The sequence below is a fragment of the Antennarius striatus genome, chromosome 14 (assembly GCF_040054535.1).
Source record: "Antennarius striatus isolate MH-2024 chromosome 14, ASM4005453v1, whole genome shotgun sequence".
Classification (NCBI taxonomy): domain Eukaryota; kingdom Metazoa; phylum Chordata; class Actinopteri; order Lophiiformes; family Antennariidae; genus Antennarius; species Antennarius striatus.
This window is the reverse complement of record NC_090789.1, coordinates 9,487,933-9,776,290: the sequence shown is the minus strand read 5'-3', so window position 1 is coordinate 9,776,290 and position 288,358 is coordinate 9,487,933. Positions and strand designations below refer to the sequence as shown.

The window sequence follows — 288,358 nt, the reverse complement described above, 5'->3', positions numbered from 1 at the left end:
TCTGCTTCCATCTAGTGGTCCATTGTATGTTTTCCCCCTGAGGCAAAATCACCAAAGACGAAACTCAAGATTAAAACAGATGTCATGGTATGATATAATTATATTTTAATTTGATGAAAGAGTGGAGAAACGAATATGCTCACTTTTTTCATCAATACTGTCCTAAAAGCACAGTTTTTTATCCTGAAGTACAGTACATTAAATCTCAAAATTTAATTAGTCACAAAATACATATATAGGTGGGGATACACACACACACACACACACACACACACACATTTATATATATATATATATATATATATATATATATATATATATATATATATATATATATATATATATATATATATATATCAGGGCCACTGTCCAGGATGAGACATCAAAAATCCAAGAGTACATCAGGAAGATGGCCCCAACAGATGAACTGCTCAGTGAATGTGTTAGACAGCAGAAACCTGAGGAGGAAGAGGAGGAGGAGACAACATGGAGGGACAAGCCCCTACACGGCATGTACCACCGTCAGATAGAGGAAGTGGCTGATATCAAGAAGACCTACCAATGGCTGAATAAAGCTGGACTGACAGACAAGCACAGAGGCTCTGATCATGGCAGCACAAGAACAGGCCCTAAGTACAAGAGCAATATCTACCACAGTAGATCTGACCCAAGGTGCAGGCTATGTAAAGAAGCCCCAGAGTCAGTCCAGCATGTGGTAGCAGGGTGTAAGATGCTCGCCAGCTCAGCATACATGGAAAGGCACAACCAAGTAGCTGTGATAGTGTACAGGAACATCTGTACCCGGTATGGACTAGAAGTACCCAATTCCCAATGGGACATTCCACTGAAAGTGGTTGAGAACGACAAGGCTAAGATCCTGTGGGACTTCACCTTCCAGACCGACAAACAGCTACTGGCTAACAAACCGGACATAGTGGTGATGGACAAAGAGCAGAAGAGAGCAGTGGTGATAGATGTGGCGATTCCAGCTGACGCCAACATCAGGAACACAAAAAGATTGAGAAGTATCAAGGGTTGAAAGAACAGCTGGAACAGATGTGGAAGGTTAAGGTTAATGTGGTCCCCGTGGTAGTAGGAGCACTTGTGGCAGTGACGCCCAAACTGGAAGAGTGGCTCCAGCAGATTCCTGGAACAACATCTGAAGCCTCAGTCCAGAAGAGCGCAGTCCTAGGAACAGCTAAGATACTGACAGAACCCTCAGACTCCAAGGCCTCTGGTAGAGGACCCGAGCTTGAGGATGACACACAGATACCACCCTGAAAGGGTGAGAGGGACATTTTTTTATATACAAACATCTCCCCACCTATATATTTGAACAAGCCCGAACAGATGTGGAAGGTCAAGGCTATAAGTGTAGAGATATTTTATGCAAGTTCAGGCCACATTCCATTTTAATCACCGCTTTGTCAGTATTGACAACAACAAAAAAATCGCTTATGGGAAAATAAATTGAATAAATTGCGTCGGCCTACGTTTCCAAGTACTTCAAGTTTAGTATCGGTGTGAGTCGGTTCTATTTTTCAGATTGCAATTTGTCAACTAACCCTCCTCACGTTTTTTTTACATCTCTACCTCTGCTAGATGAATTTGATCCTCAGGGATGTAGAGGGAAATGCCATCTTTAATCCACTGAGGTATTGAAGGACGCACTGAAAAACTTTGCGGGAGTCAACAATCCGAAGCGGCACTTTATGATATATTACTCTGTTTTAGTTCCATTAGAACTTTAAATTAACTCGAGTTAAGTCGCCAAAAAACTGTTAATGCTTCCAGCCAGAAACCTATTTGAACCTGAGCACTAATTATCCCCATGAGATCCAATACATCTTTTGAGTCCTACAAGGGGGCAAACCCATCAGTAATTAAAAACATTAACTAAATTTATTTTAGAGTGGTCATTTGTGATTATTTGGTTAACGGTAATATGACAAACTACTTACTAAAATATAGATAGATAGATAGATAGATAGATAGATAGATAGATAGATAGATAGATAGATAGATAGATAGATAGATAGATAGATAGATAGATAGATAGATAGATAGATAGATAGATAGATAGATAGATAGATAGATAGATAGATAGATAGATAGATAGATACTTTATTAATCCCGGAGGAAATTGCATAATATGTATTGAAGTGTGCACTTTAGCAAATAAATAAACATTCATTCATAAATAAATAAAAATCGATGCATTTTCAAATCTTTGGAAGGATCTGCTGGCATCGTAAGAATATGACATAGCACTTTTTATCTCGACTCTCGGTATATTTGTATGGATTTTTCAATTCACTGTGATGAATTCACAAATTTGAATGCATTGCGCATGCGCACTGATGAACGGAAGTCGTATGTGCGGAGGGCGGAGACCGGAACGTTCTTTCTGTTCCCGGACCGCCATCATGGTGAGCTCCTGATGAGAGCTTCAGTATTTATACATTTAATTATTGCTTTTAGATGTATTTATTCTGTAATAACACGACTCATATATATAGTTAACGCAATTATATACATAAATGTGACGTGTGGGGTACAAACGTATTTGTATATTTCTTGATTTAACGCTTCATGTGTAAGATGTCGGCAGCTGCCACATTACAACGTGGTCCGTCGCGTTGACTGGGCCGAGAAATGTTCTGTCAAGAATATCGAATACGCTCATTCTGTGACCATACCAAGGACTAACATCAAGCGCTGACGACATTGTTGTGTATACAGATGTTGCACATCTATCCAATGTATTCCAGTTTAGTAAATTACTTGTAAGTCAATAGCAGAAGCTAATTAGCGCTAGCGAGCCAGCATAGCGCTCGTTGCTGTAGAGCAGCCGCTCTACAGTTAGCTTTTACTAAGCTAGTTTTTCAGCCGTAGTTGTGACTTTTTTTGTATTTATATTTGTTAGGTTCGTATAGGTATGCATCCAGCTATCAAATTTTGAAACGCCCGGCATCATTTCCATTGTCAGTCATTTTAAATGTACGATCCTCTTCCGTAGGTGTTCAAACGCTTTGTGGAGATCGGTCGTGTCGCCTACATCTCGTTCGGACCCTATGCTGGCAAGCTGGTGGCTATCGTAGATGTCATCGACCAAAACAGGGTGAGCACAGACTCAATGGTTGGATAGTAAATGTTCTTCTTTTGGCTGAGTGCTAGTGACAGCGTTCTGTGCTTTTTCCAGGCCCTGATTGATGGTCCCTGCACAGGCGTGAAGAGGCAAGCCATGCCCTTCAAGTGCATGCAGCTCACAGACTATGTCATCAAAGTTCCTCACAGGTAAGTCTGAGGACTTTCTGCATCCAAACCAAGAGTGGATTTATGGCTCTAAAATATCTCTTATTTCTTAAAATTTTGGCAATAATGATACAGTATTTTTGATTGTAATAAAATTTTCCATTTACAATTGTACACAAATGTTTTAACATTATTAGTGCAAAACACATATAGCACCTTAAAATACTACAAAGTGCTGCTTTCTGCAGTAAAAAAAAAATAAGTCAGCAAACATAAGTTTGGCTTGAATTAATAAGTCCGTCTTTTTAATGAGCTTTTTTTTATCACCAGTTTGCTCAGCTGTTGGGATTGGTATAATTGTTTGCCAAAGAACTGGTGACTGCTTTGGTGATGCCTTTCCAGTGTTAACTTTTGCTGTCATATGGTGTACATTTAGTCAAAGATTGAGCATGTTTATGCATGGCAACAATAAAAAGATTGTTTTGTTTGTTTTTGTAAGTGCAGGAGGACTGTGTTACTATCATGTTACAGGTGATGTTTGGGGAAAAGCAGTAAACAAAAATTTTACCTTTCTTTCCGTGTAGCATTCTTCTGTCTAGATATCTCATGATACATCATCTTGACATCTGCTGCCTATGGATAGGTGCAGCTTACATTCAGGTGCACTTAATAGTCTGGAATTTAGGGTAAAAATGACACGCATTGCAGTCCAGGAGTTTTTTTTATATATGTGAAGGAATATGTTGAAGCAAAAAATGACATAATTGCATCTCACATGACTTAAATGAATAGAAAGATTCAACAAGTGACCGATTGCAATCACATTACAAAACGCTATAAGAAAGCAACCCAGAGTGCCGAAAATGGCACATATCTGTTTTTGTAGAATAATTTTAAAGAATTCACAGGTGATGAGAGATTAAAGGGTTCTGTGGTATCAGCACTGACTGACTATTGCGTCCTCAGTGCCCGTCAGAAGTTTGTGAGGAGAGCCTGGGAGAAGGCAGAAGTCAATGAGAAGTGGGCACAGAGCAGCTGGGCCAAGAAGATCGATGCAAGACAAAAGGTAAACACAAGTTTTTTACTTTTCCGGTCATATAATCTTAAGGGGTTTGGTATTTGATGTCACCATGACAGCAGCTCCATGACTTGCTTTAGAATTTCCACCAAGATACTGGTCAAATTTGAATGGAAGCAATTTTTAGTCCATCTGAGAGGATAAAAACAAAATTATCTGTCGTTGTATAACTGTCAAACACAATGTATCAGAGAAATAAGGGTCATATACAATGTGCACATTGCCTCAATATTCGTAGGTGCAATCTGGAACCCTGTTATTTCCCATTTAATATTTTACAATGTGAATATACAAGATTTCTTGTTTGTTTGTTTTTTACATTTAAAACAGCCATTGTAAATCAGAACGCTCATCTTTCTGCAAAATGAAGGTCAGACACTGAACTTTAGGAACACGAGTACAAGCACTTTGGTGCATCCAGCCAGTACAAACTGCCTCTCTCCCTGTTGCTTGAGTGTTTGGGGGGCGGCGGTAGTTTCATTCGGTGTTGTGACATTGTTGTTTCTCAAGCAAAGTGACCGAATGATCAATTTGACAGCTATTCCAAACTCTCCCATATGCTTTTTTGGTTATCAATACATTTTTGGTGGATGAGGTGTGTGACAGTTGTTGATTGTAACTTGTTCTGTATAATTAGCGGGTGTAATACTGCTTTATGACTTCAAACATTTCATTCATTAGTTATGAATGAATCATAAACTATTACATCTTTAAAATAAGCTATTTTTTGTTTTGTTTTTTTAATGAGAACAGTCGTGTTAGTTCGGCACTATATGTCGACCAACCACAAAGTTTGATTCTGTGTAAGTAAGCTGATTCTTGTGGAGCAAAGTTTTAACCCTGATTGAACTTTTTGTCCTTTCAGAGGGCCAAAATGTCTGACTTTGACCGCTACAAGGTGATGAAGGCAAAGAGGATGGTAAGTGCAACAGAGACTTGGATCAGTTCAGTTACTGTAAATGATTATTCTAAATCACATGTGTCAAATTGAAAGCCTAGGGGCCAGATGTGACCCGCCACATTATTTTATGTGGCCTGCGAGAGCATAAAAGGTCAGAGTATCTAAAAACAAATACTGTAGGTCAAAAGTGTGCTTTGAACAAAACTACATTTCCCACAAAGCAGTAATTACGCCTATTTTAACACTGACAAAAAGGTTTTGAACAAAGTTAATGTCCTAACTTGATGTTATTATTCTTTATCAGTGTAGTTTGATCCTTGATTGATGGAGTTTTGTGGGTTTCATAACCTGACAAAAGGATTTATGACAGAGCAACAAGCAAACATTTTTTCTGTTCAACTGTAATGTTTGTAACTTGAATAAGTAATGAATTCAGAGTTATTCAACATTAAGGAGTTATTACTTTATTATTTTACATTTATGTTATATTACATTGAGTTACATTAAGTTATATTTATACGTTACATCTGGCCCTTTGAGGACAGCCATTATGCTGATATGGCCCACGGTGAAAATGAGTTTGACACTCCTGTTCTAAATTATTAAAGTAGCAAAATAGCTCCAAAGCTTTGTTTCAGTTCAAAAGTTTGTTTTGCCAAATATGCTCCACATAAACTATGCTGAAATTATTAATAATTAATTTGTTGAACCCAGGTGATCAGAGTTTAAACAGCCGTCACATTTTTTAGGCTGAAAGGCCCTGCTCTCAATTCAGTCATTTCCTGGGAAGGCATTTAGTTCTTTTCCCTCTAAAATAATATAAACACCGGTATAGTTGAGTGGTTGGTTATATGTACCGTATTTTCCGCACTATAAGGCGCACCTAAAAGCCTAAAATTTTCTCATAAACCCGTAGTGCGCCTTATAAACCGGTGCGTCTTATATATGGATTAATACTCATATTAATATTGGTTAAAAACATGGTCACTGAAAAAAAGCCGGCAGTCTGGCTGCCAGTCATGCCGCACTCCGCCACCAGAGGAGTGCGGCAGTTCACGGCGGTGAGACACCGACATTGAAGTCAGTTCTAGGAGTAAAACAGCGTCATATTTGCCAGTAAATTAGCAGCCTGACATTGAAAACTAGTGAATAAATTGTTTAGTACACACAGCAGCAAATAGCTGTGCCTCACCTCTGACTGGACTACCGATCGATCAAAACAATATTTAATTAATAAATGAAGACGAACCTCGGAGCTTAAATATCTGCTTCGAATTTCAGATCAGGAAATAATCCGCTCTGTTTGCAGTGACTGCACTCGTGATGAATTTAACCAGTTTTTAATGTCAGGTTTTTTCATATGCGTGTTGACTTCTTTCTAAGATGGCAAAGTGATCAAGTGATCAGGTTTCCTTGATGAGGCTCAGAATGGCTTATTGACATAACAATAGGGGCCATTCAAAGGTAGTCAGGAAGTCATGAATGCAATCATGACTGCCTGAGCAACGCGGCTCTATCTAGTGGACGGATTGCACAACTACAGCCGCTGCAGTTTATCAAATATTATTTATTTTTTATTGTGTGTGCCTTATAATCCAGTGCGCCTTATATTTGAAATAAATGATATACAAATTTTTGAGGGTGCACCTTATAGTCCAGTGCGCCTTACAGTTTGGAAAATACTGTAAGTGCTTTGCTAGCCAAAGCTCATATTTTGAAGCCTGGCTTTGTCTTAGGACTACTGTCCAGCTGATGTTGAATGTGGTCAGAGCCTTTTTGCAGTTGACTGAATGTAAACGGCTGCAATTTATCAAAATCATTAATCAATTAGTTTGCTTTGATTTGTGCCAGTGAGTGAGCATGGACATCAGTGACTGTCAGCGGGCCTGACTAATGAATGAAATGAACCATTCTACAGCTTGATGTAAAACTCCATGGCATCAGTTGAAAGGATGTGTTTGCCTTAAGACCACATTGGCATTACAAGCATCAGTATTGACTCTCTTTTGTGATTCCCACTCATAATCACAAGTGGTCTTTCTTGTTTTTACATGAATGCCTCTGTCCACAGAAGCAGCAGACGTGCTTAGTAGGTCATGATAGAGTCACTTGTAACGAACTACAAAAAGAAAGATTTGTGAGAAGGCTCCTGATTTGTTCCATGTAGCAGAAGTGTCATATTAAGGTGTCTTTATCCTGTTAATATGAATATACAGTAAGTGTATGATGCAGTAGTTTGAATTGATCTTCTTTTTGTTTTCACAGAGAAACAAGATCATAAAACATGAGGTGAAGAAGCTCCGGAAGGAGGCAGCAAAGAAGTGATTGGTTTTCACTAAATAAAGTCCTTTTCAGTTGATCAGCTGTGTCTTTTCATCCTTCTTTTTAGAGTGGAAAAACATCCAATGACAGTTAGGGGGTTTTTTTCGCCTCTGGTCATTTCGCAAGTTATTTAGACTTAAAAGGAAATATATCATGCAACCCATTCTGGAGGCGGTCTTGGGTCATACAAGGGTCCCATGACCCAACTGCTTGCTGCCTGTAAACTACGTTCAGCTTGATTCACTGATTTTTTAAAAAGATTTTATCACAGTAGAGTCCCGCTAAAAAGCCACCCAATGGTCGGTTAAATTACTTTTAATTTCCTTTGAAACTACAAAAAACATGAACATCATAAAATGGGTCATTTTGCTTTAAGTGGAATTTTTCGATTTGTTTTGAACTTGTTCTCACACATCCACTAGGCGGCAGTGTCGTCTAAGATTGCAGGCCGAGTCTTTTGTCTTCACGTGGAGTGCAAAATTGTACGAATATCTAAAGCAAATACTCGTTTAAATTATTAACTTGAAGGAATTATTTTAGTATTTTAATGTATTAAAAACATCACAATTATGCATAATATCAAACACATGCTCATTAAAAATGTTACACTTCGTTAAAGTTCATTAGCGTTGGGATTGGGTAGAAGCTCCTTTCACCGTCTGAACCAGTTGTACTCCAGAGATCCAGGTAGAGCCAGGTATTACATCACACACACACACACACACACACAACAATCAGTCACATTCATGTCAGCGTTGCACTCCCACCAGCAGACAATGAAGGCTTCGAATGACGGCTAGATTGTATCTGCAAAACATGACAACGATCCTTTGTCCGGAAGTCCATATAAATAGGTCAATATGGGTACATATTGGGTAAGAATAATTGCTTTGTGATAAGATAAGGCATATCAACACGGTCTGCGCGACCGTAGTTGTGACGTCACAGTCGAATATCACTGGAACGCAGTGATGACAGAAATGTCATTCACTGGAAAAGAGCGGAAATCTGGCCAACTCCCCTTGAAAACTAAAAGCATCACAAAAAGTTCTTCTAAAAAAAAAGATGTTAGACTGATCGCAATATTTTTAAGGATCTTGGAAAGAAATTAATCATATTGAAGCCATTACTTTTTTTTTGCCTATCAAGCTAAGGTAGATTGTATTATTTAAAGAGCTCTAAATACCAGCAAAAACTATACACTTTCCAAAAATTGCCAGTCTGTATCATCAAAGTGAACTAAAAATTCCCTTGTGAGGGACCACTTGGTCAAGGTGGTGAGGAAATTGTGCCTCTGACACACAGAAGCAGACCTCAGATGTATGTGGCTGACCATCTGCCCTCACTGGTTTAGCTATGGCAGTTCTCTAATTCATTTTTGAGAATGGATTTACCTGACAATGTGCGATGTTTCAGAGGTACAAAAAGAAAATAATTCAAATTTGTTCAGTATGGGAGACTAATCAATTACTAAACTACTACTATTTAACAGTAAGGTGGTTTACCAGTCACAGTTTCAGTGTGAATGCTAAGTAGTACCACCTTAATCCTTGTTCTGAGAAGTCTATTCATGGCATTTTGGATGAAGGCATTATTTCCTGAGTTATAACTGAAAATGTGATCCAGAACTCATTCATCAAGATGTCACCTTACACTGACATGGAATGCTTTTGAATGACTGAGAATCTGAATTATTACACAATGGTGGCAGTGTCATGTCTCCACCCCCCTGTTATTGAGGTGTAGCACGATGTATATTTCCCTCCTGCAAATGTTTTTTTCCTCAATCTCCTTAATTCACATAATGCACCAGATCTGGTTGAAATAAGCAAAACTTTAAGATTCTATGAGTTGTCCATGGTCTAAGTTTTGTTTTTTAATTTTGACTGGGTTACAACCATCATAGTTCATGTTTCAGACAAAACATATGAAAAGGTGCTATCTTGCAATGTTATACAGAAAAACTAATTCAGAATCCATATTGTGACTTGATTGGTCTCATAATTTAAGGGGTCCTATTAATTTTTGTTGTTTTTGTTGTTTTGTTTTGTTAATAGTGTTTAAGGGGTCCTATTAATTTAATTCCTATTAATCCTTTGCAAGATCTATTTGTAAACCGTTTGAGATATTAAAGAAAAACAAATCAACAAACCAACAAGTGAATTCACAGAACGTGTGTTCGATGCTTTTACTGTGAAAGGGGAGCTTCCTGTCGTGCCGCTGTCTGTGGACGCAGCTACCGGAGGGACGGGTCGGCCAGCAGGCGGCTGAGCGGAGGCATTCTGACACAGGTACTCGGTGGGTCGGTCGCTAACCGGTTTCCTGTCAGGTCGGTTCGGAGCGTGGAGCTGAAGTATGGCCGTTTCAAAAACCAGCTGTTAACCACCAAGAGCCCCGCAGAATTTCACGGAACGGACCGGACGGGCAGCGCTGCCTCAGATTCCTCGCTGGTGAGTGGGACTGGTTGATGGCTCCGGGCCCCGCGTCGTGTTGAGTTTGGCCGGGATCCGACGCGGATCGGCGGGGGTTCAGTGTAGCTGCTGGCCGTGTCTGGATCGTGGATGCCCTCCGAGCTGGTGCTGTTTGTGCAGGCTGTCGGGCTGCTGATATGTTGTTGTTGATGCGGCCACGGACACGCTGGTGGGGGGCGGGGGTGAGGGTGAGGGTGGGGGGCATTGACAGTGACATAGTCCTCCAGGAGGCTCAGAGAGATGACTCAATGTGTTTCAGTGGGATCTGCTCTGTGGATCACTTTATTGCACCTGTGTTATTCCTCTGTCGTCTATGTAACACTTTAATACAAGCTGAATGGCATGAGCTATTTTAATGGGTCAGGTGTCCTATCCCTGTATCAGTGCCAACAACAATAGAGGTGGGGGGGGGTGACGTCACAAGGTGGTGTAAGCTTTTCAGTAAAATCGAAGAAAAGTAAACAGGTAGGACTAGTCTGTTTATAAATGTCAAATCATGACAAATCGCAAAAAATCCTGTTTTTTAAGTGACAGAAAATGGATGGAATTAATTGTGTATATTTTCATTATTATTTTTAATTTGTCAAAAGTAATCATAGTAAAAACAAGATTCTCCTGATGACAAACGGGCATATTTTTTTCATGTGAATTTATTAAGTGATCTTTTAAGAATGAACCAGTTGGAATGTAATATATCAACTGCTTCATCATTGAGTCCACAACAGAAATGGAAAAACATTTTTTATGGTATTCAAAGTTGACTTTGCCTTGTTTTAATCCTATGGTTTTAGGTATATATAATATAGGTGGTAACAGCAATCTGTACATGAAGCTTGGGAACCAGCGTCTTCAACACGGACGTCTTAATCAGATTTTATCAGAGTGTTGATAACCCCCCATTAATATCTTGAAACTCCCAGGCTATCAGAATGGTTCAGTGGTTATATAACCGGTACTTAACCGGATAAATGTGTGTTTCCTGTACACATTTATTCCCCCTAAATGTGCACAGGAATCATTGCACAACCTCAATGCATGCATGATGGGTACAGTACATTGTTGTTCTCTGTTTTGTTTGGCTCACCCATCAGCTGTTTCTTGCCATTGAGTGCTTGAACACACATTAGTGGTCCAAATAAAATCCGTGTTCCTGGTTTGACCCAGCTTGTGTTGACTTCGCCTGACGAGTGGTGTCATCCTCACTCGTGTGTCGGCGCCGGCTGTGATCGTGTTTGGACCTGTCTGTTGGTGCCAGCCATCAGTAGATTACTTCTGGGTCAGATGTCAGCCTCCTATTATGAGGTAAAATGACTCACTGTGTCCTCACAGGTACAAGTTTCCAAATGAGGATCACGCACAAGCATTCCAGGGTTTCATAGTGTTGATGGAATGACCACAGATCGCTGGCAGAGATGCTTTTATGTATTTGTCCTAACGCTGCAATTGTGTCAGAAGGCGTGCGTCCTGGCAACAGTTCTGGTTTCCATTTGTTTCTCTGCTGCAGGGGTGTGGGACACACCCGGGCGAGGATCACCTCTCTGGAATGTTCTTCGTTGTACTCTGCGTGCCTGTACATTTTGTGGGTTTGTTTTTTTTTTGGTTTTTTTACAATTGCTGTGCTTCTTGGCATGCAGGTCGTTTCTTGGAAGAGGAATGCCATGCCTTCCCTGGAGGCTTTTTTCATGTTCAGGGCTCCGAAGCGACATAGTTTATGGTGACAGTCACTTCAGGTGAGCAGAGATGATCACGATTGTGATTACGAGGTGGTTTAGAATTGGAAGAGGTTTTTTTTTTTTACCTCTTGAGGGGAAATTTAAAAAAATCAAAGGAGACAAAGATGGTTAAGGAACAAAAAAACTTTCATCGTCAAAAAAAACTCCCAAACAACAACGAATGACTGAGGATTTGTCTCATGTTAAATTATGTAATACATAATAAATGACTGTCTCTGACACTTCAAATGACATGTTTATCATCTGTGGTTTGAAACTCTGGTTTCCTGTAACAGCTGATCTGTATCAATTTGTTTAAGATGTTTTTTCCTTACACTTAAAACTGGAAACCATCTGTATGAATCTGATTATAAGTTATCTCAGCTATGCATTGTGGGTCTCATGTCTCCACCGCTGTCACAGCAGTGTGACCTATTATTAAAAGCCGACTAATTATTCAGTTATTTTTTAACATGCAGAGAATGCAGTCGTGATGGCAACAGACAAATGTCGAGACACTCCAAATTTGTGACTCATATTATTTTTTGTCAATGAAGTATTGTTCCCTCCTTCTTTCTTTCACCTCAGATCATCAGAAGATGGGGTTGAATTAAGGATTCAAGGCAGCAGGAAGAAGCTCTGTAGGCATTTTCTGTTCCATACAGCCGGAGATCTCACCTTCAAACCACTGACGCCACCTCAAGAGAGCCACCGCTGGACAAACCACAGTCCTCAGCTGACCCCACCCCACCCCCCCAAACTCAGGAGGAGATGAACACATGACTGGTGGGCGACAAAAGGTGGTTCCAAATCCTCGACATCCAAAAGCAGCCATGGCAGGCCTCAAACGGCATCACGACGGGAAGATCGCCGGTCTGTACGACTTGGACAAGACGTTGGGCCGTGGACACTTCGCTGTGGTCAAATTGGCCCGGCATGTTTTCACAGGTGAAAAGGTATGCTGGTCGATGTCTGTACCCGCCAGTACTTTCATGCACGTGATTGCAGTATCTCTTATTTACAGTAAATAGACGTAAGCCTCTCCCTAAAAAACAAATGGGTGATTATTAACCCTTGCAGACATCTGAGTAATATCTGTAGGGTTCAATGAATGCTGGACAGAGTTGTTTAAATACTTGTACCTCTCACTATCCTTCCCTTCTAGGTTGCAGTGAAAGTGATTGATAAGACTAAACTGGACCCGGTGGCTCGAGGGCATCTTTTCCAGGAGGTGCGATGCATGAAGATGGTGCAGCACCCCAACGTGGTGCGCCTCTACGAGGTCATTGACACGGCCACCAAGCTCTACCTCATCCTGGAGCTCGGAGACGGAGGGGATATGTACGACTGCATCATGAAGCACGATGGGGGTCTAAGCGAAGAGGTGAGCAGGGTTATGAAACACAGGTTCACTCTGGGTACGAGAGAGTTCTTGACTTAAGAAGTTAAGAGAGAAAGAAGAGGAATTTAAGTTGATAACAGAAACTCAGAATAAGAAGAAATGTGGTCGTCTCTGGAACAGAAACATAAATGGGTAGAGACATGTCTCCATGGCACCAAATGTGAAATCCAATGCATTGGAGAATTCACATAGCCTGTCTCTCCATTTCTGTCTCTCCTGATGAAGGTGGCCAAGTGTTACTTTGCCCAAATCGTCCACGCCATCTCCTACTGTCACCGGCTCCATGTGGTGCACAGGGACCTGAAGCCGGAGAACGTGGTGTTCTTTGAGAAGCAGGGCGTCGTCAAGCTCACCGACTTCGGCTTCAGCAACCGCTTCCAGCCTGGTAAAAACCTCAACACCTCCTGCGGCTCACTGGCCTACTCTGCTCCTGAAATACTGCTGGGGGACGAGTACGACGCTCCCGCTGTGGGTAAGTGTAAAGATCTGAGGCTTCTGGGTAGCGTAGCTATGCAACATCTTTTCCCCTCACTGGATTGGGACACTACTGTAGTCCATAGTCCAGTGTGTGTTCCCAGCTGCAGGAAGAGTACACGCTGTCCTCTAGTGTACACAAGTCTGTTCCATCGACGCCTTCACTTTCACTCAACCAACCAACCTGCTGATACTGACAGCTGCGAGCACGTTACCCAACCCACAGGACTTTGGATGGAAAATACAGAAAAGTGGCAGGCTAGCAGCTTTATCAGCCGGCTGACAGTTGAAGGAGAATCGTTCAAAGTTCAAAAAAAGCTTGACTGACAAGTTAACCTGCGGCTCGTTTGTGAGTCTGTAGTTTACTTCCTGTGAATAATGAAGTTTGATTGGGGATCAGAAATCAACTTTGTCAGACTTTTCTTTCACCTGTTCCCCTGCCCCTCGAGCAGCCTCATCGTCGTCTCTCCATCACAAGAGCAAACCAGAAAAAAGGGGGGAACAGACAAGATAAGAAAGGCGTCAGTCGCCACTCTACCCAGAAGCCACTGCTTCTGAGCAGCAGAGGAGCATTTTCTATTTTTTCCGACCGAGTGAAGTTGCAGTGACTGCTTTCTGTCTTCGCTCTATGTCGGTCTCCTCTCTGTTGAGCAGATGTCCCCAAATATTTAAAGTGGAGTCGTGGTTGTTTGACAGCGTGCGTAGTTTAAATGTAGATATGTGAGGTCAGCTGCCTCTGAGAGCCTCTCTGAGGGCTTGACCCTGATGACAGGTCGGGCATTGTGGATGTTTACACTATCAGTGCATGCGTGCGTGTGTGTGTGTGTGTGTGTGTGTGTCATTCAGTCGAGATAATCACGTTTTGATTGCAAGAACCCAGCCAGGATGATGTGATATTGTGTGATTCTAGTAGTGCCAATTCAATTTTGATGTTAAAGAGGCTGACTGAAGGCCAGCAGTCCTGACATTCTGGGATTAGAGGTAATCTGGTCTGGAATCAGATCTCTGTGGCGGCTGGCCCGGTGTGTAGCAGAGATAAAGAGGCTGTCCTGGCTCGATTCTGTTTGTCGGAGTTTGCTGCTCTTTTTAGGAAGTGCTGCAAATAATTTGAGATGAAAAGCGATCCAAAATAGAGAGGGAGGATGTTGCACCAGTCGTCAAGTTCGCACGGAATTTGGAAGGAGCCAATTAGTGAGAGCTGTTTGCTGCCAACTGCAATAGATGCAAAGAAAAAGCCACATTCTTTTTTCTTCTTTTTTTTTAGTTCGAAGTGTCAGGAGGTTTTACCAGCAGAGAAATTTGTCATTCTCTCACATTCTTAGACAGCAGGGCAAGGGCGGCAAATCAATGTGGAGTTCACTGTTTGGCCTGCAAAACATTTCAAAAAGAACCTGTCATGTTTTCCCAGTTCGTCTAACAGCGTCCAAGCCCCCTCCAAGGGACGGAAATGAATGATTTACGAGAAACAGTGAGTGAATGAAAGGAATTTTGAGGAGCAAGAAGTATTTTAAATTGTATTCCTAACCTTAACATTTAAATAACATGAAATGTTTTGCGTGTACATTTGGGAGCAGATGATTGTTGGATTAAAAAAAAGACACCTGCCTTTTTTTGCCTTTTTATGTTATGTGGCGTGTGGGTTTGCTCCTTTTTGTCTCTGGTAAATAGATATTTAAATATAGGTTTCTGCTCCCTCTTCAAGAAGCACTAGCTGTTCTTTAAAAATAAAAATAATAAATGGATAATGGACTCGCAGGATTAGATTTTTTTTTTTATTCCATAAAAAGATGTTGCATAACAATCAACAGGACAGGATGCAGAGCTTGGGCCGCTCTGCCAGGGTTTAATGTGTGGAGACATTAGGAAATGATTGTTTGTCACCTACGGGAAGGAACTGATGTGAACCGCGGTGCAGGATGGTAGAAAGGGATGTTTACATTCAAAGCTGTTAACAATAATTCACTAGTTCACACCATGTTGGTGATGCAGAGTGTGCTGGCGTGAATGGTGTTATCCAGAGATGTGCAAGCCATCTGGTTTATAAATAAAGTTATCGAGGAAGGAAGTTTGGTGGAGGATTGACGCAAGTAATGAGGGAGTAGGGTCACAGTTGCTAGGATACGTTGGCTAGGGGTGCGATGATAGTGGGGAAGGCAGCAGTGTTTACTCCCTCAGCAGTAGGAGATGCTCCTTTGCCGTCTCAGAGCGATTGATACTCGCCACCCACAGGAAACTGGCACGATTATTTCACCAGAGTTAAATCAGAAGTGTTTCCAGGGAAATGGACCGATTTCACACCGAATCAGCGTAGGGTGTCAGGGAGGATGACGCTGAAAAATCTTGAATAGTTGTTTGAGAAACAAGGTCAACATACTGACCTTATGTAAGCGTCTGTCTGCCCACAGTCTGAATGTAGCTGCAGATTGTGTGTCAGTGGAGCGACCACAGCAGCGGAGAGCGCCCCGGGCAAAAAGTTGCTCTTTTTTAAAATGGATAATCAGACCGAAACAACTGTTCCATGAAATTAGCATTTGTGCGAACCTTAGAGGGATGAACACGTGAACCCACTTATGCGCTAGAATGACGCCGGCCGCGGGCAGCGGTGCACAGCTTTAGCCTCGCTGTGGCAGATGCGTCCAGAGCCCGTGTGTGTGTTGATGGAAATGGTTCTTATCAAATCAAATTCATGCTGCATTTGAAACAGGGGGGGGGGGGCTCTTGTTTTTCCCTCATATCTAGGTCACTAAGCACAAAGGACATGTGTGCCCTGTCATCTTCTTTTCCTTTTTTTTCTTCTTGTCATTCACACTTTTATGATCGCTCGACAATGTGTTGGTCTAAACAGACAGCATGCCCCCCCCCCCCGTGTCTCTGCAGATATCTGGAGTCTGGGGGTGATCCTCTTCATGCTGGTGTGCGGTCAGCCCCCCTTCCAGGAGGCCAACGACAGCGAGACGCTCACTATGATCATGGACTGTAAATACACAGTGCCTCCACACATCTCCCATGCATGCCAAGAGTGAGTAACACACACACACACACACACACACACACACACACACACACACACACACACACACACACACACACACACACACACACACACAGATCGACGGACGGCTCTGCACGGCTGCATATTTCATGTTTGTCGATGTGTGATGAAAAGGAGGAGAAGCCTCTCCTGTGCTGCTTCATCATTGTCCTGCTTTTCGCTCGGCTGCTGCAGTCAGCTGCTCCAGCGGAGATGCAGCGCCGCGTTAAGTGTGTCCACTGCGCCCCTTATCATCGGCCCTCTATTTTTAAACAGTGTGCCGAGGCAGAGCGGGCTGAAGTAGGCGCTGAATGCATTTTGAGTCGCTGCAGTCTCGAAACGACATCGTTGATGAACGTGACCTCCTCATTTTCATCAACAGCTGTCTTTACTGCGATCAAAAAATACTAAATGTGAATGAACTAATTATTTTTATTATAACTTGAGCCATAGCAGGACAGTAACAGGAATAATTTCTCTTTTTTAGAGAACTGTTTTGTGTGTTTTCTTTTCACTAGTCATGACAGTATTTAATAAAATGGAAGGTATATGAAGCATGATTGAGTTTTTAGCCACTTCATCTGAACAGTTTATGTGGAGGTAAAACTGAAACAACAAAAAAATCATGTTGTTGGTGGTGCAGCAGGTCAAACATCAGCCTCAAGAGGTTCTATAATCTTTAATGGAACTTTGGACCCATGTATGGGTTTGTGCTCATGTTTGCTGAACAATCTGACTCGTTTGAGCCGTGCTGCCTTCTTAGTGAATGTGTAGTAACACACAACCAAAAGACACTGAATAGCTAACTGCCAGCTCATGACTATAAATACTGCAGTAATTTTAGTCGGCTTGTAAACATAGCTGGAGTACGGTTTGTTCCTACATAACATCAATCCCTCTGCGCCTCCCTGCAGTCTTATAGCCCACATGCTGCAGAGAGACCCCAAGAAACGAGCGACCCTCGAGGAGATCAAGCGCCACGAATGGCTCCAAGGTGTCGACCCGTCCCCGGCCACCAAGCTGTCCACCCCTTTGGTGTCTCATCGCAACCTGTCAGAGGAGGAGCACGGCTCCATCGTCCAGCGCATGGTGCTGGGGGGCATCGCAGACCGAGACACCGTGACTGAGTATGCGTCCCTTCTTTTCACGCATGAATTAACGTGTTGCTATTCTTTCCTATGTAATCTCCAAAAATCTGCCGTGGTCCACGGGTCCAAGTGAAGCTTAATAGAGTGTCATCAACAGTTTAATTGCTCTTAACAACCAGCTGGCATCCAGTTCTGAACTGCCGCCACGTCAGATTAAATCTCCCCACTGTCACTTCCTTTTGATTCCTAGCCAGGGGTTTGGCACTGATTTGGGTGTTAGTGTGTGTGTGTGTGTGTGTTTCCGTGTGCGTGTGTGTACCTTGTGTCTCCTGGCATTCTAATTGAATTCTTCCACTATCCTGTCAGGGCTCTGGAGTCAAACAAGTACAACCACATCACAGCTACGTACTTCCTGCTTGCTGAAAGGATGCTGAGGGAGAGACATGAGAAAGAGCTCCACAGCCAGACACGATCGCCGAGCCCCAGCAAGGCCCAGTTCAGGTCCATGAACACACACACACTGACAAACACAAACACACTGATGAACACAAACATGTGTCCACGAGCTTTTTTTTCAGAATGGAATGTGTATCTCAGTAAAATGATCTCAGATGTACCATTGAGTATTATAAAAGATGGTAAAAAAGAATTTGATCTTTTTTTTTAACATTTAAGTAGATAACAATGAAAAAATGGACCATGCTACCTCTTATTTCTTGACTGATTCTATTGGCTAAGATGTGGTTACACACCTTCTTATCTACGCTTGTAGTCTGGCTACTAAGGTGTGTAACAAATTCATTGCCCCAAATGATGAAAAACTCCTTCAAATATTGAAATTCAACACACACAAAAAAAAGTAAGTGTAATCTTATTTATTCTGTTCAAGCCTCCTAACCCTTCTTGTCTATGTGGAACCCCCCACAGGCAGTCCTGGCCCACCAGAGTTGACTCTCATCAGGATGTCAGTGATGGCTTGGGTGGTCCAAGTATCTCTCACCCCGGGGGGCCCCAGTCCCCAGCCCGCAGTGCTGAGAGCCTCCACGTGGGCCCCAGGCCCAAAACAGCTCTACTGGATGTCAGCCAGCGGCGGAAGCACACCCCAGCACCCAGTCAGGACCACTCTGAAAAGGGGCTCAGGCCTCTGGGGAAACCCCACTCCAACCCCCTCAGGCTGGGCTGTCTAGTGTCAGGGGGGGCGTGCAAACCTCGTAGTCCCAGCCTGTTCAGTGTGGAGGAGGACGAGGAAGAAGAGGGAGAGCAAGAAAGTTGTTCGTCCCCTTCTGCACTACCTGCTCAGGTGGTGCTCCGCTGCAAAACCTCTTCATCGTCATCATCATCGTCATCATCATCATCATCATCATCATCTCTGTCCTCTCCTGGTAATCGATTGACTTCGCGCATGAGCGCTCCAGTTCTTAACCAGATCCACGAGGAGGATAGAGAGGATGAGGAAGAGGAGGAGGAAGGCAGGGAGCTGCGAGAGTTGGGGGCACCCAGACCCAGCCTCAGCCTCAACCTGAACTCACGAATACCATCACCATCAGCGCTGATGTCATCACCCGAAACCGTTCACGTCACCCCTCCCGTCGCCACATTCACCCCCAGCTCAGAGACGAGTGACGATGAGACAGAAAGTAAAGCAGATGGGGGGACTGCAGGTGGGGGTGGGAATGAAAGGGAAGGGAGGAAGAAGGGAAGAGAGGGCAGCCCCTCCATCTGCACCAGTCCTGGATCGGGTTTGGGCCAAGGCAAGGGAAGCGCCAAAGCCGCCAGCGGCCTGGTGGAAAGCCTGAAACTCATGAGCCTCTGCTTGAGCTCTCAGTTCCACAACCTGACGGGGGGAGGAGTGGGGGGAGGAGGAGGCAGCAGCGGTGTTGGCGGGGAAACCCAGGATCGTCCGATGTGGAGGATGTGCATGGGAGGCTCCACCGGTAGCCTGGATAAGGTTTCCCTCCTGGGTGGCCCCTCGCCCAGGGGGAATATGTACCACCACCAGCCCCCGCTGGGAGACATGCTGGGGGACCCGCTGCTGGAGGGCCCTTGCACGGGCAGGCTTAGGCTGGGGGAGCTGGACCTGGCCAGGGAGAACCACAGGAACATGAAGAACCACGTGTTGCAGATGCCCCTTAGCGACAAGGCTCTGTCTGTCAACATGCACCGGAGCCCCAAAGAGGGTCTGCTCTGTACCCCGACCCCCCACAGTTGCTGCCAGGTCATCTAGAGCACCACCCAGGGACCGCCGCTCCGCCAGTGGCTGCACCTCCACACTCCCCCACTCCTATCTAGACACCTCTTGGACGTTTGTTTCACTCGTTTCACCACTGGCTTGAGACCTACTCATCATTATTTTTGCATTTTATTCTGTTTTCCTGTAATTTAATACGGTGGATAACTGGGAGAAGGTCCAGAGGCCAAACTTGCACATTCAGAGACGCAGAAGGTCTCCATGGAGACGATGATGTGTCAATGCCAAGTATGTGAAGCACTTTCAGTTGACACTAAGAAGACATTTTAACCCACTAGTGTCTTTTAAATTAGATACATGAAATGCACAGAAGGTGCTCACATCTCTACTCATGCACTCTTACTGTATACACTATATCTACACTACATGTGCACCTCAAGACATACACCTATACTACTCTATGATAAGCTGATAAAAAGGGAAAGCTGGTGAGATTTGCTGTCATGTTACATATCATCTTTTGTTTGACTTGATGCTGGTTTTTTTAATGATGTTCTTTTTTAATTATTTCTTGAGACAATCATTTTAATTGTTTTTTTTTTAAATCCTGACTGAAAGAGCAGAGATGTGGTTGCCTGTTCATTCAAAGGAGGACAAACAGCAGGGTGAAAAGAGACAGCACTTACATACAATGGTTGTGCACAGTATTTTGTGGTCTATCACTGTTTTATTTTATTTTATTTATATATATATAATAATTCTCCAGATACCCTCTGGAGAAAACGCACAAAAAACTCACTTGTCAAGTCTCTGCACAGTAACAGCAGAAACTACATATGTGAATAACCTAGCAGTACTCTGTTCCTGTAGTATTGATGGTAAAGTTGTAATGCACTAGAATCATGAGTACTAGATCCATCTTCACCGTTATTCTACAGTCCTGAAACCAGAGTAAGTTATAACACATGATGGCAGCTCTAAAAATGTTAACAACCACTGAGTGGGGCTGAAACTATGTGCATCCCATAACCTTCCAGGATCACGGTAGCCACCGTTGTAGCATATTCAAACACAAAACATCAAAGGGGTGTCAGAAGAACACAACAAGTGGACAACAGCAGCGGCGCCCCCTCAAACATCGGTCTGTGTAACTGGATGTGTGACCCATCTCTTGTGGAATATATAACAGTGCATGTGTTTTGCTGTAGCAACCTTACACTTACATGTAACTGATGAGGTCAGTCCACCTGCTTTATCTACCTAAATAACAGATTTAAACGGTCACTTTACTATAACCTCACAGCAATACCAGCAACTGCAAAATGTACAACAATGTGGATGTGCCATAAAATATGTCTTGAGAATATTGTACTGTATGTATATGATAGAGGTCTATTAAAATTAAATGATGTGAATGATGTCTTAAGTCTGTTTCCTAGTTTTTGTGCTGAGTGGAAGTTGGTGTCTCAATCTCTATTAGTTTGCCCAAATGTGGTTTTGTTTGTTCTTGCACATTATGAGATTTTAGTAAAGATGTGATTAAAGAATAATAATAATAATAATCCATAATAATAATAATAATAATTACAATAGGCCAATCAGAATAAAAATACACATGCTCATTTCATGGTGTTCATCTTCTATTTACAGCTGGATCCAGATGAGAGAATAATCTATACATTTTGAGGCAGTCTGTAGATGAGATGATGCAGAATTCTCCAACCAGTTTTCATTGACTCCCATTGTGTTCTTTTTCCTGAATGATCCTGAGGCTTCCCTTTAAATACCACAGAGTTGTAATCCCTCCAACATCTGGACCGCTGCTCCAAATCAGACCAGATGAGCTATTTGGGTCGACATATAAAACCGTCTGACCCACATGCCGACAGATGATGTCATACGCTGGGACACATAATCCACGCAGGATAACATCCACACAAATGAACAGGCGACAAGGTTGTCATGCCGTTTTTGAAAAGTGGACAGACGACTGAGGATATTGTGTCAGAGAGATGATGTCACATGTACGCCATGGCACATGGACTTAGATGATCTACCCACAATCCTCTGGCTGCAGACATCACCGCCACCAGATTCCCTTTACTTCTCTCTTCTTCCATACATAGGATGTTTGACCAGAAGTTAGAAAACCTTGGTTGTAGGTATGTACCAGTGTGTATGGCCGGTTTTGTGACATTTCTTGATACACAAGATTTCTTCAGGAGTGATTGATCTTCGTCAACAGTGTTGAGTCTGGAAACAAACTTTCACGGAACAGCCACATAAAGCCATCATAAAAGTAATCCCAAATGGCCGCTCCCATGTTTTACTAACCACCAATATAAAAAGACAGGCCGCAGCTGGGGCGACACAAGTGGGATCATGCCATTGGTATGCTGGAGGTAGGGCAGTCCACCAGACAAATTGTTATGGTGGTAACATTTCACAATTCTTCAATACGTAGTTCATTTACACCAACATCACGTAGCCTAGGCAACGACAACAAAATACTCTGGCTAAGAGTCAGGGAGATTATTCCTGTGTAGATTTGGAGCAAATTTCACACATGGTCAGCTGGTCTCATCAATTCTACAGCACAGCAACACACTTTCTTTGTTAGCTTATCATCTTGATGTTGTCTTTATATATGATTCTCTCTGTACCAATAGTCATTAATGAAACCCTTCACCATCACCATCAGTCTCAGCCGTGTCACCAGCCACCACCACCACCACCATGTGGATCTTTTTAAGCCTTAGTTTATGTCAGGCCTGTGATGAACTGGTGACTTGCTCAGAATTTACCCGGCCACTCTTCTGGTGTCAACAGGAAATATCTTGATCTGAAGTTTTCAGGTAGCTTGTTCCATAGTTGAGAATCATAGAAACTTAAAGCTGCTTCAGTTTGCCTGCTGCTAAATCTGAGTAAAGCACTGAGTAAACCTGTCCCAGAAGAGCTGAGGGAACTGAATGCCTCATAATGGAACGTAAAGTAAATCAGATCTGCAGTAAGATTATGAAATCTGACTTTTGGCCACAAACGGCAACTCTACCAATCTGAGGCTCGCTTTCTTGCTGAGGATCCCAGCATTCCAGATGAGCTGCAACTATTTGATTTTTGAACAGCGGAAAGAAATGCGTGTAATACATTCCTAAAGTGATGTTTTGACAGAAATCCCTTGTTTCTATAACTTGGAATTTCAAATTTAAGCCCAAGACCATGAGTACATAACTGACCCACTGACATATAGACTGACTTTTAATTGTTCAAATTTGGGGCCAAGGTCATTTATTTTGAATTCAACTCAAGTCACGGAGCTATCAACTTTCACAGAACTGTTTTACATGCATTTTAGTAATTTATCAGTGTCTTCATTAAAGAGAACAGTACTGGGACACCAATTGTGAATATTATGTGGACTACATTCATGAACCACTGATAGAGATAGACTTATAAACATGCAGCAATTCTGAGAGATTAGGTAGCAGCATGAGTAGTAGCATTATATATCGATTGCTCTTGTCAGGACTCATGCCAAGTTTTAATTTCAAATTCATCCATTTTTTCCCTTTTTCTGTCAACATTTCCTGTCTTTCAGAATCCTTCTCCACCTCTCTGTCCTCCAACAGCTCATTCCAGTCACCTGCCTTTGTTGCAGCCACCTGTAGCCCCTCTCTCCATCACTCTCCACCCTACATATACTCTGCTCAACCCTCAGTTTCCTGCCAGACTGTTAGTGTTTGTTCCTACTTTAAAGCATTCCTGATATCCCTTCCCTTAACTGTTGTGTTTTTGGGTTCTTCTTGTCTGTCCCGTGACAGCTTTTAATAAACTAGTTGGCAAAACCATGGGGCTGGTCATTTAGTTCCCCATATGGGAACCCCAAGGTCTTGAAACACTGTTTGGACATTTAATGAGAATTTGTCTCTGTGTTTGAATGTGTTGATTTCAGAGGCAAGAGAGAAGATGGTAAGTGAATTAAAATGACATTTTTATTTGCTGTGATCGCCTGGAAAAAGGGCATCAAACAATGTCTTACAGATATGAGACAACAGAAGCAGGCAGTGATGCCACAAATAACGTGAAGCTTAAAATGAACCATTAGGAAGAGAAGGAGCACATAGCAGCAGGGCAAAAGCATCGAAATAGATTTGATAAAAATACACACACACACACACACACACACACACACACACACACACACACACACACACACACACACACACACACACACACACACACACACACAATAACAATAATAAAACACTGACTGGATTGTGATCATCAGCTTAGCACCATCTGTAAACCATGTGATGAGGACGATTGTGATAATTGGTGAACAGAAAACACAGGTGGTGTCTTCAGTATTTCTGCGCTCACGTTTGAAGTCCACTAAAGGTCCCGATCCGAATATGATTACCATAGCACTCCCCAGTGGTTGGTCACCGACAGCACCAGTATGGAGGCTGGGGGGGGGATGGCTTTCATAGCCGGTCTGTCAGTCATCACGGGGCACGGTTGCTGAAAAGTGAAAAATGTGTGTGTGTTTCAGTGTGTGTGATCCTGTCACTGACAGCAAGACAAGCATGACTTTGGTGTGTTTGTTTGTGATGTATGAACACAATAATCACACAGGGACATCTCTACACAGTCCATTCACGAATCCGATCAGACAGGACGGCCTATCCCAATAATGATAACAGTGGCGGGATGGTCTCCATAAGTCTTTGACGTTAGACGTCAAATGACTAGGTCTTTAATGTAATGGGAATATTGAGCTTTGTCTGATCTGTTGAGCATGACAGTAGTAGTGGTAAGTCCAAGTCCAAACTTTAATTCCAAATCCAGGTACCAGTGATAGAAATAAAAACAAAAACAAGCAAACAAATCCAATAGGGAGCAGGCAAACAGGCAGGAACAGAACACCACATTAAATCAGAACAGTAACGCTGGAAGTTGGATGAGTCACAAACAATCTGGTACGGAGCAGCCAGACAGGTGAGTGTATACGTAGTGTGGATTTGGATTGGATGATGAGCAGCTGAGCAGCACGGGTGACAGGAAAGAGCTGACTGCATGCAGGGTGTGGAGAAGAATTCTGGGAAAGACAGGAGATGTTAATGATGGGAAAACACTAGTGTGGATAAAATCAATGAATGAACTCAAGTCCTGGCAAGAGTCGTGACAGTAACATCTTTCACAGAATAATGGGAGGTCAGGGGTCACGGTGACTGTCATCACAATCAAGAAGGAACCTCAAGAAACAAGGACACACACACACACACACACACACACACACACACACACACACACACACACACACACACACACACACACACACACACACACACACACACACACAGACTTCTTATAGTAAATGAATATAATTTGACAGGAAGGCCATTTAGCATTAATTTTACATGCGAAAATCATTTCTCAAGTCACAGAGAACAAAGTTCAGCTTTGGCTATGAGAATACATGTCTTTTAAAAGATACCCTGTTATACAAGCTACTCCTGGGAGTGTTTGACCTGGAGCAATGGAAACAAGCTGTGAATACATTTTTTAAGTATTAATCCTTTTATATTAAGGACATTTTGATAATTTAAACAGACAACACAGAGCTATCATTAGCATTCCAGGGCTCCCACCCATTCTCTCCGACTCAGACTCAACAGTTTGAAGAACAAATCAAGATTAATTATTTTTAAAACACCGAGAACTGTTATAATTACAACTATCAAGTATTTCATAATAATAAAGTGATAGGAGGTAGAGTGTGGGAGTGTTTCTAGTTCAGCAGTGTTGTGTTACAGAGATGACAGAAAACTGAAGGAGACCATTCAGACATTGGAACACAACTTAATCTACTAACGTCAGAAAAAATAACTCAAGCACTTTCAATCACACATACCTATGGATGTCTATTTTGAAAAACCTCCAAGACCACAATCGCTCAAATAACAAACTGTCAATGACTTGAAGTTCCACTGACTTTAATTTCCTGCTATGGCTAGCACTGCATCACATCAAGAAGGTGTTGAGTTTGAATCCAGACCCAGGGCTGATCCTCTAAAAACATGCCACATAGATGTGAATCAAAGCGTGAATTGTTGTTTCTCCCTTTACGTTCACCAGGATGTTCCCTGCCTGCAGCCAGATCTTAAATATCAGCCCCAACTTTATGGAGATAAATATTGAATCAGCAGTTATTGAGTGGAGAAACAGAATGAAAACATATCTTGAACATATATCTACGGGAGAATATTGAAGGTGAGATTGCTCCTTTGGTATAAAACTGACTTGTTTTTCAAACTCTTGGAAATCAAATGCACCTTTCAGATCATTGATAGCGAAAAACTAGATTAAAATGTTAATAGTTTGAGGTTTTTTTCCCAGTAGAAGTGTGAGATATTTTATCTATGACAGCATTCAGTGAAATATTGCCCTTTAAAATGCGAAAATGTCAGTCTGCCTACAACCTGTTGTGAGGAAATATGTCACCAGTTACTCATAAGCGTTATAATTATTTGGTTCAGACCAGACAGGAGCAGAGCAGCTGCTTGTGATGCATGCATCCTGTCACTTTTGTCAGTTTTCTTAATGAAATAATTTTGTGCCTATGTGGCTGAGTGGGTGACAGAATGACAGACACAATGAATCAACGTGAAAGCTTATTAAGTGAATGTTCCAGTCTGAGGCCTGAGTGCGCTTCAAGCCCAGGGGGGCTGTGTAAGGGTGTGTGTTGCTGCTTTTGACAAACAGTCAGTCTGTGTCTTCAGGAAAGCAACCCATAATTGCCCCAAACATGGCATCACTTCCTGTAGGCCGCGTATACAAAACGCCTGGTCTCCGTGGCTACCCTGTTACCAGGAGACGCTCAGGGTGAGCTGGGTTGATCACTTAGAGATTACATAGATGGGAAGATGTAACAGATGCAATGCCAACGCCCGGGTCATGAGCAGCAAAAAATAATGAGTCCAAGTCAGCAACTCTTCCTCCGAAGTCTTTAAGGCTTCCAGACGTTCACTGGAAGTCAAAACTCACGTGATTAAAGAGTTGTTGTTCATGTAAAAGTTTTATTTTACCATTAGCATTTAATGATTCACATTAAATGCACAAGGTATATCGAACACACGTTCAAAGTAGATTTTGTGAATACTCCTAATTAATAAATGTTTAAATCAGAATTTGCTTCCGAGCAGCGGTCTTCTCTTTGGCATTTGTTGGCATGCTGAGCTTTTCTACATGCTCTACTACTCGACTACCAATGTCAGTCAGGGCTTGGAATGAAACGAGGGAAGGAAGGAGCATCTCATTGCCTATGCAAAAGGGGAAAGGGAACCCACTCACACTGACAACAGTGAATATGAACATCACCAATTTGACTGTCTGTTTCAAGGTGTTTCCACAAAGCCTTCAGTGGCTCTGAGTCAGCTGTACATTAAATATCTATGGCTGAGGAGGTAGAATAGTTGACCACTAGTCAGATCTGACCCACTTCCCCTGTAGTCTGCATGTCAAACTGTCACTAGGTCAGACAGTGTGTGGTGTGGTTATTGTTAGTCAGCAGCACGTCGTCTGTGCTGCAACCTGAATGGCTTCTTCAGCCTAGCATAATACACCTGAGTCTCTGATTGAAAAATGAATGCTCACAGTGCATTGTGGGTATTGTTGGAGCCAGGTTTTGACAAGGACAAATATTTTTGTTGAATAAAAAACAGATTTTTCCCATTTAGCTTTTAATCACGACTTTTTAATCCATGCTCGATGGATGAGTGGGTGAGTAGGAGCACTCTTCGAATTGAGGCAAAAGGGCAGACTATGCCACCTGTCATTGCCCTAAAGCCATGAGATGAGCTTTGTATTCTAATAAAAACTGTAGCAACTGGTCTCCCTTGAAGTGATCATGAACTCATTTAATTCTTCAAATTCTATTACACAATCAGTGTATTATGACATAAAATGGTTACACCCAAGTATGAATTTAATACCATGTATAAGAACATCACCAAAAGAGGATTTATTTGTTCCATCTATTTGTGCAGACTCACATAGTCATAGAATTCATGTCTTCAGCTAAATAATAAGGGTGAGGGAGTTTCAATTCACAAAGTACAAGACCTATTTTTAACCAAACACAGCCCCGACCCGGTTCTGTCACTGCAGCCTGACCTAACAGAGAGCAGAGCTTAAACCATCTCTGTCCAGGTCTCTGGAGCCGGTCACTCAACTCCATATGACGTGACGGTACTTTGTATGGATCCACGGTTCACCTCCAGGGAGGAGAGGGAACGTGAAGGTGGCGCTTCCGTGCTGCCACCTGCTGGCTGCTCCCAGTCAGTGCATCTCATGACAGAACGATGTTTCCTGGAAAAACGAAACCACCAACAACGCGTTTCATTTAATTTACATTTTAAAAAAAATAATTATTGTGGTGGAATTATATATTATCAAAGCAGACCTCTAAATCTGTGTGTGTGTGTGACTTCTGACCTCGAGGCCCAGCGAGTCTCAGTCCAGCCAGAGGGGTTCATGTCAGCCCCAGTGATTCTGATCCAATTCTGATGTAGTTGGGGTTCTCTGGTCGAGCTGGAAACCCCCACAGCTCCACTAGTGTTTTACCCTGTACAAACACACGCAATAGAAGGTACACACTCGATCTTAAAATTTGATTGTGTATGGCCTTTGCTACTTTTAAAAGGGCAGGTAGAGCGTGACATAAAAAAGGCACTCTACTGCAGAAACTTGTATTTTATGATGTGGTGAGGCTTGTGTCCTTAGCACCTGCGGGGGAATTGGAGTGTATAGGCAGCAAGAGAAAGAAACTTTATTTTTCCACTCCAGCCTATTTTCACACACATATGGGTACAGGTCCTGAAACACGCACACACAAGGGGCCTGTAGGCATGCAGATAACTAGTGAGAGGTAGAGTGGCGGGCACCTCCCTCTGCAGGTGTCTTTATGTTGACACCTGCAGAGCCGTTTGTCATGAAAACCCCTCCCAAGCAAGAGAACAGTCATCACACAGCCTGGGCTGTCATTGGCTCATCGCAATCTCGGCCTTCTTTGAGGGTTTAGGGCAGCTGACAGACATCTGTTACAGGACGCTGCCTCCATGAGTTCAGAAAGGGATCTGCATGCTAAAGTTGTGCACCGTCAAAATGCGTGAGCCACATAAAATCTGTGATTTGTTTCACTGCAGGAAGTGTCTGCAGCCGTTGGACTGGCACTGATTTCTGATTTTCTTCCTCTCCTGACAGGTCAAGGTTAATGTGAGGGGAGCCCTACCAATCCAGGTCCACAAGGTGGCGTATTTGTGTTGTGTTTGCTGGCTGTACATTGGCCTTCATTCTTCAAACATCATTTTCCTCTCATACCACCCACTCCAGGTGGCTCTTGGATTATGGGATGACTGAGTGGTTCCTGAGTGGTTCATTTCCTTTTTCTCTCATAGAATGCACATACTCTTTGTCTGTTACTGTCCGTTCACTCTGCTGGGCACTCAAAATTAAGTAGAGGATGAGGATGAGCTCAAGCTCACCGAGGACCAGTTCGAGTTTAAGGCTGAAGGTGTCTGGAGAGCAGTAACTGGCTGAAGCTTTTAGTGAGGAGCACAAAACTGAAGCACAGACATCCTCTGTCACAGCTAAAAGCTTGTCATGCTACATTCCTCTGATTTTATCTGAGGCTCCTTATCGCTAACCCATGATCTGGCTGTAAATTGACATAACAAAGGGCCTGTTCAGTCTCATCAACTCTGGTACAATCATAGGCAAATTCACCCAAAGCATCAGAGTCAGTTCCATCTAAATACTTTAGGCTAACTCTATACTCTATTGTCTAATATTTTGAATCCAATTAGAGTGAAGTTCTATGCCTGCTTATCTGATTACAATAATCAGGAAACTTTAAGAATTCATTGTGAAATGATGTTTATATACAATTATTTTATTTTATTTTTTAAATTTATTTTTTATTTTGTACATGTAGAAGAACAGCAACATAGATTGAACAGAAAAGCAAACAAGAGCATTGAAAGTAGACAGAACAATAATAACAACGCAACGCAATGACTCCCACTGGTTTAAGCTTATTTAAACCTTCTCAACTACTTCATTAACAGTCAATTATCTCAATCATCTATAGTTAGACATAAATATTTACAAAAACAGAAAAAGAATTAATTAAACTAACATACATATTTACAAAAAAAAAGTACTGAGAGTAAACATAGTGCACATAAACAAATACATAACTCATTTATATAAACACCTGATTGATAAAGCCTTTCTTTCCCTCTGTACAAGTTGAAAACCACGTTTTTATACTGCCTTTTTTTTTGTTTTTTGGGCCCGCTGATGTTGTAAATGTAGCTCCATCTCAGATTATAATCCCCATCTCTGTCAACAAACAACCTTGGAATATTCCCAGGAAGTAAATTGGTTTTAAATTCATACATGATTTGTGTTGTTTGAAAATGAACCAGGTCTATGAATTTTAATGTTTTTGATTGCAAGAATAGTAATAAATTAGTGTGATCTCTATAACTGGTGTCATGAACAATTTTTATGGCTCTTTTCTGCAGTATGGATAGTGGTTGTATCGTACATTTTTACAATTGCAACCTTCCTGAAATCTGTTTTTAAAAAACTCATGATCACTTATACCTTGATTATTTACACCTGTAAGAATCATTCATTTATTTTCTTGATGACAAGGCAAACAACAATCATTTAGTTTTCAGTTGCTTATTCACATTGTAGGTTAAGGATTTAGATCTCAGATGGCACCATGGGTAAGAGTTCAGTTTATCACGGGGCTACGCAGAAAGACAAACATTGTTTCACACTCATTCCTACCATTAATACTGCATGTGAAATTCATAGTGACCAGTTCACCTAGGATGCATGTTTTGGGCAGAGGGAGGAAGCCAGAGGACCTGGAGGGAACCGGTGCAGACATGCACACTCTGCATTGAATCATACAATGGACCGTCTTGCAGTGAGGCAACAGCACTATTCACTGTGCCACCCAAAGTGAGAAACATTTCCCTCAAAAAGCTTTACAAATCTCAATTTCAAGATAGTTTTTTATTCATCTAGTGCCAAATCATAATCGAATGTTCTTGCCAAGACAGCAGGTCTATACTGTTTGCTACCCTACTGCCATCTAAGTCTGTAGCAGCAGTACTAGGATCTAGCCAAAGTGTTAAATACGGATACGAACGGAGCTTTATGCACATTTCCTGAAAGCAAAGACAAATGTGGAGAAGCACCTGAAATCTAAAAATCATGCTCGACTACTAAGGCCTTACGTTCGTGGCGAGAAGGGCTTTAAATTCTGTCCTGGAGTTCAAATAGGAAGAGCTCATAGGTTAATAAGGGACAGAATTGATATCTTGTGCGAAAAAGTTCTGATCGGCCCTTGTGTGGCAGCATTCTGCGTCAGCTGGAGGATCTACGTACTGAGATAGCCTGGTAACAGGCTAGACGTAACATATGGAACCAATTCTTGCATCTTTTTGGCACAGGACTTGCCTAATTTTTATGACGGTGATATTACATAAGTATATTCCAGTACAATAAGCATGAAGTGAACATAGCCAATTTGTAACATAAGAGTGGAATAACATTTTCTATCCAGGGACAGAAAACAGCACTAGAGGATGAGAGGAATTCATTCACCTGACATAAAATGGGTGTGAGAACGGATTTAACCCACAAAGGGATTCTCCCTTGTGCCTAATTAGACCTGGTTATGGTTGCGTATGCATGCTCAGACTCTCCCACTTGATTTGTCACACTTGTTAAATTGAACGTGTAAAATTCTCATTTGTGCATTAAATTTAGTGACCTCCTTTAGTCTTCAACGTAGCTACTCTCAGCTTCGCCTTGGGATTATTAACCTGGGGAATTAAAACACTGGTGACAGTGTGACTGTCCCCACTTAACCTGAATAAAACTCAAAGGCACTCAGACGGCTCACATCTCCCCCCACACCATTCTCTCCGACCTGAACAACCAAAGAATAGTTTCTCATTTTAGATTCACTTGGTCATCAAAAAGAAGAAACTGTCTTGCTTGTAAATGTACTATACTTGCTGAGATCATCAGTTGTTGGATCAAATATATCAAGTGAATAACACACACTGTGTTGATGTCACCACGACTATGCTGCTTTACTGGTAACTACCCCACGCCAAATGGAGTAACACCATCTAATTCTAATAAAAAATGTTCAATAACAGCAGATTCAGAACTGTTCTTCATCTACATACAAATTCTCACCTTTCTCAGATACCTAAAATGTGTTTTTATTTGTTTGGTCTGTTTTTTAATTATCTTGGAAAAATGTCTTTTTTAAAAGAGATAAGGTGCAATAAGGTCAAGAATTTGTTCCTGGATTCAGTTTAAAAGATAATCAGCTATTTCAAGTCTATTGACTTGTTTTTGAGATATTTTGCTGTCAAACAAACAAACATGGGTGATCATATAGTCTCTCATTGACAGGGGTATTAAAAGTAACAATATACGGTACTAATAATGGTACAGATACATGAGTATGTGAAACAAATAAAGGACAAAAAAAGTGGAGATTGAACATATCACCATTATCTTTCCTTTGATTGTGTTACTGGGGTCTGCTGTTTGGGTGTTAGCTGTTCACAGTGCAGAACAATACTGTTCTGGGGTCAGCTGATATTTGGCCTGATTAGCACAAGTAAACACAAATCACACTATGTCTCATTCGGCGTCATGACCCAGTGCAGTATGGGTAAAAACAGTGGCTAAGCTGCAAGCGGAAGCCAGAAAGGGGATGGAGAAGAAGGTCTGTGTGGTTGCTAGGATACGTGGCTGGCGCCAACAGTGGATATGATTTATAATGGCCAGTCTCGCTCTCGCTTTCTCTGTTAGTTTCCTCCTTCCTCTCCTCCCTCTCACTTTTCCACTAACTCTCTCCATCCTCAACTCTGTCCTCAGCTTCTCTTCGGGTCTATTAACTGTCTTGGCTGACTGACATTAGGTACTTACTGCGGCTTTAGTAAAGGCTGTTATTGATATCGTCTTCCCGATGGTCCTTCCTCTGTCTATCCTGAGCATGTTGAGATATATTCCTCACACCTCCGGTTTATTTGTTAATAAGGACAAAAGTCACTTTAAAATCCACCTGTTTTCTGTCTCTCTGACTGTGCATACATTATATATATGCATCATTTGTGAATATGTTCAACTTAGTTCATGAATAATGCACATTTTCACCTGACTGTACACAAACTACACCAACATGAATGATATTGATTTGCAGAGACTCGATTCACCTCAGAATGTGAAAAACCTCAGTCACAAATACAGCCAGAGGGAGAGAGAGGGCACGAGGCCATGAGAGGGAAGGAGACGAGCAGAAACGGAGAGCCATTTGTAAGATGTGAGAGCGTCACTCATGCGTATCATGATCCTCTCTGTCTTGTTAAATGAAGACAATGGCTACTGAAATGTACTGAATATTTACTGTGTCCAAAGTGAAGTCAACCAGGAGGATTTCTCTATATTTGCTCAATTAGGATCATGAGATCCGTCAGCTTTCTACTGCTGCTTCTGCTGGAATGAGATGTTTGTGTTGTCTGTGTTGACTGTCTGTCTACAGCTTCACTGGCTACAGGCGTTGTCGTTGCTTCTTGAGGTACAACGATCAACCAATTGTAGCGGTAATATTACACGATTCCAGATGTTTCAATGAGGATATACTGTAGATGCGCTTTATAGATTCTGTTACTTTTGTTGTAGCTACGTACCTAGTTTAGAAAAGCGAGTTGAGCATCTGAGGACAGGTCTGATTTCTATTACTGTAGTTGGAACTGCTAAATTATAATGTTTGAACTTTATTGTTTTTGTGTATTTGTCTCCTGTTATCAGAAATCGTGAGAACAAAAACAAATTTCCACATTAATTTCCGAATAATTTCCCTTTGGGATTATTAAAGTATTCTTCATTCTTTATTCATTCACATCGTAGATAATAAAGTAAAGTAAAAAAACATACTTAAATTAATTAATTTTCTTGCTCATGTCATTTAGTTGTACTCCCACTTACAATATCAGCATTTATTAGATTTTTACCATACACAAAATTTCCTCTCAGTCTAAAACTCTTATAAAAACATTCACTCTGTGGCCAAATGTACTCACACACACACGCACACACACACGTCACATGGAAGCAGAATCCATTGCTTATAAATGAGCGTTGCAGTAGGTGGAGTTTATCAGACACTGACCATACAGCAGCTAACCAGTCATAAGCTGAGTCATACAATGACTGTGTGATAAGAGGATGACGTGACAAAGGTTGTGTGAGAAGTCTGATGATGTATGAGGTTGATAATAACTTGTGTTATAACCTCTGATGCTTTGTGTCAATCAGGAAATGATTTTGATTTTTCATTAAAAGTTTCATTTTTATTTAGGAATTGAAATAAATGACTTCTGTAATGTCAGCAACATCCAGATATTTTTTCACATCACCCAACTAAGCCAGGCTGGTTGAGTAACGCTGAATTAGATTATTTGACAAAGCCAGAAGTCTGTTTGTCTGTTCTCCTCTGCATCCATAAGTGATTCAGGACGACATTCAAACTAGAGTGTCCATATTTCTCTTTCCCTGTCAGTCTGTCCTGCGTCTTCCAGTAAATGGAGGATAATTTTAGAGCAATAAAGAGCCCAGAGGATATCAAGGGGGAGGGATAACACACACATACACACACACACACACACACACACACACACACACACACACACACACACACACACACACACACACACACACACACACACACACACACACACACACACACCAATAAGATGGTCCCTAATTCCCTGTTGTACCTGCTGACCCCACAGGATCTACTGAGTTCGGCTACTGCTGAGTGTGCGGCTTTTGCACACTCAAATACACAGACACACAGACAGACAGACACACAGACACACGCGCACACACACACACGCGCACACGCACGCACACACACACACACACACATATACACACACATATACAGGAATGCGTCCATACTTTGACTAATAGGCCTAATGCTTCCTGAAGAGGCCCCAGCACTGCATTAGCTACGGATGTGCGATTGATTTAGAAACTGAAAGCCTTCTAGTGTGTGTGTATGTGTGTGTGTGTGTGTGTGTGTGTGTGTGTGTGTGTGTGTGTGTGTGTGTGTGTGTGTGTGTGTGTGTGTGTGTGTCTATGTGTCTGTGTGTTCCTGAATATGCACTCACTGGTTTGTTTTTTTTCTCCAATCCACTCATGTAATTATTTCCTGTTATTTGTTTACTCACACATGATACACAAATGCAGAGAAAGACACACCTGAAGGTGGATTCATTATTATTATTATTATTATTATTATTATTATTATTATTATTATTATTATTATTATTATTATTATTATTATTATTAACGTTGTTAGTGTTGTTTTTTCAGGAATCATAATTATATGCAGAATGCTTTTCTTGCCATGCTGGAAACGTCTTAGATAAAAGCCTTATGAACGTTTAAACATTTCCTAATTTTAGAATTAGCATCAGGGCTAATGAACACATTGACCTTTAACACCAATTAAACAGGAGTGTAACATTGGGAAGTTCTTCTATTGTCAGATTAAATCCTGACATCAGAGTTAAGAAATTAAATTAAAAAGATAATGTACTAATAGAATTGACTACGGTCCATCATGTCTGACTGATAAATGTGCAGCATTTAAAACATGAAGCCAAGCTATTTTTCCTTATTAATCATGACAATGACCTGCTTTAGGGGTTACCACTTTTCCCTGATGGAGCTTTACCCCGGTTTCCTAGACTAGTACAAAAATCTTAAATTTGTTTATAGATGTTAAAACACTCACGAATGTTGTAAGCATAAAAAGACCAGTGGATAAAATGAATTAAACACAAGATGAGCCCCCTTACAAGGTACAGAAGGCCCCTAGACTGAATTAAAACCACCTACTGTAACAAGACATACCGATGAAAACGGCTGCTGCATCCACAGACTGGATGCTTTTCCCTCCATCAGTCCAGATCACTTTCACCTGAGGAAAGAACACAGGACCATGAGTCATCAGAATCATCCAGGACAGATAACATCTCAAGCTAGACATCAATGGTCTTTCTTATATTTCAACAGCTGTTAGAGCTCCTTAAAATGTTCAGATATTTTCTCATCCAGCAGTAACGGCAGGAATAAACACTGTCCAATCCTGTTGAAGACACACTTCAAAGATGGAAAAAGTTTTATTGCCATGGCAAGAGGTGAAAGGTGGTTGTTGTTTTGAAACTGGAGGATTTCTTGTTGGAAAAATCCAATTACTTAGCCAAAGATAATAATGAGGCTCCAGCAAGCTGAGATAATCTGCCACCATCTTTACTTCTACTCGTCGAGAATGGGAGGAGGTCACATGATTGTTTGTTTGTTTGCCTGTTTGATTGTTCACAAGATGTCTGCACAGCTGTCCGTGGTTATCAATGTATTTTGTCTAGTGAATTAAATGTCGCTCTTTTTTTGGATGATTTTTATTTTTATTTGGCACTACTTAATTTGATCTTGAGGTTTATACTTAAGGTGCCTTATCATGATGACATCACCATCAGCATGATAATCTGAGTTCAACAATGTAGCAGGGAATGATCTGCAATACAAAATGGAATATTCTGCTCACTCATTAGTTGTCTCAGAGACTTGAACATCGATATAAATTGTTGAAATGGCTCTTATATGAATAGAATAGAATAGAATAGAATAGAATAGAATAGAATAGAATAGAATAGAATAGAGTCATCCTTTATTAATCCCCCTAAGGGAAATTATTTTTGAGAAAACTGCCTTCTTGTTTAAGTGACAATTGCACTGGCAGTGGTATATGCTCCCTAAGTGCGTTTTAGTTTTGCATATGATTTCCTCCTGTTTTTCCTGCTGGACCAAATTTATGCACAATGAAATACTGTTAGGACGTTTCTGGCAGGAGAAATATCAGTAGAAAACCTGATGACTCCCAGAGGAGGCTGGTGGAAAGAAGTAGAACGCAGTGGTGGGCGGTCAGGGCCAGCAAGGCCTTCTCTGCTGGTCTAACATAACCAGAGATCATGATAATATTTATGATGAAAGTTAATTATATTTTAATGCATTTTCCTGAAATAAATATATTCAAATATATGTATATATACAATATATATACTGTATGTATGTATATGTGTATGTATAATGTATGTATGTATATGTATATATATACAGTGTGTATATATATACAATGTATATATGTGTATATATATGTATATATACAGTGTGTATATATATATACAGTGTGTGTATATATATATATATATATATATATATATATATATATATATATATATATTTATTTATTTTATTTATACATTTGGATATAATATGACGTAGGCCAACACTGGGTTTTTAGATTAGAGGGTTTTATCCAGTCAGAATTCAGCTAGCTTGTGTTGCCAGGTTGAATGAAATCTGCCCAGGACCTTCTGAATCTAGAATGCAGGTCTCCCTGCACTTTGAGTGATAGAGAAGATATGGTTAATAGACAGATGCAATAGCCAATCAGATCACGAGTTGGCGAGGCTAAGGCCTTCTAGCTGGCCTCACGTTCACCTGACATGTACGTGTCCTGTGATTGGATACTCACTCTGAGAGGGCGGTGCGATGCAGAAGCTATGCAAATTTGAAGAGAAGCTCTAGTGAGACAGGGTGCGATCCCTGAAGGAGCTAACCTGAACTAGACCATCTGTTCTAGCTAACCCGAACTAGCTAACGGAGAATGAGAGAATGGATTTTGTGTTTAAATAAGCCGTTTGAAGAGTTGTTTCGGTGAGTACAGGCATTTCATTTATCTAAGTTTTCATATTTATTGTTCATGTAATTTAATTTATATCAAATCAATTATAATGAAATAAAATGACCAATTAACTGAAAATGAAAAAAAAATTGTGCTCTTCTGCAATGTGTGTAAATAATGTGGTGTACTTGCGCAGCTGTGTGATTGTAATGGAGATACACAGAGACTTGTGTCCCTGCTGGAAAATAGCCTGTTTTATATCTGATAGAGGTGATGCAACATCTAGTAGTATGTTAGTGTATGTCTGTATTTTGTTTCTCTAGCTGTGGTGTCATAAATGATGGTCATTTCAGCCAGTTTTGTTCTGTGATGTAGTTGTGTGACCTCTATAAAAGGTGTGGTCGTGGGATTCTTCTGTGCAAGTGACAATAAAAGGAATTGGGCTGACGCCGGTTTTTGTCCCATTTGAGAGAAGTTATAAACGTCTCAGTCCTGGACGCTACATTGGTGGCAGTGGTGGGAGCTGCTCACAGCATTATGGAATGTATGCGAGTTTGACTGAGGATAGCATCACTGAAGGCCTAGGTATGAAATGCACAGCCCGCCACTGGTAGAACGTCAGAAGACGAATGGGTTAAAGTGCATTCTGAGGAGATGAGAAGGTGAGGTGGATGGTGGGAGGGAGGGGGGTTAGGAAGAGCATCGAAAGAAAAGCAGACGTGGAGGAGGTGGAGAATTGATGAAGCAGAAACCTGGGTTATTCCTGCTGTGAAACTATGTGTCTTTGCAACGTGTATGCAAGTGATTGCGACTGTGTGTGTGTGTGTGTGTGTGTCTGTGTGTGTGTGTGTGTGTTTGTGTGTGGAAAGCCGTGGCAGTGAATGAAATCGTTTATCAGATCAATACGGTCATCATCTCTGAAATGACTGTGGCCTGTATTGAAGAACAATCATAAATCACAACCAAATATGGAGCGCACGAGTCATGTGTGTGTGTCTGCAAGCTTTTATGTGCGCATGTGAACAAACATGCTGCAAACTAGTAGAGGTGCACACCTCTGCATCTTCGTGTGTTTGTGATAATCTGTTTGCGTCTGTAGGTGTGGGTGTTGGTGTTTGCCTGTACAAAATATTTTACTCAGCTCTGAGCCGAGATTTTAGATGGAGCAGTCGGAAAATAGAGACACAAGCAAGATGGACCACACCTTATACCCCAGATCAGTCTGTGTAGAATAAGGTTAGACGATACACACACCAGCCGCGGTGTCCTCCGTCCTTCTCTATAGGGTTAACAACACTGCTCTTGTTCTGTGTGTGACGCCCCCGGTGGTCTCACTCTGAATAATGTAGCCTCCCCATATCAGTGACAAGAGTCTTGAAACCAAAATAGCATCTTGAGCTCCGATAAATATAGAAGGTAATTAAATCGGCTGCAGGAGAGAGACGGAGAGAAGCAGGGATAAAGGGAAGGTCTGTTTTATGTGTGAGGATGAAACGACCAACTGCAGCAAACCACAGGAAATCCATTTTGTGTGAACCATTATTTGTTAGGTGTTTTTTTTTTTTTTTTTTACTGCATTCATATGATCAGTGATTCATTTCTTTGATTTGAAATGTTGAAGTTACTGGTTGTATGAGTTAATCTGTGTGTGTGTGTGCGTGTGTGTGTGTGTGTGTGTGTCCGGGGCCTTCCAGAGTGAGTCAGCAGTATTGCTCCAGTTTCGCAGCAGACTGGGTTGTGTGTGAGCTCTCTGCCATCTACCGCCTGGTCTTTCTTCTTCTTCCCTGTGTTGTAGACTCCTCATCAAACTCACGTTATTCTATTCCCTGGAACTGTTTTTTCTACATAGTGAAACAACAAATCCAGAATTAATCCTATGAGTGACGTTGTCGAAGCAAAACCAGCCTCTCTGGGGCCCAAAGCAGAGTTTCTTATCCGTTATAGCTGTTACTGTTGTTTCTATTGTTTAGAGTGATTCTATGCACTGTAATATTCAAAGGTCTCCCAACCTATGTGGCTGAAGCAACAATAGACATTTTATTTTCTGTGAATAGTTCAACAGCTCCAGTTGCTCATCATGCACTGGGCTGGCTCTGTTGCTAGGGAGTCAAAGGACTGGGGTGAAAGGTTGAACGAGAGGATCAAACCGGCCCCCGTCTTGACATGATATCCTCTGGGAAAGTGTGTGAGTATGAGCATTTCACCCGTCAGTGTGACATGTTGTGACAGAAAGTGACTGACAAGCCCCTTTGCAGCCCAAACATCAGGCACTGCAGAAAGACTAATGATGACAGCTCTCAGGACATAGACACTGCTGTCTCTCCCTCTCTCTCCCTCTCTCTCTCTCTCTCTCTCTCTCTCTCTCTCTCTCTCTCTCTCTCTCTCTCTCTCTCTCTCTCTCTCTCACACACACACACACACACACACACACACACACACACACACACACACACACACCGTGTCTTCCTGTCTCTCGCTCTCTTTGTCTTATGTCTCTCCCTCAACTACCTTTTCCAGCATCACGCCCACACACACAATGGCATCCTGTACATCGTCTCCCTGACACAAAGGCGCAGACACACATTTATACGATTATTCAGGCAAACACACTCTCACATACACACACTCACACACTCATATTCATGCACATTTTGGTCCGCATGAAAAATATCTCTCAAATGCACAAAAGCTTTTATACATTTTATTCCCTTGCATTGTGTGTCTCTCTCTCAGACACACACTCTCTCCTCTCCTTTCTCAAACACACAAACGCTGCACTACTCTCTCTGTCTTGGAATTTTACATTTTGATGAAGTAGGAAGCACATCGTCCAATCAGAGCATCAGCAGAGGGGCGACACCATCTCGGAGCAGACAGTAGGGTGATTCGAAGGCAGCTCGACGGAGTGTTATTAGAGCCATCCCAACCAAGTCTGCTCCACAGCGTCCCCTCGTCTGCCGGTGGTTGATGGTGTGATCCATCAGGCTCAATAAGAACCCCCCTCCCCTCTCTGTCTCCCCCTCTTCTGTCAGTGCTAGGGTGTAGCTACTGATCCTATATTACAGCAGAGTTAGAGGGAGGAGGGACATCAGGTGTCACAGCTCTGCAACCCCAGTTGAGGTTGCATTACTACGGCAACCAGTTCTAGAGGTGCTACCAGGTGAGTCTAAGGACACGCTCACACACTTTGACACGCACACACTTTTATACACATACTACACTGGATCACTCAGAAGTGATCCCACATTGGGATATGTTGAGGTGAACAGATTTACGTGCACAGGTGTGCAGACACTGATATGCTCCAGGATGTGGACGTTGTCATTCTTTTTTTGTATTCTGTTTGTCACACTGAACTATCAGCATAGCAGCGTAGTGTGTGAGTGTGTGCGTGGCTGCTGTCAGTACATGTGTGTGTATGTGTGTGTGTACATTTGTAAGCACGCTAGAATGTACAGTATATATGAGCACAGACGCAATTCCCCCCAATGTGGTGATGGGAGACAAAGGATCCCCTCTGTCTGATGTTGTAGCGCGGCTCACACCATCACTGATGGGTGGGAAAGTTGTGTCTGTCATCTGATTGGAAACAGAAAAGAAGTCAAATAGGGTCCCCCCCCTCGACCAAACCGCCCCCCCAACACCACCTTCATACCCACCACTGTCGAACACTCCTGACTCACGGTGATAGGAGGACACGGTCACAGCAGATGATCACCCGGTGGTGGGGGTTGGGGTTGTGGAGGGAGTGGGGGTGGGGGTGGGGGTGGGGTGTCTCCTGAGCGCATAGATGCTGAGAGGAGTGTGTTTGCATGTCTGTGTGTGGTTTGCAGTCATGACACTACTGTAGAAGTGTGACAGATGCAGAATGAGGCTAAAATACATGTCTGAGGAGGGGTCATCTGCCATGCACATGACTGTCAGTATGTAGTGTAGTGTGTGTTTGTGTGTGTGTGTGTGTGTGTGTGTGTGTGTGTGTGTGTGTGTGTGTGTGTGTGTGTGTGTGCGTGCGTGCGTGCGTATGAGGGGTAAAGAGCGAGAACAGGAGTACATTATACCAATCTGCTGGCTAATGCTGACGGATAGACCCAAACAAAGGCTGGCGGATCATATGTGCAGTCTCGTGTTCTACTCCTATGGAGTGTGCATGATGTTGAGTGGGGGGGTGGTGGGGGGGGTTGTATGTTGTGCGGTCACGTATGAGCATTGCACCTTGATAAGCGCGTGTGTTTGTCTGATCATCACGCCTGGGTCCGTCTTGTGAGGACCTGTCATCTCCAGAACATCCCGAGCAGACATTGTGAGGACCTGACGCCCTTATTCAACCCGTCCTGCTTGACAACAGGTCATCATCCCACCTCCACTCTCCATCATCCTGCAGCACCAGCAGAGCCTCCATGAGGCTGCTTATCACAGGGTTGCAGACTAGTCCAACCCATTCATATGATATCCGATTATCAGAATCCTCACTAGTCAACTACTGTAAGTGATGTGCTGCTATCCTTATGTGGCCTTTGTTCAATCTAGCCCGTGTGAATGCAGATCTTTGTGGGGGTGGTGCAGTCTATACGGCAGCTTTTTTTAAATCACAAAATAGCTTTAATAGGTGTTCAAAGAGGCTGGTGATATTCTGCATTCAAAAAGATAATGTGTAATTTTTTTGGGGAACAAAAATGTATCCTGTTTGAGATGAGGTGATTCTTTTTCCAGACCATTTTTTTGTGGCATTTACCGTCGAGCACCATGAGACAGAAAAGTGAGGCGGGAAGGGGGGGGGGGGTATACATGGGTGGAGACCAGAACTCAAACTGTGGACTAAGAAGTATAGAGCTCATGAACTCACCTACAAAGGGACGAGGTTCATGCATTTACGTTATAATATAGAATCCAGTATTTGACTTAGATAGCGTTCTTTTTGGATGTAATGGATCCAAAAAGAACTCATCTACTCTGAGTTTTGCAAACATCATGAGGACAGAGTAATCTATACCGTCAGCCCGCGACTTCTCTGGAAACCAAATTAACACAAACCAAACTGCATACTCTGCGTGTAAAAATGGTGGCGGTGAGAACAAGCTGTACATTTCTCTTTCAGTCCCCTTCCCTCCTCTCCCTCTCGCTCTCCCTCCTCTTCCCATTTATTCCATTTCTCACCATTCCCATTTCCTCTCTTTTTTCCTCTTTTCTTTTTTTTTGGAGCTCGTATGCACACACTCATCCCCTCCTACATATGTGAGCACTGACAGTCTGTAGGGCGTGCCCCCCCAGCACCACCACCCCCAGTTCGTCGATTTACACGTTTACGAAAAGCCGTGCAGCCGTACGTTCACGTCATGTGGACCTCATACATGGCTGCTCCATAATTGACGCGTTGTCCCATCGTATATATACTGGTTCACATCGTGGAATCTGTGTTGTGAGAGTCATTAACAAATCAGGATTCTGACTCCATGATTTGAATTCCATGAAGTGAATGTTACCACATTGTATCCTAACAGGTATGTTATCATCTATATGATGTGTGTGATGCTGAGAAATGATGCGTAAGCAACAATTACCCTAATTGAACATTCCAGAGCAGCCCTGCAAAATGGCTGCCGAGCCGACATGCCGTCTGTGATGGCCGACAAGGTGTGTGCATGTATAGCTGTGCACGTCCATGTGTGTGCGCACGAGCCTATAGGTGTTTATTCTGTGTGTTTGTGTAAACTCTGTGTGAGAATAAACCTGCTTTTGCTTTTTTTTTTTTTACCGGCTGCATTATGTTAGGCAAAATCTCTGCTCACTGGAGATCCCCCCTAATCCATAATTACCAATCTCAGTATACCTCCACCGTAGAAGCCAGTTCGTCAAACCTCCTCACAGTAACAGTTGATTTTCTGATCATTTATTAAAAAAAGAGCCAATATTTAACTTGGGCCGCTACGGTGCTGGGAGTTACCGAAGTCCCATCAGCTGAACAACCACCGTCGTCAGGGCGCTTTCACGACCCAGCTCAGGTTCTAAATGTGTTCTGCTAAAGCGCTGACCTTGTTTCTTTCCAGCAGTCTGCCTCGTGATCCCAGAGCTTTGCTGGATGCCCAACCCTCTATCCCACTATCGGCCCATCCGACGGTCCAGCCCTGATCAGCCAGGAACTGGCAACCCACAAGAGTCATCAGGGTTAGTGCGCCTTTGGCACATGTCAGTGCCAAAATCATCTCTGAGCATCGGACTGACGCTGGTAAATTTATAGATCTGCACTTAAACCAAAGGCCAACAATCAAATAATATACTTATTGGAGAGAGACTGAGTGGAGGGGTGGTGGTTGTTATCCTCATCCATTAAAATCTGCTGCTTCTCCTGATTTATAACAGGCAGCGGACAAGTCAAGAATCATGTAGTGGTTTTATTGAGGCACAAAAACCAGCGCTTTGTTGCAGTCTGAGAGGAGATATTGAGTGATGGTTATTGTGTTTGTCTGATCTATGTCTGAATTTCTTTATAATTTGATACAAAGAGAACAATGACTCCTCTAAAGTCAGTTGATTTTTCCCACATCAGTTCTCTCACTGCAGTACAATTGCCTGAGAAGGAACAGCTTTAATAGTACCTCTTGAACACACTTTAAAGATAAAGACAGGCAGCATCTCTATTTTCAGGCACACTTTTTTTTTCATATCTGGATGCACGTACGCAAACACACGCCGCAGATTACAAATACCACTGGATTAAGTTAAAGCTGTTCCGTTTTGCAAATAATTCAAATACTGCAAGTATTAGCATTTTCATGCAGTTCATGAGGGAGACGCCGTAAAAAGACAAAGCTCAACTAAATGACTACCAGAGCTCAGGCCTTATTGTAACTGTGTGGGTGTGCAAGTTGTGTGCTCATGAGAGAGACTGTGTGAACGTGCATGCGCTAAGTCTTGAACGTGACAGCCGAGGGTCGAGGCTTACACATTAAAACCTCTGCCACTGTTTTCTACGGCGTTTGTGAAGCAGCGGTGTGGTCACAGGGAAATGGTGGCGGCACAGCAGAGAGGGAGGATGAGGAGGAGTGAATTCTCGGTGCATTTGCTCTACGTTCAGCGCACTGTAGCGGGCGTGTCTGGATGTGTGTGAAAGTATTCAATGTGGAATACCTCAGCTATTTGCTCCACTTCAAATAATTATTAAAGCTGTTATAATATGGTTATCATAAAAATAAAATCAAACTAGTTAGCCAAAACGTAATTTTAGAATTTAAGAAAAGAACTTTCACATGACTGTATTTTCTACTGTCACAACTGTTCTGCACGGACATCTCAGTCTGTTCTTTCTTAAACGAGAGAAATGTGCACATGTGAAAACATTATTTTAGTATATTATCTGATGATTGTTGCATAAGCTATTGGAAAGTTACAGAAATCAGTCCAACCAAGGCCCCATTTAGTGTCATTGCATCCCAAAAAGCTTCTGACATTTACCTCTGTGTTAACAGCCATTTAGAAATAATAGCATAAAAGAGATCAAGTATGAATGACCAGGGTAGAGACATAATCTTGTTTTGTTAACCTATTTATTGGAAAGATATTGATGTTCACCATTGGTTAAAGAGAACTTGAGGACAGCGGTTCTAGTGCGCGCGCGTGTGTTCGTGTGTGTGTGTGTGTGTGTGTGTGTGTGTGTGAGTACCTTTGTGGAGCACGCAGCCTTTTAGACCTGAGTAAAGAGGAAATGGATTGCTGGTGAGTGCTCAGCCAACATCCTTATCATCGCTGCTCTCAGAGCTGACCACCACAGCCTCTTCATAATGGACGCAAAACACAAAGTCATTTCTATTTATCCACTCCCGCACACCTCTCAGCCCTCCAGTGTGTTGCTACAGAAAACATTAATGCACATAATGCATCCTAATGCAAGACACTGCTCATTTTTATTAATGCATTCCCTCATTGTCTGTGTAAAGACAGACAGGGAAGGGGAATGTGGAAGAAAGGTTAAGTGTGTAGTTTATTATACAGGAAACTAAAGGAATGAGCTTTGCATGGATGTATGTTTCAGTATGTGGTGGTATAAAAAAACATAGGACAGCGTTAGACACTGGTTAATAGTAACACAGATGCAGGGAGGAGGCTTTCTGCATCTGTATCCTTGGCTTCTTTTCCAAGTGCAGACAACAGACGTCATTTTCCAGCTCAATTTACAGACACATAATGAGATGCTGAGGTGTGCTCAACTTAAATGCAATCAGTCTGCCTGTGTATATTAAGAGGAAATTGAGGGTGTCATCTTAATCAGCTTTGTTTTTCTCTTGTGCAGAACCATTTTCCCAGTAAAGTAATTTCAAACTGTAGGCAGCTGCATATAGATTTCTTCCGTGACTACCCTTGACTGATTTGTTTTCCTTTTAGGCTACTTGGAAAGAGACAAAGAAGACGTTTGTGAGGACTCAGCGCAGAAAGATTTAGATAGATGCATATGGTAAGCTCACGTGTGCCTGGCTAAATACTTGTGACTTTTCCGTAGACCTAAACTCTGCAATTTCTGCAAGTCATCTAATTCCACTTGGTTTGCACTGATCTACTGCATTTCAAAACAAGCAAATTCTGTTTTTTTGTCATTCCTTCCTTCCTTCCTTCCTTCCTTCCTTCCTCTCTCCCTCCCTCCCTCCCTCCGTCCCTCCCTCCCTTCCTTCCTTCCTTCCTTCCTTCCTTCCTTCCTTCCTTCCTTCCTTCCTTCCTTCCTTCCTTCCTTCCTTCCTTCCTTCCTTCCTTCCTTCCTTCCTTCCTTCGTTCAATCATTCATTCATTTACTCCTTCATTCATCCATTAATCTACTTGATGAAGATACAATTCATAACCATCTCATCTTCAGCCGCTTATCTAAATCGGGTCAAGGGAGCCTATCCCAGCTGACATCGGGCGAGAAGTGGGGTACACCCTGGACAAGTCACCCGTTTATCGCAGGGCCACACAGAGTGACAAACACCCACTCAAGCACACACTAACACCAACAGTCAATTTAGTGTGGCCAATCCACAATGCATCTGATCTATAGTGCATGTTTTTGGTGGTGGAAGGAAGCCGGAGAACCAGGAGAGAACTCATGCAGACACAGGCACAACATGCAAATTCTGCACAGAAAGGCCCCAGATGGACTCAAACCAAGGACCTTCTTGCTGTGAGACAACACTGCTACTCACTATGCCACTGTGCTGCTATTTTTTCACTATTTGGACCACAAAAGAGGGCAGGATTATGCTTGTGTTTTTATGAAACGTTCTCAAAAATCTGTATGCAATATATTGAAATGTTGAAATAATTGTGGGACTTCAAGTTGTATTTATTAAATGATGCACTATTTTACTGATGACAAAATCTGAAATGAATTAATAGAATAATTTAACTCGAATTACAAAATTTAATGCACATGTCATTATGTTGATAAATATGAACAGGAATGGCAATAGTGCCATTTATACTTTATGTCAGCGAGGCTTTCAAATGTTTACAAGGAGTTTAAACTTTTACATTTCATATTTTCCATTGGACATTAATTGTTCAGTCAGAATTCAACTAGTTTTAGTTGTTCAATATTTAAATTGCTGAATTCAATTCAGGGTAACAGTTCTTTAAATGTAACTTTGTAAAACCTGGACGTCTTCTTCTCCTTGCTGCCCATATGTTGATTTTGCAAAAGTTTTTTGCAAGAGGGGAGGAGGATTCAGGATTTGCTTAGTTTGAGAGTGGTATCCATACATCAACACAATAATGTCTTATAGTCCTGCACTGCTAAAGTCCCGTTTGACCCTGAGCTAAACATATGACTCATTGAGTCTGGAAACACTGGAGAGAGAAACATGAGGCAAGACAAAGGATGGGGGCTGGGAAGGGCAGAAATTCGATGAGCAAGTGCTCGAATAAAGCAACAACAGAGTAAAAGCTTTTTTAAGAAAAGTAAGAAATTAATACTAATATTGAGGCTTTTCTGTCTCCCTCTTTCAGTTCCTTCAGAATGTCACAGCATCTATCCTTCCACTCATCGTTTCTTTCTTATCACCTCATTTCTTGTAGCAGCTGTTCACTCATCTGGTTCACTTTTGATCTTGTTTTCCTACTAGATCCCATTTTTCCCATCATGTTCCATCAGTACCTGCCGAAAATCCGCCCCTCCCCCACCCAGTCCTTCGAGCACTATGTTTTTTCCATAGGTGTTTTTTTTTTTTAATCAACCCTAAAGAGAAGCAAAAACAACAACATATTGAACTTATACAAAAATTTCATTACTCAATATTGATTCTCCCTAAAACCATGCAGATGCATTAGACATTATTCATGTACTATTAAGAGGCTGCATCTCTTTGCCGTCTCAGATCTATAGTGTTCAGGTGGAGGAGGTCTCTCAAAGCATGTGGACAATATCTCGAAACAAGGGGCTGGCTGCCATAGCAACCATATGATGAGGCAGGCAGGGCTATTTAAAGGAATTCAGCTGCTGCTTGTTTTCCCATCAGCTTCGCACCAGTCCGGAGAAAGACAAAGAAATAGATGTGAGTGCAAGAAAATTTAGATCTTTATACTCCCATCTCTGCAATCTTAATCCTGCGTTTGTTGCTGTGAAAACAGTAGTTAAAACGTATAAAATCTATTTGTAACAGCATAAACGAAGGTTTAGTTCCATTTGGTTTTTTGTCAGTTTTTTTTCTCTCTGCTTCTACAAATTAAATCGGATCTAATTGGAGCATTTCCACCAAACAGAACAGTTAAACACGTGGATAAAATACACACCGTCAAAGGCACAGTGGATACAAAAATGAATTTTAGTAGATGTGTTACTTTGAATTAAATTATCTGTAGAATGTCTGTAATTATTCATAGTTTTAAAAATATCTTCTAGAGAGGTTTGATCTGATCGACCGCTGTGCACATACAGTATTTGACTAGGCCAGCGAACAAAGGGACATATCACTTCCTAAGCACCTATTTTACACACACACACACACACACACACACACACACACACACACACACACACACACACACACACACACACACACACACACACACACACACACACACACACACACACACACACACACACACACACACACACATTTCTCTGTCTTAACAGCTTCTTTGCACGATGATGTGTATCTGAAGCATATTACCTTTACGTGTCATTACCTATTGTACAGTGAACAAGACAGACAGGGCTTCTTCTTCTTCATGCACCTTTTAGTCGACAGCTGACTCTTGTGACCTAGATGCCAGGAAGGTTAATTTTGTCCAGAATTGGTCAGTCTTTTTGTCTTTTTAACAGGATAACTCAAAGACTCAGATTTTGATGCAGTTTTTCGTGGAGAGGTAGGTTATGGTCCAAGGAACAACAAATTACACTTGGTGCTGGTTGTGATCATGATCTGGATTTTGTACCCTTATAAGACAGGGACAGGATTTTCACCTCCATAGGTTCCTGGATAATATCGACCATGCTAGCATGAAAACTACACAACATCCCCATAAGATCTACCACACATTAGTATGATCTGAATCACAGTAATTAAGAAGTAAGAAAAATACAATTTCACATAGAACTGACAAGTTGATTGATAGAAAACCCATCAAATATTTTTAGAATCACTTCATCCTTCAAGTCATTTTCCAAGCGAACATTAAGTTCTTGCTTCTTTCCTTCTACCTATTGTCTCTCCCAACAGTTAGAACTGAACACACAAAACTAAATGATTTGTCAGAATCGACCTCACCGGTCTGAGTGCAAGTGGTTCCGATTTTTATGTCCTTTATCATGCTGATGTTCTACATCATTTTAATTTGAAGTGTGCAATAATTGGCTAAACTGCTGGTGTTCTTTTATCACTCAGCTGAGCCCAGGATGCTATTCCAGTCCCTGTGAGAGCAGTCAGAAAGATTTAAAGTGTTTCATAGAAGCAGAATTACGAGTGACCTCTACCGTAACACTCCCTCTACTTTTCACTCTGCTCTTTATCTCATTCTAATCCGAACTCATTTCATATGCTAAGTAAAAGCTTATATTCCTCTTCACTGTACACACACACACACACACACACACACACACACACACACACACACACACACACACGCACACAGACACACAGACACACACACACACACACACACACACACATCCCTCATTGCTGTGGTGTGATTATAAAATTTGCATAGAGGATCTTGGTGGAGCAGTGGAGTGCTGAAGCACAGAAGCTGAAGCGGGGGGTTGTGGGTGGTCTAATATGCCTGTCAGGAGCAGACAGGTGGAGCAGAGACTCCGAGAATCCCTCATCTCTTGATTTATGATGAAAACTTAGAAGCCATAGAAATTTCCTTTGGGTCTCAGTGTGTCTCTCTTTGCATTGAATGGTTTCTTCATGAATTTTATTTGCATGTCCTTGTTTTGCAGCTATCACAGATGTAGTGCAGATTGGGGAAAAAGGACAGCTGACTCTACCCCTGGAGAGGATGCAATGAGGTGGAACATCTCTTGCTGCCAGTGGGAAACCATCACACCGCCATCTGCTGGCTCGGTGGAGTGGGACAGCTGGTGTTGTGAATCAGGCCGCCGCAGTCAAAGGACCGGCTACTTCCCAACACCAGGGTCTCACCCTCACCCCTCACGTCCCGTCAGGCTTTTGTCTGTCTTTCCACATGAAATATGTATTCTATATATTTTTTACACTTCTATAATGGTTTTAATGGTCCTTAAATATCTGAAATACAGCTCATTATTTGTAGAAATCTGTGTTTAAAGTGAAACAAATTGTGAACCAGGATAAAGTATACCATATAAAATGGCTTAGGAATTACATTACACTCTACACAACACATACAACACAAATAAAGACATTTTCTCACAAATAAATAAATGTTCATTCCATAAATATGCACAGTATGTGGGTTTATTCATTTTTCTGATACGAAGATGTATAAAATAAGTAGAAATTAAACTTCTCAATATGTTTTTGGTTGATGTAAGTGCCATTTTAATTTTTAGTTCAAAATGGTTATTTTAATCCAGCACAGATTGAGTTTGAAAACCAAATAATTGGTTCTGATTGCATGGATGGGATGACTGTGGGATCCTATGGGATTCCACTGTTCAGTATAATTTTGTTGTACGAAAATAACAACTAACCAACAACCAATAACATCTTGTTCTTGTTAACTCTAATGATTGATGTTTTCATAAAATCTTGTTTCCTATCAAACTGTTTGTGTATGTCTAAGTGGGTCATTATTAAAAGAATTTTTTTTTTCAGATGCTGTTTTGAATTGAAGTCTATTTTCAGAGAAATGGCTAACACAAAAAACAGTGAGTTCCTTGCAAAAGTAATCCAGTCATATTTCTCCCTACCGGTAAGAAAAAAACAACATCTGCAGGGATGCTGTCACTGGAACAACATGGCTAAGATATAACCACTGGCATTCTTAAATAGGTCTGGATCCAAAAACATGGGTTTGGTGGAATGGCTTGGCAACTGACACACCTTCACAAACTCAACAGCAACTCAGGCATTTGCACACAAAGAGAATTACTGATTACATAACTAAGTTTGTACTATATATATATATATATATATATATATATATATATATATATATATATATATATATATATATATATATATATATATATATATATATATATATATATATATAATATACACACACACACCAACATGCTGGACCAAAAGACTCCTTCATCCCCCGAGCCATTAAACACACATAATACACCCAAAACAATGCAAACACAATAGACATTTCACTCTACCCATGCCTAACTAGGTCTGTTTATTTATGGCTTTTTATTCCTATGCCTATTTATGCTTTTCTATTTGTATATCCTTGATGGGTTTTTTTATCACTCTATTTGGTGTTGGTACTACTTTCTATGTGCTGGTGCTTTCTGTGTGCTTTTTCTGTGTTTTTGTGTACTCACTGTGCTGTGTGTAGTGCGATGGAGAAGTTTATTTCCCCCTTAAGGGATCAATCAAGTTCTACTCTAGTCTCTACTCCACATTTCACACACATTTCACTTTTCGCTTCCCGTTTGGGATTCGTTCACCGCGCATGCGCAGTGTGGCCAACGCTACCCGGGATGCCAGTCCATTTGAGCAGCGGGAACCGGAGCGGAAATGTTAACATGTTTGCACAGGTTGAATTATCAGAGGTCTGCATTTAGTCGAAACCTCTTTTAATGGAGTAATTGTGTTTAAAAAAAAAAAACATTAGTTGATGTGTTTTGGTAGTCACATGTTGACTGTCAACATGTTCCCGTCTTCTAGCAGGATAAAACTTAACAGGGAGGTGTTACAAGATGTTGGTCTGAAACTGTTGCCCCGAAGGAGACGAGTTGAGACGTCACTTCATGAGGTGACGAGCGACTCCCCCAAACGAGAGCGAAGCGGGACGGTTCCTGGACCGGTGGTCGTTCAGGACGACGCCCCTAGCAGCCATGAACCTGTTCAGACCTCGTTAAGAGACCCAGAAACTGTGGCCGGTGACACCTCCGAGGAGCCGCAGGAGAGTTCCCCATGTACCCGAAAGACAAAGAGGAGAAACACAGATGACATTAGGTGGAAACAGAAGGGGCCGTGTGCAAAAGGCAAGTACAACCCGACCCCCCCTCCAGCGTGTAACGAGGGCCACACGGCCGTCTGGGGCAACACGGGGCCCGTCAGGTGCTCCGGAGCGTTAGCCTCCTGACTGATTAGGGTCCGACGTGTTAGCTAGTCAGTAGCCATTTGTTTTAGCTTCTGGAGAACTTCAGTGTTTCTTTTAGCTTCTGGAGAACTTTTAGTGTTTCTTTTAGCTTCTGGAGAACTTTTAGTGTTTCTTTTAGCTTCTGGAGAACTTTAGTGTTTCTTTTAGCTTCTGGAGAACTTTTAGTGTTTCTTTTAGCTTCTGGAGAACTTTAGTGTTTCTTTTAGCTTCTGGAGAACTTTTAGTGTTTCTTTTAGCTTCTGGAGAACTTTTAGTGTTTCTTTTAGCTTCTGGAGAACTTTAGTGTTTCTTTTAGCTTCTGGAGAACTTTTAGTGTTTCTTTTAGCTTCTGGAGAACTTTAGTGTTTCTTTTAGCTTCTGGAGAACTTTTAGTGTTTCTTTTAGCTTCTGGAGAACTTTAGTGTTTCTTTTAGCTTCTGGAGAACTTTTAGTGTTTCTTTTAGCTTCTGGAGAACTTTTAGTGTTTCTTTTAGCTTCTGGAGAACTTCCCGCTGGTGTTTTTTTTTTTTTTAAATTTGAGCTATTGATCCGTAAAATCCTTTTCTGTATTCTGAAATCATAAACTAGTACCCAGCTAACTAGCAAGTTCTCCTGTGGTCTGATTTTAGTTGCTTTAGACAAATATTGGGGATAATATTGATTAAAAAAAAATTACTGCTGTCCCTGACAACAAAGAAGTTCAGGATTTCCATCTCAACTTGGGGCTTTTCTGGAGAAGTTTTTGGGTTCCCTCCAGAAACTCCAGCGACATCCCTGGACTCAAAAACTGGTAAAACATCTTGGTGCAACAGATATTGGCGAGGTTTTATCCAAGTCCCAACATAAAGGCTTCTTTCCTACAGATATCACATATATTCAACCTCATAAGGACAAACATCTCTGGCACTAGTATTTGTTAAAAATTCAACACGACGTCATTTTAAGGGCATGCATTGGTTTTGGAATCACAAAATTTTAAAGTATCAGTTTTATAAGGATAAATACATTAATGATGAAGAGTAACTGGTTTATTTGGGAAATGTTTTTGTAACCTTACAAACCGCTAAAAGCGGCACGCTGCAGTTCTAAACTTTCCATGTCATCTACTGTCTCTCCAGATTGTGGATGAAGCACAGTGGTCAGATTACTAAGGAGGGAGGCCATGCTGCTAAAAAAACACTTTGCAATAACAATAGTTTCGAGTCTCCCAGTGCTTTATTATTCTAGATGTCAACTGGTGCATTCACTTTCACTTTCTGACAAGTTCTTGTTTCCACTTGCAGACATCAACACTCACCTTAGCCCCGTAGGAGTTGCTGGTTCAGAAGGCTCTCTGAGAAAGGCTGTCAGATCCTCTGGTCTCTGTGGTGACTGTAAATACGCTTCCCCTCAACGGAAGATGTTAGGTAAGCAAGGGCAAAGGGGCAGTAGGAAGAGGCGAGAGCATCCTTCGTTTGAGGTAAAGATCAAGAGCCAAAACAGAGGTACTAAGGCCACTCTGAAGAGGAAAAGGATAGACCAGTACCCAAAAGTGATTCTCTGTGACGTATCCCAAATATGTGATGATTTTCATCAAGGTTGTAGCTACATGTTACCGGATGATCTAAAGAAGAACATGGTCCATTGCTTCAAACAGAAAATGAGAGCTAGATTTCTGGTTGGGTGCGGTTGTTTGGGACAAAACAAGCACAAAAGAGATGAAGGTGCTCTGGCTAAAAAATCAGAATTTTGTCCTGGGGTTCAATCTGAGAGGAGCGCCTGTAAGTCTCGTCGTCTGACTAGACATCTGACACATCTGAAGGAATGTGAAAATTCTCAAAACTTATCCAGTAGCGCCAGTCTTCTCCCCAACAGTTGGGCAGATAAAGCGTCTTCAACCTTACAAGACAAATGTGAAAAAAGTGGGGAGTACAGGACTGGTGTGTGGGACAGAGACGTTAGGGAGGATCTTGGTCCAGGATCTCATCTCAAAGGAGCAGACATTTACGCAGACAAAACAATAATGCAAGGGGATTGTGTTTATGGAGACGTTTTGCAAGCTACTCCGGATTCAGAATTGATTAATTGCAAAAGCCCTGCAAAAAGTGGTGTTAGTAGAGACGGAGAGAAAAGTTGCTTTTGGGTGCCAGTTTACAGTCATTTATACTCCAAGCATGCAGGAGGGGGCAACTTTGGTTCACCCATGCCAGAAAACAGTCTCTACAATACTTGTGATGAGATGAACAGTCTCACAAACACTGATGCAGCAGCATCACCACTGCTCTGTCAGGGGAACGAGATGGACTCCGATGAACTAGAGTCAGTCACCTGCCAGAGAGTCCGGGTGTATTTAGGAAAAAAAATTTTTTCTTGTGCACGCACATATAAGTCCTGGCCTTTCTATAACAATGGTGCAACATTTGCCACTCACCCTGGTGTCATAGCATGTCCAGTACAGCCCATTGATCTAGAAGATAACAGAAATCAGACGGGCATATCCAGCGACATAACAAATGATATGCTCTCAAACGCACCTGCAGACCGTTCTTCAAATCCAGCTCAAGTTTTTCCCCAAAATGAGAAACAAGTAAAGGATGTTGAGAGCATTTTAGCAGAGGGCAACAAAAGAAGTAATGACAGTGTATCTCCAGACAACACAAATGTTTTTTTGCCCCAGTTAATGGTAGTTAAAGAATCACCAGAAAGACCCCTCTCAGATGTAACCAACCTTTCTAGTCCAGCTTCCTATGAAGGAGAGCCTGGCACAGTCTCGATACCATCGTTCCCAATTAGTAGGTCTCAATATAAAAGCTCCACATTTGCCCAATTCTCCTCAAAAGTTGACTTGAGTAATGGGGAGGTGGCTACTCTGTCTTCCATGTCATCTCCATTCACCCCTGATAATAGGACCAGCTTCTCCATCACACCATCCTCTCCCCTGCTTTCATCAATCCTATTGATGACACCAAAAAGTGTGGAGTCGGCTGAATCCTCCCCCCTTATGGTCAAAGCTATAGAAAAGACCTTCTACCCTGAAGAAGTCCAAAGGACTTCATGCACTTCCTCCTCCTCTGCTCCACCACACGACTCTGACTCTTTTCATACATTTGAATCCTCCCTACACTTTTCTCAAGATAAGCAAGAAAGTGATGAAAAAGTTTGCATAATCCGTTGCCTGCAAGATGTGGTGCAGCCTTGTGATAGAAGTCCAATGAATTTTCCAAGAGAGAAATCATTACACAATACCTTCACAGATAAGTGTGTAGAACTTCAGCTGATGCTTCCACCATTGCTGTCTCCTCTCACCTCACCACAACGGCGCTCGCGGACAAACTTCCCGCTCAAACGTCCAGTCTGTTCAGATGTAGAGGAGGAAAAAATCAACAAATCTGCCTTCAAGCTCAATCCATACCCTAAAAAATGCATGCATCAGACTGTTGACATCAACAAAGTAAACTTTGAGGAGTGTATTGAACATGATATTGAAGAACTGGAAGAAGTCTCAAGGAATTTCAAAATTCCCGTAAGTATTAGGGAATTGCAGTCTCATACCATGGATGAAGATGTGGATGAGGAGGAATGCCAGGATGAAACTGATTTTGAAGGTGATGTTGTACAGGTTTATCAAAAGATTGCACAAGCTTCTTCAGCTCATGAAATAGAGGTGACTTCAGATGTTCTCGCTGAACCCTGCTCATCACTCAGTATTGAAGCGGATGATGAGGCCCTCATCGAAAAGAGAAGATCATGCTCTGCTAGAGCCAAGGGATTGTGTTCGTTTGAGCCAATGGGGACTCGAAGTAAAGCAGCAGCAGCTGGTGATACTCAGAAGGGCATTTTGAATGAGCTCACAGCTTATGAACAGGATATCCTACTTATAGATGTGATCCAGGATGACTCGGAGCTATTTGAAAGCGTGACTCAGGAAAGTTTGCTGAAACTTGGTCCTACCAAGGTCCCTAAACCCGGACCTATTGGACAGGTGCTGAGCATGTTTCCCAGGCTATATGAACCGTCACCAGCAATTGAACAAAGGTATGGTCTCATTTTTAATGATTACTCTTGATGACTTGTGTAGTTCATATAAATGAAGTCACTGCCATTTATTTTTCAGATTGACCTCTGTTAAAATTGATGTCCTCTGCGACATTCCTGATATTACAGGTACGATCAGAGTGCAATTTTGAATCTATCACACGTTTCAGATTTTATCACATGGTGGTAGCTAACTGGCAATAGCAAAACCTCAAACTGTTCTTCGCGCATCCAGGATGTTAGAATGATTACAAACAGACCTGTAGTTATTTTAAACCAAAACATGCAAAAAGAACAATTCAATCTGTACCTTTAACACATTAAAGTTTCTTGCATAAGTTATTGTCTTCAAAGATCACCATGTGATTTCTGGATCTGTGTCTATCCTTTAGAGGATGGTGAAGACAGGCCATGGAGACCTCACACCTCTTCCAAAGAACAAAGCACAAGGCCCGCCAAAAAAAGTCAAACTGAAAAATTGGTAATGTGTTGTGTCTCATGATAGAAATGAACAACAATCTCACTTCCTGAGACTCTTTCAGCTCTGTGCTGCAAGATCACTATATCTACTGTGATTGACGGGAAACAAAACATGTTGAAATATCTTTACCTCCCTCAAGTGAAATTCAGAATGAAGAGAGAACTGGAGACCATTCCAAAAACGCTAAATAAGGTCCTCCTCTAAATCCACAACGGATTCTGTAGCTATGTGCATGGCAGCAAACACACTACTACAATAGTGTCGTGATCTTCATCACATGGTCTTGTTTGGACGTAGTGAGTATTTCCATATAGTTATTACTGCATTAAAGATGTTTGTTTTTAAACAGGATCAGCCTGATTCCAACAACAACCATGAAAGGTAGCTGTTCATCACATGAAGATTTTTTTGGCTCTGATAATCTCTTGTTCTGCTAGTGACTGTGTTTATGTCCTATGGCAGAATGTGGCCCATCAAGTCAGTAACCTGCCTGCCCAATCACGTCTGTCCACCTAAAACCGTAAGAAATGGTGAGAAAAAGTAAAAACAATGACTGTTTAAACTGGTGTCATTGGACAACTCCGTATTTTGCCATTGCAAATGGTGAATCCAGTCTTTCTTTTTTTAGGAGAATTTCAAGTAGTATAGGTAACTAATTTTACTCCTGCTCTTAACACAGGTTCTTGGATCACAAGCCTGGCAAACAAGTCTGAGTTTAGGCACCAGAAATCCAATGCGGCAAGTATTCCATAAAATCTGTCTATCAAAAATATGTGACTGAGTCACTGCTGGTTAATGATTTACATACAGGTATTCTGTTTGTCTCCTTAACATGAGTGGAGTAAAAGCCAAAGTTGTCTTTTTAAGAATTGTTTAGTTAAAGTTAAAATATATGGAATGATTACTGTAGAAAAGGTCAGAAGTGTGCAATTTAAGTGGGAATTAAATCCTGGAAAATTTGTAAATGAAATTCAGAAAGTAAACCATGTCATTGTCTTGTGAGCTGAAGATTCTTTTTCAGAATAATTGGTATTAATGTGTCTTTGGAAGGTGACTGTGTTGCAAAAGACGACCAGTTCATTGATGATATGATTTATTGCGGTGGTCCCCAAGCGCCGGGCTGTGAACCAATACCGGTCTGTGGGTCAGTTGGCACCATGCCGCACATAAAAACTACATAACTCACATTCTACATAACGGCATACATTACAGCTAAACTGAAACTCCTAACATTGGCGTGTTGTTACGAGGATGCTGCGAATAAAGTTGCTTACACATTGCTTACACGCTGCAGTCAGAGTGAAGAATTAGTTAAGACCCCGTTAGAGCCTGTTGGGTTTTTCTGTCTGTTGAAGCTCTCTGAAATGTCTGCTGTTGTGATGAAGTGCTATATAAAGGTTTAATGATTGATTATCACCATGTCTCCAAAAAAGAAGTTGTAGGAAAAGCATGTGACAATGAGCCCTTTCTTGCAAAATAAACAATCAAAAGTTAATGAAGAAAAATAGACATTACTGAAATGTGTGTGGAGAAGGTTCTTTCAGCTTGGTGCCGGCTCCACAGGAGAATACAGTACAGTGCGTCCTCATTCTTTGTGGTTAATGCATTCCAGGAACCACACGCGATTAATTAATTCCGTGATAGAGCAACAAAATATCTTATTATTCATGGTAATTTAAACGTTAATGACCCTCCCCATACTGATATTAAACCACCTTCTATGTGTATTACCTTTCCCACACCCTTATCAACTGTTTATAGCACTTTTGTGTCTCACGTAAGTCCGAGACAAACAGAACCGTGCGCACTTCCGGATGCCATCAGTCAATAGAATGTCCGTATGCGCAAATGCACGGGGGCGCACTGTAAATGAATCAAAGGCAAAGAAAACTATTGAGTGAAAAGCAAAAGTTAAAAAAAAACTGACATCTTTTTTATTTATAAAACTTTTTTTAATAAATGCCAGGCTTTAACATTTTGATAAAACTAATATATAATTTTATTCTTTTTTTCTTTTTACTCAGTTATCATGTTATTAATAAAAACATTAAAATTAAGTTTTAGTTTTTGTAGTATTGGCAAAAGTCAATCCTTGCGTACGCTTCTACCGTGTATTTTGTTATTACTTTTTGGGATACATAGACGTTGTGTTAGGATGCAAAGAAATTTCTTGACGCGCATCCCAGGGATGCACTACTTTCTCGAGGTAAAATTAACTCTGCTACTGATATTAAATTAGACTTTTTGCTGGCAAGATAGTGCTGCTGTCTTTGTGCTTCTATTGACGGGTGGTGAACAAGCATGGAAGATGGGAAATCCCGCCCCCACAGCACAATTTGGAGTGGAAATTCTATCTGGCCTATCTGCCACCCTCTCCCTCTGTCTCTCTATGTCTTGCCCTGTCTCTATCCCCACTATATTGCCTTTCCCATCCAACAGGTCAAGGCGGATGACCACCCTCCAGAGTCTGGGTCCTTCTTGGAGTTTCTTCCTCAATGAGGGATTTTTTCTGCCACCGTTGCTTATCCTTGCTCTGGAGGGTTCTGTTGGGTTTCTCTGTCTGTTAAAGTGCTTCAAAATGTCTGATGATGTGATTAAGGGGTATATAAATAAAGGTTAATTGATTGAAGAAGATGAATGAATTAACATATCAGCTTCTCTTGTCCTGTGAATCCTCAGTACTGTCGACTGTACTTCAGCGAGTCGCTATCATGTGGGTTCAAGATGTGCCGCTTCCAGCATGTGCCCATGGAGGGGGATGAGAAGGTATACTCCAAATTAAATGTCTTATCCTGCCAACAGTATATCTGACTGTGGGTCAGTGGAGTGCTGCAGCTCCTCCTCCCTCAGGCGATGCAGAATAAGTGCACTGTAAAGTTCTCATTTCTTTTTAGAACTAATGCATAACATTACTGACTGCTAGTTGGAATGATGCTAATTTTTCTGATTCTGTGCAATGCTTTTCTGTTCTGTGCCAGGTAACGTTTATTTTTAGTTTTATAAAGAAACTTTCCATGTCTTTCAGTTCTGTGTTGAAACTGTGGTACGGTTCACCAAAAATTCAATGTGCCTCCAGAAAGCAGGCAAGTTATCAAATAGTTTAACCTCAGAATTAATTTGAAATTTTGACTGTTCTAATGGCATCTTCTGGCTGTCTGAATTTCCATGGGGTGTCTTCTCATGTGGCTCCAGGAGCCGTGTTTGCAGGCTACTACCACAACAACCCACCAGGAGTGTACTTCTCTATGCCGATGTTCTTGTCACTCATCTGGTCTCTCCTGAAGGCTGGCATGATTTCTGATGTTTTCTCAGTCCTTAGAGTGAGCTTGGCCCACAAGATAGTGGTCAGTCTGGTGTTCATTTATGTTTCAATAATTATGTCTCGCTGTAGAACACTTCATCAACCAGTAAAGGGGAGAGCGTACTGTAGTTTTATCTGTAGAAAAGCCCATTTTTACCTCAGGAGGCATACAACATGAATTTCTTTCTGTCTTGTTAGCCAGACTATGATTTTCTGTTGGCGCTCTTCAACTATGTGAGAGAAAAGGGTCTCATGGGCCTTGTACCAGAACTCATGCAGCTCACATTCATGGTACAGTCATTCAGACGTGCTTAAAATGACAGTTGGATCATTTATTTTCATTAGCATTTGCAAGAATTTACTGTGCCTATGTTGACAGATGGCCAATTCAGGCCTAGCGCTGAGTTTGGACTGCCTTGATTGCGTAAAAAACACCCCTGAGGTCCAGCAGACAATCTGTCCAAAATCTGTGTCGAGCAAGTAAGTGGATGTTCTTATATCCCCACATGTCAAACATGGTCTATCAAAACATTTGAAAAAATAGTTGAGGATTTGCTCTCATGTTCCCTAGTAAAAACAAACTACCATAGATTAAAGTATTGGTAGGAAGTTTCCTATCATCTACATGTACAGTATATGATATTGGTCAGGGGGTGTACAAAAAACAAAGTACACCATTAGTACAATCTCTTGAACCTGTTGGTCTGACATATTTTGAAAATGTCTGAGTATTTTTTCATCTAGCATATTTATGTCCACTATTTCTGCAAGTTACAACGAACCATTTGCTCATCTTTTCTGTAACTTTCAGTGGTCCGTAGAAAGGTAACTGATTTAGTGTCGACTCTGTTCAGTCAGTCAAACAGTATCTCTTTGTCAGTTCAGTAAAAGCTTTCCACCACTGAGTGGGTGTAACTGCAGTGGTTGTCAATTACCAGGACATCTTCTTTATAGCCTTTATTATCAGCTTTAATTTAGAAGTGATAATTCTGACATGATTGATTTAAATTATGTTTCAGCAAAAGTAGCTAATGTATTTTATTTTAAAAGGTTATCCACCATTACACCTGTTCCAGAGTACCTGAATTTGGCTCATGCTGTCGTTGAAATAGAGGTTAGTTCTTCAGGAAGTCACATTTGTCAACTTATCTAAGGATGAAATGATTTTGTGTTTGATCTGTCATTGCATCCAAACATCCTTTTGTGTTTTCTGCCTCGAAGCTTTGTAGCAAGCAAGAAGACTGGAGGCAGATGGGGGAGGTTTTCAGGTCTATCTGCCAATCCAACCAGCGCACCAACCTAATGGAGCAAATCAGTGGCCGCATTGCTATTGCCTTGCTGTCTGAGAGTAAAGACAAACTGTCACTGCCCTTTGCTACCTTTGCTGAAACCGGTAACAAGCTATCATAAATGGCGTAACATTCTAATTATAGATCCTAATGATTCCTAATCATTTGATTTTTCTGATTTTTAGTGTGTCAGGATGATGAGGACAGTCTGGCCAGGGTTTTTTTAGGCAGGATTGGAGTATCACTTATGCTACGATACCACAAAACACATCAATGGTACAAGGTAAATCATCTGTGAACTATTTACTCTCTATTCCCAGCCAGCCAAGGACAAGGACTGGCTTTCTAGGTGCATCATGAGTGTGCTAGAATCTACACGCTGTTATCTTAAAAATATTGTATGTAAATTATTCGAAGAATATTGACAGGAGTGTAATGCCTTTTTTATGTTTGTGTGTTTGTGTACATAAAGGGTCAAAGGGTGGTGGAGGTGCTCTGCATTTCAAAAGTTGACTACTCAACACTGAAGGGATTGTTTGGGAATGAGGACAATGCATCACGATGCTTCCTAATCACTGTGGCCACCGAGCTCTTTCTGTTTAGCGGAAGCTTGGAGGGAGCTCTAAACATACTCCGAGGTATTGTTATTATTATTATTATTATTATATAGTATTGTTGCAAATTTTATCTTGTGTTTTAATTTTAAAGGCTAACTATTTTTGAGGATTTGGATTCTGAAGTTTTGGTAGTGTCCTCTGTATTTTAATGCATTTAAGAATTTAAAACAATATAAGATGTCTGATTGATTGACTACGACACAACACTATCAATGTATTTGCTTCTGCTTTGTACTGTGCCTTAAATTAGCCTTTAAATTCTGGGTCTTTGCTTGTGCATTCAGAAAACAAATGGTTCCTGAGTTCGGCCTCATGGCCGTGTAATCCTGATGATCTGGAGAGCAGGGCTCGATTGCTGACTCGACTGGCTGAGAAAACTTCTCACAGAGACACTCTGGAAGTCCTCTGTAATCTGCCAGGACTCCAAGAGCCGACTGGTGGGAATTTATTGTAATAACAATCTCAGTGTTACTCAATGAAGTAGACATGTATGGTGAAGTTGTGCAAGACTTTGGGACAGTTTATTGTTTGCTTTTCAAGTCAGTCAATAATGGCAGAATTAAACCTATGAATTCAGAAGCTTTTACAAGACCTTCCACGACTCAAATTCTCTCAAATCCTTCAGACATGACAGGAAGTTAGACATTCTCCTAATTTTTATCTATTTCACCACTGTGGGACAGACGTCTTGTCATCAGCTGCTTATCCTGCTTCGGGCTGCTGGGGGTGGCAGTTTGAACGGGGAAGACCAGAGACTTCTCTCCCCAGCCACTTCCACCAAGACCTCTAGGAGGGTCCCAAGGCGTTCCCAGAGATATAGTCTCTCCAGCAAGGAAGGAAGGCACCCAGGGAGCCACCAGACCAGCTGTCCGAACCACCTCTAGAGCAGAGGCTCCAATTTTAGCCTCTGCTGGATGTCTGAGCTCCTCACTCTTCCTTGCCTCATTGATGGCTGATGCTGCGCATTGCGTTGCCTGTAGGTGCTCATCTGCTGCTTCTGGACTCCCACAGGCCAACCCACCCTTCAGCCTGACGGCATCCCTCACCTCTGGTGTCCACCAGCTGGTTCAGGCATTACCGCCACAATCATCACTGGCAGTCTTGTAATTACATCTACGATTGCCTCGGCAATAGCAGCACTGGACATAGACTATTTAGATTCCATGTCTCTTGCCACTTGTGGAATATGATCAAGTCTTTGCTGCAGGTGGGAGTTGTAGACCAACTTGACAGGGTTCTCAGCTAGATGTTCCCAGCATACCCTCACTATCCGTTTGGGTTTCTTAATTCTGTCCAGCGTCTCCGCCCACCATCTGATCCGTCACCATCAGGTGGTGATCGGTTGGCAGCGCAGCTTCTATCTTTACCTGAATGTCAAAAACGTGTGGCCAGTGATCAGCCCATGTGACCACAAAGTCCACCATTGGTCTGTGACCTAGGGTTTCTTTGTGCCAATTGCACCTTGAGTTCCCATCGAGACAGCTGGTTCCAGAACCCAACTAGATGTAATTGGAACATCTCAAAGTCCCACACAAGCTTGGGCTCCTTACCCACCGGAGAGGTGACGTTTCATGTCCCTGTGATGAAGGAGCCCACCACCTGTTGGGTTCCAGTGCAGTTTGGATTAAGTAGCTGTAAAAGTCTAATTCCTGCCACAGAAACTCACTACAGGGACAAACAGACCCAGTAATTCTAAAGGAAACCCCTATATTTTGTAATTTATACTATTTGACTGAAAATATACATTTTGACTTGAAACACTTTTCATCAGTATAAGCTGCAGTTATAAATATCCAAAACAAAATGATAACTGATAGCTTATTCTGTTTTCTTCAGACCTGGTCGATGTTTCCAGGTACGGTCCGTTGTTTAACGCTCATCTGCAAATATGTGTGGATCGACAGACCCTTCCTGTGGCTTCAGACTCGGTAGACTTCATGCTCTCCAAAAAACTTGCAGTTGACCAGGCTATTCTGAAGATGCTTTTTCACAAACTGGCCAAGCAAAACCTCTGGCTCCGGGCACGGGAAGTCTTCAGACGTGAGCTCCCCCCCTCTTCTGGGTTTTTTCAACAGAAATTCTAAAGCAATGTATGACTGGCATGTTCATCCTTGTTTTATTTTAATGCTTCATTTCTAGACTGTCTGAGGACGGGGTACTACAAAGGCATGTCCGCTCCTCCTGGTTTCATGACACTGATTGTCCCCTGTGGATTGGGGGTGGTCGAACTGGCTCTCGCTATTGAGATGTTCATCACTGTCAATGCTACAGTCATTCTCCCCCTTTCAGAGACGACACCCTGCTGCCCCATGATCACTCTTAAACGGTAATGAGTGATTGGTGGCTTGTTTGAGAACGCTGGTTGCATAGTGTGTTCTGTGTAAACGATGCTGCTGCTTCCTCCTCCAGGACCCTAAGTTGCGAGCGTGAGTACCTATCAGCCGGCAGCCGCCTCCTCTCTGCAGCTTCTATCCCTCAGCCCAAACTAATCATTCACTACAAAGCAGTGAACTCCTCACAGGAGCAAGTGTTCACCCTTGATGTTGCCTCTGCTCGATCCTGGCTCCGCCGCAATCACTTATGGGCCAATGACATGTGGCCACACTGAACCAAACTGCATTCTTGATGTACTTAATTTTTCTTTGTTGGCAAATCTGCTAAAGTTCCAGCACTATCAGTTGACTATAAATATATTTTTATAATGTTTAATCCTTGTTGCATCTTTGTTACCATTTTACAATACTAATTGTCAAAACATCTTGCAAGTTTGAGGCTTATGGCTTACATTTTCTTTGTATGTTGGTATACATGTTTTTATATAAAGTTCTGCTCCAAAAAGTTTGACTCATGTTTGGAAAAACAAACCTTAAAACCATTTTCTGGAATAAAATCAGTGGTTAAAACTAGGGATGAGCGACTACACCACTATCTGTATCTGTTCAACCAACTAGATTATCTGTATCCGTATCTGTTCTGGAATGGGCGGGGTTTAAACTGGAAGTGGGAGTGGTTTGACCGGAAATGGGTCGGGCTTAAATCGCTACATTATTATAAGTCAAATTGATATGGATTGATCACAAGTTGCTATGTTATTTATTTTAGAACTATGTACAGAACAGCCTCGAAAGTGAGATTCAAATGTTTTTGATCACAATGGTAAAGGAACTATAGAACGAGTAAACACAAAATGCATTAATGAAGTGCATGCAATAGGAAATTATCAACTACGAAGTATGCATGAACAAGAATTGTCATACTTAACAAGACTTTTATCAAAACTTTCTTTTTCAGTTTAATTTTTTTATAATCACTTTTTTTTCAATTATTTTTAGCACCCAATGTTCTTGCCTTTTTTTTTCCACATTAAGTTAATGTTCATTGCGGTGTGTTTGTGTGTGTGTGTGTGTGTGTGTGTGTGTATGTATGCAAGCTATGTCTCAGTTAAAATATTTATAAAATATATAATTATTAATTTGAACAGAGTTTAGAACAAAAAGGTAAAAAAAAAACAAAGTTCACCAGGTAACCAAACACCGAAATAGAGGCAAGCTGAAGAAACCCTAAGAAGAAGGATGTGAGGAACATGAAGCCACCACCAGAGACATCAGTAATTGCATGTGCCGGAGAGTGGGACAGGAACAAACTCCGCTCTAGCTGCAGTCTAGTAGGGAGGGGCGGGAAGTATGTGTGACTGACCAATCACTGAGTGAGAAAACAGGACTATTTTCCTTCAATCCGTATCCGTATCGGATACTCGTATGAAACGAGTATCTGGCTCAAACCTAGTTAAAACCATGTTGCAATTGTTTTTAAACCAATCCACAAATAATACTAAAAATGGCTCCAAGTCCAGATGTTAGGAGTCCTCTGGTGAACTACACTCACACAGACACACTGATGCTTCCTGTGCAGAAATGTGTAACAGAGCACCTGAACCACCAGGGGGAAGAACTGGACTGTGGTGGGATGACGGGAGAATGGTCACAAAATTAGTGAAATCTTTAATCACAGAGGTTCAAACGTTCAGCTTCATTTTAGTTTAACACATTAACCCAGCTGCTGTTGCTTGTTTTCTGGGATGATCAGGAAAAAGACATTTCAGAGCATTATTACATTAGACCTTTTATGGATCGATATTTCCAAAATTTTATGTACACATCTTTCATGTAACCCAATTATGAAGTGCTTATACATGCTTGGACAGACAAGCATGTATTTCACAAGGGCTGCTTCCAGTTAATGTTCATTCCTATAATTTTTTTCTCAAATGGAAATCATTACTTTTTTTAACTAGATTTCGGATAGATACGTAGTATAAACTCCTATAAGTAGTTTTAACTGGAGTCACGATTCTTTAGACATGTCTTTACATTCAGTGAAATTCAACTTGTGTGCACACATTAGTTTTTACATCATTTATATAAATTAAAGACTCAATGGGTAGCCAAAGTGATTGGTTAACATGCTTTTAAACGGGTTCTTTAAATGATGTGTTGTGGTGAAAGGACTGAGAAAGAAGAAAACATTCACAAATATTTTCCAAAAAAAATACTGTAAAGTGAAATTTTAATAATTTTTGCTGATTTAGTGTGTCTCCTGAAGAGTCCTGAGATAAACAGACAAAATTCATTTAAAATGTCACAAGCTCTCATAGAGCAACTAAGTTAACACAAAAGTTTTGCACCACATGCTGCTTTCAAAAGATGCTTGTGAACACTTAACCTTCATTTCTGTTGCTCACTTTATCCCCATTTCAGCAAAGGTTATTTTCTGAATATTATAATGTTATCATCAACTGTTTATGTCAGTGTTCTTCAGAAGAAAAGTTAAGTTTCTGCTTCTCAATGAAGAATTTGCAAAGCTTTTCTAATTGCATTATTTTTTACTTCATTTAAGTCCACTCCAGTGGGGGATCTTGTGAGCTCAAACATTTATTTTTTCTCTGTCTGCACTCAAGATATGAAAATTGTCCATATTTTTATTACAGTTTGTGTTGGCGTGTAATTTGTCCCAAAAAATTCTGAGTTGAGTCTGAGTATAGATGTGGACTCTGTATCACTTTTCTCACTGTCTTTGATAATTAGATAATTCCTCTTTTTTTATATTATTTTGCTAGTCTTATTCATAAAAGATGTTGTTTTGTTGAAGTAAAGTACTGTACATATTTAATTCAGTATGAGGAAGGTCTGGGTAAAGCTACGTCATCACTTTCAGCGCCGTAATCACTGCAAAGACTGAAATAATGAAGCAAATGAAGATCTCTTGACGTTGATTTTTTTTTAAAGAAAATTAACTGCTTTGCACATTCAGCAGTTTCCTCACGTCTTCTCATGGAGAACCCAAATGCTAACAGAAATCTCAGAAAGATGGCTTCCCCTCAGAGTGAGTGAAATCTGTCTATCCACATTAAAACTTGTTGGTCAGAAACTGACATTCAGTCAAAGATATTTTAACCATAGTTAAACTGATGACATGATCATTAAATATGTTATCTAAATTAATATAAGTGATTAGTACACTATCATTAGTTGCAGATGTGGAAATTATGTAATACGTGTTTGTGTGAGAAATATAAAGGTGCACCTTAGTTGTGAACGACTGTATGGTTATGAAATTACAAACTGCATGCTATATTTCAAACAGTCCTATTAATATCAATATTAATATCAATATTAATATCAATAAACATGTCAATGAAGGACACGTTTGGTTGTCATACAAATAAGGTGTGATCACAAAAAACAGAATGATGCCATCTGACTTCTGTTCAGGGCTAACTTCCAGGGTTTTACAGATCACTTCTCCCAGTTTTCTTTTATTTTTCACTGTCTCAGAAGGAAGTTGGAAAGAGAAACAGAACCACAACCGATCAATACTCTTCTATATCCCAGGAGTCTAACAGACCACTGTTTACTCCACTATACTGCATGTTATCTGAGTCGTCCATCACATTAATTATATATTTCCATTAGGCTACACGTATTTACAACAGCTGAATGGCACCACTTTTATGTCTATAGACTCCAAATGGGCTTTGCTCTAAGATCTATTAATAAAGCAGGCTATGACAATATGCAAACACAATTTAATAATTGGTTAAACATGTTTTAAATGTCTTTTTTTCTTGAGAATAGTAAAATTTATAAATACATAAATAGAGTACATACATACATCATCAAATACCAGTTTCGACCGCTATAGTGGGTTGTGGGGTGCTGGAGCCCATCCCAGCTGGCTGGGGGCGTGAGGCAGGGTATACTCTGGGCATGACACCAGTGCACCACAGCGGCTGTAAATAACGCATTACTGTATTATTAAGCTGTATGTTTTCATTGCATTTTTAAAGGCCTGAAATTTTTATAATAATCTACTACATTTGAACTTGCTGGACAATATTCTGTAACTGAAAATCTGATTCCTATTTTCTCCGTGTGTGAACTGAAATTGTGTGTTATTTGGTTCAGCATAAAACAAGGCAACTTTATTCACGATGCTCTGGCTACATATTTCTCTATTCACACTGTTTTCTTAAAACAACAACTTTAAATTAAGAATAACACTGTAACATATGAGTAGTTGTACTGCATCCAAGGCATAGCACATACTGCTTTGATGATATCCCCTTACTAAGATTTGCATCATGCCAAACCAAGTAATACCACCTCAATCTCTGAGCCATGAACAAACAGTGCACATAATTGGTATTTTGTTTTTTTTCCTAGCAGAAGGTTTTACATGGGTATGTGATTTAACATCTCATATCATTATTACAGCTCATGATCTCACATGAATGACTTCATTATTACAGCTCATGAAATCTGCAGTGGCTCATTACCTCCTTCTGTTACCGTACTTTGAGCCAGTACAGTATGCAGTATGTTGTTGTCCTCTTTGTATTTCAGCCCTCCAGATCAGGAGCTAGATTGGAGCTGTAGGACATGACGAGTTTTCCATGATTTTTTTTTAATTTTTTATTTATTGGCCTATTATTTTTCTTAATGAATGTTACTGCAAAAAAAAAGTAAGAAGGTGATTCAGAATTTGCCTTCCGACTTGGATATGTCTCAAAATGTTTTAGATTTTCTGAAGTCAGCTGCAGACTGTCAAACAAACAAACAAACAAACAATGGCGCAGGTAACTATTTGAGATACCTAAGTTATTCAAGAACTTCAACAGCTCACCTGCACTAAACACCTGAGGGTCTGGGGTTCACTAGATCTTTGATATGTTTAATTAAACATCCAACACATTTCACAGGGCTACGGTATTTCACAATTAAATATATCCGCGTTTGCTAACATCATGTAATAAAATAAACTCCTCCGGGGTTTTAATCACATTTCATTTACTTTTCGTAACCTAATCTAAATGTATTTATTTATTTATCTGAGAGGGACATTTATTCTCACATCTTTTGTTATCGTTGCTACAACTGACTCACGCGTCAACATCGCGCGCACGCGCACGTTCCCTCTGTATCGTGAACGCGCGTCGGGCGCACGCCCCTCTCGACGACCCGGGGAGGAAGCGAGTCCATTTTTTTTCTCAGTCGGATAAGAGCTGCTCGAGGAGCTGCAGCCTGAACTACAGGAGTCTCTGAGGTCACACTCCTCATGTTAATGTTCATAATAATTCACCGGAGAGTAAACAGAAGTTAGCGCAGCGAAGCCAGGAACGAAGGTGAGGTTCTGACGGCGGTTGGAGTGACTTTCCCCGGCTGGAGGGCCAGCTGGTCCGGGAGAGATCTCACGCATTCCTCCACGTACATAACCGAAGTGGGAGACCGACCGACGCTGAACGGCCAAGGAGACATGGAAGCGGCCTCTCCGCTCGATGGACCGGTGAATTGACCCACAAACGTCCCGGTGTTTTTGGCTTCATTGGAGTTGGGTTTCTGTGCCCTGACGACCACACTGTAAGGTCGCTGCGTTGATGAATAATTTACGATCCGCGTTCGAGGCTCTCGCTGCGACTTCTCACCGACATTCGGCTGCATCCGACGCCCTCCGATCGGGCCCTGATGGTGGACTAGAGAGCGACGCCACACGGACAGCATCGAATTAGAGAGCAGAAAACACGTTGGGGAGGATTCCGGGCTGGTTGTGTGTGTTTGGTAACACGGAGCTACGGAGACATGCGGCCGAGTCGCTGTGGGAGGAGAGACGGAGCCCCCAGCATTTGTGCGCCGACCCAGTGCCGCTCCAGTTCCGGGCTGGTTTTATGAGCACCGTCATCTAATCGGAGAGAATGACGTGGATGTTAACCCAAAAAAACGCATCGCACAACTGAATTTAGTATTTTTTTTTGAAATCTCCAAAACAATATTTGGAACTGACTACCTCCTTGATTTCCGTAAGGTCAGAGTTATATAATACAGAGAAGAATCTGTAAGTCGACTGAGCACCGTTTTCACTGTTGAATCGACGTAACCACCTAATGAATCTACCTCAAATATTGTATTTTTTACACAACTCAACGGACCGATGTGTCCCCAAACGCATACCTCAACCTTAGTGCTGCGCATGTTGTAAAAACATTGCCTGTTTTTCCGTAAAGCTGCAGATGGCTTCGTTTCCAGACTCTGACCTGCAAACTTGCCCGCTCTGCAAGGAGCTGTGCGGCTCCTCTGCTCCTATTTCCTCCAGCTCCTCTACCTCTTCATCTTCTTCGCATACTTCGTCTTCCTCAAGTCAGACCACGAGGAGGCTCCACGTCCTGCCCTGCCTTCATGCCTTCTGCAGGCAGTGCCTTGAGGGCCAGCGCAGTCCTGGGGACCCGCTGAAGCTGCGTTGCCCCACCTGCGACCAGAAGGTGTCCATCTCTGAGGCGGGGGTGGACTCCCTGCCTTCCTCCAACTTCCTTTTCAGCAACCTGCTGGATGTGGTGGTTAGCTCAGAAGAACAGATCCAGAACAAGAATGGCCACCACCACCACCACCGTGGAGGTTTGGGGGGAGGCTCGTCCGCCTTCCATCACCCTCATGGAGGCCTGCTTCACCCCCACCATTTGGGAGAGCCTCAGTGTAGCTCCTGTGACGAGGAGAACCCAGCCACCTCCCATTGCCTTGACTGCCAGGAGTATCTGTGTGACAACTGTGTGAGAGCACACCAGCGAGTGCGGCTGACCAAGGACCACTTCATCGAGTGCCTGGGAGAGAACCTGCACCTGGGCCGGGTCAACGCCAACAGCAATTCTGTCCAGCCAGGGGTGTCGGTTTCCCTCGCGCAGTCCCTGCAGAACAACTTCGCCCTGCTGTCTCTGTTCCAGGATCGCATGAGCTTCTGCCAACACCACGACAATGAGGTGAGTAGAGCCTGAGAGTCCAAGTTAAAGCTGACCCACCGGTGATTCATCGGTTCATTCATGGACTAAACGTCCAAGAATTGAACGTGACGCTTTGGATGTCCTGGTACAATTGTGTTACGAAAATAAATCCATTGTGAGTGCACACACGCTTCTATTGTGTAATGGCATTATGTGTGTGTCTTATAGAACCATAGTGGGTGCCATATGGCCCTAGGTTCAAAGGGAGCTGGGTGGCTCTTCACCTAGTTCCCTGGAGACAAATAGGCGCGTGTGCTGAGCTGGATTTACGCTCAAACACAAACCCAGACCCTATGTGCATGTACACACTGAGTAAAGACACATGCAGCGTCTGGTTAATCTGTACCACATCATCCATTCAGGCCAGAGAGAGGCCCCTGTGCACGTTTCTATGTATGTTTAAAGTGCTATCATGAACTTTCAATAGACAGCTTTTCTCTGTTAATAGGAAAGATACAGTAAGTTGAAACTGTGGGCCCAAAGTTAGATTAGTTTATTTTGATGGCAAAAAAAGAAACTGCTCTGACATATGAATCAGGAAACCAGTCCTTTATTTATAAAAATGTTTTGTTTTTTTAAAAGAAGTTGCAGACTTACGTGAAATTATATAATTCTTAGTGTACCTGTAGTACACTGTACCTGTAAATCAGAGGTCAGTAAATGGTGAATCCATCCATCTAATGATTAATTAAGTCATTGAATAAGAAATTTTACAATCTCAACAATAGAAAAATACAAAGGAGAATAAATAGGTCTTGAAACAAGATTGTTTTCTTTATTGAAAAACACGTTTGTTCACATGTTTATTAAAGTACATTAGCATCTGTCTCTGCACTATTAACTGGGTAACTACACAGTGCAAAAAAAAGCAGTAACACCAAAAAATGAATAAACAATAATGAAACAATGCTATCTATAAATAAAAGTAATTTACGGCATTTAAGTGCTACGTTATTCCATTAGCGGTTGTGAAGGAAACACTTGTGTACACATTTATTGAAATAATGAAATTAAACATAAAAATGTATACACTTTTCATCTTACAATATATTGCAGGGCTCAAAATTGACCTTTTTTCTTGGTAGCACTGGTTCTCCTAAATTTAAAAGTTAGTAGCACCGGCAAATACTTTAGGAGCACCTACCCAAAAGCAAGGCAGTGACGGAGCGATAGAGACTGCTCCATCCATCTCCGTTCTGCGCGCCTCTCTCCCTCGCCCCAGGAGAGCAGCCGCAGCTGTGCTCTCATCATTTCCTGGCAGGACCGCAGGAGCGCGGTCCTGCTCAGACTGTTTCACGCACATTCTCCGGCAGGTCCACACTCACATGTCCGCATCAAACAAACTGTCGAGGTAGTGCATTCGAAGGTGCACACTCGGTGCCTGTATGAGAGACGCTCACCTGAGGATGCTGCGTTGGTCTGCCTCTGGGTCAGGGGCCAAACCAAGGCATTACCTGGGTGTGGCTTAAATAGCGCATTGTGGTGCGCTGTCCGGCCAGCACGGTACCTAGACTGAACCACTTTGGTTATTATTGGATTGTTTTGTATTTTAAAACATCACTAAAAAATGTTTTATGTTGCCCCAAACTCCACCATGCCTTTAGTGAACATTCGTTTGCATTTTTCTCGGTCATTTTGTCCTCAGCTCGGACTTCAGGGGATAATTCTGCGCAAAAGATCTGTGCTTTGTTTCATAGTTGCGCTTCATATTACCACTTTTAATTCATGCTACGTGTTCAGACCATATGAGGTAAAATGGTTTTGAACTGCCAGACGGAGGAATAAACATAAATTTTGTCCACTCATTGTTAACCAGCGGTTGTCCCCGTTAACCTCCCTTCATTTGGAGCTATGCTGTCTTCCTTCTTCTGTGCTCCACTGTAGCGTTAAACTCACAGCAGTAGCGAGCTGTTTCACTTCCTGGTACGCTGACAGCGCAGGGTAGACAAACGATCTGATTGGCTGAACTGAGTGGAGCTACTACTGAATTAACTGGAGGAGCAGCGCCCGCCGTCGATAACCGCGAACTGCAAGTAAAAATGCGCCAAGAAAATCTACTCTTGTGAATTTATCATGGAGTGGTCACGGGTCAGGACACAACCATCATGCGGTCTGGACCATGGTCCACCATTTGGTGACCCCTGCTCTATGGAGAGAGTGAAAGAGTGAGAGAGAAGAGGAAAAAAAAGGCGCATCAGACTTTTTTCTGTAGTCACACCGGTGCTCCCAAATATATTTAATAGTCGCACTGATAAAAATTTGGGCGCATATGCGACCAAAATGGTCGCAATATCGAGCCCTGATTGGTATGATACATTGCACTATGGTTTCATTTTACTGTGTGCTACTACACTTTATTTCTTCCACATTTTGACATTTCCTGTCTTTTCTTCAGTCGTGCCTGTGCAATAGGACCCTTATTTTCTTCTTTTGTATTTTGTAGTCCACGTTTCGCAGCATTTTAATCAGTAGTGGAAGCAAATGTTGTGTACTACTGAAATCCCCAGCCATCACAAATATTGTGTCCTGGACAGATGTCTGGGTTCAAACAAATAATGTATTGGAGGATTTTTGCTCATCAGTCTTATGCCAGTTTTTCGAAGAATTGATGCCACTCCAGGTGGATCATTGCTTTTTCTTGAAGTCTTGCCCAATTGATCTGTCGATGGTCCTGATCTTGCTTATCTTTGTCAGTGACAGCAGAAAAGTTAACCTTCCTCTGACATGGACGGTCCTTATAGTGATTCAAGAATCTTGTGTCGAGACAAAGTAAAAATCAGTTTTGTTGAATATACAAACATTTTTCCTTTGTGTTTCGAAATTGTTTTGTGGTATTTGGCGCTGAAGTATTTCCTTGTCAACAATACAGAAGAAGTTCTGATCAGCGAATGTTGAGTAAAGGCTCCATAAATTCTTGCCATGGCACATAATCAGAATGGTTCAAAGTAGTGAATAACAGAATTTTGGAACTACATGAAATCAAGGCTGTTTAAGGCGGTCTGAAAACTTCTTTGTCATAATTTGGATGTATTTGGAGTAATTGGATTGTTCACTGACCAGACAGTTTATTGGCACTTTGATGTGTTTTATTTAAAAAGGACTACATGTTGTGTTACAATGTAATATATGACAGTGTGTGTTTTGCAAAAACCCTGGTTGGTCATAGGATCGGGAAGAACATTAGTAGATTGTCTCTACTTGTCATTTTTGTACGACTCTTAAATGGATTGATATTTTCTTTTGTCTGGTCTGTGATATTTCTCCATGATGCAAATTTTCCCAATCTGCCAAAAGAGTACAGGCATATTGAAACATCATTTTGATGCCTTAATGGAAGTTATGCCGTGGACGATGTTTGTTAAAAAATTCCAGATCATAGTTTCTTACCATTGCTAAAATTAGCTAACATCAAATTAAAATTCGTCAATATCTGTAAAAGACCAATTTAATTGAGTGGTTTTCCCAAAGTTCAGATTACCAATTTTTTTTTCTATGACCCCCCCCCCCAGTGCCAGTAAATAGGTGGATTTAGTTTTCCAGTAAGTCCCTGTTTCCCAGTAACGGCTTCATTTCCCAGTAATGCCTCACTCACTCACTATGTTTTGGCCCTGGGGGAGGGAATGACACAAGAGAAGACAAGTCTTTCTTTACCTATGAGGTCTGCGCAATGAGAGTCATTGTCTGTCACCTAGCTCCACATCCATCACACGTTGAATTGGTTCCTCCCGTAATGTCTGTTTAAAGACCAGTTTAGCTTTCTCTAGCTCATATGCTTTGTTCATCCTCAGGTTGCTTAAACAATACAAATTTGCTCTGTGCACAAGCTGCCATTTGTTGGTTTGTGTTTACTATATAGGAGCCCTTCCTACTATTGAATCTTTCTCCGTTTACTTTCATGGAAAGCAACAACAGACATGTAACTCGACATTGAACATTGCATCCGCAGAAGTACAGATGGTCAAAATGTAACTGCAATGCCACTAACCAGTTTTAGAAACAGTACTAGCACCATGCTGTACTGTATCAAAAACAAGATGACTGACCTTTTCAAGTATGACGCTCAGATTTGTGGCAAAAGTGGGACATGTGTGCAGTGTTCCCTCTAAGCTGCGTGCCTGCATAATTGAGCACTGTTGCACAGTCTCAGCGCCCAAGAAATTCTATGCTGCGCATAAAATAACATTTGATATAAACGTACTGTGATATCCCGTGTGTTGTTACTGTTATGTGTTGCTGCCCTGAGTTTTGTGTCGGTTGTGCATGAGTTTGCGAGACTTGGGGGGCGAGGTGGGGGTGGGGTTGTGTGAGTGTAAAAGGTGAGTGCTGTGCGGGAGTTGAGTTCTGGATTGTTGCTTGTTAAGAAGTCTGTGGGGTGTCACAATATTAAATACAGTAATATCTAATACTATTTCCAATGTAATCTAATTAATCAGACCAATATTATTGTGTTCTGTACCATTTTGCATTGAAACTCAGTGAGTGGCAGGTGTCCAGCCAATGATACGATTAGTTTCACTGACACTACGTAGCCAATCGGAGCGTTGATGGTCCTGCATGCGCGCCCTGCTATACGTGCTGTGCAGGTTAGCTCGTTCAAGACTGGAAACAAACGGCAACTACTCATCCACTCACCAAGCCAAAGTAAAAAAGAAATGTGGTTCTTTTAAGATAGAATGTCTGTTGGAGAACATATGTTGTTGCAAATAGAACAAGCGATGAAACTGGGTGAGGTTTTTTTTCTTTTTGAGAAAGTTAAAAGCAAGAAGCAAGCAAAGCCAGTAACCTGGACAAAGTGTATACAACCACGTGAAAATAAGGTAAAATTTAAGTCAGATTTGTGCATGTCTAATGACACTTGTTAAGATTTTTTATTTATGGATATTAATCATAAATGTTGTTACTACTGGATAATTTTGGGTAGTAGAAATGCTCAGAAAATAGATATTTAGATATTTTACACTGCTCACAGTGGCATTTAGACTGTATCACAAGCAACAGCACACGCCATTTTGTAAAATGTGGACGTTTTAATGTTAACAAAATGTTGTGTCTAAAAGGTGTGCATGTGACATAGCTTCCAGAACAGGATCCTAAGCCAGGCCACAACTGGACCTCAACAAAGGCAAAGCAGCTCTCTTCCAATGGCCAAAGCAGGAAATGTGTAGTATGTAACATACTACACATCTCATGAGGAACAAGATTTTTGTCTTTTTTATTTCAAGTGGGCCAAATCACTTAAATTAAAAGTAAACTAATGAAACTTGCTACTGTAGTTTGATTCTTTTAATCAGCCATGTAAGTTGCTTTGATCCAATGTTTTGAACAAATGTGGCACTGGTGTGTGGCCACAGCGTGCCTATCTGATGTCGCTGAAAGTGGTCCTCTGTACGCTCAGGAAGCTTGTGTGTTTGCTCGACACATGAAAAATTAGAGACAACATTGCATGTGTGTCTATTCAAGGCCAATTTGTATGCTCAAATATTAACATCAGTATGCTGCCGGTTGATTTGGTTGGTTGGTAGGGGGTGAGGGATTTATAGAGTGAATTCAGCTCCTTGAGTCTGGGTATACTGTCAAGGGTTTCCATCAGTAGTCTTTCACTGACCAATGACCTCTGGACAGTTCTCAAAATGAACAGTAGATCACGGGAAATACAGTCCATTGTGTTTCTCGGGACTCGAAAGGCAGAAAATATCTGTTTTATTTCACTTCATTTAGCATTTTTCCTTAAAAATTAACCAGAAAGTTACTGTTGAGAAGGAGTCCTGCTGTTAAAATCAAAATATACAGAAACCGATGTCCTTAGTGGTGACGATAGTTACTGGTCCTGAAACACTTGAAGAAAAGGAAAAACAGGCAGTTAGGATGGAGTGATCTTATCCTTGGAGTTTGATTCAGTTTTGTGAGGTGTGATCTTCTACAAACTGAAGATGTGTTTAAGGGTGATTTTGGGGAAACTGGAGTGGTGAAATGGAAATCTCTTCCTTGGTGTTCTTCACGCTTCATGGCTTGTTTTTCAAATGGTGTATCAACTTTATTTGCTTTGGGTTGAATTGCTAATGCAAATACTTTGGTTGAAGATCAGTTAATGATTTTTTTTTTTTAAATGATTGGCAACATGGTCAGATGAAGGGATTCAGTTTGAAGATAAGGATCCTTGAGAAGTCAGCTGATGAGTATCAAGCACACATTGATGAATATGCAGTCCTGCTAATGTTATTCATCACAAGCAGTGTCAGTCGGTGTGCATTCAATGCAGCTTCATCGGAGGGACACCTCATGATATGATAATCCTGCAGAATCATCTATACTCAAATACAGTTTTCTCATACAAGGGTGGGTCAATACTGAAGCAAACTAAGGGAGGCTAGAAGGTGGTGCAGGGTAGTGAGAACCTGCAAAGGATGGTGTTTAGAGGGATGAATAGAGGTTGGAGTTTATACCATTCAATACATGACTTTTGCACCTTTTTTTTGCTTTGTTATTATGAATAAAAGCTGCAAATCCGTAATGGTGCATCATCTTTGTCCCACATGTGAAATAGCATCTGGGGTGTAACAGTGTTGAATTGATGTCAAGTTTATGACAGACAGGGTGAGAGGTTGTTGTGTATTAGACCTCCAACTTGCACATTTTACAAAACCATTACTGTCAGTTAGCAGCAAACTCGAAGGAGAAGAAAGTGGACCGACAAGGTCTTCCAGTTTTTCAGGACAGCGGAGAAAGTGCTAAAATGAAGTTCCCCATTGGAGATTGATTTAAGGTAGTAAAAATTAATCTAATATGGGGAACACAGCAAAATATCTGTCGCCAGCTGCCATTTTGCAAGGATTATGGTGACATTAGTGGTTTTTCAATGTGAACAGTCACCCTGGCATGATATAGGGTTTTTTTGAGGGCGTGTTGCATAATCTCTTTATAGTAAGGAAAAAAATTAAGGAAACCTGTGGGATGTTCAGTGTGAGGTCAAAGGCTCTTATTGTAGTTTTTTAAACATGTTCACATTTTGGGGGGGGGTACCTGCAGGTCTGTGGTAGACTATACTTAAACCTTTGCCAGGTTAACTTTGCGATCACCAGTTTCACTCCCCCACTCTGGATCTTGCTTGGAGAGAATGTTTGTAAGGAAACCTAACCCACCACTGACGCTGCTACATGGCCAGAGGAATTCCTGTAACTTGAGTTTATACCTCCCGGGTTCTCTTTTCCCCTTCTTTCACTCACACACTGGGTATTTCCTCTTTGACTCTGCCTTTCTCATCAGCACTCCCTGTCTGCCATGTGTCAGAGACAATGTACATTATTAATGCAGAAGGTCTCCTCAATGTGATTTAGCAGCTGTTGCAATTGAAGGGCAAGTGATTACATTTCATCACTCCTGGAACTATCCGTGTGAGTGTGTGGCAGCAGCGTTTTCCTTTCCACAAGTATCACCCATCTGTAGCTAGTTATCTTCTGAGGGGCATTTTAGAGTGTGTTTCCATGAAGCCAACGGAGTTGGCTTATATGAAGTTGAACTTCCAGGGTTTTAATGTGCAACATGTGCCCAGTAATTAGAGAGCATTCCCTGTTTCCTGTGTGTTGTGAATGTGTTTCATGTAGGCTAAGGGGGAATGTGTATGTGTGTGTGTGTCCTTGCTTTGATGTCCATTTGAGGACTTAAGTCCGTATAAATTTAATGGATAGAAAGGAAAGCATTTATCACATTTTCTTTGACAACAGGATTTAAAACCCATTCTAAAGCTGGAAGCTGCCACTTCCTTCTCAGTGGTTGGGCACAAATGGGGCTTTAATTGGCCATTATTTGACCTCACTCTATGGGATTGCAGTGTTAACACGCATAATGTTAAAACATTCAACTCTGTTTGGGGGATTGCACAGCTTCTAGTCATGATTCTTTCACTTGTTTTTTCTAGAATGAGGTCTAGACTTACACATGTTTGCGCTGGTTTTTAGCATCAGCCGCTTAAATGCATTATATTCTAGGCAGAATGTCGACACATTTTTTGCTGCTCTTTACAAAACTTTACAAAATGGAATAATGATATTGTTTTCCTACGTCTGATCTGACAGCCCAGCTCATAAGAGTGAAGTAAACCGAGAAATTCAGCAAGGTGGTAGGACATGTAAGGCGTGGGATATTTTGTAAACGTTTTACATCTGTGATACCTCAACCAGTGGGTTTTAAAAAGCATATACAGTGCACCCGCGTTCTTCGCGGTTAATGCGTTCCAGGAACCACACGCGATAAACAAATTCCAAGATTTAGCGACAAAATATTTCTTATTATTTACGATAATTTAAATGTTTAAGACCTTTCCCATACTGATATTAAACCACCTTCTAGCTGTATTACCTTTTCCCACACTCTTGTCGACTGTTTGAAGCACTTTTGTGTCTCACGCAAGTCCGAGACTCAAAGAATGGAGGGCACTTCTGGATGCCGTCAGCCAATAGAATGTGTGTGCGGTATCACTTGACTACCTACCAAAAATCCATGATGAAGTGAAGTCGCGAGCGTTGATGCACGAGGACGCACAGTATCAGTCGTTAGCAACGCCCTCCATGCCTGCAATCGCAGCAATGGAGTATTGATTTTGATAAAGAGTCTGCTTATGTGCCTATTTGAGACTCAGCCTTATTTTATTTCTGAATTTTATTTAACTGTATTTGTATTGCATTTTTGAGAAATGCACCTGGCCTAATTGGTTTGCTGATGTGCTTGACCTTTTTTTAAAAAAAAAATTCATTTATAAAGCACACTTAACCTATAAAAATGTGGATTTCAAATCGTCTCTTCTTGGTGTATTCTATTGATCATGCACTACAATTTTGTAATGTCCTAGAATTCAAATTCTTTATTTGGGGGCCTTTAGCAGGTATGAGATTAAAATGCGATTAATTATATTAATTACAAATGTTGTAATTAGATTATTTTTTTAATCGCCTGACAGCACTACTAATAATCTAAATGTTTATCTAATACTAAATGGTTTCATGGTGTTTGTTTCTTCTTTCTTAACGTTCAACGAAAGTACAGGAATAATCATCTCCCCAAGGTAGTCTCAGAACGCTCGTCTTTGTAGTTATTTCTTTTTAATTCATGATAAAGCTCATATAGGTGTTGTAGATTACGATATTGTACACCTTCATCCTCGCTTTCTCCTGCCCTACCCCCCCCCCCCCCGCGCGCCAACTCTCTCTCTTTTTTTACTGCTTAAGTATTAAACACAGGACAGTCGGTCACATGCTCGCTGGGTAAGTAGACCAGCTGAGTGTGGTTTGTTTTCCTTCACTGCTCTGGGACCGTCCAATCAGATCACCGGCTTACAGCCACCGCCTCCCCTGTTGTATCTGGCAGAGTTTCAAAACATCAGCAGGCATGTGCGTGTTGTCTTGATGGCAACGCGCCAGAAGGGGTTACCGCCGAGAAGGCGGGGCAGTAGAGGAGGAGGGCGGAAAATAGCAACGAGGAGAGGAGAAAATGAATGATGGAAGGGAGTGGAAAATCTATACGTGAACTAGATATGGAAGCTGTTTTGCAAAGAGAGTAGATGCGTTCCGTAAAAGGGTCTTTGTCTGGCAGTTGGAATTCTGGGATTGTTGGGAATGCTGGTATTGGGATTATCCTGCATGGGTATACCAGACTGGTTTAGGGATGAGAATGGCTTTTTGGTCTTTTGTAAGTGAAGTGCCCAACAATAAAAGATGTCCAAAGGTGAAGCACTTTGACACACAGAAGGGAGAGTTTGTCACCACAGGTGATCGATCCTTTGTGCTGCAGAAAACCCCCCACAATGTAGCCATTTTTATTTCAGAATGATTTTTCATTTTCATGCTATTAAACAAGCATTTTTTCTAGCCCAATAACAACAGTAATAAGTAAACCTTTGTCTTGAAATGGTAAAGTTAGCATGGCATCCATCTGTAACTCAAGGCGAACTCCCTTTTTGAAAGTGTAAGCTGATAAACACTCATCATCTGACATCAGCTTCAAAGAATGTGTGTGTCTGTGTGTGTTTCCATCCAAGCCTTTCTTGTTTCTGTCTGTTGACACACAGTGAACACGTAAGACTGACGCCCTGAGAAGGATTATGAAAAAAAGATCTGCCCCCGTAGTCTATAAAAACCCTCCTCTATATAGGTGTACATATTTTAAGAAGTGAAGCAGCTTCTTTTATAACGACTGCTTGTATTGATTGTGTAATTTTTTCAAACTTTGAAAGCAGAATTTACTTTTGAAAGAGGTTTTTTATTGATCAATCAAATCCTTTACCAGTCATATTGAACAGGCTTCTTGTCCGGGGTGTACCCCTTCTTTCACCCATGGCCGGCTGGGATAGGTTCTAGCAGATCTGTGTCCTGAAAGGCAGATAAACAGCTGTAGACAAGACAATTGTGATCTTCTCATCTACAAGAAAATGGGTGGATGTTAGCCTTCCAGTGATGAGTCAGAGTAATCAATAATGTCCCAATAGCTCCGATAGACTAATCATTTTGAGACTTTTAATCTGTAATGACAGGGATGCATACTGCAATGTAAGTCATTCATATCCAGTTATAGATCTAGTGTCACATTATATAAGCCATGACTTTTAAAGGCACTGCAGACATTATGCATATTTTGCATGAGACAAATAAGGTTTAATTGTAGGTGGAATCTGTGGATGTATCCATTGAATATATCTGAGCATCTGACCATCAGCTGAACTGGACAAGAGGCAGTCTTCAGTTCCCAGAGCAGCTCTGGTTTTTCTGGCACCACAGCGTGACATTATATGGCCATCTTCCCCTCCCCCACATGGCTGTTCATGCAGGCAGTGAGCGCTGCAAAAAGAGATCTAACTGGCTGGCTGAGCTCGTGCCCTCTCCCCCAGTTCCCAGTACCTACATAAGAGGGAGGAAAGGGGGAGGGAGGAAAGGGGGAGGGTCTTACTGCTGCCTGACCACTCGGCTAGCACAAGGCTAGGCTCATTTTCCATATTTAGCTTTTCTCATTCAGAAATATAGTATTAATAGATTAAAAAGTAAAAATATTTAATTATTGTCTTTGGGTTTTTGGAGCCTCTTCTACATTGTAGTTAATGATTATTATTGAAATGACTTTATTTGAATATTTCCCTTTTTAATTATGGTTCTATACTGCAGCGGTTTTCCTTTATTAAACAAGAGACACGGGTACTGGAATGACAAGTTCATGATCAGCTCACATTGTAGTGTTGACAACACTACAATGTACTACTACTGTACTACCATGTAAATTTGAATGTTTATGTGCAACAAACAGATATTTGGTTTCATTTGTCACTTTTGCAAATTTATTCGGTACAGTGTCACACAATGATGTAAATGCCTCCCCTCATTTTATTTATAATGGTCCAAATGTCTAAGAGTTAAAGGATCAAGACCAAAGTGGCGTGTTCATGTTTTTTATCAGCATTCCAAAGCCAATAGATATTCATATCACAAAAATCTAAGCTTGTGAAGTTTAATTAGACTAGTTGTAAATTTCTGGTTTCTTTCCTAATAACCTAGGCAAATGAGTCTTTAAGCTCTGTCTGAATAATTTCCAATGGAAATAAGTTTTGATAAACCAAAAATAAGTCCAAAAAAGACCGTTTTTATATTGTTGGTATCTCTTTATGAACATTTACAAACCCAATACATGTGGGTGTGTTTTGTGTAGTGCCTAATGGAGGAGTGAAAGAGGTGAAGGAGAAACATCCGGTGCACTCATGAAATACAATCACTCAACTTCCCTTGATGTAGCAGCCCTCCTGCTCAGAGCATTTATAGCTGGTGACGGCATGTTTGTTCCTATCCACTAGCCCGTCACCACTAGCATCTTAACCTTGTGTGACTGTTTGTGTGTGTTTGTGTATTTTCTCATGCTACATGTTAATGTGTAATTAGATTTTTTAAGTGAGTCACTTCTGCCTGCAGTGATTTGTAGTCATTTTTCACTTGGGCATCAGGTGTAGCATCATGTATTGAAGATCTCTGAAATGACGCCGTTATAAATTGAATAGTATTTGAGGCAAATATTAACTTGTTGTTAAGGAATTGGTGTAAGGAGATGAATGAAGCAGAGAGGAACTGGATCTTTCCATGAAGACCTCTGGAAGGAACCAGTATCCTGTGCGAGTCAATAATATTGACTGGCGTTCCAAGAGGCCAGCGCGTTATGTAATCTACAACCTTGTATGTATGAGTGTTTCACCTCAAGGAGCTTTGAGCTGTCAGTGACACATTAGCTGAGAACGGCATTAAAGATGGTGAATCTCCTGACAGGTTATTCGTCATGAGATCTTGTCCGTTGAAATTGGATGTCGATGTTTTCAGTCACAGGCTGCTGTTCGCAAGATTTTTCCCATCGCCATGATTTGAGGCCATCCTTTATGATATAAAATGTCAAGGGTGGGACAGATATTTAATAGAACCAAACTTCTTCACCAGTTCTATTGCGTTTCTCTCTGTAATAGCACTTCGAAATGTCTGTTGATGTGATTAAGTGTTTTATAAATAAAAGTTGATTGATTGATTGATTGATTGAAAGTCTTCATGTGTGTTAAGTTGGAAATTCTTTTGCGTCGTACATGTCAAGTACTGCACCTGACAGACGTCTTGCAATTCTGTCTTTTCCTGATCATCAATGGCGGAAACGAGTACTCCTTAACTTACAAACAAGTAGTTATGAATTTTGACCCGGGACTACATGGACAGTTGCATATTTAATATCTGAATTGGAGGTTTTGTTCTTAATTGTGTGACCTTCCTGGATTCTGCTCTCGGATAGAGGTGTACCCATGTCTAATAACTTTCTGCATTTGGAGGACTTGAAGTCTGACCCAGGACGAAACAGAACTGAGCAAATGATACCCAACACATGAAGTGGTGGGTGAGATAAACTTAGAGGACTTGACTTAGTAAGGGTTCTGTGCTATAAATTATTCAAATACAAAGTTATACCAGTGTTTCCTCAGCCTGGTCTGGTCTACTTCCTGTAGATACTCTGGCTCAATCATTCACAAGAATCCACCCCGTCCTTGCACCATCAATCTGCCTCTCCTTCAACCACGACTACCTCCGCCCCTTGTCCATCATCGTCTTCTTCACCTTTCTCCTCTACTGCAGTCCATCTGCATTTCTTGCTTTTGTGTGCCCCATCCCCTTGGAATTTTGGAGTTACTGATGGGGGTGGGAGAGGAGAGGAGGAGGGCGTTTGGCGACATTGTGGCGCAGAGACTATGGTTGGGGACAGATGACAACTAGAAAGGGATCCAAGAAGAGCTTAAGGAGATAGCAGAAAGGAGGAGGAAGTCAAATAAAGGGGGAGGTGTGTGTGGGGGGGGGGGTCTCATTAGATTATACAGCTCCCCAAGGGAATGGCCTTTATTGATGGATTGATTGCTGGCCCCTCCCCATCCACTCTGGTCTTCTGCTATTGGAGATCATTGATCTGGTGTCTGTTTGGGATATGATGACTGGTGCATATTTAATTAGCCCTTCATTACAAACAAGCAGCTTTCACACTGGGGGGGGGGGGCAGGCTTGAAGCAATGGTTTTTCAGATTACAGTTGTGAACTCATGTACTAAATGTTTCTGCCAATGTAATGAAGATGAATGCAGTGTAGCGTATGGTATGTACAGTATATGGACAATATATCTAACATCTAACCTAAAGCACATCAGGAAAAAAAAGGATCTGATTGCTTTTCATTAAATTTTTCCTATTTAACATCAAACAAAGTCCCTTTTGAGCTTGGAGATCCAGCACCTAAATAATTTTGAAGATACAACGACCTTCTTCTCCATCTTAAGATGGACCAGATGAGTGTTTGTCATGTTTTTCTGGTCTGAAATCCATCTGTGCTTCTTCAGGGTCTGTTTGTTTGAAGACCAAACAAATATTTATTTGTTATGTACACCTCCCACCTTACCAATCTTGGAATATGTAGCCTGTATCTGGGTTTTTGTTATTGGTGGTTGTTTCCACAGTTGGGGCAGTTTTTGCTTTTGTCACTTTCAACATTTTGAAGTAATTTTGTTTGTCTGTGTCTCTTGTGTCCCAGGTGTTCCTGTTCTTCTGTGAAACCTGCTCGGTGCCTATCTGCAGGGAATGCAGCGTGGGCCGTCACATGGGCCACACCTTTGTTTATCTTCAAGATGCCGTGCAGGACTGCAGGGCCATCACCATCCAGCTGCTAGCAGATGCTCAGCAGGGGCGACAGGCTGTACAGGTGAGACAGGAACCTCTAGCTGGTCTCAGGCCATTAAAAGGCAGATATTCCAGTTATTTTGTATTTATTGGTTCGTTCTTCCCCTTAAATCTGGAACTAAGAGAGCGACACTGAAAAATGGTGTAAGAAAACCAGACGCCTTGTTAATACCCCCAAAGGTAAATGGATCTGTGTCACACCAACGGGCTCAAATAGGGCTAACTGATTCAAGTCTTCTGCATGATTTTCCGATTTCTAACAAAAGCAGGTCAGACCACACCAATCCACCCTCATCCATCTCCTGGAGGGCCAGAGAAGTTGGGAGCAGCTGTGTCTTTGAGCCGTCCCTCGGCGCAGAGCGAGCTGCTATCAGAGATGATCAGCTTGAACATTGTTTGAGACTGACCAGTCCCAAGCTGCTGGACGGCCTAGGGTTAGAGGTGTCCAGCTGGCCCTGAAGGGGATGGGTGCACCGGGTGAGGTCTGGTAGGGGAAGGGCTGAAGGTCAAAGGGGAGGAGAAGTGTTGAGGAGAATGGGGGAGGGGAGATGAGGTATTTAAAGGATTTCAGAGAAAACAAAAAGTCCCCTCCTCTTTCAAAGCAGTGGAATACTTTGGCCTTCTTTCATTCACCCACTAATCAGCCACATTCTCCCTCCTCCTCTTCCTGTCAGTCACACAGACGCAGAGACTGCTTCTCTTCATTTGCATAATTATCGATAGCAGCTTCCTTGACCACCTTTAGGTTCGAGCTTATGAAGTGATACATGGCTAAAAAAAGCAGTGTTTGATGTCAGTGATGTAATGGCGTTGATTTTTAGTTGTAAGTACAAAATATAAATCGAGTTTGCCACCTCACTAATGTCTCTGTTAAACTTTGAATATAAATTTAAAAAGTGAAGTCATCAATGTGATAAAAAAAACTACTCACAAATAAATAGATGAAAAAAATAATAAGTAAATGCTAATGAAATTGTGTGACTTTTGAAAATCTGTCATGCCATTGTAAAACTGAGTTCTAAACTGTTCTGTGAATGAAACTTGCTATTTGGAGACATCACCATAGTATTGAGGAAATTCTGATTTGTTTTTGTGACCTATTTTAAGGTTTACTGATTAATCAGCTCCTCAGCATTAAAAAGGGCTGCAATATTCTTTCAGTAAAGACGATTCCATGCATAAAGATGGGCCCGGTGGTCTGTTACATGGTGCACCAGCGATGACGACACATCGTGTTGTGTTATGACCTTAGGGAAGACCCCAGACACACTAGCTGTTGCAGTCAGGTCCTGTAATATCTCTGCTGCAGAGCTTGACCTTCAAGCTATTGGTTCACACTTTATACCTTCATGCATGTGTGCTTATGTCATCTGGGTGTTGCACAAATTTCAAGCTCATCACCCCAAGGACCTGTTAAGTTATTCGGGACTCAATGCCACATTGAGGAAAGTTTAATACTGTATTTTATACATGTACTTTGTTACTCACTTGTTGTTGTTCAGCATCTTGAATAATTTAGTGAGAAGCACCAGGATCTGTACAGCTGAGTCATAAGACACACCACCTACCATCTGGCAATGTGTTGCCGAGCTCAGTGTGTGTTTGTCCCATATTGTCCCAGGTCACCATGGGAGTAAATGCTGACGCCAGATAATTTATAAACACACACACACACACACACACACACACACGTGCCCAAGTCCCCTGAGGTAGGAAATTTCCGCCCACTCCACATCCATTATCTTTGCTGACCTCTGACCCTGGACTCGTGACCTCCTGGTTGGCCAGAGCTCCTTCTTTCTGTGGTTTGATTGGTCAGTTTGACCCTCCTTGTGTTCTGAGCTGTGGCCCTCAGGGAACTGTGAGGGAGAGACGATGATGGAAGCACGTACGCCAGAAAGCACGCCAAGGGGGAGAAACAGAAAATGGTCTGTCACAAGTGTGATCAGAAGAAGAATTCTTCATTTCTTTCAGCTGAGAAGAAACAAAAAGGACAAGAGGAAAAAATAAATGTGTAGAATGAAATTTAAAGAATATTTTTACCCATTCTGCTACTTGACTCATCTTCCTCAGTTCTTTAATGATTTTCTCCTGTTGTTCCCTCTTTGGCTGCCACCTCAAATGGTCATTTGAAAGAGAAAAGGAACCAGCTGCGAGTCTTTGTTCTTAAGTGGTGCGGTGGGGGTGGGCAATATGGATCTCAAGACAGGGGCTGCAGATCACGACCTGTAGAGGTTTGTATGACCTTTCATCCCGGTGGCAGATATCACAAAGGAAGCCTTATCCCGCCTCCCGTTCATCCCTGTGAGGTCTGCTTCACCCTGTGACCTCCTAGAAAACTCCAGAGGAAAATCCAGATAAAATAGGGATGGAGGCAAAGAAGGAGAAATGCCTCAAAACCTTTAAAGTGAAATTCTTGAAGCGTCGTCCAAACAGTTGCCTGTAATTGCTTATATTTATCAAAGTAAATGAACTGTGACTGTATTGTTAATGTACTGAGGTCCTGATCATTGATTTACATTCAGTGTAGTGAGATGCACACATCCTTCAGTTCTAACTGTACACATAACACCCAGTGTAACATATTAACCCATCGCTTTAAGTTTTGTGTAAAAACTAAAAACCTCTAGAACCCTTTTTTCATTCAGATAGCTGTCAAAAGCTTATCTTTATAATACTAAAGATAATTTTTTTAAGCCAACAAAGTAAATTTTTATTTTCCCCAGGTATTTCAATTATTCATTTACTAAACTTTGATTGTCAAAGATCTATTCAACAAGCAGATACAAACTTGGAGAATTGCAATGTGTTTTCACCCTAACAGCAGTGACTAACAGCCCCTTTTCACTCCCTTTTAGTTTGTTTTGTTCAGTCAAATGTACAGTGCAGTATTTTCAGCACTATAAGGCGCACCTAAAAGCCTTTAATTTTTTCTAAAACCGACAGTGCGTCTAATAATCCAGTGCACCTTATATATTAAAAAAGTTTTACAATAGGCCATTCATTGAAGGTGCGCTTTATAGTCCAGCGCGCCTTATAGTGTGGAAAATACTGTAGTGAAAGTGACCTCACATTATACTGTAATAATCTGCCAAATAATTTCTTTAAAAGGTATCATTCCAGTGTCAACATCATTACTTTAATGCATTACAGTTCAAGCTAACATTTGATAATGAAGATAAAACTTGTTTGAAGATTTCACCATTTACCTGTAACACAATGTGTTCTTAACCCAGCCACACTTGCAGTTAAAGTTTGCTATTATTCTCTACTCATGATAAACTACCGTACAGTATACACTAGCACCTTGTTATACGAGCAACTCGACATTATGGAAAAATAAACAGAGTGACATTTTTGTTTGACATATGAGCAAAAATCCAAGTTGCGAGCCATAAGTCGGGACACCACTCCTAGTTGTTGGATGGATACAACATCAGCTGAGACCGCATCACATGTCTTCCGTAGAGTAAAGACGTAGCTTGTGACTTTTGGTTTCTTTTCATACTATGCCATTGTTTACGTACAGATAAGCAGTGCCCCCACACCCCCGTTTTTCTAAGTGGTACTACTGTAGGTGTGAAAAATGAATAGCCCTCCACTGCCAATAAGAAAACAGCAGGTTTGTTGATTCAGTTATTCTGCACAAGACATGAAAGCAGGTAGAAATGGTGCCAGACGACCAGCTTGAATGAATCATTATTCAGCCTGCATCTTCTGGCAGGTTTCTTGATCAGTGATGGCAATGCTTGGTGAAAATGAGGTTTAGAAGCAGTTTGTCTAATATCAGACAGAATTTTAATATTAACCTCGTAAATCATGAAATCAAACATTGTTTTCTGACATTTGAAATAATAACACATCCAAATTAAAGTGTCAAGCACAGGAAAATATGGCAGCTATTGTTATACATTTGTCTATATTCATTTTTTTCGTGCTGCAGACCTTGAACACCAGCAGGGAGTCGGGGTTCAGAGGGAAGTGAATCCACCACTTCCAGTGTGAAGTGTCTTCCCATTTCTGACCCAGGCTTCCTTTTCCAGTCTAAAGCAACCACTGAACGTGAGAAAGGGATGAATTATGGAAAGCAAATGGGTTGGTCTGTTCATTTGTCAGGAAGATGTTGCATACAGTGTCCTTTATTTTAATGCTTCCTGATCCTCTGCATCCTGTTTGTGGGGATATTTGAGTCCCATCTGAGTAATAAAAAAGGCCCAGACGGTTGTGCAATGAAAGTGTTTCTGTCCAATCCGCTGTCACACTGCAGAGTAAGCACTAATCACAGGCATCCCTTTTCACTTGACCTCTATTTCACAGTTTGGTCGTTTGTTATAAAAGTGTTCACTTTGAAAATTCATTTCTTCTTTTAAAACCAGCTATTAGCTTGTTGTATTACTTCAGTAATATCTGTTGTTGCTTTTTCCCCAGCTGAGCATGGAGAAGGTCCAGGCTATGGCAGAGCAGGTAGAGATAAAGGCCAAGGTGGTGCAGACGGAGGTGAAGGCCCTGGTCCTCAGACACAAGAAGGCGCTGGAGGAGAGGGAGTGTGAACTACTGTGGAAGGTGAGCTGGAAAGTCTGGTCCATGAAGTGAGTTAGATGCCTCCAAACAGTTCCTGCCAGTCTCTTACAGTTTCAATAAAAGTCAAACATCAACAGTCATAGAGGCATATCTTCATATCATTAAATTATGTCGCGGTGGGCAGAGTAATGACGTTTTCAGGAAGTACAATAAGGATGGGCAGAGGTTGGTGTTGTGAATTACACTTGAGGAAACTCGGACATTAAGCGGCTTTGTGCCACCCTCCAGTCTGGGGACTGGAGGGTGGCACAAAGGGTGGCCCAGCGAGGCCCTCACCAAGGTGGCCTAGCGAGGCCCTCACCAAGAGGACTCCACTTCATTCTGCTTTTGTTGCAGACAAGTCTCTTTAACAAATGCAACTGCACAAACTTGGGTTTTGTAGGCCCGAAGGAACATTCACGTTAAGAACGCAAACGCCCACCAGCTCCAGAAACACTGGCTAAGTGACATCATAAAAACCGAGCTGTGTCTTACTCTCTGAACTCAGAATGTGTGTGTGTGTGTGCGTGTGCGTGTGTGAGCATGCATGCAGGTCAAAATGTCACATTGATGGTTTTCACTTACCCATGTTCCCCCTTTTAATCCTTTTACACCATTATAAGTCTCATTCTCAATACCTGACCTGATAAAGTCATTAACAGTCAACCATGGCGAAAGCCTTTGTCCCAACTCGTGAGCCTTTAATAAGCATGTAGAAGAAGAACTGAGCATTATTGATCTCTTGTAGGGGGAATTATATCTCCACTCGTTATAATTTTTTGTTGTTACTTGCCACACATGTTTGTGTGAGTGTTTGCGTGTGTGTGTATGTGCGTGCCACCCTCCAGTCCCCAGCCCAATACCCAATGGACTGAGCTACTGCCGCCCCCACATGTATTGAAAACCTTGACGATTTAAAGCAGCTGAGTCAAAGAAGGAAATCAGCCAAAAATGTCATCAATAATAACATTTCAAAGTGAGTGACCTTTCTCGAAAATTGTTGTTGTGCTTTAATACGGACATCGTTGATTAAGATTGTAGATCAAGCTAAGTCAAGGTTATTCTTTATCCACTGTTTGGTGGGATATTCAATTTTGTGCAACAGAATTCCTCCAAATAGGTGTTTTTAGTGGAGATCTGGATTTGAATTTCGCACTCAACATGTTATGTTGTTGTCATATGTTCAAGTTTTTTCGTGAGTTTAGATGTAGGTGTGTGTAGGTCAGTCCGAGACAACTGAGAACCGGTATTATCACTAAAGAATGGTGAATTTAAGGAATTCCAGCATACTACAAAGACGTGTTTGTGTGCGTGTGTGTGTCAAATACAGCTGAATCACTTAAAGAATAAATTCATTTTAAAAAAAAGGGTCTGTTAAACACATTGATCAACCAGTGAAGGGTTAGGGTTAGACAAAAACTATCTCCATTGGTTAAAGATAGAATTTAGATGGAGCTTTCACTCTGAACACTTTAAATGTAATATTCTTCAGTTTCAGATTGTGCCTGTTCACCAGTAAACAAACGTTGTTTACCAGTCAACAGGCTCAAACCCAGGTCACACCAGATATTGAAACTGCCTCTGCTGGCCTTTTCATGTAGTCTGAGTCAGTGCTGATCGCCGCCTGGATTGACGTCACTTCAGTGACTCAGCACTTGGTCACCAAAGTAGAGATTCATGGGTAAAACGTGTGATGTGGAATCTGAGTGTGATTTTCATTGTGAATTTGTGGCAAAGGGGTTAATGGAATGAGGAATCTCCTCCCTCTGGCTCTTATACTTTTTTAGTTCTAACACAAAATGTAACAAATGTACACCTGAGTGACAAATGTAATTTCCCCGAGGGGATCAATAAAGTATATCTTCTTCTTCTTTAAATAGCAGCTCTGCTATTGAGTGTTTTCAGGTCAACACTTGTTATCTGCTTATCGGAAAACCTGGCTTAAGTCTTTGTCTTCAGTGGCTCTAAAGTGTAACTTGAGTCTCACAGATGCAAATTTCAGTTCCACTCCTACCAAGAGTTAACAAAAGACCCCTCTCCTGCGGAGCCATTGTTTTAGCCCTTCCCCACTATAAAACACCCCTCAAACCACACATGTATCAGCCTATTGTGTATTGGTCCTTTTGTTAGGTGACGACTGAGAGCCCAGTCCTGTTTTCTCAGGTTCTCCCACCCTCTTTATTGCTGTGGTCTCTCCAGCAGAACTGTAATTTTACTTAGTTTCTAATGGCAACTGAAAAGTGTCACATTTTCTTGATGGTAATGAAGCTTCACTTTAGTTTTATTTGCTCTCTCTGTAAATGGGTTTTGTCCATTCAGAGCTCATCGGCTGATATTTTTTCATTCAAGGAAAAATAAATGTATATCAGGATCAGAGAATCTTTTATAGAGTTGAATTACTGCTAAATCCACATCTGACCAGAAATCAATTAATTATTCATTTATTTCATGCATGAAGAAGCTCCAGTTTAAAGTTTCAGAAGTGAGTCCTGTAACCACCTCTGCTACCTCTCCGTTAATCCTTTACCAGACTGGTTAATATTGACACGTTGATCCCGGGCAGCACTGGTATGCAAGTAAAGAGCCGCACGTTACCAAATCTTCTTCTTCGCTCTGAATGTCTGACAGACTCGGCTGGATCGGCTCATTGCTGCCATCCTCTGAGCAGACCTGCTGGTAACAGTTTGACGTTTAGTTACCAGCAGACTGTCTTTCAGTCCGCATTTATTATCTCTTCTGAAATTAAGCACGATTCTAAATCAGGGCTGCAGAGTTCTTACAAGGTGTTAATTCAATGCTTTTGAAACATTTTGACTTATTGTTTCATTGGTATGTCTGTTTTGTGTTTGTAATTGTTGGGTCTAAATCTCGAACATTCACTCAAAAACTGTTCTAAGCTAGACCAGGGTCATCAGACAAAGGCACCCAGAGAGGTTTTAAAGTTTTACCAGCTGCAGCAGGGAGAGACACAGAAGAGATGCACTTGACTTGGTGCAATTCAAAGTAGACTCTGACTCTGTCCCACCCGGCTGCTTTCTTTTATTAAAAAATGGATAGAGCAGGGTTAGATAAAGACGCGCGCAGGCGTCGTAACAGTTTAGATCACACACAAGGTCGAGAACAATAAGACGTTTTTCTACATGTTGGGAGTTAACTTGTGGTTATCTATGTTGGAACATTCTAATCGTCATCAAGGTTGTAGCTGTCTGCAGTAGGTGATTAACTGGAGCAGGATGTGTTTGTTAGTACATTCGGGTGCAGCACTTCTAAATGTAGATTATGACACTTTAGAAACACATATATACTTCATTTAAATTTTAGCTTATCTTACAGTAATGTTTTCCATAAGAACAGAAAAACCTCATGAATATTTATGGTTGTATCTTTGTTACTAAAAAAAGAAGAAAAATTCACATTTAAACTCTTCTCTGTTTTTCCCAGGTGGAGAAGATCCGTCAGGTAAAGGCCAAGTCTCTGTACCTGCAGGTGGAGAAACTGCACCAGAGTCTGACCAAGTTGGACAGCACCATCGCTGCTGTCAGCCAGGTCCTGGATGAGGGCCGACACCTCGATGTGCTGCTGGCCAGGGAGCGAATGCTGACCCAAATCCATGAACTGAAAGCTTTGAGAGGCCTGCTGCAGCCGCAAGAGGATGACCGCTTCATGTTCACTCCTCCGGACCAGGTAGGTGTACAGCTGCTGCCATCACTGCGTGTTAATCATTATTGAATCATGGTATTTGATGTGAAAGACTGGGTATGGATGTCTCCATTTCGTTTACATGCAAACCTATAAAATGGATTCCATCATGGTTCCCACAGGCGTTGTACATCGCCATCCAATCCATGGGCCTCATCAGCAGCGGTGCATTCGCCCCGGTCACCAAAGCCCATGGCGAGGGCCTAAAAAGTGCACTTCGCGGCAAGCCGGCCTCCTTCACTGTGATAGGTTACGACCACGATGGCGAGCCGCGTCTTTCTGGCGGGGACACAGTGAACGCGATCGTCATGTCGGTCACGGATGGTAATCTGTCTGCGGCGGAGGTGACCGACCACCAGAACGGCTCGTACACCGTCAGCTACTTGTCCAAATCTGAGGGGGAGCACCTGGTGTCGGTGTTGGTGTGTAACCAGCACATCCAGGGTAGCCCCTTCAAGGTGATGGTGAAGTCGGGCAGGAGCTACGGCTCCCTGGGATCTCAAGTGTCCTCCTTCGGCTGCGAGGGGGAGGGAGACGGGCAGCTGTGTCGTCCCTGGGGCATCAGTGTGGACAAGGAGGGATACGTGGTGGTGGCTGATCGGAGTAACAACCGCATACAGGTACGACGATTGCCTTCAATGTTTGTCTCTCTCCAATCACAACACAGTTTTCTCGATTGGTCCTCTGGTCAAAGTCATACACAAGTTGGGTTATATCGCTTAGAACATTTCTGTCCATTGTATTTCCTTTGATTTTTATCTATTATATATTTACATCCCGCTTCAAAGCGGTGATGTATTGTAATTGTCAGTGTTTGTGTGTTCGTCTGTGCGTTCGTCCACCAAATATCTTTGCAACCGTTGCAGATAGAAAGATGCAGCAAAAAGCAGATTACTCGGGCAGCAAAGGGGATGAACATGGGATTATGATCTTGACCTTGAGAAAACTAGGTCAAAGTCAAATTTTAACTTTTATACACTCAGGAACAGGATAAGATAGAAAGACGAGGTAGAAGGCCAGTGTGAGTAAGACCATAGATCAAAGCTAGTGCTTTGATCAATGACAGTAGGTCAGTGCACTAACTTTGATATTTGACCTATGGAAGTAGGTCAGGGTAAAATTTTGAATTCAAGGGTGTCGCGGGACGTTGCAGTCTCTGACTGCATTGGTTTTTGTTCCAATATGTTATTCACTATACAAACAGCGGCACCGCTTCTATTCCGTGTTGGTGATAATGTCGGCTGTAAAGGAGAACTGGTTCACTGACGGCTCTAGTTTTGTAACCTTAAAATGGAATCTTGTCCATCCAGATTTTCAAGCCTTGTGGTGCCTTCCACCATAAGTTTGGTTCTCTGGGTTCCCGGCCCGGTCAGTTTGATCGTCCAGCGGGGGTGGCATGTGACAGTCAGAGACGAATCATTGTGGCTGATAAGGACAATCACCGTGTGCAGGTACGAACATCCACTTTGCCTTCATCAACACGTTCAGGCTTAGTTTTGTACAAGTGCAGGACTTTTATTTACTCGTGTGTTGAAAAAAGTTCAAAAGCCGCAGAAAAGATGTGAGGAGAAAAATGTAAAATATTAAATTCGGCTGTTTTGAGTCTCTGAAATCTGGCGAACTCGGTCATATGTAAACACATAGCTCCTCATGGTTATTCTCTCTACTGCAGGTATAAACACGTTGGGCTCTAACACATTCGCTCTGTCTGACAGGTGTTTACTTTAGAGGGCCAGTTTCTGCTGAAGTTTGGGGAAAAGGGTACCAAGAATGGGCAATTCAACTATCCCTGGGATGTGGCCGTCAACTCTGGGGGTAAAATCCTGGTCTCAGACACCAGGAACCACCGTGTGCAGCTCTTCGCCCCTGACGGCTCTTTCCTCAACAAGTATGGCTTTGAGGGGGCCCTGTGGAAACACTTTGACTCTCCCAGAGGAGTGGCCTTTAATCATGAAGACCACCTGGTAGTGACAGACTTCAACAACCACCGGCTCCTGGTCATCCGACCAGACTGCCAGTCGGCTCGCTTTTTGGGTTCCGAGGGCACTGGGAACGGGCAGTTTCTGAGGCCTCAGGGTGTCGCCGTGGACCAGGAGAATCGCATCATCGTAGCAGATTCACGCAACCACCGAGTCCAAGTATTCGAGCCCAATGGGAACTTCTTATGCAAATTTGGCACGCAAGGGAGTGGCTTTGGACAGATGGATCGGCCCTCCGGGGTGGCTGTGATGCCTGACGGTGTTATTGTGGTTGTCGACTTTGGAAATAATCGCATCCTCAAGTTCTAAAATGTTTATTTAGCATTCTCTTCTTCCGTTTGCCCTCCTGCAGGTTGTTTTTTTTTATGATGAGGGAAATGGAGGAGAGAGAATGAATCAACAGACACAACAGAAGGGGAGCTCAGAGAGGATTCAAAGCACACGTGAAGGGAAATTAAAAACAGTACTAATCTTTTTTTTTCTTTTATTTTGGATTTGCATTGATTTTCTCCCAATCAGATATCTGTGTTATGTATAACAAAGGGGACCTCTACAAATTGATAATCAGTAGAAAGAGAGCCATATTTCCCTTCCTCAGTCTCAACTGCTCTGAATCCTCTCTGGAAGCTCTCCTTAAGTATCCATCTCAGGGAATTTCTCACTTTTCTTGAAATCTTGTACCCTCTGCTCCATACCTACCTCATTTAGCTCTTTATGAATGTACTCGTAGTCGCCGAGCAGAGGCTTTAGTCCGTGAAGTTTTACATAGAAGTCTACCTCTATACTTTCTTATTTAAGAGAGACAAAAAAAAGAATAGACTGTTCAGTTGATATTTGCACAGGATTAATGGAATTCTTGCTGTGCTTTTTGAAATATGAGTTAAATTGAACCTCCTGAATGTTGTTGCTGAGACAATACTCAGACCACTGTAGAGGCTGTATGATTTATTGTCAGTGCAGGGCTTCACTAGGAGATGAAACTCGGGTACAGAAGTGACCCTTACATTTTTCTTTAGGCTTATTCGTTACCCTTGTCAGTTAGAGGCTTTCTAGAGTTCGGTTCGTCTTGATAGCCTAAGAAGAATTCCCAAAGAAACCAAACTAAACTTTAGAATCAAAAGGTCCCAGTAGAATTGATAAAACTGCTTAATACTTTTCAAAATCCCTTGAGCTTTAATAGCTAAAGCAGATTTGATGACTTTATGAGTATTGTGTGTTAAGCAAAAATAGATTGGAGGGCATAATCTCCAAATTGAATTGATTCACAGATTAAGTCCCCAAGTGAAGTAAGACAAATGTTTTACTGTTCTTAAGCCCCCTCCCCCACCCCCCCCACTCCCAATGTTGTCAGACAGAAGGCCTGAATCTGATGACAGAAGAGAACCCCCTGTTAGTAAAAGTCATTCTCAGTGTATAAGGAGAGTCGTGTCTCCTTCAAAAGGGAGGACCCAAAGAGGGATTTACCAAGACCAAGATCTATTAGTGATTTTACCATAATAATGCAATCGTGTAATCGAATGACACCTTTTTGTGAGGCATGCTGTGAGACAAAAGCCTCAGTGACTTTAAATCCGGCTGTCCAGAGGACGTTAATGTCATCAAATAGAAGATCTAACATTACAATCTTTCAGATTCAGATTGTGGTTGAAAGCCACTCCTTTTGGCTCTGGTGGCCAACGATGTAGTCGAGTCCATCGAAAGGGCATGATGACACAGCCCCGCCCTATTTATTGATGGAGGGAGTTTAGGAGTCCTCTTCAGATTGAGTGTTAGCAGACCAATTCCTCTAAAGATGGAGGTCTAGAGACCAATTACTGAAGTCAACCAAAGTTAGAATTACTGCACAATGGCCAAATGCAGATTTGGCAATAAAAATTAAAAAATCCCCTTTAATAACTTTATTAATCAAGAAGAAGAATATAGTGTGCATGGGTCAAGGTTTATTTTGCATGAAGATGCCAAGGCCCTTGTTGCGTGAGGCACGTTTTGAAAGATATTTCGGTCTCTGCAGAAATGTTTTATGTAGAGAGCTGGAGATACCCACACCAAAGAGTAAGGGGCTTGTGCCCTTTATCGCCTCTGCCCATCAAATGATGCCTCAGCCCATAGGCTCAAATGATCATCTCACCGTTTGTATCCCAATCTTAAAAGCTGATCTCTAACCCTTTGATGGCCATCACGTTATCGGGTTCCCCGCAGGTAGCACCAAACCATTTGTGTTCCATTATCACTTCCTTAGTTTCCCACAGAATCCCTGGAGCTCTGAAAGGATTCTCCGACTGACTCTCACCTCTGAGGGGAGGGCCCGTCTGCACACACCATCAGGATTGACTGTCATATCATATTACATCCTGTACCTGAACAGACATCCAGCCTTGTTCCTCAAATACCTCACTCCTGAATACCTCAAAAGCAGTACGCCACGCATTGCTACTGTGCATTTAAGCATTTTGAATACCTCAACTTGTTACTCATTCTCAATACCTCATTTTTATTCTTATTTTGCGCAATTCTCAACACATATTTATGCATTACAAGTATACCTCATTCTTGAATCTCTTTGTGTCAGTACACTGCATGTCCCACAGCTCAAGGACCAAAGATCATGGTACTGTTTTTAGTGATATTAAGTTTCTGTTATGGTCATCACTCTTCCAAACCCTCGACTGTAAATTGCCTGTTAGTGTATGCCTTTATCATCAAGACACCAAAAATTTTTACCTGTAGCATTGTGCCAAAATGATCTATGAGAGTTCTGTGCCAAACAGGATTGGCATTCGGACCATGCTGTTGTATACGACGTGTCACTGGATCATGATATCACAGATACAAATGTTGAATCAGAGTAATGGAGTTAAAAAAACAAAAAACCTCACCCTGATTGGATGCACTTACAAGGGCTGGGCCCCATTATCTTTACCTCATGATGATGATGATGATGAGCATGCAGATTCCAATTGTATTTTGTTACCGTGAGCAACAGGTGAGGGGAAGAGGATGTGGCCTCCTCCAAAGAGTTAACTGATCCACGAAGTTCACAAATCCGCCTTTCAATGCACAAGAATGACCTGTAATTTCAGCACAATTTACCAACGCTCCAGTGTGGACCTGATGATGCTTTATGTTGGTTGGTGAGGACCTTAGAGTACATCTAAGCTTAACCAGCCTCGACATCAGAGGAATACTGTCTGCCAATTGTGACAACAGGCGCTTTATTGTTGGAGATGAGCTATTAGCACATTGATGGTGAGTCATTTGAGTCCACACCCCCTGCTGTTTTTAAACCCAACACTTTTACCAATACTTTTTTTTTTTTCCCAGTACTTTTCAGTATTACTATGTTCACGTTCATGTTGCATCAGTTTTTTTTTTTTAATTAAAATTGCAGAGTTCTATCTTTAAGATCCTTAGGTCTTCACTCTTAAAGAGGAAAAATGTATTTTAAACCATTATTTGTTTTTCTTTTTTTTTGCATGCTTTAAAAAGTCCTTGTATTATATCGACGTCTCTCAGATCGATGTTGAAATAGTCAAACGGGGTGGCTAGCTGAATATTGGGATGGTTTTTACCAAAATATATACCCAAAGATGTGTATGTGTGTGTGTTAGGATTGTGTTGGATGGTATTTCCTTTGACCTTTGCGATTGTATTTCCTGTTCTCAAGAGGCTGGGCCGAGCACAACCTGTTCAGCCAGTCATACCTCGCCTCCTGAGAAACTATGGAAGCAATGTCTTCAGTTAAGTGCAGAAGGCTTGTGTGTTCCTGGGCTTTTAGTGTTTCCTTTTCTCCCTTTAATGTGCATAATAATGCGTAGATATATTAACATCTCCTTTCACAAGAAAACCTTTGTTACTTAAGGACGCCGTAAAGTCGTCCTCGAGGTTTTCCTGATCAGCAGAGATGATCTGTGAGAGTTGGGTGCCCTCGTAGTGGGAACTCTCTCACTGTCATGTCAGGAGCAGCTAGGTGTCTCCAGCACAAACTTCTAAGATTCCAGGAAGTGCGTTGATGGCTGCTGAGCACATGATGGTTCGTGTTTTCTTTATTCGGCCCCTGTGGTTTTTGTCCATCCTTCTTTTTCTTTTTTTTTTAAATTTCTGGCCTCTCATGGCTTTGAGAGAACAAGCCAAGCTGTCCCAGGTGATGGTGCAAAGGTCTTAGACCTCCTTTTTAATGATTGTATAACCTAAAGAAAGGAAGACAAAAATGAAAGAAAAAAAAAGGTTGGAAAATTAAGAGAGGAAAAAGTAAAACTCAGGTAGTTCTCTGCATCCCTGCCCTGCAGGTGTCTCATTGAAACGTGTCCAGTAGTAATGTAGTGTTTTTCCCCGTGTTAGGACCCCTCAGTAGTAGGATTCTTTTGTGTTTCCATTTGAATATTATAAAACAAATTATTTCTAAATCTGAAAAAATAAGGCGTTCGATTAGTTTTCCATGATTAACCTATGTTGTTTTTGCCAAGTTTTTCTTTGACAGTGAAGTACAAACGCTTCTCACCACTTGATGCTCATTGGCCCTTTTAGAATGTATTTTTGTGAAGAAAGGGGTTAAGTGGGGTCTTGTTGACACTCCCTCACTACCACCAGCTGCTGGAGCCATTACAGACGACCAGAGACCTCAGAAAGAAAAGTTTTGTTGCTAAAATGTTCCTCATCGCCAATACTTATGAGTATTAAGTGGAATCACATGGTGCAGGAACATGCAGCGACGTTCCAGCCGATGAGCATCCTGTCCAGACTTCTTTCTGTAGGACTCTGTTCTCCCGGCAGCTGGTTGTGTGAGGAGCGGGTTCTGTGTTTGTGCGCTGCATCCTTAATGTCTAAGCAGAAATCCACTGAATGTATCCTCCGAACAGTCCCAAGAGGCGGGGTGAGCCAGCGTGGCCATGCTGAGTTTAGATGGGTGCTGCTGGCGCTTTCTCAGCCGGGTCGCTGTGTTTGTGTGTTTATCAGTCAACCTTGTGTGTGTGTGTTTGTGTTTGCCGGCACACCTTCCTTCCCTCTTAACACACAATCGCACATCGTGCTGAGGTAAAGTGCAGATGTCACGTCTTCAGTCTAAATAAGGCAAAGGAGACTATAATATATATGCCACCTGCTGCTCTCTGTACTCTATGGACTTTAAACATTTCCTATGCAGTTTTTCGTTGACTTTTTGTTTACACTTAAATAAAATTGTATTTGAGTTCAAAATGAATGACTTTTTCTTTTTGTTCCCTAAAATGTAGAAATCTGTTGATCATTGTCTGTTTCATGTGCAGGACATCCACAAACTCAACCATATTTTACTCTCATTGTCTGCTGTATTGACTTAAGGTAATCTCTGGCTCCTTTTCAGTGTCAGTTCACACAAGAGAAAATAAACGTCTCTTTCAGACGTCAGGGATCCCACTACATGTCACTCCATTGTCAAACTGGTTGGGCAGTCACTGGTTTTAGTGGAGGAAGGGGCGCACTGCTGTTTTAAAGTAACACCACTTACGATTGTCAGTTTGGGTAATAAAAAGTGAAGTCTTGATTGTTGAAAGGGGTCATTCTAGAAAGTTTAGACCTTGTTTTAACAAAAACATCTCACCTGTAGCTACTGTAAACTAATTCACTGTGTGTTTTCTAACTGGTTAATATTCACAATAGGGACAAAATGGTACATAAACCAGTGATTCTTAAGCCATTTTTCTTCTTTGTATATTCATATATCAAATTTATTTTCCCTCCATTCAACTGAATACATTCAGTGTTGGGTTCAATTTTACCTGTACCTAATGATATTTCATTGAATCTCAATAAAATATCAGAGGAATAACCTAAAGTAACTTAAGTTGTTGGAGGAAAGCGCGACTTCTTCCTCCGCATGTTCGTTTGATTTCGGGTAGTGAGAATGTTGGAGGTCCGAATAAAGGCTGGAGACGAACAGTCCTTCGAAGCTTTATTACAGAATATTCTGGGCACAAGAGACTTACAAACAAGAGCTGCAGCGGTGCAAGCGAGTGCAAAGATAAGAGGATCACACATCATTTATACTCTAAAAGGCAGGACTGTGGGCGGTGAATCTATTGGTAAAACTCGAAATATCTGCTCTCAACCAGTTTTTTACCGGTTTCAGTCGATACGTCATGACCTTCAGGCGTTAACACAAATGTCAAGTCGACAGTTTCACAAAACGATCTGAGAACACAACATAATCAGTCACGTGGACCCAGTGAGGACATATCTGTTGTAAACAAAATTGTCTGAGAATACCGACAGTCATACAAGCATTTCCACATATGGTCAAACAGTAGATTATATCCATACAGAGCCTGCATGACCTCAGACAGCCTGTTGCCACCCTCAGGAGCGCTGAGTGATTTGAGACACAAACACACACACACACACACACATAGTCATACAGAGCCTTCAGTATGAGCAAACACAATCCAGAAGGAATACATAAGATTTCACAAAAATGAACTGAACTTTCATTGAAGTGTTAACAGTGATCCCTACATGTCTGGGTAGGTTTTCAGTTATCCAGGTGATGGTTATGCTAATGACCCTCATTACTATACAAAAAGCCCCGTCCACACGATAACGGATATTTTAAAAACGCACCTTTTTGTTGCGTTTACGCCTTCGGTCCACACGACATCGCAGATATCCGGGACGAAAACACAACTTTTTAAAAACGCTGACCGAGGTGGATTTTTAAAAAAATGCTGGGTCTGCGTTGTCGTGTGGACGACGTATCCGCGGCTTTTTAAAAACGCTGACGTCTTGCCTGCGACGAAAACCGCTGTGACATCATATTTATGGGCCCGTGTGTTGTGACAACAAAACACGGAGGATTCCTATTGGATAAAATTTGACTCAATACTGCCACCACATGGTTTGGCACGTTTATAGCCGTCTTCGAAAACGCACTGGTGCATTTACATGTGGACGGAGATTTTTTTTAAAACGCTGTCGTGTGGACGCGAATCGTTTTCGATGCGTTTTTAAAAAGTTCAGTTTTTAAAAAAATCCGTCATCGTGTGGACGTGGCCAAAGACTCGCAAAACTCGCATTTCAACAACCCCCCTTTGACACCCCCTGCCACCCCCATCAACCTTAGAGGAGCCAGACAGGTTTAAACTTGCACTGACCATACATACCCCACAGGGTTAATAAGCTGGGGAAAGACCAACCACCTTCAGAACTGACGAAGCCTCTTGGATAAATTAGCGAAACATTTTCAAGAAAGCGTCTTTCTTAAAGTCCAGTGGATTGATTTAAACAGCTTTGGATAGTGATCCATACAAGTATATCAAGGCCAGTGGGAGCTAAATATCATGCAGTTATTAACATTTAAATTACCTGTGCGTTCCCCTCTGGGACATATCGCAGTATCAGCCAATTTCAAAATGCTCCATTGCCTTTAAAATAACCTGCTGCCGTTACTGAATCCCTGTAAGTTGATGTTACATTACATTCATTTTACATTATTTATTTATTTAGTCTTCTGCTCAACGGAGGGACAATGGCCCGACCGCCTGAAGGTGTAGTTCCCCGTTTCCGCCGCTAGATGTCAGCAGTGCTTCGTCTCGGAAACCGGATGTGAGCCGCTCGGCAGGTTTGACGCGTTGCGGCAAATTTCTTGTCCAGTGTTTTAATGAGTGTCTTAATTAGATCAAAAGACGACAGGAATCGTAATCTCAGCTGTGTGAATCATACCGCGGGGTTTCTGGTGTAGGTGAGGGCTCCTGCTTGATGTCAGCCCGCCGGAGCCCGAAGGTGCTGCGGGCCGGAAGTGAATCACCGCAGGCGTGCAGATCGAGGAGACACGACACAGCGTGGCTGATCAAACACCACAGCTTGTGGGGCCTCAGACGTCTCCTGAGGACTGATGTGGGACAGCAGGAGCAGAGGATACACCTGTGAGCGCCAGCCTTTCGCAGATGGCGGGGAGGTCCTCTGCTGGCGCGGGTTCCAGCGCGCGTTGGTGCGGCTGTGCGGATCTCAGAGGAGCCAATTAGCTGGAGCAGCCTGAGAAGAAGCCGCGGAGCGCGGGATGCAGATTGTTTTGCCGCCGGGGTGGCACAAACTAAGATCAGTCAAGAGCATCAGTGACCTAGAGCTTGTTCACATTGTCATGTTTTCCCCCCCTTTTCCTCCCCACACATTCTGTATTTATTTGTTTTGCTAATTTACGTCATATAAAAATAACATCCTTCATTCGGTTCCTCTTTACCTTTTAATGATTATCTCGATTTCCAAAACAAACCCAAAAACAAAAAAGTCAATCATAAATCAAACGGGTGGACAATACTACAATTTGACTAAGTTGTTTTCCATTAGTGACAGTAATCACCCTCCTCATGGACTGACACAACCTCCGAATGATGTCATAGTCCTGTGGGATGGTGGCCCACTCTGCACCCACAGCCGTGTGGAGTGTGGAGGATGTTCGTGCTGTCGCATGCAATCACACATGAATGAATAGAAATAGATATGAATAAATCTGATAATACGTCTGAAGTGATGATTGTTACACTGCTGGTGGGGCAAATTTGACCAATCCCAATGCTTTAGAGCACTTCAAACAGCTGATGAAGCTTTGATGCGATGACGCAGAACATGACACAGTCGAGACTCCAGAAGAACGTATTTCCCAGAGGTGCCTTCGAATCCAGTTAAAGTCAGGTTCTAAGGAAAACTGGGGTTGAGGGAGTAGGAAGGAGGAAACAGGAGGCAAGCAGAGAGAGCGTAAAGAGACCCACATTGACTTTGTCTTTATTTCACACTCTTAAAGTCTTTTCAACAAGACTGAGTCGCACCCCCAGGCAAAAAACAAACAAAAACACACATTTTCATTGCGAAAGTAACCAGAAATCAATCCCACATATGAGAGGGTGAAGCTTTTCACCCAGAAAAATAAGATACACGAAATGAAGCCACTTGTTTGTTCTAGAAAACATTGGCAAAACCTGTCTGTTTACTTCACACAACACAACCTTCTCGTTATTATATCAGCTAGAACTCTGTCTCTTAGCTATCCTCCATGTTTCAGTGTGCCAGTTTTTTTTTTCTGTTACCTCCTTCAGGCCTGTTGTTGGACCATTACTCAGAGCAGAGGACAGATAAATTCAGCTGTGCTAAAGATAAGGTGTGAAAATCATCCTCATGTCTGACAACTGCAACTGTTTTTTTCTGTCGCTGCTGCTCAGTTGTTTTCCTGCATGCCAAAAAATAATAAAAATAGCATCCTCTTTATTTTAGCCATAATAGTTCTCAGTGTGGGAAATTCACTGAAATTGCTGCTTTTTTTGTATTAGAGGTAGATTTGAAATCCTGGAGCTCCTCCAGGATTACCGTGTAACCACCATGATGGTTTTAGTTTTGCTATGTGTTTGCAGAATGCTGCTCAGCATATACTGTATGTAAAACACAATAGTTGCAGAGGCTGCCTGTTTTGCCAGCAGAATGCCAGCATGAAACCTAAAGCGTCTGCTGGAGTGACACCGCTGAAATCAAAGGCTGCGTAGAAACAATGATACGTACCTGGTGAAGGCAGCTGCCTAAACTGAAAAGATGATGCATCACTTTTTTACCTGGAAATATCAAGGTCATGACATGCTGAGTCATGATTTGGTTCGTTTTCTTCTAAAACATAGGAGGACCGCATCATGGTTCTTTGGCGAATGCCTTCAAAGAGAACAGAACGGATGAGTTTGGATGTGCGGACGCTGCAACCGTGGGTCATGTAGTTACTTTCCAACCATTTCAAGACTTGAGTTTGACTCATTTCTTCCTCAAACGAATTGGATCATGACATCTTCATCCTCCTGCACTCCCATCATTGAGTCATGGCAGCCCCACTATGGCAGCATCGTCAGGCAGAATGTGATTGAATGTGAATAATGCCGGGGGAACATAAATCAATGGGATCATAGACTCATCGCGGCCTTACAACCTCAAATTTTGTCAGGGCTGCCTAATATTCTGGTGTCATCATGTATCAGAGAAGCCTATTAGACACACACACGCACGCACACACACACACACACACACACACACACACACACACACACACACACACACACACACACACACACACACACACACACACACACACACCTGACCGATGCATTATAGTGACCAGGGAACTGACAGTCATACAAAGTGACAGATGCAGGATGAAGCAATATAAGCGCTCATTGACCTCTACTCCGTTCTGAACGTGGTGTTCACTGGCTCAAATTACCTGTCCATCCACCCCATGTATCCTCCCTGAAATGAAACCAACTATAGTTCATCGCATCTCCTGCACAGATTGAAGCCACCTTCTGTCCTGAAATTTCCACCCTTTTAATTGGAATTTATGTGCGACAAATAATTAAATAACACCATTGGAAGTGTGAGAGAGAGAGACTGAGAAGTTGCTTTCTCATGAGATTGTTGCTGCCCAGCGGAAATCATCCTGATGTAGAATTTGGAAGAAAAATGTTTGTACAGATTTGCAAAGGGAAAAAAAGAAAGTAGACCCAGATGTCAGAAATGTAAGACTCTGGCAGAAACAATGTGTTCTGTGTTTTCAATTGTTTTCAGTGTGAATAGTTGCCCTAATTGCATCCCAACATGCTCACTGAGGTGAGGATGCTGGCCATGGCAGAACTGGGATGTTTCCAACTTTCAGGTGTCCAGATCCTTCCAACATGGACCATTACCCCACTGCCACCATCGGCCGCTCCATCCACAATGCTGACTTCTGCAAAAAAAAACACGTTTTTCATAATACGACCTCTTTTATTTAATCTGCATTATATATATCTGTATCTGTATTTTTTCTTTACTCAGCACATGATCAAATGTTAATAAGGTGTTATTTCTGTAATATCACAAGTAAATATCTTCTTTTTCTGTAAAAATTCCTGTTTCAATAGAGATTTTTTACTTTATCTTCAAAGATGACTTGTCAGGGAGATGACGGAGCTTAACCGTGTGTTGTGTTCCGTACTTTTAAAGTTGCTGCAAATTAAGGGAGATAAAAATAAATAAATATAAAAACATCTGTCCTCATTTTGTTTCTGTCACTATATGTTCCTGTATGTACATAAATATTAATCTATTGATTTACTGGATTTTCTTTTTCTGCATGCACTCGTACAGAAGCTTTTTATCTCTCCAGAGGGGGTTTAGACTTACCTGTTTGACCAGACAATTTGCTTGTGTTTGTTACTTCAAGATCCTACAGGTCAATCAGACAATAGAAGCTGTTCTGCTGTCAATATTATCGTTTCAATATTTATTCGTTCAGCCTTCCTGTGTGCCGATCTCGATGGTTGTCGTGTTAGTGATGAAGGGAAACCACTAGAGGGATATTTCATGTTACCACCATGTGCAGAGGTTAAAGCACACACATGCACACACACATACACACACACACACACACACACACACACACACACACACACACACACACATGAACTGCAAGACCGCCTGTCCTTCATTTCTGTCCTCCTTGTGTTCTTGTCTGTCTTCCACTTTCCCTCCCACTCATTCATAGATCTTTCTGTTTGAACATAAGGATCTCTTCTTCTCTGATGACAGCAGAGAAGAAGAGGAAAAAGAGGTCTGTGTCAAAGTTTGTTTCATGTACGAGTGCTTCTTATTCAGAAGTTCAGATTGACTGTACAGGAATGTGATGGATGTTTGAAAGAGTCATTGCACGACACACTGTTAGATCTATGCATGTTATTTTTAGCGTTTGAGAGACCACTGGCCAGGAAAACAATACGATGAAGAAAGAAGTCTGGCATGTAGATTACAGAGAATACTTGGAATTATTCAGTTAAGGTTTGCACTTTTTGAATGCATTTCTAATCTTGTAGAGATTTAGTAAAGATCTTTTTAAAATGATCAAACCTTCATGCATCCTGAGGTGTTGGCATGGAAGAGCAGTATAAGTGACCTACAGGCAGCATGTGGACACGTTTCAAGTCTAATTAATGACACATTGAGGTGAATGATGTTTGTACAACATTTATAAGTCATCTGATAGCAAGATAAGAGACTGGAATGGCGTCGTTACTCCTGCTACGATAATGATTTAATCAATACCAATTGAGTACAGCAAACACAGCGCTATTGGCATAACATCAGTGATTGATGAGGCGGCACACCACCAGTTACCATCGTGGAATCAAACGATGCTGGGATTACTTGGTGTTCAGAGCTAAAAATCATTTTATAGATGCACCTGTTTACTCTGTTTAACTGGATTAAGGTGATTAGAAATCAATTTAATTCGAACCTAGAGTGCTGTAAGTCGACTAACACACACAGCTAAATTACATTTATTTGACTTTGTCGGGCACCGAATATTAAATGAGCGCTTTTCTTTTGTAAGTGATCATTGTTTATGACCCAAGACCCACCAGTAAAATCAAAGTGGTATAATGCTCACACTGTGTAGGGCAAGGTAGAATCAATCCACCTATATTAGGACAGCTTGTGTAATTCTACCTTTTGATGTCACTGATTTAATAACATTAATAAGCCAACATATTTTACTTTTCTAGTTTATAATTTATTTATTTGCCTGACTAGATCTTCCTTTTTTTTGGCACCACCAAATGCCATCAACACCTGAAATTCAACATGTTAGAATGAGATCACTTCATCATTTCACGAGTTTATTAACCAACAAATACTAACACCATTAATATATCAACTCATAAATCCTTAATCAAAATGCTCTGACATTTATCATCTAATTAAATTTGCCAAAATGACAACATTTCAATTTCTACAGGTTTGGAAGATGATCGGTCTTCTGGTGGATATTGTTTTCAGGCACACTAAATAGTCAGATTAATTTTTATAAAATTCTAATTAATTAAAATTTTTTAAAGAGACCCAAAACTTTATGGAATGAATTTTCTCCAGTCTTGTTAAACCAATATCTGTCAGCTGGGGCCCTGATATCTGTAAAGCCTCTAGGTGCATTAAATATTGAAACGATGCACATTAAAAATGGGCAAAGTATAATATTGTGTTGTTTCCTTCCTGATCTTTAAAGAACCCAAACAAGAAGCCTCACAAAGAAAGATCTGTGTCAGAGAGAGACATTCATCAATGTGTGAATGGTTTTCAGTGGTTTCCATCTGTTAGAGCTTACATCTCCAGGAAATCTCTGTTTCTGATGGTAATAGAATACAAGATGGTTTGTAGCTTTCAAATACTATTTTTTAAAATATAGTTACTGTATGCCTAGGGGAGCCTTGGATGTATTTTAACTTATTATTTCTCTCTCAATTTTTAAACTGTCGACTCACATGTCATCTCTTTGTGAATATCAGCTCAAGTTGCATCCTTAATAATATTCCAGTGGGTTGGTGCACATTTTGACATTATACTTCCTAACACATCCTCATTGAAAGTACCAATGTTTCTGAAGTAATAAATATGCCTATAGTTTGATGCACTTAAATCCATCAGTTCTTCCTTTACCCTTCTGCTGAATGTGAAAGGGATGTGAGGAGAATGAACATTTGAAATGCAAATCCACTCTCATTTCTCTCATGTCAACCATCTTCCCTTGTGCCCACCTCTGTCTTTTTCTCTCGCGAGTCCGTTTCCTTTATTCCCCTTTCCCGTTCTCTCTCTCTATATAATGAAAGTTGTGACTGGAAACTCTAATGAAGACCAGAGAGACTTTATAATAAAGGTCTTCAGGCATACATAAATAAAGATATGGTGACAGGGAAAGCTGAGAATAAACGTCCTTCTCATAATGACTTTTACACGTATGAAGCCATTTTCAGAGCCAGAGATACTTTTGATGGTGAAAATAATTGGGGAAAGGACCGAGACTTTAACTGCAAAATCTCACAATGTAACTGCAGCATGACAATCACCTGGCTCTCCACATGGACTGATTCATCATCCCGGTCCCTCTGCAGCAGAAGCACAAGTCTCTGCTGCTGTGATTTGTCTCTAGACCGCTATATTTTGACAGGTTGATGAAGGATGCACCCATCAGGCTGAACAGGACAGGTATAGAGATAAGAGGCTTTACTGCTGTCCTCCCTGTCACCACGACTTATGGACAGGACTCAGAGAGCCTTCAATCTTTCCGTGGCTCTTTCTCTGAGGGCTCACTTCAGCGGTAAAAAACACATCAGCAGCACCAGCTAAAGGATAAAAGTTGTAAATTGTTAATACACTATAAATCTTTAATCTTCACCAAGTTGAATACAATCATTTGTTGGACATTTTTAATAATACAGTCATATTTTATCCATATTTTAAAGCAGATCACACTATGAGACGGTGTTGGCTTATGTTACATAAAATCACCTAAAGGTCACAGCAATTCCTAAATCATTGCTGTGTTTTATTGACAGTTCTTTCTGACACAGATTGAAGGAGAAAACAAGTAGGTAATCTGTTGGAATGGACGTTGTGCCAGACAGAGATGTTATCATTACCTCGTTCTAATTAAAGCTCCCAGACAGATAGCCAGATTGAGTTCGGCTTTAGATGCTCAATTTCCTTCTGTGTCCAACATGGATGGTTGATGGTTACGTCCAGAGTGGCGTTTTAACCAGATGACTAAAACCTCTGAGACATTTTTCCAATATAGTAGGCATTTTTGAAAGCACTTATAGTCTAATTGAACGACCAGAACACAGTATCGTGACCACAGCGTCAGACATGGAGAGATGTCTCCTGTGACGTGTGCAGATGAGACAACAACCGTAGGCTGGGTTGCAAACAGATGATTCATCGTATGAAATCTATAACCCTGCCCAGTTTTGCACAAAATAATAATTTCTTGACAGCAAACATTTGCACTCCTGTTTGTTATTAATGGACCTGAAGAAGAGCAGGTGAGTCACCTGTCCTGTTCACCCCTCAGGAAATGGAAGACGACAAAATTCAGCGGCAGACGTCTTGTAAACTTTTGGAGAGGATCAATAAAGTGCATCATGGCTGGAAACATCTCAAACCGTCAGGGGATCTGTCAGTGCATGGAACGTCATCGGTACCATCTACTGAGCAGCTGCAATAGTGTGAGATGAGGTGCCTGTGGATACCAAAAGTATCAGCAAGTACTCAGGATAGTGAAAATCACCCACTCCAGCCACAGCCTGCTCACCCTCCTGCTGACAGGTCAAACCTACAGCAGGATCTGCCGCTGCAGCAGCAGACGATGAAGCAGCTTTTTACTCCAGGCTGTGAGGCTCCTGCACTCCTCCACATTCTCCTTTTCAAAAGTTTGTTTCTGTGACTTTATTAGAATTTCTTTGTACGTTTATGAAACTCTCCATTGTTTGTGTGCAACGTAGAGGACCATTCAGAAAGTTTTATCGTACAATCTTGTCTTTCACAAGATGTTAGGCTATGTCAGATGAATTCTCTTCATTTTAGAAGAACTATTGATCTCATGTGTTAACCAGGCAGGAATTGATTGTAAAACTGATTCTCATGAGGTGGCTCAGTGGTTTTTCCAAATTCAAATCTGGTCCTGGAGGCTTTCTTAGTAAACAGTAATTAGCTTTACAGGGTTTACTAGTGTGAATGTGAGCATGAATTCTTGTTTGTCTCAAAGCTTTGACGTGACCAGAGTGGGTTTTTTTTTGGTTCCCATCCAATCTGAGCCGGAGTAAGCTCAGAAAAATAAAAAATAAAGGTCCGATATGATTTGACAAAATCTAAACGGACATCAACAAAGGTTCACATTTGTCCAAAAATTCATTGCATTTATTTTCAGAAATACTAGAAAACAATTGGTATATATAAATCCTTGTTAAGTGACATATAGGATTAATAATTGCTAAGGTTACATAATGAATGAAATATTGTTCATCACAACAGTAATGGTTCCTTGAAGGAAGCACAGATATTACGAAATTTGTAGACATGATATTAGTGACAGATCACAAAGGAATGGTGTGTGTTCAATAAATATTACTCACTCTTAATGCAATAGTTGTAAATGCAAGTCATAGAATAATGTGCTAATTAAAATGATAATTAATTACAAATAATGACCAAAAAGAGAGCTTGAATAAAGATTTAGCTGGACTTTAACAAATGGAACTGTGCTACGTTCTTCATACATCTCGTTAAAAGAGGATTTCTCACAGTGACAGAACCTTCAAGTCAGTTTGCATCGAACAGCCTCCAACTGTTGTGGATGGAGCCATCTGGGAGATGGGCGGCTTGGCTCCTCTGAGATGGTCTGTCAAGCTTTACTGCTGCCTCTTGCATTCGCCTGAATCTCTGAGGGATTCTCTGTAGATTCAGATCGTTTTTTTCTATCCTTTTTTTCAAATTTGGCATCCTGCGGACTGCATGTCCGACTAATGGGATGCCTGCGGAATGGATATTAGTGACAAAAATATATCTTTATTAGCAGCCATCCTGTGGAGGAAAACACAAATGGAGGCTTTACATTGCCTTATTTAGTTGACATTTAGTTAAAGGTTAAAACATTTCACAGGCTCGGAATGGAGTCATCATTTAGCCAGAGCTAAGTGGTTTCGTTAGTCAGCCTCCCAATAAGAGAGAAAAGGTTGTTAGTGCTTCTTTATAGCCAGAACAATATATCTGAATGTGGGAGAGAGAACTGTAGAAGTCGTTTCCCACTGTTTAGCCACTTTTCTTGCAATATGGAAACAAACAAGGAAGACGCACCAAAAAAAAGAAATAAATAAATAAATCAGGAATCCAAGGATGAAAACTAGAAAGGCACCGAGTAGAGGGCAAACTTCTGCTGAACTTTAAAGCTGCATTTTTGAAATTGTTCATTGCAGCAGATGATATGTGATAATTAGTCTATCAAAATCTTCTATTTACACTCTTCAGGGAGATTGTGGTTGAAGGGCATCTATCCTACCAAGATAAATCCCCCCCGTGGCGTCAGACACCTGTGGTGAGCTGAGGCTGACGAGGCTGATGAAATCCTGAAATTGAGGGTGGGGGGCACTCATAACAGCAGCACGAAGGAACTAGTCACACAGAGTGAATCATATAAGAGCAGGATGCTCGGTTAACAGTGAAGGTGTGTTGGTTGCCTTTCAGATAGAGGTGACCAGCTGATATGTGGACGACGGCTCTAGGGAGGGGAAGCAGGAAATTAAGACTGAGAATGTCAGAGAGGTGTGAAGGACATGATTGACAGTTTTTGTTCAGAATACAATCATCCATCTTGGTAGCACTGTGCCCAACCACTGACATCTAACAGTCTAACTTCTAAACTGGCCACTGCGCTCAGTCTAAGTGAGCTTATTTTCCTTCAACCTTTAAGCTACAGTATGTATACGAGGGACCGTTATTTTTGTCACTGGTGACACGTTGACATAAAAAGTTAACGCAAGCAAGAGATTGAGTGGAAAAACTGCTCATTTGACAAATCAGAGCACATCTGGAGGATGCTGGGTACCCAAATCTGACAGAGGTGGACCAGACAACGCTGGTGGAACTTCTGCAACAGGCAGCTAAAGCAACAATATCAGACAGGCTGGAACAAGACTGGAGCAAAGAGAGTAACACATCCGAGATAGATTCAATGACATCGTCAAAGCGTAAGAGTGAATTACAGTGACAAGCGACAGCAACAACGCCACAGGGCGACAAATCACTGAAGCACCGAGCAACACCACAAAAAAAAAAAAAAAAAGTTTCAGTGTGAACAAAACTGGTGTATGGAACTGTAATACATATAACATGATACAACAGAAAATCCTGGTGAAAATGTGACTCCCTTAGAGGAAATTATAACTACAGCTTCCAAATTTTATAAAGACACAAAGTGCCACATTTTAATTCACAGCTAATCTGATATTGACAAAAACGACAATCATGACAACAAAACCAACAACAACAACAACAACAACATAATGTGGTGGAATTTAGCAATCAAATGAGCAGCTGATCACTCGTTGTCATTATACGTTTCCTGAATGATGGGCATGCAGAGAAAGAGAAAGGACTGAGGGAGAGACATGAGGACGGAGACGTTCCTAGATGCTAATGTATGAGCGGGGTACAGGTGCACCAGAGACAGGCAGAAGAGGGACCATCTGCTTATCCAGACGGGGCATGCCAGATATGAAATATTCATTATGATTCATAGAAGCACACAGACATACCATGCATACTATTTCAGTGGGACCTGAGGCTGGGCACAGCCATACGCAGTGAGCTGTGAGCCGTGGGTACCTGTCAGCATGTGTGTGAATGAGTGCTGTAATGTGTGCTGCTATAACTAGCTATCTGGATTTCACTGTTGTCTGGCTGTGTGACTAATTTGTTCATATCAGCTCTGATTTCATTTAGCGTCTCTTTACCAGACCTCTACTACCTCATCAATATGTGGGAAATTTGTATTTATTTAAATTAAAAGATGAGGTAAATTTAGTTAGACGGACCATATAGCGTATAGAAATATATTATCATTAGTAAAACACTGATGACCCAATGAATTGAGGTTTTATAGCACGCAGCTCATGATATTGAGTGATGCTGAAAGAAATTTAATTATGTGACATTTCGCAATCGGCAACCCGTTTGCGAATTGAACACTTCATATTAAAGTAATAAAGTGTTTTTTTCCCCGCAGTGCACTGGCGTCACACCCGGAGTGTACCCTACTGACCTCACGTCCCTAGTCTGCTAGGTCAGACTCCAGCAACCCCTCGACGGTGAAAGAAGCGGGTCCTGATGATCAGTGAATGAATGTCCTTTCCTCTGAGCTACAAACGTAATAGATGTTCACATCTGTTCAGTGAGATGGCAGGTCAGTCTGATGTCTGTCTGCTTCAAGTGGATCATCATTAAGCAAAAAGTACCAGGTAGTAAATATGGGGGAGAGTGGGTGGGGATGGGTGGGGGTTGAATACCTGACTCACTTTTCTTATTCATGTTTTGTACTTACTGCAGCATTGTCCTTTTTCTTGGAGTTTTTCTTAACGTTCTTTCAATTAAATCAAGATAACACCGACTCAAGCTCAAAGAAAATACCCGCTTTTCATTATATTTAATTCAAAACAGAAATAAACTTGAGAAAGACCTCACAGCAGCAGGAATTTAAAACAACACTGAATGAGAAATTGTCGTATAATTACTGCTTAAATCAAATAATTGGTTAAAGCAATCTCTCCTCACGATCTATAGTATCTGTTCAGGAGCTGTTATATAAGTAGATTCACATCAGAAGCTGGAGTTTTACTGGTGATCACGCACACAAATTTTTTTTTATGGATTTTGTGTTGGCAAGTCTTTGGTCAATAATTCTTTAACAATTTCTTTCTAAATCCTCTGAACCAACATTGACAAAAACCATGAACCTGTAAGTAAAGTTGGAGCTTGAACATTAGCATTCTTATGACCATCTCCTGAGAATGATGAAATCAAAAGCAAAAAGCATCAAAAGCATCAGACACGCTTCCCTCATGACACCACCAAATGAGGGCTGTAAACTAGGTCACAGGTTCAAGTACTCTGTCCCCCCTGGCCTCCTTACTAATTACATATCATTCTTCTTTTTCCAGATAATGGATCGGCTTCAAGGGAGTCAGCACAATCTTTTTTTTTCTGCTGGAGTATCTGTAAACACAGGACTACATAATCTCTTGGTGTCATGCTGTGACAGTGACCCTAAGGCAGAAAGACTTTTCCTTGAGGGAAACACAGAGGATGACATTATCTATCAGAGGTAAGGAGACTCTCTTCCTCATGCAGCCAGGATGACATTACACAGGATGACGTGTCCCAGCTCCCATCACAACCCAGATCTTTAGACTTGACACTCACTCAGTGCCACAGATACACAAATGGATGGTTTTCAATCACCTTGAGTTTGTCAACTGTAGTCAAAGACATCACTGATACCTGAAATCTTCTTCACCTCTCTCTCTCTCTCTCTCTCTCTCTCTCTCTCTCTCTCTGCCCCCCCCCCCTCTGGACAGCCCCTGAGGTCCACTTGGACATGTTTTCTCTGGTAATTGCCAAATTTGTGTCACAGTGCTAAACTCTCACAGAAACCAATGGCTGCCAAACACCTAATGAATTATATACCCTGTGGGAGGCTGAGACAAGAGGTGAGTGTGTGTTTGTGTGTGTTTTGTAAAATCATTAAATCCCTTGGTGTCATCAGAGTCCAACAAGTGTTTAAAAATGGATGACAAGCCAAGAGAGTGCTATAAAGAGAGAAGAGAGGAGCAGTGTTGCACAAGGAGTTTATTTTCTCCATTAGCATGGGCGTCAGACACTGAATAAAAACATGTCATGTCTTCAGGTCCGCAGGTTATTATCTCTGTACAAAATTATTTTGCATTCATAATATTCAGTTACATAAAATTTAAGTCTAGAATGACAGTTTTCTCTCTCTTTTTAAGGCCTGGGACACTCAAACATCACAATTCAGAAAAACACTTACTTGGAATTTAAGTGCAGTGTAGGATTTTTAACCTATTTCTATCAAGGTCGGCAGGTCATGTGAAAATTGCTCGAACATCTGACTAGACATTGTGGTTTGAAGATGATTGATACTTATAACTAAACAACATGCATATAGGGAGCAATGGTAAATGAGGATTATATTGCCGGTGATGAACTATAACACACTGTGATACACAAAGAATAGATTTTAAGATGGAGGGAGAAACATGTAGTTTGTATGACCATAATCAAGATGATTGTAAATTGTAGGATATCAGTTAGCAAAAAAAAAAAAAGGAATTGTTTTTTTCTATGCAAAAACAACAGACCTACAGTTTGCTCAGTACATGGTTAAAAAGGTGATCTAACCAGAGCTCAAAGTATTTGCAACACTTCACAGTTTCAAGTTTGCTATGTGTCATAGGTTGAACCCTCTACTATACATGTAGTTCTGCCAGATGTTATGGACCAATAGAGAATTTCAGGGTATCAAAAGCATATAATCGGTTTGCAATGGCCAGATTAGTGGAAGACATAAAACATGTTTCATCTGATTGCAGCCATGGTGATTCCGATTCATTAGCATTTGCTGAATAGAGTTAATGTTTTTGAATAAAAGAGAAAACATGGTTTCATCACTGAAGCTGGTAGTTTCTGAGCAAAGGAGGCAATAAAGTTGTGACAGATATGTTTTCCTGTGTAATGATAGTGTTTGCTCACAGTTGGGACCTATATCCATTCTTACATTCCATGATATCACACAATCATTTATTATTCAACACTGAAACCAAGTAGGCACAGATGACTTTATTAAAGCCAACACCGGAGGAGAGTAATGATTGCCAGTCTCTCATACCTATTTCCAGCCTATGTTTGGACATAAAACACACTCATACGAATGTTAACGTGTGCAAACTGTCATCAAGCCTTTCAGAACGCTATTTTTTTTTAAAAATTGCATAATAGCACAAATCATTTGCCCACATCTCCTGTTGTTTCTACTTACAATGAAGTTTCACTTTATTTCATCACTCTAATCACAAACAATATTAAGTGATTGCACCGTTTTCTTCTTTTTGCAGCGATTTCATTCCTTCGTGTCTCCTGGTATCTCTTCATCAAAATCTTTTTAATTGCACAAAGTTTAGAAATGCACCATGATTTAATGAGCCCTCATCAACTTAATTGGATGCAAAATATTCACACAGGCTTAATGTGGCCTGCTGACACATACACTCAAGTGTATATTCTAGGCCAACACAAATGTCCACAATAATAACATACTTGCAGACTGATTGGGCTTTAACAAAGCAGCTAAGAAGAAAATGAATTATGGTGACACTTTAGCTGCATAGGGAATAAGTTGCCGGTACATGCTCCTTGTCTCTCCATAATTGGGATGTATTGGAAACTGGAGCCATAACTTCAGCTCCCATCAGCTGGCATCTTTTCTAACTGCCTGTCATAGAAATATTGATTAGAAATCTTCACTGAGAGCTACTCCTCATGGTGGTTTGTGGTACAAAACTACAGAGAAGGATTCCCACTTGTATTGATGAGTGTAGGCCAGGAGATCATAAGTGGATGGGAAGAATATCTGTGGGATCTTAATAAAGATTTTATAGACAGTACTTTTACGGTAGTGACTAAATCAACACATCACCAGACAAGCATTCTTGGTATCCCTTGACACGAGTTCATCAAAGGACATAGCTTACAAAAAATAAGCTATTCTTGTGTTCCCTGTTGATTGCAGGTCTTGTTAACTGAGAAAACCTTCAATCACTCCAGTAGATGGGTGATATCTCTATCAAGATGTGAAGAAATATTGAGCAGTTTTTGGGTTGTGCTCCAGAAACACAATGGACAGACAATGATGGATCACAGTCCTATGTCCCGCTCGTCCCGTTAATCATAGTGGGGGGATGATGATACTGATATTGCTCATAGCAATCACTGCACATTCTTTGGTCCAACTTGTGATGAGATTGGTCAACTGGTGCAGCAGCTCCATCCCCTGTACCCTGTGGAGTGAAAGCAGTCACAGCCCGTTTGAAAAAGCATCTGGTATTAACTTATTTAAACTAGTATCACTAGATATCAGGACTGGTGTCATGTTTTACACAAGAGCAACTAACAAGAGTTTTGTTTGTTGCTATTAATAATGACAACAATAGAAATCGATTTCTTCAATTTGTCCCTGTTTGACATCATGTGACGTGACTGGACAAATTCTTTTATATTAACATTTACAAGACATTTAGATTGTCAGTAGCAATATGGACACAAGATGACAACGAGTGATGGGACCGGACTTCTCATCAGTCCTGTCAGTCCGCTTTAGTGCGAACAGTAACAGAAATGACATTAATGGATCCTGATAATGCCGACCCTCAGACCAGGCATTTTCAAATACTGTAGATCTTTCCTCCTCTTTAATATTATTGCTATTATTATTATTATTATTATTATTATTATTATTATTATTATTATTATTATTATTATTATTATTATTATTATTATTATTATTATTATCATTATTATTATTATTATTATTATTATTATTATTATTATTATTATTATTGTCATCATTATTTTATTTTTATTAATATTATTATTATTGCTGTTGTTGTCGTCATTGTTATGGTTAATTATAGATATATTATTATTATAAGATCTGGATCAAACTATAATTTGTGCCACATGTTATGGAGATTTTTTTTGTTCCTTATTCCTGAATTTAGAAACAAAAATCTTGAAAGTATTTCAATCTTGCAAAACTAATTTTTTTTTTTTTTTTAATTCAAATGATGATCCAGATCACCACTTAAATCTAATGGATTGTATACTGGACTATACCATATCCCTCCAACGACTGTAACAAAGAGATGCCATGAAAACATAAAAATGACTTACTTTCAACTTGTAGACATACAAACTGTGTTTGTCGGCGACATTAAGAGTAATTTCTCAGGCTGACTGTGTTCAGCAGTGGTTTTTACAGGAAAATTAGATAAAAGTGTATTAGCTGTGTCCACTAATGGAGCTCTCAGCCATTTAACTAATAATGTAGACGTTGGTTTTAGTATAGAAGATCAACTACAAATTGCACAGACTGAATAAGAGAAGAGATGAAATGGAAAAATGTCAGCGGATACTACGAGATGTCCGGGATTCTGGGTCCTGAATCTCGAAATCGGTGTTTTTAAAGCAAATCAATATTGAGGCTACTGGATTGTAACAGTTTAACAGTAAAGTGGCTGACACGCTGCATTAACGCAGGGCCTATTCACTCCCTCATTTCCCCTCCATCTAGTCCTCTCCTCTTTTCTTTGACAGCCCTTCCTGTCTTCCAATCATATTAGTTTCCAAAACCACCCACTCGACCTCAGAATCCCATTTTTTCCTGTCTTCTTTCCACTCTTGTGTTTCTCATTCTTGCATCTTTGCCATCATTAAAAGAACCTCAGTGTTATTTCATAGGTCAGTTTAATTTCTTTCTGCAAACAGACACAAATAAGAACAGAATGAAGTTTGCAATAAAAGCGGCTCTATTTGTATGGTCTACTTTGTGCACCCGTACAAGTGATCGGAGGAGCAGCATGATGGAAACCTCCAGAACATGAACATTTTAGCAATTTGCGAGTGATAATATGTGTGACTGTCTCCATCAAAATAGGACCATTGCTTCAGTGAGGTGAGTTTGGTCTCATCAACCCATATGTCACATCAATTGATGGGAAGCACATAGTGTAATAGGTCTTCCTGTCCTGTCCATACTGGTGCTTAATCTCTGGGGAGTTTCATCCATACGAGACGGAGGAGTCGCCTGCAGCGTGCCAAAGAAAATGAAAAAAGTTTCACGAGGAAATGTGTCTAGTGAAGAATTTCAGAAATTCTGTCCTGGAATAACTTTCTCTTTTCTCTACAGATAAAAAATCAACTATACCTTTGATGAAGGAAATTAAAAAGTGAGCTTGTTTACAGGCATGGTAAATTAAAGTTTAAAGATCAGGTGCCGGTAAATTTGCATAAGCATACTGTGTAATCACTATTTATTATGCCAAGCCATGCAGCAATTTTGTAATGAATGTATTCTTGTATTCTTGGGTATACGTTGATCCATCTTTCCTTTAAGGTATGTGCCTCTGCATGCATTTGTACGTAAATAGGTATCCGGGCTCCTACCTTCTGAATGTATTAGAGACTCCAGGGGTCTCTTAAATCACACTTGAAACTGAATTTATTTGGACTCAAGTGCTGTTGGACCACTTCTGTGTCCGTTCCACTTGTTGGCAGTGTGGTAGTCCGGAACCAAATATACTGGCACACACTAGCACAGAGCTTTTGTTTGCTTGAAGCAGGAGGATGCAAAATTTTTGCATAAAAAGGTCTCCTTAGAGTAGCTGGTCCTGGTGAAAAGATGAGACATTATGTCATTTAAAATCACTGCTTTGCATGCAAGAATATGTCTTTTACACTCTGTAGTATATCATTGTCTGAAATAACCTATGCACTTTATAAGAAAATATAAAGGGCATATTTAATGCATTTAAGTTTGAGAAGATTCCATCATTCTTATTTTTTCTTTTTTAAAAATCTACCAGACATGGGCCATCAATATTTTCTGAGCGTGCATTTGATATTTCTATACAAACAGATGGGACTACAGCATATAACGTTCTTGACGACACAAGATTCCTGCTGAGCTCGAATCTGAATCATTTATAGCAACAAACCCAGTATCTCTCTTTGCACAAGAATTACAACATCTAATGTATAGCAGATTTATAAACGTGAAACCTTTGAGTAACTAATATATGCGATGAAGATCTAGAATCTACTTTGTGGGTCAAACGGTCCATTGAGACCGGTCTGAGTGTATGTTTGAATGTGTGAGTATGAGAGAATGCCACTAAGACAGATACATTAATAGATCTATGCATTATTTAGCATGTTTACCAGCTGCATACCAAAGCTGCAGCATATGCCCTCGGCAAGGGGTCTTTCACCATCTCCTTATAATTGCCGACGTCTTTTCACAGACACCTCTTCACAGTCACTAATTAGAGGTGTAACGCGTGTTTCAAATCCAGCTATCAGTCCGGGTGAAAACTGCAAGCTTTCTAGTAGACAGTCAACAAGCTAACTTTTGCTTGCCCATTTGTGGGCAAGCAAAGAGACTAATCATGTTCAGTAGACTGAATCCATATCTCAGACATGTACACAGAAAAAAAACAGCTAATGTAACAGAAACTCAAGACACAAACAATTTAAGCATGCACCCCACACCACATGGTTAATTAATTCTAATTTGAACACCCATGGCCTCACCGCCTACACTCATGCTTTGCAATGGCGCCTTGAGAAAAAACGTCTTCCCTCCAGGGAGCGAGAAAAAACAGGCAGACTGCGGCAAAGTCATGAATGTTAGAGTGAAAATGTCAGAGCGAGTTGATTTGATTGAGACGATCCCACCGTTATTAAGTGGCAGCGGAAAGTTGTGGCACAAACTTCTGCAGGCAGCTTCACAACTGGCAGGCAGAGGTTTGGATTCGATTCTGAGGATTTTATCATCCAAATTGTATTACCATGAACACAGATAAAACAAGGCTCACAATCTGGCGAGGTAATGACATCTGTTAGCTGTGGTCGTACCAGTGAGGTTAGAGTGGGATATGAGGGTGATTGATTTGTCTGCTTTACTATAACACAAGATTATCACATCTCGCAATTACCGTCACAGTGTGTATGTGTACATTTGACACAACCTACAACAGTGATGCACACTGTCTTGTTTGTTGTTTGTGTTGAGCAGTTTGTTAATTAAATTCAATACAAACTTGTTTATTCAGTTTAAGAGCAGTATTTTCTGGATATGGTTGTTATTAAATTCAGCTAAACAGACTTGTAACAGGAGAGAGGAACAGCATGCTTTCAATTCACAAGCTTGTCTCAAAAATGGATTATATACCTTTCCGTCAATAAGATGACAATAAACTGTTATTTAATGTTAGCTATTTTTCTTTGAATGTTTGCTGCGTCTGTGAATTGCTAGGAACTTCCCCTTTATAGTCTACTATGCGACTTCAACATGGGAGCGGTGCTGAAATAATCCAAAAATCATAAATCAGAAGGTCATACCCTACATATGTCATTAAAAATTTATATTCTGTTGCTTTTCTGCTTGTTTCTTTCATCTTAGTGAAATGACTGAATGGTGGTTAATGCTACTACAATTTACTAGTTTGATGACAGCTATAATTTTAGCCAATGTGGTCTAGTCTAATAAATACACTGTGAATGGATGACAAATAACACAATTCCTAACATAGTTTTTAGAATGGTAACCTCTACAAACTTGTCTAATCTGTCAGGTGTAGTATAGCTACCTGACTTTATCGACTAAATATCATCATCTTTGTTTAAACAGTTAATTGTTTCTATGATACACTTGACGCTTGTGTTTTTTCTACATTGTGGATTAAAAGCACAAAAAAAAAAAAACTTGTCGTGGTATAAATTCACTGTTAAATATTGAAATATTTAGCAGCAGTGGCTCAGCGGTAGAGCAGACGTCTTCCACCCAGACATCGGCGGTTCAATTCCCGCTCTCCGCCAGACTTTCAACATCGGAGTGTGAGCTGACTGTGGGAGGTGTCAGCTCACCTCCCGGCCACTGCTGAGGCGCCCTTGAGCAAGGCGCCGTCCCGTTATAAGTTGCTCAGTTGGGGCGCTACCTGAAGTGGCTGCCCTTCACTCTCTGCCTCCCCATATTTTGTGATGTGTTGTGATACCAACTGCATGCACACAGGCCCCTTGTGTGTTTCAGGGGCCCGCACAAATACACTGTATATATCCTGCATGTAACGCAAAAATCATGTATAAAAGAGAGTGAAAATAGTAATTTCCCCGTAAAAGGGATTAATAAAGTTCTGCTTCTTCTTCTATTGAAACCGGGACCAGTGTGTATATTCAATAACCTCTCCATTCCCATTGTGCCACTCTTTTATATCATCCTAATTAGAACACAGCAGTAAAATGATGTTTGTTCCTTGGGAGTGATTCCCCAGTGGATGTTCACCTGAGTTAACAGCCTCACTGATGCTACATTTTCTCATCCACATTGTTTCAGCAGCTGCGAACAGCTTCAGTGCTCCTGGAGTGGAGATCGTAATCCTGTCATGCATCAGCAGGCTGTCTGCCTCATTAATAAAAACGACTCGCAAACAGCTGATCAATAGCTATTGATTCAGGATGACTGATTTGCTCCATCTGCATGATCAATGAACGGGGTTAATCCTGGGTGCTTAAGGGAGAAAAAGGGAAGAGATGATATAGAATGAAATGTCTCTTTTTGAGCTCAGTAACAAAGTTAAATTAATAAACCTGCTTACTTGGAATGTGTGAACAGCCTCTGAATGCTAATGTGTAAATATGTTGACCTACCAGTATACACAGCAGGGGGACCCCAGACCAACCCCCCCCCCCCCAACAGAAAAAAATGTATTGATATTCATGTGGTGTAAATATTTAGTATTTAAAATTTGAATCCAGATTTTGTTACACACTAAATAAATTACTTCTTAGTGCCCCCATGCCCATATAAATGCACTTATTTACAGCAGAATTAACTACTTTTAATATTTCAACATTAGCTTTAGGCTACTGCAAACACAGCACACTAAAGCACACACATTATTCATGATTGCACGTCAATAAGGCTGATATTAGATTTTATGGCGTCTAAACAGACAATAAAAATGACGTCTGCTGTTGAAGCAAATTTAGTAATATTCGACTCAAGTACATACTGAGGAACACAATGAGGCAACATGCACATACACACACACACACACATACACACACACACACACACACACACACACACACACACACACACACACACACACACACACATAGGGCTCTGAGCACGGACTATAAAAGGGGCATCCTTCTCACTCAACAGAGAAGTGCACTGCTCACTCTGCCACACTCATCTAACACGCTGAACCTCGTTCCTCAAGGTAAGGAATGCACATTTACTAAATAATATTTAATGGGTCTGATTTGAACATTTTTATATTCAGAAAGATATTCTGAGCATAAAAGCCAAGCGTCTAGAAGACAACGAAAAATACCTTTTATAAAATATTTCAAGACATGTTAAAATATTTAATGTTTTATTTACACGTTTACCTTCTTTTATTTTGAAATTATTACTAATTTTGAACAATACTTTCCATTCATGTTTTTTAAATTTTTTTACATTTGTATTTAGTTTCTGAGGGCTCAAAGACACATAAAATTTTTCACAGGTGAAAGAAAAACATGAAAATTGATATGTAGTTAAGGCTTTGAAATTCATGCATCTCTTTTTCGTTTCCAATACTTTTTCACGGATTTGTCTCAAGAGATGTTTCCTGATGACAGATTTGAATTTTTTTTTTTTTTTTCAAAAACAATCCAGCTAAAGTTGTGCTCAGACTGTTGATATATCTGCAGCGTGCCACATGAGTGACCGTGTGGATATGCTCTTCTAATTCCTTTGGCGCCGTCAGATGGATCATCAACCATGAAAGCAGTTGTCTGGCAGATGGTCTCACTTGTAGTTTCTTAGTGTGGATGCTGACAGTCGGAGTCTGCCTGCTCTCAATGCAAACTGGATTGAATCTAACATTCATCCCATTTAACTTTCCTTGCGTTTCTTCCTCCTCTGTCTGTGTTTTAGATGACTGCAGGACTGTGCGTGTGTGTCGTGCTGGTAGTCCTGTGCACTAGCTGTTTGGGGCTCCCTTTCTCCTCCCATTTCATTGAGGAGGGCCAGCGCTCCTTCTCAGCTCCATCTGAAGGTACCGGTACGCATCTCTCCCCACAGTCCCCAAGAAGCAGTGAGATTAATTTTGAGTACACTTTTACATCCAACACCTGCTGTTGTGTGTTTGTGTTGCGTAGCTCTCCCTGAAGCTGACACCCACAACTTGGGAGAGTACCACCTCCAACATCGCCGTTCTGCCCCCAAACTAAAAGCTCTTCCTCTGGCTGAGGAGGATTCAGACTCGCGAGCCAACCTCAGCGAACTTCTGGCGAGACTCATCTCCACCAGGAAAGGTGTGTGTCAGGATGTTTCTACATCTCCACGTGATCAATTTTGTTTTTTTTTAATCATCCTTGCTATAAATGCAAAAGCTTAAGGGCTCAGTGAGTGTGTATAAAGACATGCATTTGGTAATTACAATATTTGTCACATATTTTTCAGAGACAAGTGCTTTTCCCTGGCTTTCTCCTCCCCTTTGTGTTTGCTAATTACTGGATTCAGCTTTGTAAAATGAATTAGTGGCTCTGAAAAGCTTTTGTGGTTTCCAAGAGAGTATTAGTGTGCGCAGCCTTCCGGCCATCATTATCATTCCATCTTATTTCACTTTTGCTCTACTTGTACGACTCCCAGTAGCTTTATTTTATCTCTCTTCGATACCAAGATAATAACCCATCAACCTTGTCATAGTTCTCCATGCTCAGCACTCTGATCTCTCTGGCCGTGAGGCAGGACGAGAATGTCTGGGCTCTACAACAGAGCGCGACACACAGGCGCTTCTACTCACCTTTAACCCCTCTGAACTTCCACAGCCTGACTTTGTGCATATCTGCAGCAGCCTTCTGCAGAACAGTTCCCACAGATTTAACAGTAAGACGATCTGGAATGGAAAAGTATGTTATGAAGAGAAATACTTGCAGTGAAAAAATAGGCAAATTAGACATAATTACTTAGAAAGTTACATGATATGTTACAGACAGAAACCTCTAAATACAAACATACAGAAGACATTTTATTACTTTAATATAATTTAGCAGTGACTTTTAACTTTTGCTGTCAGATAAGCTTCAATACAAGATATAAGAAAAGAAAGATATAAAACAGAGTAAGAAACTTTTTAATCAGACAATAAAATCTATAAAATGTCAAAGGGCAGATTGAAGATAATACATAATATGCAAAGAATGTGTGCCCTCTAATGAATCTTGTGTTGTGGTGGTGGGTGTCTTTGTGTGCTCGCTGTTCACTTGCATGTTTCAGTGTGGGAGGTGTCGTCGTCAAGCCTTCTGTAGCCAGCACACCAGGGAGCTGAAAGACTGTGTGTGTGTGTGTGTGTGTGTGTGTGTGTGTGTGTGTGTGTGTGTGTGTGTGTGTGTGTGTGTGTGTGTGTGTGTGTGTTGTGTGTGTGTGTGTGTGTATTGTGTAGGAGGATGTGGGTGGAGTGAAAACTGCATCTCCTGAGCATGTGATTGATTACCAAGTATTCCTCCTCTCGGAATAAAAAAACATGTTCACACAGAATCACATACAAGATGGGGGTGGGCTGGGGGTGGGGGGTGGCGGGGGGTTGATGGGAGTCACGTTATAGGGAATAATAACTGGTGAAGGTTCAGAGGGAATGGACACACATCTACTTGTCGATAACAGACACGCTTCGTAAGAGAATATAATGGTCTGTTGTCATTATAAAGTCCAGTAGCTGCCGCTGAACGCCCTTTATTTTGTTGTTGTAAGTGAGGATGTGTGCATGAGTATCAGAAGTATCCCCCCCCAAAAAAAATAAATAAAGTAAACATCCAAACAATCCAAACAATCATGAAATACAGCCGGCATTTGCATTTTTTTCTCTCCAGAAGGTATAAACACCACATTGTGAAAATAGTTTGTAGTAATGAACTCAACTAAATGCTAAAATGCCATCTTAGGGAATGAAATCTGACTAAAAAAGTTGTTAAAGAAGACAAAGTTAAAAGCATTTATCACAGAAAATGCACTTAGTTCATTAAGAATAGGCTTGCAAATCAATTTGTACCAGATCGCACCCAAAAGTTACCACGATTCAGAAGATATTTCCACATAAACACAGATAATTTTAAACTTATTTTGAAGCACTAAGCTCCACTTCGTCGTCTCACAGGATGAAACAATCAGATTTATGTCACAATCATCGAGTTATTGCAGCACATTTGCTTGCATCTTGCTTCCACAAACACACTAGTTGTCTCAGTGAGTTAATTCACCTCCCTCCAGCACTGCTCCCCCCACACACACACACACTCTCTCTCTCTCTCTCTGTCCCCTCCACTCCTCCTCATCCTCCTCCCTCCTTCCTCCTCCCAGGTTCTGTGCGTAGAAATTCCACCACGAACAGTAAGAGTGACGGACTGAATCCCAACCACAGGATAGCAGACAGGGACTACTTGGGATGGATGGACTTCGGCCGCCGCAGTGCAGAGGAGTATGAGTATTCCTCGTAAAGGGAAGTGATGGCACGACATGAGAAAAAGAAGAAAAAAACAAACGCAAGCTGGCTCCTCAGTGTCTCACAATAAGAGTCTACTTTTGATGTATTTGCTGTACATTCGTTTGTAAAACTGTAATAATGCAATATAGATATGCCAAATTTTGCAGAAAAGCTCTCTCTCCGTCTTGGGTTTGTTTGTTGTGGGGTTTGTCTCGTTTCTTTATCATTTTGGTTGGAAAGGTTTAAGATGGTGTCATGGTCTATTGAGACTAACTGGATTAAATAAAGCCTGAAAATATCACTCTGGAAATGAATTCTTTCAATTCAACATTCATGTGGTAACATTAACAGTAACAATAACAGCACAGGATTGTACCTCTGCCAGGGTCAGACAGTCTCTATTATAAAAATGAAACTTCTTCTCAAATCCAAACACCCTGCCATCAAAGTGGCTGCCCTCAGTACAATGTGGAAGTCAACGAAACAAAAAAAGATGGATCCACCTCTTCATTTTTTGGCACATGCCCCACTCTTCCACCCCCAACACCTCTTCTTTCCCACATGAAAATATGTCAAGGAGTACTGGCAAAAAAAAACCAAAAAAAAATCACATCGCAAGGAAAGGAATTCATGGGTCCATGGTTGACCAGATCTCTTTGACGATTTCTCCTGAGGCATGTGTGCCACCCTTCTATCCAGTTTTACCATAATCTGTTGTGGGATTCACAAATCTGTTTAATGTGACATGCATTTAACCAGGTTTTCAAAAAAAATCTGTCAGATAGTTTAGGTGTAAAAGATGTAAATTGTCGCGAGTCATTCTAAAATTCTTCCACCAAATTTCTTGAAATAGATTTTGTTTAATTCTCTAATGCAAAGGTATTAATCCTGGGGGAAGATGCTGTCTGTCACCACTAATGATACATCACAGGTTAGATTTCTATTTATATCGTATGACAAATCAACGCCTACAAACACATTTTTGATTGAGCAGATTTGGATTATAATCTGGATCTGCACCAGACTCTTTACCCTCATTGATATAAATCATAAATGATAGAGACATCAGTCAGTGGTTGAGAACATGTTTGTGTTTGTTACAATAGAGGATATGTGATCTATCAGAAGGTCTTTGGTGCTTAGATTTCAAATTGAAGGCCATCTGTCTTGAGCAGCTGCAAGATATATCTCCCCAGTTTGATTACAGACACTGGTAGTGGTGGCTGATGACCCTATCGCATCTGAAATTGATGAAATTTGGGAAGACTTGGTGGTGATGGTGGAGGGTGTGCAAAACAATAACTTTAAAGAGCTAGAGGAACAGAGAGTCATATTTATAGAGAAATCAGTAAGACAATAGGCTTCTTCTTTTCCTTTGGGCTTTTTTGCTTCAGGGGTCTCCACAGTGAATCAGTTGCCTCCATCTAACCCTGTCTTCTGCATCCTCTCCTCTCACACCAACTACCTTCATGTCCTCTTTCACTACATCCATAAACCTCCTCTTAGTCTTCCTCTAGGCCTCCTGCCTGGCAGTTCAAAACTCAGCATCCTTCTACCAATATACCACTATCTCTCCTCTGGACATGTCCAAACCATCTCAGTCTGGCCTCTCTGACTTTATCTCTAAAACCTCTTACATGTGCTGTCCCTCTGATGTACTCATTCCTGATCCTATCCTTCCTGGTCACTCCCAGAGAGAACCTCAGCATCTTCATCTCTGCTACCTCCAGCTCTGTCTCCTGTCTTTTCCTCATTGACACTGTTTCTAGGTCAAACAACATCCCTGGTCTCACCACAGTTTTGTACACCTTTCCCTTTCATTTTAGCTGAAACTCTTCTATCACACATCACACCTGACACTTTCCTCCACCCGTTCCATCCTGCCTGTACACGCTTCTTCTCCTCTTTTCCACACTCTCCATTGCTCTGGACTGTTGACCCTAAGTACTTAAAATCCTCCACCTTCTTGATCTCTTCTCCCTGTAACCTCACTCTTCCACTTGGGTCCTTCTCATTCACACACATGTACTCTGTCTTACTGCGGCTAACCTTCATTTCTCTCCTTTCCAGGACAAACCTCAGTGTCCTGGAAAGGATCAGTGAGCCTCAAACCGTAGGCTGCTATACATTAATAGAAAGACAAAGTTTCACCATCTAAGGCATGGAGACAGAGCTTCACCTCACGAAGAAAACATAACATTCAATTTCATGTGTCTCCTTCAGTTTCCCACAGTCAATGTGGTATCATACAATTCACACTAAGCACACTAACAAGATTTAACAAAGAATAAAAAAATAAACAGAATATTATGATTATTCTAGCAGAAAGGGTCTAATATGTTATATCATATTCAGGGAAATGTTGAGAAATCACCCCGACCTTCAACATCATATCCAAACGCTGATCTTGGTTCTGCATCAGTATTCAAAGGATTTTTGGCCTCAGCAAAACTCCTGCACAAAACTGTGAAAGTGAAATTAGTCTTGATTTGCTCGATTGTGCTTCTCAGATCCCGTTGACGACCAGACTCGAATAAAAACCTTCATGGAGGATGTAAAGAAATCACTTGGAAGCTTTCTACCCTCTACTTCCTGTAAAATGAGGCATACAGGGATGCCACTTGGGGGTAGGGACGGGCAGGGGTGAAATGTTCAGGTGAATGTGGATTTATAAGCCACAGGAAAAAAATGTTTGAATAGAAAATAAATTTTATTTGCAGATTTGAATGATGTCACAGAGAGTTAAGTTCAGAATCGACTATTAATCATATACTTTCATATTGTATTACAATTAACAATATGCATTATGGGACTTTTATCTAAGTTACTGCCATGCTACAGTATTCCCACACTGCACATTGTTTTATTTATAGGTTATTGATCATTTATAACTATGTTATTCAACACTTACATTCCAAGCTTCTGTATGCATGGTGAATGATAGTATATGGTGATATCTGTATAACTTCTAAAAAACTAAAACTAAAAGTTAGAATGATAAATGTGATTACGTACAATTCTATATGGCAGTAATCAGTTAGTAGTTCAGATCACTTAAGCCAAATATTCTTACATTAATCTTTTGAGCATCATTATTGCCTAACTATCCATTCTCTTAGGATATCTTTTTGCACTTCATACAGATCATATGGATCATAAACATCAAAAATAACAGCAACCAATTGAAGTGTGTCAAAAGAGTGAAACTTCTAGTGTAGTTTCATCCTGGACAAACAACTTGCACTTGTTCACAGGCAGGTCTCCTTCCAATATGATGATGACTTGGACGTATGATGATGCGCCCAGCGATTTATCTGTGCTTTTATATCTATGTGATGAACGTAGAGGGAAAGATGTCTGATGTTGAGAAGAAGGATAGGCACGCAGCCGTACAAAGAAGATGAAAGTCAGTGAATGCATCATTCAGAAAGCAGGCCAGGGAATGCTCCAGAATCTTCAAAGAAGCGGCAAGATCATTACAAGCGTTACTGTCTGTGCTAAATATTGGAACAGCTGAAGCATTTGGAGTAACCAATATTTACTGAATCATTAAAGCAGTCTCAGAATAAGCCATGAAGTTAGATTTTGGCTTCAGCGGATTAGCAAATCTAGACAGCCCAATATGTTTAGGAGGCGTGGAATGATTGTGGTTTTCTTAAGCAGAAATTTTATTCCTCTATTTTCATGTAAACAGAAACTGTGGCAAGCTGCTAGGCTTAGCCTGAGGTATTAGTAAAGGAAAAGGGAGAATCCACCGTGGTGGTGAATTGTGAATGAAGTAAGCTATTATGCTGCTCTTGACCTCACATGTTAAGTGAAAGATGTGTTTGTGTGAGTCATTGGTTGGCGAAAGGATCGATGAACAAAGTAAGCTTGGTGAATAATTCAGAGAAACAGTTGTGGGTGATATGGGGTAAATAAGGGGTGTGCTGTGTGTATGTTGGGAAGTGAAAGCACTTGCCTCGACTGAGGTCACACTCCAATTAGAAAATTCAGGTGACTTGAAATTCTGAGAGTTAAGATAAAACTTAAAAAAAACTTAAAACACTGAGTGGGCCTAAATATCTGCTGTGTCAGCATGTGCTAACACACACATAAGAATGAGGTAAATAATTGCGTATGAGTGATAAGTTAAGTCACACATGAAAAAATCATGAACCTCCAATTCAGTGAAGATCCAGATACAGTTAAGGTCTGAAGTTTGTTTTAAAGCCCAATTACCAATATTCAACAAACTGTTAAATGGTAAACTTATTTAATAAACGCTGTTGGTATTATTCTTACATTAAGATGTCACAGACAATGGTTGATGGATGGTGCCTTGGTTTGCTGTTGGTAACCAGCCACAGCAGTTAAATGGCAGGAAGAAAGAACAGTGATGACAAGAAAATAGAATCATATGGTTAATAAGTCTTTTGTGAAATGTTGTCTGAATACAAACAAAATAACAGCAAACCAAGGTAAAACAAAAGGCTAGCACCACACTTCATCGAGAGAAGCCTCCCTCTGAGCTCAGTGGTCACAGCGTGAAGCCCACTGACGCTCAGGGACTGTCTGGAAGGTGTCAACCAAAAATAAATGGTACAAAAAATAGTACAGCAATAGCACAGCACATTTGATAACTAGAATGAATTTTCACTAAATTCATTCAAAGTGTCAGTGAACTACTGTACATTATATTATGGCAACATTTAACGGAACAAATTATAACCTTTGAATATGTTTGTAGACTTTTAATTTTAACATACAGTGAAATCAAACCAGATTAATTTCATGTCACTGCTCCCATATTAAAGGTAGAATATGCTTCGGTATAATTTTAGGAATTTTTATTCGCAAAAATAGTCAATATTTTTGCCTATAACTCATTGTGTCGCTAGGCTCTGAACAACCATTAGGGGCCCCCTGTCGGTCAAACAAGGGATTTTGACACTGGGGAATTTTTATTTTCAAAAATATTCTGCAACTTCATTCCTATAAAGCTCATATGACATTAGTGAAGTCCTTCAAATTTTCACAGTAAAGTGAGTGTCTGAATGAGACATGGAAAAACTAAATTATTATCCAGCATAATGAGGGATTTGTAGTTGGTAAATATTGCAAGGCTTAAACTCATTTAAACTAATTTAACCCTGTTTTAGAAGTTTTGTCCACCAAACACTTTCTGTAACAGTTTTCAGAAGTATTTCAACAGGAACACCTCCGGAATGCCCTCACTGTGGAAAGCTACTCGTAGTACTTTGAATAATTTCTTTAGCATCAGTAGTTTATGAGGAATCACAACAAAAAAAGGATTTACCACGATCATCTCACAGAACAATGTTGAAGAATAAACCCAAATCCACCAAAGGTTAATCAACATTTCCTCACTCCAGGATCAAACTTTATGAAATCAAATCCAATTGAAGTCCTCAGTGTCTCTTAACAGTCCCACTTTTTAAACGGAACATGAGACTGGCAACCATACACCATACATCACATTTTTGTGCTCAGATGAGGACATGCACACTTGAGGATTAATTTTTTCTTCCATTATAGAAAGCAGTTGATTTGGTGCTTTCATAAGTGAACCCCTTGCGGATCAAATTTACACTGAGAGATATTAGTAACATTTTTAACAGAGCTAGATTCAATTTCTCCTTCGCTTTTTGGTTTATTGCTCACCTCTCATTCACCCTTTGGCTGTTGGAGGTTAAATAATTTCCTCCCCTTGTCATACGCCTGACAGCACAACACGCACTGGGTAATGGTTCATGAATGTGAACATGCAGTATGTCCAATGTCCACGTTCCATTTACTGGGAGTTACAGGGGAGCACCATCTGCTGGAGGAGGATAAATAATGACTACCTGTCTACAACTTCAATGAGTCCTGATTTCATGAATACAGAAACCAGAAAACAAATTTAATATTGGATTGGTCATTTTTTATTTGTAAAAACAATCATTACGTACTTACACTAATTTGTGGTTCCTGGTTATGCATTGAGGACAATTTTTTTAAATAAAATAATGACAATGTAGTGACAGCAGCATGTATGTTGAACACATAATAGTGTTTGATTTGTCGTGATTTGTAAATAAACAAAAATAATAATTCCTGCGAAAACTCTTTCACAAACTTTAGAGTTCTTTGTGACTTCCATTGCCACTAGATATTGCGTGGAGGACCCCAATACCTGGTTTGCTTTGCTACAACCTCCACTTCAACGCAATTCATTTATCCAGAAGATAAACTCTGACATCACTGTCCTATAGGAAAATCCTGTCAGTTGCATTGAGTGGTAAAGAATCCTGCAACATGGGTGTCTTTGGAAGAGCAAACTGAGACATTATCTTACATTGTTAGCAGTTTCAATTTTGGTGCTAATGAGATCAGATTTGTGTCTACGTTAACTAAAATATATTTTCTCTAACATACATAAATAATTGATAAAATTGCAGTAGTTACACGTCCCCCAGTTTCTATGAATTTCTCTTTTCATAAACTTTCAAGTTGTCAAAACATTTGCTTAGTTTTCTTATTGGGTCTCTTTGTGCAATCAATCACAAAAGCACCTCTTTCCCATTTTAGATGTTTATTTCTGCTTTCATGGCCTCCAAGCTCGACACTAAGAGCTTTTTGCCACTCAGCAGTGACTTCCACCTATTGTAACGTCAAAGGAATCACCTCTGTGATTAATAAAAACATCTTTTCCAGTATTACTGGAACAAACAAAGAGAGAACTATACAGGTGTGACAAAAAATAAACATCCAATGTTAATTAAATAAAGTAAAATAAAATATAAAAAGAACCCTTGATAAAACTGATTATACATTTTTTTAAAAAGGGAGGGACATTACTCCAGATCCAAAGACAGATTAAATAAGGGTATCTTTAATAATCTGATCTGATATTAGGTTTATTGTCTGCAGAGAGCACAAAGTGCTGACTGTCCTCCGTCCTCTAGATGTCACTAATCTACAATATCTGCGCTTAAGGAACAGTTATTCATAATCTTTCATATAGAACCTTTAGGTCAACCCTTGAAGAACATAAATCATCAACAGCAGATGATCGAGGCACTGTTTTTCTTCATTTCTCTGAAAGTGTCCCACCATGTTGGCCGCAATCACTTCCCTAATCTCTCTGCCTGCTCTCTTTGTGAGCTGTGGCTTCAGAATATTGATCATCCTGCTCAAATGAAGCAATATCAGCTTCCCTGTCTAATGGCCAATTAGAAAACTAAACCAAAGTATCTTTATTACTGACATAAGATCTATTCAATTATTTGTGGAAAGTGAGTTGCCAGACCTACAAATAATCGCTGCGGGGGGGGGGGGGGTTAAGGATGTATGAGGAAGGGTGTGGCTCAGCAGAAAGAGAGAGGGTGAGAATGACATATTTTCATGTATTCTGAGAAGTCTTATCTACATACTTTATAGAGGGTAACTCTTAATCCGACAATAGAGGCAACAGAGAAGAAGAAAGGTTAGTGCTACAGTGAAATACCAGATAGTGCAAAGATAGTTTTACAATTGCATCGGTGTCTGTTTGGATCAGGCGTGTTGGACTCCATAGATGTGTTTCAGAGGAGCAGGAGTGGGAGTACTACATCTAGCCAGCAGAATCAGTCTCCAAAGCCGGGGCGTCAGTGGACAGCAGAGGAGTTTTTGGATTTTTACCAGCTAGCTCAGTTGCTCTCTTCCGGCGCTTTCTGCTCTTAATGTGTCAATTCAACCAACTGCATAAAATGAAATTACATAATTTTGTTTTTGCATGCTCAGAGTTTTACATTTAATTGCTGGAGTTAATCCTCTAGAGGCTGGATTCAGCTAAAGGCTTTAAGTTATTTGGTATCATCAGTGTGTTAACATTGTTCACAATGACATTGAACATCCTCATTGATTAGCTGGTTCACCGTCGTTACTTAGCATGTTAGCAGCTTAGATCTGTTGATTACCACTGCGATCGAAGGTGTAGCCAAGGCTGATGAAGATAATGATTTTAGGTTTGGAAACATTTAAGAGGAAAAACAAAATTGACAGCTGACGTCAACATAAATGTCTGTAAATGTTTTGTATATTCAATAGTTGTTGGGATGTTTGTGTGTGGACCAATCTACTGAACATTCTGACACATTGAGCCATTTTAGCAGTTTAGCAAAAACTCGGTGTGAATTTACTGAACCAAACTTGTTGCTTTAGAAAATCCACAGAACACAGTGTGAAGTTTTACTTATGACTATAATAATAATAGTTCTACACATTGTCATAATGTTGAGAAACCTGCGACATATCAGACTCATTTCATTATAGGGGCAAATAAAACCAGAACGATCTGGATGAATACGAACCAAAATAGGCGTTGATATTTTGAGTGAAGCAACCCTTTAGTTTGTTTTGCTATTAGCCGGCAGCTCAAAGTACTAATGAGAGTCTGTTGGGATCCGCAGCAGTGATTGGAAACTGATCTGTTGTGCAGCAGTTCAGACAGTGTTAGATTTCAGGGGACTGGTCAACAGTCCCTGCCTGTCTTGTCCTTGGCTTACTCCTGGGGGCCCGGTGCTTTCATTGCCATGCTAGCACCAACCATGGCTGGATAACTCCGGTTCCTCCTCATTCCATCGGGCCCAAAAGGGGATCCCGATCTGCGTAACCCACCCAGAGGCCCCAGCATGGGGCTGGGACTCACTGCTCTACCCCCTGGGGCACCGGCCACGCCCAGCCGCTTCACCTTGTCCAATAGGTTTAAGTTGCGGACCGTTACACTAACGTCTGTCTGGCTCTCGCAGTCCCTCCCTCTCTGCCTGCCCCTCATCCTCCCTGTCACCTCCTTCAGGATGGAGTTGGCTGGCTTGGATGCCAGGAAGTTGTCATAGGAGGGGCTCTTGAAATCGAAGCCTGCAGGAGGTGGCACTGCTGACGCCCCTTGTCTTGTGGGAGAGTTGGGAGGGGTGGAGGGCAGCAGCGGGTTGGGGTTGAGTGCTCGGTTAGGGGTTATAGAGGTGCTGAGTAAGACTCCTCCGTTGGCCTGAGCAGACTCCAGGCCCTGGCTGTGGTGATACATCGCTGCAGAGATCCCTCTCTCTTGGAGGAGACGCACTAACCCCAGGGAGGTGCTGGTGGTCCGGGTTGCATCTCTGCACAAACACGAGAAATGATGCAGAGTCGACATCATACTGACAGGAAATGTTGCAGATTAAAATTTCTCTGAAGTCTAAAGGTCATGCTGTTCAAATCAGAAACTAACTGGAAGCAATTTATAGAAAAATGTGGAAATGTAAAATCAGCAAATACAAAACAATCTGCTAAACTTATTCACAAAGTGACAAGAGTGGATTCCCACAGTAGCAAGAGGAAAGCTGAAGTAATTTTGGTGTGTTTGGAAGCCTGCCTGAGGTTAGTAGAAGATTCGGAGCGCCTGAGACTGAGCCTGCGGGGCGTGCAGGGTGTAGCAGCGGGAGTACCCAGCAGAGTGCTGGTCATCACACAGGAGGAGGATGATGGGACCGGATTTAGGCTGCAAAGAAAGTACACAATATAATCATTCTAGCTAGTAAGCAGAATTAGAATCAGTCAATTAGAATTGACTGATCTCTCTCTCTCTCTCTCCACCTAACCACTCAAGGCTGACGGCTGCCCACTATGACTTTTTGGTTCTTCTCAAGGTTTCTTCCTGTTCAAAGGATGTTTTTCCTTGCCTCCTTTGCCAAAGTGCTTGCTGATGTAGGATAGGTTGGGTTCTAAAACGGCAGGTCTTTCCTGCTTCACTTGGAAAATGCCTTGAGATGACTTTTTTGTTGAGCTCTGCCACTGCACAAATAAAACTGAATTGAATTGAATTGAATAATCATTGACATCGAAACACTTCTATCTGGGATTTAGTCCATACATATTTTTATAAGAAATATAGGACTCTCACGGCATCATTGACCCAATAACCTGTATCAAATATTGAAACTACAAGTTAATATAGAAACCCTTTGGGGAGCTCTAAAAAAAGACCTTGATCATTAGATTTCAAGCAGTGTCACACACATTCGTTGCTTACCTTGGAGTGACCCGTGTTTGCTCATCGGTCGGGTGTAGAATTCGACAGGTTGTGAAGGTGTAGGTGGAGCTGGTGTGGGCCATGCATTTACCTGGATAGTATGCAGCTGCAAGCCACACAAATGCATGAGTTTTAACAAATTGTACACAATAAGAGTAAATGTACATTATTTGCTCACCCATGACATCAGTGTTGCTGAGATGTGGCGATGCAGATGGAGAAGGTAGAGAAGGCAGGGTGAGGGTGGGTGGAGTCTGCCCGAGGTTGGTGTCACTGGTGCCAGAGGTAGAGGGCACGGCTGGGGAGGCAGAGGCAGTTGAGGTGGGTAGATTCTGGAAGTATTGCTCTCCTGGTTCATCCTCCTCAAAGCCGCCCCATGGGTACACCTGTAGAAAAAGGTCACAACCGTTTCAGATGCTTGGATGTAAAAAACTGTCACGGCTATTACTGGCAGTGAAGGTGAGGGATCCTTCAAGCAATAAGTCAAACCAATGCATATAAATACACACAAGGTTTCTGATATTTATCACTTCCAAGTATCAATATGGTGTTTAATAATCCCAAACTGATTACACAAAATTCTCAGAGTGGTTTTGGCTAGTTTGTAGTTTCTTGTTTTCATTTCTTTCTCTCATTGAAACAATCAGGAATGTCAAATGGAGAAGGACTATTGTATCATTAAAGAAACTGACCATTTTGCTGTCACTGCAGTCCCTTGTTTTATTAGTCTAGTACTTATCAGTGCGGACACAGACGGACCTGTTCCAGCTCTAGTTCAAGGGGTCTGTAGCCCTTTGGCACAACTCCTGGCCTGGCGTCCAGAATCACACCGAGGTGAGGTTGGGCGAGCTGCTGCCAGTGATGCAGCGTGGCAGAGCCTGGTCAACAGAAACAGATAAAACCACTGTGTTTCCAAACACACACAGATAAACAGGTAGAGAATGTTTTACTTACTTTTAACTTGTGATTTGACTTGAATGAATATGTGCAATAAAACACATGGAGGTTGACTGGTTCTAATATACGGGATAATACATTACTGCATATTATAAGTATGCATATAATACAAATAGCAATTGTCTAATTCATTTTCTAATGAGTAAACATCATAAGCATATTGATTAAGTTAAATACGAAGGGAAATGTTTTATAATAATGCTTTACGATCGGCATGACAAACAAAGAGAAAACAGAAATAAGAGTAGAAGAGGAAAAAATGAAATTGAAAATGAGTTAGAATGGAAAATGTTTTTATTAGTCAGTTATAACAAATATGGAGAGATGTGACAGATGGGGAAAAGAAAATGTTAAAACAAGAAAACATTGGAACTCATGAATAAATAAGAAAATGAATAATAAGGATGAACAGAAATGAAAAAGTGGACAAACATTAAAAAAAAACCAAAACCCCAAATATAAACAGGAGGAGTGGAAGGTTTACTCAACACCATGGAGATGTTTGGATGACAGGAGTGAGCTTCAATAGGTTATGGTGTGTTACCAGCAGAGGGCAGCAGAGAGCCAAAAACACCCACTTAATAGCATCACTAAATCACATGTAGAAGAAAAAGAAGAAGAAATGTATACAAATGAGGCACCATGAAAGAGAAACTAGCTCATTTGAAGGTCTGTGTTGAACGTGACTACAGCCATCCTCTGGGCTGCGTTTCTTTGTAGTAGCTGTGTGGGGATGTAAAACCACCTGATTTGTGATGGTGCATCAGAGACCACAGAGAGTTGAACAGCATTAGTGACAGCGGCCTCTGTTTCCTGTCTCCCGCTCCCTTCATCTTCCTGCTCCCAGCTCTGTCTCTGGCCCACCTCCTCCCTCTCTCCCTCTCTACGCCGGCTCCAGTCCTCCTCGCCCATCCCCAACCTCTTTCCCTTTCCCCCTCGAGTGTCCGCCAATCTTGGCTCTCCCATCTTTGTTCCACTTCCGTTCCCCAGCCCCGCTTGCTCTCTTTTTTCGCTCCAACCCCTCGGTTTTTGTCATCTTCCCACCTCCTTCCTGCATTGAGGCTCATTTCCTGCTCACGTTCTCCCTCACCTTCAAGCGGTTTGACGATCTGGAGTTTGTCAGGCAAGTAGGGCCCTCGAGATGCCCAAATGTGGAGGTTTCCGAGAGACATGATGCTTTCCGATGGTGTAATCAAACTATCCTGGCCGTAAAGTAGACTGCTATGGCCTCTACGATCTCTCTCCTCTTCAAAGTAACGCCTCTCACTCAGGTTATTTTGTCGTCGCAGGGACAAGCGGCGCAGAGCAAGGCGAAGGTCCTCAGCCCCGCTCGTCTTCTTCTCTCGACCTTCTAGGCTGCAGAGCAGCGAAAAAACAGGCTGTTAAAATGTTTTTACAAGAATTCATCTTGTCTTGTTCATACAAACGTGAGTGATCCTCAGGAAACAGTCAATCCAATAGGTCATTCTGGATTATTCCTCACCTATCCTGATAGGATGCTGTCTCCATCAGGATGCTCTGGGCTCGGTTGTCGAGCGCAACACCCTCCCCGCTGTTATCACCTCCGTAGAGGCCGGAATGAGGAGTGGAGAAGCCGCTGGACTGGGGTGATGTGCGGGTTGACAGAGACTGGTTGGAGCCAGGGATGTTGGTAGGAGTCAGAGAACGCTGACGGACCGTCTGGTTGACATTTTTAATCGTCTCAAACACACGCTTCCGATGGATTCTGCACACAGAAGGGCAATCTTGTAATGCATGCAATTAGAGAAGTGATTTGAATTCTATGCAGATGACTATGTTTTCACAGTAGCTGTATCACGGTATTTGTAAGAACTTGCATTTGCTTATTGTAACTCCTGTTTATTGTCACATGCAAAATGCAAATACAACAGAAGAGTACTCGTCTCTGTGAGAGTGAAAATAGTCACAGCAGTGATTTATGCTAAATGCTCACATGTTAATGCTGCTGATATTTATTGCTTTACTTTACGCATATTTGCTAAACATGGCAATAAAGTACATAAGAGGTGGATTGTCATTAGTATTTAAATTAATCTGGTTCTGGATGACAAGTGAAAGGATTAAAAGCTTAAATAAATTTATCCATCCATCCATTTTCTGTCGCTGTATCCGCCGTAGCGGGCCACGGGGAGCTGGAGCCTCAGATCTCAGCTGGCACAGGCAGTGAGGCGGGGGACACTCCGGGCACGACGCCAGTGTGCCTCGGAGCCACACACAAAGACAGACGACCACTTACACACACACACACTCACTCATATGGTCAAGAGGAATTGCAATTGCATGGTTTCACTAACCGACGAGTTCACCAAATGTATGCACAGAAGTTTAGTTTTAACCAGTGTGCATTTGTTTCTGTGTTTAGGATTGTCAGCAGGAAGATACACAGAAAATACTGAAGCAGTTCCATAAAACTCGGTGAGAGGATGAATGTAACTTCATGGCAATCAGTTAAAAAAATATCCAGATTTTTTATTTAATTCCAGTTATTTTAACTTCTGCTGCTGAACAGTACATAGTCTGTAAAACTCCTCACATCCGGCCGTGTGACTGTTAGTAAATACGTACTTCTGTTCTTCACACTCAGGATCATCTAGACTCAACTCCTTCCGCATTGACCCCTCAATCTCCGCTGCCAGAGAATCCTGCAACACAACAACCTGTGAGGTAGCACAAGAAGTTCATGCACATCGACACACATACACACACACACAAACACACATGGATACACACACACTCACCATTGGGTACAGTCCCAGGGGATGGTAGCGTCGTGGTGTTCCTGTAGGATAGTTTCTGTTCCTCAGGTTCTTCAGCTCCTTCTGGGCTTCGTGCAGCATCTCTATACACTCAGAATATTTCTCCTCCAGCTCCTGAAGCTGTTAAATGGAGACATTAAGGTTAGTCTGGTGTCATCCGGGCCTACAAGGAATGAAGTAACCAGTGATGCTGAAGTTACCTCTGCTGTGAGCTGCCTTTGGGCATCTTTTGCTGCCACCAGGTGTTGAGAAAGCTCCTCATTCTCCACTGCGTACTAGAAACACACATGTATGTTTAAATAAGCAGATCAGAATGTCACCACCGAGTTAAATGGGTAAATGTGTCCCTCACAGATTTTGCTTTCTTTTGCAGATCTACTATCTGAGAGAGGAGGTGTGTGATCTCCTCCTGCTGTCTGGAAGCATCCTCAGTCTTTCGAGCCAATTCTTCCGCTATAGAAGAGATCTGGAGGCTGGACAGCCCTGATAAGACAGAATGATTAGTTTGATCTGAGCGAGGAGGGGGGGGGGGGCGTTCATCTTAATCAGCAGGTTCACCATGAAATGGATAAAAAACAGGAAACAGAAAAAGATGGAAATGGAGAGACGCACTGAGTTCTTTCACGCAGTCGTTAACAAGCTGCTGCTCCTTCTCCTCGTATGTTTCCGTCTCTGACTTCAGATGGTTTGCCTGAAAGTACACGGATGTGGGTACAAATGTATTTTCCAGTTGTTTCCGTCCCTTAAAATCGGATGCGTTGCTGTTCTAGTTAGTGAAGATACCTCTGAGCGAAGTGACAGGTTCTCTTCTTCCAGATCTTTGAGTTTTCTCTGAAGTGTGTCTCCAACAAATCCTCCTGAAGCCGTCTGCAGTTTACTTTTCTTGCCCCTTTGCACAGACAAACACATTATGAGGCTGGAAATGAAGATCCTGAAGATCATTCCACATCGTACAATTTATTTTAAATGTTTAAAGACAGACAGACATTGATTATCAAACACTAACGTTGGGGAGCTGCCGGACTCCTCCTCGCTCTCCTCGGCTGTGTTGGTGTAAAACTGCAGCAGCTCATCCTTCAGGTTCAGCTCATGGTGCAGCTGTGCAACCTGGAAAAGAACAGATCACATTAGCCGCTTATACTGTAAAATCTGGTTTATTGTCAATACAAATAACAGTTGTGTGAGTTTCCGACATGTCACATGGTTTTATCAGCAGTTTGAATTTTACTTTTCACACAACAAATGTCGCTGCTGAACTGCATCCACTGTAGGAGACATCAAATCAAACGCAACAAAACACAAGAGCCAACGCAGACACAGACTACAACATCCCACGACACCCCTGAATTAAAATTTTTACCTTGACCCATTTGCGTAGGTCAAAGATCAAAGCTGGTGTTAGGTACTACTGTCATTGATCAAAGCACTAGCTTTGATCTATGGTCTTACTCACACTGGCCTCCCTCGTCTTTGTATCTTATCCAGTTCCTGAGAGGACAGAAGTTGAAATTTGACCTTGACCTAGTTTTCTGAAGGTCAAGGTCATCATCTCATTTTCATCCCCTTTTCCTGCCCGGGTAATCTGCTTTTTGTTTCATCTTTCTATCTGCGACGGTTGCGAAGATATTTTGTGGACATACCAATGGACTGATGAACACACGAACACTGACAATTACAACACATCACCGCTTTGAAACGGGGATGAAACTAGCATGTGGACCTTAAATTGGGATTAAATGCTAAATGTAAAACACATTTCATGAATACGAGTCAACTGAATGCGTGTGACAGCAGACCTCTTCTGTGATTTGACCCACTCGTTCCTCCAGGTAGTCATTCTGCTCAGTCAGATTTCTGTTCTTCTTAAGGAGCGATTGACCGATTCTGGCAGCCAGCTCCAAATCCCTCTCTTTCTATTAGTAGGAACGAGGGAAGACAGGAGAACAAAGTGAAAGCGTTAGAGGAAAAAAAAAGCATCTTAGAGCAGCTTTTTATTTCCGTTCATAGCGTAGATAAATATAGACTAACCTCCTCCAGCAAACGGGTGACAGCGTCGATGTCATGGTAGGTCTTTGTCATCTGTCCCACTCTGTCTGCACATAGCACTGCACGAGCAGATGACAAACAGGGAAAGCTGTTTTCCATGGCGCACTGAATTTGGTTTTGTTGCCCTGAGGTGAAAGTTTCATTGACTGCAGCGCTCTCATCAATAACACGCTACACAATGTTATTGAGCACGCTGTGGTAAACCTCTGTAATCCTGTTACTGTTACTGACAGCACACAGTAATTCAATAGTTTCATTAAGTTTGAGTTTCTCCAGGAAAATAAAGAGAGCGACCAGTGTTTGAACTCTGGCTCACACAGATGCATTAGTGGACTACAGGGATTTACTGTACGTGTCAATTTTATGGGGTTTATGTGTCTAAGTTTGGACCAATAAACACGCAGACTGCTTCACAAGCCTGGTTTTACTGATGCTAGAGGTCCTGATATCATGAAAATATAACTTTGTTATGTACTGCAGCCATTAAGTAAACTATGGTGGAGAAAAGTTATTTAAATGTTGTTGTTAGACAGTCGGCATCTCATTAAATCATATGAAACACATCTTTTTCTGTTTTTTAGCCATAGACTACCTCTCTTGTCCTCCTTACAGTACCACTATCCAGCCCACACTCGTCCCTCACTAATCTGTCCATCACATTCTTCTTGTCCACTTCTTGGCTGAGCCAATCAGAACCGACGTGTTCTAATGACAGAACCCGCACATCCGATGATACGTGCTACGTGCTAACTAGTGTACCACCAACGTATTACTGTAAAAAATAACTGCACCCAAAACCATTTTCTAGGTTTCATGATCTCATGTGGGAAGTTTTCCGCCACAACCCATGACACACACCACACCCCATACTCAACATAGAAAGATCCTCAAACAAGATCTTCAGTTTGAACAGCGTGACTCATGAGATGGATTGCCATGGGCAGTGATGAAGAAAATACACAACGTGAAGTGCCGCATCCATTTTTACTGTGACACAATCTTGTTAGTCAAAATCCTGTAAGCCGCTCCCATTTTTTGCCCCCTACTGTTTCAAACTATGAATAAATAAATAAAAAATAGAACTAAAAAAATGAATGAAATCGCTTTAGTTAACTTGCTCTGGGTCAACTCAAAGACTCAGTGATTGCTAATATATAATAATGTTAAAGCTTGTCATGCAGCACTGCCTTTATTGATATTACATGGACCGCATCGGAACAAGCTAGCTCACAAACTCGCTGTCAGATAAAATTACACAGTCACAACCCCTAAATAAAGTGTGTGCTCTAAAGAAACGGAATCTAAACTATATTCAATTATATCTATAGCTGCTATACGCATCCTTCAAGTCATATTGAATTTTCAGCATATTACAAAATAATGAAGTGTTTTCCTGAAGTTATAGACTAAAGAATACGTTCTTAGTTTTTTCTATAGATATAGAAGGGCTATGCAAAGGATTAAGTATGCCCATAAAGGTAAATCCTTCACTTTCAGATACAGCAGACTACCAGTATATATCATGTCTGATGTCAGATGTTGAATGTCAAATAAAGTTTCTTTCATTTCATTTCAAATGATTTGACTGTATGTGGTTCCTGCAGGCTTCAGTGGGGCATCAATGGCACAAAACAACCATCTGCTGTATATCAAACAGTGCTGATGAGACTTACAGAAGTATTTGAGCGTCTCTTCAATTTGCTCGGTGGTCAGGTCAAACCTGGTGTCCGGGGCGACCAGGGGCGTGTGCAGCCAGTCGTCATGGTCGTAGCCGTAGACGGTGTCGGCCCGCAGGCGGTACACCGGCAGCTGCTCCTCCAGGAGGCTGATGATCTCAAACTCTGGCAGGTCGGTGCTGTTGCACACATCTGAACATCACAGACACAACGGGGGAGGAACGTGAGCCAACCGCAGCCAGCCTGCAGGTGTTCACGCTGTCACGCATGTAGAACTAAAACGTTCCACATGCAGCAGATGTTAGCAGCGGTGAATGGAGCTGTTGTCCCATACATGCTAAAACTATGACATATACTGTACAGTATATTTGAGTACACAACAGTTTGTAGTTTGTTTCACTGTGACTCTCATATTAATTAATATTAATAGAATGTTAATAGAATATAATAATATGATCATCTGTCAGGCCTTGTGCAAAAGGCAGATGACCAAATATGTAAAAAGGAAATTTCTTTAATAATGTCAAGAAATGTGCAGTATTTATGTTTAGCACCAAAGGAAAAACTTTACGAATCATCTCATTACACATCTAAAAACTGAAAACTTTTTCAATGGGACCAAAATATATATTTATACAAGCAGTTTTTTTTATAAACAACTGAAAACAAAAATAAAGAAAAGCAACATTTTAAAGATTTAAATTCCCCATAGTGTAAACTATTTTCCCTGGCGGATTCCTCACAGGGAACATTTGCTTTACTATTTTCAGTAGTTTTATATTCTTCCACCTCTATGGATGCTTACGTCATAACCATTAAAACTATTTGTTTTCATCACTATAAAATGACTCCCGTCATTCGATTACCAACTTCGTCCCAGCTTCTCCTCAGACAAACCTGTGATGGTCTCAGCGTCCCTGCAGTCGAGCGGCGCCTGCTCCGTGTCGGACCGCTCTTCGCTCACATACTGCTCCTCGAGGTCGTGCTGCCGATCGAGCTGGGGATCCGGGTCTGGGTCCACGTGTGGGGAGGCTGGGGAGGCCAGCTTGGCTCAACCTCTCAGTGGTGAAGAAATAAAGCGGCCATGGGGTTCTGGAGCCACAGCTCCACCTGGTCAGCAGGTCCACCTGAGGCACGTGCAGCAAACTGGAGAGGAAGGAGGCCAGAGACGACCGTTACAGAGCCATGCATACTAACGATAACCCAGAGTCTAATAAACGTGCCTCCCTCTGTCCCTACTGAGTCTTTAGATTTAAGTGATGAGTCTGTAGAATACATCTGCACTGAGTGAACACCAGTCCGATCACGCAGACATCACTGGAGCCAAACCAGTTAGAGGGCAGACGGAGGATGAAGGGAACGCCACTGTCACCAATCAATCACTGCATCAATGCACCTCCGGTCACAGCACACACACTACAGTCATGTCGCCGCGATGATGTCATGAAAAATCACATAACAGCGCCTCATTCCTTGATGGTGGAACCCTCATGTGTTTAAAAGTTTAAAAGCAAAGAACTACTTCCTGTTTAAACTTTATTTTGATTGGCCTATTAAAAGAATTATTACCTCTGCCCAGTAGGTTATGTTTCCACCCATGTCCACATTTTTGTTCATGTGTTGGTTTGGATCCAGAGGCTGTAAACACACCAGGGGTCACGATCACCTGACTCTCCTGGTTGATGCTAGCACAGTTAAAACAAAAAGTAGAGATGTGTGTCTGTGTGTCTGAGGACACTTTTGTGAATAACTGGGTCACCTCTAAAAGCATCAAATAAAACACGCCACTGATGGACGAGTGGGTCTGAGGTTTTATTTTAAAGCTATGGCTACAAACATGCAGGACCTCACTGATGTGTGAGATGCTTCTGCACATGCTCGACTCTCTGCAGCTCAGCAGCACAACCTTGGAACACTTTTACCTTCGTGGGAGTTTGAAAGACAAGAATCGACCTGTATTATTGGATGGATGAAACTGAAATTCATCCATCCAAAATACACTCTCCTGAAGTTATATCTCAAACCAGCTGGACTTGTAAAAAGCTCCTCCTGATTTGGCTGTGAACTACCATATAAGGAGGGATGATGTCAGGTAGCTATTTAAAGCAGCATTTTTATGTCTGAAGTCCCTGCAGACCACACCCCACGGGGGTCAAAGTCAAGATAGCTTTTATATATATATATATATATATATATATATATATATATATATATATATATATATATATATATATATATATATAATTTTTTTTTTTTTTTTTTTTTTAAATTTATTTTTTGCTATATTGTCACGAAATGAGGATAGAAATTGTTAAAAACAACAACAACAACAACAAAAAAACAAACAAAAGCAAGCAGTGACAGGAAAATCTTCTCCAGGGTAAAATAGTGACGCTGACCACGCTCCCCCAGCGACAGCAGTGAACAGGCCAGGGTTCGTTCATGGGGGGTAAATAGGAGGGTGTGTGGGTCGCTACATCACATCTACATCAGCACACCGCGTCATGGATGCAGGTCTGGTGTGTCGTTCGTCTCCGCTGACATGAACAGCTGACCTCACGATGCGTAACGTCGCGTTTGAAATCATGTGTCGCGGAAGCAGCGGCCTACTCACACCCAGCGGATGATGCTCTGCGGCTCTGTCAGAAAGATCCAAACGGGGCTTCTGGTCCGGATGAGTAATCCCACAGGGAGGAAGTGATCAGATGTCGATGAGCGTCCCTCGGACGGATAGGTAGGAATGGTTTAACGGTGCGTACGGAGGCCGGGGCGCTTCTCTGCTCCTCTTTGTCTCAGATCTAGAAGATCAAGGTCACCTAAGCCTCCAAAGTCGCTATTGTCCCGGTCCAGTCCTCCTTTCCTCCAGCCATCACCCGTGGTTCTCTGTTTTGTCTCCCACTGTCAGTGGAGGCTCCCTCTGCGCGCAGGAGGTTGTCAGGAGGACGAGAAGAACACTTCCGATCTCCGCCTTCAAAATAAAAGTCTAATGCTGCGTCTCGATAACGTGTTATTCTTACTATTAGTTTCAATCTTTTTTCTAATGTAAATGAACGAATCAAACTTGACTGTATCATTAGTAATTATTTTCAACCAAAACTGTGATGTCCTTATATTATCATCTATTCAATTAAATTCCTGAATAATGACAATTATCAAAGTGGAATTAGTTAACCAAACACTATGGTAAATGAGCTCTGTTTCCTACACTTGATGAAATATCATTATGTGCAATGATATGATATTGATTCACATTTATCAAAATGAATGCATATGATGCATTTACCCCTCGTGACCCGTGAAAGCGGAAAAACGGATGAAGAATGTTCTGTTGCCCCTTTACTTTGAAAGAAATACTTTGTTTCTCCTTACATCCGGTGGAACTCGGGCTGACTTTGTCTTCCTGAGGCAAACAATACTGTACCTCTGAGGAGATTGGAGTTGAGTACACAAGGTGTCTGAACTCAGTGCAAATTAAGAACCAAACATACATGTAAATTTATTATCACGGCAACAATAAGATTAATGAGGTTTTTATGAGTCTCTCTGTTACTTGATTAGAAAAAGACATTTTTCCAAGGTTAAGACAATAATATCGCCTCAAATTACCGCACATGGTTTGACAAAAAATTCCTCACGATAAGGCAGTTCCAAAAATTTTTACTAATCAAATTCTGTTACACTATTTTATGTACATCTTACAGAGCCATCCTGAGTACAGTATGTTTTTAGACCTAAATATCATTATATTCATCTGATTGAATGCTAATCAAATAGAAGAAAACAAATTCGCATGAATCGTAACCGGTTGATTCCCACTTTACTAGTTATGACTAAACTAGGCTAAATAAAATGAAGTTTTGTTGACCGAGGACTACAGAGTACAGTATTTTCCGCACTATAAGGCACACTGGACTATAAGGCGCACCTTCAATGAATGGCCTATTTTAAAGCTTTTTTCATATACAAGGTACACTGGATTATAAGGCGCACTGTTGGTTTTTGAGAAAATCAAAGGCTTTTAGGTGTGCCTCATTGTGCGGAAAATACTGTATTATAAGTTGTGCATGTGCAGCGTTATTGCACATATATAATTGCCACCTTATTAACGACTGTTATTATCTTATATGAGTTCATAAATAGGCCTCATCAGATAGATCAGAAACAACCGTTCACCTCCTGAAGAACGTTTAGCCTGACCTTGTAAATTAATATACCGTACATATATATTGATTTTTCTTTTAGTTATATAGTGAGGGAATTACTTAAACACAAGAAATACAAGCTGATAAAGTCAATAAGAAACAAGTAAATATCTTCTTGAATCAAGGTATCTTCTATGTATCTTCACTTTTACACTTTAGTTGATGACCACCTCACTTTTGCAAACTTCCTGTTATAATGCACTAATTCTTATATTGTATTTCCCTTTGTTTCTTGGTGTTTAATGTTTTTGAGTGTTTAGTGTTTTTGAAATTTCATCTAATGAAAAATTGTAAAATGTTCTAAATGTTCTAAATGTTCTAAATGTTAAATGTGATTGAAGTTTGTTTGGAAAAGATGTTCTGAGGCACTTAAATGCTTTCATCTAATGTAAAACTGCAAAATGTTTGAATGAGATTAAAGTGTTTTTGCAAAAATCAAAAAAATCACTTTTACCTGCGGGAACCGCGTCCGGGTGCAAAGCTCTTATTGGACAGCAGGGGGCAGCAAAGGGCAGTAGGCATTGTTCGATCAGCCACGAGCTTTTTGTTGTACACATTATAGAAAACACAGTTTACTATGAATATATGATGATAAACAGTAAGTTACATTAATGCTTAAGGACTGACATTATGAAATGCAATAATAAATGTGTCTGCCTGTAGGTAAGGATAACAGTGTCGGTGCTGTCTTGGCATTGAAGCGCGTCTTATTGGCTTTAATGACGTTATAGCCTTGCCCTATAGATACATGCTACACATAATACACGCGTCCCCAGATGCCATTTATGCGGTTGTGTTTCTCCAGTCAGAAACAGCTAAACCAACACTTTCTTGTATCGGAAAGAATGCATTTCGAAATTCTTTTTTTTTTTTAATGCGTCTAAATAACGCGATTTCATTTGAGATTGAACATCTGCCAAGATTCTGGAGCGTATCGTCGACTTGAGTGAATCTTAAGTTAAGGAGAGAATAGATATCTTTAACCAAAGAAATATGACAAGTGTCGGAGGGATGAGATGAACGCAGGTTTCTCACATTACACCACAGGAGACAGGACAAGTCGACACGCTGCAGTTGGACCTTTACGCACGCTTGATTTACTCCAAAACAACAACGCTGCTTTTCACCGCCTCTGATTTATTGTCTCATAGTTGTTTACATCCAGCCCCTCTATCTCCTTCTCACTGGCTGATCTGCTGGCTTAGACCCAATTTTCAAAATGAATTTCGACCAGATCCTCTCTGCCATCGGTGGTTTCGGCAAATACCAGAAAATTCTGTATGTATGGATTTGTCTACCGCAGATTCTCCTCGCCTTCCACATGATGGTGAGCATTTTCACAGGCGCCACGCCGCCCTATCAATGCCGAGAGAGCCCCGGTACAGGAGCAGGGAATCGGTCCTCCTTCCCAGGTAAACTTAACCCGAACTACAGTCTCTCGGATTCCTCCTGCTTCTCCTCCGATGTCTTGCTGCAGGGCAACCGGTCTGAGCGCGTCCCTTGCGCCCACGGGTGGGTGTACAGCACGGAGACTTTCCACAGCACGACGGTCACCGAGGTACAGTTTGATGCTGATGTGCACCTCTGAAAAAAGTTGGTTTATAAAAGTTAGGTTGAGTTAAATGTCCTGCATGGAAACAGGTGGAAAGCATTGATCAGTCAGATAAATTAATCTGTTTTATTTTGGGGCACTGAAGTCTTCATGATGATGATGAGGAGGAGGAGGATGGGAACTGATTGAAACTAGGCATTATCAAGTATAAACTTTCAATACTGTTAAATAACAGAAGTTTGTGTTCGTGAAAATCAAACTTGTCAAATATTCCATCAGCTGTTGTGTAATTAGTTGTGTAGATAGATAGATAGATAGATAGATAGATAGATAGATAGATAGATAGATAGATAGATAGATAGATAGATAGATAGATAGATAGATACTTTATAGCTACTTAATCCCAGGGAAAATTGCACTAATACTACAATTTTGCAATAAAATTGCAATATCCCAGAGGGTATTAATAAGTGTTAATTAAAGAGAGTGTGCCCAGCAGAGCTGTTGGGAATACCCTTGGATAATTCTGTGAAATAATTCAGTCTTCAAGGAAACATGGATTAAGGAACAAAACAGCATATCAGTTCCTCACAATAAAGATCACAATAAAGTTGATGAAAGATGTTAATGTGATGATGCCACTGAAAACAGGAATGACCTCCCATGGATCTGTGTGTGTTCTCCGCTCAGACCTGTCCAACCTCTTTGCTTTATTTATTTATTTATTTTACCAGTGGGACCTGGTTTGCGACAAAGCTGAACTGAACAGTTTTGGTCCGTCTATCTACATGTTTGGCTTGTTGGTGGGGTCTGTGGTGTTTGGAGCCATGGCTGACAGGTGGGTGTTTTTGTGGCTCTCAGCCTGGAGCCCTGTCACACTAAAATTTGTCCAGATGCAACAAAAAGACTAGATCAGACTCTGTAGGAGAAATAAAGTTATATGTAAATACAGTTCTAGGTAGTTGATAGTTTCAGATCGAAGTAATATTTCCAGATCTCTTGGCCCATGATGTTTAAATTTGTAGTGCTCACAGAGACCTCACCGTGAGGTAAATATTAATGCTACGGACTTACAGTGCGGCTTCTGTCAATCTTGTGTGAATGGGTGTTGGCTGGCTTTGAGTGGTCAGCCAGGCTTGAAAGGTTTTCTGTAGTATATACAGTCCACTTCCTCTGCTGGAGGCGTTCTCTGAGTGCTTTTTCATGATATTATAAAATATTCAGTGCATCACAGAGTGATACTCCAGTCTCATCCTGTCACCTTCAGTTTTCCACCTTCGCATGTTCTTAGTAAGCTTGATAATACCCACACCCGCTCTCTCTGGACCAGGTATGGCCGGCGTTTCGTCCTACTCCTCTCCATCGCCCTTCAGACCGTGTTCGGAGTCGCCGTGGCCTTTGCACCAAACTTCACCATCTACGTGATTCTTCGCTTCATCGTTGGCAGCACCATATCTGGAGTCATCATCAATGCCTTTGTACTTGGTAATAACAAAACACACATCACATTAGCACTCAGTTGCAAGCGTGAAGAGATGTAACATCCAGAACAAAATGCAATAATCAATAAGTGAGAAATCACACAAATTACATTTGCCATTATGTGTTATATGATATTCTAGACAGGAAATTTGTTGCCTTTTTTTGAATGAAAAGGTTAGATAAGATGTAAGGATGAGGACTAATGAGGATCAGATATGTAAAGATAGATTTTCCTCCAAATTTTGTCTCTCTGCTGTGCATTTTGGGAAGTATTATATTACAAGATCTTTTGTAAATTCTCATTAGGCAAGGAAAAATGCATGCAGGCATGTTTCTCACATCGTAAAACACTAACATTTAGGTTGAGGTTCAGACAATTATTCTTATATAGAGTGAGCATCTGTCAAGGAAAACTGTAGACATTTCATTCAATTTAATCTGTCATTATTTTCCTAAAGCCTCAGGTATTGTATTTTAAATGTATCATGCTTTTTTGCGCTATTTTGCCCGATCCCATCACAAACCCTCACTGCTCTTTCCACTACCTAAAAGTTCCAACTCACAGCCACAGTTTCATTAGTCCTCGTTTCCTTTCCTCTCCTCCCTTCTTACCTTCTTCCAAATCCTGCACTGTATTGTCAAAGGCACTGAGTGGACATGCACCAAGAAGCGCATGCTGGCTGGCATCATCACAGACTATGCATTTGGTCTTGGCTACATGCTGCTTGCAGGCATAGCTTATTTGATAAGGGACTGGAGAAAGCTTCAGCTGGCTATATCAACTCCGGGCTTCCTGCTCATCTTCTATATATGGTGGGAAATGAACTCTGCATTTGAACATTAGATCAACTGTGAATATATCCATCCCCATGTGCTAATCTGATTTTCCTCTACTACTCGTATGTCTGGTTCTTGGTCCACTTTTTTCCTCTCTATTTTCTCCTTGTATCCTGTTGCTCTCTCCATCTCCTTTCAGGGTGCTTCCTCATTCTGCCAGATGGTTGTTGGCCAAAGACAGGCATGAAGAAGCCATAGCACTCCTCCGTAAGGCAGCACTTGTTAATGGTCGAGTCTTACCTCCTACTCTACAAGTAGGACATCATCATTTTCTATTGCTGTTTCTTGTGCATATTTTTCTCTTTTTTTCTGCTTTCTGGAGAGTAACCAGTTAAGGACTAATTGTTTTGTGAAAAGATAAAGATGGTGCGCCTCTATATTTTTCATTACCATTAACAAACTCATGAAAAGAATGAAGCCAAAACAAACTTGGTTCCAAGTGCATGTTCTTACCGTGGGCATAAATCTTTTTGATAATTAGGTGAAAATGTTCAGTTTAGTTTGGCATCAAGATGACAAATGGCTCGATTGTCTCTCTGCAAAAGTAACAAATCAGTTGAGTTTGTCTGCATGTTGAGAGATTTAAATAATTGATAAAAACACTGTCTCCTACATGTAAATCTGCACAGACAGCAGAGATGCAATTACCATTTCTGCTGCCCACAGATCGCAGTAGCTAATATGTATGCATATATGTCTTGACTTTTGCTTACTAGTAAAATGTATTTTCATCATTTCAATAGATTTGCTAACAAAGTGTATCACTGAATATCAGCATCTTTGTCTTTTAAAGGTTTTGTTCTGACTGCAGGTTGAGAAAGGTGAAGGTGAAGAAAAGCAAAGTAATTCACAGCTGGATCTCATGCGAACACCTCAGATGAGAAAGAGGGCTATCATCCTGTTCTACCTCTGGTAAAGAGAGTGTGTGTGTGTGTGTGTGTGTGTGTGTGTGTGTGTGTGTGTGTGTGTGTGTGTGTGTGTGTGTGTGTGTGTGTGTGTGTGTGTGTGTGTGTGTGTATGTGCATGCACATGCAATCAAGTTGTGTAATCCTTTTAACAAATTCTCACTCTTGCTGCTCTCCTCCGTCTTTGTCCCTTGACTCCCACCCCAGGTTTGTGACTGTACTGGTGTATTATGGGCTCTCACTGGGTGTTTCCAGACTGGGGACAAACCTTTACCTGACCCAGTTTGTGTTCGGGTTGATTGAGATCCCGGCTCGTACGCTTGTCCTGCTGGTCCTGCCTTTGAGTCGCCGACTGTCCCAGTGTGTTTTTCTGGCACTAGGAGGAGTCGCCTGTCTGCTCATGCTTGCTGTCCCAGCTGGTAAGGATGCTGAGTTTTGAACTGCCAGGCAGGAGGCCTAGAGGAAGACCAAAGAGGAGGTTTATGGATGTAATGAGGGAAGACATGAAGGTAGTTGGTGTGAGAGAAGAGGATTCAAAGGACAGGGCTAGATGGAGGACATTGATTCGCTGTGGCGACCCCTGAAGGGAAAAGCCGAAAGGAAAAGAAGAACAGCAAACCTTAGAAAAAGATTTTAATTGCTTCCCTCCACCCGTCTGCAGATCATTTCAAAGTCCTGGCTGGCCTCGCCATAGTGGGGAAGTTTGGAATAACAGCTTCCTTTGCTGTAATCTATGTGTACACTGCTGAGCTGTTCCCCACTGTTCTCCGGTTAGTCTTCACGTTCATTTCTTCTCAAGAATTTCTCTTTTAATAAGAGGCATGTGGATAATATCTATATTGTAATTTCCTTTAGGATTAATAAAGTGTTTATTGATCTGTGTTATTCTTTCCTGTTGTACGTACAGTCAAACAGGAATAGGTGTGTCCTGTATGTTTGCGAGGTTGGGTGGTATGTTAGCTCCCATCATAAACATGGTGCACAACCACAGCCCTGCTACGCCGCTGCTCATCTTTGGCAGCTCCCCCCTGCTGGGAGCTGCTCTGGCCTTGTTGCTGCCTGAAACTGCAGACAGACCTCTTCCTGACACAGTGGAGGACGCAGAGAACTGGGGTGCGAGGTACAACAGTGTTCATTTAATTTAGGATGGAGGTTGAAGGATGGTTTCTCAACCTTTTCACACCAAAGATACCCATATGTTTACAAATGAGTGAAATCCAAACTTGATCATATTTTATCCCTCAGTCAGCACACGTTATTAGAACTAATAATATCCTCTTCAAATCCTTAAAAATAATTTGAATCACCACCAACAAAATGACTGGTACATTTTAAATCAATCTAGTGTTGTTGTTTTGTTTGTTCTTTTAAGTTTTGATTTGTTCTATTGTTTCTCGTTGTGTTCACACCTCTTCATCATTTCATCATGGTCAAAGGCATATCCTTCTCAGGGGTATTCCATTAAAATATAGTTCCTCTTTGCTGACAGACGTCATTTTTGTCCATTCTCTGGATCCTTCTGAGAATGACTTCTAGATGAAATATGTTTTGTTTGTTTGGTTTTTTGCCTTCAAGAGTCATATTTTCTCACTTTTTGTCAGGTATTATTAGAATTTTTGTAAAAATAAATAGTCCTTTCTTTAAGCCTGTCGCAGCTCTTGGGAATCCAGTGCACCAGATATTCTTTACATTCTCAGTCACATTTGAACTCTTTGTTCAATGTGTCCTTGCTGCTCAGCCTGCGACCCTGAACTGTATATGTAGTCTAACTGCCCTGTTTGTTCCCATGTAAACAAAACAAAAACTACCTCTGTGTACTTTTGTCTCATGCAGGCCTCCCAACAAGGACCACTCTGAGATGTCTGAGGGTATAACCCAAACAGCCTGGAGCACGGAGGGGCAGGAACATCTAACTAGTGAAGCCTAAGCGTGTGAATCCACATACTTATTTTCATCACTCATGTATTACACAGTCTAAACCTCAACAGTACTTGACATGATGTCCTCTTTGTGATTTCATGTCAGGATGTAGACAAAAACTCTATGCAACACAGCCAAACTAGCATGTGGTTCACCATGCACATCAAACAGGTTAACCAGGTGTTCATAAATGCTGCTCAGGCTGATGACAGTTTCATTTTTATAAGTAAGCCTTTGCCATGCGGCCTCATGTTTTCAGCTGTTTACAGTTTAATGCCATTAATTTATTGGTTTTACATTGATAGTGAGGTGTAGTAAATACTACTGCACTGACTTGGGGAATCAGATTTCACTTCACCAGGATGCCAGTATCTCTCTATAAAATTATTTTTTGGGAGTGAAGGAGTTTTAACATTTTGTGCATTATTAAAAGCACAATATTTTTGTATTGGGTGCACCACTTCTATGGATTGTGGAAAGCCTTTGCTCTACCAGTATCTTAATGCTGCATCAAACAAGCAAATGCCTTGTTTTCTATATTCTCAAGCTGAAAGGAAAAGTGCATGAATGAGATTGCATGAACATGCTAGTTATAGCTCATGTAGCTTTTTGATGGACTGAAGTAGTTCGTTTGCGGCATCGAATATAAACTATGGGTTGTGAAAGATAAGCATGGAAGTCAATGATGCATTATTTGTAGGTTTAATGTTTTTATTGCTGATTTTATAATGAATTTTACTCGGATGGAAAAATCACTTGCCGTGATGACTTGTGTCCGTGAAGTACCTCCAACATTTTACAAATGTACTTAAGGGCTGTAACTTGTGTAAGAATTCTTGATAAAAAGGGCATGGATCAGAAGTGCAGGCCACATTTTAAATTACTCAGGCAAAAGGAATCTGATTCCTCTAAAACCATTGTACCTCTAGCAAAAAATTACAAGGCTCGTATGTTATGAAGGAATGTGTATGTGTTGAGGATAACATTGCATTGATTTAGAAAGCATGTCTTACTCCAAACAGTATATCAAACAACTCACAGAAGCAAAGTAATGGAAGAATTTTTCTTCTTTATTGCATTGATTCTCACATCCCTTGTAAATTGTAAGAAAACAAAGAACAAAATTGATAAGCAATAAATCTGCCCATGTTTGAAAAAGCCAAAAGGGCTGTGTGCAAGTTGTGCCTTTTTAGTGTGTCTCGCATCATTTGACTGCAACATTCAACACAATTGTCATCACCATGGAGCCCAGTTTGACGTGATAACAGCACAGTAACACATCCACCGTAAAGTGTCAATATATCGTCAGACTGCTGTACATAGTGGTATTAAAGCAGACAGGAATAGACCATAAACTAGGTTTGGCTATCCCAGCGTAACAAACGTAGCACCAGTGGTGACACCACAGTTATTATCCTTCATAGACATGAGGACGTAGCCGTCATTGCCCCAGTAGGTGGACCATGAGTTCTTTATCAACCAGTATGGCTCCCCGTTCAGGGTGCCGTATCCCACTGCAAGCACAGCATGGTCCAAGTCGTCAGTGGTGTTACCTGGACAACAGGAGCGAGTTGAGTTTAACACTGAGACAAACACTTGTGAAAATGTTGGCGAGTGAATGAGCAGCAAACTAACCACAAGCAGGTTCGTAGTAGACGCCATGGCTGTAGAATGTAAACGATGGGTGAGAAGCATCGATGCTGACGGCGACCGGCCCATTTTTATAGAGCGCCATCTTCAGGGCCTCTGCATCTCCTGAGGTGACGTTGGTGTAGCTTTTGATGTGTGCAGTGAGCCGAGATGAGTTCACATGGCAAAATCCATTCTGCTCAGAAAAAACCCAAAATGGAGCACTGAAGGATGTAGTACATCAGAATTAAAAAAAAGATAATCTTGAGAGGGTGTATCCCAGGATAAAAGCACAGCGGGTTTTTTTGCATCAGGTCATCATCTCACCATTCCCCTGTAGGGTCCATAGGTTTCTGCGGTGGCGATGCCTCCGTGTTTCATGATCCACTCGTATGCTCTCCACTCCTCCCCTCCATCACAGCCGTCATTACCAAAACCCCAAGAACAGTCCACCAGCATTTGTTGAGACAGACCCTGTAAAAATCCTGTCTGGAAGACAAGAGCAGAGCAGACTGGTCACCTGCCTGCTCTGCACCAATCGTCATCTTCACCAGGTTCTAGTGTCCCACTGCAAGAGTAAAAATGAAGCGATCTATTGTAATAATAACACGAACGCTTTGTGCCACAAACAATGGTTTATAATATTTTTTACCTCATTGCACAGTTTAAAATAATTGCAGCAGTTCTTTATCCTACCCTCACCAAATGGCTCATGCAACAAATTAGAAACAGCAAATCAGAGCCCTAGTTCGTCGTTTCTCTTTTTTTTAAAAGAATATTTTGTACATCTGCCCGTCTCTATTTTTCCCATAATACATCACTCTCCAGGCAGACACATGCTTCTTAGACTACAAGATTCAAAACCACAATTTTAATAATGTACGGCTTTAAAAATGACCAAAGTTATAAATATTTTTACTTTACTCCCCACTGAGTGTCAACTACCTCCTTATCAGCCTTGACTAAGCAGCTACTGCACAACAAGAGGCAGAACAAAGGATGTGCATGAGGCGTATCTCATAATTTACTATTCGATGGAGTTGACTGGCAACAAAGGAAAAGGAATGCCTTTGAGCTTGGCTCTATAAGGGTTGGAGACGGGCTCATCGGAGCTGTCTAATGCATGTGAAAGTGGCCCAATGATCTGGGGAGGAATTCTCAAAGAGGAGCTTTTCTCCAGCTTACTGGAGACAAATTAAGTCACGACTCAAACAAAGAGCATCCACTGAAGTTTAATCTGGAAACTAGTTGGAAAAACATTTAACTGAGCAGACTTATCAAGTTATCCCTCAGAAGGAAAAACATCCTTAGTCCACACTTTCACTGGTAGAAGTAATGGCTTTATTCATAACTTCCTTTTTGTATTTTTATCTGAAATAGTTAAACTCACTTTACGTCAAATCCAATTAGTTGTTCCTACACGCATCTGTGTCAAAACTGTTGTTTTCTTGCCCAGTAGAGACGTAATTTTCCATACTGAATCATCCAAATCATTACACAAGTGATTATTAAAGTTACATTATATTTATACACAATATTTAAAAATGTGCTGGAAACAGTCCAAGTCTGGTAGCTTCACGTTAGCTGAGACCTGCCTGATGAGCTGCCCTCCTGAGCATCTGAGGCCACAAAGAACATAAGGAAATAGAACTCATGAATGAAAACACAGACAGTCATGGTTATCCAAAGCTGTTTAAGTCAATCCACTGGACGTTAAGAAAGTTTCTTTCTTAATGTCCAGTGGAATGACTTAAACAGCTTTGGATAACCATGGTCTGGATAACTGAGAACCTACATAGACAGACAGTCATTGTCATCCTTTTACCTTGAGGAAGAGAGCGCCCTCTATTGCTCCAGTGGAGGCAAAGCTCCAGCAGGAGCCACAGATTGCCTGGTCCTTCACTGGAGTCACTGCACCTGCAGAAGCACGATGAACTCAAAATTACAAGCTCTCCTGCATTGCTTGGCATTTTTAATTGTATTAACATACCATAAAGCCTCCAGTCAAGTGATTCAGGGACAGTCACCCCTTTGTAAGTCTCTGAGGGGAAGGGGAGCCCTCCGTTTGGGGTTTTCACGGGTTTTCTTCCTCTAATGGTGGAGAGTTCAGCCTTAGTGCAATCTGACAGAGCATTCAGAGCCAGAGTGTAGGACAGACCTGCTCTGTTCTTAGAGTGGATATACCTGCAGTAACAGGAAAACAGTCATCAGCTAAAGTCTCATTAGGTGTTTCAGGGAACAATCGTCTCAGTCGATCAGCAGCATTTCAACATTCCTCTCACCGAAGGTTCTGAACAAAAGCCTGCTGCCGCTCCTCGTGTTCCCTCTCATCTTTGTACTGGCGCTGGAATTGATCCTTGAAATGGTTGAAGATACGTTGTGAGTGTACCGATTCCGAGGTGTGGACAATATCTTGCATTGGATTGGCCAACAGGTGGTGCTCCACCCCCGGACCAGGAAATTCCCCACAGGTCATGCCTGATAAAGAAGACATTAAAACCACAGAAGTGTTTTTCCCCACTTAAGTAATTTCCTCTCCAACGATCTGATGCATGCAGCTACAGGAGAGCACAAACCTTCAGGCACTAAGAAAGTTTCAGGGTTCACTTCAGAGCTGAACTCTGTGTAGTCCACCAAGTATTTGTCATAATGGGACCGAAGCAGCGTGTTGTAGCCCATCATCTCATAATGGATGGGTGTATCCGGCAGATTCTTCCCATCTCTCTCTGACGGGATCACCCACAGCGTGTATTTGTTATTCTTCGTACCCACAACGTTCACATGTTGCCAAACGTCACACAGGTAACCTTCATAGTACTCTTTCCTCAGGAACTACATCAGAATAAATGTTGAAATTATTACTGCTGGATTACCCATTTTCGTGCGTCACAGATCACATTCAACAGTTAAGTCTTCAGGTTGGTTTTTGATGAAATCATAATGCACAGTATGTGCCCATCATACCTGTTTTATAGTCTCCAGTTCATGATTACAGGTATTTGCAATCACAGAAATTTAATATTTCCATCAATTTTTACACAAAGCTTTCCGTTTGATGCTTGATATACAATCTGCTTGTTCTAGGAGACTTTGCTTTTCCGTAAATGCTACAGACTGTTTACTTTTATTAAATAAGCTTTTTGACGTTAGTGAATATTTTAAGAGAGCCAAATAAAATGTGTAGCAATGCAGTGGTAGGCGTCACTTTGTTGACAGACAAACAAAAGCAGGTCCACTTTGACAACTTGTCAGCTGTAAGCTAGAATGTAATGATGGTGACAGTCCTGCTAATGCTACGTTTTAGTTGTGACAATGTTGTATTTATGTGGTTTACATGCACACACACCTTGAAGTCCTGCACTTGGGGCAGCGTTGCCTGTGGTTTGATGGGGTCACTCTCAGTCCCGTTGATCTGGAAACACTTCATCACATTCTGCTCTACCTCTGTGGTTTCAGGAGTGATCTTATAGGCCACGCCCCACTGCTGCGCCGCCGCCAACTGGAACGTCGAGACCTGGCCTGTTGAGCGGTGTGAGAGTTATTGCACAGAATTACCAGATTTAATGTCAAGATTATTCTGTTAGATGCTCAATATTTGTTTAGTGCTTCCAGTGGCCCCATTATGTTGTATATGATTTCAAATGTGGACACTTGTCTGTTTATTTTATGTAACTTTAACAGAACCAACAATTATTTGGAAAATCTGAGATCAATTTCAGTTTTTAGACTAAATACCAGCGCCCAATCTTCAACAGCCTAAATGATGTTGCTGTGATGAGTTATTGGCTTACCTAATCTTTACCAACCAGGTACCGATAGTCCGCAAGGAAAAGGGCATCTTTCACAGGAATTGTCAGAATTTATATATACAATAACATATTTTATCACAAAAAAAGACCCCCATCTGCTTAAAAACAGACTCTCACGTGATTGTAATCACATGAGTATTCAACAAGATTCTACAGAGTAAGTCATGTGACAGCACTTATTAATGAACTTTCACTTCCTTTTTTGTGCTTCATGCTTTAAGTTCGGCTCTGGTTACCAGAGTTGGACACAAGACGCTCTCAGTTTCACATCAGAAATCCAAGGAATAACAAAAAAAGTCAGGTTTAAGAGAAACAGCTGCAGCCCAGTGGCTTCTCACCATGGTAGTAGTTTATTCTGCTGGAATTACTCGACAGATCAAACCAACCCTCAAATGGCTCTTCGATTTCAGCATAAGGAAGAGAGATCACCCCTATAATGGAAAAGTGAAATAGTTTTACAAACTTTTGAGGAAGTCAAAGGAGGTCAAAATATAATTAAATGTTCTGCTCACCTTTGACGTGATACTTGTTTCCAAAAACTGGAAGTGAAGGCAATGATTTTGCATCTGTAGCTACAATCAGACAAAACATGTTAGTCCTCTCTCCTTTAAATACTGGTTGCACATCTATAGGTAGGGCAGATTTTCTGATAGTTGTCAGTGTGAGAGGTTTGGTCCTGTTTGACCGATATTTGTGAGAGGCCACAAGTCTGAAACTAAGTTCATTTAGGAGCAATGCCTTAGAAATTTCAGATGCTTATAGAACGAATATACAGTATTGTTAGGTAAACGGTGAAATACAAAGTAAATACAAAACCTGAGAATATATTTGATTATATTTTCCTATAAGTATATTAAAAAAAAAATTTTGTTAAAAAAAAACAAACAAAAAACTAGAGCGTGTTCTTAATTTCCCTGCGGGGATTATTAACGTATACAAAATTATATTAAAAAAATAATAATAATTGCGCAACTTATCGAGTTCCAACACTTCCTGTATTCAACCAAACACTTTTTCTCTCAGCTGAAAAACAGACAGAATACCGTTCAGACTTTAAATGCTGTCTTTCATTCAGTCCTTGTGGTATTAAGTCTGTCCTGAACAGTGGATTAAAGCCTGTTTCGTGTTTTTCGGTATATTTTTGACCGCATGTGACCAGGAACACAACCCAAACAATGGACACACGTGTAAGACAATCACGGTAATCCATTTACTTTACAAAATATAATCATCTAATATTTGCACTAATTATAAGAGGATTTTCTCAGTACATGCTAAGATTACTGTGTGTTTACTGCAGCTGGAATAGCTGCCAAGAAACAATAACGCAGCAACACTTACCTGCAGAAGTAGCATATAGCTAGCCGGCTAGCTGTAAACAAGACTTGTATCTTACCTATAGTCCACAAAAGAACGGCAGCGATGATCAAACGCATTATGTCTGCTGTCAGAAGAGATACAGGAACACTATTTAACTTGATTATGTTCAGACAAATCATCTCAGCCAATTATATTGCGGCGCAGGGGGGAGAATCCTCCAATCAGATCAGGAGAGGCGGGCTTTATCCAATATCATGTAATTACTTTAAAAACATGTGGATATTTACTCTGGCAAATAGCTGTACCGGTCGTATGATAAATGCTTTTCCTACAATTTTCACATTTAAAATGTGATGACACATTTTAAAATCTAGGGTTTGTGTTTTGATATGGTTAAATCAAATACTGTTCAGTATTTGGCGACACTATCTGGTTTTCTGTTCATGGAAACCAGGAAGGATAAGTTCTAATATGGTGAAAAAAATTATTGAAAATAATGTGAGTCCAAGGTTAAATGGACCTATACTGTACACAATACCTAAATGTCACTAGATGTCAATATCTTACAGACTTATTCTTATTCTTATTTTTAGTTTCATATGTGCTCTGAAAGACCTGATAGCAGATCTGCTCTAATGCAAATACAAAAATAACAGGATACAACATAGCCGAAAGGCATGCTCTGAGGAACATGAGCAGAAAACTGAACTGTGCTGACCCGAGTCTCTGTGGAACATTTACAGTTGACACTGCAAAAGCTGACCGGTTAGGAAGACATAAGAATGATAAAGTTTAAAAGGCTGCATTTTTTAATATATATATATCCATGAAAATCAAACCTGTAAATCAAAAAATTCAAAACTTTAATCCAAGCCAGGTATTTTGCACTGTATCATGCACTCATCTGAATATTGTGTTTTATAATTTTGTCCAGGAAAATGGCTTGTTAATTTTGTGTAATATTGGTTTTAAAGATTTTCTTTTAAGTGCAAAATTTGACATATTCTTCTCTGACTGTACTCATAAGCTCAATAAAAAAAAATTCTGAAAATGTTTAGATTTTAACAGATGAACTCTTAGTTTGTGAAGCACAGTTTCAGTACGTGAGATCAGAGGTTCCTCTAACCAATACTTTTTTCCAAAGCCATATTCAAATATAAGTGTTAGTTTACACAATGTAATTTTTCACTTCATTATCCCTTATAGTTCTGCCAAGAGGGTCTGCTGCCAGTTAGTTAATTTTAGGTGCTCACAGACACAAGACTGATCCAAGAATAGGAGTGATATAAAAATAATCAATGTAGCACATGTTTATTGCTTATTTTGTGTTAAAACATAACAAGTCACCACAGAACATTGTTCTTATACAAGAATACAGGAGTATAAATATAAATATTTTTATTACACATTAGCTTGTTTCTACAAACAAAAATAATTTGCTAAATTATTCACAAATACAAGTGGAAGAACATTGTGTCTCACAAAAGTTTTGTTCTTAAGTGTGGTCCTCAGGCTACTGCTTGTACTCTTCTTTCCTCCTCAACAGCTGTTCCTCCAAAATCAGCTTACAACTAACATTTAGTTTACAGAAGGAACACAGTATGCAAGGAAATAGAATACATAATCTAACATCTCACATACTCCTTTGCTCAATTTTAACCCTCCTTTGAAAATTCAGATTCAAAAAATTGGCTCATTGTTTATGTTAATACAAAAGTGACGAACGTTAATATGCATGTCAACACAGATGACTCAGGTTTCCTGATGGAACCTCCTGAAGGGATGAATAAAGTCCTACTCTACTCTCCTACTCTCTACATCAGAGATGCTGAGAAGCTACGGCATTGTCGAAAAAATTGAAAGTGAGTTCAAAGTGCAAAAGAATACTTTGTGGTACAACATGATACAAAATAGATACATAATTAACGCAATAGTAGTGATCAACATGGAAAAGGTAGCAACAAGGTTCATGCAAAGTTTATTATTTAAATGAGGCCACCACAAACAATACAGGTTGAAATTGATCCTCTTGAACCTGCTTCAATTTAATAACAAAACTCCACAAACACTCACATTTTGTTTGGATGACAGTTTTTTTGGGACAAGTTTCTTGTGAAAGTTCAGTCAGGCGGTGTCCTTCTTAGCATCCTTATGCCTTTGGTATTTTCTGTCAGTCATTTCCCGAATGTATGCTCGGATTGTAATGTCTGCTGTCCTTGTCTGGGGGATTGAATTGAAATGAACTCTTCTACTTGGCTGATCAAATCCATCCAGCAACAGCAACACAATGTTGGTCAATCATGTGTCTTTTACAAATGAGTCTTTCTCTGCCTTCAATTCATCCATGAACTGATATGGTAGTCTTTCACTTCCTCATCACTAACAAGTATGTATCATTTCATCATTTACTTCATTCAAGTGTTACCTATGTTGATTGAACTGATGTTCAAACACACACACACACACACACACACACACACACACACACACACACACACACACACACACACACACACACACACACACACACGCAAATCACCTTGTGAGATGAAAACGTGGAAAATAGAGACATCATATTGGTTTGGACAGATCAGGAAGTCTGCACTTCTTTCTGCCTTACTCCAAGTTTGTCCAAGTGGGAGGCTTGAGGCACATCGCGGGGTTTGAAGTAAAGGATGTGTATTAAACACTGTTTAGTAGTAGAATGGCAGCGGCTGAGCCTGGAGAGGAGATTTCAGGAACGTAATGGGGGTCCTGTTCATCCCCAGAATACTCATCTTCCTTTTGTGCAACGGTCAATGTTAGCTTGTTTAAACCAGCTTCAAGAGCAGCCTCTGCTCCCTCTGCTCTGTCACCTGTGACACACAGGAAAAGAAAGAACAAAAGTTAAAAGTACAGAGGCTTGTCCTTTGTAGGATCACAAGGGGGCTGGTGTCTATTCCAATTCAGAGCAGGGTACACCTTGGATAAATCGCCAATTCATCACAGCTGCTGGCCCCTCAACCTCAAGTGGCAGAGAACAATGACCAGAACCCTAGGCAAAAAGATGGGTACCACCATGACACCATCTCTTCAAGGAGCTGTCAAAAAAAGATACAATTTCCTAATTCTGTAGAATTAACTATTTTTAAACCGAAAACTTGACTTAAATAGATGAATAGGTGATCATTAATCAATAGGTCTAGTCTTAATGTGCAGCACTGATTTTGGCCCTACAGTTTCTGACCTGTCCAGGCCAACAATGGACAAGAGGTGTGGTACAACTTTGAACAGCACCAATCCTTATTATCACGGTTAGGTTAAAGGATGTGACTGGTTTATATTCTCGTGTGTGGCTTTCAGCACAGGGGTTCTTGAATTGTACTCATTTTTCAAACAAGGTTCATGTGTGGAAAGAGGGATATTTTTTGTTGATGGTGGATATTGACTAAAATACATATAGGTATGTGCAAATACCAGATGCCTGAGATGCTATTATTTTGCTTAGCTATGTTTTGGGCCACATTTTATCATCAGCAAGTGCCCTGAGAGGAACTTTTATTCTCATTATCATATTTTTGCATTGTGTTATCCAAATTGGTATTTATCTTAGTCTTGTCTGGAGGAAAAAGTATTTGTTAGTTAGTTAGTTAGTTAGTTAGTTAGTTAGTTAGTTAGTTAGTTAGTTAAAACGAGTTCTTTTTAAAAAAATGCAACTTCATAAATCCAACAGACAGATAAACGTTTCATTAGCACTCAACATGCACACACTGATGTGATGAATACACACCTCTCTCCAGTTCGCAGTCTGGAGAGGAAGCACCGCTGCATTGGCTGCGAGGGCCCAGGAGAGGCGAGCAATGCCCAGACCCACACACTGACTCTGGCTGGTGAGAACTACAAGGGTTTTCTGACTCAATGCCGCCAGGACAGGAGGTGAGGATGGAGGAAGAGGGAGATGAAGAGATGAAGGAGCAGGAGCTGTACAGCAAGGAGGCTGGGTGAGGGCAGATCCCGTCCGCGGAGGTGGAGGTAGAGATGGAAGGGTGGGAGGAGGATGAGGAGGGTGAGGAGGGTATGGCTTGTGGTGAGGAGGTGGTGTGAGTGTTGGATTCCTCCTCTGAGCTGCTACCTTGACTGCTTTCTTCATCAAATAATAAGGACACCACTGAAACACACACAGATATGCACATTAACCATGCAGACACACCGATGGACCAGCAACACACAAGGATGAATGAAGTAAAAAACCATCAAGTTCTACTCACTGGACAGACCATCTGACTCCATCTTTAAACTAGTTATGTCCTCATCGCCAACATCTCCCTCTGCGCCAACACCTCGCTCCCTGGTTCCCATGGCGAGGGAGCGTCGCTGGGCATGAATCTCTTCGGAAATGCTTTCAAGGTTGCGTAACGCTGCACGGTAATCCGCCTTAGCAACCACGAGTTTGGCTTGACGCTCGTCTACAAGACGCTTCAGTTGCTGTAAGAAACAAAACAATATGTTGACAAACACATTCCAGTAAGTCTCTATCCATGTGTGACTTACATACAGTCTGACATGCATGAAGTTTGTTTCATGAGGGGTTTATAATATGAATAATATTTTGCAATAATCTTAACAAAATGAGGTAGGTCACTATAACACGCTGGTTGGCGCACAATGTTAGCATATTGATGTGTAGCACATATGTTACCATGGTGACCGTCTCAGCATCAGACACAGAGCACCTCAGGATGATGAAGATTAGAGCATAAACGGATATAACTCAAAGTACCTGAGTAATTAGGATGACAGTACTATTTAATGATGGTCATACAGTATATGAATCAATCATAAAGAACTCAGTCAGTAGAGGCCACATTCTTCATGATTCATTTACTGGATGACCATCATCAGTTTATCCTGAGGGGGACGCACACACCTGTCAAAGCTTAGCATTTCTTAAAACGGAATTACTGCAAAACAAGTTTACAATGAGTTCGGTTGCTTTTGTAAAGTATGTCATTTAAATTACTTACAGGCCTGCTAAATACATACCTCGAGGTGTAGATAATACTTGGCTTTCAGTTCAAAATATGGCCTACAGGGGGAGGAAAAGAAGAGACGCTGAGACGGAAGGAGGAGAAAGTGCAGAACGCTGCTGGAGGAGCAACGCTCGTCTGAGAGTGGTCAAATTCCTTGGCTCTTAAAAAGGGAGTACACCCCGACACGACGCTAGCAGCACATAAAACATCTGGACTGCATCAAATGACATAAATGTAGACCATCTCCCTCTGTCTTACACACACACACACACACACACACACACACACACACACACACACACACACACACACACACACACACACACACACACACACACACACACACACACACAATTACACAAAGGCTCAACGAGAGGCGAAAGAAAGGAGAACAGACCTAGATTTGTTGATGGAGCGTTTAAGTTTCTTCTCAAAGTGCTTCATGTGGTTGATGCAGGAGTTGTAATGGGCTGCTGTTTTCCTGTGTTCGGCTTCACAGTGAGTTCTCTCCTGCTCAGCCTCCATCACCTGAGATTATCAATAATGCTGGATTACAGAGTGAAAATTAATAAATTCCAGCATAACAACTGGAAAAACATTTGACTCTACTGTCAGAAAACATCCACACCTCACCCTGGAGCACAAAGGAAAAAGTTATTCATCAGATTCCTTGCGTTATATGTGTACCCTCTGTGTGGCGTGGTTGAGCATTTCCTGCCAGGCGGAGTCAAACTGGCGTGTGTCCTCCTCCAGTAGCCTCTCCTCAGCGAGGGCAATGGTCTCCTTGGCTGCCCTCAAGATCTCCACCGCCCGCTGGAACTCCTGAGTGGCTTTTTGTGCTTCAATCTGGGCCTAAAGTTTAGAGACATGAGTAATTTTCATCATATAGAAAAACAAAAAAAGACAAAAAACAGCATTCAGGTGATAAATAACATCACTGTGGAGCTCAGGCTTTTGTGATAAACTTAGACCGAGTCCTAATAAGTAATGGATTTGGTTTAAAGAAGTGTACTAACATTGTTATAGCTGATAAAAACAGTTGGTTAACCCCCATGCGCTCTCCAAATGCCACCATCTTGACACACACACAAAAACTGCACCTTGACTTAATGGAAGCTTTGTGACTCAGAAATGTGACATGCTGTCAGTGGGTTCTTCCTACACACACTCAGTCAATAGAGGGATTATTCCCATCATGCTCAAAATGCTTGGACCCACTCTCACTGCTCTGACTTGAGTGACATAAAGGTCAGAGAACATTAGCATCAGCATCATTCTCATTGAACCTTCATTTTAAAAAATGTAAAATTCCGTCTTTGTTATTATTCATCGAAGCTGATCAGACAACAATCATCTCCCACAGCTTCTGTTTTTCAGATTACAGGGCTCTGATGCTACCAGTTTAAAACGTGATCAAGTCTTAACAGTTTTGAGATTGAGTGTTAAGACTTTGGGTTCTTTTTTTCCAATAAAATAACTGAACACAACTTAACAGTAGGAATTGGCTGATAACTCTTCAGCTCATACCACTAAACAATCCCCATTTAGATAAGAATGAATAAGGCTGTCATCCAAAAATACTTTGTTTCCAGACTAAGATTACAAATCTGTCATGCATTCAGCAACAAATTAACTTTAACTACCTACCTACCTACCTACCTATCTATCAAAAGCAGTACAGCAAACCATAAGCCTCACACATCTGGGAGCAATGATCTGTCATTTGGCATGCAATTGCACTTGTGTCAGTGTCGACATCCAGAATTATGCAACAACTGGCTCTTCCACTTTCCTCGAGTCCTTCAAAACCTGCACAATTTGTTTCGAAACACTTTGTACAGTGATATCATTTAATGGGATTGATCGCCGTAACGCTATGACCTCATATGGAATATCCTCTAATTCTGTCAAAACGCCTTTTGTCCTGTTTTAACTGCATTGTCCAACTCTATTGATCTAGAACACAACAGCAAAAATATGGACTAGTTTGTGTTTGAACTGTCTGTATTTTGAATGGATGATTTCATAATCTATTGCCGCTAGCAGTCGTTTTAACCATGAAACAGGGCCGTCTGATTGTGACAACTGTATGCCACAAACAACTTGCATTAAATATCTTTGACCTAACATACCCTCAACAGGCCCGTCTAGTCCTCTCCATTGTTGCATTTTGCTCTCATGGTCGTCCCTTGCTTTCTGTTTCACTAACCTCTGTAACATGACCTCATGCCAATGTCAGACATGTTTATGATAAAGGTTCAAACAGTGGCGTGAACAATCACCGCGTCTGCAGTGTCTCACACAAATCTGTTGTGATATCTGAGTGTTGCAGCAGTGAAATGTGTTGTCCAGAGTTGTCAACGTATAAAGATAAATGAAAAGAAGAGGAAAATAACAGCCTTTCTTTGTTAGTTTAAGGTCCTTCTCGTTGTCCCTTATCATGACCCCATTTCCTGAAATCAGGGATGGGGGGCAGGGGGTTGGGTGACAGAAGGATGATGTTTTTTTAATGACGAGACCCCAAAAGCAAGGTGCTGAGATGTAAGTAATGATTTAAAAAAATCACTCCTATGGCCCGTCCTTCACACCATCCTTCCTTCCCAGAACTTCCTGGACACAGCATTCGCATACTTCCTTTTTTCTCATGCAGAGTTAACATAGTTAGTGCTAAGCAAGCACATATATGAGGCTCCAACTTTTTTTTACTTCATCGGTATAAATATCAAATTGTTCGCACCCTGGTGACTAACATGCATCACATGTGAAGGATTCAAAAGCAGGTCTGTAAGTCAGAACGTCTGCTGAGCAAGCAAAGACATGTGAAGGCGGACAATACCATGGTGACGCATGAACAGCTTGAATATGGATGATGTCTCTATATATCATCTCAGTAGAGGATATTTTTTTGTCCTGTGTGTGTGTAACCATGGACATGACTCATCTTTAATTCATCTGTAACACACCCTCATTCAGTCTGTCACTTTTTCCTCGCAAGAAATTTAGGTGAAAGACACAGGGAGAAGAGGCCGACAGAGAGGAGGCAGACATCCAGACAGATGGGTGTCGGCGCAAAGAGAATTATGGGTAAAAAAGGGACAAAGATAAGACAGGAAAAGCCCCCCCACACCCCAATCTGATGGAATGCAGGGGGGGAAACATGGGGGTTGGGGGCAAAGACTGGGTGGAGGTAGGCACGTGGTATGTGTGTGTGTGTGTCTTTGTGTGTGTCTTTGTGTGTGTGTCTTGTAGGGTCCACAAGTGTGAGCATCTGAAATAGGTCATGCATTAAATATTAAACATTCATCTATAAATTATTACCAGAAATACAGCAGTTGACCTGAGGCCATCCTCAGCTTTGCTCTGTTGAATCTCCCTGATCACACTAACACACACTCACAGGCATGCACGCACACACACGCGCACACACACACACACACACACACACACACACACACACATCTAATTCCGTTCACAGCTCAGCTCTGACACGTAAATATCCTGGATGATGATTGACTCGTGAGCTTTTTCCTCACAGAGCAGCGAGAAGCGGTGGCTGCGTCTTCCACCTGCAGTCAGAGGTGACCTGGGTCAGGAGTTACTGTCCCAGACACCCACAGGACAGCACCACTGGGTGCTCTAAGCATGGAGGAAGCGGAATGACTTTCACATATACAGTACCTGCAACAGGGGAGCAAACAATGTACTCCACCTGTAAGAGGCACCATTGTACCTTTACTGCCCCTCACCATTCACCACTAAAACACCAGGCAGACACCATTCATCGTTGTTCTGCAGCTGCACAGGCATTAGAGGAAGTAATCAACATCTGCATGAATGGAACTTGCCAAGCAATGGAATGGGACTCTGACGCACTCTCATTATGCAACCAATAAAAAGCTAGTAGCAGTTATCTTTTCAAAAAAGATTCACGTACACGAGGAAAGATTAAGGTTTTTAGCAAAATCAATATTGCAAAAAAATGTCCTAACCAAACAAAGGGTCTTTGTTGTGATGCTATTCCATGATGTACGTGCACTCAGGGACCAAGGCTCTTAGAGATTATAAAAAATATGGCAAGTATGGCTGTTTCAGTGCATTTCAGACAATTTCCCGACTGTGTGTGTGTGTGTGTGTGTGTGTGTGTGTGTGTGTGTGTGTGTGTGTGTGTGTGTGTGTGTGTGTGTGTGTGTGTGTGTGTGTGTGTGTGTGTGTGTGTGTGTGTGTGTGTGTGTGTGTGTGTGTGTGTGTGTGTGTGAGAGAGAGAGAGAGAGAGAGAGGGGGAGAGAGAGACCATCCTAATGTACAGTAATACTCCAAATAGACGTCACGTGAGTGCGCTTCCTTTCAGTCGATATGAGCTGAGCTCTTTAAACTTCTCATTGGTTAATCCTCAGTAAGCCGGCCTTCATGCTCTCTGTCTGCCAAACTCAGTCAATTCAGCTCTTCTTTTGTGTGTGTGTGTGTGTGTGTGTGTGTGTGTGTGTGTGTGTTTGTGTGTGTGTGTGTGTGTGTACCTGTCTAGCTGCTTTGCGGGCTTCCCAGTATGGTTTGGAGTCGTCCACGGCTCGTCCGATCCTCTTCATCTGCTCATCCAGCTTCACTGTTGCTTCGACCAGCACTGCACGAAACTTCTGTCGGTAGTCCTGCAGACAAATGCAACAGTAACTCAGAGTTTATCAGTCAACCTGCAGTCCTTCCACAGTTTAAAGAGGTCTGTGGCAGAGGAAAGTAGACATCCTTATGACAAACGAAGAGTTTCAACCATTTAAAGCCATGCTAGCTGGACCTGACTTGCTGATCATGATCATTAGAGCTACCCATGATTATCTTGTATAATCATCATATTCATATGAGTAGCAGCTGGATGAAACAGAAATGTCAAAGGTTTCCATCAGTAATTCTTCCTGGTGTTTGACTGTTAAGTTACAGGAGGATTAAACTAGCTTTAAATTGGCATCATAATGATGATCATCAACATTTATATGCAAAGCCAAACACAGCAGCACAGCAGTGGATGCATTTTGGTTTAAAGCTGAGTTACAAAGGAGAGCTGGAATGCATTTTGTATGAAAAAAAGGCAGTCAAAGCTGCTGATGCCACCAATCTAAAACCCATCGACTTCTCAGCTACTCCTGCCAAAGGAATGAACTGGTACAGTTAGCGGGTCCATAGGCATTGGTTATAACTGAGGATTTCAGATGAGAGTCCAGATATAAATGATAACTAATAGATCATCTTCTAAAGGCGTGATCTACCTGTGATTGGACTGGATTCCCCTCCCCAGCCACTGCAAAACATTCTGCAACCCTAAACCTAATATTTTAATAAATGAGATGTAAAGATAGAATGTGACATATATATTGACAGATGTGCTCCTGAAAATTAAAGTCCAATCCTTTCAGTCCATTTAAAAATCAAAAACACAACAAAACAAAAATAAGGAAGACAAAAAACAACAAATTAAAAGACACACCCATGAATCGCAGTTAATAAACTGCACGTGCGATGGTTGGACGAAGCTATGCAACGATAGAATAAAGTTATTATGGGTGGTAATTTTATGTCGCAGAGTTCAAAAGTTGAGAAACAGCTTTGCGGGTCTATTCAGGGTGACTCTATCATTTGTCTTATTTTATTTTGTGCTTTCTGCCGTCGGGCTAGTGTCTGGCCTCTCAGTTGTGTTTGTTGTGTGATTGAATGCTTGAGAATCAGCGGCACCTGCATCCTGGCCAAAAGGCTGAAGGTGGAGGGTACAAGAGGGCAGGGGAGAGAGAGTACAGGAAGCTATTACATCATTATGCTTCCTGACTTCCTGTTCCTGCAATAGGAAATATGACACAGCATGAAGTTTATGAGGTTAATTCCACATGCATCTGGTCACATGATTAATATTATTTTTCTTTCTTTTTCTCTTCTTAGTGACATCTTTAATCTCTGCCAGGGCCCATGGGATGATCCTCAGCACAGATTTAACTTCATTATCTCAGCCTTTCCTGCATCCCCATGAATCGACGCCAAATCATCTTTAATCAGCTCCAGACTCTTATCATTCTTCTCCTCCTGACTTTCATTCTGCCTCACAATGAATACACTTTCTGTTTTTGTTATCTCATGCCCAGTTTACATATTTGTATCAATGATTCAACTGACGCAGCTGCTGCTGTGGAAAAAAAAAAAAAAAACATTCCCAAAAAACCAAAATGCAACAACTGATTCCCTCACACCAGTTGTTAAAAAATATCCAGTTTCTATCGACGAGCATTTAGCTGGAAAACATTAATCCACTTTTGCAACACTTTCTCGCCTTATGATTCTCTGTCTTTGGATATAGTTTTCCTGCACTGCTGTGTTCATACATGAGTAAAAGTTTAACGAGAAACAGAACAGAAGAGGCCCACTTAAAGGAAAAGAAAACATGGTGGTTTGGGTTTGCCTCGGGAATGCTTTTGCTTTTGCTGAACAATCCCTCTTGGAGCACACATATAATTCTGAGTGAACGCTGCTACAGAAACATCCATCATTCTGTTGTTCCTCACTGCATTTTGCAGCCGCTTCCTTTTTTTAAAAGTGCTTTTGTGTGTTTTTAACGTCGGCCTGAGGGAGTAGTGAGGAAATGAGGAGAACTTGTGGGATTTAGATTGAGTCAAATGTTCCTTCCAGATATTTTAGCTAACATTCAAATCATTCCTCTTGCAGATTGAATACTTCACACAGTGCAGTTTTCTCACTTTTGTCATCGGAAGCAGCTGCGAACTCTAAGCTGTTTCTGTGCAGCGGCCTTGTTGGCGTCTGAATCCCTAAAATGCATGCAGCTGGAAAGAAAATCTCACTTCCTGGAGCAAAACATTCAATTTCATTCTGAAAATGAAACTCCCTGAAATGTTTTCACAGAGCAGCTCGACCTTGACAGAAACTGTTTACCCCAACAGAGAGAGGCACTCATGATGATGTCAGTGTTGGTGGACATTCTTACCTCCAGCTCACTCTCACAGCGGTTGATGTCATCCGTGGACTGGTTTAACTTCTCCAGCTCTCCCTGTTTACAGGAAACATGGCATCGATGGGTCAGAGACAGAGGAGGACTATGGTTAAATCAGGGAATGTGTCTGGAGGCTGAACTGTGTGGCTTCTGTTTATCACATTACTGAGCACGCAGAGCTCAGTTGTGTTTGTGCTGAGGGAGTAAAAATGTTCTATTTATTAACATTTAATAATAATGCCAAAAAAAGTTGAATTCATTAGTTTTTAACAGTTTCATATCAAATATATTATAATGAGGGTTTTTGTCATTTTCAGAATCATAATCTGACAGATTATTTTTCGGATTATGGCAGATTTTTTTTTCTTCTTAAGGTTCAATGTCACTTTGACACGGAGAACAACATAATGTTTTATTTTTTTATTTTTTTTCCTCATAAATAAAACTCACCTGGATTCTTGGATCCACTTCTTCCTCTCTCTCATCACACTGTGACTCATCCTCGCCGTTATTCTCTGAAGGATCCATTTTCAGGCTATTTGGAATTTTTTGTGTGTGTATGTGAGCACCGCAAAACAAAAGCTGGACAGCGGGGTGTCCGGCAGAACTCCACCCTCACTGATCCTCTCTTTGAGTGCATTTCATGCTTCAGGCTGTTTAGGAATTCCGTGTGAAGAAGAGGCTGGAGTTCGCCGACCGTAAAGGAGCGCGTCAAGACGCACGGAGGTCACAGTAGAGGACCCGGACCTTAGGGATCGACACGAAGTCTAGGAAACAGGATTAAACTCGCAATAACAGTAAAGAACACTGCTTCTGGTTTGGACTTTCAAAATAAAAGTCTAACATTATTTACCGGTTCATCCCTTGAGCATATTGAGCTCAGATATTTTGATGTTGATTGACACATTTTTTAAAAATAAATATATGTACGAATGGTTCCTCTGTTTGGGGAAAAAAACAACTGCAAACAATCTTGTAACCCTTAACATCTTGCGATTAGTCATTTGTGTCATGACAGACGTTTGCATTAATTTCACAAGTAAAAAATTACGAGCATTTACAATAAAATAAATTCAAATACAATTGTACCAAAGCATTAAATCAACAGTTCTAAGGCTCGCTGTTGTGATGACTGCAGTGCTGGCACAGCAGACTGGCCGGGACGCAGAAGAGGGATGATTGTGCGGTGGAATGTACTTCTGTGTACCAACGTTATCTTGAATGATGCTTTTATATTGACGGGACATTCGTTCATGTTGGCCTTATTATTATTGTTACCTTTACGCAACTCCAGGGAGGGATTGATTTGGTTTCACGCTCCCTCTGGTGGCGAGAACTCCTAGGAGCAATGACGACAGTAAAATATTGATAATGATCAATAAGTAATATTGATAACAAATAAATTGATGGTATTTATTTTACTGTCTGAGCTTAAGCGTGACTTTTAAAGCCTACTTTCACAACTACATAACACCAGAGCGCCATCTGCCAAGTCAAACATTCCAACCACAGTTTCCTTTTTAAGACTTAAAAAAAAATTTTTTTTTTACAGGCTATAAAATCTATTTTCCTTCGCCTTGCAGCGAGCAGCATCCAGTCCAAGCCTCATTTCGCCTTCAGCATGCCCGCACAGCGACTCAGGCAGATATGGACGGCTGCCCGGCTTCTCTGTTCGTCATCGCGTTTTTTCCAGCGTCCTCCTGCGTATGCATGTGTGCGACCGACGGACTGATTTCATAACGTGGGGAGGAAGGGAGGAATGAGAACGTACGAGCACCAGGCCCGGTAGGCTCTGCACCACCACTGTGTTGTCGGGCCGTGCAGACGGCGCGCTAGAGGAGATGCGGTAGTGGATGGAGGCTGCTGATGCTGCTGTCCGATCAGCTGATCTTTGTGTCTTGAGCATCGTCGCCGTGACGGCCGGAGAGACCCAGACGTAGGGACACCGCAGCGCGGAGAACAGAGGATGGAGTTTAAGAATCTGGTGGAGGCGGCGGAGAAGTGGTGCTCCGGGAACCCGTTCGACCTCATCTTCGCCGAGGAGGACGACGAGAGGCGGCTGGACTTCTACGCAGAGCCCGGCGTCTCCTTCTACGTGCTGTGTCCGGGCGGCACCGACAATTTCGTAAGTGCGTCTGTTGAACAAGGCCCAAGCTGGGCTGGAGGTGGGGGCGTCCCGGTGCCGTCCAGCTGATTGATGGAGGGGGTTGGGGGGGCTTTGGAGCGGATGATGTCATCCCCAAACCCTCCTCCCACCGTCATGCTCCTTTTTCCTCCTCATTACCCGGTGTGATACTGTAGACCTCCGGGTCTCACCCGCAGCAGGTAAACCATTCCAGGGCCCGTGGCTTTCAAAATAAAAGCATCACAAACTAACTATCGGGAACAAAGTACTGTATTAGAACAGGGTGAGGGCCACATCAGCATAATGTCTGTCCTCAAAGGGCCAGATATAATTCATAAATGTAACTCAAAATGTAATGCAAAATAAATGTAACTACTCCTTCATGTTAAATAACTCTCAATTTATTACTTATTGAAGTTACAGATGCACAGAAAACCACGTTTGTTTGTTGCTCTGTTATAACATAAATCCTTTTAATTTGACAGGTTATGAAACCCACAGAACTCCATCAATCAAGGATCAAACTATCCAAGTGAATAAAGAAAAATAACATCAAAAACAAGTTAGGACTTTGTTCAAAACGTTCTTTTAAATGTTAAAATGGGCTTAATTACTGCATTGTGGGAAATGTAGTTTTGGTCAAAGCACATTTTTGCACTGTTGACCTATTTATTGTCTTTTTATCTCTTATCTTTTATGGTCTCGCGGGCCTCATGGAATGATGTGGCGTGCCACATTTGGGCCTTGAGTTTCACACATGTGCATTAGAATAAAAGAAATAGTTGGTGGATACTCAATACTCTGTTTTACAGTTTTTTTTCGTTACGTATACCTGGTGCCACTAAACCTCAGCAGTAGATATAATTTTATTACTGTACTCTCTTTAGTTAACTGACGTTTGATTGAGAGATTGATTTTCTGCAGAAAGTAGTTAACAGACTTGAACAAAGAACACCGAAAGGGTGTTTTTATTTTAAAAGTTGAATTCTATATATCAAATTCTATTTGATAAATGTTAACTTACATTAACATTTAGAAAATGTTAATGTAAGTTGTTGCTATATTTCTTCAGTTAGCCATTCATCCATGTATTTTGTAAATTTAGTTTTAATTTAGCTTTACTCATGGATGGACTTTCGTCCAAAAAAGAGTTGATTGAATTGTATGGAGTTGTCAGTGGCAGGCCTGCTTTTAAGGTTCTAAAAAATATTAAGTTCATGTTATTTATAATTTGTTAGTAATTGTCGAACATTAGCTCTCTAAATTATTAGAATTTCTCAAACCAAGGAAAAGTATGTCAAGCCATGTCAGTTTTATTTATGAAGTCCAAAATCTCTCATTACATTTATGTAGTTCACAACAGCCTTGACCCTCTTGTGAGCCCAGAGACCACATGGGCAGGACCGCTCTGATCCATTACAGCCTGTCCTGACAGATCGTTGCACCAGTGTGTCGCAGTGGTGTGGTTGTGAGCCCTAACCTTCCTGAGACTAGTCCCATCTTTCCATCTCCTCCTGCTCAGCGACAGAGGCTGACAGGCCAGGAAACATATGGCGATAACCCAGGAGTCAGGACGTCTGCTTAGTCAATAACACATGATGTCATGCTGACCACACCTCTCTCATGCATTTGCAAGCCTTGTCTCATTTACAGATAGCAGTGTGAAGCTGCTTTAGAGGGACTTTCCATTTATTACAGAAGGGGAAAAGAAATGAGAGCAGGTGCATGAATAAATGATGCTGTCTTTTAACAGTAATGTATGTCAACAGGGCATACATGCAGCAGCTCTTATTTTCACACATGTCTCCCTATCCACTTGATGTTTATCTCCACTCATGATGGTGGCTCAGTGCTCGTCCCCTTCACTAGAGGGTACTGTAAGATTAGCTCCACCATCGTAAATGTGCAACTGCATGTGATCGGTGCTGAAGCTCTGTAACTTCCCCTCAGGGTACGTCTTTGTAGTTTACAGTAAATCGCTATGTGACGCTGTGTTTTTGGACTTATGTTGTGAGCCCAGGAGGTGTTTTGGGGATGGAGAAAGGTCTCCCATCAGTGTCAGAATGCACCCACGAGGTTTCATTTGAACTCAGTCACTGTGTGTGATTCACATGACTCTGACAAAACCTCTAAAACTCACATGAACGTATGTCACCACCGCACATCATGACCAAATCTCCAGCTTTATAAAAGAAAACCCCTCATCACTTCATTAGTTCAGCCTGGAGTAATGATGAACTGAAGTTGCTCTTGATGTATTGATAATGTGTGCTTGGTAAGAAGTCCTGAAGAGTTTCATGGTTTTGTGGTTGTTTTTAAAGGTTTTATCAGCTTTCTTCCTTTAATGTCAATAATTTTTACCTGAAAAAGAAGCACCTGGTGTGGGGGGCGGGGCACGGCAGCTGTAGAAAAGCAAACAATTCAAACCTATAAATTGTTTTTTTTAACTCATGTGGAAACAAACTCCACACAGAAAGGCTCCAGGTGTGGATTGGAACCCACAACCTGGAGCAACAATGGAAGCTAGTGATCACATCCTTCTTTTTTTATTGCTGCTGGGGCTCCTTTTTTTATTTAACCAGCCCACCAGCTTTGTGCTATCTGCTTCAGTGCAAACATTAAAGGTTGGAAAAAGTATCTATTCACTTATTCAATTTCAACTGAATTGTGGGAATTGAATCTGATTCCTGAGTCTACTTTACAGAAGCAGAACTAACTGGTGCTTAGTAGTTAAAGGCTCTTAGGTGTACCTCATAGTGCGGAAAATACTGTGGGCTTGCGCTAGCCGTTCGCCACTTCGCCATAGGAGAAGTAAATTCCAGAGTGGCTACAAGGTTTTTAGACTGTGTAGCCACAGTGACGTTCATATTTTTAGGAAAAAAAGGCTAAAACTTACAACTTTTTTGGACTCGTGAAAATACCCGAGCGATAACATAAGAAAACAATAGCATGTGGCTATTTCTGCATGCCGACGGAAATAGCCGAAGTGACCCTGAACGCTCCCGATCATTAAATATGCACTCGGGTCATGACCTCCTCTCGTCCAATAAAAAAAAAAAAAGGATTCTATTTTTACAAGCTGAACCCTCGAATTGTTGTACGACAAGGTGAGGACGATCGATCAAAAGAAAATGAGAATAGAGTGTTTTATAGTAGATTTTGTGTTAAAATTCTAATTGAACAACAAATGGTGAATGCTGAGAGGGGGTAGAAGTGGTGACAGACCGATCAGAAGGTGAATGAAAGATATTATCAATACTTTTTTGTAGTCTTAGACTTTTGATCTCTATGACCGGCAGGAATAACCAGTGATGCATGTAAATGTGTATTCACCTCGCTTGCTATTTTTCATGCCTTTTTAAATTGAAATGAAAAATCATATTATCGAATCAAAAAAACCCCATCAAAACGAAACTATGACATACCAATGGTGTTGTCTAAGTTAAAGTTAAAATGTCTTCCAGTCCACGTAAAACTTGGAAAAACATTGTGTAATACCAAGAATTAAATTTGTTAAAATCAAAGTGTCAAAGTCAAAGTTAAAACTTGAATTGAATACATTGAAAACATTGAATAATATTTTGTATGACTGTATCTTCACATAGTGAATGCAACTTTTCAATTGTTGAATCACATTCATACCTGAATAAAGTAGGACAGAAATAAAGATAGTTCAGCTTGAACTGTTGACTTTAGTGTATTTTTGTAGGTAAACTGAACAGAAGATTTTGCCCTCAGAATGCACCAGAATGCAGGAAATCAACCCCATTTTCTAAAAAAGTGTCCTGGGGAGGCCCCATGGACCCCCCTCTCCCCCCTGTGGGGGGTATTAGCAGGCTGATGGGAATAAGTACCATGGTGTCATATTATCTGAACAATCTTTTTACTATATATGTGAAACATAAAAATGTGTATTTATAAACCGTACATGCTCTGACTTCAGTTCTGTTAATTCATCCCGACAGCAACATCAGACGACCAAAAAACCCAATCTCAAATCCCCAGTAGAACACATACAGCCAACACCCGTTACAAACACTCCAGATTACAGTACATGTTTTGCTAGCAGTAACAGATGAAATTAGAATCGTACTACTTAAAATATATGCAGTATTTGTTCATCCTGTTGTACAGACAGTTCCCTCAGCCGGCCTCTCTCACTGGGGGAGATGGGGTCAAGCCACGAGGATTTATGTGACCTAGCCTTCTGTGGAGAATAGAAAGTGCTGGCAGTTTGCCAGTCCATCTCTCACCTGCCTTCTACCTGCTGTCCTTTCATTTATGGTTGTTTTGTTAAAGGTTCTATTTAATGATATAAAATAAAAGCCTTAGTTACAACTCGTGTTCTCCCCACTCCTTTATACCTGCTTTGTTTAAGTCATGTAGGCTGGGCCTGGACCTTGATACTTGTCTGTAAGTGTTGAAGATGCTTCCTCTGGTCCAGGGGTTGCAGATGTGGATTGCTGATATTAACATTAATTTTTTTGACTTTACTGGTAGTCACATTTTGTTCCAAACTTGATGGTGGAGTTAATTTAAGTAACAGGTTTTGCCACGCCCTGAGCAGGCCGTCTCACCAGGACCTGACAGAGGAGTGTCTCACCACAACAAGCTTTGTGTCCCGACTACATAAACTGTTGGCTGTCAGCCAGGGTGACTCTCACCTCCTTTTCACGCTGTTGGTTTTGTTTGTCTTAAGTTGGCCGTTGCCTTAAGTTCCCCATTAGTGGTGTGAAATAAAGTCTTTCCTGCACGGCACATCCTCTGTTCCTCTTTCTTTAGCTAACAGACAGCTTTAGTTGGTCAGACTGAACAATGTTATTTTACCGGCTAAAATTTGTGCTGTATACAAGAGGAAAAAAAGCAGCCATGTGGGAGAAGTGGAAGCATCTCACTCTAACAAACACTCGTTTCAGAGCGACTCTGGGCAAAAGAATCCGCTGATAGAAAGGAATGAAAGAGCAGGGGGGTCGTCAGAGATTACAAAAATGTAAACATCTTTCAAATCCAACATTTTCGGATAGATGTGGAACATGCTCGCAGCTCCTATTCATAAGCTTTTCAGTAACTTGATCGACATTTTTAGCAAAATTTAATATACAGGAATTCATAAATTGACCGGATTTCTGCTCACAGACCTCACATAACCTTGATGCACTCTAGGTTTTCACGTAGTTCTGTTTCTTACGGTCCTGTGTACTTGTTCGGATGTCTCAATGACTTCACTTAATACATAACCAAACAGTGTGGCCTTTCGACTCCAATTAAACAACACTAACCGTAAGAGAAGAGGAATCGTTCCAGTTATCTGTCCCAGACGATGGTGTTTATCTTACAACCTCAAAGCTATTACGGTACTACTTTGTCTCTATTAATATACTTTTATTGGTCACTTACCTCTGTTAAAACTATTTTATTGCCATAAATAAGGTAACAATTCAGATGTAAATTACTGACCATAATGGTATTTAACCCAGGCTTTACATTGATAAACAGCCCTCAGACTTTCTGGTCAGAAAAGGTCACTCTGCCCTGAAGTGTTTTTACATAACGCAAATTAAACCCTGAGAAAAGAGATCTAGGATAACATTGTTATTTTTAACCTCCTTCTTCATCTAAACCCAAACATTTCAAGTAATTACAATGTCAAAACAAGGTTAAATAACAATCACAGTTAATGCTGGATCCCCTCCGATGTGAATGCAAGTGTGAATAATGGTTGTTTATCTCTGTGTCCCCCCCCCCGTGATGACCTGATGATGTGATCACAGATACCCCGCCTTCACGCCACTGAGGTTCTCATTGAAATGTATGGGTGGGAGTGAAGGGAAACTTTAACCTACCTGTAATTTTTTTGTGTTAGGTGTTTTCTAATCAAATATTGTCATTAATATACAAATAAAAACATATTCTTCAGTGTTTTAGTAGTACAATTCATTTATTTAAAGCTCAGGGGAAACCATACCTTACACCTCACAGAGGAAATAAGATTTTAATACATCAGACTTAGATTAGGAACTACATTATGCAGCATATTGCAAACTAGTAGTTTGTGTTTTGCTATGTCACCACTGGTGTAATACAACCTTCTTCCACTGTTGAACATCTTTGAAATAATGTCTTTATCTGGTTTAACTGCTTTGTTCTACTTTTCTGCTGATGTAGCTTTTCTTATTTACTCATTTCTTTGAGCTGTATGTCACTGCACACATAAGGCTACCCTTTTGCAGGACCTAACACAGTGTTACACCCTCATACAACATATTAACCTTGTTTACATAAATCATTTTCGATCTCTGTTCGTTTCTGTAGCATGTGTGGAGCGAGAGTGAGGACTGCCTTCCCTTTCTACAGCTGGCCCAGGATTACATCTCGTCCTGTGGGAAGAAGACTCTGCTGGAGGTGCTGGAGAAGGTCTTCACATCCTTCAGGCCTGTAAGGAAAAAAGAGAAAAGCTTTTAGAGTCGGTTTACTTCAATGTTAAGTCCACAGTTCTATTGTCTACAGCACTTTTTTAGTGGAAAAAAAGTGTTTTTTAGTGTCAGTATACCACCTCATCTCTGATGCCTTCTGCTTATCTTGACAGCCTTGGTATGACAAAGAGGCAGTTTGTGCCTTCAAGCCTTTTTCTCCCATAAAACCAGAAGAACTGTTCTTCTCCTTAACAACTGCGTCGATGTATTTTAGTGTGTGAGCCTCCAAGTGAAGCTTGCAGAGGTTTCTTATCTCTGGTTGGAGCCAGTCTGGCTGTTTCCACCTGTTTCCATTTGTAAGATGAGCTGCTGACTGTAGCGTCAGACGTTCTGTACAGCTTCGATCTTCTCCTCTTACCCTCAGCAGGAAAGTGATTAAATTTATACATTGGAGCTGTTCCTGTAAGTTCTTTGCTGTGTTATTTAAGGATTTATTACAGACATTTTAAGGGATTGTTGACCTTCAGCACATTGGATATACACAGAACACTGCTAAATCTAAGAGCTATATCAGAATAACTTAATTCCTCAAATAACATTAACAAAAAGTGAGATTATAACTCATGTTTGATGGTACATTTCTTTCTCTGGAATGGGACGTATTCACGGGACAGAATGGGATAACTAGTTTCTTTCCTTTTGATTTCAAATCATTTTTAAAATGTAGACCCTGCTGGTAAGTTACAAAGTAAATAAAATTTCATTATTTGAATAAATTTTTTAACAATAAAAAATTTGCATATTACTCAGTTATTAAAGTAATCATTCACACCATTCATGAGCAATTGTAGTTGAATGCTTCCAGTCCTGGATATAGATCATGTTGCAATGGAGAGTGAACCTGAATAATAAAAGCAGCTTAAAGATCATGTTCTGCCTGCCACAGATAAATTTTATCTTAACATTATCTCCTGCTTCCACCCCTGACAGCTTCTGGGTCTTCCAGACTTAGAGGATGACAGTTTTGAGCACTACCACGCTGACATGGAAGGGGAACCAGGGCCCGACCACCAGCAGATGGGGGTCAGCCAGCAGTGATGAGCCCCAAGACGACGCATGCAGTTGGGGCAGAGCTGCGTTGAAACTCTGGACCTCAGCTTATATTGCTAAAAATGCACCACCATGTTTTTTGAATGTCTGAGTGGCTTTGCTTCCCAGAGTGCACTCTGTTGCACTTCGGCGACCCCTACCCCCTCCCGAAACACACACATACACACACACACACACACACATGCACACAAATTGCGGCTACAATGCAAAATTTCGTAATCATTCACCATCTGGTTAAAATTCCACAGCAATATTACATCAGCATCTGCTGGCTTCCTTATGCAGAAAAACATCTGAAATGTTTCCGCAATATGCCCGTCTTCCCCAAACTCGACATATAACCTACTTACTCTGCCTGACAGCTGACACAGACCTGGATGAAAGATAAAAAGGTGCAAACTGACAGTTTGTGGTTGTGTGAGAAGAGTTCAGCAGGTAAAGAGAGATAAGGAGGGAAAGGGAGCATCAACCTCCACTGGTGGAGGGCAAGAAAGAGGTATGATGTGTTTCGTGTGGGGCAGCTCTTAACTAAATAGCTGTAAAAAGCATTTTACATACTGGCTTTTCATGTGGAATTAAAGTATGCAGGCTCGCAGCAGCATGGATCATTACTTGTGTTTAAATAAAGACCCACTTCACAGGGTTACAGTTGCTTTAATCGATGCTACCGCTGTACTACCATAGCGACGGAGGCCCATGCTGCCGCTCAAGATCCTCCTGGTTTGAACATCTTATTGTCATGAGTTGTGGCCTGTAGTCTTCCTTCCTGGTGGTTCCTCTTGGTTGTCCACATTTTCCCACAATCTAATTAGGAAAGTGCTTAAGTGAATCAACACCTCTTTTTTGTGTGCCGTGTTTGAGCTTAGAAACTTCTTTTGAACCCTCCTAGAACGATTCTTGAAGTGAGTGAACAGAAGGGTTGGTTACCCTTGCCCAGTTTACAATCTCTACTCTCATTGTGTTATGTCACATCCAGTGCACTGCAATGCTTCAGGCCACCGCTACCCACATCCACATGCAAGACTGTTAGAGGTACATATTTCCTTTAGCTTGTAAATGTTTGTCTTTTCTGCCTATTTAAATGTTTCTCATGCAGTGTATCTTCTGTTATTGTGTGAAATTGTTCAATAAACTGTGTGAACATAGTGTTTTGCAGGCGTGCCATGTTTTTTCATGGTGTGAAGTTAATTAAACAAGGAGCATCCAGCAATGGAGGACTTCTCCTACTCAGAGTGAGGGGACTGATGGCACACTGGTGTGCCATCAGTCAAACTGGGGTTAGCATCACAAGCTACCTGAGACATTAATGAAATGTAATACTGGTAGGGAGCACAGACAGGAAGCCACGATCAGCTGTATGTTGAGAGGATTTTAACTGACTGCCTTTTTTCATTGACCACAAGTGATTACAAAACACTAAACTGAACAACTAACAATAGTAATAATAGCAATACATTTTATTTGAGGGCACCTTTCTAGTGCACTCACGGACACTAGAATAAAAGCACAAGAAGTAAACACAAACATCTAAAAGTAAAAATTGGTGAAAAAAAAAGGAAAAAAAAGGAATTTTTAGCGTGAATCAATCTTATGACGCATGCATTCAAATCTATCTATCAACAGTATCTATCTATCTGTCCGTCTGTCCATCCATCCGTCCATCCATCCATCATGTAGTGACAGGGTCCACTCAGACAACATTTTATAGAATGGTGAACTGATCTCTTATCAGTTTCTGTGAATAATAATCAAACAGCGCCTCAACACTCTCTACAACATTCCTAAATGCTGTTTTCAGTTTGAATAATTACAATATTTTTTTCAGCATTTTCAAATTAGGATGGTTGGTTAGACGTGACACACATAATGTCATGGCACCGGTTGATTTTGACGTTATTATGGACAGTGTTTGGATTTTCTTTTCAACGCTCTAGACATTATTAAAGAAAAAAAATCTGGAGCTTAATCCATAGTGGGTAAAACATGATTAAATGAAGTCCAAACCTTCATAATACAAAAGTAAAATCATATTTTACTCTATAAATGACAAATAATAAATTGGCTATAAAGTAGCGAAGAGTAATCAATAATTTGTACATCTGTTTACTTTTTGCTTGACTTAATGACAACTAATAATCCCAATAGTGTTTACAACACAGACTATATCTAAACAGTCATCCATTTGCAAAATAATTTATGTTATAAATGTAGAATTATGTGGCAAGAATCCACTGGAAGTCAAGGTGGTAAATTCACTGCTTTTACTTTGAAGGCCGGTTTGTCTTATTCTGCTGAACTTTGATCAACTTGACGCAGCTGCTTCGTTGGGGGAGGAGAGCAATCCAAAGCTTTCTCTCCTTTTTCGCTCCAGACGGCAACAGTTGAGCACAAAAACAAACTAAACAGAAAGGCTGTAGGTCAGCGCGCACAGACGCGTCCGCGTCTGAAGGGAAGGAGCTGAAGACTAACAACTTTGAAGACAGTTTTTCGTAATTTTTTTCTTTGTTGATAAAAGTAAAGAGCTTTGAAAACAAAAAAAACGACCATCTGGAAATTAAGTTATGCGTCAGTGAGTGCGCACTTTACGCACAGCGCTCACCCTGCGACTTTAAGATGTTCTTCTTTGTTGTCGTTGACGAGTCAGGCCATTTCTTTGTCGGTGTCAATTCTTTAGAAATCACTGTAACCATGTGTCTTGGCTAAAAAAAAAAAAAAAAAAAAGAACTTGAAAGTGTACGAACAGGCCTGAAACAGCATGGGTGGCAAACAGAGCAGCCCGATATTTGATGGCAGAACTCGGGCTTATTCCAGCTCCGATGTGCCATCTGGTAACTCCAGCGGAGGGGAAAGGATCGCGGGGTTCAGGTACACCAACGGACCAGATGGCCCCCGAATTCGTTACACGGGAGGAGGGCCAACCAGCACAGGGATCAGTATATCTGCTGCTGGCGGCAGGTCAGGGTCACAAGTCCTCGACCAGAGTCTTGACGGCACGGATGGCGAAGACGAGGTCCGGCTGCCCCCCGAGGGCCACAGGTTGCTCATAGGGTCCCTCCCGGCTCACCTGTCCCCTCACCTGCTGGGAGGTAAGATTAGCAAAAAGAGCATAGTCATAGTTATACAAGTTAAGATATTATTGTTCAGTTATGCAACTGTTTAGCAGACAGTGTATCTTATCAGCACTGTTTGCACAAAGTTGTGTTTTATGTTATTTTAATTTGTCCCGTGACAGCATATATTTATGTTTCTGTACACTATGTCCTGGTATTATCTCAATGTTCACTCTCTTATGACATACCGGTAATATTTCTGGTGTAAAGACTGTGTTTATGATTCTCGGCATGAGATTAGGCAACATGTTTGTTCGTGTACAATAGTGCAACATGTTTATGATCCTCATGCGCCAAATTACTTCCTTACTGTCAAAGATGCTTAGTATTTTTCCACTTAACACACGATACCTGGCACATGGGAACAGTCCTTTGTTCAGCACTTCTGCTGTGTTCTTGGGGCCACAGGTGGCTCTTCTACCCTCTGTTGCCATCTGTTTTGCTTTGTCTTGTAAAACTGGCTTGTTTTTCACCCCAGCTGAGGGAGAAGAGTGCATAATGTAGGTCAGCAGATAAGAGCTTCCTGCTGGTTACACATTGCCTGACACACACACACACACACACATGCGCGTAGACACGTATGCATACACACTTCCTGTATCCACAAATCCAGCTGCTGTTCAACTGGTGGGTTGTTTTCAGACCAGTACACCATAGAACAGGTCTGAAATTAATGTAACCACGCTCTAACACACCACGTTTCTTTAAAAGAAAATGCCGTTCCAGATTCAAATGTCTTCCTGCTCTCCCCTCTTCTCGTAATTAAAGATCTAAGTGTCTTCCTGCTTCCACCCCCTTCTGATTATCAGCGCAGGTATTTTTTTTCTTTCCTTTTTTGATAGGAAGTCTAATCATTAGTATTCTCGTCAAGAACCTGGGCTCATCGGATCCATGTGATGCTCTACAGGAGCGACGGGCCACTATTTCCTCACCTCCACTGAAAAACACAACAGACCTGAAGCAGATATAATTACTGCTTACATACGTGATGCATTTGTTGTCCTGTTGCCTGCACTAACCGGAGGTTAGCTTATCTCAGGTCAAGCAGCATCTGGCCTTTCAATTTTAGTGTAGCTGAGAAGATGTACAGGAACAGTAGGCTGTGCTTATGTGGGGCAAATTATGAATTAATAAGTGACTAATTAAATTCCTACATGCACAGCAACAGAAGATGTCTGTAATGAGCAACACCAGTGTGTGATTAGGTAAGCAAAGTGTCACAGAGCGCATCAAGAGTGAATCAATTGGGTGATTGTGTTGGTCATGTGGGGCTGTGTGGAACATTCATTTGTGGCATGCACTTATTGGATAATTATACTGATGTTAGAAAATTGTGCATTTGTCCTCATGTTCTCGTCTTTGTGTTTCCTTCAGGTTTCCACTGTCCTGTTTGCTCTAAGTTTATGGCATCAGATGAAATAGAGAAGCACCTGCTTGTGTGTTTCAGCAAAACACGCCTCACCTACAACAGTAAGACATTCGTTATGATTCCAAATAACTGGAAAGTATTTCTGAAACTGAAAAATGAGGATGATTCTTAGCCCTGAAGTTGTCTGTTTTTCACTATGACTCTGTAAATGTTTGGTATTTATTTTAGATCCTTTATTAAAATAAAAGCTGCAGCACCACATTTTTCACCTTTTCTCCTTGTGCCAGGTGAAAAACAGATTGGCCTTTACTTGTGAAACTTCATCGTGTGTTCACACCCACGATGCAGTCACAACATTCGTTTTTCATTTGTAGATTGTCTAATTTAAAGGATTTCCAGAATCCTGAAAAGGTAACATCTGTCAAGAGTTGTGTAACAAATCGGTAACATTTAGAAAAACTAGATGAAGGCAATTGATTCGCTGTGGCGACCCCTGAAGGGAAAAGCTGAAAGGAAAAGAAGAAGCTGAAAAGATAAAAGAAATGCAGTTTGACCCCCTGGAGGGTCCTGACCAATATTTTGGGAAACATGAAACGTTTACCCCCCGCCAAGAAGGTCACGCTTGTATTGCTATAGGTCTGTTTGTTTGTTAATCAATGAGCAGGTCATCTCTGAAAGTTGACTGTCTGCTAAGGAAGGAAGAGGTGATTAGATATTCAGGCAAATCTAGATTAATGTGCGGATCCAGAAAATAATTTGCCGCCTCAGCAGAGGCTCTAGGTTCCTCCCTAGTTTATTATATTATCACACTTTATGACTAACTCTAATGTATTATGTCACATGATGTAAGTAATTGATATAAAGTTTTTTTTCTGTTTTATTTGATGTTTGGTTCTTAAACCAAATACAAAAAAACACAATTTTACAGTTTTGAAATAAGTACATTTTTATACAAATCCTGGAATTCCAAAACTGACTCTAAAATTTAGTACACAACACTGTGCTGCTGCTCCTGTCTTTACTTCCTCAGTCATATTTTATTAATTTAAAAAAATTAAAAATTGGATCATAAGAATTATGCAAAGTCACAAGTCCAACTATTAAATTATTATTACATAGATGCACCTGTGCTGGACATTTAGTGAAAATATGCAAATGTGCAGCTGTATCACATGCAGCTACACATATGACATCAGTCCAGCTGTGTGTTTGCACCTGTCTGCAGTACATACAGCTACATGCTCAGGCAGGAAAGCGTGCTTTCTGTTAATCCAGTTTTCACCACTTCCTGCACAGAGACTTCACGGGTAGGTGTTTTCATACACTATATTACCAAGAGTATTCGCTCACCCATTCAAATGATAAGAATCAGGTGTCATAATCCCTTGGCCTGGCCATAGGTGTATAAAATCAAGCATGCAGACTGGGAAACAAGGCATTTGTGAAAGAATGGGCCGCTCTCAGGAGCTCAGTGAATTCCTGTGTGGAACTGTCATAGGATGCCACCTGTGCAACGAATCCAGTCGTGAAATTTCTTCGCTTCTAAATATTCCACAGTCAACTGTCAGCTCTATTATAACAAAATGGAAGCTTCTGGGAACAACAGCAACTCGGCCACGAAGTGGTAGGCCACGTAAAGTGACGGAGAGGGGTCAGCAGATGCTGAAGCGCATAGTGCAAAGAGGTCGCCGACTTTCTGCACAGTCAATTGCTACAGAGCTACAAACTTCATGTGAGCTTCAGATTAGCCCAAGTACAGTACGCAGAGAGCTTCATGGAAGGCGACTGCATTGTGCCGACTGAAATTTGGCGGAGGAGGAATTATGGTGTGGGGTTGTATGTCAGGAGCTGGGCTTGGCCCCTTAGTTCCAGTGAAAGGAACTTTGAATGCTTCAGGATACCAAAACATTTTGGACAATTCCATGCTCCCAACCTTGTGGGAACAGTTTGGAGCGGGTCCCTTCCTCTTCTAACATGACTGTGCACCAGTACACAAAGCAAGATCCATAAAGACATGGATGACAGAGCCTGGTGTGGATGAACTTGACTGGCCTGCACAGAGTCCTGACCTGAACCCAATAGAACACCTTTGGGTTGAATTAGAGTGGAGACTGAGAGCCACGCCTTCTCGACCAACATCAGTGTGTGACCTCACCAATGCGCTGTTGGAAGACTGGTCAAAAATTCCTATAAACACTCTCCTCAACCTTGTGGACAGTCTTCCCAGAAGAGTTGAAGCTGTAATAGCTGCAAAAGGTGGACCTATCATATTGAACTCTGGGTTAGGAATGGGATGGCACTTCAGTTCATAGTATGAGTCAAGGCAGGTGAGCGAATACTTTGGTAATATAGTATATAGTATTTTATTTTAAGTAGTATATGTGAAAGGTTCTGTTTTACCTTTCCTGAGGATTTATTTTGCTATGTGTGCATGGAAACTGAGTAACTGTCTTATTCCCGTGCCTCGGGTATTGACAGTAGGGCCTGTCGTCATTTAATATGTGGGTAAACAGCCACCTGAAAAGAAACTTCAACATTGTGTGGTTTCGGGTTTGTTTCATCGGGAGCACACTTTTCTCTGGGTCGTTCAAACATTATCACACTATTATACCCTGGAAAGTGTGATAAATAACGACACTATCCTACACAGAATGCAACATGTTCTGCTTGAGGGCTTCATATCAGTACTCCATGAAGTCCAAACTTCACATCAAATGTCATGTATGTAACATAAATTAGAACAGAACATCCAATTAGTGAAAATGACTGATTTGTGTTTGTGTTGGGAAACTCCTAGGACAAGCACGCATGATAGAAGGTAATCAGGCTCCAAAGGTTAAACAGCTGGTTAGTTTGTTATTCGGGAGTCTTAGAACTAAACAGAAGATCTGATAAATGATTAGATGTGTAAGAGAATTTGTCTGTTTTCTCTTTCTCAGAGGACATTTTGTCCAGAGATTCTGGGGAATGTGCAATCTGTTTGGAAGAGCTGGAGCAGGGAGACACCATCGCCAGGTTGCCCTGCCTCTGCATCTACCATAAAGGGTAACAGCCGCACACAAACACACACCAATAAACACTTGGTAATAGCAAAGCTTGACAATATGAAGTTTGAGATACGTATGTACACATTTAGAAGTTCTGACAAGTGTTTGTATCTGGTAGTTTGACATATAGGGAAATGCAGATGTTTGTTTTCTTCCCCAGAGGAGATGAGAAGATTGGCCCCAATTTCATGTCTATACAGTTTCTACTACCCTTCATTGGTTGGTTTAGCTGAGCTGAATCTTAATCAGCTCACTAGTGTCCAATCAAAAGACGGCACAACCCATAGCAGTATTTAAATGGCAGCCTCCCTGCTAAGCTAAGCTAACCTACTACTTGCTGTGTCTTCTATTCAACAGACTGATATATGAATGCTGCTACTAACTGCCTAAGTAACTAAAATTTTATCATTAGTTGTAGTAAAATTTGCAATCATTATTAATGTATTAATTATATAATAGTACTGGGATTCATAAAGAATAATGTTCCTCTGACTTCCTCCTCCAGATGTATTGACGAGTGGTTTGAGGTGAATCGCTCGTGTCCGGAGCATCCCGTGGACTAGAGTACAGTTCCTGTCTACTGTACCCGTACCTCATGCCAACACTGTCTTGTTCCAGCAGAGCATCATCAGTGCTTCTCAGGGATTATAAGACATTATTGTGCACAGGATTTTTCATGTTGCTTTATTATGGACTATGGATATGCTTCTCTAAACATCGGGGGATGTTAAATCAGCGAACCACTGGTGGAGTCATTTTGTCTCCAGAAAAATATGCGAATGTTCCTTTTGCCATCTGCTGGCCTTTTTAGTGTGTTGATGAATCCTATGATCTCACCTGAACTGTTGAACTATCTGGTTTTATTCAGAGGACTTCTATGAACAACATGGTGGGGGATGGTTTTCAGCAGAGACTTCTGAAAACTGAAAAGCTTGTGCAATGTAAAAACAGCCATAAAAAATTATACCAGCTTTAAGGGATGATTACAGTGTTGACGGTAGTTAGGAACTAGTTCTTAATTTTATTGCAAAGTTGGCTATCAGTGCTTGTTAAACAATCATATGTTCCCACCCATCATCTGACGTGGAGCAGTCTGGCTCTGCTAATCACCTAACCGTTTGGAACCACAGTAATTTGAGTGTGTGCTTAAGTGGTGAAATTAAAAATAGACAAAACATGTCTGATGATGATTCACGCTCTAAGGAGTGCCATGATATGCTGCTATGTCATAGACTGGAAAGTTTCTCATAACTTTTGAAACTTTGTTCGTTTTACTTTCTGTTTGTACTGTAATGAATTGCACAACGATAAGTGTTTTGTCTCGTAACTGAACTGACTATTAAATATTTAATTTAGTAGCTCAATTTTCACAATTACCTATATGTAATGGAATTAGTCATGGCCAACATCTGACTTATTGTAATTGTGCATTTTTCTATTTAAGATGGTTGGAGACCAGAGGAAGATGTAGAAGGGAAATGAGGCAATAAAAAATGTTGTAAAATCAATATTTTATTATCATGCATGCATTTGTTTTTGTTGTTTTGTTTTGCTAAAGGGGAGAATTTAGAGGGTGTGTGTGTCGCAGACATTTCAAAGACTGGGGAAATTCATATTATGAAAGTCAAAAGCAGGTTAATCTTTATACCAATGTCTAACACTTTGAAATCGGGAGGCCCATGTGAGTAGGAATGATTGTTTTATAAGATGTTTTTAGTTTGATCTGTCAGTTTTCTTCAGTTCGTTGAAGAATGCTGAACTATCCAAAACATTGTTACAATTAAGTAATAAAGACATAAAATTAGTGTACGATGATGGGTTCACTCATTATTTTTCACTTAAGAACTGGGCTCAAACATATTTTAAAAAAAGAAACACCTGGAGTGTGAGCTGACAGTGGGAGGTGTCAGCTCACTTCCGGAGCACTGCCGAGGCGTCCTTGAGCAAGGCAACGTCGCCCTTACAAATCGCTCATTTTGGGCGGAGCACGAAGGACCTGCCCGCCACTCTACCTCCCATTGCATGCGTACAGGCTCCATGTGTGTTTGTTTAGGGCCTGTACACACACACACACACACACACACACACACACACACACACACACACACACACACATACGACAGTAGGGCAGAGCACTAGCTTTGATCTATGGTCTTAACACTAGCCTTCTTCCTCATCTTTCTATCTTATCCGGTTCCTGAGAGTACAAAAGATGAAATTTGACCTTGACCTAGTTTTCTCAAGGTCATCTCACTTTCATCCCCTTTGTCGCCCAAGTACTGCGCTTTTTGTTTCATCTTCTATCTGCAACGGTTGGTGGACATACGAACGAACAAACACGAACACTGACAATTACAATATAACACTGCTTTGAACCGGGATGTAATAAATATTTTTAAAATATTGTTTTATCATTTTTACATTAGATTGTTTTAATTATAGAAACAATAGTCCTGAATATTTGTGTCATGTAATGTAACTTCATGCTTACTGTGCTCTGGTTTGATGATAAATACAGTGACATAACAATATTACACAATGACAGTAGTCAATATCCAGAACCAAATCAATATTAAACGGTAAAGAAACAGTTTAGAAAGAGTTGAATGTTTCAGATACTTCGGTCTGTGGTTTGACAAGGTTTCCTGGGCAACTCATGTTCGCAAAATGATCGAAATCCTTCACATACCGGACAAATATAAAAGGTCATAGAAAAAGTCATCCCACACAGGAGATGCTTCAATCTCGCCAAACCAACAAAAACTTCAAGACCTTTTGATGTACAACACAAAAGTTATCAATGAGCTATAAATAGGACAACTTTCAGCCGTACAGCTTAGTATGTTCAACTAAACCAGGTTTTATTCGGATCAGATTCAAGTAGTGCTTTAGCAAGCAAAAATAACATGCAATCACAAGTAGGTACAGGACATGAAGTGACTCATGTCACTGCGCACTTCAATCGGGGGGTGGCGGAAGTGAGCAGCACATTACAATCTACTAAAAATAACAGAAGAAGAAGAAGAAGAAGGGAGAGCAGGAGAAAGAAGAAGAAGACTACAACGACAAAGCATTTCCCCTTCTCTTATTGTACCATACTGTAGTTAAAAATCTACGTTTTCACTTGACAAACATTTGAGTCGTAACGTAAGTGTTTATTGAATATTATTTTATGACTTAAACGTTTTGCCTTTGATGCCTACCTGACTCTCACTCAGCTGGCATCATTTGGAGCCCAGTAGCTAGCTAGTGAGCGGGTTAGCCGCGTTTTTCAGTGTAAAGTTCCAGCGGAAATCTTGGGTTTTGCGGGATATTAGTTCTAATCCCACCTCACGTTCTATGAATCCTAAGTCTTATCGGTTGTTTCTGTTTGTGACTTGACAGCTTAACGTTCAGGATGTCGTATATGCTGCCACATCTCCATAATGGCTGGCAGGTCGACCAAGCCATTTTGTCTGAGGAGGACCGAGTCCTTGTGATCCGCTTTGGACACGACTGGGACCCGACATGTATGAAGATGGACGAGGTTCTCTACAGTATTGCAGAAAAGGTGCAATTTGTGTCTGATCAGTGGCAAAGTGGTGTGTATGTCTGTGTGTCTGTGTGTGTCTGTGTGTGTGTCTGTGTGTGTCTGTGTGTGTGTCTGTGTGTGTTTGTCTCTGTGTGTGTCTCTGTGTGTCTGTGTGTCTGTCTGTGTGTGTGTCTGTGTGTGTCTCTGTGTGTGTCTGTGTGTGTGTGTGTGTGTGTGTGTGTGTGTGTGTGTGTCTCTGTGTCTGTCTGTCTGTGTGTGTCTGTCTGTCTGTGTGTCTGTCTGTGTGTCTGTCTGTGTGTCTGTCTGTGTGTGTGTGTGTGTACCAGATTGAGCAGAATTTATCGATGCGTTCTCAGTAGCACCTCCTATTGGTGTCATCTGTGTAGGTCCTCATTCATGCAGGTCGTGGTTATTCAAATCGTTTAAATCTATTCGCTGGACTTTAAGAAAGTTTTGAGGACATTTCACCGCTCATCCCGGAGGCTTCTTCAGTTCTGGTGGTGGCTGGTGCCTCAGCTTTTAACCTCTGTAAGGAGTTAATCTGTGGGACAGTGTCACTTCAAAGATTATTTCTCTTGACTGGTGTTGTTCTGTATCACTAACCCCAAAGCTTTTGTCTTCGGCATTTGAGAATAAGACTCAACCATTGTTCTTTGTTTCTTTGAATATCATCAAATTTAAAAATGGCTTTTTTACCACAAAAATCGAATGTATTTTTTCTTTGTATTACTGATCCTAAATATGGTCAGAATATCTTATTGAAAAGTGAGCAACACTTTCACTGAAGCTGTTTGTGTTCTTTTAACTGTCAGACTGGTAGGAAGATTTGTGGCAGTTCATTTCAAACATGATTCGCACCTTCATATCCTGCATTTGAAAACTAAGTATGCAGGATTAAGAGGTATACATTAATTATAATTATGTTCATTGGTTATTCAATTTCTGAATCTACTCAATAAATTTGGGTAAACTGCAGGCAGTGTTTTGTTTTTAAAATTTGGATTTATATTTTTTGTAATTTTGCATCGTTTTACATGCAGCAATGAATACTGTTTTGAAAAACAATTTGTTAAATGAATTCTATCTGCTTCCTGATAGGTAAAGAATTTTGCAGTCATTTACCTGGTGGACATCACTGAAGTGCCTGACTTCAACAAGATGTATGAGTTGTACGACCCCTGCACCGTCATGTTCTTTTTCAGGTTAGAACACAGTCTCAAGTTTAAGAATATCAGTGTGCTTATTTTATATTTTAATTGCAATTCAAATTAATTTCAGTGCTGTATGAGTAACTCGACGTTTTATTGAGTCAGTTTTGGATATTGCAGTGTCAGACCATGACATGCTTTTTGTGTTTTCCAGGAACAAACACATCATGATTGATTTGGGCACTGGTAACAACAACAAGATCAACTGGACAATGGAGGACAAACAGGAGATGATAGACATTGTTGAAACCGTTTACCGTGGAGCAAGAAAAGGAAGAGGTCTCGTAGTTTCCCCAAAGGATTATTCTACAAAATACAGATATTGATTTTTATTTTTCCAGATGTTTTGTGACATGAAACAAAGACTAAGTTACAGAACTTATGGAAGATTTTTTAAAGCTTTTTTTTCCTGTGATACAAAAACAATCTTTTTCATTCAGATGTGTGTAATATTGTGCCAATTGTTTGGCTGTGAATTGAGGAAGTATTCGGTTTCTTCAGTGAGGTTTTTTTCCTGGAAATTGGTTCATATGAAACCAGACACAGTGTGACAGTCATCGTGTTTCAGCGCTTTAATAAACATGGATAGTTACTTATGAAAGGTTTTCACAGTTTACTTATCTTGAAAATAAATACTCTATTAATGTCACACAGATAAAGCAAACTGCACAAGATGACAAGAAGTAGTTGGATCTGCAAAGTAGAAGGCAAAGCTAACATCGGGTGATTTCATGCAGTCTTTAGTAGCTGCTGGTGTCTCTCTTAGGAATTGTGGTTCATGCATGGAACAGGAGACTATGCTGCGTCCTGTGAATGGAATAATGCACAAAGAAATCAGTAGTGTCACAGAAATATGAGGAGCAACTATGAAAACTACAGTAAAAACAGCTGAAGTTCCTGTTTATGTTTTGGAGTATGTTGGCAATTCAGGTGAGTATTTATTGACTGCCCTTTACTGAGTCAGTCATGTGACAGCATGCTGACATAAAATTATTAAATTTTTCCTGTCTTAATTCCAACAAAAAGCATCCAACTTCTCACAAATGCAAAATAGCATCACTCAGCTGAAGAGTTTTGTTAAAAGTTGGGTAGATCGTGATAATCGGTGCCACAAGGCACGAGAACGTTTTCTCAAACTGTCCAGCAGGTGGAGCTAAAACGTTTGGTATCTCGTCTTTGTACTGAATAGATTGCTGTTTGGTAGATCTTCCAGACCTCTTTTTTTACTACTGAACAATAAGTTTTATTATTTTAGGGACCATTTCAAACACAAGATCACATATCCAAATTCACCTACAAATAATGATTAAGTCCAATCCTGTTGAATGTGAGCGCCCATTCCCTTCTTATCAACACTATCCAGAAAATTATAGAGGCAGATAATCTGATAAAGAGTGGATGGATTATATTATTTGAAGATTAAATATAGAGGTTCACAAATTACATTTTTGGAGCCAAAAATGTTTTGCTTTTAGATCATTTTCATTTGTCACCATTTTTGGTATAACAGTATGAGAGGCCACACAATACACTGACCTGTTTATGTGTGCTCTCTGATAGGCATGACTGTATTCAAAATAAACTAATTTCCTCATGTTGTGTGTAGACCCATAAACATTGCCCCCAGGCCTGCTTTGTCCTTTCCATTTACATCAACCTACAGTCTGGTGAGCTTTTGTCTTTGTCTGGCTTGTCCCCACAGGGCTCATGTATACATTACTGTGCCACTGCCGTCATCCGGAGTTCAGGGGCCAAAGGCCACCTCTATTGGCCCATTATAATTCACATTATCATGCATTGTTGTTCCAGTTACTGTTAATCAGCTCTGCCCCACGGGGGGAGAGGAGGTCTGGAGGACTGGGTTACTGGGGAACCTTAGTCTAGACACTTACGGAGACTGACTGGATGTACAGTACAGTATAGTGTGTGTGTGTGTGTGTGCGTTTGTGGAGAGATAAAGAAGGAGGAAGAATTGATTTTATGAGGGGCTTTATGGGGAATATACACACTCAACCCCTAGAGCTGTGCTAATCCAGGATCTGTTCTCAACTGATAGTGTTTAAGTGGATCTGCACAGCGAGTGAGCAGCAGGCCGGCCACCAGGATCATCTGGGTGCCAAGGGGAAGACATGTTGGCATCTTTCCATCCCTTCTCCCAGGCTTTCCTCTCTCCTCTAGGCTGTTGGTGTGTTTGTGGGTGCCCGAGTGGGGGGAAGGGTGAGGGGCAGTTGCCAGTTTCTGGGGCACTCCACCCCCACTAGTGGAGCTTCATCAATTGGCACTGATGCAGACAGTCATATTCGTATAACATGCTAACCCATTCTTCTTACCCATTTACTCTAGTGACGTTCTAATTTTGCCAATTTGATGAAGGTCACACACAGAATCATACACAGGTCAAGCCAAAGTGAAATCTGACTCCTGCTTTTAATGCTTTTTTTGTACTAGATTAAGGGCCGTGGTTCCCCAAAATCCGGATTGTAAGTATTGTGCTCATTGGTGTACAAGTCGAATGCAGTTTAAATATTGAGACTGATGGGGCATTTGTGGGAAATTCTAAATAATTATTCCGCCTTAGCCTAAATACTTAAAACATGACCCAAAATGTGTGACACATTCATTTGACATAAAAACCTTTATTGCAACTTATTGTCAACATTAAACTATGACGTAGAGATGAAGCACATGCTCTTTAATGGTTGACCCTGTTAGCTCCACGGGAACAACAGAAAGAAGAACTGTAGAGCAGAGCTGGAAATATTAGTGACAACAGCTACATAAATACATTTGTGTTCAGATCTGTGGCCTTTATCCTGAGTGTGCCTCAAAGCACTCATCCTACAACTCATCTCTCTCCTCTTACGTTATAACAAAACATTTTTACATAACCAGGAATAACTGAGGTCTCACTCCTCTCAGTATTTTCATTCCCTAATTCCTTTGAAAGGGATGTTGATTCAAACACACGGTGAACAGATATAAGGGGGTGATTCATGCTTATATTCTAAAAGGAGAGCTGGTTAAAACAAAAAGACAGCTGCATGGGGTCTATGGTGAGTTTGAGTCGTGTCCCTGTGGGGGCATTAGTGTAAAATAAGAGCTGCGCTCAAGTTGGTAAAGATGAACTAAAGCAGATGTTTCACACTGATAATAATCTGAAACAAACAGGCACAAATCCTATGCCATTAACGCCCCCCGCCTTGCCTCGTCTGTGTACCTGCTGACACACTCAGCAGCCGTGTGCTGTGCTGCTTTAATACCTTCATTGAGACACAAATAGCGTGTGTGTGTGTATGTGTGTGTGTTTTTTTGCAGTGACACGACTGAAGTCGAGGTACTGCCCACACTTGGATCACATGATGCCTCTTTGTTGTATGCAGTTCCATTCATGGCCAGTCTCTCCATTCAGAAGCTCCAGGCCAATTAGCACCTGTCCTGTTCTCACAGCCAGACCAGGCATCCTGATATGGGAGGTGTGATGCTGAGAAAAACCCCAGCTGAACCAACAGAAACACACACACACACACACACACACACACACACACACACACACACACACACACACACACACACACACACACACACACACACGTTAAGCAGATAAAGTCAAGGTGCCTTATCCGTCCACAATCTGTCAGACACCAGTGATTCTGTAATTTTGTCACTGATGCTCATAAACATTCAAACGACTCTTGTCTTTATATTTTTAAATATAGAATATGAAATCTATTGATATAAAGTCAGTAAAAAAAAGAACATAGTCATAATTTTACTGGAAACAACTCTTAATATTATGAGGATAAAATCTAAATATTACAAGGATAAAACTGTTAAATTTTGAGTATCATTCTTTCCACTTGTACTGAATCCAACCAACCAACCTCACTGTTTGCTGTGTTGGTGTTCATCGAATTGCATATTGATGCAACCAGTGGTAGCCTCACAGTTTTACACTATCAGACATCTCCATAAAAGAGGTCATTTTCTCCAAGTGTGACTGTTTCTACTTTGGAACAGACCCAGTTTGTCACGCAATCTTTGTGACGCCCTGACGCTTCACATTCTTTGTTTCGATACTCGTGATGTGAGTTTAGAATTCCTACTTCATCTGTGTTCTTTAACTACTGTGACTTTTTTTTGTTATTCAGACTTATTCTTGTAGTATTTTTCTCCTTATTGTGAGCAGTAGGACCAGACTCCTACATTACCCGAGACACCTTTGACTTCCTGAAAAGTAGGTTCTAAGGTCAGCAGTAGTGAAATTAGATCTGAAAGACAGCAAGACAGTATAATTTCAAGTATAAAATCTTTTACAATTGATTGGCCAAAGGAGAGAATGATGGGTTGTGATTGGATAATGAGTTAATGAGTAGCTGAAGCTTGAAACATAGCATAAAACTGAAGCCAAATTCAAAGAGGTAGCCTTTCTTACATGTATGAATATGGTGACACTTGAATACTGATTACTGATGATTAACTTATTACTATGTTGATAACATTACCAAAACACAGTTAATACTCACTATTGAACAAAGACACTGTACATGTACACTGTACAGTCCAGGTCTGACTAACACAAACTGTGGCCTCTTCTAATAACACCATCCTTCCTTCTTTTCACAGTTTCCTGTTCTTTTTCTGCCTCAACATCATCTGAGCCCTCTCAGCCACCGTCCCCTACCTGCCTGCCTGTGCTGGTACAGCCCCCTCTCTCTGCCTCTATCAATGCATTTTGCCCTTATAAGGAGAGAGCACAGGCAGACTGTACTAACAGTGTCAGCTCAATGGGGGTGTTGCAGGGGCACAGTGACTGTACAGGCGGGTGAGATGGGAGAACACATGCAGGGAGGGGGTGGTATGAGGGGGATGGGGGTTGTCAATCTACCAGTTTTGTCAATGACTCTAAAATTGATGACAGACAGGGACACAGGAAGGAAAAGTTGGGGCAAGAAGAGAATGGACAGACAGGTGAAAGGGAGACAGGTGAATGTGTCTGGGGTTGGGGAGTGTCACCTAGTTCAGTCATTTGTATTCCCACTTGATTTTTTTAAAAACTGTTTTACCCTATAGATTTAATAACTTCATGATACCTTGACATAATCACTGTGCTCTCACCCAAACCATGAGCTCCATCATGTCTGTCCTGTTACGTGTTACATGTCATGTCATGTCCATGTTAGAGAAAAACACGGTTAACAAAACCACACTCATCTCTGTTCTCTTTTTTCTTATGTCTACAGGAAGGTCTGAGCTCATTTAATGAAGTTTGCAAAGACCATTTCCTTGTTATCAATTTTTATGTTTTTACTCATTTTAAACTGTAGACAAAGACATTTTTACCACCACATCCACATCTGTATAAACACAGTACAGGAAGTATAACAGGCTCTATTATGTCTGTGGCCCTCAAGCTGGACATTCTAAAAGAAGATAGCAGCAGCGCCACCCTCTGAGCACAGAATATGAATGTTTTTGGGTCACACAGCAAGTGTTGCTTTTAGCTTGCAACCAAATGCAGTCTCTCTTGACGTTATCCTTGTTTTCTTTTACCTTGATGGCGCTAGAACACTTTATTCTTCATAATTCAGAAATTTGCATGATGGGACAACTGACCTAAAAAGAAAATAATAGGCACATAAGTAACCCAGGGCGATCCACTTTATGCATTGAAGAAATAATGTTCAATATTAATATTTCAACAAAAAAACAGAAACAGAAGGCAGCTTACCTTACAATCAATACCTGAAATGAAACACAACATATTCAGATTTCACTGCTGTTATATTGATGAAGTATAATTTATATTATATAAGATCAAGTGCAAGAAAGACACTTCTGTACAATTAAAGTTAATAAATGGCTCAACAATCATTCATTCATATTAAAGGTATAGGAAACTCATTTTAAAGTGATATATATTTTGTTAATTGTTATGAAAAAATGAAAAAATTTTTTTCCTGATGTCTGGCATCATCCCTGTGGTCAGGACACTTTATAATCTTCGCTGCAGCAGCTTCTGTATTGGGCTCCCCAGCAGGGGTCACGTGGGGTCATATGTCATCGGCGACACCCGTCGCTTCATCAGTCAGGGCAGCCGATACAACACAATACTATCACTGTAGCGATAAATCCGATAAAATTGTTCCAACACCACAGGAGTTAGACACAAAGATAGGAACCTATCTTTCTTCAAAATACCTTCTGGAAAGATTGTAGCGCAATGGAAAACCAGATTAAACAGGGTCAAAATTACCAAAAATCCAAGAATCTGCCATGAGCTCTTCACCCTGGATGATTTTGAAAGAGATTTGAAGGTAAGATCATTTTCAGATAACCAATAGTATTTATTCAGAATTCCCAAGGTTTAGTGGATAATTAATTCATGTCTGGAGCTACTGGAGGTATTGCATAAATGTTTTTATGACCAGATTATCACGTGATTATGGCACATGCGAAAAGTAAACAATATCAAAAGTGATAGACAGGTCATTTTACTGAGACGATCTGTGAGACTGAAATAAAACATACAAAAACAGCATGACTTTAGATGATTTTGTGAGAAATAGATGTGATACTGTCGACTTGCTACGTCGTCGCTTGCTGTATATTTATACAGTATAACGGTGCTGATATGGATTCATCGTGATACCTACAATTGCATCACTTCCGCACGCTCCGTAACTTAACATACATTTTGTTTTTCCAAGACCCCATTGATCATAAAAAAATAATAATGCCACTAAAACTTTTGTTTAATTATGTACTTCAAATACACACCTGGTTCATTTTGAATGTCCTGTCCATTCAATATACTGAGGGTTTGCATGCGGTATATATACAGTAGGTTTCACTGGAAGCAAACTTTCTCGACAAGTTTATGCAAATGTTGTTACTCACCATCCTCCCTCGGTATCCTTGGATACAAGTTATTTATTCATTTTGGTCTGTTTCGCTGCAGAGCTGCGCCTCTCAGAGTAATACAGCCAGATCAGGTGACAATCATGAGCCTCAGCTGACATCTGCGCGCACGCGTGCGCGAGCGTGCACACACACACACACACACACACACACACACACACACACACACACACACACACACACACACACACACACACACATACGCAGCAATAGAATTTTAAAATACAGTGCACCTTCGTTTGTCGTAGTTAGTGCGTTCAAGGAACCACACGCGATTATCAAATTACGCGATAGAGCGACGGACTATTTCTCTTATTATTTAATGTAATTTAAACATTTATGACCCTCCCCTTACTGATATTAAACCACCTTCTCTCTGTATTACCTTTTCCCAGACTCTTCTCTACTGTGTAAAGCACTTTCGTGTCTCACGTAAGTCCGACTACTCGTGGAAAGTAGCGCACTTCTGGATGCCGTCAGCCAATAGAAAGCGCGTACGGTATCACGTGACTGCCAACCAAAAATCTGTGATGTGGTGAGGTCAGGAGCGGTGATGCGCTAATGCGCGAGGGAGCAATGTGTTATTTATGTGTCACTGAGGTTTTATTTTGTCGACTTGCTGTGTGTTTTAGGGTCAAACCTCACGTGAGATTGGCTGACATTTGGTATTGTTTGCTTTTAATTTGATGAACTGGATAGGATTTTCCCAGAATGCAACACAAATGAGTTAACAGTCAGTAGCTATTTTTTTTAACTATAACTGATATGGTGATTAGAAGATGGATGGATATCAGCAAAGTCAAGGCTTCATGAAGGCGTCAAGGCTAGAACCGACCGTATGATCTTTCAAATAAAAAAATCCTAAAAACTTATGCAGTTTGGACCTGATATTTCACTCACACACAAACACACACACACACACACACACACACACACACACACACACACACACACACACACACACACACACCACCGGTGTGAATTTCATGGTGTGGTGAGAACAATTTCCTGTATATGTTGGAGAGGGATCAGCGGGTCAGGAAGGCCTCGCATCAAAGACGAGGTTTATTCACAGACAATAGTCAGAACTCACCGATGTTTCAAGAGAATTCTGCCATTGATGGGTTCATAAATGATACCGTATGTAGAAAGGCAACACATTCGTATTAGTAAGGCAGGACAATGAGTCAATGTGGTCACACAGAGAGCTCAGACCATGACGTTTAATCTGCTACTCACCAAACCAGCATATGTTACCATTTGTGTGCTGGAGAAGCCTCGAAGTTTAAGACATGTCGTCAGGATTAACAGCAGGAACATCTATCCTCTCCTGGATGGGTGTTAACCCACCGAGTCTTTTAAAATGCCACTGAAAAAGAACAAATTAAATGTACAGGTTATTAGATTAGAGAAAACATGCTACATTTTCTGAGTTAAAATATCTGTTTTAGCTTAAAACCACATAAAACCAAAAAGAATCGAGGTGTGCATCATTGTAATGAGTCTCACATCAGTTCTACACAAACCCTCCCACGCACAGAGCTTCAGTGACTTATGAATAAGTGTGTGACAATGGTCGTATTCATGCTTCAGCCTCCTTGCTATCCTTCTGGAGATAGACACACGTGTTCAGTGAAATGAAGTCTCACACACCAACATGAAGTGTGTTTTCATTCACCATGTTTTATCACCCCCCTGAACAGAAGGGTGTCAACCACTGCAGCACCACTTCAATGTCTCTGTGCACCTCCTCCTGCGATGGACTACAGGTTGCACAGGTGCATTCTGGTACATGAAGTCTAGTCAGACTTTCTTTGAATCTGTGCCTCCAGACTCCCTTACTTTTCCAATATGACAGATATACAAGCCACAAAGTGTTTTTATCATCACATTGACAACAATACTTCATTTACTATTTGCGTGTGATCACATGCTGCCTGAAGTCTGTTTAGCAATGAGGGAAACATTTTTGGCAAAGTGAGCGAGCAGTCAGAAGTTCCACTTCTCAAATACAACCACAAAAACAGGAAGATGCATGCTTTTTATTTAGGTGTTTAACCGTTAACCCATGTATGCAGCCCCATTGCATCAGAGTTGAATCAACTGGTAAATGATATTTTATGATTGGAAGTAGTTCATCAATTATACATCAGCTATATGCTGGAATACTATCTCTGTGAGAAATAATTCCAGCGTTTGTTTTTCAGAGGAAGCCAAACTACGAACTTCATTTTGCATGGCTTTCATTAACTGTGAATGAGAAGTAGAGATCATTACATCCCGCTTCAAAGCGTTGATGTATTGTAATTGTCAGTGTTTGTGTGTTCGTTTGTTTGTTTGTTTGTTCGTCCGTTTGTCCGTCCGTTCGTTAGTCCACCAAATACCTTCGCAACCGTTGCAGATAGAAAGATGAAACAAAAAAGACATTACTGTACTCGGCCAGCAAAGGGGATGAAAATGAGATGATAACCTTGACCTTGAGAAAACTAGGTCAAGGTCAAATTTCAACCTTTGTACACTCAGGAACAGGATGACAGAAAGACGAGGGAGAAGGCCAGTGTGAGTACAGCCATAGATCAAAGCTATTGCTCTAATCAATGACAGCAGGTCAGAGCACTAGCTTTGATCTTTGACCTATGCAACTACGTCAGGGTAAAATTTTTAATTCAGGGGTGACGTGGGATGTTGCTGTCTGTGACTGCATTGGTGGCAGTTAAAGTATTTTGGTTTAATTTGACCTTTAGAGTCATATTACGTGTTTTCCTGTCCTCAATTCATGAAAACATGTTCAAGTATTAAAACACACCACTTAAGTTCATGTTAGGGTAAAGTTTTTGATAAAAATATTTGATACGTGGGGTTATGCTCATGCCCACAAACAAAAAAGGATGAACAGATGGATGAATGGCACATCTAGTATGTAGTTAATGAACTGGACTCTGCTCACTGTCCACCGATAAAATCACCTGATTCTGTTCTAAATTTGGCTGTAATGCCACCTTTGTTCAAGTAATACACCACATCATCTCATCTTCTTTTCCAGTCCTTTTGGTGAGCACTGGTACGGGTGCAAAACCACCAACTAGACAATATGTAACCTCACAACACACATACACAACTAACACCATCACAAACACAAAGACACACAGACACAGTAACAGTTTAGCCATGACTCACTTAGTCTAACTCTTTTGTAAGTCATGGTCATAAAGGGAGTTTTTCATCGTAATCAATCCATAAATATCAGCTTATTAATGCTCAGCGCTGCTCTGTCCTTACTGGTCTTACTGGTTTACTGCATATATATGTATATAACGGATTCAGCTTCACACCCTGTCTATAACCACTTGTCATGTTAATTTCCTTCCTCTCTGCAGCTCTGTGGCAAATGAGCCTCAGTGTGCACCCACACAGTTTGCAAAAATACCATGCAGCACATCCTTACTCACCATGATTCACTTTCACACTATATGAACAGGAAAAGTCACTGTGCTGCTGAAACAATGTCAAACACAATACAACTCTGCCCCTCATAAACACACACACACACACACACACACACACACACACACACACACACACACACACACACACACACACACACACACACACACACACACACACACACACACACACAGTGCAGTGCCCCCCTCCTCTTGTTGCCAGCAGGCTAGTGGGAGATGTTAGTCAAAGGGGGAGGGTGTGTTGTGAGGGTATGTCGTGTGTGTGTGTGTGTGTGTGTGTGTGTGTGTGTGTGTGTGTGTGTGTGTGTGTGTGTGTGTGTGTGTGTGTGTGTGTGTTTGTGCGTGAGTGTGTGTGTGGTGGGGGTCTTTGTGAGCAAGTGAGGTAGGAGGAGAAGGGGAGAGGGAGGGGGACACAGTGTTCTATTTCTCATAGACCAACAGCTGCTGTCTTCAGTGCGGAGAGAGAGGGAGACAGAAGAGGGAGGGCTGTGAGGCGTGAGGCAGTGCGTGTGCTCAGTGTTTAGGTGAATCCACAGCCCTCTGGCTCACAAGGATAAAGGAGTCTCTTCTAGGAAGACCGAGGAACGCAAGACCGGGAATTTTTCTCCTTTACGCATCCGCATCTCTTGTCTATTCGTTCACCACCAGACAACAGACGCTGGTGTTTGTGTTTTGCCTCTCTCTCTCTCTCTCTGTCCTCTTTTTTCGTTCCCTGCATCCATCTGTGTTTCACCTCAGTCCTGAGAGACGAGAGGAAGCGCAAAGTCAGAGGCATCATCCTCCCCTCTTGCACACCCAGCCGGTAAGCTAAGACATACAACATTTTTTTTCCCCCTCTTCATTTTATCTCTTATTTTAGTGCTCTGCTAATAGGAAAGGGGGCTTACATCATGCACCTGAAAGAGAAGCCATGATCTGGCTTTGCTGGAAGAGGAGGAGGCTGAGGCTGAAGGATGGATGTGGTTTGGACTCCAGTCCTAGGCTGGTCGATGACTGGTGCTTGGTTTCAGCGGGGCTTTGGCTGAGAGAGGGTGTCTGTGGGCAGAAGGACTGGATAGGGAGGGACAGCTGAATTTGTCCCCCACCACATCAGACCCTGAGGGGCTGGTCAGTTGGGGCTTGTCCTCTTTCACTGCAGTGTTTATCCAGAGCGCCACGGTCACTGCCACAGCCACAACCAGACTCACATAAATAGGCTTGTGTGGATTAAGACTTGAATATTTCAGTGATGTCTGATGTCATGAGACGTGTGTGACCTAGAACCATCACAGGACATGCATCATATATCATGTGATGGACCAGTCTGTGAACAGTGTGCGGCCCCTTTTGTTTCCGTTCCGACACATTAATTACACCAGGACTTGTTTGCATCGTCCCAAAAGCAGCTCGGCTGGATTCACTGCGGCAGGTGTTGGAGGTGCGTGGGATCTGGCCAAACGTCTCTGCTAACAGCCTGCTGAAACAATTTTCCCAGATTGTGCTGCTGATCAGAAGGGGTGGGTGCAAGTGGCTGGACTGGAAAACAGGGAGGAGGGATGGAAGGAGGGAGGGAGGGTGGGAAAAAAATGAATGGAGGGATGAATGAATGGGAAGTGTTTAAATTTTTTTAAATGAGGACGAATTCTGGTGTCTTTATTCATGAGAGGGAAACAGGTAGAAGGTGGTGCTGCTTCCTGACAGTCGTCTGTGTGCAAGTCAGGTGGAATGAAGAGATGGGGGCCAGGGATGGAGAGATGGATTAATACTAAGGTAGAAAGAGAAAGCTTGATGAAGTACTGTGTTTCTCAGTGATGATGGGAAGGTAGATGGGAAAAACAGACAGGAGAGGTGGGTAATTGGAATATCCAGACTCTGGTTATCTCTGTAATCTACCGACTCTGGTTATAATCCATGTGAGTAGATTAAAAATGATTTACTGCCACATTGACTTTGATAACAAACACACCCTAACCCATACAGAAAACATAGTTTGATAAATTTAGTTAATGTTATTCTAGTGGCTGTATGAAATACTGTACATTTAATAATAATATTTCTTATTCTGTGAAATCTGCAGATAATTATTAACATTGTTTGGTAAAATGAAAATATATCGCTCCAGGTTGGAATTAGAATCCAGAACCTTTTTTTTATAGAACAGCTGTGTTAGCCACCAGTAAAACCAGTAAAACCAGAAACAAATCACCTCCAGATCAGAGTTGCATCAAGACAGGACACTGCTGAATTGAAACTGGTCATCATTTTTAATTGATCGAAATTAATTTTCGATTCATATATTAACAACTATCAATACACATGGCCATTAGCCAAATTCACCATGTACACTGTGTATGTACATATACAAGTACATGTACGATCACATACACAGTGTTCTACATATCGATGGGCTTTTTACACACTATATAAAATTATATACGGTACTGAAAATCATACACATCTATAAATTATGATTATCATAATTCTGAATTATATTGTATATTGTGTTTACAGCCAATAAATGGCAGATCATGATTATGCTGTGCCTTGTATGTTCATGAATCAAACCTTTTATACAACATGCGTGAAGAACAGCTTGATAGACTGAAGCAGCTAATGTGCGCGTGTGTGTGTGTGTGTGTGTGTGTGTGTGTGTGTGCATATTGAGCACAGGAGCTTATTAACCAATGTGTGTGTATAAGGTTTTTTAAGATGGAAGACTGGCTGCTACGGTATTTACTCCGCTGTTGCTAGGACACTCCCTTTGAACATTTTAACCAAGGCTTTTCATTGGCTTGCTGCAATGATGCAAGATTCTCTCACCCCAAATCTTTCCTGAGCGCCCCTAGAAACATCCCTGTCTGCATTTCCTCCTCTCTCCTCCCTGCTTCTGTGTCACTCTTTTGTCTCACCCCCCTTCTGTGTATCTCTCCTTGTGCCTTCCCTCTATTCAGCCCTCTCCCTCCGTCATTAGCTCATTAATTCATCCCTGCTCTCGATATTTCTTTCGTTCTTCGTCACCCCATACATTCTGTCACTTCCCTCACCCTCGTCGAGTCAAAAGGCTCACAGCAAAATGGTGTTGACAGCATGTGGCCGTGTCTTCCACTGATCATTTTGTCCTGCTGTCTTGCAGAGGATTAGCGTTCTGTGCTTCTCACAACGTTCCGTTTCCGCTGTCCATATGAGGTTCTATATCATATTATGTTGCCTTAGCATGTGTCAGGATTATCATGCTTGACAAGCTGGAAGAAAGGAATGGGGGTTGGGTGTCATAGAGGAAGAGAAGAGTCTTTACATTCTCCTCAGTAATATTCATTTTTTACCTCCATGTTATCTCTCCCCATTTTTCACAACTGAGCAGCGCTCCCCGTTTCGCCTGCGCCGCAGAAGAGAGTAATCTTGGAGAATGTCGGGTAATGCATCTGGAGCCACTGGGAATAGAGAATGGGGTTATTTAAGGTGAAAAGGGGAAAACAATAGGAAAAAGGAGGCACAGATGAGTGACTCTTGTCACGTTTGCAGCATCTCTATCTCACCGTTTGGAGAGCTGTCCTCACACCTCATCAGGTGATGTGTCATGAGCTCCAATTTTAAATGAACCACACAGGGCTTATACGAAGAATATATGAAGATGGAGGGCACATGCAATGAAATGCAAATATGTGTAGCTACCTGAGGGTGTCATGGTTTACATCTGAAAACCTTTTGTCAAATACTGTACCATGAAGCAGAGGAGATGTCCACATGACAGGTCAACAACCTGAAAGCTAAAGAGTGGCAGCAAACTGACAGGATGCTCGATGAAACCTGAATCTACTGTCATCTAAATATTTTACTCATCTACTTTAAATGTTGGTTTCTACTGTACTGTGACAATAGTAATTAACTAATAACACATTCTGTATGTTTGTCCATGTGTCCTGATCCTAATCTCATTTGAACTCTCTTAATCTCATTGACTGTTTGACCCATCTGTGCAACAGTGACATCTGTCACATGGTGTTCCTTTTGTTTTCACCAGAGTCCAGAGTTTAGACCAAACCATTTTGTAACCAGGGCTCACATCATTTGTGAGATATCTGTCTCCACTTGATAATCTTGTGTTTTTTTTTCAGTCCATATTGTCAGGGATGAAGGATTAGTCCCTCTGATCAGAGATGATCCTGTTAGAGGTGGACAGGGTCCACTGATGGAGGGTATGGATAAAGCATGGAGAGGAGTACAGCTGAAGGGAAATTAAAACTGGTGTAGTTGCTCATCAAACTTATTCTTGCTATCTTAATATACTTACTTTGCACCACATTTGTTTTTGTTGACTTGAGAGCTCATGCCTAAACCTGATCAAGAGGCTATATCAGATTGAGAAGCGTATCGGCTGTTAATGTCAGTGTTTAGCCTCGGCTAATGGGCCCACCAGGGCTATTTTATATCTCTATTAGGAGATTGATCAGTCTTTGCGCCCAATGCACAGCACACACAACTTTAGTCAGAGCGGCTTTTTGCCACATGTTTGATATGAAGTAATATCAAACAGTTCTCTGAGTCTTGTGATCATCTGGAATCGTGTTTGACATCAATAGTTGATAAGCCTTTAATAAATTTTAATAAACGTATTTTTTCCAGGGTGGCACTGTGGTGCAGTGGGCAGCGCTGTCACCTCACAGCTAGAAGGTTCCAGGATTGAGTCCTTTCTGTGTTGAGTTTGCATGTTCTCCCTGTGTCTGCGTGGGTTCTGTCCGGGTTCCCCACTTCCTCCCACCTCCAATAACATGCAGTTTAGGTGGATTGATCATAACAAATTGTGTGTAGGTGTGAGTCTGAGTGGTTGTCTTTTGTGTGGCTCTGTGATACACTGTTGATGCGTCCAGATTCCCAAGCTACTCAAAGGGCTCTATGTGACTGTTCTTCACCACCATCTCTCTCCCCCCAACTTGATGCTTACAGGACATGTATGTGTCTGTATGTTAAGGTGGATGGATGGATGGATTGATGAATATTTCTTTCCACATTTATCAAACCTGAATCACCCGTTTAGATCTATAGTAACTTCTTGTATTTCTCTGATACGTTTTAAGGTATGTTTGGGTCTAACAACAGAGTGATCATTAGTTCTTTCACTGAACAAAAAGCAGCATAAAATAACAAGTTGTGGGCCTGACATTGGGCTAATGTGCCATGCTATTTCTCAAACATGGCATTGTGTCGTATTAGTAAGCATTCCAGGTGCATTTTGAAGGATCTTGATGGAACCAGATTTGTTGTTCTCCTAAATCACTCTAGGGCAAGCTATCCAGCTGCTAAATGTACTTTGTGAGATTCTCACCTTAATGCTTTGAAAGAGAACGAATACGTACGTATAATAGTATAGTCATAATGTTCCTCAGTATTCCTTCAAGAAGAAGAACAAATTCCATTAAAGTCAGTTGTCTGAAATCTTAAAATTTAATAAAACTCTTGAGTTTCCGGTTTTTCTTTAGTGTCATCTAAATTTGAAAATCTTGCAACATTGTATTCATTTAATTGGAAAAGAAATGAAAGGGAAGTCTCATATTCTGAAATTAGTCAGTTTAATATAAAACTTATTGAGAAAACCGATGTAGCGTGACTGAGGGACATTTACTCCATCATGGCAGAACAACTTAGACATGTCTTTGATCAGATCACTTAAACCTGATTGTTGGGTGACGATTGAGGAGCTTTACTAATCAGTTATTATAATATTAAATCTAGCAGGAAAATGAGAAGGACCACAACACATCCTCTGCTGTCTGTTTAAGTCTACTTCAAACAGGATATGATTGGGTTTGATTGATTCTCTATTTCTTTTGCAATAAAAGAGGAAATTGAGAGCGTCTGTATGTAATCAGATTACTTCAGACCTGAGTCTCGTCCTACAATGTTTTGGTTTTCCAGATCAATTGCTGTCCACAACATCAGTAATGTCAGTGAACAAACAGATAAATAACCTTTTCATTGAAAATATCCTGCAATTAGTGCGTAGATGAAGACGGTTGAAGGTGTAGGAAGGTCACAGAGAACACTGCAGGTGGTGAGGGAGTGTAAGTGGACAGATAAATGATCTACTCAGCAAATGTACAGTACTGTATATCAGTTCAGCCCCCAGCACTCTCAACAAGTTGCTGGATAACACCCAACTGTTTGGGGAACTGGGATGTAGGTAAATACATTCAGACAGGAGCAGGATTCCTTGATTATCTGAGATGAATGAAGGAGATGTGCGTTTAAGAGTCGTAATGAGGAGGGTATTTATCATGTTTTCATTATTAAATCTCCGCCTCTCCACCCATGGTGTAAAGACTGGATAATCTTCTCTAATTTAAGATGGCTCAGGGTTAGAGAAAGGTAAAGCTCTTTTATTTTATTATCTCACAGGTTGTGATTTTTTTTATTAGTCTTACAGACTTGAACATTCTGGATCATCAAATTCCAGAATATGACTTCCAGAGCAGCATCAGATCCAGAGTAAACACAGAGTAGAATTTAGAGTGATGCCATTTTGAAATTTTTGTACTAGCATTGAATGAATTATTCATGAAAAGTCTTGTTATTCCATGACTGCAACTGTTGGATCGGTTTTCTTTTCGTTTTGTTTTTTTAATTTGGGATACAGTTGATCAGGATCACCACCAATCAACTTTATAAATATACCTTTAAAAAGCATATAATAATTTTAAAAAAAAGTGATTCTAAAGCCAAAAGCTAAAATAACTGTTTCGCAAAGGTAAAAACAGATTATCATGTTATTAGAAAATGACTTCAGGACAGGATTATCTACTGTGTGGTGTTTACAGGTCCTGCTAATGGTGCTAACTTTAGCAACTCTTTTCTGAAGGTTTGTGCCACTTTTTTGTGTCTGGAACATCCTGTAAATCTTATTCTGATATCAGACATCCGGCCTTTCAGGCCATGTTTAAGACTCCTTGATATAATGTTATTCCTATTCCTATTCCTTAGCTTTCAATCAATTAATGAAATCCATTGACTAATGAAACAGGATGAAATATTTATACAAGAAATTCTGTACAATTTGAAAAACCGATGCTTACTTTTGTTTTCTATGTTAGACCTCTATTTTTTAAATAAATAAATAATAATTAATTAATAATAATTCACTAATTTTATATTTTTTTAATAATTGCTATTGCTAATACAGTTGGTTGACAGACGATGACGAAGCAGTCGATGAAAGTGGGTCATTTTCGTTCAGTCTCCTTACTGTTTAACTAAGTATGTTGTAACGTGTCTTTCAATGTGTGTCGTTTGTCTCTGTTCATTATGGGATGCTGGCAGTCATGCTTGTGTTCAGTGTTTGATCAGGCTCATGAGACACACATTCTCTCTGTGCACATGAACACATGCAGGCTAATTAATTCAGTTTGAGTCAGTGAGGACTCTACTGTGTATATATTATTCTTTTTGCATCAAAAAGGTCTTTAAAAGTAAATCCCAGGACTTAAACACCAAAAGTAGCCAAGATCTCAAACTTTCACAGCAGGGATTCACCAATGTGTCCAAAATCAATTTCTTTTTAGTTCATCCTCATCCTGCTCCATCAATTATTTTCGCTCTGCATCATCTTGGGTTTGTATCCAACATCACAGCCCATTTCCTCTGTTTGAGCACTGATACCATTGAGCCCATCCCAGCAGGACAAGGAGTAACGCTGCATCCTCTGACATGTGAGCAACACAGCACAGCGAGGTGGAGCATCGCCTCCGTCAAGGACAGGCTGGCTGTACCCAGTATATGAAGGGTCGACCGTATACAGACTCTAGGTTGGAGCTTTCTCCATTTTTTCATTGGCTGTGGTCGTCTATCGCCGCCAAGGGACTGAGACTAATGGTCTGTTTCTGTTCCACTGTCAATAGCTGCAGGATGCAGTGTGGTGATCATAGTGATAACTAGGAAGTACCCACAAAGTACATGCCTGCACCAAAGCTGAAAATCATAGCAGACAGGGTTTAACACACTGTATGGTGCAGTCTCTGCTAAATTTAGTCACAAAAATAAACCTCCTAGTGTTTGGAATTGATCATCAGTAGTTAAGTTGTCAACCAAGAAAACATAATTTTAATAAGTGAAATATGTTAAACAGGTTCCTGCTTTAATCACTGTCTGGTAAATGTTGGTCTCTATGTATTTATCAGCTACTGTCCGATAAAGGTGAAAACAATTCATGCAAAACACATGATCAGGGACAGACAGACAGGAATCCAGAGAGACAGACGGACTATGAATGGACTGAAGGAGTGAAGGAGAGTTGAAGGAGAGCGGACAATCATGAGACTGTGAGGCGTCATGGGAGTTGAGTTGGAAGCTGCCTTTATGTACTGTTTTATGGTTGTCTTTATTACCCCCCCCCCCAACACACACACACAAACATACACACGCATATTTAAAGAAACACACGATCAATTCAACTCCATTCAAAATTAATTCAACTCAAATTTTACATCCCTGGAATTAACCTTATAAGCAATAAGGCTGACTGCTTAATGCATGTGTACGCCCCTGTCTTTTTGTGTACAGACAGAGGGGGGGGGTCATAAATGGACACAAGTAAAGGAGGTATCACACAAGTCACAATAATGACACATACACACATCACGAATGCCCCTGTGGACCCCTAAAACAGGGCAATGCTTTCTTTGATAGTGGCTAATAAGCATCCCATGTGACGAATAAACATAACAGCATCTCACCGTACACCCATCCATCCTCCGACAGCCAGAGCTCAGAGCAGAAACAGCTCCCAAAATTGTCATCCAATAGGTAATTTACTACTTTTTCAAAGTTCAAAATGTCCCGCAGCCAAATTTTGGTACTAAAGTATTCAGAGGTGTAGTAAAAATAAGGAATATATTAATTTCTGTGATGGAGAAAAGAAAGAAAACACAAAAGTCAGACTACATTGAATCAACAACTTCGACAATAATGATTCTGTGTAACACTTAATGGATTTAAACCTTTAGTAATATCTGGAGACATTCAAGCTTTTTATCCACCTGTGAGCAGAAAATATGTAAAACACCACATTTGCTGTAGCAGTTATCCATTTAAAAAGTGATCAGAGTGAAGTATGTTACACAACCAGAGTGGATTCAAGTAGAGATCAAACATAGCGAACCCTCTCTCTCTGTCATTTTGCTGTCTCCCACTCTATCCTCCCCTTTTCTTTGTCAGCCTCACGACACAGAATCACAATGCTCATTTGCAATTGCCCTTTCATGAGGCACCCTGTGTATGAGGGAGAGAGGGAGGGAGGGAGGGAGAGAGAGGGAGAAGGCAAGGGGAGGAGGAGGGGTGAGGCTGGAGAATTTCCTTCCATTTCCATCCATCTTTCGCTCTCTCGTTCAACCCTTTTATTCTCCTTCCTTCTTCACCTCAGCGAAGGACGGCAGTATCTCCGTGTGTGTGTGTGTGTGTGTGCGTGCGTGCGTGCGTGCGTGCGTACGTGGGTGCGTGTGTGTATGTGTGTATGTATCCATCCTTGGTCAATCTCTAGCAATGGACTAGCTTGGTCTGACAATGCCAACCCACATCATCCTCCTGCTCTTTGTCTCCACCTCTTGCCTCCTTCTCTTTTCTCTTGTCCTCTTCTCTCCACTCCATTTATTTCCTCTCTTTTCATTTTGCTTTCTGTCCTCTCAACATCTAAGTTTCTTTCCACATCTCTTCTTCTGGTCTCTCAGCATGTTTTCCTTTCCTTTCCTTTCCTTTCCTTTCCTTTCCTTTCCTTTCCTTTCCTTTCCTTTCCTTTCCTTTCCTTTCCTTTCCTTTCCTTTCCTTTCCTTTCCTTTCCTTTCCTTTCCTCTTTTGTATTTTCCCTTCACCATCCTTCCTTCTTTAACCCATCCTCCCCTCTGCTTTCCTATCCATGTCTTACTCTCTTATTTATCTCCTCTCTTCCTCTCCTCCTTTACTTTCACACAACATGTTTTCCCCCCAATCATCATCAGCCTGATCCTATTAACACTCTGGTTTAGATGATGATAAAAATGGATAAACAAAACAGAGGATTAACTGGGTTAAGATGGTGTTTAGTTTGCCGGAAATCCTCCTCTTTCCCCCCTTCTTTCTCTCCAAACAAACAAGCTGAGGCTTCAAGTCAGGACTGTCTACCTTTAGTGATTCAGGATTCAGGAAACAAAGACAAGAACAGGAGGAGAAGATGTGTGGCTTCACGGCTGAATAAAAGAGATGCCTGGAGAGAACACTGGGTGGAGAGAGGGGCTAAAGGTTAAAACATGGAGAGAGAGCATAGGGATAATCACCAGTGTTGTTCTTAAAGAAGGACCTGTTCAGTGAGCAGAACTAATTTGAACAAAGTAGAATGGACTCCCAACAAAAGGGACAGATGTCAGAATGAAAAAAACTTTGCGATCCCTGCCTTCTCCCTCCCAGGCCTTCTCTCGTTACCTCTTTCTGAAATACTTATCTCTCTGAAGTTGCTGAAAAAGCAAGTACTGTATATTTAAAGGCTGTCCCTGTTGGCTAGACCCCCCCCCCCTTCAGCATCTGCTCTCTGGAGACTGCAGAGTAGTCTAATATTTGATTAGCGTGACACTGATTCATGAAGATGCTCCTTAAGTGGCAGTGCCAATATCAAAGTGAAGTCTTCCTGTAGTCTGACTTATAGTTTTTTGCTGCTCTTCCTTCCAACTGGACAAGCCTCACTAAATTTGTGGAGAAGCAGTGAATTCATGGGGCATGAGTTTTCACTGAACCGATCAATAAGTATAAAACAGAAGTGGTCAAGGGCGTAAAGCCACCCGAACTCAGATCAATTCAGGAGTGATGTTTATCTCTGCGGTGTGGATGGACACACACAAACCCTCACCTGTTGTTCCTGAAGCTTTAAAACACTCGTTCCAACCCTTTCCAATAGACTGAGTTGCCATTGAACTGTTAAAATGGATGAACTGCAATGTTTCCAACTAAATATGGAATTAAATTTCAGTTAACAAAGCAACATATTTTTATGTACATATGATGAAAAATGCTCGCTTTTGTATCTCATGTCTACTCGCTGTATGGCAAATATAGAGGTGAACAACAACATTTATGGATCAGGATAGAACTGAACTAATTAGCACAATTAAAAATAGTGTTCCATCAAATCGTGTAGTCACAGCCCCGAAGCTGGAGGAAAATGATGCTGCTCTCATTTGAATCCAATAATAGTCATCATAACAGCTGCTTGGAACCAACAACACAGACTACAGTCCCTCAACCCTAAGCCATCTATCCTGACCTCCACATTCAATGCAGTCATTGGCCTTTTGCTCTTTTACTGACAAGAGAAATCAGTAAATTTCACCTGAAGTAAAACAAAATAAAAATGACAGTTTTACGTAAAATGTCACTATAGAAGTGAATCACCGACACAAGAAACAGATGTAAGGCTTTGGTGATGATCTATCCATCCATCCATCCATCCATCCATCCATTGACCTGATTGACACAACGAAGCCCCCCCTGTGCGTTTGCCAGCACAGGGGGGGCAAAACGAGAGGCTGTGTTTGACTGGCATCGATTCTTCAAAGGCCCTTTGCCTCTCTTCTGTCTGCACCCTCTCTTGATGACATTCAGTGATGCAAGAGTCGTACCAAGAGTGTTAATCGTTACAACAGTGTGTGGGTAAGATGGCGCTGAACATAGAGACAGATACATAATGAACGAGAGAAGCTTAACAAGCTCGATGTGATCAACATGCTCAAAACGACTTCTCAGACCAGACTGATTGAGCTCTGGAGGGATAATCCTGATCATCGTGGATTGGAGCTCATCGTTTGTTTCTCACTTTGATAACTACTGTTTTGCACCATTAAAGCTGAAATGGTGTCACTCCATCAAGGCCATTGTATGACATGCAAGGTAACAAGGTTGTAATATTGTTTTTAATACTAATAAGAAATCAGAAGAAAGATCATTTACCATCATCATTGGATTTACCAATCATTGATAAATCCACAGACAAGAAAGCTAGCAATGAACTAATTAGCATTATTGAAATTTTGGCCCCTAAGAGCCAAATATTAACTTTAGAAATTATCAGCAGTTCAAAGACAGCTTAGAACAGAGTGAATGTATAATTTACATCAACTAGATGGGCAATAATCAGCTGTTGTATCATGTAAATTAAACTGATTACAGTAATACCACCCATCATGTCTTTATCATCAGTTTATGATTTTCCACAATGACTGATCCAGATCTTTATTTTTCAGAAATGTGCAACAGGTTGCCTTCATGGTTGCCTGCTACTTGTATCTAAACTAGCACATTTTCCTGAATACAGTATTGCTGGTTTTCCTCCTCTCGCATTTATTTGACCTTTGCGAGTCTGTCTTTGTCCATACTTTTCTCTGCCCTTGTTGACTCAGTTCCCTTCCTCTTTAAACTGAAACCAAAACTTCCCTAGCCCTGATTTGCAAACACTACTCCATGTGCTGTCAAACTTTATGCTAATTTCTCTTTCTCTCTGTCTTATCTGTCTGCCTCTTTGTCAGGTGGTGGGTGCTGATGCTGTAACCACCGTGTAGAGCTGACAAGCCCTGGTTGATGCAGTGAAGTGTTCCAGAGGGATAAACACACGCGAAGGTAGGAATAAAAAATGAGGAGAGAGAAATGCAGAGAAACCAAGAACAGATTTTTTATTTTTTTTTAAAAAGGACGAGGCGTAGAGAGAGACACCATATGGGTGACTGGGAGAGGAGGAGACAGATGGATGATTTAGGAATAGGAATGAGTAGAGAGGTGGATGAGAGTACAGTCATTGCTTCCGATTGCGTACAGTACAGCTGCTCCCTGGGTTGGATTTACAGGCCAGTAAACATCCAGTCAGACGGTGTGCAACAGAAAGACACATCACTGATGGTTGGACAGAAAGGGACACAGATGGAGAAGGGAGCTTGCACGGTAATATAGTGGTTGGCAAAGATGAGCAGAGCTCTGTAAATCCACAGTGATGAAGCTCCTGGTCCATAACAGGAGGAATCTTTCAGTCAGAGCTGAAAAGAAGCCGAACGTCCCCGAATCAGATGCTTGGCCTCCTGTCTCCACCAGGCTTGCATTTCAAATACCGTGTGGGAGTTGAGACGCGTCTTCATTAAGACTCAAGGAGCCCCTTGGTTTGGTTTCCTCCTGCTGGACTACAGATGGGAGCTATGTCTGCTGCGCAGTTGCACAAGAGAAGCACTTTGCACCACTTTTGTGGTCTCTAATGACAATTTTCTGCATTTCTGCCTGTAAGAGGAAGTGTAACCAGTGGACGTCAACACATTTCCTAATTCACAGTGTTTAATGCAGGGACTGTGACGAATCTAGAGGCTTTCCTGTAATGCAGATGGCTGGACATAGTTGTGTTTGTGCAACCTAAGGGTAACCAGTGAGAATGAATGGCAAGGATATGCTGAACCAAGACAAGGCCAAAGGAGCTGAGAGAGTGTTGTTGAGTGGAGAAAAGAGAAGTAGGGCAGAGAGGAGAGCCAGAGGGGAGATTTTTGAGGAACCCATTCTGACTTAAGAAACAAAAAGAGAGAGGAAGCTTTCTTTGAATTAAAGCACACCCAGAGGAAAAAGACAGAAATGCAAATAACGTAGGCTCTTAATACCAACAACCCTCACCCTCCAGAAACAGATACCTCGCTCTACAAACAGATAAAATACACAACAGCAGGATCGGGGACATTGATTAATGAGAGAAACATTGCGCTTTAAATAGATGTCGGAAAAAACAGAAGTGTGAAGTGGACAGGGATCCACAGAGGAACAAGCTTGCGTCGGTCTCTCAGAGCGGCAACCAGCGCCGCTGTGGGAATGCCGTCTACGCTCTGAGCGGCGCTAAACTGGGATTTACTCACAGCAACGATTTCCAGAAGTAGGGAGGACGGAGACGGGAGGTACGAGAAGAAACTAAAGATAAAGAGCAACTCTTAAGAAAAGTGGGTAAGAGAAGAGAAATGTTTTATCTGTTTTTTCTTGTACTCTGTAGCTAATGTTCAAATATCAAAAACTGGTGTATGACCTCGTATGTGAGCAAACTGGATGCTTTTTTTCCCACATCTTCTTCTGAGGCGAGCAGACCATATCTCCAGGCCAACAGTATCCTGGCAACCATCAGCCGAGCTCTGGACCACATGCTGCTCCCAGCCTCCCAGTATGTGTTTGTGCACGAGGCTGATGTGCAGCTACCTCGAACACAAATTCACACGTTAGAAACACCCGTTTCAATGCTTTAGATGAGATCCTCAGCCTGAGGACGCCTCTGCAATCAACTTGCCATGCAGAAGATATGAATCTGCTATTCATTTATTCATAGTGTCTTATGAGCTTGACGCAGGTGGTCTGAAATTCAGGAAAAAATTTGAGTTTTACTCAGAATATATCTGCCTGTCGATAGATTTTGTAGAGTTAACGTATAAATCAGCAAACAGCACTCGACTAAGAAAGTCTTCAAGCTGTCCCAGCGTCTGTACAGTGGAACTCCATCCCCTGGCTCTCTGTCCCTCAGTGCTGCATTGCAACACCATTCTTGCTGAATGACAGCAAAAAGAAGACTTTATGCTGGATGTTGGCATCTCATAAACATGCTACTGCTAGGCATTAATCAGTCTTACAGAGGGGAAAACTGATAAGCATCTGCTATGTGCGTAAAAACAAAGGAAGTGAAACTTGGCGGCTGCTCACCTTCTACTGCTGCCATCCCCAAGTGATCACAAAGACGCTTTCATGTTCGCATAGCTGAGAGTCATTTTTGATTATGAGATCAGTTTTTATTTGTGTGTTTTTAGACAGGCACATCCCTCGGTCCTCTTCCTCTTTGGTCCCAGAGCATTCGGTTTATTTACATTTGTTAATGCATTCTGAAGGTGGCAAGCTCTTTACTGAAAAAGTGAACTCATTATAATTCACGCCTGCACTATTCAATCAAACATAACATATCTTAGGAAACTTTGGGAACGCCACTAATTCAAAAATGTACTTTAAGTCTGAGGGGTGGGTGTTATAAAATCAGAAGTATTGATGTGACTGAAACTTAAACAGCTCCAACTAATCCTAGTTTTCCTGCCTTGGAAAACTGGAAAACATGAACATGCAGATCAATACAGTTGTGGCAACGGGAGGACACTGGAGACCAACGGCGCCCATAAATGGCTTGTACATGACAAAACATTAAGAAGCCCTTTGAAGCGAGGCAGACTTCGAGGCCAATGACCTCACGCTGGTGCTGTGCTAATTGGAAAACAACTTCAAGCCCGTGAGTGTACTCAGCTTCTGGAACGGAGTGATGTCACAGTTCTGGACGGCTGGGCGGCGATGAACCCCGACCTAAACCCCAGTGGATGATGTTCGGATTGGTGATAGAGTGTGACAGCAGGGGTTGGCTATCAGTTGGATGATATTAGAGGTTGTGTCAGTCCATGAGGAGGAGGATTACTGATGTTTTGCCGAGAAACAAAGTGGTGGATTTTTGAAAAATGACGGGGAAACCTGTCAGGAGCATCATGAGGTGGGACTCTAAATCTCCTGACATGCTGTTCCGTCTGCTGCTGTGAACGTATGAAGTTCGCAGCACTGGTTTGGTTCTGTGCTGGCAGCTGGCCTTTAGGTATGAAGTCTGAAGAGCTTGTTATGAAGTGACCACAGACTGCAGTACATGAAGGGCATTAGGAGAAAGTAGCCTGTACATCGAAGGATTTTATTAGGTTACTATAGCGATGTAAATGGATTTCGACCACCACTCAGCTCCAGTGACTCCCACTGAGTGAGCTAAATGTTTCACCACTGGTTTTAGGGCCACGTCTAATCGAATACATCATACAGTGTGCTGTGGATGAGATGCAGAACATTACCTCTGTCAGGACGACAGAGGAAGAGATGAGGCTTAGAGAAGTGCAGATCAGTACAACAAAATAAACACAACCTGCTGTGTTTTCCATGTGCATGTTGTGTGTTTCATGGACGTTGCCAGGTTCTGTATGCATTTTGTTGTTTCCTCCCCTCCCGTCCAGGTCGCCAGCCATGGGGAACCTCATTAAGGTCCTTGGCAAGGATTTAGAGAACTGTCCACATTTTTTCCTGGACTTTGAAAGTAAGTGAGCGCCGGGGAGTGTGCACGTGTCTGTGTGCTTGAAATGTGAACGCGCACGTGTGCAGCGGAGGTGTGCGGTGGGAGGTTGCTGGGTGGGGTCAGGGGAGGTAAATTATGTTTGGATGTGAGCTGCTGAGTTGTTGATGGTGTGATGGAGCGGTGTTGCGGGTGTGGTTTCTCATTATCAGATGCTCTCTAGTCCCACTTTCAGGGCTTTCTGGTCCTCTCCCATCCACTGAGGGTAAAGAGATAAATAAAATGTTAGAGAGCTGATTTATGCTGTTTCCTTTGGCCCTGAAATTAGCAACTTTTATTTATTCTGACTTAAAAACTTATATTCAGATTTCACTGAATGCAAGTGTGTCATTTTTTTCAAAAGTAATTTAATAAGATTAGATTCATGTCATGTCATTTTAATCTTTTAATCAACCAAATCTTCCAAGAATTGGATATAATTTAGTAAACTGAGCATGATCGAAATGTTTCAAACCAAAAATAAATTAGTGTCTTCAAAATTAAAATCTGTAAAGTTTCATGTTTAGCATTTGATGAAAATTTTGCTTCTCCAGTTATGATCTGTTAGTGATCATAATAACAAGAAAATGACATAAAAGAGCTTTGTCAGGTATTTAAAACAAAGTAAATCAATTTCCATGACAACATATCTTGTGAGACATTCTTTGACAATGAAAACCTTTTTTTCTTTTCATATTGTACAGCAAAGTCATTTTTGGGTTAATTACCCTTATTGACTTTTTTTTACCATAAAACTCTGAAGATGAAGTTACTGCTGTATTTTTAAAATTTATACTTCAGTATATGAAAACAAATAGCTAAGGCAAAAAAGTGGGATTAAAGAAGCTCTGTGTCCATGTCGCCATGCTTCACCCAGGACATACTTCACCATGCCATTCCAACAATCCCCTCTCATCCAGGTCCCCACCCCAAAACCTCTCACACACCACACACACATACACACACAAACATGTGCACAACCCCCCGACACCCATCCCCTCATCACCCACAGACTTCTCCCCTCTCTCTGTTCCAGGGGGCTCATGGGAAACCTCCTGAAAGTGCTGGCTTGCGCCGAACTTGAGCATGGCCCAATAGTTTTCCTTGACTTTGAACGTGAGACCATCCGCTTCTTATTTCTTTGAGTTGTCCCTTTCTCTTTGTTGCCTTTACTTTCCTCATTCCATTAATCCCTGCTGATCATCGTGTCATCTTTATTATTTGCCCTGTTTTCCCTCCTCAATCCTTTTCATTTCTGCTCCAGGAACTGGCATTTGAAAGTCATTTGGCTCCTTTCTAAGAGTCTCATTCACACGCGCCACATCTTGTTAGACGCTGACAGATGCACAATAGTGCGGTGACGCTCCAGCAAAATGACGACAATAATATTTGACTCATGAGCTCCGAAACCAAAGGAAAATGCCAGTCTTTTCTGGGATTCTGATGCTCGGGGATGAAGATGACTTACGAAGGTCTATTTTCATCCCTCCACCTCCTCATCTCCTCGTCCCTGATTGTGTGACCAAATGTATGTCTGACCTATCTGTGTGTCAAGTGTTGAGTGAGTGGAGAATTGAAAGAAATAGGAAGATTGTGAAAGAGGCTGGCAAATTAAACCACCTCTATCCCCCTTTTCCTCTGCTTTGTGAAAATGTCCATCTTAACAAGTCATTTCATTTTAGAGCTCAGTCTGAAAATCTTCTGCAGATTCTTCAATAAATAAAACATGCTTCCAGTCGTAAACGGTGATAAAGCTAACACGCTGACATTTGACTGCAGATGTTTAACCTTTTTGATTTAACATGCTTGCCAGCATTTGTCAGTTTTCACTCCATGTGAAGCATTGATGCTGCTAAAAATGCAAAAATATCAACCGTTTTCTTAAATTTCATTGATGCTGAAATGCTTCCTTTCACTTCTTTCACAGTATTTTAACTGTATGGATGCTGCATGATTCAAGCACGAATAATATGTATCAGAATATTTTAAAACTAATTATGAGATTAAATGAATTGTTTGGATGGAGATATTTACCCAAACCTATTCTGCCCCTCCTCGATCACTTTCCCGCTTTAACAGCTGGCTTCCTTCTCCTCCTTTACTGGCTGTATGTTAAAGTGGGAGAGCTCACTGCTGGCTTTATTTATTATGCCTCTGATTCACTTTACTTCAAAAGCAAGTGGAATGAGTCAGACTCTTGGCAGTTTTAGACATCCTTCCCTCTAACACCCCTGTGCCATCTGTGAGCTCTCTTCAACCCAGAGGCTCAGTCGCCTCTGTCACACAGCTGAAGGCTTGCTTTGAACTCTGGACCGAGGCCATTCGCCTCTGATAAAAGCTCAGAAGATCAAGACAAAATCTCTCAAATTTTAAAAAACCCCCACAAGTGAATAATTTTTATTATAGGACAAATATGAAAGCATTTTTGTTTTGAATCATGTGTTAATAAAAGGTCTCCCTTTATTAAACCAATGCATGTGCTCTAAATTGTTATTGATTTTGCTATTAAGAATGACAGTTGATTAACTTTGCGTAGCATAAAAGTAAAAAATGACTATCACGGTTCTGACAAAGGTAATAAAATCCACCATCTTCAATTTTGAAGGTCAGTAGAAGATTCTGTGTATGTTAAAATTAGTGCAACAGTAAATCAGTAAAGCCCTTTAGTACAGAGTAAGTGATATCTTATTTTATGTAGAGGACAAGAAAGTGTCCCATTCCTTTAGAGCTATGTGCTTAATAACGAACTGAAACTACTGTAGTGAGGAAATAAAAGATGTAGTTGTTTACCAGAGCACTGCAGGAGGATGTGAGAAGTCGTCACTTAAATAGCAAAGCTTTCTGTGCATGTCATGGCACCTATTTGTGCACATATGTTGGCAAATGTTCCATGATTACCATTTCTCTGCAGGGAGGCAGTGCAGAAATAATCACTGCTAGTAGCGCTTGTAGAGCTGCCTGGGCGCGCGCAAACACACACACACACACACACACATGAAGTAAACCCAAACAGCGGGATGACACGAGGACATGTCTTAAATCGTGTTGCTCAGACACTGAATCCCTCCTGTATGCACACAGAATGCCACACAGGCCAACAAAGCAGAAGCGTGACTGGAAGCTGCCCAGTGGCAGAAACACTGGATTCGTGTGCGTTGTGCTCTGCGAAACCAAAACCGGAAAGATTGTCCTCACTTCTGCTGGTTTGTTTAATCGTTTCTCACATTTAAGACTCAAGGGGGGAAAAGAATGTGTCTACATTGTTCCTTGATGTGAGAAAAAAGACGATAAGATCAATTCATCAGCAGGATTACACCTATCCAGACCTTCAGTCTCCACTGAATGAACGTTTGAGATGATTGCAGTTCTGCAGGCAGACACATTGTTCATGTGGTGCAATCCGAGGATTTATATGGCACCTGAAACCCATCAGAATGTTTAACCATCACTTGTGACACCCTCGATCAAACGCCGCAGCTCCCTAGAGTGAAGCTGACTTGTTATTTTCCAGTTCTTACTGACCAAATACTGTAATCAAACCTCACTGTGTGACAGAGCGAGGCCTGCAGGTCTCTCATTATGATTATAAATGGGATAAATCCATTTATTGGCCAGATTTAACCTCAGATGCGTAAAGAATACTAACAAGATGAAATGTAGTAATTTACAAGTAAAGCTTTTCATGTAATATGTGATTACATGCTTTTATCTGGCCTTCTAGGGTGTCATCTATTCAGCTCTCTCTTTACCTAAACTCCTTGAAACCTTTCTACATTTTCTTCTCATTTCTTCCCCTCAATACTTCCATCACTATCAACACCTTGTATCACACTTTCACTTCCCACTCTCTATTTTCCCTTTTCTTGCTCTTCATTTTTCCACTCTCCCCCTCCCAGATGCCCAGCCCACGGAGGCAGAGACAGCCGTGTGGAACCAGGTCAGCGCCGTGCTGGAGGAGGCTCACGGCATCCTAGCCGAGCTGCAGTCTTATAATGGCGCAGGCCAGGAGATACGAGAAGTGAGCACCAAGCAGCCAATAAAGGCTGAACATCAATAAACTGTTGAGCCACAGTGAAGTGTGGAAAAATAATGATTATGGATGATTCACACAGCTTGCAGGGAGAAGTTCTGGTGTACCCTGCATTAAATACAAGCGGTGCTAGAAATGTATGAAAGTTTTTTTAGTTTTTAAAAAAAAAACATTTCATGCTGGATGTTGTGTTACATATGCAGAGGCATAAACATCATCATTTAGAAAGCTGGTCATGATCCATTCCTCTGCAGCACGAACCACTGCTGCTGATTGCCGAGCTGCTGGCATCGCCGTCTTGTTAACAAATAGTGCTGAATCATTTCCTCTCCTTGCTGTCTAACCCTGAGCAAATGGAAACAGAGACCTTTTACACTATATCTCTCTGAAGTTGACAATCTGGGTTTTTTCTATTCTGATTGGCCTTCAATTATTAATCATGATGTTAGAGGAATGTTTTGAAAGAGAAAATGACAAAATGACACAGAATCTGAATTCACATCAGATCATCACAAATTTGATCAATTTAATCAATTACACAAAAATTGAACAAAATCTGCTGCCAACTTGTCAATATTTTTTTACAGACAAACAAACAAATAAAGCCTTATAAATAAACCTCTTGTTGGTAGAGATAAATGTTTCAGCTCAGGACAAGGAGATTTCTCTGCCATATTCCTGTCTTAGTGTGAAATCTGTTCTTATATGGCATCAAGTCTTCCGTGGACAGTGAGGTCACCAAAGCCATTAAATTCATCCCACCAGAGAGAAAGATATGTCAGTATTATCAAATGTGCATCCATATTCTTTAAAGGATGTCATCGTTAAAATGGTAAAATTCTTGTTGTTTTTCTATCAATGAGTTGCATGAAAAACCAACAAAGAATTAATCCCATTAACAAATATTGTGTAGTCAAAGCCTAATGAACAGTGACTCATTCCTTTGTCCCTCCAAAAGCTCTTAAATCTTTTTATTTTTTCACACCAATGCACTGAGTGTTTCCTCATTAAGATCACTGTTACATGTGCACTAATTCATATTTAAAAGTGCTCTCCTTTAGCTTTTTGCTAAAACTGCAGTACACCGCTGTTTAAAGGAGCTAGTGGGCTGTTTCCCTGAAATGCAGCCATACGCTGTAGGGTTTTTTGACAGGAACAGATGGGACTGGACCTGAATGCCACAGAAATAACAGAAATGAAAGAGAAATTGTAGTTTAATTTATTCTGATGGCGATAAAAAGCAACAAAACCTTCCTCCTCTAAAGAATTGTGTTCCTAGTATACAGGACCTGTCTACTGGATTGTTAGAAGTCTGGAAACATTAAAAAGCCTAAATAATGCAGTGATGTGTCATTAGGTCACATCATTAAAAAAAAACTGTGTTACGGAGTCTTTGATGCCTGCTTTTAGGTGGAACTAATCACTATAAAATGTGAATTTGTGAAGTGAAAATGTTACTCAAAAGAAATGCTGCTTTAAGATAAAGAGTATAAATGAGAAAGGAACATTTTTAAATTGTTTTTTTTTTTTTTTTTACAAAGTAATATCTGTCAAACTGTTTTTCCTCGCCCACAGGCCATCCAGAACCCGGGCGACCTCGCTCTTCAGGAGAAGGCCTGGAATGCAGTCTGTCCCCTGGTGGCCAAGCTGAAGCGCTTCTACGAGTTTTCCCTCCGACTGGGTGAGCATAGTTTAAATTCTACACTCATTTCAGGTGATGCGATACTGGAGCTGTAATTATGAGCAAGCAGCTAATTTAACTTTATAAATAGTTTCTGCTGCCACTCACTCAGTCATAGAACGGGAGATATCAGCACAGAATGAGCATCACTCTCATTCGGGTGTCTGTCGCACACAAAGCCAAAACATCTCAGGGTAAGATAACATTTATTTGACTAAAAATTAAAAAAAGAGGAAGATTATATATGTGGAAATTAACAGCGAGACTCTAACCATTATTAATCAATCAATCAAACTATCTATAGAGAGGCTTTCAAACCATTTCAATGCAATTTAATTGCTTTACAAGCAACTGATGACACAAAGGAAATAAAGTCTCAGGTCAACTATTCAGAGATTGAAAAAACCCCCAATAATAATAAAACAATAATATGAGGGATCATTATCAAATGATGACATATAAATAAAATCACAACATAAAGATGGGTTGTCACTGAACAGATGGGCGATAAAAGCACAAGCATCAAAATAATAAAAAAAATGAACAAATATGTGGATATAATAAAATGTAACGGTACAAAACATTAGTATTATTATTATCATCAATGTTATTATATCAACAATATAAATTTATTCAAGCCTCATCCTTCCATCTGAACCCATGCTACAATAAACTAAATGTTAAAGTAAATAAAATACATCCTGGATCAGCCTCTTTCATATATCTGCACCACAATTCAATGGATTCTATTCTGGCCCGGTTTCATGTAGTTTTTGTCTCATCCTGCTGACAAACTAATCATTGGGTTAAAGGACGTCTTGGTGGAGGTAACTAACAGGTAACCAGAGGTTAATTAGGTAAAATGGAGAGAAGCTGCTTTTATACCGTCAGCTCATGTATTCATGTCCTAAATTTCCCAGTTTGGGATAAATAAAGTATATCTATCTATCTATCTATCTATCTATCTATCTATCTATCTATCTATCTATCTATCTATCTATCTACCACCGTCGTGACTCTACATGCAGTCATTCCTTAACACACGCATACGCATCCACACCGTGATGTCCTCACAGCCGTCTCTGCAGCATCCTGACCTAGCAGCCAGGCAGCCGTTGCTAGGGAAACAGTGGTACATGGCTGTCCAGAACAGAGAGAGGGAAGAGAGAGAAGTATGAGCAGAGTAATAGAGTTCGGCTGCCGCCTCTGCTCTGCTTTCCAATAATACTTCGATCTCATGGACATCTTGTTCTCAACTTACCGTAGAAAGAGGCTAACGAATAATTGATGTAAATATATCAGCACTAATGTATCTACAAACACAGAACAATAGATATCCTCTAGACAAGGTCTGTATGGTCTACTTTGTGGACTACAAATAAGTTGATCCTTCTGAGCACCATCTTTCATTTGATTTATGGTTTGATCAAAGGGGCAATAAGATGTTTAAAGATCCTCCAATCAGGAAACAAACAGCTGCAGCGTCGGTGTGTCACCTCAGGAATCAGTGCTGGTGATGGGGACAGTGTGCTAACATCACACTGGAGAGTAGGATGAGCAGGCCCTTTAGATGAAACACTTCAGTGCTGTATTTATAGAAAGGCCTCATACATTTTTAATGCAGACTAAGGGACAGGGGCCCCGGAGACGTTGCTTCTGGGGCGTTACTAGCATATAACGCCTCTGAGGTCCAGCTCTGGTGATTTGTTAGCAGAGGCAGCAGAGCGTATGTGACACGGTGGACGCAGTGGTTGCTGGGATGGTGTTGATGTTCAGGTCACTGAGTGATGTCTGTGGTTCAGTACTTACCGATGGTGGTGGTGGACTGTTTACCTTCAATAAGGTCAAAAACGGTAAATTTAGTATCCCTTCTGTCGTTTCCACTGGCTCTAGATTCTGTGTTGTGACAGCCTCCCTCCTGGAAAGTCTTGACTCTTTGCTGCCAAGTTCTGCAGGGCTGTATCTAAGCTAATGTTAACACACTTATAATGACAAATATATTTAGCAGTTACAAAAGTACTCTATTAATTATCTCATCTCAGAATTAGCATGCTATCATGTGCAAATTATTAGAGGATGCATTTGGTAAAAACCTGTTTTGCATGAGTCCAACAAGGACTGATTTCATCTATTGGAACGAGTTTAAATCTTGCAGTTGCTTAAATTTGGTGTGAAAGAGAAACTCCAGATCCAGATTAGAGACTGAAAGAAATCTGAACAGTTAGGCATCATTATGTGAATACATTTCTGACATGTACGTTTGTTTGCAGAGAATGCTTTGCGCAGCCTGCTGGAGGCGTTGACCAGCCCGCCGTACGCTCCCATGCAGCACCTGGAGAGAGAGCAGGCTTTGGCCAAGCAGTTTGCAGAGATCCTTCATTTTACACTCAGCTTTGATGAGCTAAAGGTGAAGGGCGTTGTTCCTGGTCTAATTACAGCCCCCAGAGACTAAACTCCTGACTGACAGTCCTGAAATATCGATATCTCCTACAGATGACAAATCCAGCCATTCAGAATGACTTCAGCTACTATAGGAGGACCATAAGCAGGAACAGGCTGAACAACCAGCAGGTGAGGCCTTGGAGACATGATCTGGCTCAGGCTGTTAATGCTGCATACATGATCAAATGTTAAGCTTGAAGCAGCACGGCTTCTCTTTCTCTCTTCAAACATTCATGATGGAGGAGGATGCTCCTTTTATCCAGACAGGGAACCAGTATTAGCTCCAGCATCACCAGATGACATGATGACGGGACTGAGTGCAGCTGATTTTAAAAGATGTGTTATCTTTTCATTTTGTCGCACAGCTGGAAGCGGAGAATGAGGTAAATAATGAAATGGCCAATCGGATGTCCTTGTTCTACGCTGAAGCGACACCAATGCTGAAGACTCTGAGTAACGCCACCACCAAGTTTGTTTCAGAGGTAGACTTCCACTTCTTCCTAGAATCAGATCTGTAGATGTGATAGTGGGCAAATTCAGATCTGATGCCATAGCATTATTTTTATTCAGTATGACATATTAGAGGAAAGAACAGGGGTTATCGCCAGAACCAGAATCAGGATCAGAGGTCTGAAGTGAGTCAGAGTCAGTGCCGAGATACAGAAATTAGTGGGATCAGGTCAGTGGACGTCCTGGTTTGAAAAAGTCTTCACCTCAAGCAGACAAATCCCTGTTTTCCTCTCCTAACTTTACATTTCAATAACTTTGAGATTCATTCAAAATGTTTGGGAATGCTGGTCATAAAAGTTGCTGTAGAAATTAAACTGAAGAAGAAGGTTATCTTTGTCTCCACCCTGTGGTAGAATATTTGTCCGATCATTACAAAAAAGTCCTAACGGCTGCATGTCTGAAAAGTCAAATGAATGTAGTTTCAGTGTGTTTTCCTCCTATGTGCTGATGTCTCTGTCCTCTAGAATAAGACCTTGCCCATTGAGGACACCACAGACTGTCTGAGCACCATGGCCTGTGTGTGCCGCGTCATGCTGGAGACTCCGTGAGTACTTTCCACTCTTTCCCTTCACTCCATCATTCCTTTATCAATCCATCTCTTTCTCTGCAGTTTCATTAAAGTGCCCTTTCAAAGCAAATTCAAAAGAGGCTCTCTCAAGTCTGAACGACAAATTAAACAGTCTCAATAACAATAATTCAGAAAGTAAATCATCCGTGAAGCCCTTCATGCTAAATTAGAATGTTGAATCTCTTTCAATAATTGTCTTGATTTCAATAAAAGTCCATCAGTCTTTTCCTGAAAATGTAAAGGCTGCCATATTTTCAATAGTTCATTCCCTGATGACTTTTCTTTTTTTAAATCCTATTCCTCTGTACTGTCTCCGTCACAGGGAGTATCGTTGTCGGTTCACCAACACAGACACCATGCTGTTCTGCATGAGGGTGATGGTGGGAGTCATCATTCTTTATGACCACGTTCACCCCGTCGGGGCTTTTGCCAAGACCTCCAAAATTGATGTGAGTACAATGAAGAAGACAAACTGGTTTCTATCCAAGCCCTTCATCATTGTACTTCTTGCCAGATGATGATGGTGATGCTGATGAGGGTGCAACACATTTGATAAATCATGTATCCCACACAACTTTGCTGTAAACTTCATTTTTTATAAATCCAGTTAGAGTATCCCAGTCCTACCAATAACAGCTGCTAACCCTCTAAAATAAAATTAGTCCAAGCTTCTGTTGAAGAGTTTTTTTTTTCAAATCAAAAAAAATAAGGAAATCCTTCAAATTTATGTCAACGAATATTTTGTTCAAATTATAAAGCAGACAGTTTCTGGACCTTGGTAGTGATTCATAAAGATCCACAAAGGATCATGTGGAGTAACAAGATGATTAAAAACCTTTCTATGTCAAAACATTTACTGCTTTCCCTTTATTTTAGATATTTTTTGTGAAGTACTGAGTTCTTCCATAGAATGGGGGTCGAAATATCCCTTATATCAAACCTGCTAAAGTTAAAAATCCCTCTTTGACTCGTGTCCATCAACAAGCTGAGGTGAGGGCTACCCTTTAAAGACGTGTTCACTCATGTCTGGTATGTTCTTATATGTGTGTGTTTTGTGTCGGTGTGAGGCTGTGGCCGCAGCAGAGGCTGACCTTTCTCTGACTTCCTGTGTTGTCTTTGTGTCGCCAGATGAAGGGCTGCATCAAAGTGCTGAAAGAGCAGCCGTCCAACAGCGTGGAGGGACTTCTGAACGCACTGAGGTGTGTATGTTCACACACACACACACACACACACACACACACACACACACACACACACACACATACACCAGCCGCGAGAGACACACACACACAAGCAAAGATGTAATACGCAAGGATTTTTAATGTCTCGTCCTCTTCTTCAGGTATACGACACGACATCTAAATGACGACAGCACCTCCAAACAAATCAGGGCCCTCCTGCAATGAGAAAGAAAGGGGCGAGAAAAAAGACGGGGAGGAGGAAACAAACACCAGAGGCTGATCAACCACCTTGGTTTATGATGAACAAAGAGAAAAATCATCTCCAGGTTAAGACAAACCTGCTGAGAATTGAAAAAGAGTAAAATAATTATATATATTGTCAGCTGTCCATCATTCTGTCTCTCATTTTGTAAAGTAAGAAAAGAGGAAAAACAGAAAAGAAAATATAGATATATATTAAAACAAGTGAAACACAAGCAGCAGATGAAAAATAAGTAGGATTAAAGAAGAAGCTATATCGCAAGATTTAAAGTCAGAACCGCAGCAAAATGAAAATGTACACACAAAAAAAGGGTTGACGTTTGAGCTGTAGTCCAGTACCTTTGCACACTTTGAAAGTCCTCTCCTTCCCCCTGAGCTGTGATCCTGAAGACCTCCCTGTGCTCCCTCACACTGCTCCTGGGGTTTACAGATGTGGTGGCCTGGCTCCTCCACCTCCTTCAACTGCACTCATCTCCGCAGGTGATTCGTGAAGCAATGTGATGGATGCACTCCGGAGATTTGCTTCTACCTGGTTTCTTTTCTGTGTTGGTGCAGCTGAAGGACATAAGAAGTCTTTCGAGGACGCTTCCATTTTCCCCCTGACCCATCCATTCAAGGGATACATTGTTTTTTCTTTATCAGATAAAGATTACTCCATATTTTTGATCTTACGCTGTGTGGTCGAGCATGAATCATCCTGCGAGCAGTCTGGCTTCATTGGAACAATGTTCTCCATGGTGCTATTTTTGGTTCAGATATCAGAGTACTAGTTTGTTAGAAATCATTAAAAAATGTAATTTTCATCAGGTTTTTTGCACGGATATATTAAATCTCAATTTCTGAGGAACAGCAGGTTCTCTGTGATTTCACATTTTAGTGCAAAAACAGATGATTGGCCTCCAAGATCCAAGAAAGACATTGTAGGAAACCACAGCACACTTACTTCTTCACCCAGTGCCAAAGCCAACTCATTTTTTCTGAAAAATCATCAAAACAGGCTAAATGAGAGAGGGAAGGGGTTTGAGAGGATGAGATATTGTGAAACATCACTGATTGTCATTTTAAGTATAAATGAGGATGAGAAACTAAGTGAGACGACACGCACAAGTCAGAGTGAAACTGATTTTTAAGAGAGGTCTGCGTGTTATGGTGCAACCGTGTGAGTTTTCTTAGCAGGCATCTTCATGGCCATCTGCGGTCCTCGAGGAAAAACATCACTATCTGCATACAAGTTTTTTCTCTTATTATGAGGTTGTTAAAGAACTATGTGACTATTTAAAATGGGAAAATAAAAACGGACATTAAAGGAAGTGCTGTACTTTGGAGGTCTATAGCCCTTAGTCTAATTTAATTTGATCTTATAATATATTTTCTATACAGGGGTATGTGCACAGGCATAGTCTGTATAAATATATAGATGGCATGTTGTAAAAGTTCTGACAGAAATGTGTAAATAAGGTGTTTTTATTCATTTTTAATTGTTCAGTGATGATGAAATTGGGTATGTGTTGTCTCTCAGAATTACCATGCGTTTGGCTTGGACCATCAGACTTGCCGTAGTCATAGGTTTCAGAAATTTAGCTTCATTGTGGCGAATGAACCAGAGGTGGGGGGTGGGTGGGGGCTGAGGGGGGGTAAGGGACTGTCCATTTGCTTGTTATTTTGTACATTTTGTGCAACAATAAACTTTCATTTATGACATTCAACCACTGATATTGTGTCTATTAAGCTTCATCCATTGAATCACATTAGTATTTATTCGGCACTCATTCATATAAATGTATGATGACATTAGCTAAACAAACACAATATGATGCCACGGTCATGTGACTGGTGTTGCTTCCTGTGCAGCTGGTCTGGAGACTGCAGTTTCAGCAGCTTCTCCATAATCAGGTGGCAAAAAGAAAAACACACCGAAAGTTTGCATTCTATGATCATTCATCTGGTTTGGCCAGTAAGAGATACTTCACTTTGAGATACTCTTTCAGTGTGTAAAAGATGAGAAATAAAATCCACATAAAATGACAACATGAACCTTTTAAGGCAAAAAGGTAACACAAAATATGGTCGACAGAGGGGTGGAAAAACCCCCCAGGAAAAAACAGAAAAGAAATAGAAAAAAGTTTGATCTGAATCCAAGTAACATCTCAAATATAAAAATCACAATGAAGAGATAACTATTAATAAAACAGTAGCTTTAAAACTAAGTGTTCTCTAAATGTACCTGAAAATAATGTTGGTGTCAGATCTGAGTAGGAAAGAAAATATAGATTTTTTTTAATATAACCATCAAAATAATAATGAATCCAATGTAATTTCAGATTGTAAGGAAGGTTGCCATGGTTACAGAGTCATGTTATGAGTTTGAAACTATCATGGAACCATAGCTTTCAGGTGCTGAGACATTATGTTGAAACTCAGCTGCCTCAGTAGAGATTTGTTCTCTCTCACTGATGTTCGGTACAAAATTAGAGTAGATTATGTCATCGTCATTTCAACTAAGACAGTGCTAAAATGTTTTCCGATGTTGAGTAACACAAAGCTGCACAAACAAAAAACAATACTCCCAGATCCTCTTTAGTGGTGCATCAGTTCACTTTAATAAATGGGAAAAGAGAGCAGCATGCATGTGCTTTTCATTCAGTATGGATACAAACGCAACACTATTCAAACTTTATATGAGCACCTGACTGAAGTTAAATAGAAGAACAAATGCTCTTTGACTGGTCTGCTCCCAGACAACACTTCCTGTGATGAGAAGACGCATGCAAAAACAAGCTAGGAGGACTGCAGTACAAAGATGGTCATAAAATATGCAAAAGATGCAAAAAAATAAATCAGCTTGAGCTTAAACAAAGGCGATAAGATGTGAAGCCAATCATGAGCAACGCATGGCACAAATGAAGAAGCATGAGGGTTAAAAACAAATTCAAACTGAAGGAATGTAAGTAGAACAAGATCAGTTTTGTCTGAAACTCTACAGCAATACTAAAACATGCATGATTCATGTGTTCTGCAAGATACTGAATGATTTATAATTGCATAATCTTTAATGGTAAATGTAGTTGCTAGTGTCATTTGTTATTTGATTTTAAGAAAAAGCTCCACAAAGATTTTGATATCTCAACCACAAGGGGGCAGCAAAGGATGGATTAACGATGGCCCTGACAAAGATTAAAGGATGACTAACTCAAGGTGACAAGTTTGAAGTTTTGTTTTCATATCCCTTAAAATATTCCCTTATTAGACAACAAATCAAATCACATCACATGTTGTTAGAACACAGAGCCAACTAGAACTCCATGAGTGATGTTCACCATGACCAATCCAAAAGCAGAAAAAAAGCTCAGAACTGATTATACAATAGTATTTTTTAAACACAAACCTTAAATATAATGAAGTTGAACAGTTTTCATTCGTAGCTTAAGGTACCCAGGACAATCCACTGTAAGCGCTGTGAAGCTGTTCTGTACAGGGTGAATGCTGGTTAGTGTACCAGTAAACTAGGGCAGGGGACACAGGGCAGCCGGATGCCATTTATACTGTGAAATGAGAGCAGCAGGCAGATAATCTACCACCTAAAAAATACAACCACTACTTAAAAACAGAGGAAGGAGCAGTGGTAAAAAGACACCGGCAGTCCTGAATAAACAGTACTTGGATGTAAAATGAAAAAGATAGGCAAATGTGGGATCTAGTAGTTAGGGAAATTTGAGTTGTGCGTCATTGTGTAGTACACACCAGTACACACAGACTGGGTTCCTGATCTAACTGCCATGTAATGAAAAAGGAACCAACATCTCACTTCACTTCCTTAATGGAGAGCATTTATATTGAAAAACCAGGAGCACTGCTGACAAACAGGCTATTTACTGCCTTTCAAAAGAAACATCAAGCCAATAATAACAGACTGTTCATTGGGGAAAAAAGCAGTGAAACATGGATCAATAGACCACAAACTGAATATTAATTAATTTGGATGACAAATTCGAAGTTAAAGAACAATCAATTTTCACTTTGAGCCCAAAAGTGTCTTGTCGGGACATTTATTCGCAACAGGGCCGTTAAGTCTCACATTAAAATTTATTAAAATTCAGACTAGTGGAACTATTTTACTGCCTCACCTTCACCTGCTCAGTTATCTGAGACACTGTGGATTTCACAGATGTCTTTTACAACAAATTATGTCATGAACTGAGGAATAAAAGACACCAATACAAATGTCAAGGTTTTTTTTTTTTTTTTTTTTTTTACAAAACTGTGTTCATGGACCCTCCACCACAGCAGCAGAGACAACATTCACTGAAACCAGTCTCTTTGTCTGGACTTGTGATCACAGAACTAAACACCTGCAGAGCAAACTGAAGGTGTTTGAAGGTGGGCAGTCATGTTTTGCATATTCCCCTCTTTTGTTAGTTAATATGGCGCCGCTGCAGCCGCCTCGGCCCAAACGGATCAGCTATTAACCGTTAACCGCCCCAAGGAGGGAACACCATATCAGCCACGCCGTGTGATACACACTCAACAGTGGTTTGATGCCATTACCTCCCCTCCCACCTTTCAAAGAACTCTTATTCACAACCACAGCATGCACACACACACACACACACACACACACACACACACACACACACACACACACACACACACACACACACACACACACACACACACACACACACACACCATGTCCTCTATCAGCTGACAGTTACTGTGCTCACTGACCACAATGTAAATCAGTCCTGATTAACAACTGCTGCTCTGCACAACCTGCACTGTGTAAATGAGCTGAACCTGGACTTAGCAGCACCTTGGTATGCATTTAACACCTCCATGGGTGTTTGTAAAGGTTTCCTAATAATCTAAAATGAAAATTTCAGGGAATTCAAACATATTTTATATTTCTCAGTTGCTCCAGAAATTGTGCACCTCAAAGAATTACTTCCATTCTGTTTAAAAACCACAGGACTAGTCTGCAGAGGAAGACAAAACTCCACCAACACTAAGCAGCAGCTTTATTCTGAGACTGGTGTCTTTTTGCTTTTGTTAACATTGTGATCCACAGTAAAGGTTCGTCTTACTAGAAGGGTTTTAATCGCCTCGCTTTCTCCTTCATAAAGAGGTGGTCCTGTCCTTTACAGCTCAGCAGCACACAAACATAAAAACAAAAACAAAACACTTCTGTGGTTTCAAGGGTGAAAAAAGCTTATTTTATTTTATACTCCGTCATTTCTAGAGACAATGGATAATACTAGGAGTATTTTATATACTAACTATATAAGAAGAGATATGGGATCAGCTATGATGTGATCTACTTATCACCTCTATAATTATTACACCATCTAGGAGTTAAACTTCAGGTGCAGCAGGAGTACGTACGCCTGGCTCTGATCGTTCAAGAACCATCACTGGAAACATTACATAACTTCTGTGACTTAGATTAAATATCACATATGTTGGATACCTGCTGTCAACTGCATAACTCAAATGATTCTCAAGCATGAGCTGACCACGCTGTAATGATACAGCAGCAGATACGAGCTGCGCTGCAAATGATGGAGGTGGTATGTAAGAAATGCACAAATGGAGGGTAAGTATTTGAGCCATGAGGGAGTGTGAGAGGTGTGTGAGACCACGAGGAGTCCTCATCCTGTCTGCAGCTTAGGATGTTGAAGCACACAGCTTCGTCATATAACAGGGCCCTTTGTTGAAAACCAGGTGATGAGGGGGTGTGTTATAGCACATATGTGCACAACAGCCACTATTGGCTTACATGTCATATAATGTTACATGTAGTTGCATAACACTCCTAAAACATGGGTGAGCCATGAGCTGGACACTCTTATTTGTTTGAGAATCCATGTAACAAGTGCTTATGAAAAAATGTTGGTTTTCCCGCCAAGTTTGGATGTGTGAAAGGTTTCATCCAGTCCATTATAGATAAACTTTGAGATCAATCAACACTCAACAGACCTTAGTAACATGGTGACCTTAAACTACAGCAAATAAAACTCAATCGATCATTCAGAAGTCAATCCAAAAGCTGATGGATCTAAAATGTGATCAATTCGTCCTCCTCATCCCTCTAACCCAGTGAGTTTTTTGAGTATTTCATTTAATGTTGCTTCAACATCAGACCACAAAATGTCCTCCTGTTCAGGATGACTTGTCTTTCAACAATGACTTACAGTATATTAAAACTACTCATACATTTTTAATAAACCACAAAATTCGTTTTTATCTCCTCATCAAAAACTGTTTGAAACACAAAATTTGTTGAACGTTTCATAAATAATCTGATGTACAAACTTACACGATATGAAGAGTTTACGCTTTCAAAAAATATGATTATGACAGGACTGCGAGCCAATCAGAATGCAGTACTATTACATAGAGTCGTATTGGAAACATAGCAGCACAGTCGATTACAAACATACAGCAATGTTACCACGACTCAGCAGTTGCTGCATTCGGCCTCCACCACAACTCAAATACGTTTTATAAAAGCAGAGCTGAAAAACACATCATTGGGCTGAAACAATTCTGACATCAGACGAAATGTTTATAATTTAGTTACAGGAAACAAATGAGAAACCCATCATGTTTCAACATATTCAGTTAATGTAGTATATGTTGGAGGAGGATTGGTCGCAAATATTAACAAAAGTTCAAATCCCACCACTGATTGAAGGACTCAGAATGACCAAATTAGCAGGTAGTTCTCATAAAAACTATTATCTACAACGTACAAATTAAGAATTGTTAACAGAAAACCAAAATGTCAGATCTGAGACCTTACCAGTTTATAAACTAAAAAAATAGCAGCACGTTTAATTTTGAACATCTGACCATTCCTTGACGCATCCTCTAGTGAAAGGCTAGTAGGTTCGTAGGGTGTCTGATGAAACAACCAAACGATCAAGCGAGGATAGATCCCCCTCAATGTATTTCATCCATAGACTTGTCATTTCTAGAGATGACGGAGTATTCTAGAAATGAAGGAGTATTTTATATACGAACTATATAAGAAGAGATATGGGGTCAGCTATGATGTGATCTACTTATCACCTCTATAATTATTACACCATCTAGGAGTTAAACTTCAGGTGCAGCAGGAGTACGTACGCCTGGCTCAAGAACCATCACTGGAAACATTACATAACTTCTGTGCCGTAGATTGAATATCACATGTCGGATACCTGCTGTCAACTGCATAACTCAAATGATTCTCACGCATGAGCTGACCACGCTGTAATGATACAGCAGCAGAAACGAGCTGCGCTGCAAATGATGGAGGTGGTATGTAAGAAATGCACAAATGGAGGGTAAGCATTTGAGCCATGAGGGAGTGTGAGAGGTGTGTGAGACCACGAGGAGTCCTCATCCTGTCTGCAGCTTAGGATGTTGAAGCACACAGCTTCGTCATATAATAGGGCCCTTTGTTAAAAACCAGGTGATGAGGGGGTGTGTTATAGCACATATGCACACAACAGCTGCTTTTGGCCTACATGTCATATAATGTTACATGTAGTTGCATAACACTTCTAAAACATGGGTGAGCCATGAGCTGGACACTCTTATTTGTTTGAAAATCCATGTGTAAGGTAAGTCAGTACTTTTCAGTGAATCTTTAAGAAGGCGATCGCTATGGAGATATTGCACTGATGACGCTGGAAAAAGTCACTGACCTTCAAATTGTCTGGACAAAGCAACCGCCCTTCAGAGTCACATAAGGAAATACATTATCATGGAAACCACAGAAAAATAAAATTATCATAGAGTTCAATACTAGAGGCACCATCCGGTTTGTATACATGAGGTGTTTGGGAATACTGAAGATTATATCGCCACTATTAATTTATATTAAGGATTCATAAAATGTAATGTTGCAAGAATAAAAATGGAAACACTCCATTTATGCCAATTCAAACTGCGCTATATGTTTTTCCAGCATAGGAAAGGAGTACAGGTCAAGACTGTGGAAAGAATGGAGGGTTTATCCCACAGCTTTATCAGGATATCAACACAGAACATAAACAGTATAGAGTTTAACCGTAGACTAAACCACCTTCAGCTTCCTCTGTTTCTGTGAATAGGCCCCCCTGTGCTTCGCTGACTTCTGCCCTGGCCATGAAATAGTTAAGTGCAGCAGTAGGGGAGGTTCCCTGCCCGCCCACTCCCAGCCTATTTGCATATCAGGCGGGAAGCTCTTCTCTTTGTTGCTGCTGAACCCAGCCAAAGGCCCTCCCACAAAACACTGCACTGGCGGGAAAAAGCCGGCTCCTGGCGGCTGGAGCCTCTGAAAATAGAGAAACACACACACTCACACACACACACACACACACACACACACACACACACACACACCCACACACACACACTAACACACACACACACACAAGCAGATGAGCTGCATTGTTGGGCATTTATGGGCCGGCACACCCATTTCCTACCTGAGAGCAAAGGTGAAAACAAATGGACGATAAGAGGGAAGAAATGAACTGGAGTAGGGATATAAACAAATATTAGAGTGAAACTGTGACGTCTGTGGAGCCCACCAGACACAATACTTCCAACGATAAGAAGCTTTGTCTAATATAAGCACATTACTTAGAATATGTGCCAACTGTACGAGCTCTGTGTGAGCGGGCCCTGGGAAAAGAGATCATTGGGTTGTTGGAAAAACAGGAAGGCATGTCAGGCTATGGACTGGGGAGGGCAGGAGCAATAGATGGGGGAAAAAGTACAGTGGCCCCTGCATTACATAACCAGGCAGGAAATATGCAGCAGCAGCAGAGAGAGAGAGAGCACAGGAAGACATACATGCACTACCTATAACACTTCCCTCAAAGACTTTTCACATCTACTCACATCTCTTCTTCTCATCCTTCCATTGCTTTGTTGTTACCATGCAGCCACAACAGAAGCTCCATGGTAACCCCCTCCCATTCTGTTTAACGGTCAGTTAGATATACATACCTAACTGAAAATATATAATAATAGCATAAATCTCACTGAAAATATATTTTTTAATGTACAAAGCTAAAAAATCTTAACAGAAAAAGGAAGTATTTGTTAAAAACTGATTAAATATTTCTATATTGAAACTCACGACACACTCAAAACATCCAGAGGTGAATATATTACAAGTGTTAAAAATCCTAAAATCCCCGAAATGTATCATTCTTGTATAAATTTGGTGTGCTAGTAAAGTTTAGTTTAAAACATATTGAAGGGTATTTGATTTACCCATCTGAGAGACAGAGCTAAATACCCCCCCTTAGATGATGGAGGTTAAATAAACCCACTGGACCATGTCTGTACCCACACCCACACCCACACCCACACACACACACCAATAAATATCAGTCTGCACTTGTCTGGTTGTCTGCGCGCCCTGAAACAGAACACAGTGTCTCTGGACTGGATTAAGCTGTAGCATCAGTCAACGCGCTGCTCTGCTCCTGTATGTGTGTAATCCATAATGCCCAATGCTATAACTGCCTACCAGACAGCGTAGAGAGATTGTGTTGTGCTTCTCGGATTACTCATATGAAATTAAAAAGGACCGCTCAAATAAAAAGCACAACGCTCTTTTAGTCGATTGAGTCACACCTGACAGTGTTGTGTTTCTCTCCTGGTTGTGCGACAGAAAACTTTTGCACTCGTCTTTGTCCTCTTCTTGACCGGCTGCAGAACGCTGACCCTGAGCAGAGGAAGCTCCCATGCAGAGAAAGTAATGTTAGAACGCACATATAAAAGCACTCGACATACTTTAGGGATTAAGAGTAATACATTTATGTACACAACAGATGGCTGCCTGACTCAAATACAGTAACAAAAAAAGCTTCACATTCTTAATTAGGTCCTTCATGTTCTAAAAACATCTACTGTGAGATTACACGTCTAGTCTAGTCTCCTACCAAATATTTGTCTGTCTTTGTTATCTATGAGCATGCCACATTAGCAGAGCTGATATTCCTCATAAATAAAGGTCCTCCATGGTCGTCAAGTCAACAGCATCTTCGACCACAGCTGCCGTACCATCTGATTAGCTCCTTGCATGTCTGTGTGCTTGGTTTTTTTTTTTTGTCTAGCCAGTGCCAGATGGCAGAGAATGTTTAGCCAAATGGGATTAGAGATTTGGATTAAGTGGACTTCAAATTACCTAGACGCACAGTCACTGCATGACACACGACTAGTCGAGCATTGAAGCGGTGTGGCCTTGGCAAGTTCAACAACACAGACTTTCACACATAAATTCTGGGGAAAAACTGGTGTTGTTTGCCGCCGTCATGAAGTCATGGCTGTCTGCTTTCATGCAATGAAGAGGTAGTAAGTGCCGTCAAATCACAATCATTATTCCAGGGACTAATAATAATAGTGAATAACATTCTATACAGATGCTGAGAATCACCTGAAGATCAAATGCAAATATGCAATGAAGCTGCAGTGGTCTATGATGCTACAAACATGGATGGTGCTGCAAAGGAGCTATAAATTCTAAGACATGGACGTCTTCCACCTGGTAGCGCAAAAGATCTTTACAAACAGCACAGTTTCAAGGTTGGCAGCCAACATTAGTTTCACTTTTTATCTTTAAATTCTAATCATTTCATCCTTGAAGTAGGCATTTGTGCCAGATGTAATTAAATTCCGTCTAGGATTTCCTGACATATTGCATTCGTGGGCATTGGACGGACGTGAGGTCAGAACGACCTCGACCATTGACCGTCAAAAATCCAATTAGTTCATCCTTGCATCCAAATTGTGTAACATTCTCAGAAATTTCTTCAAGGTCTTCACTTTTGTATTTAAATAGCAGAAATGGAAGGATAGAAAATTAGGAATGAAAATGTAAAAACAGAGTTTGATTGGCTTGAAAAAATGCTTATGTTTTATCCTACATGGATAACCATTTTTTGAATCTGTATTATTTTACACTTTCATATCTACTGAACATACTGGAAATAAGATCTAAATGTAAAGTTAATTATATTAGTAGAACAACTGGAAGCAGGGAGGGAAACCACCTAGCTCTGTCCCAAAGTTAATCCTCCCACTGGCATCCCCTAAATCTCATTTTGTCTCATATTTCCTGCCTGGTTATGTAATGCAGGGCCCCTACCTGTACACGAGTAAAAATGAGATACAACATGCTAATTAAAAACACAAAAGCCCATTTTCTCACAACTATGAAAGTGGTATCAGTTCGCTTAGTAAGAAAGCAAACAAGCATATATTTTCCAAAACAAAAAACACAATACTTCCTCTTTGGCATGGTAACAAATGAACTGCAGCTAAAGTTACCGTAACTTTTATTGGTGTTTTTATGTTTGCAAGAAACAATTTAGTCTACAAAATATCACTTGACTAATATTCTGGAGCAATGGCAGTGGACAAAGTGGTTCGCATAGTGAAATACGAGGGCTGAAATTACTCCTGGAATAAATTGATTACAAAAAAAAAATTGCATCAAAGCTGGTTTCAACTATAAAAGCATAAATATTCTAATAACAACAATATTTAAAATACTGTACGTAAACATACTACAACTCACTATGTTTCATTATGAAAACATTGGAGAGAAAGCAGTATGGTTGACAGTTATGGTGACAAAACACTGGAAGTATTCAACATTTGGAGTAATAAAAAAACCCAACCCTCTACTGTGTGTAAAAGTTCGTAAAATTTAACTTGTCTAAGACGTTAATAAAAAATGCTCTGCAGAGAGCATCCAGTCCACATGCAGCAGCATGTCATAAGTTAACACGAATGTCAGGAGTGAAAATACATAAAATCCATACAGGTAGTTTCTTTCTCACCAGTATCCTGCTTGCTCATGAAGGATTGCTGGATTTCTGTAGTATATCTGTAATATATTCTGTAATAAAATCTGGAATAATAAAGTTGATTTCATTCATTCATTCATATCCATTTGAGCTACACCTGCTTTTCTTGAAAAGTGTGTTGAGATAACAAACTTGTCAAATTTAAGGGATTACAAAACAGGAATTTTAAAATAAAAAAGTGTACAAGGACAAGCCACTGGAAAAACCTGATTTATGCTGATGTGGATGCACAATCACATCTATTGTTAAACATACTGTATTAGCAGCTATTTTCAAAAGGGAAATGTGTGAAAATACAATTACAGTTAGAAATCTAGGAGGAAAACGAAACGTTTTTTATACCAATTATGGATAGAGTACTATGAAAAGCCACATTTAATTATCTGTCACAAAGAAACTTAAATTAACAGGCAAGCTAGAAAAGAAAGAAACTCAATCTTCACCAACAACTACCTCATGGTCAAAATGCAAAAATAAGACAACTGAAAAAGTTAATCACGAGATGCACACCTTCAGGAGCCCTACTAAGTATGCAAGAAATTTCCCTCAATTCTAGTCACTGGTTTTTAATATGTGAACAGAGCGTACCCCCCAGGCACCAACTCCAACGCTGCCATGAGATCTGTTACACACATACAAGGGTAACCTTATATGACCCTGTGGCGGGGGCATGAATAGGCATTGCTCACACGTGGAAAGCACAAACAAGCTAATGTTTAATCAAGCTATTTTGTAGATAAGTAGGACACAAAAACAATTTATTGTAAAAAAAATTCAATTATGCTGATATAATTGCATCATGGTGGCGATTAGGGAAAACATTTCAAAAGTAGTCATCATTCATTTTCTGCATACATCAGATGCAGTGAGGCCAAAACATTAAGAAAAACATGTCAGACACAGACAACAAACGTCTATAAGCTGCAGTGTGTGTTACATAAGCAGTGCCCCTACACAGGGCCTCTGGTAGGGACAGTGTGTGCTCTGTGAACATACACAGCTTAGTGCGCCGCTATTGGGCGGGACCAGACGGAGAGGGAGGGAGAGAAATGCAGCGACCAAACTGGCGGAATTAATGTACAGCTTGCTGACTGATGCAGACATACATACTGTGCGCACACAGACACAGACACACACAAACACACACACACACACAGGAGCAGCATATCATATGGTCAAAAAATCAGATAAGTCCAGCGTGTGAGACGCCACAGTTGCATGTTTCCTGTTTGGTGTGTTGATTCTTTGTGCTCACTGTCAGGAGCAGAAGTCCATTCATTCGCGTGTGTATGATGATCCACCACATCAAGGCGTATAAATAAGTCATTAGCCTTGTGACCATGGACGCTGCCCTAGTTATTCACTTCTGAAAGAGTGCGTGTGTGTGGTTCAAGGGGCTGAAGCCTTATGTCATTGTATTGCGCAAGTTACTTTCTTCAGTTGTGGAGTGATTCAGCAGTACCTGGAGGTGCCAGGTCATCGCCTAGGTGCTTGAGATAAGAACATACCACACATAAAGTTGCATTAGACAAGGAGGAACAGATGACTGATAACATCCAAAGATCACTCCTGTTTTTAAAATTGCTCAGATGAAGGGAAAAGAAAGCTGCACAAAAAAGTCCAACAGGAGGAAAGAAAAACAAACCCTCCAAACTCAGAGGTTATAAAAACCAGACACCGGTTGCACAGTGACCTTTGCTATCAGGGACTGTATGGTAAGCCCCCAGTCAGCTTGAGGCCTGACCCAGTTTGAACAGAGAATGTGGGACATACAAATACACACTTCCAGCTATTATACGGCTCAAAATATTTTTAGTCATGCGGTCATACGCTGGGAGACTGTAATTGAAACTTCAAGTGAAACAACAAGCCTAAAGACAGAGAAGATGGGAGGTTGAGAATGTAGAACAACTGAATCTGAATGTTAGGAACAGCGGGAACGACAGGTGAGAAGAGGGAAAGAAAGCGCCAAAGCTGGTCTGTGGATCCATGCCAACAGTTGTGCAACTGGCTTTACAGCAGGAAGGCACACCTTGGTTTGAAAAGTGCTACAACTATTTTCTATTGTTTCTGACCTTGCCATCCAAAATTTTGCCAAGTCATAAAAAATTATATGTTGTTCCACCATGACATGCAAGTGTATCCAAATCTGGGTCATAATCGTATCTGGCGGACGAAAACAAATATTTGAAGGGGCGCAACATCGAGCAGTTTCAATAGCACTAATGGCGCTAGCCACAAAGTTCTGTCTAGTTTTACTTCAGTGACACAAAAGGCATCATTCACCATCAGTTCAGAAGTTTTACACGTTGGTTAATAAACATTTTCAGAATAAAAGTGCATGGTGGATACCGGTAATATAAAGATGAGGGCCTTTATTTCCTGAAATGCTAACAGTATGTTGGGAATGTAGAACAGTATGAGCAATCAAAATTTCAGTGAAGGCACAAAAAAAAACGCAAGTTCTCTCTTAAATTGAGTTTCAGAGGCAATTTTTAAAAACAAAACAAAGTTTCTTTGTCTACACATACTGTAAAACATGTTCTACATTTTCCTTTAAGTCTGCAAAAACAGATCACCTGAAAAATCCAAACTCATTGCCAAAGAATAGCCCATTGATCGAGGGTCGTTGTTATTTTTCATCTGCAAAGGCTAAAGTCTACAATCCCATTCAAAGGGATATGATCTGACAAACAATCCCATTGAGCAGAGAGAAAATGTAAAGACTCCATAGGAACTGAGAAAACAGCCCAACAGTGACAGTAAAGATGCATTCACAGATAAGGATGCAGAACAGTGTTGGAAACATTAATGAAGACGTCTATGTTGCTCTTAAAATGTCACTGGTACTTTCTCATCCATTGTCCTGGTGTCTTGGGAAGACTCCTGAGAAGTTTGGCTGTAGCCTGGGGCAACAGCAGCAGAATCAGAGTCCTTTGAGAGTGTCTCTGCAGAGGGAGGGGGTGCAGTGGGAACCTGAGGTTGGTCAGACTTCCTCCTCTTCTTCACATGCCGGTGATGCTTTTTGGATTTCAGGTGGGCTGCAGAGAAACAGGAATGAGGACAGGATACTGCTGGATGCACAAAGTATGAGACAGCATGGTTTCATGTCGATGAAACTTGTGGGATCAAAATGAATTATTGAATAAGTAGAAACTAAAAGTGGGTAGACCTGATGTTTATTTTGCTGGCATCAGAAACCGTTTCGCATACGAAGCAGAAAAGATTGGCAATATTCACAGATATCTGAAACAAATCTCAGTGTCTGATGAGAGACTGTGTGCTGTGACATACTGTAAAATTTGCGTTGTTGGCCTCACCTGCCCACTCCAGGTCACCAATGATCACCTTGTCACACAGATCACACGAATGGCGGCTCCGTTTATTCCCCTGCTCCGTCCCCTGAACTCTGATGGGTGCAATAGCTGGTTCGTCACCCTAATTGGCAAAAATGTTTGTGGTATCACTATTTTTATGGCCATAAGTTGAAGGGGATTTTTTACATTTGGTGTTTTACTAAAATACTGAATAACTGAATACATTTGAGATTTGACGAATAAATGTTAAAGGATAATCGATCAACCAAGCTTTGATCAATCAATCAAAAGAAGCATCAAACATGATAATACAAAAAATAAATGATGTGCAATTTAGCAATATAGCAGGTACACAGTATTGTACAATGTGCTGTTAAAGAGTCTTCCAGCCAAAAGGATGAAACTGTGTCTGAGCCTGGATGCTTTGGTACCGTCAGACGGCACCAGGCAGAACATCTTGTATCTGGGATGATGAGGATCTTTAGCAATCATGATGGCCTATGTGGGCAGTGTGGTCCTGGTGACGTTCTAAGGGAACCTCACCACCCTGTGTAGGGCCTTAAAGTCGAGGATGGTCTAGCTGTTGCAACAGGCAGTGACGTATAAAGTCAGGAGGTCCTCTATGGTCCACCTACAGATGCTACAGAGTATCCTGAAGTTCATATTAAGCCTCCACAGCAGGTAGAGGTAGAAGAGTCAGTGTCTGGCTGATTTTGTAATGAAAGCTGTGGAGACTTTATGGAACCACAGGTATTGAGGTAGGACAAATGAAAAATAATACTACTCTAATAGTACTGTAAAAGAGTGTGGAAAAGAGATGGAGCAGTGTGTACAGGCAGGATGGAACGGGTGATGTGTGATAGAGTTTCAGCTAAAATGAAAGTAAAGGTGTACAAAACTGTGGTGAGACCAGCGATGTTGTTTGGTCTAGAGCAGTGGTTCTTAACCTGAGTTCGATCGAACCCTAGGGGTTTGGTGAGTCGGTCTCAGGGGTTCGGCGGAGATGGGGGTCAAGGCGAAACACCCGACACGATGTGTCAGGTGTCTTTGCCGAACATACACAAATCACTGTGTACGTTTGACACATTGTGTCAACTCTTGATGACACGTTCCCCTTAGCCATCACTGCCTGCAGGTGATCACGCTAAATCTATTAGCCTACCTGTGCTACATGGGATTTTGCGCACTCAGTAGTCGATTTATTCCTGTCATGATGGTACATCATCTGACTGCTTTCTTAATATTTTAATTCATAGTGACTATGTTGAACAAAAAAAAGAAAGTGGTCGGACGAATATGTGCAACGTGAATTTACATGTACTGTATAACGGAACATGATGGGAGTCAGTGTTCTGCATGATTTACAATGTCAAGTTGAGAAACTCTAGTCTCGTACTGGCAAAAATAAAGGAGGACTTCCTTAAGCTGCACGGAAAACAACAGAAACAGACTTTGCTGTGAAAATGACATAAGAGTAGCACTTGCCAAGGTGAAGCAAAATATATCTGAACTGGTCTCTCAATAACAACAGCAGAAGTGACACTGATTTGCAGGTAGGTCATTTCATGTGAGTTCATGCACTGTCTTGGTTTTGTTATTTGAAAAAGGTGACATTGATGCACAATCCATTAAATACACCAGTAAAACATATACTTATGTATTAAATTTGAAATTAAAAAAAATTTTTTTTACTAAAGAAGGGTTCGGTGAGTGAGCATATGAAACCGGAAGGGTTCGGTACCCCCAACAAGGTTAAGAACCACTGGTCTAGAGACAGAGTAACTGAGAAAAAGACAGGAGACAGAGCTGGAGGTAGCAGAGATGAAGGTGCTGAGGTTCTCTCTGGGAGTGACCAGGAAGGATAGGATCAGGAATGAGTACATCAGAGGGACAGCACATGTTAGAGGTTTTGGAGATAAAGTCAGAGAGGCCAGACTGAGATGGTTTGGACATGTCCAGAGGAGAGACAGTGAATATATTGGTAGAAGGATGCTGAGTTTTGAACTGCCAGGCAGGAGGCCTAGAGGAAGACCAAAGAGGAGGTTTATGGATGTAATGAAAGAGGACATGAAGGTAGTTGGTGTGAGAGAAGAGGATGCAGAAGACAGGGTTAGATGGAGGCAACTGATTCGCTGTGGCGACCCCTGAAGGGAAAAGCCGAATGGAAAAGAAGAAGGATAATACAGTAAAAGAAAAAGAAAGAAAGCAAAGCTTGGTGGTCCAAAGAAAACTTAGAGCAGGGGATAAAACAAAGGAAAGCAGTAACTCCAACAACAAATAATCAAAAAATGAGAGGGGGAACATTTCATCATTTCACGTTTTAAAACAGATGAATGCAGCTACAGGACCACATCTACTTTAGTCCTGAGGCCTCACCTTGCTGAGATTTTCCAGTATCTGCAGTGCAGGATTCAGAACCGTCTCCTCCCACTTGGTCAAGTCCGTTACATCCAGGCCGTACACCGCCGGCACGTTGTCTCCTGATCCTGAACACACAGTTAACACACATTATGAATACAGATGACCAGTGACTCTAATTAAGTCTTTTCATAGCCAATATTTCAATTCCATGTTTCCAACATTTATTTTATTTGAACTCTCACCTCACTTTGTTAATATAAAACAAGAGTACCCAAATACAAAACTCAAATTTATACTGATGACAATTGAATAAGAAAACTTCAAAGCAGAACATGAGCTAGACTTCAGGATAAATTCTGTACTAGCTGGGAAATTTACAGCGATGTGTCGGAGCCACACCCTGAAGCTCAGTCAACCTGCTGACTCACAGTGGCTCGATAATACCTCCTTCCTTCCTCCCCACCCTGCTGCTCTCTTGTGCATCATCTCTCTGTCTGTCTCTGCCTTGCCATCAGTCTTGCTTCAGCTCTCACTCACTCCCTCTCTCCCTTTGACTGTTCCACCCCCATGTTTCTATTTTGCATCAGTCAGCGGTCTCCAGGACAGGCCTGAGCACCCAACAGCAGCACCAGACCCATCCCTACTCGTCTGCTCCGCTTTGATTAAAGAAACACAGAAGCCCATCACATTTTTTTTAAGAGTAGAAGATACAGACCCTTTTAGAAAACCTGTTCAAGGCGACATCACTTTTAATTGCTCCTCATCATTCTGTATAAACGTTACATTACGTAGTAACAGCGACATATTAATGTATGTAAAACAAGTGGTACAAGAGAACAGGTGAACGATGACGTGCTCTGTATGACCCTTAAAAAGGAGGTGCACAAAGTTTGCAACTGAATTAAAGATGTGAAAAAACAACCAAAAATGTTTTCCGATTGGAATGATGGAAGGAAGTCGTTACTATTGCTGGGTTATAAGTCAAACTTCTTTCCCTTAGGGAAATTACTTTTTTTCCCCCTCTCTAAATATTTGCACACCTATATATATACTATCGTACAGGCACAAACACCGGCCTGTGGGCATGATGACGATGGGAGGGTTTCGCATGGGGCAGCGCCTTGCTCAGGGGCACCACGGTGCTCAGGAGGTGAACTGGCACCTCCCACTGCAAGTTCACAATCCAAATATTTTTGACCCAGCCAGGTACTTATAAACCTCGCTATGAAGAGACCGTGCTAACCAATGCTGCCACACTTGGTGAGCACGGGGTAAAAGCTGAATCTATTCAGGTACTCTTAATAAAATATCAAAGCGTGAAGCACTCACATTCATGCAAATGAATCCCATTAACCTATGAAGCACAGTTAGTCAACTCAATTATGGCTTAATCCTTTCCACACAGACTGAACTGTGGAGCTCAGGGCAGCAGACATCCTTAAGTTACTAGCTCTACTGGGAACTGTCTGAGACTTCATTATTAAACTGGGAACCAGAGAGCTGACTGTATTACTGCTCATCTGTTTGTGGGAACAATGAGTTCAAACAGCCCAGCCTGGCAGCTATTAACATTTTAGCCAAGTTCTGGACACAAAGTCACATTTAAAACGCTTTGGGTCTGAATTTATTCACAGCTGGTGTAATGTACCATGACTCACATTTTCTCTTGAAAAGAACATAAATAAAGTAAATCGACATAAGCAGAAAAAAAGCAAATATATAATGATTCAATTTTATTTATGTTAAAAAAAGGATTGGCAAATTTTTCATTTTTGGTTTTAAAGTTGTTTTTGAATTGTGCTTGCCATCCCAAACTCCATCTAGAGTGTGTGGACATCCCACCAGACTTCAGGTGGGATGTGTGGGTGTGTATTTTCAACAACAGTGACCGTTGGTGAAAGCCTCGTGTTTCTACGGCGTGTGTTAGAGGGGAAGTCTCTTGTAATGGCAGGCGGTAAGCATCACCTGGAATACTGATACCAGATGTAGAGCTGGAGCCCTCGCCCCCCTGGGGGTTGTATAGACACCTCACCAGGCGCCGTCCTGCGTCCTTCTGTTGCAGCTGTCTCTCAACTAACTGTTTTTTGTTTTTTTAATCTCTGTCAACATCACCCCCACCCCCCCATGAACAATTCCCCTTTGCAAACACCAACCTCCCATAAGGAGGGTTAGGTGGTAAATAAAAGGGAGACACTATCACTGTATGCTAGCTTGCCAGATGCTTGATGGAACCCCCCCCCCCCCCACCGCCGCCGCCCCTCTTTTTTTTCAGGTAACCTTGTTTGGTATCTGCTGAAATTTTACTCTGCTAATCTACTCTGCAGTGAATGAGGGGTGATATCATATGCTGTAGAAACAAAGAGCAGGGTGGTCAACCCACACACACACACACACACACACACACACACGCCTTTCAAACACACAGGGGAGGCCTGCCAACAAGAAAGAGCATCGACTGTCGCCAGGCAGCTGCTTGCCAGTGAGACTCGTCCACCTGTTGTAACAAATGGGCCAGGAGTCAATTGCTGCGTTAGCCTCATGTTTGCTGAGTGAGGATGTGTGACTGTGTGCGCTCTGCTGTAAAAAACCGGACTACCAGTTTTTCGCAGCGCCTCCAGGACCAGCTGTGCTTATCTGGCTGTCATCCACACTGGAACACAACAGTTGCCTCTATTAAGTTAACAGCCTCCTTCCTTTTTCTTATAGTTCCTCTTCCACTTTCTGTCTCCCTTCTGTTTGTGATGTTTGATGTTAGAGCAACAGTTTGTGTAAAAGACAAGGATATAGCCCTGGTTTTAGCAAAATGTAAAATGTTAATTTGTTATCATAGGATTGGTGTTTTTCTCCTTTTGTAATCCTTTTTTCACCTCAGCATAGCCTGAAGGAAACCCAAATGTTTTTCTCTTCTTTGTCTCAGCAAATTATGTTTGGTGATCTGTGAAATCATAGTTTTAATGGAGCTGTTATAATTGTTACTTCTTCATGAACATCTTATCACTGCTTGAAGTTAATATTGCTTTGGGTCACTGTCACCACCTTAACAGCAGTAGGCAGATTGTTAATGTTAAATATGCATCATGCCCAGCAGTGATACACAGTGAGTGACGAGCTGGTGAAAACAGTGTCTTATTTAACAGCTAGAGTCAGATAGTTCCCTTTGGGATGGAGAGAGAATTCTCAGACTAACTGCTGGGTGTCCCTCATATTATTCCTCACAGTCATTTAAAAGATAGTAATACATCAATATATTTTTTTTTTGCTCACCCCAGGTGGCCAAAGAAGAGGTAAGAGAGATCTTTGTGGGAACAGCCTTCCTGCTTTGCCCCCCCCCCCACACACACACACACATTTGTTTGTATGTGCACACATGAAAGCTTCACACTTGTTAGAGGACAAGGTTGTAAACTCGCCCCACACCTGTTGACCCAGCTGGATCAAATTACTTTCACTCTCCGTCCACCCGTCTCCGTCACTCAGAGACATCCACACCTCAGTTACTTAACTCACGGGGCCTCGGTCCAACTGCAGCTGGGTATCAAGGAACTTGTGTGTTTCTGTGCAAAGTCTGTGAGGAAATAAAAGTGAACCCTGACAGGACGGGTATCCCTCGACTAAATATTTGCTACATCTCAAAATTATGTAACCCCGAATTAGCATTTCTCTATGGGTAATTAAATCCACTAAATAAACATCCTATAAAGACCAGTATAACACACAGAGACACAACCTTTAAGCAAACACCCGCATGCAGATGCACTTAAAGACAAATTAATCTTGATTTAGTTTGAGCTGTGTGACCTGCTGGTTAAATCGCTGCTCTAAGAGAACTGTATATTCTGCTGACGGGTGTTTAAGACACTGAACGCCCACCTGCTCCGTCAACAACTGCTTTAGAATTGACGCAAGGTTAAAATTCTACATCTGAGGTCTGTCATTTGGAGCAAATCTGCAAATTTCGTATTCACTGAGGTCACTGTCAGGCCTCTCTAACCCACTTCATCACCTGGCTGCGGCTCTCTGTCACGTCCAATTTGTCTTCCCTTTGACCCACTAGTCTCTGCATGCTTGGGTTGGTACACGTAGCCCCCGCTGACCCTGTAGCCTGAGTTTGTGTGGTCGGGGCAAATTCCCAGCAGCTCTGTAATTCTTCAGGAGATTAGCCTGCTCAGCTGAGACCTGTTGGCATCTGCAGAAGAGTGTGGTGGGGGGGTGGGGGGGGGGCTTGGATAAAATAGAAAGGAGGTCAGCCGTCATCGTGAAGGGGCAAGGAGAAAATAGATAACGTTGAAAGGAAGGTGGGAGGAGTGGGGTGAAACAGGAAAACCTTGGAAGAGGACAAGGTTGCCCAAATGGGGAAACATCTCGAGGCTGTGACACTGACAAATACACAAATACTTCTGAAAAAGTTCACATTTGAAAATCATCTCTCTCGTTTTTTTTAAAAAAGCTGCGGGGAGTTTGCACTTCATACCCAGACCGGCATTACTGATAAATCTCAAAATTGCTGGGTGAATTAAAACTACAGTGAATTTTGCAGAACCATACAATGTCAGTAAAACATTCTGTTTTCAAATTAAATGTGAAAATGTGCAAGTATCATGACAAGCAGAATAGCATGTAAAAAGAATGTAATACAACAGGCATAACAAAAAATAAAAATGATTGTTGCCATGGTAATTTTTCAGCTCATTATAAGGCCTCATATCAAATCATCTCTAATACCTGAAAAACATAACACAGGGCACAGTTGTGGCAACTGAAATATCCTCAAATTTATGTCAATGAACTTCCAGTATTTCATGTTCTCTTCAGGACTGAAGTAAACATATCCCAAATGCTTTATACTGAATGCCGACCAAAAAATATCCAAACTTCATTTAACATCGATTTGAATTTTGCTTTGTCCTTAAAGACTTCATGGGACAGAAGGGCTTTTAACACTTAAGATCTGATCTCATCCGTCACCACCAGAACGCTCAGGCTGGACTCTGTAGCTTCAGATAACACATGTTCAAAACTGCAAAATAAAGTTATCACCTTGCAGTCGTGTGATTCCAGGAACGGCACCGGTTGCTAGCAAACAACAGTTTCAAGGTGGACACCAAAGATTAGTGCACCACTTCATTTCAACTTTTTATTCTATCAAACTTTTGTGTTAAAGATTTCCTCAAATATGTGTATTCATGAGTTCCAAGAGCTCATCTTTGAGTCCTAATGGAGGTGGTTTTGTTTTTCAGTTTTCATAGAAAGCAAACAATAAACACCGTCAAGAAATCCCTACAATTATGATGTTCACAAAAACACTCAGACAACCTGCGGGCATAATGCGTCCATCTATCTATTAACAGCAGAAAGTAGAGACTTAAAAGTCGTATATAGGTAACAGTTCCTAAAGGCACCTGGAGAGACAATACCTAGAGGCAATTCAAGGACAACTTCTTATGTTTTCCAGAAATTTCTGACTCAGTGACATTTTTATTTGAAGTCATTTCTGTCTGAAATTTTGGAAAGATTGCATGCCTTGCCCTGATTGATAATGTTCTTGCCAAAAAAACAGACATTTCCTCTGTCCAAGACCTCTAAGTGGGAAATAAGATGGACTATCATGCCCAGTGGTAATAAAATATGAACATTAGAATGAATACGAAAAAAAAAATCCAGCCTGACATATCAGAAGTTTTCTCTCTAAACTCTTAGCGAGTACTTTGGGTAATTTTATTTCTGAGCAGTGTAAGCAAATGATATAACACTGATCTGCAAATTGAAAGTCGGAAATGTGTTGATGGGTGGTTTTACTGATGGCTCAAAAGGCCGAGACACAAGGGCAACATCTGATGGATCAATGCATATGTAAAAGCACAGGAAAACAGAGACATACACACGACGAAGACCATATGGTGAGTGCAGTGGGTAGGAACACAGACAGAAAAAGGGGTATTGAGGTCCTGCTGGGGCGTAAGCCACTCGGGCCTAACAGGATTAAGAGGCTGGGTTACTACAGGGCAGACTGCCGGTGGGACGCGGCGGGTTTTCTTTCAGGATTGGAAACAGTCGCGCTTCACATATGTATACAAACACACCCAGGTGTTGTGACTGGGGGGGGTGGGGGGTAGATTAGCACCTGTCAAATACCAGATGACTGATAGCGGTGGGTTTGTTTTACAGGGCCAGAACCAACATTGTGGATCTTTGGTATGCATATGAGGGAAAAGGAGCATTCAATGTCTTTAATTCAGGTGTCTGATGGGAATAAAACATTATGCCCATTATCACACCACAGTAACACGAAAATTTCATATAAACACAAATCCAATTCTGCGATGATAAACTTATTACTCTTGTGATTTCTAAAATGTAAAAATCGAATTTTTGGATGTGAAGGTTGTTGATATAAATATGAAAGAGTAAACTTCACTCTGGGTTATGGCAATTTATGAAAACCAAGTTTTGCTTCATTTTCTTTCTTTTTTTTTGGATATTAGTGTAGCCATTCCACGATGTGCTGGCAATGTGTCCAGAGCATCTCCCCACTTCATGTCGTAGTATGCTGTGATACACTCTGGCAACCCCTGTGACTCGCGAAAGTGGAGCAAGCAGTATGGATAATGGATTTTTGTAGCCTAAATTAGTTCAACATAAAATAGTAAGTAGAATAAATATAACTGTTGTAGTCAGTAGTCAGGACTTCATAAAATCGTATTTTTACTGCATAATTATTGTGGTCAGGCATATGTATGGTAATGGTTTCATAGAAACATCTATAGAAAATCATAAAAAGTAACCTGAGTGCTATTGTAGTTTTTTTACGCTACTGTATTTATTGTAGCCAACAAATTATATATTTATTTTTTTAATCAAGATCCATGCAAACAAAATAAAAACAACCCAAAAGTGATTTGTATAATCTATGGAAAATGAGGAAGATTTTATACAAAAATGATGTGATTGATAATTTTTTTAGAAACCGCTGATGTTCTTTTTTATTACTGGCAAACAAAAAAAACCCTCCATGTAATTATGGTTTTTAAATGTTAGATCAACTTAATCCTGCTGCGCACAAAGCCTCATGAAAACAAACCCTGTACACTACAACACAATACAGTGTCTGTGAGCCTTGTGTGCCTAATGGAGTCGTGAATCTCATCTTGTTGAAGACTGTGCTGATTGCTTGATTGAAGGACTATGAGGAGGAACCCTCCCAGAAAAACACACATACAAACAAGCATACACTGCATGAGGCCAGCAAAGTGTACTCACGGTTAAGAAAGCGATTACGGACCCATTTGTTCTGTTTGCGGGCGTAACGCCTCGTTGCGATCTTCAAAGCTTCTACACCTGCAGAAAATAAAAACAGGTTGTTACAGGTGAAGAGCAGGACAGAGAGAAATCCTTAAGTTGATTCTTCTACTGGAAAATCAACAAGTGCATCAACCAGTGGCCCTGAATCCATTCCCGTGTCTTTGATCAGGTGTTTCTCTGACCTTTGTCCCTGAGTGTGTCTTTCTCCTGCTGGGTTCTGCCTTCAGGAGCAGTCAGGAAATCGTGAAACTCCTTAAAACCAATTGACTGGAAAATTCCATGCTGATAGTCCTGACTGGAGAGGAGAAGAGAGGAGCGAGTAGAGTAGAGTAGAGTAGAGTAGAGTAGAGTAGAGTAGAGTAGAGGAGAGAAATTTATCCTTTAACATAAAAGATGTTTCCTCCATCTTCCTGATGCCACCTTTTCCTCCTCCTCTATCTCATCTACCCTACCTTATCAAAGATTATCAGTCTGAGTACAATAAAGACACTTCAGGATACAGAATGACATTTAAAAAAAAGAAAGAGTGACCCTGTTGGGGACCCTCAGAACTCAGTAGCCCCACTGTAACAACATGAGTCTGTAGTAGAAGCCCAGAGGTTACCTCACCAGACAGTAGAGAGGGAAGGAAGGTAGAAAGGAAGGTAGAAAGGTAGAAAGAAAGTAAGTAAGTAAGTAAGTAAGGAAGGAAGGAAGGAAGGACGGACGGACGGACGGATGGACAGACAGTCCAAACAAAAACTGGTGTGAAATTTATCTTTTCTGACTTTGGAATTTCTGCAAAAATAATTAAGGTGTATTGTAATTTTTCCTCCATGATTTTTCCTAATCATAGGTGAGAGCATGAGAACTAGATGTAATGTCTAACCATAAGTATTAGAGGTGTAACTGTATCTGTAACTCTATCTGCATGTACTTACTTCATAAAATGTCTGCCATAAGTTGTTTCAAATCCTCTCAGTTTTTAACTGGCATTTACATTAGAATCCTCTTGTGTGTTGATTAATAGTAGCTTACAAACAGTATCAGCACAATTAAACTGAACTACACAATGAACCAAGACTTGTTTAATGTGGTAATAAAACAGGAGTGAGAAACATTTAGAAAAGACAACAATAAGCTCAATAAGCAGCCAAACATTACCATTGTTAACATTAACATTGTTAAAATAATACTGGTACAAAACATTTTGAAAAATATTTTTTTTACAGTTACTGATGATATACCACTTTGATTTCTTTAATACTGACCTTTAAAAGTTTTTGCCTCCAGTCTAACCCAACCTCTCTACACCCTACAGGCAACAGTTGCTGAAATACTTTCAAAGTAGACATTTAGTTATGACTGTTAAAAAGACCAGCTCCTCTTTTAGTGATGTAGGATAGGTAGGATAGGTAGGTAGGTAGCTGATAGGTAGGAAATGATCCTAAATCACAAGCATAACTAAGAAATGCTCAGAAAGCAAGTTCTGCTTTTATATTCCAATTTACTACAATTGGCAGTGGATTTCAGAGCCTTCTGGTATGTTCCCATAGAAAATAGTTCTTTAAAATTAAATTGTGTTGCACTTATTCCGATTATATCACATTTTATATCTATGTTTTCAAACACAGCTGCCTCAACTGAAGAATGACATTTCACTCACAAAGCCTTTTTGGCTTTACCCATTAGTATGTCTTGTCAGGCTCAGGATTGATTTTTATTACAGATAAGATGAAAGCGCTATGTTCTGGTAATATTTAAGGTTCACAATGAACTCATAAAATAGAAATCTGTACCGTTTAAAACATTTGAGTTTTTAAGCTGTTCTCTTGTTTACTTTTTACCTATTTGATTTTGTCCACGATCACATATGTTGTCTCTGAGAGTACTTTAATTCCCTTTTTAATGTACATATCATGATTTTATAAATTTTGGTTTATGTAGGTAACATACTCTTGTAACTGAAACAACAAGAGGAAATCACAAAAATAAATCTGGCTGGGCAGCCAGAGACAGAAATTTGAGAATAGCGACAGTGCAGGAAATGTAGACTCAATGGAGTGAGGAAAAAGAAAGAGAGCGGAAGAGAGGGAGGGAGGGAGGGAGGGAGAGATGTGACCTTGATGTCTGACCGCAGCAGCCAGGGATAGAGGCATGAGGGTGAAGGAGAGGAAGACACACGGGTGGAGGAGGGGGGAGTAAAGTGCTTTGCTGATCAGATTGCTGAGATGGCAATAGTGGCAGAGATGGAAGGAGACAGGGTGAAAGAGGCAGGAGGGAGAGGAGGAGGACGTGGATATCACTGGTGGATGGGGTGGGATGGGGTGATGAGAAATAGGAGGGATTGAAAAATGGAAGCTTCCAGGGCATACACAGCCACACCCTGTCACAGGCATATAACATCAATATCTGCCCTCAACAAACTCAGAGGAATGTTCACATATTACATCCATGTCAGCAGCAGTGAGGCCCATAAACTTGTTTATACACGATTTATGTCACAAATAGAAAATATAAAAATTTATTTCAAACTTGGACCTATATTCAAAATAATATACCAAGCAAAGGCTATGGTAAGATTTAATGTGACACGGTAACCCAGAGACTGAAAATATGACACAGCTCAAGCATGTTACTTGTCATACAGTTATGACAGAAAAGTCAGGGGAGGCTTGGGAAGCAGGAGAAAGACAAGAATAGAATCCTGATGACGCTAACGTCATCTTCAGACGACATCTTTAACAGACAGCATAACGCTGTGAGTGATTTGTTCCAGGGCCACCAGGATGTCCACTCAGTGAGGCACTGAGGATAATAGCATTGCATCGTGTCTGCCTCCAGTCTCTCGTCGAATTCAAAAGCAGCCCCCACAATGTCAGGGCGCAGAACATTTTAACATTAGTTGCAGCTTCTGTTCCCACTGAACTTGGCAGAGGGAGGCTCAGCTGCATACAAATGGAACGAGCTCCAAACGGCCATCAAGTTACTTTTTGTTGTACCTGGAATCACATTTGGAGTGGTTGATCTACACTTTCAAATGTATGTGCATCTGTGAATTATCTATCAGTACTATTTCTAATATGTAAATGTTGTAGGGGATTTTTTTTAATAGTATTCCAGATCTTTGTAGCTCTTTTATGCAGACGTCACACAGTATTTCCATTCCCTCCTCATTCTGAAGATATTTTCACTTGATGTTTCTCGACAGTTTTTCCTTGTGACGGAGCGATAGAGACTGCTCCGTCCATCTCCGTTCCGCGCGCCTCTCTCCCTCGCCCAGGAGAGCAGCCGCAGCAGCGCTCTCATTGTTTCCCGGCAGGACCGCAAGAGCTCGGTTCTGCTCAGACTGTCTCACGCACATTCTCCGGCAGGTCAACACTCACGTGTCCGCATCATACAGGACTGTTGCGGTAGTGCGTTCGAGGGTGCACACTCGGCGCCTACGAGTTTTCCCCACATCCACACAGAACTTTATGAGAGACGCTCACCTGATGATGCTGCGTTGGTCCGCCTCCGGTTCAGGGGCCAACCGAGGCACTACCTGGATGTGGCTTAAATAGCGCATTGTGGCGCTGTTAGGCCAGCCTGGACTGAACCATTTTGTGTATTATTGGATTGTTTCGTATTTTGTGGGGTTTAAACAGCCACATGATGGGCATTTATGTTTTATTCTGTTCTGGTTTATTTGTAAAGCATGTTAGTAGTAATTTTGTCTGTGTCCGGTATATTATACCAGATATTGAACAAACAACTCCATTTAATTATTGTTGGTCAGCCAGGGGAGTGGCATGGGGATATATAAGGGAAGCATTTCTGCTTTATGGGAGGTGAGAGTTGGAGCTAGAGTGGAGCTGGAGTTATCGAACATTGTGCATGGTGGCTATTAGTAGTGTACGTTTTCTATGTATATACTTCTTTTTGTTGCGCTGGGTTTTTGGTTTTGGGAATTTTTTTATCTTCACAGTAAATATTTTGTCACTGGTTGTTTTTGGTGAAAATAAAAAAAACCCACCAAACGGATCTTTTACGGCTGTGCCATCAATTTTTTCCCCACTGCATTCACGAACCCGTGACATTCCTCATTGTTGAGTTCTTGCAGGCCTGCTATCTCTTTTGTTTCCTTTGGTAACTTTGTACGGAATACTGGTTGGTGGTGTCCTATGAGCTGCTGGTGTAACACCAGGAATTGAGTTCACCAGATTTACAGCCTGCTCCTCCTTTCTTCCCAAGGCAAGCAGCTCAATGCTGCGTCAGCATAGATGTGGAGAATGCCGGCTCCACGCTTCGTCAAGGAAGAATTTACAGAGAGAAAAAGATCATATCTCTGTGGCATACAAGTTTATGCATTGCTCTCAACAAAATAACTTCATTATCAAAAATATGTAATCACATGAGGTCACTATTACAGAGAAAATGCCGAACAACATCCTGCAATCTCTTGGATATTCTTCCTTAAGTCTATGCAGACTGACTCTGAAACAACGACACCACCTGACAGCATTAAAAGATCATTCATTCAGGATGAGCAGCATCATTTCACGCTGAAGACTTCCTACCTATCATCCTGGAGTTTCTTTTGATTGTATCGGACATGGAAGTCTCTGAGCTCCTCTATCAGCCCGGCAGCCAACATCTCATCTACCCGAGCATCCAGCCGCGTGCTGAGAGCTGGAGGGAAGCAGAGAGAAAGAGAATTGCAATAAGTGTTGCAGCCAAACAAAGACAGACGTACATAAAGAGTTTTTTCACGCTGCACTGAAGCTTCCAAATTAACAAGTCAGCTTCTTTTGTTTAGAAAAAACAGTGATAACCTTAAAAAGAACATCCTGTTTCCCTGCTCTGGCTGCTTACCATCCATGTTAGCATGTAGCCAGAAGATGCAGGGGTCTGGATACCTCAGCGCTCCCCCCAGCCCGCTGCCTCCCTCTTGCCCCCTCTGTTCTTCCAGCCAGCTGCTATGTGGAACACCTGTTTCCTGATGGATTTGAAGACTTCTGTAGATAATAATGGTAAATTGTGGTTACGCTATAAAAAAAAAAAATCATTGCTGGAACTGTATACAAAATCATCAGTTATTCAACACCAGCTCCTATGCTGTCCAATCACAGTATTTTCTGCACTATAAGGCGCACCTAAAAGCTTTTAATTTTTTACAAAGCCGACAATGCACTTTATAATCCAGTCTGCCTTACATATGAAAAAAGCTTAAAATAGGCCATTCATTGAGGGTGCGTCTTATAGTCCAGTGCGCCTTATAGTGCATAAAATACTTTAAGTATGAATTTACATCATGGTTCCTTAAAGTCTGGCCTTTGTGGTAAACTAAGATTAGATGAGACAACCATGGTCTCATCCGTTAAATCTAGTGCAGATGAAAAAGTCTGACTCCCTTATGAGGAACAAATTTAGTCAAAGTTTGAGTGTAGCCTAAATGATGACGACAACAGACACAATAAATTCAAAAGACAAGACAAGGGTTAAAAAAAACAAAACAAGAGATAAAGCTCCTCTTTTTCCCCAGAGTTAACATTCAGCCAAACTGCTCCGGTTCCATCAGAACAAGACTCGCCAGCCGTGCAGCACTGCACTCCGACGTTATGAACGAAATATGATTCTGTCATCGCCTGTCATCCAAAAGAGCAGGGCAACCTAACCTGCTCACACAAAAGACCAGAGACCACCGACTGCTACTCATCAAGCCTTGTGTGGTTATATGTGTGTGTGGTAACAGACAATCCTGATGGGCTGGGCGCCATTTAATGCGACTGTCAGCCTGAGTAAGAGTCCTTCAGGACCTCACAGGAAACATGAGCAGCTTAAAAAATATTGTGAGCCACTCATAGAAATGATTATACACCATGAGACACACCCAAAGGACATCCCACCATATCATCCTAGAGGTCAGAAAACCTCTAGAGTAAAGAGTTTGTTCATGCTGCATAAAAACACATAGCAGTCCGAAAATGTTTGTATACAGACGTTTATATTCATGTCATGTTTGCTAAAGATATCGATCAAAATAGGATGCTTTGTTGTAAATCAGCCACAAATATTTCCTTGAGGACAGAGAAAAGAACCATCAGTAAGAGTTCCATAGGGTTCTTAAGCTATTAACTAATAATAACAAATTAACAACATCGGATACAACAAATCAATACGAGTGTTTCAGGACAGATATTGCAAATGACATATGAAAGAGAAATGTGTGGTCATTTCATTTCCCTCATCTAAAAATGCTCATGGTGTTTAATACAACTCAAACATTAACATACATCATGTCAAATATCTTCAGGCTGTAATATCAGTTTTCTGATGCATGCCGCGATAGCTATGAATATATATCTCCAGTGTAACACAAGTATTACCAGCTATATCACCTGATTAGCTTGCGTTTGGCATTGGGGTGCAGCATCGCAGCCATTTTGGGGTCAATCTCTGTCAGTCGTTTATGTAACTCAGTTCCTGTCAGTTCCTCCAGCGCCAGTCTGCAGTTTGAAGACCCATCCCCTGACTTCTGATCCTCCTGCTGTGAGACACATTTCATGTGAAGTTTTAGATTTGACTGCTTCCTTCAAACAGACTACTTCCAAGTCCTTCAGATATTAATATTGTCTGTTTGGATTAGAATAATGTCAGACAAATAGAAGTAAATGACAGAAAATGCACATAACATTAATCAATGCCTCCACAGTGCCACATAATGTATAAATAGTAATCCCTCGTTACTCGCAGTTAATGCGTTCCAGGACGACTCGTGAAAAATGAAATCCTGTGATATATCCATCTATTTCCTGTTACCGCTGTATCCGCTGTTGCAGGTCAAGGGGAGGTGGAGCCTATCCCAGCTGGCTTAGGGCGTGAGGCTGGGGAAACTCCGCGGTGTATGCCACACAGACACGCAGACAACCACGCACTTTCACATAGCGGCAATCTTTTTATTTAATTATTTACTGTAATTTAAACGTTTATGAACCCTCCCCATATTAATATTAAACCACCTTATATCTCCATGTAATGTAAAATAAATGTAGCTACTCCTTAATGTTAAATAACTCTACTTATTCAAGTTACAGACATCACAGTTACACAGAAAAAATATGTTTGTTGCTGTTTTAACATAAATCCTTTTAATTTGTCAGGTTATGAAACCATGAACTGAATCAAACTATCCAAGAGAATAAAGAAAAATAATGCTAAAACACAAGTTTGGACATTAGGTTTATTCAAAACGTTTTTATCAAATTTAAAATGGGCTTAATTGTGGGAAATGTATTTGCACACTTTTGACCTATTTATTTTTAGACACTCTGACCTTTTGTGCTCTCGCAGGCCACATAAAATGATGTGGCGGGCCACATTTGGCCCCCGGGCCTTGAGTTTGGCACATGTGGCTTAGATAAATGAGGCAATTCAAACTCAAGCTAATCACTGACAGCAAGATGTGTTGGTGCTCATGCACTCACTCACCCCAGTATCCAGCAGGACTTTCCACAGCAGAGACTCGATGTAATAGTTGGTTCCTCCTACAATTATCGGTAGTTTGTTCCTGCTGTGGATATCTTGAATGTTTGAGAATGTTAAGGATGGAAATGATTTGCACACATTTACAGAACATTCATACGTTTAACCTGTTGCAAACTTTTACCATTGTTGCATGAATGCACGATGATCGCAATCATTCTACCCCGTGGACCTGTTTTAATTTTTTACTCACACATTCATGGCATTAAAAAAAAATCCTTCACATTGTTCTAAATCAATTATGACTTGAAAAAGCTGTCCGCTGTATTTTGTTTAATGGCCTACAATTGTTCAGGGTATAAATGATTACTGCTAAAGCCATATACTGTACGTTAAATAGCTTCATATTGCGGTGGGAATCCAAACAAGAGAGAAAATGTAATCTTTTGACTTTTTGATGACAGCATGCTGATAATCAAGTGAAGAGAAGAGGAAGACAGATCAACAACTTCTAGATCCATAATTAGTTTGTTTCTGAACATCTCAATTGAAAAATGTGCTTAAAAAGAAAAACCTTCAGCAAGGAGGATCTGGACCATTAACAGGTATTTGACCCATTAAAGAAAAACTGTTGGACAATACTTGACAGAGAGCAATACCACTTGAGATCAGTAAACGACGGTAACATCATAAAGAGGACTGCAACTGCTGTGTTCAGGTCAGTGTGTTTACTCTTCAGCATTTATAGTAACACAGAGCAGTGTGGTTGACATGGTGATACTTTTATACTCTTATACAGCATAAATGAAATGTGTGTAAGAGGCAAAAACTCCTTGTGATTCTACATTTAGGCTACCAGACCTAAAACATCCCTCAGATTGATCGGTGAGTCAACTGACTGAAATTTAAATAACATTTAAATAACTAAGAATGTTTTTAAAACAGCGATAACTCATTTCAAACATTTCTTCCTTGGTGAAAGCCACACTTAGGACCCTCATAATGAAATTTCAATTAATTCTGTCACAGTTTTTGACTAATACATACAAAATTTTCAATCTGAGGAGGTCAAAATTTTACTGTGCATTTTTCCCAATGTTTTGGAGATCAACTCGGAAACATTAATATTGGACTTGTTGCGAGCTTTCCTAATTGCACAGATGGAGCCTTATTTCCCTTAGGCCTGCTCGCTCCTTTTCTGTTGCATCTTCTCACGTATAGCACCGTTTCCTTCGCTCCCCTCCTCTGCCCATCATCTCTACTCAATAATCAAATAAATCCTAAAACAAGATAAAAGGTCAATCAGCCATCATCTTCTCTCTCTCTCTGTCTCTCACGCATGCACGCATGCACACACACACACACACGACAGAGATGTCTGCTTCAACATTTGCAAGGGAAAAGGAGACGGTGTGATCAGTGGCAAATATAAGCCGAAAAATGGAGAAAATGGGTACAGGAGACTGGAAGCAGTGAAAGAAAAGCAAAGGTTTGAACTGTGAAGGCATGACGGATGGACAGGTGATGGAGCGCCATGACGTACTGTATCTCTGAATTTCTCATACCTGTCAACCATCTCACACCTCCCTCTACATTTAAATCATGCACTTCTACCTCTTCTAATCTCTATTCATCTCTTTCTGTATCTCCCTGTCTTACCTCCTCCCCCGCACTGCAATGAGCCTATTATTGGAGCTACCGCATCCCCATCGCTGCACTGGTGAGCGTGCGTGTGTGTGTGTGTGTAAAGGAGGAGTGTGTGTCTGTCTTTGTGCATGCCTTCCTGATCTATTAATACCTCCTCTAGTTATCGCCTCCCCTCTCTACATCTGTGTGACGGCCGGTGTCGGTGGGAGTTTGTTCCTGCCCAGAGAATGTGTGTGTGTGAAAAACGCATTACAGACCCACACTCCTCTATAAATATAATCTCTAGTGATCTCTCTCTCTTGCTTCTCTCTCCTCATTTTCAGTGCAGCAGCTGCAGTGAGACACACTGAGAAAACCAGGACACACTGATGGAACGGCTCATTTACATAAACACACCTCCAGATCAATTAGTACACATCAAACAGACTAAATTCTTTTTGTTTTTCAGCAGTTAATAATCTAATGGAGGGAAAAGAAAATATTCCCACGCCTTAATGTATTTCCAAGAAAGGATATTAGATCCAAGGCTTTGTTCCTGAAGTCTGTGACTGTGTAGTTGGTAACCAGTGGGTCCACGAAGCTGATCATGTGATGTCTGCACTGCGCGCTCTCCTCAGTAGTCACCTTATTGGTGATGATGTCAAGGCCCTGGTAGACCTGAAGGAGAAGCAGAAAAACCACAGAATAAGAACAGAGCAGGTATAATTAGAATAATTATACGAGCACACGTGAAGGAGCTAAAAATAGAAATCGAATGAGGAATGAGAAGCGTCGCCTGTCGTCCCGGTGAAAACGCTCCGACCATTCCTGTAAATGATGATACACACCCACTCAGTCCATTTTACATCACCAAGCGAGGGGGCTCCCTCTGGGAATGTGACAGCCAGCTGAGATGCAGAGGTCGGGCATGATTTTCATTCTCAGACACACACAACTCGAGAATGGGGAGTTAGAATGTTACATTTCTATCCTTTACACTTAAAGAAAACAAAAGTTTATCCTTGTCCCACAGCCTTGATTATTCTGAAATTCTAAGTCTGATAAGGCTTCTCCTGAAGTTTATATTTCTGCACGTTATGCCTTTTTTAGATAAACTACAGACACATTTTCACCTTCAGATTCCTGTATTGTTTTGATTCTTCAGTGTTTTCGATCCCTCACATCACCTCACAGGTGCCTGTGTCGGTTCTCAGTTGTCCGGGTCACGGTTATCCAGAGCAATTGAAAATCAAAGAATGGATGAATGGGCTCTAAGTTTGAGTCATGATTGTTTTTTTTTACTTTTCAGATACTGGAAATCCACAGAGTACAATCTGTGTGATGTCAGCAGGGATGCAGTGAAGTGGGAAGTCGCTAAAAGACAAGGACAGGGAAGATCGGCAATATGCCTTGATCATTTTTACTTTTAGAGAGTGTTAAACTAAGAAATGTCTCTTTAATAAGAATTAACCAAGAAACTAAAGTGTTTGGTCTTGAAATGAGTTTACCTTCTAACATTCAAAGTGAAAACAGTGAAGAAATATAAAGTATATACGAAGAAAATCTTAGTACTGTCAGGACAAACTGGCTGTGTGATCTGTAGTCTGTCCACGAGAAATAACATTGACTCTACCTGAACTGACTAGAATGAAGCACCTTCCTGTCGTATAACTCTGCTATTTCAAGGAAGCAACATTATTTACTATTAAAAAACACACACACACCCTGAGAAAGCCATAAACTTAACAAATCATCACTCACATTCTCAGCAAACGTGCACATATGGGCTGCTTCTACTTAGCAAATGTTCACCAGAGCCATGATGAGCGAAAAAGTGAGGCGCAGGGAAGGGAAGAACAACTGAGCCGGATAAATAATTCACAGCTTCTCTGCACGACACTGTTGTCAGGATGGATGCAAGGATGGATGGATGGATGGATGGATGGATGGCTAGATGAAGGACAGAGAGAGCAAATGAAGGAGGATGAAGGTTCATGGCCTTTTTTCTTTTGTTTTTTTGGCAAGAAAAAAGGTCTGATGACAGAGAGAAGGATGATTTGCTATATCAGGAGAAAAGAGTACTCCGTACTTGTTACAGAGAACACAATGCTCTCTGACAAAATTGCACACATTATCCAACATTAGTCTTCTTTTATTTTATAAGTGTGCTGACAGTGCACGTAGTAAAGAGTATGACTCTGACAAACACCTAGCGGGTAAAGGTCGAGTGCCGCCAACACCGTCAAATCCACGTTTTTGATGACATCTTAGGTGTGAGACCCACAATCAGGATACTGTAAATGCAACAAGTTGCACTCAGCAGCTAAGAAGAAGCAAAGAAGAAAATCAACTGGAAATAAGATTTCAGAGTGGAGGACATACTGACCTCCATGTAACGAGGAAGGTAAATGTGTTTTTAGAAAGTGCTCCTCAACATGGATCTTGAACGTCACATAAAACGCCAGCAGTTCTTGCTGACATGACTTTTTGAGTGCCGTTATGCCACTATTTAAATAAACCAGAGACATCTGGAGATGACATTTACCCCCTGATACCCCCCCACCCCACCCCTGGGGCAAAAAAACTCCTTGCAGTCCTTAAGTGAGAGTAAAATAGTGAGTTGTTTGGGCTATAAGCCATGAACAAGATGAACAACTGTCAGACTCATTTGAAAATCAACTTTCCAAGAAAAATTCAAAAAATGAAATTTGTAGAAAACCAAAAATACCAATATTAATATAAGTACTGTATATAAAGCTTGGTGAAGATAAAAACGTGTAGTTCACACAATATGCTACAAAAATAGGCTTACAGATGGACAAACACACTGGAGGAAGTTGTTCATTGTGTCACAATTACACGATCTCTCCATGTAAACAGTCTCTCATACATTTCCCACCTCCCATTTTGTTGAAAATGTGTTAAAAAGAAAAAGCCTGGCATGAAATTTTGTTCTTTCTTCAACATAGAAAGACTCAGCCATCTATGTGTGAAGGTTTCAACTCCAGACGCTCTGAGCACCTGCTGAGGAAGCTGTAACTGATGGTTACATTTTGCCAACTAATTGTTTTTGAGACAAAGACTGAATGTGCAAACTAGGCTTGCTTCGATGTGCTTTAGCTTCACGATGTTTGCTTCATACTGGACCACCTTGATGTAACCGACAGTGACACAAGGACGCCAAGGCCACGTCACTTTCCGAGCAGCACACAGGAGCTCCACTTAATATTAAACAGCTTGTTCTGTACATTTACTGTTAAATTGACAACCTCGTCGCTAAACTTTTCCTCGGCTCTGCTAGCATTCGCCTTCTGCTGGCGCTCCGTGTCCACCGCACACAAAGAAACGACTCCTCAGCTTCACAGAGGCGATATAAAAAAAATGTGCCTCTGATAAACAATGAGTAAAAAACAAAGTAGGGCCACGCTGACCTGTATCAGTGGAAAAACAAAGTGGAAATTAAATTTATAGCACTATGTTGGAAAAAAAAAAAAGTTAATATTGCTTCTTGAGCTGTTTCTATGAAGTTATTTATATCCTCCTCCTCACAATTCCTCTCAATTGTTCATTTCTACCTGCCACTGAGGCAAGATAAGTGAGCGTTATGTAACCACTCTTCAGTGTAAATTTATGTATTCTAAACTTCAATGATTTTAATTTCTTCTTAACAAGTAAACCCAAGATTGAAAGCAGGCAGGAGACGACCGGAGTGAAAGGCAGAAAATGAAAAGAGTCATTTGAGTGGAAGATAGGAGAGGAAAAATACTTGGGGGGGGGGCTGCAAATGACAAAGAAATAAAGACTTCTGAGCCAGGGAGGTGGAAATGAGCTGCAAATTACAGCAATGTTCAAGCTTAGAGTTATAAAAGAGGAAAAGATGAAAATCAACATGGTTAAATTATGTTTACACGCATCTTCTGGAGGAAACTGCAAGACGTGAAAATAAAAGTAGAACACTGAACGGCGATAAAGCAAATGAATTTCAAAAAGGCAAACGTACTCTCTCTCGTCACAGATGGGGAAGGTTTAAAATAAACTTATTCCAAAACAAAATAATGACAATAAGTAACAGAATTGACAGGTAAGTGCTGAGCAGGTTGTTTTTCTTCTGTGTTGACTCATGCAGGAGGACGGGAGAACTATTAATGATCAGCACAAAATAAGATGAAAAACATTTACAAGAGGAGGCCAGATATTAAAACCATCTCTTACTCACTATGATAAATCTTTAAAAAAAAAAATTAGAAATGGTTTTAGTGTGTTGTGTAATTTTGTTACTAATGGAAAAATAAAATCCAGGAAGCATCAGGGAGTTTTCTCTGGGAAGTTGCTGAAGAAGAGGAGTTCATCACCCTCAGTTTTCCCTCATTGCTTGCATCATAATTCACCCTGATATACTTCAATGGAAACCCAGCTAATGTGGGTTCAGCTGCCAGCTGATTCCTGGTTTCAAAGGGATGAGAGAGAGAGAGAGAGAGAGAGAGAGAGAGAGAGAGAGAGAGAGAGAGAGAGAGAGAGAGAGAGAGAGAGAGAGAGAGAGAGAGAGAGAGAAGGGGAGAGACAGACAATGAGCTCACTGTTTGAGCTCTGTAAAGACTACATGCAGGCTGCCTGGCCAACCTTACGCCCTGCACGAGACAGCTGTTCCTCTGCAACATAAATAAGGGGGGATCCTGGCCAAATGAAAACAGAGGGCAAGAGAGGGGTGAGAAAAGAGAAAGACAGGGAGAGAACAAACACTCATTGAGCACTAAAATAAAATTTGAAGACAGCCAAGGAAAAAATAAAGGGCTATGAAGCACACCATTCACGCTAGCAACGTTACAGCTTTTCAGATCTGACATTTTATTAAAGCTGGGTTAAGTAATGTTGATAAAACCAAAACAATCTCACTTCCCCATTCAAAGATTTTTTGAAAAGACACTCCCAAAAACACATGAACTCACAGCCAAACTAACGCTGGAGAACAAATATGAGAAAGGCCGAGGTGGATTTATGTCACAGTTGTACCTCGGTAGCATTACATCCTTCATGTAATCACCTTTTCAAGGTTTCCCAAATTTACACGACGATATGTTTTCATAGTCCAGCCATGTTTTCTCACTTCCTCCAACTTAATGACACTTAATGAACTTGTGAAGCAACAGAGGCAGCAATAACGAAATCTTAATGACAAAAATACAGGAGACAAACACGGCTATCGCTGTCGTGCTATTATTGGAATATTTTGGCTGCTCTTCAGCCGATGTTCTTGGGAAAGCGGTTCACTACTAGCTTCAGCAATACAGCTGCTTGGCCTTGTGGAAGACTTCAGTCCTGTGAAATGAGCGAATGGATTTCCTGGTGTGGTTTCCACTATACACACACACATACACAGAGCGAGGGAGAGACAGACAGACACAGATAGTTGGATGGATGGATGGATGGATGGATGTAAATTATCCCCTGACCTAACCTATAGATCCAGACGTACACACATCCAACAATCACACTGTACACTGGTTTATTTTTATCCTCTTGCCTAAATCCTTTCCTCAGATACACTTCTGACAAAATACCAATCCACCCATCTTGTCTTTCTACCCCCTCTCTCCTTCCCCCTCAAGGCACCATCCTTCAACGGTTTATCCTTCCATCTTCCTCTCCTCTCTTTGTTTCTCTGTGGGGAATGGCCCAGTAATGCCAGACTAATAAATCATTTATGACGTTGCCCCCCCCCACCCCTCTTCTTCCTTCTCTCCCCCCCATCCTTCATCCTCTCCTCCCTCGCAGCTTTTACTACAGCAGTGACCGCATCGCCACACCCACAGACAACAATTTCTGAGACACACACACACACACACACAAACAAAATTAAGATGTAAGCTCTGTTTTGTTTTTTTTGGTTGGGTTTTTTTTTGGGGGGGGGGGGGGACTCCTACACAGGATTAAATAACTTAAAAAGAAGCATCCCGGCTTAGATGTGGGAGGAAGCATCGTCTCGGTTTCAATAAAAACACGTACGTCAAACCCCAGACGGGTCATCGCCACCACAGACAGATTCAGAGACGGAAGGAGGAGGAGAGAGGCAGAGAGACGTACCAGGAGAGAACAGAGAGAGAGAGCAGGATGGGGAGGGATGTCTGCGAGCGAATTAGGAGAATGTAACACATTCTACTGTTTTAGCGTGTGGGATGTGTTTCATGCGTAGATAAACAGTTGGTATTGCATATGTGCATAACAACCCCTGGCTAATAAGGGGCAGAATCTTTAAAGTGTCCTTCACAGCACTCAAATGAGGAGGTCACATGACCAACATGTCTCCAAATTATAACTTCAAATGAAAATGATCCCTGGGAAAGACCTCCTTCAATTCCCTTTTATGGGCCTATACATGCTGATGCAGGACAGCTTTCCTGCAATTCAGGCCCATTTATTCCATTGAACAGAAAATCAGCAACCCTGACAAATTGTCTTTCTTTGTCCCAAATTTCGCTGCTTATTTTGTCTCTGATGGAATTCGGTGGCTTTTTCTTTCAAATGCACATAAAGCAAAGGGTCAGCGGCCACCAATGCCCCCAGCCGCCCCACAAACTGATGCACTGGTGCATACATGACCTGTTAAACTTCCCCTTAAGACCTCTTCTGGCCCTTCGGTGTGACCACCCCACAAACACCCCTTCACACAAATGCACCCCCCTTTATTGTAATTTTTACACCCTCCTATGAATCAATATAATTTGTGGTCACAACATGTTACTTGCTAACGTGCTGAAAAGTTGACTCGGAGAGCGTGAGAAATATGGTCAATGCACAAAAATCAGAACATGTGTTTAGTGTCGAGTTAAAATCGATTTGCTCATAATCTGAACAGACTCCACATCAATAATGATCAATTTATATTCATTTGGTGGAAGAAACTTTAAATGAAGTGAAAGTAGGGAGTGAATGCGCTTCAGCCCATCTTTCATTTAACATTACTCAGCAGCTCAAAGCATAAAAACGAAATGAATCCTGCGACCATGGGGCTCCAGGATGAACAAGGTACTGTATTTCAAAAAGAACATCAATTCAATAAAATTTACGTGTCACAAACGTCAATCGATGTTTCGTCTGATCCTTATACCAAACAAGGATAGCAGTAACAGCGTTGTATTCTATTAACAACTGGCTGTTTTTCATCATTGCGATCAACAGAAAGACTGTCTTATTCTCCATGTCACAAACTCATAAGTACAGTATGTATAAGTTAGTGAATCCCTGACACAGCCCAGCGGCTGTCAGCACCGTTAAAGTGAGGAATGAGACGGTATATTTCCTTCACTGATGTGAACTGCAGCAGAGCATAAACAAGGCAATGATGATCACAGGTCTGAGGAAAGCGTTTCATTCCAAGCACTCCTCACATGAATCACCAATGAAGTGCACCAACTCTGCCAGCTTCCTGTATCCACCCATGTCCAATAAGTCTTTTTGGCAATTATATTTTGCCAGGCTTTGCAGGCAGTGTCTGGATAAATCCTCACCTCCTTTGCAGTGACAGCTGATTAACAAATGTCTACCCATTGCAGATCATCAATAGCTTGATGCCGGCTACACCATGGAACAACAATATCCTCAGCTGAGGTGATAAATTCACACTCAGCACTTTGTCAAGAAGTATGACCTGCGTAACATAATGGAGATGCAGATTGAGAGGGGCAGGAAGTCACTTGGTTGGGCATGTGTTTGATAAACTGATCACTATTGCAGGATTTTTTTTACAGAAAATCTGAGTGAAGGTATTAAAGAGAAGGATGCAGCACTTTTGAAACTATGTGGGCGAAAAGGAGTCCTCTCAGGCTCCCTGAGGAGGGGATTATCAGGAAACTATCATCCTGGTTTTGCTTTCAGTACCATTTTAATCACCAGAGAAACTTCTGCCAACTTGGTTTAAGGCCATCTGATGGCCAACATGTCACATTTTTTATATTTATTGAGTTTTTATACAATTTTTCCAGCAAAAAAAATAAAACAAAAATTAAAAGAACCGTATATATTTTGTGATGGAACAGTGTATGAATTTAAAGCTAAATTAATATTCCAATAAAAGGGTACCATTTTTAACTATTCACATTTTTGACTGATACTGTACTTCATATTGCTGGATTATATTTTCTCTCATTTTTATTGGATCCCAACTGTGAACGCGAAAGCTTTTTTCTTGTCACGCATTACTTTAATGTCACCTGCACATTAGCAAAAGACTGACTGACTGCAAAAGTGTTAAACAATTATTCAAAAACAGGAAGTGTGTCACAGAAGAAAAGAACAGATAAGTCTTAAACTTGGTGTGAAATAAAAATTACCAGCTAATTTAAGACTTTTCACCAAAGTCACCCAGTGACACAATTTCCCAAGATGCAGTGGTGGATACAGAGAAGGCTTGAAAACCTGAGCTCACACACACATTTTCCCATAATTGCATCTTCTTGGGAGTGACACCTCTACAGAAGGATCCCACAAGGCTTCGTTTAGGGAAACACGGTTTTACACTATTTGGCAGTACAGCCAAGTACTTGTGTGCGTGCCATAGATAGCATGTCCATTTAATGGGTGTATAATATCTCCCTGCAAGTCCAATGAACTGTGGGTTCAGGGCATGGGCCACAGGCAGGAGGGGGCTGACAGTAACACAATAGGAGAGTTTGGGAGTGTGGGAACCAATTCTGCCCGGAACAATAGACACTTCCCAGTGGCCACAGTGCACCCATTCTCTCTCAACTGCTGGGCCAGCGTAGCACGACGCTGAATGTGCACCAGCTCAGCACAATGCTACTTTCTCCCAAACAAGACCAGACTGTTTCCTATCCCAAAGACAACACAGGCCAGCTCTAGCCTACACACAGCTTCATTCTCACTTGAGTAGTTTCTCGCTAGCTCTGTCTGCAAATATGTCTCTTTCCCTCTCTGTGGCACAAAACTAGAAGATAGCAACAAAGTCAGGGATTGTGGCGATAGGCTGAGGCTGCTGTGCTATAACTAGGCCACTGTTTCTCTCCACCAAGGCTGCCGGTTGCTGAGATATTCTAGGCTGAAATGTTATTAACGTAACCCAGTTTACCCAGTACCTGATGGCTACTGAAAGAGGCACCCCCGCAGGGAAACAGGCTCTCAAGGACAACGAGGTGGGAAGGATAAGGGAAGAGAGGCGGTGCTGAAACAGGAAAAAAGGTGAAGAAGAAAGGAACGTGATTCCATAAGAGGAATCACTGTTGGACACCAGTAGATTTGGTTCAAGGGGAGTGAGCGTTTCCCTGTGTAGTGTGTATCCATGGCAACAGAGCCTGAGAACAAATGAAGGCGGACTGAAAGAGAACCTGTTAGGTTTTTCAAAGCTGCAGCATCAACAAACACAGATAATTATTCTTATGCAATTTACAGCTAATCATGAAATCAAATTACTTTTACCTTTCAAATATGATTTTTTTTTTAATACAACTTCATGAGCAATAAAAGGCACAGCAATTAATTTTTTTTCAGGATATAGTGACTCATGAAAGATCTCCATTCATTTCCACCTCACTTTAATGCTGTTTTGTTATAAAAATAAATTATGTTCCTGCACAAATTTTACAATCTAACCTTTTGTACATCCATCTGGTTGTAAAATCCTTCCATATAGCAATATATTTAATGATTTCCACTATGGTTATCCTCAAGATGAAATACCATCTATTTTATTCTCAAATCACAATCCATCAAGTTTTTGTGTTGTAACTCTAAAATTGTTTCATATTTTGTCATAAAATTTCAAACACAGATGAATCATAACAACATATTAATGTGTGATATTTACATACATTTTTATTTTTGCTATTTTAATTATTCTCTATGTTTAAATTTGAATTTAGGCTCAACTCAAAAACTTACTATACTGATATTCCATGTATTAGAGAAGTGTCTTCTGATGTATTCAGAATCTGAAGTATTACTGTTTTTAATTTTGGTCATGTAACCTTTGCTCTGACTTTCAATTCAAAGGAGTTGTAATTAACAAGAACAACTTAAAAAGGAACTTAATTTTACATTAATGAAGTGAAAAGCCTCTATGTTATGTATCCCATTTCATACTACAGTAATCCATTGCTTATTTGTGCTTCAAGGTGCTTCACTTCATCACGGATATTTAGTAGGTAGTCACATGATACCGTGCTGTCAGCATGCTATTGGCTGACAGCATCCCTGTGCGCACTGTGTTCCGAGACTCATGGAACACAGCCCACTTCCGTGTATTAAAGAAACACTTAAAACAAAAGTGTTTTAAACAGTCGACTGTATAAGAGTGTGGGAAAAGGGAATATAAATAGTGTGGGAAAAGGGAATATAAATATAAGGTGGTTTAATATCAGTATGGGGAGGGTTCATTAACGTTAAAATTACCGTAACTAATCAATAAATAGCTCGTCGCTATACTGCGAAATTTGGTTTTCACTGGTGGTCCTGAAATGCATTAACAATGGGTAACGAGGGATTACGTTATTGTCATAATATTTCCAGCACTATACGGTACTTAGATAGTGACATCACACCAAAACTGAAATTGTACAAACTTGAAAAAAGCTTGTCATTACAAATTTATTCGGTGGTGCACCGGCATCGCACGGCGTCACTCTGAGGTTGTATTAGATCAGTCCCTCTGTAAATCAGTGACAAGTCTGATTATTACAAGCAAGAGTATTTTTTCCACAAACTTGATCTTAACTACTGTGGCAGGATGCTTTTTGGGTTTGTTTTCAACAAACAGCTCATTTTGAATTGCCTTATACATGTCACCATACAGGGCTTGTTCACTACCAGTGTTCTGGAGAATGGTCAAGCTGCAGAAAAAACATACATGTGTAAACATAAACCAACATGCTGTTGTCATCAGGTAGATCTAGGTGATGGCTCGAAAACTTTAACACAAAAATGTACAAACTGTGATTCCTTGCATGCATTGATTTCTAAATATCCTGTAAAAAAAGACACCAGATTCTTTTTAAATAGCTGCAGATAGTCAGTTATATCTGTATAGCACAATACATTATGATCAGCAGTAAAAATTATCACAAAGAACCAAACATGCTCTTCATGCCAAAGAAAGATCAATAATCTTACTTCAGTAAGATTTGGAAAACATAATCCATAATAACTTTAAACAAATAGATACAAGGAAAATGTAAACTAAAAATCTGCCTCTGCCTCTCCATTACATTCCCCAATTATGGAGCACAAATGAAAAGGCTGAATTTTAACTTCAGAAACTACATGATGCTTTATATTAACTAAGCTATTCATTCTTCATTTTTGTTGACTGGTGGATTTTCTAAACATGTTATCAGTAATAGTAGCTACAGAAGGTTTTCTGATGAAATACAAAATAAATTTATACGGAAACTGATGGAGTTTGTCTCACACACATTGTGAGAGGTAAATTCAGTTGTTTGGGTTTCTTTTGGGTTTGTGGCAATGCCGTCTTCCATCCTGCCACCATCCTACAAGGTGACACCGAGAGGTTGGCAAGTCCATGAGGAGGAGGATTACTGCTTTAATTAATGCTGATAGGAGATACAACAATCACTGGCCAATTAAAATGAATAATTTGCGCAATGGGTTTTGTGATTCCCGGTTCGAGTCCCGCTGTGTGCGGAGTTTGTATGTTCTTCCCGTGTCTGCGTGGGTTCTCTCCGGCTTCCCCCACCTCCAAAAACAAGTACTTCAGGCGAACTGGCCGGCTTCAGATTGCCCATGGGTGTTTGTGTGTGTTTGTCTATATGTGGCTCAGTGGTGCACTGGTTTGTTTGTTTGTTTTGTTCCAGCTGCTGCTGCCGGAGGACTGGTGCTGATGCGGGTCAGACACTACATGTGTGTGTGATCCCGAACCGACCTTTATATCGGGTAAATGTCAGATCAGATTATTATTTTGTTATTTCCACACTCTGGCCCTAAATAATGGCCTGTCTCGATGACAGCCTGCTAGCTTGCTGCTTTAGACGTTTTCTTACGGATGTCATTATCAAGGACTCCCTGCATTAAACTCTTTCCTACCTGCATAGAGTCGGCGCTTATGATTTCTCCCTGATGCCGTTTTCCTATCTCAATCGCCAGCTTAGACTTTCCGGTTCCCGTAGCTCCCAAAATCACCACCAAAGACGGAACCGTCGCTTTCCTTAAGCTAAACTGCATGGCCCGAGCGGAAGCCGCCATGATGCCGCTTCCCTTGAGCCCAGCTGACGTTCGCGCATGCGCAGTAGGCTGAGCGAGGAGAGGTGGGCTCAGTTGCCAGGCAACGAACTGCCGTTACCCGGACGGCAAAATTGATGATAGGGTCATTCTGCAGGTCTTTCGTGTTCTGATGCCAAATAAATTAAATAACTTCAATATTTTTAAACGGTAAGTCAAATTCATTGGACACCAGTTTCAGGGATTTAAAAAAAAAAAATCAATCAACAAACCATAATGGTCTTTGTAGCTGTAATTGTGAACATATCAGGCTGTTGATGGTATTTACAATGTTGAAAACCCCTACAGGTACGGTAGTTAGTGAAGTTTCTATGGAAACTGACTGCATCAGTGAGCAGAGATTCCTGTTGCCAGGGATACCACTCAGCACGACAGGTGAATGGTGAATGGGGAGATGGGTACTCACTCATACAGGTGGTCATGATGGAAAACAAATGTGTGTAATGCAAAAACCTAAGATGATGCAGATAAGAATTCATTGAAGTTAAGGGTACACTGCAGTCTGGAACAGGTATTTGGTACGATATGTTACACATTTACATCAAACCTATTAAATAATTCTTTGCATATGAGGTTTACTGGTAAAGTCGAAAAATTTACCATTAATTTGCAGTGACTGAATAAAGTGTATTTAGCCCAATACAAAAAGATTCAAAGTAATTCTCCAAAAAAGTAACAACCAAATCCTGCTTTTCTACTTTAGCCTCTAAAATATTAATAATTAATAACAAGATGCTGCTACTATAGCAGCTTGTTCTGCTATAGTCTGTGACGATGATACTATCCAGACACCAGCTTCTTAGCAGTGCTCCTTGGAACATTATCTCATTTACTATTAGTAAATGAGTCTAAATCTGGAATATTACCGAGGTTTTCTGCTGTAACATTTTCATTCAAGTCTGACCGATTTCTATGGGATATTAGTATTGTTGCTGTATATCTACTCTAAAATGTTCCAGGCATTCTTCTGGATCTGATCCTTGGTGAATTTGAGGTATGCTGGGGTTATTTTCCTTCTGGAATATCCAAGGTTCAGTTTCCTCACAGGCATAAGTGTTCTAGGATTCACAAAGCAATTGTAGACATTGAGCTATTATATATATATATATATATATATATATATATATATATATATGAGAGAGAGAGAGAGAGAGAGAGAATTCATCTTTCTCCAGACATACCACAGATCAATTGGCCCCACAAATTAGTTTTGAAGCCTCTGAGCTATGGGAGCTGACTTTCCTTGTGTTTCTGGGTCAACAGAGGTAAATAGTCTTTGAGTTTGGACATGGAGCCACGGTGTAAATTTAGGCCTGGAAAGAGTTTGTGTCTTTACATCTAAAGAAAGGCTCTGATGGTTGGCTCAGTTTTAATGTGAAATATGTAAATGTATGACTTTACAAGGTAATAACTTTGTTATACTTTATAGTATATATATTAAAATATGTTGAAATCAGCCTTTTCATAAACTTTAACACATTTCAATTCATATAGCAACACTGCTGATTGACAGGGGAAGTTACAGTGAGCTAAATAAAAGTAGTTGTACTGCCCATGTACACATAAGCAAGCTCTTAGTAATGGAGCACTAAATGTAGTTCTACCCCGAGACGGAGAACCATTCTCCTCGTGTGTGCATGAGGAATAATAAGGTAAACATTTGTCAAATCATTAATTTATTTTTGACTTATTCTTCATACACAGAGGCTTATGGGATACAGAAAAAACAAAGTGCTGAATCAAGGCTTCAAAAATCACCATAGTTGAACTTACAAAGTAAGTACTGTAATGTCAATTGCTACCATGACTGTGCCAACAGGGACCAGTGACTGATACAAGTCGAGCAAATGAAAAGGAAATGAGGCAGACCGCTCTCTACGGGTTCACTACTAACAAAAACATAATGGAGTAACCAGGGCAATAATGGTGATTTGTGATGAAGTCATCGGCACATATAAGTCGGGATGTCATGAAAAATTTACTTTAGCAAGTATATCCCAGTTTGTCTTATCTAATGCACCGTGTTTGTCTGAGGCTCTATATATTAAGTCATATGTATATACAGTAGGGATCATTTTCTTCAAGTACAGCCTACACCTTTACCCTAGTTATATACTATGCTTGACGTCTATCCTGAGTGCTGAAGACAGCAAGATGCTACTCATCATGAATCCATTTACAGTACTAGCTCCAGGGCTACAGTGTTGTGTTGTATGGCTTATGGGAAAATTTGGAGCACCTTGCTCGCAAAAAAGAAAAAAAAAATCAGTAAAATTAAGGTCACAATAGGCTACACACTGCCAGAAGTTTAATCGGTAGATCCTCTTAAGTCCACCCTCGCTCCTCCATCCCATCATCACCCACACCAGATTTTAGCAAGTGCCCTAGTGGCTGGATCGAGTGCAGGAGCATTCAGGTGTTTTCTCCTGAGAAAGCCGAGCATATACGTGCCAATTTTCAGCACGCAACCACCAGTAGAGCCCTGCTAGCTACAGCAACAGAACAGTCATTAGCTCACACTGAAACACAACTCTGTAGGAAAATATAGTATAAAACTTTTATCAGCTCTGACTTGTACAAATAAGCATACACAAAAAAATTAAGAATTGCCAAAAAAAAAAAAAAAGGTGACAGTGGCTAGTGTGATTAATGTTCAGTAAGTGTTTTATTTTGACTCTTTTTCATAATCATTTTATTAACAAAAATAGAAGCTTTGAGTTATCTTTGAAAAGCCAGCAAGCTTGGCCCTGGTTTAGGATGCAGGGCCAGACAAAAACTAGGATGAGTAGTAGACAGCTCTGGTTTTGGTTAGGAAGGGACTGTACAGTAAAGGTACTATATACATAACATCCAATGGATAGTCTACATACATCAAAAGGCTTCTATAGGCATTACATCAAATGAGAGAAAAAAAATACAAAAACATACAATAATAATGAAAAGGTACAGATTGAACTCAGTGGGCTTCATCAAAACCAAACAAAAATTGGCATTTTTGACATTGTTTAAAGGAAACTGAATTTAAACCATTGTTTAAGCTTGATCATTTGAAGCCACCATCCAACTTTTTGGCTGTTCTACATGGCACAACATTAAACAGAAGTAAAATATTGATAAGGATCTTTCGTAATGTTTTTGCAGTTGTTGACTGAAAATCAGATTAATCAACATATTTTCATCAAATAATGCTGCAAAATAGACCGTTACTGTTGGCATGGTGCTGCTGTTAAAACATAAGTGATGCAAGCAACAGAAAAAGAAAAAAAAAGGAATGACATAAAACCTGCAGGCACAGAAGTCTGGACTTAACCTGAGCTGGTCCAGGCAGCGCAGATCATAATGTACCCCTCCAGATGTAGCATTTCTGCATGGCTCAGTTCAGTCTCACTGCAGCCCCCTGCATTATTATCAGGCATCAAGCCAGAAACTTCCAACTGCAGATGCGGAAAGTAAGATTGAATAATGAAGGAAAGAGGATGAGATTATTTCTTACGAAAAAGAGAAGAATGGGAGATGGGAAAGGACAAAGCATAAAAAAAGGCTTAACATAATAATGACACGCATTGTATGTCAGGTGCAGGAAAATGTAGTGAGTTTGAAATTTGCAGGGGACCACAGAAAAACTTCAGGGGAGCCATCAAACTGACAGACATCACTATTGTGTAAGCACACCAAGCAAAGATCACAATCAAAGAGACCATGCAGTGTTTGAACAGCAAAGTTGCAGCACTTTTTCCAACTAAAAGGTGTTGCATTCACGACAAGCCTTCCAGCATCAAACAAAAGCTGTCAGAAGGGAGAAATAAAATTTATCTAACAAGCCTTTATTGAGTAACCGTGGACATATCTGTCCCCAAGATGCCCAATAAAATCACTCCCTAGCTTCCTGCCCTGACTGGCTCACAGCCTCAATCACTCTGAAGATAATGTGCAAAACACAAACGTAATAATTAAAAAATATATATAAGAAAAGAAATCCACCCGCATTATTCCAACGTGACCAATTCAAAGTGAACACTAGTGTCTTTCTCCTTCATTCAGTCCCATTCGGTTGTGTGAGTGAACGGTGAATGGTGAACGGTCGCCCCTGTTGCTCAGGACCGTTTGAGGAGTGCCAGCCTCTGCAGCAGCTGCAGCTGTCTGGCCTTCAGCTGCTTCCTCTCTTGAGTCTTCTGCCTCTCGCTGGCGTGCAGCTGCTGCAAGTACTCAGTGGCTCGTGTGAGGATTGCCACCTTCGGTGTCTTGGGGCAGTCTGCCAAGCCCGGGATCTCGTCCCGCAACGACAGGAAGCGCGAGCGCAGGTCGTTCCTTCGCTTGCGCTCCAAGAAGTTGTGCGCCTTGCGTTTGTCTGTATCCTCACAGTCGGAGGACTGGGGGCTGGAGAGATGGGAGAGGAAATGGCCCTTTGAGGCAAAGCTTTGGGGAGGGGAGCACGAGGAGGAGGAAGAGGAGGAGGGAGGTGATGAAGGTGACGTGGAGGAGGTAGGAGAGGAAGCGCTGAAGTTCGGGGATTCCGACCGAACTCCAGCCGCGGTCACGTGAGACCGCCTGCTGTCCAAATTCAGAGGGGCGTGGCCGGGCCGCGGCTGGTGGTAATGAGAGTTCTCCTGCGGTTGGGCGGAGGCCTCTTGCCGTACCCTCTTCCTCGGTGGCTCCGCTGACGGTGGGAGTGTGTCTGGGGAGGGCGCAGCGTAGTTGTGCTGCTGTTGGTGGATGGAGATGTGGAAACGCTTCATCCCGGGATCGAGGGTGTCAGCTCGCACGGTGATAGTCACCGGTTTACGAGTGTTGACCAGCCGACGAGGTTTACGGCGCTGCTTGTGTTCTACGGTCACCACATCAATCTCCTCTTCGTCTTCATCTTTTTCATCATCTGAAAGGAGAGGGCATGTTTTTAAATCATGTTCCAATTGAGCGTAAAAAGCGGATGTGACCTCACTTAACTTCACATAAATGCCGCAGTGAAATCAACACACCCTCGTGTAATCTGATGAACTCACACACACCTATACAAACAACAGCACACACACACAATTTGTTTGAATGAGCTAATTTTTTTTTTAAAACCCTTGTTTAGAATGGAGGCGGGGTATCAAACACAAGGAGTCTCAAGTCATATGACTGGACTCCTGAAATAAGTTGGAATTGCACCTCCATGTATTTGACAGCTCAGAAAGTAGTAATAAGAATACTGTAGCCGGAAAAATGTGTTTGAGGAGGACTGACTGCATATCATTCAGAAAAGTTTTAACTTTTAGTTTTTACAACAAACATACCGACAGAAATAGCCACATAATATTACAGTTTAAGCATAGATTTCTTCTGATTGCTCATTTTCCTCCTCGTCTATAACGTTACCCCCCCCTGAAAATTGCGTGAAACACAAGCTGAAACTCCTGTCAAAAGAATTCTGCGGGCCCAGCCGACCTCCTGAATGGCTAATCCTGATCTATTCACAGCCCAGGCTGGCTCCGACCAAATCCACCCACTGACACAATTGGCGCTGCAGCCTGTTGAGCAGAGGAATGCGCCAACAAGTCCCCTTTGTGACATTCCACAAACAGTTATGCATGGTCCGAGCTCCACATGATAGCCTCCATACCAAACTCAAATCATATGGTTTGAAAATGGAAAGAGCAGCTCTCAAAATCAGGGACATCTTGAATGGCGAGACATATTACAAAAAGACCCACCCACCCCTTCTGACATTGTGCATAAAGTTCCAATTATGAGAACTCCTGCTGAATTCATGTCAGATCGGAGCCGTGAAGAGGGAGAGGATATTGTTTTCATAAGTCAGACCAGGGAAACAGGGAGAGGGAGCAGCTGGTCTGCTGGAGAGGAGCCAAGGACCAGATGTTTTAATGGGCGTGTCTGCTCCTGGCAGAAGCATGAGTTGCATGCACCAAGGTAACGCAATGCAGTCATGTGCTATAGCCAGATAATGGCTAATGAAAGAAAAACATTAACTAAGTGACAAGGAAACGGCTCAGCTCAAATCAAACCAATATGAGGAAAAAAAAAAAGAAATTAGATCTGTCAAGGAACGACCTGTTGGAAATCTTTTTTTTTTTTTAGCAGATGGAGTGGAATTCTGGTCACTAAACTACTCACAAGGTGACACACACACACTGGGGGGTAAGAAACACAGAAATATGCTAAATTCTTTACATCATAGAGAAGCAAGAGGTCAGCTATCCCCTGTGGAGACACAACGCAGTGCTTCACATACCTGAGGAGTCGGTGTGAGACTCTGAACCGGAGGACACTTGTTTCTTGCATCCACCGGTGGATGGAAAGGTGAGCACAGCTGCCGGATCCACAAAGTCTGAAGCCAGTCCGCTGAGCGCCGACGTGTCCGTGGGGGTGGTCTGCGCTCTGGCCGGGGCCGGAGCGACCGATCCACCTGCAGCTTTGGCGGCGGCGCCCGTCCCGGGACAGGAGGAGCAGCGCTCCCCGACCACTCTCTCCAGCTGCTGCCCGGCCGAGAAGCCGCTCCACATGCAGTCCTGGATGATGATGGAGCTCAGGTTCCCGAAGGAGTCACTGGCCGTGGTGAGCTTGCATGGCAGGTCCTGCTGCTGCTGCTGCTCATCCTCCTGCCCCAAAAACTGAGACACCCACTCCAGTTTGTCCCCCAAAGACGGGCACAGCAGCCCGACCCTGCCGGACCCTTCCACCGCCCGGATAGGGGACATGGGCGGGGTTGGCACCAATTCAAATTTCTTCCATATGTCCTCGCTGGGCGCAGTGGACTTGAAGAAATCCTCGTCCGGGTCGTCGTAGAAATAATGTTGGTAGTGGTCGAGGTGGTCCATGTCCCAGTTTTCATAACGAGGCGCGGTGGAGCTGATGCCCGGCATGTGGGCTGCAGGCAGGGCGATGAATCACTCCCTGTTCCCTCCGTCTGTCGGAGATAGAGCAGCACAACTGAGTCTCATGTCCAAACCATCACGGTCCTGCCCTCTGGGATGAGGGCTGATTTGACATCTTTACATAATGCTGATAATTTAGCTTAATAATACAGTTTGTTGCAGCAGAATATAAACCAGCCATTCAGGAGAAAAAAAAACAGCCTGTGATGTGTAACAGATTAAGTACCTGTGTTGAACATCATGTGCCAATTACAGCGGAGTATAGGTGCCCATAATAAATGAACGATTTTTCAAGAGACGCACTTCAAGTAGACCCATTCTATATTTAAATTCCCCAGAAGTTGATTACTTGATGCTGAGAAGTTCCAAGTTTCGCAACAGTTTCCTTACATAACACTGTTTTAGTAGTATGCTGACAGCAGGGGTCAGACACCGAGGGCAGGGAAGGGGATTCTATTTTTGCTGACTGCTCGGTAGAAGACAGACTAAATTAGGATGAAAACGATTAATTGGATAGACAGGTACACGTCCCGCCCTTCCAAAAGAAACCAGGTCAGAGTGCGGAGTCGTGCGTTAAGTATCCGCTTCTCCTCGCTTCAACTACGTACTGATCATGTTCAGAGAAATCAGCTGCGTCTCCAAAGGCGTCCATCAGTTAATTACGCGGCAAGCGCGCAAGAAGCTGCAAAACCCGCAACTTTTAGAGGATCATACATGACCGCAAACCTCTAAATGTCTGATTTTGTAACATTAAAAAAAAAAAAAAAAAAAAAAAAGTATTATACCTGGTGTTGAATGTGACGTCTTCATAGATCCACCGTGCGTAATTGTATCCAAAACGGCACAGAAGACAAGTCGGATCACGCGTGAACTCCACGTCCTTTTCGGGTTGTAAACAGTCGCAGAGGTTACTGAGTCCGTCCGTTCCCACTCCCACCGCGCCAGAGGCTGGGTAAGCTTTGGCTGTGTGTGGACACTTCTCTTTGCCGACTGCTGCACTATATTTGATCCGAGGGAAGGAGTTGTCTAATATGCATAAAAGGCAGGTCATAGTAGGCAAGCCACGCCTCCCGGTTAAAGGTGCAGTACACTCAAAATGCGCACTCTGCAGAGGGACTGGATTACATGATGGCAATTATCTGCGTTTACAACAGATAATTGTGTATAAATAGTAAGCGCATGTGTCTTTGCTTTCTGATCTTTTTCCACCCTCAATGACAGTTCAACATTCTTCTGTCCCCCATGTTTCATCTTTGTAAAGTAACTCAGATTATTTTCAGGTCTGCATTCCAGATACGTGTGTCTTTTTTGCTCCTCCTCCTAGACAATAGACTAGATTAAGCTTTTATGACCATAGTTAAGAAATACTAACCACCCCTAAATATCATTTCGGGGGTTGCTGCAGAATATTTTTTTTCATATTCAGCTGCATGGGATATACTCACAGAATGGGCAGAAGAAAACTTGGGATGT

General features: G+C 41.1%; 15 protein-coding genes across 29 annotated transcripts; 10 read left to right on the top strand and 5 right to left on the bottom strand.

The window, feature by feature from the left end:
* The first annotated feature begins 2,369 nt into the window (after nt 1-2,369).
* rpl14 (ribosomal protein L14) lies at nt 2,370-16,192 on the top strand. 2 transcript variants are annotated; one of them, XM_068332592.1, is made up of 6 exons: nt 2,370-2,429; nt 3,020-3,121; nt 3,203-3,297; nt 4,222-4,321; nt 5,199-5,252; nt 15,971-16,192. In XM_068332592.1, exons 1-6 carry the CDS (start codon nt 2,376-2,378, stop codon nt 16,175-16,177), a joined length of 612 nt encoding a protein of 203 aa, XP_068188693.1. In that variant the 5' UTR covers nt 2,370-2,375; the 3' UTR covers nt 16,178-16,192. The 2 variants fall into 2 exon arrangements, with proteins under 2 accessions (XP_068188693.1, XP_068188694.1); XM_068332593.1 differs by lacking the exon at nt 15,971-16,192 and adding an exon at nt 7,500-7,593.
* On the top strand, nt 9,718-21,341 carry LOC137607096 (SNF-related serine/threonine-protein kinase-like). 2 transcript variants are annotated; one of them, XM_068332589.1, is made up of 9 exons: nt 9,718-10,006; nt 11,662-11,757; nt 12,328-12,695; nt 12,905-13,123; nt 13,367-13,613; nt 16,493-16,634; nt 17,561-17,773; nt 18,101-18,235; nt 18,662-21,341. In XM_068332589.1, the coding sequence occupies exons 3-9, from the start codon at nt 12,519-12,521 to the stop codon at nt 19,956-19,958; spliced, it is 2,430 nt and encodes an 809-aa protein (XP_068188690.1). In that variant the 5' UTR covers nt 9,718-10,006; nt 11,662-11,757; nt 12,328-12,518; the 3' UTR covers nt 19,959-21,341. The 2 variants fall into 2 exon arrangements, with proteins under 2 accessions (XP_068188690.1, XP_068188691.1); XM_068332590.1 differs by lacking the exon at nt 11,662-11,757.
* A 34,695-nt stretch (nt 21,342-56,036) lies between these two features.
* topaz1 (testis and ovary specific TOPAZ 1) lies at nt 56,037-65,016 on the top strand. 3 transcript variants are annotated; one of them, XM_068333438.1, is made up of 19 exons: nt 56,037-56,502; nt 56,582-56,631; nt 56,895-56,983; nt 57,333-57,364; nt 57,446-57,513; nt 57,663-57,721; nt 59,663-59,749; nt 60,009-60,066; nt 60,176-60,327; nt 60,483-60,575; nt 60,664-60,764; nt 61,335-61,398; nt 61,506-61,677; nt 61,759-61,856; nt 62,046-62,211; nt 62,475-62,627; nt 64,027-64,230; nt 64,330-64,516; nt 64,600-65,016. In XM_068333438.1, the coding sequence occupies exons 1-19, from the start codon at nt 56,255-56,257 to the stop codon at nt 64,796-64,798; spliced, it is 2,280 nt and encodes a 759-aa protein (XP_068189539.1). In that variant the 5' UTR covers nt 56,037-56,254; the 3' UTR covers nt 64,799-65,016. The 3 variants fall into 3 exon arrangements, 2 of the variants coding, with proteins under 2 accessions (XP_068189539.1, XP_068189540.1); XR_011037996.1 differs by lacking the exon at nt 64,600-65,016 and having other exon boundaries at nt 64,095-64,230; nt 64,330-64,469; XM_068333439.1 differs by lacking the exons at nt 64,027-64,230; nt 64,330-64,516; nt 64,600-65,016 and adding an exon at nt 62,874-63,246.
* Nucleotides 65,017-68,379: 3,363 nt separating this feature from the next.
* Nucleotides 68,380-101,152, top strand: trim71 (tripartite motif containing 71, E3 ubiquitin protein ligase). The gene is made up of 7 exons (XM_068333561.1): nt 68,380-71,494; nt 85,588-85,755; nt 90,162-90,296; nt 93,735-93,977; nt 94,115-94,612; nt 95,303-95,443; nt 95,708-101,152. The coding sequence occupies exons 1-7, from the start codon at nt 70,754-70,756 to the stop codon at nt 96,278-96,280; spliced, it is 2,499 nt and encodes an 832-aa protein (XP_068189662.1). The 5' UTR covers nt 68,380-70,753; the 3' UTR covers nt 96,281-101,152.
* A 23,205-nt stretch (nt 101,153-124,357) lies between these two features.
* Nucleotides 124,358-128,337, top strand: LOC137607542 (cholecystokinin-like). Its single transcript, XM_068333386.1, has 4 exons — nt 124,358-124,404; nt 125,109-125,229; nt 125,333-125,488; nt 127,533-128,337. The coding sequence occupies exons 2-4, from the start codon at nt 125,109-125,111 to the stop codon at nt 127,667-127,669; spliced, it is 414 nt and encodes a 137-aa protein (XP_068189487.1). The 5' UTR covers nt 124,358-124,404; the 3' UTR covers nt 127,670-128,337.
* Nucleotides 128,338-133,581: 5,244 nt separating this feature from the next.
* Nucleotides 133,582-146,185, bottom strand: LOC137607286 (trafficking kinesin-binding protein 1-like). The gene is made up of 18 exons (XM_068332943.1): nt 146,043-146,185; nt 145,143-145,337; nt 143,452-143,528; nt 143,220-143,336; nt 142,430-142,530; nt 142,207-142,312; nt 142,036-142,114; nt 141,776-141,906; nt 141,624-141,698; nt 141,406-141,543; nt 141,233-141,309; nt 140,130-140,372; nt 139,737-140,002; nt 138,449-138,567; nt 137,868-138,075; nt 137,690-137,795; nt 137,033-137,158; nt 133,582-136,778 (listed from the first exon to the last, which is right to left on the bottom strand). The coding sequence occupies exons 3-18, from the start codon at nt 143,500-143,502 to the stop codon at nt 136,184-136,186; spliced, it is 2,538 nt and encodes an 845-aa protein (XP_068189044.1). The 5' UTR covers nt 143,503-143,528; nt 145,143-145,337; nt 146,043-146,185; the 3' UTR covers nt 133,582-136,183.
* Nucleotides 146,186-150,566: 4,381 nt separating this feature from the next.
* Nucleotides 150,567-156,510, top strand: si:dkey-166k12.1 (solute carrier family 22 member 6-B). Its single transcript, XM_068333008.1, has 10 exons — nt 150,567-150,905; nt 151,634-151,737; nt 152,230-152,384; nt 153,026-153,194; nt 153,358-153,472; nt 154,030-154,130; nt 154,331-154,542; nt 154,785-154,893; nt 155,031-155,243; nt 155,957-156,510. Exons 1-10 carry the CDS (start codon nt 150,567-150,569, stop codon nt 156,048-156,050), a joined length of 1,611 nt encoding a protein of 536 aa, XP_068189109.1. The 3' UTR covers nt 156,051-156,510.
* A 604-nt stretch (nt 156,511-157,114) lies between these two features.
* zgc:110239 (uncharacterized protein LOC550326 homolog) lies at nt 157,115-162,978 on the bottom strand. Of its 2 annotated transcripts, none has more exons than XM_068333005.1 (11): nt 162,878-162,978; nt 161,994-162,047; nt 161,820-161,912; nt 161,019-161,191; nt 160,249-160,504; nt 159,955-160,150; nt 159,663-159,856; nt 159,498-159,589; nt 158,000-158,161; nt 157,679-157,868; nt 157,115-157,596 (listed from the first exon to the last, which is right to left on the bottom strand). In XM_068333005.1, exons 1-11 carry the CDS (start codon nt 162,915-162,917, stop codon nt 157,409-157,411), a joined length of 1,638 nt encoding a protein of 545 aa, XP_068189106.1. In that variant the 5' UTR covers nt 162,918-162,978; the 3' UTR covers nt 157,115-157,408. The 2 variants fall into 2 exon arrangements, with proteins under 2 accessions (XP_068189106.1, XP_068189107.1); XM_068333006.1 differs by having other exon boundaries at nt 161,994-162,053; nt 162,878-162,971.
* Nucleotides 162,979-164,095: 1,117 nt separating this feature from the next.
* On the bottom strand, nt 164,096-175,789 carry LOC137607324 (SH3 domain-binding protein 5-like). Its single transcript, XM_068333009.1, has 9 exons — nt 175,240-175,789; nt 174,784-174,846; nt 172,325-172,453; nt 168,498-168,662; nt 168,208-168,338; nt 167,824-167,866; nt 167,049-167,265; nt 166,571-166,948; nt 164,096-165,656 (listed from the first exon to the last, which is right to left on the bottom strand). Exons 1-9 carry the CDS (start codon nt 175,315-175,317, stop codon nt 165,484-165,486), a joined length of 1,377 nt encoding a protein of 458 aa, XP_068189110.1. The 5' UTR covers nt 175,318-175,789; the 3' UTR covers nt 164,096-165,483.
* A 552-nt stretch (nt 175,790-176,341) lies between these two features.
* On the top strand, nt 176,342-185,582 carry mturn (maturin, neural progenitor differentiation regulator homolog (Xenopus)). The gene is made up of 3 exons (XM_068333012.1): nt 176,342-176,914; nt 183,227-183,349; nt 184,318-185,582. Exons 1-3 carry the CDS (start codon nt 176,756-176,758, stop codon nt 184,423-184,425), a joined length of 390 nt encoding a protein of 129 aa, XP_068189113.1. The 5' UTR covers nt 176,342-176,755; the 3' UTR covers nt 184,426-185,582.
* Nucleotides 185,583-187,036: 1,454 nt separating this feature from the next.
* On the top strand, nt 187,037-193,775 carry LOC137607325 (E3 ubiquitin-protein ligase ZNRF2-like). Its single transcript, XM_068333010.1, has 4 exons — nt 187,037-187,523; nt 188,922-189,017; nt 191,856-191,961; nt 192,469-193,775. Exons 1-4 carry the CDS (start codon nt 187,193-187,195, stop codon nt 192,524-192,526), a joined length of 591 nt encoding a protein of 196 aa, XP_068189111.1. The 5' UTR covers nt 187,037-187,192; the 3' UTR covers nt 192,527-193,775.
* A 1,212-nt stretch (nt 193,776-194,987) lies between these two features.
* txnl4a (thioredoxin-like 4A) lies at nt 194,988-198,306 on the top strand. Its single transcript, XM_068333353.1, has 4 exons — nt 194,988-195,110; nt 195,348-195,513; nt 196,594-196,697; nt 196,858-198,306. Exons 2-4 carry the CDS (start codon nt 195,361-195,363, stop codon nt 197,027-197,029), a joined length of 429 nt encoding a protein of 142 aa, XP_068189454.1. The 5' UTR covers nt 194,988-195,110; nt 195,348-195,360; the 3' UTR covers nt 197,030-198,306.
* A 9,228-nt stretch (nt 198,307-207,534) lies between these two features.
* fam49al (family with sequence similarity 49 member A, like) lies at nt 207,535-235,473 on the top strand. 10 transcript variants are annotated; one of them, XM_068333198.1, is made up of 12 exons: nt 207,535-207,887; nt 219,598-219,688; nt 224,233-224,312; nt 227,093-227,214; nt 228,802-228,907; nt 231,178-231,314; nt 231,401-231,478; nt 231,715-231,831; nt 232,324-232,403; nt 232,750-232,876; nt 233,556-233,626; nt 233,770-235,473. In XM_068333198.1, exons 3-12 carry the CDS (start codon nt 224,240-224,242, stop codon nt 233,831-233,833), a joined length of 975 nt encoding a protein of 324 aa, XP_068189299.1. In that variant the 5' UTR covers nt 207,535-207,887; nt 219,598-219,688; nt 224,233-224,239; the 3' UTR covers nt 233,834-235,473. The 10 variants fall into 10 exon arrangements, with proteins under 10 accessions (XP_068189299.1, XP_068189303.1, XP_068189297.1 ...); XM_068333202.1 differs by lacking the exon at nt 224,233-224,312 and adding an exon at nt 223,102-223,181; XM_068333196.1 differs by lacking the exons at nt 207,535-207,887; nt 219,598-219,688 and adding exons at nt 219,793-221,031; nt 221,164-221,246.
* A 12,723-nt stretch (nt 235,474-248,196) lies between these two features.
* trit1 (tRNA isopentenyltransferase 1) lies at nt 248,197-279,974 on the bottom strand. The gene is made up of 11 exons (XM_068333849.1): nt 279,816-279,974; nt 268,305-268,445; nt 266,148-266,246; nt 265,058-265,206; nt 263,532-263,674; nt 263,237-263,348; nt 258,881-258,993; nt 258,657-258,734; nt 251,415-251,524; nt 249,042-249,159; nt 248,197-248,762 (listed from the first exon to the last, which is right to left on the bottom strand). Exons 1-11 carry the CDS (start codon nt 279,972-279,974, stop codon nt 248,554-248,556), a joined length of 1,431 nt encoding a protein of 476 aa, XP_068189950.1. The 3' UTR covers nt 248,197-248,553.
* A 1,716-nt stretch (nt 279,975-281,690) lies between these two features.
* myclb (MYCL proto-oncogene, bHLH transcription factor b) lies at nt 281,691-287,974 on the bottom strand. Its single transcript, XM_068333613.1, has 3 exons — nt 287,671-287,974; nt 286,243-286,917; nt 281,691-284,883 (listed from the first exon to the last, which is right to left on the bottom strand). The coding sequence occupies exons 2-3, from the start codon at nt 286,871-286,873 to the stop codon at nt 284,105-284,107; spliced, it is 1,410 nt and encodes a 469-aa protein (XP_068189714.1). The 5' UTR covers nt 286,874-286,917; nt 287,671-287,974; the 3' UTR covers nt 281,691-284,104.
* Nucleotides 287,975-288,358: the final 384 nt, after the last annotated feature.

Coding starts and splice junctions, on each gene's coding strand:
- rpl14 (XM_068332592.1), top strand. CDS start 2,376: ATGTGCGGAGGGCGGAGACCGGAACGTTCTTTCTGTTCCCGGACCGCC. Junction 2,430..3,019: donor GTTCCCGGACCGCCATCATG/GTGAGCTCCTGA, acceptor CCTCTTCCGTAG/GTGTTCAAACGCTTTGTGGA. Junction 4,322..5,198: donor AGATCGATGCAAGACAAAAG/GTAAACACAAGT, acceptor TTGTCCTTTCAG/AGGGCCAAAATGTCTGACTT.
- LOC137607096 (XM_068332590.1), top strand. CDS start 12,519: ATGACTGGTGGGCGACAAAAGGTGGTTCCAAATCCTCGACATCCAAAA. Junction 12,696..12,904: donor ATGTTTTCACAGGTGAAAAG/GTATGCTGGTCG, acceptor CTTCCCTTCTAG/GTTGCAGTGAAAGTGATTGA. Junction 13,124..13,366: donor ATGGGGGTCTAAGCGAAGAG/GTGAGCAGGGTT, acceptor CTCCTGATGAAG/GTGGCCAAGTGTTACTTTGC.
- topaz1 (XM_068333438.1), top strand. CDS start 56,255: ATGGGGACTCGAAGTAAAGCAGCAGCAGCTGGTGATACTCAGAAGGGC. Junction 57,365..57,445: donor TCCAACAACAACCATGAAAG/GTAGCTGTTCAT, acceptor GTCCTATGGCAG/AATGTGGCCCATCAAGTCAG. Junction 60,576..60,663: donor TCATGCAGCTCACATTCATG/GTACAGTCATTC, acceptor CTATGTTGACAG/ATGGCCAATTCAGGCCTAGC.
- trim71 (XM_068333561.1), top strand. CDS start 70,754: ATGGCTTCGTTTCCAGACTCTGACCTGCAAACTTGCCCGCTCTGCAAG. Junction 71,495..85,587: donor GCCAACACCACGACAATGAG/GTGAGTAGAGCC, acceptor CTTGTGTCCCAG/GTGTTCCTGTTCTTCTGTGA. Junction 94,613..95,302: donor GGAGTAACAACCGCATACAG/GTACGACGATTG, acceptor TTGTCCATCCAG/ATTTTCAAGCCTTGTGGTGC.
- LOC137607542 (XM_068333386.1), top strand. CDS start 125,109: ATGACTGCAGGACTGTGCGTGTGTGTCGTGCTGGTAGTCCTGTGCACT. Junction 125,230..125,332: donor CTTCTCAGCTCCATCTGAAG/GTACCGGTACGC, acceptor TGTGTTGCGTAG/CTCTCCCTGAAGCTGACACC. Junction 125,489..127,532: donor ACTCATCTCCACCAGGAAAG/GTGTGTGTCAGG, acceptor TCCTCCTCCCAG/GTTCTGTGCGTAGAAATTCC.
- LOC137607286 (XM_068332943.1), bottom strand. CDS start 143,502: ATGACAAAGACCTACCATGACATCGACGCTGTCACCCGTTTGCTGGAG. Junction 143,337..143,451: donor TCACCCGTTTGCTGGAGGAG/GTTAGTCTATAT, acceptor TCCTACTAATAG/AAAGAGAGGGATTTGGAGCT. Junction 137,159..137,689: donor CAAACACGGGTCACTCCAAG/GTAAGCAACGAA, acceptor CTTTCTTTGCAG/CCTAAATCCGGTCCCATCAT.
- si:dkey-166k12.1 (XM_068333008.1), top strand. CDS start 150,567: ATGAATTTCGACCAGATCCTCTCTGCCATCGGTGGTTTCGGCAAATAC. Junction 151,738..152,229: donor TTTGGAGCCATGGCTGACAG/GTGGGTGTTTTT, acceptor TCTCTGGACCAG/GTATGGCCGGCGTTTCGTCC. Junction 152,385..153,025: donor CATCAATGCCTTTGTACTTG/GTAATAACAAAA, acceptor GTATTGTCAAAG/GCACTGAGTGGACATGCACC.
- zgc:110239 (XM_068333006.1), bottom strand. CDS start 162,917: ATGCGTTTGATCATCGCTGCCGTTCTTTTGTGGACTATAG. Junction 162,054..162,877: donor CGTTCTTTTGTGGACTATAG/GTAAGATACAAG, acceptor GTCTGATTGTAG/CTACAGATGCAAAATCATTG. Junction 161,913..161,993: donor AAACAAGTATCACGTCAAAG/GTGAGCAGAACA, acceptor TTTCCATTATAG/GGGTGATCTCTCTTCCTTAT.
- LOC137607324 (XM_068333009.1), bottom strand. CDS start 175,317: ATGGATCCTTCAGAGAATAACGGCGAGGATGAGTCACAGTGTGATGAG. Junction 172,454..174,783: donor GCTGTGAGAGTGAGCTGGAG/GTAAGAATGTCC, acceptor ATTTGTCTGCAG/GACTACCGACAGAAGTTTCG. Junction 167,266..167,823: donor AGTATTATCTACACCTCGAG/GTATGTATTTAG, acceptor TGTTTCTTACAG/CAACTGAAGCGTCTTGTAGA.
- mturn (XM_068333012.1), top strand. CDS start 176,756: ATGGAGTTTAAGAATCTGGTGGAGGCGGCGGAGAAGTGGTGCTCCGGG. Junction 176,915..183,226: donor CGGGCGGCACCGACAATTTC/GTAAGTGCGTCT, acceptor TCGTTTCTGTAG/CATGTGTGGAGCGAGAGTGA. Junction 183,350..184,317: donor TCTTCACATCCTTCAGGCCT/GTAAGGAAAAAA, acceptor CACCCCTGACAG/CTTCTGGGTCTTCCAGACTT.
- LOC137607325 (XM_068333010.1), top strand. CDS start 187,193: ATGGGTGGCAAACAGAGCAGCCCGATATTTGATGGCAGAACTCGGGCT. Junction 187,524..188,921: donor GTCCCCTCACCTGCTGGGAG/GTAAGATTAGCA, acceptor TGTTTCCTTCAG/GTTTCCACTGTCCTGTTTGC. Junction 191,962..192,468: donor CTCTGCATCTACCATAAAGG/GTAACAGCCGCA, acceptor TTCCTCCTCCAG/ATGTATTGACGAGTGGTTTG.
- txnl4a (XM_068333353.1), top strand. CDS start 195,361: ATGTCGTATATGCTGCCACATCTCCATAATGGCTGGCAGGTCGACCAA. Junction 195,514..196,593: donor TCTACAGTATTGCAGAAAAG/GTGCAATTTGTG, acceptor GCTTCCTGATAG/GTAAAGAATTTTGCAGTCAT. Junction 196,698..196,857: donor ACCGTCATGTTCTTTTTCAG/GTTAGAACACAG, acceptor TGTGTTTTCCAG/GAACAAACACATCATGATTG.
- fam49al (XM_068333193.1), top strand. CDS start 223,028: ATGTGCATGTTGTGTGTTTCATGGACGTTGCCAGGTTCTGTATGCATT. Junction 231,315..231,400: donor TCAGCTTTGATGAGCTAAAG/GTGAAGGGCGTT, acceptor TATCTCCTACAG/ATGACAAATCCAGCCATTCA. Junction 233,627..233,769: donor GGACTTCTGAACGCACTGAG/GTGTGTATGTTC, acceptor CCTCTTCTTCAG/GTATACGACACGACATCTAA.
- trit1 (XM_068333849.1), bottom strand. CDS start 279,974: ATGGCGGCTTCCGCTCGGGCCATGCAGTTTAGCTTAAGGAAAGCGACG. Junction 263,675..265,057: donor GCCAAACGCAAGCTAATCAG/GTGATATAGCTG, acceptor TATTATCTACAG/AAGTCTTCAAATCCATCAGG. Junction 263,349..263,531: donor GCTACATGCTAACATGGATG/GTAAGCAGCCAG, acceptor GCTTCCCTCCAG/CTCTCAGCACGCGGCTGGAT.
- myclb (XM_068333613.1), bottom strand. CDS start 286,873: ATGCCGGGCATCAGCTCCACCGCGCCTCGTTATGAAAACTGGGACATG. Junction 284,884..286,242: donor GTCTCACACCGACTCCTCAG/GTATGTGAAGCA, acceptor CTCTCCTTTCAG/ATGATGAAAAAGATGAAGAC.